The sequence below is a fragment of the Numida meleagris genome, chromosome 9 (genome assembly GCF_002078875.1).
Source record: "Numida meleagris isolate 19003 breed g44 Domestic line chromosome 9, NumMel1.0, whole genome shotgun sequence".
Taxonomy (NCBI): domain Eukaryota; kingdom Metazoa; phylum Chordata; class Aves; order Galliformes; family Numididae; genus Numida; species Numida meleagris.
Genome location: NC_034417.1, coordinates 16,010,808 through 16,299,165, shown reverse-complemented (window position 1 = coordinate 16,299,165; position 288,358 = coordinate 16,010,808). Strand labels below are relative to the sequence as shown.

The following is a 288,358-nucleotide window of genomic DNA, read 5'->3' as shown; positions in this document are numbered from 1 at the left end:
AAGTGAAAAAGCTACTGTTGTTAAAAATCCAGGCAGTCAGTATACTGCTGCTCAGAACCCAGAAGTGCAGGGTAATACAACCCTGACAGCTTTGATGCTAGATTATTTGGTATATTTGTAGCTGTGGATTGATGTAATGCTGATCAGAAAGAATCATCTTTGCCAAATCCATTGTTGAACCCCTGCCCAGGACAATAAGCTCATATGGTGATGACATGAGCTGAGCTGTGTTCTTTATTGTTGTTATAGATTTTACATGGTCCCCTGGTTTCATCCGCAATTTTTCATACGCATGCGCAGTTCCGCTTTTCTCCTTTTGTATCTTGCCCAGGAGTAGTGTGGAGCTTCAGATGAGTCTATTTTCCATCACAAAACCCTGCCAATAACTGCAATTGACTCGAAACAACTTACCCAGGATTCTCTTTCCTTAAAAATAGATGTGGACTGTCAATTTTTGTGTATAATGCATTAGAAGTAAAAGAAAACAACTGAACTCAGAACAGATTTCAGCTGATATGAATGCACATGGTATAATGCCATTTTGGCTAAAGTCTTTACTGGAACTCATCAAGGGTGAGACTTCTGTGTTGCTGCTTTCTGATGCTATCTTTCCTTGTATAACCATATGAGCATGCATCAGACCTAGCGTTCTAGCCATATCCTCTGAGTAGTTTGAGCCTCACTGTGTGGTGAATTATTCACGGGAGCCATCATCCCGCACTGCACTGCTGCTAAGGAGCAGTTTGAACCCAAGGGTGCTCACACTAAACTTAGTAACCAACTAATGGTACCACTTGTTGAGGAATAGCATTTGAATTTGTGGCTTTGGGTGCTGAAGAGTGAACTGACTGCGAGTAAAAATTAGCCAGGATATACTATAGGCTTCATTTAATTACCTTAAAGCTTTCCAAGTCATTTGCAGGGGCACAGATGCACTTTAGTGAGATGATAGGTTAAGGAAGAGAATGAGAATATTGGCTTGGAGAATGGGATGGTAGTGAAATAGAGCATTGTTTGGGGAAGTAAGTCTCTTTCTGCATCAAACTGTGGTTTCAAACTTGCTAATTAGTGTTCTTGTTTTTCTTCTTAGTGTAGCATAAGCTGTTCTAACCTGACCTATTGGTTCACAAGATAAAAGCAGTAAGCTAATCAGAATGGAGATCCCCTCTACTGGCTGATCCAAATCTTTACTAAAAGTATAATATCCATGAACATAAACAGAACAACACATCTAAGAATTATGTATCTGGGAGTTTAAAGGTGGTGATGGTAGTGGAAAAAAAAGTTTGTATTGCTTTGAGGTTATTTTAAAAACTGAAACTGAATAGGTCAATACCCCTTAAGCTTTTTGGTCTTTAATTCTCTTAATGGTATGGCAGAAATTGTTAATTATATTATTAAAAAAGCTATGAAGACTGTATTAATGTAATGTGACCTTGGATCAGTCAAGATCACATTTTTGTTATGATTAAAAGATTCCTTGTCCTGAAACATTGATTTCATCTTCAGCTGAGTGTGACAGATGGAGAGATGTTATTGGGCCTAGGCAGTAGATGGCAATATTGCATTTCATTCTGCACAGTGCTCAGCTGTAAATGCTCACCTTAGGAAGGGGCCGTGAACTTTTTCCCTCAGTTTCCAAGAGCAGTTTTGCACTTACAGTGTCTGAAAAATTCCAGAAGAAAGATAATTAAAAATTACATCTTGAATCCATATTTCTACAGTTACCAGTGTCAGATACTTGAGCACCCACTCTTCCCTCATCCTGTGTTCAGCACAGAGCAGGCATTTACGTGTTAGGGACCATCAGCATTGTCTGTCTTATAGCAGGGTTTCATTGAGGCAGGATGTGTCCCCAGTTAAGTAGCATCACTCACTTGGTTCCTGTGATTTTTCTAGCTTTTTTGGTGATTTTTCCATCTCTGATTGCATCAATAAAGTGAAAGCTGTATCAGCTACTTTGGTTTATATCATGATAAGGGAAATTCAGAAAGAAACCTAGCTAGCATGTCCTCCTTTGTACTGTAGTATTTGGACAGACCTTGTAGCAGGTGTGGAGGGAATAAGAGACACTTCACAAACAGCTCGGAATCAGGATGGTGTGTGTTACAGGGTCTTTTGCACATTGACTGTGCTGAGCCCTAATGTGCTATGCTGCTGAGTAGGCGGACAAGGATTTTGGAATGAAAGTGACATCTGGGGTCAACAGTTTATGAAAATTAAATACGCAGTGGCATCTCGAGGATCCCATGCATGTAAAGTGCTTTGCCTTCGTTGTCCTGTGGGCATATGCCATGCATCTACACTGTTTTGTGAGGTAGCAAGGTAATTGCCTTAAAAATCCTTGCTATTCAGGATGTTGCAGGATGTTAGCACGCACACTAGGTGATGGGAAGCAGAGGGGTGCACTGGCTGGTGTTAAAGCTTCAGTGCTGCTGACTTTTCTATAAATAACTACTGTCTGCTGTAATTGGTCACATCACAGTCCACGGTGATCTTTTATATTATTGCTGGCTGCTGGAAAACTCCCGGAGGCGTAAAATAGATACCAGGAAGATCCTGCACCCAGCAGTGTGTTTCCCCAAGCGGCACAGCAGAGTAAAAGAGAAATAGTGTTTACAGGGAGGTGATGAAGAATTTTCTGCAGCAGGAAGGATGAAAAAAAAAATTGTACCTCTGAAATGATAGCAGCAGGCCACCTCTCATGCAGGATATTGCTGGGTCTTGTGGAAAGAAAATATCTTCGTAGGGTTTCTAGTGGTGCGCTGAATGGGTATTATTATTTGCCTCTGACTTACTTATGGGTATTTTTCGGCTCTCCATAAAATAACAGTGTCTTGCAAAAATTGAAAACTAGAGAAAAAGAATTAGGTGGTTGATTTGTGTGAAACGTGTGTGGATAGAATACATGGTATTCTCCGTCCTGAAGGATTCTGACCAATTCACAGACCAAGAGTGCTGAATGCTACATTCCATGTCCCCTTAAATATGTTCAGCTATGGGGTGGAGCACAACGCTGATGTGAAGCTGCTCAGCATCAGGAATCAGCATTCTTTACTAAGGGAAGGCAGAATAGTGCTGGAGTTAGATGTTCAGGAGGGAATCTGAGTGGAAGGGGTTGAGTTACCAAGGTTTGCTTGGTGTTGTTGAGCATCTGAAAGCTTTACTGTTTTGAGAAGTGAGAGCTGAAGTGAACCACTGTAGAACTGTAGAGGCTTTAAGATCACTAGGTGAGTGTGGGTCATTCCCCCCCTTAATCTCTCCTCTGTCTTAAGCTACCTTTGCCCCTTTTCAACACACAGTGCAGCGTGGTACATGCATTAGGGAATGCATGCTTCACTGGCCTAATAAGAACTTTGCTCACGTTGACAAAGAATTCATAAGAACTGAAATCTTTCCAGCATGACACAGAAGCTGGCACAGTGAACAGGACTGTGGGACGACCTGTCAACAGCATCTCAATTGGCTTTTGCTGACTGATGTCTCAAGATTAGGTGCTTTGGAGGGCAGTTAATATACAAAAGAATTTCTGTGAGATTTTAGCTTCTGTCCTGAATATTTGCTATCAGTGGGAAGTCTCTGGTTCCAGCAGTGTGATTCCTTGTGATTTGGAAGGAACACTGAAAGTGCGTGTAGCTTTGGGTCAGAAACATATTCTCCTTCAAAATATGCCAGGAAAGTGTCTATGTGACAGAAGTGGGGCAAAAAGTCCCCAGGGATGAGAACAGCAGGATGCTTTTTGTGGCCTCAGACAGCCCTGCCAAGTGGTTCCTGGGGCCTGATTTGACAGCAGGCTATATTGCTTGCTGTAAAAAGGCAGGTACTGTATGAAAGCCACTGCTTACTTATGAAGAAATCTAGGCTATTCCAGCATGAATTTGTTCATCCAGAAGATAATTAAGTTGCTTTGATTATGAAGGGTGTATAGTAGTAGTAGGACATAATCTGTTTAATGCTGTGAATTATCCAAAGCAATGAAGTATGTGTCCTTTATGCAGTAGACCACTCCAATAACATTTGGCTAGTCTAAGACTTACACTTTCAGCCTCAGTGTTGGTTTATGGGGTGAAGATGAATGCACAGAGCCATATTCAGACCACCTGAAGAAATGGTGAACTTTTCTTTGTCTCCTGGCTTCCCCTAGCCAGGATTCAGTAACTGTATAAGTGCTCTCAGTTGTTTCTTGTGCTCATGAAGTTAAAAGTCAGCATTTATCTTAGGTGCCATCATAAGGAGCCTATATATGGCTCACGTGTATGAGCTGGTCTTAAAATATTGCATCAACAATGTAATGACTCATGATTTATAGCGATTGCCCCTCAGACAGTAAAATCAAAACAATGAAAAAAAAACCCAAACAAACTAGAAACAAACTGGGGGATAGTGAGCAACTGATAGAATGAACTGGAGAAATGGGAGGAAGAATTTTAGTAATATCTGAAAATCTGATGGAGAATTTCATATCTTTGCCTTTATTTGAAGACTGCATGCATGGGAATTCAGCACTGATAGATAGTCATCTGAGAGAAGGAAAGTTCTGGCAGTTCTGGGAGTGTAAAATCCCAGCAAAATCAGTGCTGCAGTCAAGTAAATGAGCACATCTGAAGTAGCTCCTGAAACCCAGACGTTATCCAGAGTGACCAGTTTGTATTCAGTGAAGACAATGAAGAGACAAAGATTAATGCTTGGAGAAGGCTATGGTGTTCTGCAAACTGGTGAGAGAGAAAGCTCTTCTCACCATCTGTCTTTGAGGACTGTGCACCAGAAGAGAGCTCCTCTGATCTTCTGATGTTTTCCATGCTGATTTGCACTACTTTGGCACCTTGCATAAGCATGACGGTAAGCTGGTGAGACACCTTCTGCCTCTTTTTCTTATTCAAGTAGTTCTTCTCCAGATGACTAGTTCTCATTGCTAATAACTAATTCTGCAAGGGAAGGGAGCTTTAGCTCCTAGACTACTGATGTAGAGTTTGATTTTTGTTTCACTGACAGTTATTATTGTTGTTCTTGTCTCCAGGTACCAGGAGAAGAAATGAGCATCCTCCTCTGACACCAGTTTTCACCATGACAGTAATTTGAGCAGAAACAGCTTTGCCTGCAAATAAATAAATAAATAAATATTATATGAAAAGCTTCAGATGGAACTGCCATGTTCATTCTTGTTTCTAAAGCCCCCACAGGCCATGTCACATATGTGGGTCATGAGGTCTATCGATTATGTGTCAGACCCTTAGGTGTCAGTAATCAATAGCACTAACCTGCAGAAAATGCGGCGGAGATTTGCTAAACCAACTCTTCACATTGTTCTCATTCTTGTATTTAAGTTTTCCGTGCTTCACTAAAAATAACGGAATGCATACTGACAAAGGCAGGGGAGACAATAGCATAATTTGGCTACCAACTCATTTACTGTCCATATCCATCTGATTTTACATGGCTCTGGGTGAGATGGCAGGATGAGGAGGGGCAAGACAGGAAAGGGTATTTCCGATTGAATGGCTTCTGAGAAGTAGAAATGAAAGTGATTGAGTTGGGAGGACCTAAACATTTTGACCCTGACAGCTTATTAATATTTAACAAGGTGCCAGATTTTTCTTTGACACTGGAAATTGTTGCGACTGCCTGTCTCCAGCAGACTGAGTCTGCTTTTGCAGTCCACCATATCTAATGTACCTGCTTCCAGTCTTGAATAGTCTTATTCACAAATGTTTTCCTTTATTTGCTCTTTCTGAGAATAAAGAAAGTAGTTTGGCAGATTAAGTTGTGTATTTTTTTCATTCAAACTTCATATATCTTTGTGTTCTCAGTGGGTCACTGAGCAGACTGTGGTTTTCTTTTGTTGATTGTGGTTTTTTGAATCATTCCTTGAACAACTTTTAACAAAACATTTTATTTATTTTTCCTTCTTAGTTTGCAGGTTATTTGTGAGCTGTTCACTGTGACAGTTACATCTTTTAAATGTAAGCAGCTCTGATGAGATAAATATAACAATTTGGAATTTGTATTTTTATTTGTAATAATGCAATACTCTAAGACTGTGTATGAAATTGGGATCCTGTTGTAGGTTGGAGAAAAGTCTATGCCATAAAGATAATGTGGCACTGAATGAGCAATACTCAATAGAGGAGTTGAAGAGTGGGAGAAAGTAATATCTTTATGTATTATTTAGGTGGTCTGCATCCCCATTCTTTTGGTGCCTGTCTCTGTCTCTGCATTATCTAGGTGGGTTTGCTTCCTAATGCAGATGAGTAGACCTAAATGACTTTTCCAAGGTCACATAAGAAGTTTGTGGCAGGGTTGGATATTGAACTGCTTTATCAAATATGAGTCCAGTGTCTTTAGTATGTTAAAACCAACAAAATCTTTCCAACATCTGTAGGCTTTCTGTACTTTCAATCAAATCAGTGAAAAACTCAAACTTCTTTAGCTGAAGAGCTAGTAGTGTATTAAACTAACAGAGAGGATCTCTGGATTAGAAAGCTGTTGGGTTTGTAAGTTACCAGTCAAGACCATGAATGAATTCTCAAAGTCATTCCAATGAATGTTCCACAATATAGGTGTAAACTTTGAGATCTCTGAATTTAAGTGTTTAGGGTTTTAACTTTTAACTTGTCAGTCTAGTTCAGTAATTTTTCCATTTAATGTCAAGACTGATGTCAAGGCACCTCTGTCTTTCTGTTGTTCTGGACTACTCTTCAAACCATCTTTAAAAATTTCATATTATTCTTAGTGCTCCAGCTGTGCTCTAAAATCTGATTCTAATAATTCAGCTGTTCCTCTTAATATAACTAGGCAAACATTTGGTGATTTGAGTTTACAGTGTGTATTTATGCCTTGCCATTGGGGAATTGGTTTCCATTTTGCTTTTACAAAGTTTTAGAATGAAACCTGAAAATATTTTCGCTCTCTTTACAATGTTTAAATTGCAAAGCACCCTATTGCTGCCTTGAGCTTTTTGCATTGTGTAAAATCAGTCATTTCAATGATAATCCACTTACAACTGTGCTCAATTATCCACTTGCACTGTGAGTTGCCAAGTATTTACCTAGTTGAAGAGAATAAAACCTATTTGGAAAAATTGGGTAAAAAGTGAATGCCAGGAGAGGTGAGGTTGGAGGGAAAGACTGCTGGGGAGGAGGAATGCTTAAAGCGAGGGGTTGGAAAAAAGATGGATATAAAAGAGAACCATGGTAGATTCAGAAAAGGCTTGAAAGAAAAAGCTCAAGAAGAGGAAATGGGGAAGCAGTGTGGCTTAGTGGATGAGATCTGGTCTAACAGATGGAGGAGAAGGAGATTTATGCCCAGCTTTGCAAGTGAACTTCTGGGTGACTGTGGATTGTTTGTATCACCTCCATGTCCTCAGTTTCACCTTCTGTAAAATAGGTCCTGTGGTACTTACCCTCTGAGATGCGTGGATGGGAAATGCTAGACAAGAGCTTCTGTAACACTGGTTATTCTGATTTATTGTTTTTCCTTTGCTAAGCTAGCATTTAGCCAATGGCAGTCTGCCCTTTCACTTGTAGGAGAACTAAAAACCTAAAGAAAGAAAAACACACTGCTCCTCAGCTCTCTTTCGGGAAAGGCGGGAGGCTTTTAATTATTTAAGCATCTCCTTTTCATGTTGCTTCTGGTTTTTGAATCGTTATCATTATAGTTGTTAAGGCTATAGGCTCTACATAAATCATTTAAATAAATAATAAGTCATATCATTAAGTAATACGCTGATATTATTTATGGCTGTAGGGAGAAGGTAGGAATGCTGTGGATATGATTGTGTTTAAAATGGAAAGAAGCCTTTGTTATGCTCATCATTTTAACCCCCCCCCCCCCTCTTTTGGAGTTAAAGCATTAGCTGTTGAACTGTCCTGGGAGGTGGACATCCTCTGAAAGAATTAGCCACCAGCTGAGTGCCTCTGATACGGTTAACCATGGGGCACATTGTGTGTCCCATGGCACGGCCCCTGCTGAACTCAGGTCTATCTCACAGACCTCTTGTTCTTCTCATTCTTGATTTGCTCTCAGAAAGGACCAAAGGTTTTGCATCAGGCAGCACTCGGTAGTGTGGTGTGTCATGCTGTACTGGGCAGGCACTAGCACTGTCAGTATCTGTAACTGCTCAGGTCCTGCAGAGCATTGTCTCCAAGGCATTGCTTTGTGGAAAAGAATGAAGGCCTTATATTTACTGGGCTGCTCGGAATGTCTCGTCTCCTACCTGTATCGCTGAAATCATTTCTTGCTCAGTAAAAACAGAACCAGTCATTTCAAGTTGGAATATGTATACTTGCAATATATATTTGTAATTAAAGATAGAATGGTATCACTTCAAAAAAAAAATTTTTTTTAAATGAAAGCTCAGGTTAACTTAGTTGAAGATATTAGAGTCTGAGAGTGCTGTACTCCACTTTTACTGTTGCTCTGAATTTTTGTTTAATTATTTTTCCTTGGCTAAATTTTCCACACAATTTAATTATTCAAAAGAAACAAAATTGTCCCAGCTAGTCCTGCTTCCTAGGTATGATTTGTCATCACCAAGGAGCTGGGAACAGATCAGCTCTGTAATTTGTTGAAAATAAGCAAGAGAATTATAGACGAATTATCAGTGGGTGATGAGAAAAAGTATAATTTTATCAATAATTATGTCTCTGTGCAGGGTGAGAAGTGTCTTTACTGAAGCTATAAATGCTTAACTTATTAAATCCAGATAAATTATGTACACCGTAGGGCCTGCCCTGAACGTGGCAGCACTGCCATGCTTGTGGCGCATGGTGCATGTCTTCATGCTACATCAAAGAATATGAACCTATGTGAAACTTCACATTGCTTCATGTGCCATCGGACAGACACAGATCCAGTTAGCATCCTCACGAGGCTGTTCAGTTGCACAGATAAATTGCATTTGGGTGTCATTTTGGTTGGTGAGAGGTAATACCACAGGAAAGAGCCAGGCCAGAGGAGAGATGTGGGCCCGGATGTTCCTCAACCCCAAAAATCCAAAGTGTAGGTGAGTCCTGTGCTGCCACCTACTTCTCCTGCACCTTGGGACAGCTTTGGTGCGAGCCATGCCCAGGGGTTTTGTTCTCTGGAAGCACTATGTTTTCTCTTCGTAGGAGTATAATGACTTTGTTTCAGAGGCTGGATTTTCGTGGTGTACATAGACTCAGAGCTGGTTTGCATGTTGCCTCTACTCTAAAGAGAAACATGCACATGCTTTAAGCCACAGCAGATCCACTCAATTCGTGTGCTGTATTTTAATATCATGTAGCTCCTTGAGACTACATAATGCTGCTGTAACAAGTGTCCTGGATTAAGAGAAAGCGAGGAGCAGAGGTACCGGTTACTAAGCAGGTAAATAGTTGTATGTTCTGTAAGTGCTTTATCCCTAAGCACATATCCAGCATTACTTTCTGAGGTGTTGTGTTCTGCTTGTCCTGAATGCGTTGCAGAGTTGAGGATTCAAGAGATGGAGCTTTGTTGTCAGCACTTCACTGAACTCACTGATGTTGATCTTGCTTACAACACATTTATTGTCGTGCGTGCCAATTTCACGGGATTTTTTTTTTTAAATAGCATTTCAATTTCACCAGCTTGAATTTCGAGAATAATTATTTTTGCAGGATTTACCTTCCCCTATATAGCCGAGAGTTTTAATTTTCCACTGACGAGTTTGGATCTTGAGGATACATACATACCGTTTCCTGTCCTTTGCCTGCCTTTGAACCAGCTGGGTGGACCTGGCTCCAGTGAAGTGGAAAAACTCTGAAGTTTCTTTTCCTTTGGGGCAGGATCCACCCAACTCATTGTCAGTGAGAAATACCACTAAGTCAGCATAACTAACATTTGGAAACTTACTGCTGTCCTTACCTTTAGTGCAAATCCCCAGCTGGGACTTCAGCTCGCTGCACTTAAAGGCAGAGGTTGAGTGCACTGAAGCAGTTAGTGCATTTAGCCAGCGTACTTTGTGATCACCTCACCCAGTCCCACCAATCATGGACGTAGCTTCCTTCTGCTTGTTCTAAATTGGTTTTAATTTTCTTTTAAATAATTCTTAAGTGTGACTTTTTCAGTACAAGACTGGGAACTATGACTAATTATAAAATCATTACATGATTAAACTCAATTAACTTCAAATAACCCTTGAAATTTGCTTAATGTCAGCCCTTGGCCCTGCTTGAACCAGTAAGTATTGCTCACCTTTTGTAATGGGTATGAAAAGAGGTGATTGCAGAGCACGATTGTTCAGAGCCAGCTGAGCCAGAGAACAGCCTTACAGAGCAGGGTTAAACTGGTTCCAAACAGTTGAATGCTGCCACATCAAGATGGGGAACAGTCTTCTGCTCCTAGCTGGCGTATTTTTTCCCTGTATTTTTTTTTCAAGTAAGAAAGCTTTGAAAATTCTCTTCAGCCTAACATTCAATGGTCCCAATCTGCTTTGCAAATGTTAATAAGGGTTAAACCTCACAAAACCACCAAGGCATGGGAAAGTAATGTCATCTCTCTTTAGGCAAGGGATACCAAAGCATGGATGAGTGAAGGGATAAGAATCAGAGCAGGAACAAAATCCTCAGAGTTACATTTTTTACTAAAGCTGGTTGTCACATAATGCTGAAAGTTTCTTATAGCCACATGAGAGGACGCGTTTCCTTTTTCAGTTATTAGGCACATCTGGTTGTTGTGGGTCTTTTTCATTTTTTATTTTTTCTTTATGAAGCCATCTCTGGTTCCAGTCTGTCTTCCCGCTAGAGCCTAGCAACAGACCTGGCAAAAGTGTGCAGAAGAATCCCAGCAGCTATATTTCTGCGTTCAGTTCCTGTGAGGACAGAAGGGGATGTCATTATTGCTACTGTTCCTGGCAGTCTGCTCTGAATGAGAAACTGGAGCGGACAGTAGCATTGTTTGCACTGGAGGTAGGCAGTCGATGATGGATAGTAATTTTCCAGTAGGTAATTAGATGGGCATGGTAACTAGACAGTCATAAAGATGCCCAATGATCTATTAAAAGATGTCCCATGTATGCTGTGCTGGCCATGAAATATTCTCAGTGTCTTACTGACTTATAGCCCTCCTCCATTAAAAATCCTAGCTTTCTTGAAGAGTTTTGCCTGAGACACATTTTTTGTTTGTTATGAATGTGAACGGATCATCAGTGTTGACTAATTAACACGGTCTCTTTTTTCTTTGGATTGCCGGAGCTCCTGTAGGTTTTTATAGACTGTTGAACAGCATTATATGAGGTCTCAACCCATCTATTTAAACAATAGAAGTAGTGAGAGAGAGGATGTAAACACTTGTCTCTAAACATGAGCATTTATATCCCCAGCTCACTATTTGAGTCTGGTTTTGTGACTGAGAGTGCCCTAGGGTCATCACTGAGCAGCTTGTTCGACTGTGACTTCTGAATGATGAATGCCCCCACTTAAATTACAGATCACTATCCCATGACAAAAATCACCACTATTATTGACCTCCACAGGGGCAGCAAGGGGTGACTGGACCATGGTGGAGGGCTTCACTTGCTACAACACTATTCTTTCCCTGATGGTAAATGGAAATTTGACAACAGTCTGTCCTGTAGGACATGTGGTAGGGAAGTTTGTCTCACCACTTGCCATTCTGTCACTTCACTACAGACAGTTTTCCTGCTAGTCAGATTAACTAGGGTCAGAAGCTGAATACTTGGATATTTGACCTCTGAATGAACCTCACTAAAATAAAGAAAAGAAATGTGTTCTACAGTGCTTTCTCCAGTACTTGAGGATGGATCTGAACATCAAAGGATGGATAGTTCAGAAGGACAGAGACTCAGTTGTGTTGTTGAAATCAGAACAGTGAACGAATTGCCCTCATCTCTCTGGGGGGAAAAATCTCCCACAAGTCCAAAGCTGTTTGTATTGTGTTGCTCCACTTGCTATGACAAGTCCTCATAAAAAAAAAAATTTAAAGAAACAACTCAGGATCCAAGACGTTAATGATGTGAACAGGCCATTATGTTTGACTACTTGCATTGAAATAGTTTCTTTACTGGAATGAGTTTGGGCAATGCCTGTCTCTCTGTTCGGATGTGTTCATCTTTTACATACTGTGAACAAAGTTTAAGTCCTCTTTTCCCCCAGAAAGGAGCAAGTGTAGCAGAAACAGCAGTTTTGAACATGCAGTACAAGTTTGGGCTGTTCTGAAGTATGTTGCAGCTAGAATAGAGCTGAGATAAATGTGTGGCAGCAATTTCTTCCCAGCAGCCTATGAACCTCCTCCTGCACTGGTCAGTCAGGAGCCAGTTGCAATGGTAATACCTCCCTGCTGCCCCCTGACAGATTGATTTTGACCCCTAACTTCCACTTCCACCTGCTAATTACTTGATCATGTTCTCTCCTAATGCCCTTTCCACCTGTCACTGGCCTGAGTTTGTCATTCTCACGTTCTGCTGCTACTCTCTCCACCTTTTGGTTGTTTGTTCTTAAAATGTTCTCCTCCTCGCTGTTTTCCTCCCCCTGCTACTCATCTCAAAGATCATCATTAATATCCAAAATATTTAAGGCAGCTGGTCTCTAATGCTTACTTGTTGGTGGGGCAGGGCAGAGGGAGTGAAAATTGGGGGTTTGCCTTTTAATTTGGGCTTTGTTGGTGCTGGCTTGACCTTTAATCAGGTGCCTGGCTGTTGTTTGCTTGCTGATGGTTTTTACAGAGCGGTCCCTTGTAAATAGACACAGAAAGGGCAAGAGAGTAACTGGAGATTGTGCATTGTACACCACTGTTTTTTTCCTGGGAGCCTATTAAAGGCAGTTTTCAGTTTATCTATCCATCTCTTTGTCAATTTGCCTCCTGTGTCCATCCACTTCTGCATTTATTTAGTGGTAATATTAACTACTGTATCATCCTCTTGGATTGTAACATTGTGTTCATAGTAAAGCCAGAGATGCAAAGTGCGCTGAACCCATTATAAAAAAATAAAAGGGCTTTCCTTGATTGCATTTAGCTCAATAAACACAGTTTGTCAGAGATGTCTTTATCTCCTTACATTTAAGCGATTAAATGTTGGTAAAAATAGCTTCAGAAATAAAACATGAAGAGAGCTTCTGGCAAAGCCCTGTCCAGTTTAATTCATACATTAAATATTTGCTAGTAGGGTCAAAAGCTGAATGCTTAGATATTTTGCCCTTTGAATGAACCTAGCTGAAATAAAGACAAGGAAATCAGTTCTGCAGAAGCTGTCTCCAGAATACTAGGATCAATTTAAACATCAAAGGATGAACAGATCATACAGATGGACAGCCATATTATTCTGCACAATTAATACTCAGAGAGGTGTTTCCTGAATTCCAAATCTTGTGCTGGGAAGATAATATTAACATTTCAGAGTTTTAATTATGTAAAAGACAGTCCTTGATCCTTAGCTCCTGAAAAACAGAACAGTTGATTTTGCATTAATGAATGTAGAAAACATCCCCCAGCCTGAATCTCTGCAATCTTTTTATGATGAAATTAGCATTTATATTTCTAAAGGTAATTTTTAGACAAGACAATAAATAAATGATATGCTGGTAACCTCCAGATGGATGAAGTGACGCTTGCCCGGTGTTTACAGTGTGGATTGGCTGATTGCATAAGGGCCAGCTCTGCTGAGCAGGGCAGGGTCTGCCCTGACCCTCGCTGAAATTTGCCCCAAATTTGTCTGCTCTGAGTCTGGACATCTCTGTTAGGCTCCGAGTCACACTTGTGCGTCAGTAATGGTTTTTTTCAAGGTTCATTATCTCTGCATGTGCCTTATTTTAATAAGATCCTGAGCAAGCTCTCAAGTTTGAGGTGAATGTTTTTTGTAGTTTTGATGGATACTAAAACTTCACGTCTAGCTGTAACTTTCTTTAGGCACCTGAATAAGTGTCTGTATTTTTGTTAAGTGATTTCAAGAGCTCCCGTGTTCTCAAAGACCATACCTCTGCCTTTTAAGTTACCCAACCTAAATATCAGTCCTTTGAAAAACTTAGCCATGATTATTTTCTCACTGCGTTTCCAAAATTAGATCATTGCTTATTTTTAATAGAGGACGGCATTACATAATACAGATTACACTCTGCCATTTAGTTTGGGATCATAAATGGTATTAAGGATGGATTAAAATAAGTAAAATAAATCCCAAGGTTCTGATGTTTGTCCACTGAATAAAAAGCAGATTTTGTCATTTACTTCATTGGCTCTATCAGATAAATTCTGCATCGTGATGAAAGTACACAGTATTTGCTTAGTTTGGCTCATGTGATAGTCAATGGAGTGACTTGACTTCAGAAGCAAAGCGTTGCCTTGCTGTACATAATTAACATTACAGTGTGGTAGGTTCTGCATATGAAAATCCGGGCTATTGTAAATTGTGGTTTCCTTGCCAACCATATCTCAGCTCTCACACTTCTGTAGTTGTCTCCGTGATGCTTTGTGCAGTATTAATACCACTCACCTATTACTGGAGCTGAGTGGATCTGCAAAATCTAGCTATTATTCTTTCAGTTTGAAATATATTAATATGAATACAAAAATGAAATATAAGATGTTACATTTCCCAACTAATTCTCTTCTGGAATCATTCTAGTAAACAGACTTGACATTGGGAAAGTATCAAAAATCATTTTTTTTTTGGCAATTGTTTGTAGCTAATGAATCAGCATACATAAACATAAGAATTTTTGTCTGAATTGTGATTAAAGCAATAGAACTGACTGTTCTGCTAAACTATAGGTCATATAGCTTGAATTTTGTGTTTTGAATATTTCATACTTGGAGAGAACTGTTTGCCAGCTAATTACAAACTAAGACTTATACCCCATGCTTAAGGGGTAAGCGAGACCTTGGCACCGCTCTTTTCTTGTTCGGAAAATTGTTTGCATTGCTTGTTTCCATGTTATTTAGATCTAATACATAGATCAGAAGGATATAAATCTTGTTTTTTCTTAATCAAGGTTAATTTGCACGTGGAAGCCCTCTATAATCCAGCTTGTGCTGCTCTTGCATGATCTCCAAGCAAGCAAATGAAAGGCATGCTTAGGAATAGGTTGAATGTGGCAGTCTCCCTCCCTTATAGTAGCGTGGTACTGCATCAGGAGTATAGTGCAATTGCATCCTAAATCCTGAGGAAAGAGAGCAGGACCTGGCAGCACCCAACTGATGGTGGAAGCTGCTGTGTTTTGTTTCCAAATCTCTGTACTGCTATACACAAAATGTAATCAGTCCAGAACCACAACAGCTGTGATTTGGTGTTGGTATCTTCACTGATTTCTGTCTGGCTAAGCACCTTTAAGTACCTGCCTTCGTGATCTCCTTAGCATTTACAACTGGGCTAACCGCAGAATGCCAGGTGTGACTTGATGCATTGCCCTTAATGTCAATAACAGGATGTTCTTCTGTTTTCCTTCTCTTCACTTAGTAAACTAAGTAAACTTAGTAAGATGGGGGTTTTGGCAAGCTTTTGAAGCCTCTTTAGTTCCTGAACTGCAGTGCAGCACTTAGTCAGGTGGGTGCAAAGGACTGTGTTGTCCTGTGAGCTCAGGGACAAGCAGGGAGAGTTTGGAATACCCTGAGCTGGTCCTGCTGCTGAAGGCAATGCATTGTCAAAGTACGGCCTAATTTTCTTACCTAGAGTGTGTATGAAGAGGGATTGGCATCAGGAACAGGCCATTAAGCAATTGAAACTCTAATAGAAAAACATAACCTTATCACAGATTTAAAAAAAAAAACCCTCAGAAAATAGCTCAAATATAAGGTTAATTGGAGCCAGAAATGTCAAACTAATGTAGCAATTTACCCTGGGAGACTGCCCTGGCCTTTGAGTATAGCAGTAGTACAGACTACTGAGTAGGATAGTGGAGAAATATAATAGGATTTTATGTAGTCCCCTGTCATATTAAACGTTCTTTGCAATTAATTTCTTGTTGCAATGTTATTTTCAATGACCTATTTTTTTTGACCTCCTACAATCTTTAAGCTACCAAAGTAGGGCGCAAGGGAATTCACATTTCTTAAAAAATAATAACAAAAATTTTTTGACTTAAACAACTATCAATATACATATTACAGTGTAGACTGATATTAACTCAGAGTGGTTTAAAAATGCCACTGACTCATTCTAGAATAGCCTTAATTCTATGAGCTGTACTGATCCATTCAGGAAAAAATGCAGTCTTTGAATAGCTCACTCTGAAACAAGTGAGAGTTCTCTTGGGCTGAGAGTCTGAGGATGCCTGCCCTGTTGATGAAACATGATAGGTGGTCCTCTTTGTGCTTCTGGTTCCTGGCTCTTTTTCTGTTAGCTGGACATCAGGCTAAAGTAGTTTGGTATTGTGACCTGGCCTGATTAATCAAAAACTAATGGACTTCAATAATAAATTCCCAAAGTTGTGGAATAGCCAGGAGATCCTGGTAGATTTCGACTGTTCTGACTCCCACTAAATCCTTTCCACCTTAGCTGGGCAAAACATCCATTCTCATTTTTAAGCAATTTTAAAATATTTTCCATATTTTATCCATATTTTTATGCAGACACTTCTGTAGTAAACTATGGAATTTATATTTCTCAGGAAGCCTTATGTTTCCTGACATCTCTCTGTCTGAAGGTGCAAGTGGGTGGGATAGTCAAATCCCCAAATACGTAGATCACTCCAGGGCAGTATGAGACCTCCATCACAGAGGCAGGAAGATGTGTGATAGAAACAGTGCAGATGGTTTGGGAGGAAATAGATAATCTCTGCAAGTCCCTTTCACTCCTGTTTTTCTACTGTTCTAAAAGATGTCAAGTGCTACATAGTGATCATCTACCTCATGCTCATGTTTGCAGTCAAGGAGACCAGTTAAAAGGACAGAGAACAGTAGAGGCAACAAAACTTTCCAGTCTTGAATAAGAACTCTTAACATAAGTCCAAGTGTTTTCCAAGCAAGTGTCCTTAACATTTTTCCCTGTGGTAGTAAGGATTTTTTATTTTTAAAGTAGAACTGGAACCAAATATCACTGAATCAAAGAAGTCTGCATTAATCAAAGCACATCAAAGAGGTTCCTCATCAGTTGCCTGGAGCAACAGAATCTACAGTGTATCATCTTTCTTACTTATGCTAAGCTGGAGGAATTCAGAGGAAAGAATTTTGTCTGTTTGCTCTCAAATGAACACAGAAATAGTATTTTCAAGGCTTCTTTAGTAGTTCAGTGGATTGGTCTGTTTAGCCACAATTTCTGAGTTCCAGACTTAAATTGCCCGGAAATGTTTTTCATAAGAAAATCAGTCAAACCAACCTTTAAATACATGGTGGATTTCCCCCCTTGACAAAGCTACAGACTTGCTTCCTACTCTCTTCCTAGGACATGAAAATGGTACCCTGCAACTCCTCATTGTCTCCCTACAGACAGATTATATTCTCAGCTAGTAGAAAGAGGAAGCAACTCAGCAGAACCAATAAACAGAATTCCCTGTTTAAAAAGCACTGCCCTCAGATCAATATTTTTCTGGTGTTCCCCAGTACAGAAATTAGGGGTACTTATATTCACTGTCTATTCCTAGAAAATCAATTTGTTACCTAAAACTTGCAGACACTCAGTGTAACCAAGTGATTACTCGGGCATAGAAAGTCCTGAAGTTTAAATCTCAGCTGGATTGATTCTTACACTTGGTTGAGCAGTTGATAAAGTGGTCACCAGCAAAGCCTCTTTGTCTGTCCTGGGGAGTTTCAGGGCAGCATTGATAGATACCCAGACATTTCATGTTGATTGCCTCTGCCAAAAATAAAATCCAGCAAAACCTTAGTGTAGCGATCAACCTGCAGTAACACTGAGGTTGGAGCTATGTTTTTATGGTTTTCTAGGTCACGTGTTCTACACCTCCTTCCTAATGAGTCCCAGAGCATTTGGCAGAATGTGTACCCATGGGCTGAGTCCCCTTCCCCAGCTCAGGGATGGAACGTGTTGGCAATTCAGCTCAAGCAACACTTCAGTCTGGTTGTTAAAACAGGAAGTGAAGAACAGAGTTCTCCAATTGAAACTGCAAGGGGAATTTTAGTGCGGTAGAATTTAATTATCCCAGCTGGAGTAAGGCCAAGATCCAGGAGTTTATAATACCCTCTGCTCTTGCAAAAAAATGCCATAGGATCTTTAAGGATTGCTAGTGGTCAGTGGGCTTCACATCACATCTCAGAGATAGTTATTAATCAGGAGTGTGGATGTTTAAGTATTTAATAGCATAAATATATTTGGATGGCCTCTGGCTGCAGCCTTCAGGTTCAGGAAGGAATTAAACAGCTATGGAGGAGATATTGATCTTAATAAAAATGATCCCATTAAAGTCAACTGGCATGCAGTGGGTGAGTAATAGATGAAATGTACATTGAAGGTGATATTTCGGTATACTAAATCACTAGTCATCTTTGGTGACCATCAGCATCACATAGGTTGGAGGAAAGGAATAGAAAAGGTTAACAGCATCCTTTGGATAATAGGGTCGACTCCTGTGGAAATCTGTATGATGAATTTACCCTGATTTCTGTAAAAGTGGAAGCTACGTGCAAATGAATTGGGAAATGGGTGTAAGTGGCAGTATTACATTGTGTTAATTAGCCTGGCATTGATGAACTCTACAAAGCCTGGGAACTTCCACAGCAGGAAAGAGAGCACATCACAGAGAATCCCTTTCGTCACTACTGACTTGTGCCATGGGACATCAATTAAAAACCAGACCAGGCCACTTTTAATCGCTTTAATGAGAAATTAGTTTTTTTTTTTTTTTTTTTTTTTAAATCTCTGCTAAACTGTCTGTCTGCTTTTCTACAGTACATCTCATCATGAAGGTAGATGAGGTGCTAATTACTTGTCTTGGCTGCTTTTCTGAGCACAAGGTTTGTTATCCTGTACTGCGCCTATCGTCATAGGCTCTGATGTTTAGGATCAGTTGGCATTACTGTTCTACCAACTGCAAAAAAGAGTAGAAGGCCAGTGATCCTGTATGTCTTTTGTTAAAATGAAGAAAGACTTGCACAGTTCTCCCTGTTGGTACATCCCAGTACAATAGTACTTACACCATAACAGTATTATCTCAGGGAATATAAGTCTGCTACAGGATATTGCCACTTTAACCACCTGAACTGCCTTTTAGTTCCAGTTTCAACTCAGTGTCAAAAATATTACCCCGTTTAAGATTAATTTGTGACAAAATGTCATATTAATACAGCTATATTTCCCAGGGGATAAATATGGCCTTTTGAAGAGCAGCCATGGCAGAGTGCTATATAGGACTATAGAGAATTATCAACAGGCTTTTTCTTTAGCAAATGTCATGCTACCAGAAGAATGGTGCAGTTTGCAGGTAAGTGTAGTGTACGGACTGTTTTATTATGAGAGTGAGGTTATGATATTTTCTTCCTATTAATCCATATCTCATTTCTAATTATATTAGCACCTCTCAGTGACACCTGATTAAGAATCTGAAGAGGAAACTGTCAGTTACCTGTAAATCCATCAGCATTTTATCACATTTATTTTTGGCACCTTAGGTATTTTGGGAGGGTGATGTTTACCTTGAGGTTTGCACATCATTGGTGGAATTACTTCTGATTTACACCGAAGGGTGTGCAGTCACTGTTGAGCCCTGTGTAGTACTGAGGAGTTTGCTTCTAAGCAGCTAAATCTAGCACCAGTTCTAAGCAACTGTAATTCCAGTGAAACCAATAACAACTGCACCTGCATGTACTAGGGCTGACTTTGGAACAGTATATCAGGTATTCTCTTTGTACTGAAGTAGAATACACTTTGTATTTCATTGCACCTTCGGTACCTGTGGTATGCCTTGGATGTGTCTGAGCTATTGAAAACAAACTTCTTAACAGCCCTCAGATGTAAAGAAAGGGAAGATGAAAAAAAGTCCTAAAACGAATCTCTTGCCTCACAGCATTCCACCAAGATGACTCAGAAAGTGACAAGGGAACCAAACTGCAAATTAGGCTCTAGTGTTTGTGGAAGACATTTGCCACCAGTAAAAATGAGTTATTGAAACAGTAAAGCTGAGGACTTCAGAGAAACTTTGATTGACAACAATAATTACAGCTATTCTTGTCCCTGTAAGAAATACAGCACAGCTAAGCGTAATAAATGTATGAAAATGATATTCTAAATCTGAGCAGAAGCAGATATAAGTCCAAACAGTTTGTGTCTTCTGTACAAATGTCTGTGCATTTTTATGTCTTAAAAGTAGCAGTAGCTACCAGGCAGGTGTGTAAATGTGCACTACAGCGATTAGCCAGCTAACCACTGAATGTATTCTAAATAAGCCTCTGTGAATACAGGCTGTCTTGCATCAGCAGTGTTCAATCCAGTGAAAGAGCTGGGGATCAGCACCCAAGCCAGGCTGTGTAGCAGCAAGGTCATCCTGCAGGTTCTGCAAAGCAGATGCAGTTCATGGGACACTTCTCTTGACCTCTGCTTCTGCCTCCAAAGGAGATGCCTAATGAATGTTTGAGCCACCTTCGGGCACTTCCAACGTGGTCACATGATTTCTATCTGAGGATAACCCTATGTTTGGAGCCTGAACTTCTGCAATATTCCTTATAGGCAAAGAGGGGATAGAGGTAAAGAGCACCGTCTTATGTATCCACAAGCAGCTTTTAGCCTCAGGTGGGGAACTGCTGCAAAGACCTAGAGCTATAAACTCTTCTTTGTGGCTAACCAGCCCTCTCACACCTGACATGTATGTATTACCAAATATTAGACTCTTCTCTGGACTGTGCCTTAGTACAGGTTGGATACAAAAGGTTCAGGAATACTTCAGTCTCTGCTTCTCATTCTAAAGCGTCTGGATTTTCTAATGCTGTGGAAATCTAACATGTGAGAATATAAAACAAATGTTTTGTAGCCACTATCTTTTGTTTTTGTCTCTGTGATGTCTGCCTCGTATTTCCTTCTCCTGCTGTTACAATCATGCTTGTTCCTGAAAGATCTTGCATCCCTCCCAGCCCTCTGACATAGTGAAAGCAGGCTTACAGCTGCACTTTGTGAGCAGGCAGCTCCAATTGCTCCACCAGATGTGTATGCTGTGAGATCACTTTCCTTCTTCCCACTCCTGGTCTGAGATCTGGATTCACTTAATGACACCAGGCAAAGTTTGGAAGAAGGCAGCACTATAGCTGTCTCTTTCAAGCTCACAACAGTGCAAAGAAAGTGACTGTAGACTGTTGGTTGATTTTACTGAATTCAGTAGATCACGTTGCTGGGAATTATTTAGTAGGATTCACATTCACAAGAAAAGGAGAAGTATGAAGTTACTCAATCCACAAGTGCTGCGAAGGAGTTAAATTGGGGGGGACGGGGGGGGGAGAAAAAAAAATAGGAAAAAAAATTCCTTAATGCTGAAGAAAGATTATGCTGGCTTACTTATCAGGTTCATGCTGAGCCCAGTCGTAATTGGAATGTACCCTTTGTAAAGTTTATTGGGTCCTGGGGCAGCTTGTTACTGAACCGGTCAATTAATCTATTTTTTTTTTAATGAGTTAGGGGATTTCCTTTTGTGGAAAATCACCAGGAAACCTGACCAAATGCCCACAGCTTGGGGAATGTGTGGCCTTAACATACAGAAAACCCTTCCTCCACAATTAGAAGAGGAAATAGACACCTCCCCTTACGGGCAGCACATTTGACCAATCCAGGGACAAAATAGATGGGATTTCACCACTGACTTAGAGGTTGTCCAGGGAAGATCACCATGAAACAAGATTACTTGAATGCAGCTTGGTGTTGAAGGAAATAAAACTGTTGAGTCTCCCTGCTGAGAGACAAATGATTTCCTTTTAAAAACCTGTTTGTTCCATGCTGTAACTCCCAATGTAGCAATAATTAATGATATCAGAAGGTTACGAAAGACATTCTGTTATGCTTGCTCTGTTCTAGGCATGAAATTGGATTAACATGAAGATAAACTTCGACTTAAAATCTGTTGAGGAAATCAGTAATTATGTCAAAATTCACAAATACTAATCTTTTTAAGTGTGTCAGGATACTGTTCCTTTATCAGCAAAACATTCTGCCTTGTCAGAATTCTGTTGAAATGTTAATTTCATTAAATACTTGGATTTCCAGTAACAGAATATTGTAAAGATGCAGCTTATTGAATAAAGGAAAACAATCTCATCTCCAGAAACATGGTTATTTCTGTTCCAGTGGCATCCAGCCAGTACCCTCTCATGAGGAAGAATCAATTTGCAAGGTATTGAATAAACCCTTGGGCTCTGCCTTGGAGAGGTGACCACCCATGAAACCAACTGACATGAAAGCACCGCAAGGTATGACAGTGAATTAATAGTGTACCTTTGCTACAAATGAGCACATGGAAACACTATTGGCTCTAGGGGCAAGCGGCAGGGCAGTTATAAAGACTGAAATTAAGTTAGGTAAAGGATCACTGGGTAATTGGGAAGGGAAGGGACGCATTATCTTCTCAAACATTTAACGAGTTCGGTGCTGACCTTGATTCTATGGTAGCTAGTTTTAATCTGGTTGTTATTATAAAAATAAAGAGGTGGAACACTTGTGTGAATATGTGTGCAGTGGGACGGCTGGCAATGAAGTTTGCTCAGTTGTAGCTTTGTTGCTTCTGATTCTCATGAGATGAAAACTCAGCAGGGTATGCCTGAATAAGTTGCAGTCATACCTTCCCATTGCAATTTAGCTATACCCTAAGGGGACACGTTAGCTTTGAGTGCCCATTTAATTAAGTAGCCTGGTAGTACAATCGTAGTAGTAGAAAAAATAACCTTCAGTGATAGATTCCCTTCACTGAGGGGGCATCATCCAAAAGGCTGGCAAGTATCTTAGCAAAATGTTAGTTTGCTTTTGTGCTGGCAAAAAGAGAAGGTGCTTGCAGCAGCAAGCGGGTATCAAGTGAGAAGGGCAAGTTTTCCAGTTGCTGAATGTCAGGAAAACCTAAGGTGAATACTAACGGATAAATTCAGTGTTTTCCTGGGCATATCTTGAAGCAGATGTACCACTATTCAAAAAATCTGGAATTTTGTGTTCTTAGGTAGAAAAAACATTATAATAAGGAAATATTTTTAAAAATAATGACTATTTTTGATGTGTTCTCATAAATTAAAATATTTTAATGTATATGCTGCGCATGTCCAGACTTTTCTTAAAAGCGTGGTGAAAAAGAGCAGTCAGCCTCCGTAAATATTTATTATTGACAGCAAATGTTTTCTCAGTACTTCAAAATTTCTTATTCTGCTTTTTGAAAATGGTCATCGAATCTTGTGTATTTTTTCTCTCTTCTAGATAAGCTATCATCTTAATAAATCTGAAGAGGGAGGGTACAAAAGCAGAGAGTGGCCATGGAAGTATTTCCAATGTGGCTATGGGGACAGACAGCTCCCATTCATCAGGACTGTTCTTTGCATTGGTCTGACCTGACTTACTGGCTGAATGCGGCTACTGCATTTCTTGTCCTGTGGTGTTAAACTCAGTGCTATGCCATGTGATCTTACTGGTAAGTTGGGGATTTCTGCACTGTGCCCTGTGTAGATGTGTCTTAAGTGTGACTGGAAGGAAAATTAAGCTTAACCTCTGGTGATAATCACAAAACATTCCGTGCTGCTGTTGACCTTAGTGAGAGCTACAAAGTCTTTGCGTGGAGGAGATAATTAAATCTCTAATGTTTATAAATTATCCAAGCAGTTTTATAGAGAAAGTTTTCTATGATGAGAATTTCTATGAGATTGTCTCATTATTTTTCATTTTGTTATGATCTATTTCTCTTTACCAATTTCTTTTTCACTTTTTCCTATGTCCCAAACTCTTTTCTTTATCATAGGCTGCTCACATGGACTTAGCCATAAAATCATCTCTCTGTGAAAGAAACATCCTTCTATTTATTGTGTCCATTTTTTTTATGATGACTTTTACTTTGAATTTATTTAACAATACTGTACTTCTTTCCTTTCACTACATTGTAACTGCTCCTTCCTGTGTCATTTGGAACTGGCCAAAGTTGGCAAATCTCAAATTTCTTTTTCCTTTTTGAATTGTGCAGATTCTTTCTCCTTCAGTGATAATGGGCATTGTGTTCCCTTAGAAATATTTTTGGGGGCCTATTATTTCTCAGCCACTTCAGTTGGCAAACTGAAGGCTTGGAAACAAATTAGCTTGGATGGCAGCCCAAGCTGTCAAAATGAGCCTTCCATTCATTACTGAATCATCCACCTCCTGCATTTAGATCTTCAGTCCCACTTTTCCAGTAAGCTTCTCAGTTGAGTTATTGGAATTCTTTTTTTCTGTCACTTTTGAACTCGCTACTCCAGTCTACTTCACTTTCGACCACACAGCAAAGCTACTTCCCCATTATCTGGAAGTAATGAACTAATAAATGCTGGTATAGAGGGCACAGCTGGGCATTATTTTTGGTAGAAGACATTAAAATTATATTTTCCTCATATATTATTTCTCTGTGAGTTACTGGAGTCTGAGGCCTTGATCACTTTGTCAGGCAAGAAATTCCATGTAGGAAAACTGATTCCTACCTTGGTATCATTAAAATCATATTATTAGTCTTGCTCTGAAAAGTTCTGGGGATGAGGTAGGAAGGTCTTGTATTCTTTACGTATTTAAGCCCCTTAATTCTCTTCCACTTCTTTCTTTTTTCTTTTCTTTTTTTCTTTTTTCTTTTTTTGGTGTGTGTGCATTTTGGATTTTTCCCCCTTTGTAAACAAATATTTTTTAAGAAGAATAAATATATCAGGAGTATATTGTAGCATCTTTTTCTCTCTTCTCACTTAGTGTCAGTGGGGATGCTGCTTGTTGAAGGGATTTCAGAATGAAATGTTTTTGTTTCAGACATGAAATTTTTTTCCACTGTTCTTGCCAACTTTTTCATACCATTATTTCAAGCAGTATTTTTAAGGAATCTCTTTTTTTTTAAGTTTTAAAATTCTGGTTGTTAGTGAAAGGTAATTAAAACAAGTTAACAAATTTGAAGATTCCAGTGCTATCTGGAAATAATGCTGAACTGTGTTGGGGAATTCATAGAGGATATATATATATATATGTATATGTCCCCTGTGTATATAGTGTATATATAGGGATAGCACCCTTAAACTGGGTTGAAACCATGAAGTTTTTCAAGGATGTCCACAAGTCTCTTATTACCAATAACCATAGAGCTGTTCACAGATGTGACCTCCAACAGGTGCAACACCAAGGCAGCAAGAGCTTTATTATTCTGCAGTCAGGTAGAAATCAATTAACCATCAAATTGATAGGGAAAAGGAAAGCACGCCATGACACACATTTTTTTCTGTGATGCATTTTTTAAGCTGGGGTCATATTTCTAAGACATTTTCCATGATGCTCCTATTAAGATGGGCAGGCATGAGCTATGAGTTAACAAGGAAAATTTGGTTGCTCTTACATTTACAGTTATGAGACATCATCTCTCCTGTTTAAACAACTTATTTTGAGTTCTGGCACAATTATAATTCTGTTACAAAATGAGAAAAAAAATAACTGGAAATGTTTTTAAGGTTGTTCTTCTAAGCAAGGTAATACTATTTACCTTTTTGACATGCAAGGATATTGCTTCCCAAATTAAATATGCATTTATCATAAATACATTGTAGTGATTATTACAATTCAGAGGCTAATGGTTTTCTCTGGCTTTCTTGTTATGCAGTTCTTGTGTTTTCACACTTATGGTGGTGAATTAACTCCCCATAGATAATATGGCTTCCCTTTTTGCAGATGTCAAGACTCTTAATCAGAATTTAAATAGCCTCAATTACATTTACTTTAATTCACTTTGAAAGTGAAGTAAGTTAAATTGAATTAGGGCAACTTTAATTCTGAATACAGATGTCCACACAGATACTCAATGTCTTTTAGTTATTCTGTTCTAAAAATTAATTCAGATTCTCTTTGCAAGTGCTCTCCGAAGTACAGGTATCTGTGAATGATGAAGATAAGGAATTGGTGGGATAGGCAATTCTGGGTGGTATGAAAGAAGTGTTTGAGAACATTTAGGTATAAATGGTTTAGTCTACACAAAGATTCTTGATCTGAGCTTAAGACACTGTGCTTAGCTGGTGTGTGCTGATCAGAAAGTGAAAGAGAAGTAAACCTGGGATGAATGCAATTCCATAGCACACAAGAAACATATTTGGCCCCAGTGCACAAAACTCTGGATCTTATTGTGATTTCTTAGAATGAAGTCTTTTCAGATAGAAACTGCCTCATGTCTGGTTTTGAAAAAGTGGTCAGCTCTGTGACCTGCAACTATGATTAAGGTGGTTGGAAACAGGCACACGAAGAGAGACGTGCTGAATGAAACTGAAAATGCATGTATCCCTTTGTCTGTTGTCAGTGGTGGCCAACAACAGAACTTCTACAGAGGATAAAACTAGGGCACTAATTCACTGGTGCATTCCCCTGGCAAAAGTGAGCAGAAGCTTAGAATTTCCTGAGCCAGAAATGGAGATTTTGGGTGACTATTAGTTGTTCATTGTGGATTTTTTTTCCATCTATTTTTGAGCACTTTACTAAAACTGAACTGTTTACAATTTTCTTTGTGATTTGTATCCTATCAATTACCTGTCCACCTCTTTACACGTGCAGATAGTGATAGGATAAGGGGGAATGGTTTTAAACTAAAAGAGAGGAGATTTAAGTTACACGTTAGGAAGAAATTCTTTACTCAGAGGATAGTGAGGCACTGACACAGGCTGCCCAGAGAAATTGTGGATGGCTCATCCCGCCTGGAGGCATTCAAAGCCAGGTTGAATGGACCCTGGGCAGCCTGATCAGGTAGTTGGCAACCAGCCCATGACAGGGAGTTTGGATCTTCAAGGTCCGTTCCAACACAAACCATTCTGTGGTTCTATGATGTTTTGTGTATGGAATGCTGTGATGCTCTTAGCCCCACAGGTACGTGGCTTGTATGACCATTTCCTGTATCTGGGTTGGATTCTCAAATGGCACTGAATCACCATCAGTAGGCAGTTGTGTTAACTAACATGTTTGTTCTTGCAACCTGCATATGAGTTTGTTACCAGTGACTACCTTCCGAAAGTCTGTTTTGTAGCTCCTTGTTGTGCAGTAGGCCCTGTACAAACTTTTCATCATAAAACAACTTTACTTGGAAGAGCTTACAGCATAAACAGACAAAAGAGAAATGACCGGCCTGCAGACAGAGAACAAAGGGGAAAAGACAGTGTTAGGAATGATTAGGTAAGGTGTAGACAACAAAACAAAAAATGGCCTTATGCATCTTGCAAACATGATCCACCCATGTCTTGAACAAGAGTGCAATTGTTTTGAAAGGCATATTTCTAAAGATAGAAATACAGAAGGTACAGAGAAGGGCAACAAGGATGAGTAGAGTTATTAAATGACTTTCGCTGGAGAGGTTAAATAAAATAGATCAGTTCAGCTTGGAAGAGAGACAAGTAATACAGGTGTGTGTGAAGTTAGAAATGGTATGGGAAAAGTGAATTGGAAATGACTATCCCCTTGTAACACAAGACTAAGAGGTCAGTGAAGGGAATTTTCAGGCAGCTACTTTAGTACACAACATCTAGAAGTGCTTTTTCACAGAGTGCATAATTCAGTTGTGGAACTTATTGCTGACAGATATAGATTCGAGAAGCAATTAGACAAATTCGTGGAAAATGGGTCCAGCAGGGGCTATTAAACACACTGATGCAGATGCAACCTCTGGCTCAGGAAATCCCTAAATGGCAGATTGCCAGAAGCTGGAAGTGGAAGAAGCATCACAGTAGGCCTGACATGCTTTTCTTTTTCTGAGTGACCACTCTGGGTTTTCCAGCGTTAGTTTCAAGCCTAGATGGAAGATTGTCTCTCTTAGGCTTCTATTTATCCTTTGGCATTGCTCATATTCCATGTCTTATTTCATTGAATTCCCTCTTTCTACAGAGCTGTATTATATTGTGTGAGTTTGATGTCTGACAATAGTTGAATTGTACAGTACGAAGTATCAGCCTGCTCTCATGTCAGTACAGTAATGCACAAACCACCATAATTAACCCTGTGGCAGACCACACAGGCTTTCCATCCCATCCCTGCCCAAATGGCTGAATGGGAAGGATTAGCATTTCAGCACTTCCAGAAAGTTACACAATCAAGGGTCTGGCAGAAAAAGGGAGAGAATTAATTCCAAAGTATTTACCAGTAGAATTTCATACCTTTAAACCACTTTCAGATTAACAGTGACTGATGAGACTACATCCAACATGCTTTGCCACTTTATGAACAAAAATGCTGAACTTCTAGACAAGACTTTGCCCCTCATAATTTCCAGATGTAGAAACCTGTGGAGTACACTGAATCATCTGTACATGTTGAATTCAGCCAGAGAGATCAGTTTGCTGGAATAATGTCCCTGAGCAGCAGAGAATGCCCACTGCCCTGACACTAACTTCTTGGGCAACATCAAGCAAATTCTCGGCCCTTCCAGCAAACTGATTTCTGAGGATGGATATGCAGGGAGTTGCAGTAGGGCCACAGCTTCATCCTTTTGTCTGCCATTTTCTTTCTCATGGATTAGGCTTTTTTTGTTGTTGTTGTTTTAATTAAGAAAAACAACTATATCGAGGATAAATAAAAGTGAAATACATGCCATATGCACAAGTCTATTCCTCAGGGAGGCAGTGGCCACCCCACTACATCTATGCCTGTATGCACTGGCCTGCTTTTACCTCTGAATGCTATCAGCATCTGCCTCTTTGTCATCTAAATGTGGTTGCTCTTTCATCTGAGCTCTATGGCTTTTTCCTTAGTGCTAAGGAAAAATGAAAAGCTTTTCTGTAACTATATAAGTGCCTGAATCAATCAATAAATATGGTTTTAGATGACTGTTTGGTGATACTCAGGTGGGCAGGATGTGAACTAGGCAGAAAAACAGAAACCTTGAGGGATGCAGGTCTGTTCCCCCAGGAGGTGGCTCAGGCTGCATTTTTTCCTGTACCTTTAGCTTCTATAGTGGAAATAAACACCTACATTCCTTTAAAGAGCTGAACTTCTATTAATTTAATAGGAGATGTAAGTGCATATATGAGGCTGCTGCTTCAATCTTGTTAATAACTTACTATTTTTCAGCTAATCTTCCTATTTTTCAGGTTATAAAATAGTGATTGTGAGAATCAATGGGTTAGCAGCAGAACTATATAAAGAGCCCAGAACCATCAGCTTTGAGGAATGAGTGTGCAGTTTCTTTTCAAGCTTGTTGATTTGAAATATAATATTTAGCAATAACCAGGCAATCTTAATGTCTTACAGGACACTGAACTACATGAAAGCAATCCGTAGTGGATTCTGCCCAGTTCAAGTAAATTCACCTGCTGTATTGTTTACAGGAGTGAGTATTTTCTGTCCTTACATGAACTTGTCAGATTCCAGAGGGAGATACAGAGAAAAGAGAGGGAGGAACAAGCTATCAGCTACAGGCTCTTTTGCAGTGTATGAGAGAAAAGTAGCAGATTATGTGCAGTGCATGTAGAGAAGTGAAAGTGCCTGCTAGATAAATTATTAAGGCCAAAAAGACATTGCTTTCCCAGTCTTTGAAGAAGGTGCTTGGGTAAGGAGACATGAGAAAAGAGCTGGGTTCTCGCGGGCTCAGTGACACACTCAAGGGAGGAGGCACAGATCACAGTGTGAGACAGGGGTGATTCACAGAAGGCTACCTACAAAAGAGTTATCAGGTCTGACGCTCTGTTTGCAATGGTTCAGCACGTTAGCACACTGCAATAATAATTATTATTTATTTGGAGCCTATCCATCAATCAGTGCCTCAGGTGCCTCTTGTGATTAGAATATAAAACAGATTGGGTTGCTGCGTGCAGTAAAAAGATTTTTAATCTGTTTCTTTCAGAGGTGCTATGTGACATGGAAGTCATTCAAAGGTTAGGTGCGAGAGAGTTCCTGGAAGCTGAGGTTGTAGGAGTAACATATACAAACAGTATATTCCTCCAAATACTACCAGTTTGAGGGTTGTACCTGTGCTTGTCAAGATGGAATAGCATGAAAAGAGTTTGAAGATTGGAAGCATATCTTAGTGCCTATCCATTAAATTCCTGAGACGTGAGAACCAACTTTTTAAACTCTACTTTTATGAACATCAAGTCTGTGACAGGTCAGTGTTTAGTCTATTATCTTATCAGCTAGTGGCTGCATATTCATTGGAGAGAGATGAGCTGTCCATTATATGTATTTTGTACTTTTATGATGAAAGATAATTTGTGTAAAAGCATCTAGAGCATGGGCATTTTGGGATGCTTTTAACATATCAAAAGAATCTGATCTGTATCTATCTTTTTCCTCTAGCCAAATTATTCACTAGGAATACTGATTCTTTTCTTTCCTTTCCATTCTCTCTCCATACTGTATTAAACACAACATTGTATTTTTTGCATAAGGGGAGCAGGACAGGGAGTAGAAGTAAAGACACAAATGAAAGAAATAGAAATAAGAGCCTCTTAGTTTTTTTTTTTAAATTGTATTTAAATTTTTCTTGCATTAAAAGAAAACAAAGAATTTTCTTCCTGCTATACATTTTTCCCCTGATGTTCCTTCATACTTGTCAGATTGGGAAAATTTAAAGCAGCAAAATCTGGAAAAGAAAAACTACTTTGTTATTAGGCTTATTTTGAGTGTATTAACCTCAGTATGTGTCTCCAGTTATCCTACAGAGAGAATGCTTCTCTAGCTTCCAGATGGGAAGCTTGGAGGCAACATTAAGTAGTCAAGTGTTCTGAGTTTTGTGGTTGCGAACCTCATTTTCCTAGAGATGCTGTGGTGAAGCCAGATATACCATAATACATTCTTTGACTAGAAAAAAAAAATATTATTTGACTGGGAAGCTGTCTTCCACCTTTCCTTCTATTCCATATATGCAGTGGTTGTACACTGCATACCATTGGCACTGTTGCTGTGGAGTTGTAGCACACTGGTCTACTCACTTTTGCAAGCATGTCAAACTTGCAGCTGCTTTCTGTTTGCAAAGCTTCCACTCCCTGCAATATATATATGTAAAAAAACACCCGGAGAAGACATCCTAAATTTCATAGACCTATTTTGAAGGAAGTCATGGAAACCCAGGGCTCTGAACACCAGAGAATAAAACCAAGAAAAATGCTTATTGTGTTTAATTTCATATAATTTACAGAGTGTATACAACATGTATAATATATTGTTTAGAAACAAACAAGTGACTTGCTCCCATCAACCATAAGAATGGCTGATATATGGATTTATGTTGCAAGGGAATTCATAGCTATGAGCTTGAAGTGTTTGATTGTGGTCAGGGTCTTTTCTTTGTGTTTTAAGAAAATGTTTCATGCTCCTGTAGCACCTTTCACTTCCAAGGGCTTGCTCCTGATCTATCAAGATGAGGAGTAACTAGTTGATTTAGGTCAGAGATTTATGGCAGTATAAATCCATGGTGAGATCAGTAGATGCCTCACATAGCTGAGTTTCCCCAACAAGCTTCAGCAGCAGTCAGGCAAACAAAATAGTTTCAGTGGGAGAAAAGAACCTCTTCTTCTTTGGATCCTTCCTTCTCTCCTTTTGTTTCCCCTTTCCCTCTGATTTGTGTTGACAGTTACAGTGTTCTTCTTGAGTCTCATTTTCCCACTGTGTCACTTCTCTCAATTTCTGACTACCCCTTCTCCTTTTTCAGTATTTCCTGCTGTTTACCTTTGGAACTCAGTTTGCCTGTTTTTTCTTCTCCCTTCACAAACCTACCTCCTTCTGGAGGTAAATCTCACCGTCCCTGGAATTTTTCAAGGAAAGAGTAGATCTGGCACTTGGGGACTTGGTTTAGTGGGCATGTTGGGGATGGGTGAACAGTTTGACTAAATGTTCTTAGTGGTCTTTTCCATCCTTAACGATTCTGTGATTCTAAGACACACAGTCATGCTGCTGGGACTGCTACCTAAACAGTGCTCACCCTTATTCTCCCCCAGTGTGCACACAGCCTGGGATCCATTACGTGACTCTTCCTAAGCTCTTTTTAACAACCTGTAGCCCTTTTCTTGTTGAATTCAATCTTATAGGCCAACGACTAACAGATTTTGGAATGGCCTCTCCAGTTCTTACCTTCTTTTAAAGAGTCATCCATCCATCAGTGCAATTAAACCATCAGTGCAATTAAACCAACCTTCCATCCCATTCCAATCAGGGAGAAAGGTGTTCCTGTCATTCAGTACGTGTTTCCTTTACATGCAGAAGTGCATGTCTGTATTTTGCCTTCAGTAAATAATGCTGCATTTTTAATGAGCTTGTCCCTAAGTAACAGATTGTGCCGCCAAATGCTTTAACTTTCTCTCTTTTCAGATTCTAAAATAAGTTTTTGCTGACTTTTTGCTGATAATGGCTGGAGGGGATGGTTTTCTAAGTGTGCGTGGCCAGCACCAGCTGAAGATTGCTTTTTACTTTACTCCTGCTGAGTGTTCTGGCTCTTTTTTCTCATTTATACTGGGGAAACTTGTTTTAAATGTCCCTTGCACAGTATAATTGAATCCACTGTACAAACTGAAGCTTGTAACATCTTTCTCTGGACTTCTGGAACTTCCTGAGGGTGATAATCTGCATTTAATGATGAACCTTGGAGTCTGACGACTTCTGTGAGAGAATATCCAAGGAGTACAACAGGAAATATGTTGATATGCTCTATTTTAATTCAAGAGGTAAATGAAGGCACCATGAGTCATGGTGATAGGTGTCACCTTCAGGCTGAAATGCTCAGTTCCTTGGCTCAGCAGTTGAAATGTCAGCATAGTGCAGAGCCTCTGCCTGCTGCTTATTCTGAACCAAAATCAGTATGTAGAGAAAATATGATTTTTACTCTTTAGTTTCTAAAAGAGGTTTGGCATTGTGAAATTTCAGGAGTAAGATGGTGATTTTTGAATTAAACTTTGAATCACTGGCTAGATTCTGTTTGAATTTTAAGTTGTGGGACCAACTTTCCAGCTGATGCTACTCAAAGTACTTCAATAGAGCTGGCTACATTTCATGGATGTCCCAAAACCGTACCAGCTTATGCTTCTTAAGAATCCAGTCCTCCACTCCTTACAAATATTTCTTTATAAGTGTTGTAGTATAGAAAGATATTTTAAGATTTGATTTCAAGATAGGATGCATTTGGGTGAAATAAGAGAGGAATGAGTTTTCAGGGAGATCGTGCACTGCAATTACTACATGGTACCACTTACAGCCCTCATGCTATGCCCTAAAGATGTAAGACCCAAGAAGAACGACTTGTCATCTGAAGCCAGTGTGAGCACATGAGAATGGGATGTAACTGAGGGAAGAAGAAAAGTGTAGTGTCTTTTTTATTATTCATGGTGGCAATGGTTATTGCAATGCTTCAAAGTGTGGAAGAACTAAACTTAGTCATAGACTTATGCTATGTGGATCTGACCTGATAGAGTACTGTAGCCTGATCAGAGAAGAGGTTTCTTGCATATACTACAAACTCTGGTATGAAATTGGAAGAAAATAATGAACAAATTGCCTCCTGAGAGGGCTAGGGATGGCCAGGATGAAAGAAAAGAGCGGGAAGTGGAGAGAAAAAAAAAGAAGTTGTGCAAGGTGCTGAATGTGAAAACAATAAGCTTTGATGGGATGAACATTGGCTGAGAAGCAGGAGGATCTGAGGATGGCAAAGAAGGTAGATGACTCTGGATAAATGGACTGGAGGGGATGAGGGCAGAAGCCCGGAGGGGAGAAAGCTTCAGTGAGACGAGGCGTGAGATGACTAAGACTTGGCTGAAAGGCTGCAGCATTATAAATTGGGCAGGCAGATTTAATGGCAGCTTTGACGTCTGGGAGAAGAGGAAGGAAGAGCTAAAAATGCCCCTAAGAATATGAGTCTGTGAGAAGGATATCGCCACTGGCAATGTAGAAAGGAAGCAGAAAATGCATTAATCCCCCAAAGGAGAACAGTTCAGAGGCTGAAATTCTGAGCGCACACAAGTGGATGAAGGAGCAGGCACCAACTGCCCCATTACATCCCCTTGGATCTTGTGCAGCTGCGAGTGGCACACAGCTCTTCCTTCAGTGCAAAAAAGGGGTCACAGATCTGTCAGTATGGCGTGGCAGCCATAGAGTTTGCTAGTGAGGTAGGAAGTAGGTATTTTAAGGCTGAAGTGAATTACTTCTAGCAGAGCAAAAGGGGATGTCCGGGAAATAGTGTGGTCTCTGTGATACCAATTTACTGCCCAGCAGACCTGAAGTATAGTATCTCTTCTGTTGCCCTTATCTCATCCAGGCTCTGCCCTGGAGCTCTTTCTGGCCTGGCTAGTGCCTGGTCCCCGTAGGGCAGGCTGCTGCCTGACAGGGCTGGAGGCAGCTTCATGGGGAGGCTGTGCCAAGTCATGGCCTTTTCTCTATTGTGTGATAGTGCTTCTGAAGACTGCGGTCCCCTGAGTCCCTCCTTTCTTTCTCTCTCCCCTCCCAGTTAAATCTGGTCCTAGTTTTAAAGCCCTAAATCTCTGTAATTTGGTTCGCTGAGAGCAATGGCCATCCCCATGCTGCATCACAAGTTGTTGTGCGGGCACCATGAGTGTGCACAAAGGAAGGACGTTCTCCAGAGACGCCATAGAACTCTCTTCTCCCCTTTGGCACCACCCGAAATTTCTGTCTTCTGGGTACACCACAAACCCTATGCTTTTCTTTGTGTTTTGAAGAGTTTTTGTGGCTCTTTTTAGGCCACATGCAATGCATAGTTTAGGACAGCAGCTGTGAGGAGGAGACTGGGGTTGACCTGACGTGAACTTTGTGTGCTATGACTGTGAATGAGCCGTGGCCTCCTCTACCCTAATTCTTCCTCAGTATCAGTGTGTTTCTGTACTTCACACGGGCCTGAGGTTGTTCCTCTTCTTCTTACAAAACACACCACAGCACCTGCCCCTTGTCTTTCTCAGCCTCTGCAGGGCTCTCTTTTTCAGTGCAGGCTGATCCTGCAGCCATTGTCAGTCCAGGGTCTTTAAAACTCAGAACTGGGATGCCTGCAATTCGTCAGTGCTTTTGAAAATCTTGGCCAGATGGCTTTATAAATGCAAGGAAATAAAATGATAAATGTCAATATGGTGAAAATGTGGCTGTTCAGGGATATTAAAAGGATGGCATTTCACAGGGAGTCTCTCACTCCCTTTTCTTTTCTAAGAATGCCCAATTTTTTCAACAAGCCACTTTCAGATATGCAGACATTGAAAGATTCTGTGTTAAATTTATCCCTTCCGCAACTCCTCAGACTTCAATAGAGTTGCACCAACACTTGTCCCGTCTTTTGTAGCTGATTAATTTATGTTCATTTTACTTCTCTGGTGCCAATGAAAGAATTTAATAGACCCCTATTGTTCCTTGCAGATACCCCCCCTCTGTGTGGGGAGGCATCCAGCTCTTCTGTGAGTTGGCATTGTTGTTCATTCCCTTTTTGATTTCCTTCATGTAGCAGAAAGAGATTACACTAGGGGAGCTAGCTGTGTACTTGGCTCTCCAGGGAATTCAATACACGCCTGCAATTAACCTGCATTTAACTGGCCATTGGATGTTGCTATTCCTCTACAATAAACACAGATGGTAGGCAGTTTTGACTGAGTATTTGTATACTGCAGGTTGGCACAGCTCAAGTCAAAATAAATACAATTTCCAGACGGCAATCCTTGCCTCTCCTTTTTGCTTTTTGACAGAGGAGGGTAAAATCTGAATAGCATCCAAGAAAGCTTCTTTTTGGCCTCCAAAATAAATATTTCACTTAAAAACTGGAGTTGACTTCAGATCTCAGACCCATCAGTCTGTCAGAAAGACAGCGAAGGGGGAGAAATTTTTTGATCAGGATTTAGCAGGGAAAGTAATTCAGTGGGAAGCAAAATATATTTTGAATTACACTTAATATCACAAGCTCTCATCTTGCTAGGGCTTAAAATGTTACACAGCCTTACCTCTGTCATGGGCTGCTTGAGTTCTGTGGATTAAAATAAGTTCTTTGTAGGTTTGTGGGCGAAAATATCATCTTTATGCGTTTCTCAGTCTGGAAAGCAAGGAGAATATGTTCCTACTGGAACAGCTTTTTCTTGTTTGGAGAGGGAAGGTTCTGGGCTGGAATGAGCACCTCATTAGCTATTAATTATTTTCCTCATTCAGAAAAACAAGATATTTCCACTGTTGCCAAAAACGGGTTGTCTGTGGGAAAATCTGAGCTCTGGGAAGATTTTAAAAATAATAAAATAAAAAAAGCACAGTTGTTAAGTTTAAAGAAATTGAGCTAAGCATATAAAAAATCTGCCACCAGGGTCAAACTGGATGCCATGTGTATTTTTTTTTTCATTAAAGGAGTGCAGATTTTGAGCCCGAGCTATTATTTCCGGTGACTTGAGGCCCTCCGGGGGCAGCAGTGAAATGGAAAAGAGCACGGCAGCCTGCTCTTGGAACTGATGCTCACTGAATCTGAAAGGTCATGTCATGTTTTCTGGCAATTGACTCAATGGGTTTGGATTCTACAACATAAGGTCGGGCCGTTTTCACTCAGCACATGTTTACTGGGGAATGTGCCTTCCAGTTGTTTTCACATTGACCTTATTACCCTGCCACACTGATGAGCCTGGCACAAAAACTACTTTTTGTATTGCTGTGTACCACACTCCCTCTTCAGCTCCTGCCTCCCCGTTGTTACTTTGGGCTGCAGATGGAGGATTTAGTGTGTGCAATTCCCCCACTCCAAACCCTTGCTTTCTGTGCCCTGTGACAGTACGCTTGGGCAGAAGCCCATTTACTGCACACTTCTGAAGGACAAGAGGGTGCAATGGGACTGTTTGCTTCCCCAGTCCTGAGTGTGTGTGAAATAGGAAAGGATGTGAGATGGAGAGAATGCACAGGCTCTGGGCTGCAGACTCAAGCAGGAGGGTTGGTGCAATAGCCTTGATCTGTGCTGCTGAAGTAGATGTGGCCATGAGGTGGGTATGTGCTGGGAGGGCAGGGCTCAGCCCAGGGCTTGGACATGCTCTGTTGTGAGCGATGCTAGAAGGGTTAGAGGCAGCAGATCTTTCTACTCATTGTAAATCTGCTCCCTCCGTGCAAAATATATTGGCCAAGCTTTGCAAGAATAAAATACTGCTGCTATTTCTGCAAGCGCATTGGCAGCTCTCCTTGCAGCCACAGAAGTTCTTATGCTGAGAACACAATATGTGTCTCTGCCACCTTTTCAGGCTTAAAAATGTGTTTTGGGCTTCTGTCAATTTTAGGAGTTATAAATTAAAGACAAGGAGTTTATTATTACTTGGAACTTTCCCATGTTTTAAGCAGTTTGAGATAAAAAGGGGCTAAGACATTTGCAAAAACTCATAAACAGAGACAAGGAAACAAATCCATAGCTACTTTCTTCTATGAGTGCATTGCATAACCTTGCCCTTTCACCTGTTTGTTGACCCTTGCTGCCCCAGTATGAAAAGAAATATTGCACTGCTTCGTCATTGTTTGCATATTGCTCTTTCAGTAAGGTCAGAGGAGATGTGCAGCAAATCCACTAGTCAGAGAGCAAGGCACGCTGTGATGTTACATGGGAGGATCAGGACCTCAGGAAATTAGAGTTTTCATTCTGGCTTGGACTTTTCTGTTCTACAAAAAACTTCACAGTCTGCTGAACAGAAGCACTGTGTAGGAGCTAGGTATCTGTTATTACCTCAGTACCAACGAGTTCTGAAATGGCTCAGGTGCAGGAGCCGCAGAGAGGACTTTGGGCATGCTTGTGTCAGTTAAATGAGAGCCTGCCTCACAGGCTTCAAAGAGTGTCTGTTGCACTCACCAGGATGAGGGCATTGTCAGCAGTGTTTGCCACCAACCAGTTTGATTAAAAAAAGAAGAAGAAAAACCAAACAACACCATAGTAGTTGGTCAGTATTTTCTATCAGGATAACTTTTGTCTATGAGTTGCACTTTAGGAGGAAACTTATCTGGAGAACCATGAATAAGCCTTTCTTGATACCATGGGGAACGTGTCATGATTGGATTCCTCTCTTGGGTATCTCCTTTATCACATGCTGGATATTTTTCAGGACAAAAAGCACTAGGCAGAAGCATCCACCATAACTCTGGAACAGGAGCTGCTGCAGACATATCAGCCTGTTATTCTCTCCACGATTCACAGATAGACTTAAGAGAGGGGATGTAGCTGAGAAAGGGGCTAACAGGTTCTTCTATAAGGTGCTGGTCATACTGTAGAGACATACCACCCTGTTCACTGCATAACCAGTGAGAATTGTAGAAAAGCTTGTCATGGCAGATTGACTTGAAAGTCTGACCCAGAACATGATGGCTTATGCAATTTCTAGAATCTTAATTTTTGCAAGGCATGCAAGCTTGTCTGATTTTACAAGTCCATCTTGGATAAACCACTGCCTGATCTAAATGCTCGAATGAAGCTTTCTTTACCAAAGTCATGGCTTTTGTATTTGAAAAGTGAACATGCGTACTGAAAAGCAGGGAATGTGCAAGCATGGCAACTCTACAAAATATTTCTAAAAGTGTATTTGTTGAAGTCTGGAAATTAATGTTCATCTTAAATAGAGGATCAAGGTAAGGCTTGGGAGCTTGCTTCACCCTGAAATAGAAAGTCAGTGATACGATGGCTCTGTGTGAAATTCCCTTATTTTACAATCATACTAATCAGACTATTTGTATTGATTCATGCAGTTTGAGTATTTCCCCCAACATTTCTGTAATGCTGCACACATACTTTGTCTGGAAGCCCTCTTAGTGGATCAGACTGCTGATTTCACAAGACCATCACCCTTAAGAGTAGAACTCTTGGGAAGAATATTCAAAACTTGAGTGGTTTGTCTTGTAAGAGAGCATCCAGTTTAAACTGTATGATACCCTTTTATAACTAAAAGATTGCAAATGCCCTGTGGCTGGCTGTTGTGTTCTCACTTAAGGTGATGGCTATGGATTAAGAGCCTGAGGCTTTGGCTAACATCTACAGGCAAGGCAATGAATCCCCAGGGTCTAATTCAAGGAAAGTTGTGCAGGTGTCATAATTAGCAGTTTCCTGTTGGAGCTCCACAAATAAGCTATAATCCTCAAGGCGCTAGTCTCCAAAACCCCTTGCAGTTTTGTTTTCAGACCAAATAATATTCATCTGTAACCATTTTTTTTTAATTGCCCAAGCTGCACATTTAACTACCCTGTACACACTGGCTTAGATTTTGCCGAAAATCAGATGTGAACAGAGATTAATGGTTGCAGTTGCTCACGCTATCTAGCCACCATGCCGAGTGCAACTTGCACTTAAATGAGTGAGGGGTGCACAATAGGTGAGTCAGAGCTGAATGGAGGATTTCAGTTTCCTATGTTATCCTTCCTCGCCCTTCAAGGCCAATAAACGTGTCGTAAAGGGAGGAAAAATGTGAAAAGTTAGGAAGCAAAACACAGCCCTTAATGGTCTCTACATATGCTGCAGCCACCTTCAAGTGAAAGTTGAGGTACCATATTTTTAGCACTTGGACAAAGAATGCCTTCCCCTCCCAAATGCAGCAGCACACAGACTCCAACACAAGTGTTCATGAACTAAATAATGTTGGCAGTATGCATGCAGGTGTGTGTGTATACATCTGCAGTGAGGGAAAAAGAAAGAGAGGGAGGAGTGTGTTAATTGCAGTGTGAGTACGTGTCAGGCAGATACAAGAAAGTTTCTCAGATCCCATGATCAGCAGGGCATCTGAGGACTTCAATGTTTTTCACAGTACAATAAAACTACCAGTGCCAGCTGGAGTCTTCAGCCAAACTGTATGCCTTAGAGCTTATATGTTTCACATCACTGAAGGCTACATAATACTTTCAGCTGGCATTGCATTCCATTTGATATGTCTGGGGATGGAGATAGTTAGTTAAATAAGCACATTGGCTGATGTGTTAGCTCAAACAATGGTTCCTTCCCCCTCTCCCTAAATACGTTTTGGAAGTATTAGTTAGGGAGGAGGAGCACAAATGCTTTTCATCTCTGTTTTCTTGCTCTGTTTCTTACTTTGTTTAGCCTCTAAGTGCTGACAGGTTGTGATGATGATTCTCTTCTTGGCATGAATTTCTGGGAGACGAAAAGAAGGATCTAGTCAGGTTTTTAAAACAATCAGAGATAAGTCAGAGAGAAATGAGAGCTTCAAGGTTTGTTTATTCTTAAGGGGAGAATTTAGCCTCAGTCCTGGATAGTGTGGGTTGGAGTGGTTGAATAGAAAACCGTTTAAAATAAACTCAATATGTGTTATTCAAGTTGCAAGTAAAAAACTCAGAAGTTATATACATGCAAGGCAGATGGGAACAGAATCATATTTTTACTATTTAAATGTAAATAAAGCATACTTTGGCCAGACAAGAAAAATCCTTGGTCTTCAAAAGTGTCTTTAAACCATTAAAGCAGCACCTGGAGTACTGAAGTGTTTAAGGAGATACATACCTGGTGTTGTGACTCAGTGGCATGTTTGGTAATGATCATGCCATCATCTACGTGATGATAAACTACACAGAGCTGAAGAACAAGCTGCTGCAGGGAAGAATGACTAATCATCACAAATATTCATGTAGCTTTTTCTTTACTAGAGCATTTTTTAAAGTTCAGGATACATTTTTCAATGATTCAAGTGTGCGCACATGTAAAACTTTGGAACCAATTCAAAATGTGGGTCTGTCACTTCTGTTGTATGGATCTAGAGGTTATGGACAGCGTGAGAAAGGTTAAAATAAGATATATAAACTCTCTGATCTATTCACTTTGGAAGGAAAGTCTCTACTACCAACCAGATTTTAGTAGTATCTTTTAGTTATGGTCTGTTTTGGAGGCTGATCTTGCACAGCAGAGATTTCTAGGTTGGAGAGAAGCTCTGAAGGGATTTTTGAATCAGTTTTGCTGGCATATGTGGCACTGATGATGCAGATGGAAGAGAAGTTCAAGGTTCAAAGAGAGCTGTAGAAGTCAGGCTCAGTGATACCACTACAAGGCCCAACTGCATTCATCTGTGTGCCTTCACAGAGGACTGCAAGGCACCTGACTTACTCCAAAGCAGGGGTTTTCATTAAGCGCAAAGAACAGCCATCACATAAACAGATTTCTTAATGTAGAAAGAAAGATCACAAGTATTTTGAGGAACCTACCACCACTGGAACCCTGAAAGCAAGAGTAAATTGGAAATCCTTTCTTAAGCTAAAGGAAAAGAGAAATGCTGTTGAATGTAGTGAATCCTACTCTGAATTTCCAAATACTAAGTTGTTTTGCTTTGTAGTTCTTAGAGTTTTCTGTGCTTGTCTGCATAGGTGCCTAGTTGCTTGATACCTTTCACTTACAATGATCGCAACCAGCATTCTCTACCATACAAAAAGATTAGACAATCCTTAATCTTGTAACCTTATGTGTCACATATACAGCAAAAAACAGGGCAGATGCACAGCAACAGATTCCAGCTCAGCTGGGCACCTGCAGGGCAAATGTAACACCTTGTGTTCGTTTCCTCTTTACACACTTTGGGAAGCAGCAGTATGAATGCTTGGGTGGTGGTGAAGTTTTTGAAATGGATGTAAAAGAGCGAGGTTGAAGGATTAGTTGGGATTTGAGTACCTAGTTTCATTCTTGTAATGTGTGCTACATGTAAGTAGGCAAGAGATCAGGTTCTGTTTTTCTGCTGGAGTACCAAAATTGTGCATTAACGTCTGGTTTGATTCGAGGACCAGAAACCATAAGGAGGGCAGACTGTCAGGGTTTACTTTGTATGTGGTAAGGCAGGAAGGATAAGACATGTGAAGTGAAATGGTCCCTCTACTCTCCTGCTTACCTGGAGATTGAAAGAGATTTAACATAATGGCTTTCATCCTCCTAGACGGAGCCTTTGCTTTCAGAAGTATTGATCTACTCCATCTTCTGCATTAGTAGGATTGCCTAACTATGTCTTTTCCTTCATGTTAGGAACATTGACAACATAATTTCCTGGCAAACCTATACAGATGATATAAAAGAAGCTATCTAATGTGGTGTGTTCTTGAACTTGCTTCCTATTTCTTTCTTGACTCCAACCTTAAGTGTTGTTAAAATGTGAGTTGTGTCTAAGTTGTAAACTCTTCCCTGACACACAGCAAACTCGCAAATTTTTTTTGCAAACTTGTGGCGAAGTGATAAAATCTGTTTTCCTTTGTCCTCACTTTTTCATATAGTGATGTGTGATTGCATGCATCAAATAATAATCTAAACCTATGTTATGCATGCTGCTCTGCAGCTTCTTGCTTCCTTTTTCCACAGGAATTCACTTCTGTAAACAAACACAAATTTTTACTGTAGTACTGTGAAATATTGAGACTATTTACAACACCTGTAATCGGTTATGTTAGAAGGCCAGTTCCCCACTGCTTCCTACATCATCAGTGGAGAACGCCAAACTCCTTCACAGTATAGGTCTTTGGAGAAGCCCATCTCTTTCCACTGGCTACGAAATGAATATGGATCCCAAGTGGCTAAATATGGCTGAATTTAAGTGGTATTCATGTTTCCATTTTCTGTTGTAGCTGTCCCTTCCACATCTGTCTGAAGAGAGTGAAATGTTCATACAGTTATGAAAATGATCCTCTACAGAGAGTTAGGGATTTCAGTGAAGAAAGGGCACCATGCATTGTTGGAAGGTAAGTTCTCACAGTGGCATAGCACAGCAGTGTGCTTCTCACTATCTGCATTGCAGAGTGCATTGTGTCAAACAACGAAGCCACTTTTGCACATGCAGTCACAAGCTCTGTTGAGCTGTAATGTATGGCATGCTGCTGGATGATGATATTTAAGAAAAGAGTTAAGCAGTATGTGTACAAGATGTGATCTTTCTTTTTTCCTGGAGGCCTTTCACATCTTGACCTTGTTCCAGGTCAGTCAACCTGAGAAAACAGCAGCCCCTGTCAGCAACTGCAACTCAGGGAGAGCAGCATGTTCTTCGTTTGCTGGAGGAGTTGTGAAAATTCATAGAGCGCTGTATTCTTGTGCTTATAAAGCAGCTGTCCTTGCACCTCCACTCTGATAGCAGTGTAACTGTTTACTTAATATTCTCCAGGTCCTTTGTGCAGGCACTGTGAATGCCACACAGGTGTAAACTGGGCTGTAAACTTTGGACTGTTGTAACTTCCTCACCACAGGTTTTCAGCAGGAGTGTGTACCATCAAAGACCTTCTCATTCAAAGTAAATATTGAAGTGGTAAATTGCTTCATCCATCTTATAACTGAAAGCTACTGATGCTGAAGGACAAAAGTGGGAGATGAATTTACAGGGCAGTCCTTTATCACAGAAATGTGAATGGAAGACCTCAGATTGTCACAGTTCACCCTTGATATCCATCTGGAACGGGGAATATCTTCCCCTTCAAACTTCAACAACTTGTCACATTAGGCTATATTATGTCAAGTTGTGTCACTCTGGAACCCCATCAGGTGCCCTTTTTATTTTTACACTGAGTGATTTAAAGGGGATCAATCAATGAAATCAATGGCAGTGAATATGGGGCAGAAAAAAGAAATGCTTTCTTGCTCAGTGCAAGAACTTGCTGTCATAGCAGGTTACAGAAGCAAATGCTGTGGGTGAATATCAACTCCTGAACCATTTAATGAGATTGCTGGGGTGCATTAAAAAGGCTGTGACCAGCAGGTCAAGGGAGGTGATCCTTCCCCTCTCCTCTGCCCTGATGAGGCCACATCTGGAGTACAGTGTCTAGTTCTGGGCTTCTCAGTTCAAGAAAGACAGGGAACTTCCAGATAGAGTCCAGGAGAGAGCCACTAAGATTATTAGGGTCCTAGATTCTGTGTTTCTGGAATTCTGTGCTGATGCTTGGAGAAGGTGACGCATACAGGAATATATCTTGTGTTCTACCTTTGCTTCTTGGTCATGTCTCTTTTCTTGGTACATTTTCTGTATTGTGTAGCACAGCATGTATGTATGTTAGGAATAAATATTTTTATTCTGAAACTTGAGGCATGGATTGCTCTAGGGAGCAGAACAGGTTTCACATTCCCCAGAGCATAAAGCAGGGAAAATGTGGCATACTTGTTCAACACTTATTTGTGTTTTGTTAGTGATAGATCTTTTATTCTCCCCCCCCAAATCTATACTAAATATTCCACCTCTGTCCCTGCATTACTGAGATACTTTGTGTGACAAAAGGCACCTTTTGATAATCAGCGTGCAATGTTCTTATTGCAACTACTAAGTGTGAGTGAATAATAAACCATTTTCCATGAGCCCCATAATGAAAATGGCCGTATGAGTTCCTAAATACTTGAAAAATACCGTATTTAGGAATGATTGACAACTTTGAGTTATTCAGGACCTCCCTGCGTCTAGTTCCAAAGTTCATGAAACTATTGTGGCAGACTGGAAGTTATCCTGCCATGACCTAGACACTATTTTGCTTCAGGCTCAGTATGCTCTTTGTTATTAAACTTATCATAGAAAGACTTGAATAACCTGACTTGAGTCCCGCAATGATGAAGAGTACTAGGTTATGCACTGTTTTGGTCATGAACTCTTGTATATGAAAATAACCTGGGAGTGTCTTCTTTGGATGTACATATGTATGGAACAGGAAGACCCATAGTTTTTGCCTTCTGGAGCTACAGGGAGAAGTACTTAAGTTTAGCAGAGAATTTTACCTATTTTTTGTATTAACTGAATTATCTTCTATATAGTAAAAAAGGGCTTTTATGAGGAAGGGGCAATAATTTATTACTCTAGGATTTATTCTCCCTAGTATCCACATATTGCTAGATAAACATGCCACCCCAATGCACTTCTCTTGTGACATTTTAGTAGAGCTTGTTTCTACCTGCGTTTCAATGAGTTTATGTTTTCAAAGAAGAATTAAGTCTTCTCCCAGGTCATTTTTGTTTTGCTGAAGCCTCCTTCTCATGGTTGAATAGCAGCAGTCTGCTGATGGTTGCTGAAGTTCATTTTGAAGTCCATAACTGTTATATCAGTATCTTTCTAGTAACTGTTATATCAGCCTCTTCATAAGTAGTCAGGAGACAGAGGTACCATTTAGAAGTAAGAACAAGGAAAGTGACTTGGATTCAGATGATATGCTGCTTACTGGGAAGAATGCACTGGCAGGCTGTAGTGCTGGAGTCACAGAAAGAGGTGGATGAAATCAGAATGCCTGAACTTGGATCTCTGTTCCAAATCCTTGCCTAAACTCCCTTTGAATCATGTCAATTCTTTGCATTCACAATGCCTTTGGCAGAGTTCCACGTCTGTTTTCTGTTAGGTGAGCAACCACCTCCTTTTGTTTATTTGAACGCTGCTTTCGCTGGTTTTATCTAATGGCCTCTCATTCTTATATTGGAAGAGATTTCTGTCCAGCCTCTCCACACCACTCCTGACTTTACAGACCCCTGAAATAATTTCTAAATCATATCTTTTCCAAACCTCCCTTATACAGAAGTTTTTCTTAATGTCTTTCTGAATCTTTTCCAATTCTAATATATCCTTTCTGACATGAATTGTCCTCACTGAGGAAAAATGGGATTAGAATCTGGATCATATAGGTTTTAATAAGTCCTCTCTAATATCTGCTTTTCAGCATTTGTATTCCCAAGAGTGCAGTATATCAGTGATGTGAGGCTGAGCTGCCCTTCTCCTTCACTACATTATTCTTCATCTGTGTTTTAAGAAACAGGGGCAACTGGAAAGAAGATGAAGGCAAAAGCTCCAATTACATCATGATCACAAGTCCTTGAAAATGAGCTGATGTTGTTTTAAAGGGGATATACTAATGATCTTAGCAGGTTGCATCTCCAAACCAGCTTTTACAGGCAGTAATTTCTGAATTGTTTCAGCAGGACCTGCTAACCAAGCAAACATCTGCAGTGCAGGTATGCAAAGCGCTAGGTAAACTCGATTTGTTTTCGAAGTTTAGTTTCAGACATCTGCAAGTCTTTATCTTGGTTCCATCACTTTGCATGCAAAACATTGTAAAAATGCAAAAGCCTACGAATACAATGTAAGTTTGCTGCTAGTACATCCCTAGAATGTGGACTCAGTGCTCTTTTTTTTTCGTTTTACTATGGGAGAATTCATTCCATAGCAAACAAAACACAACTGGATCCTCCCCCAAATCCTAAATATTAAATGACGCTGAGTTTTCTGCTACTAAGAGGCAACCCCAGCCCGTATGCTACTTGTTAAAACCCTTAAGCTAATAAGGCACTCATCCAAAACTCTGACCTTAGGCTGATAAATGCAAAAAGTCATCCAAACCTGATCAAACTCATTTTAAACATTGAATTTTTGAACAATTAAAAAGATAAAGAGCTGGAGCTTGAAAATAAAGTCATAGCCTAAGGTAATGTTCACAATTTAAAACGGATTTGAAAACACAAAGTTTTCATGGCAAAGACAATTTTTTTAGCTCCACAGCTAGCACTGAGAGTTAGTCTCACTGTTACTGAGCTGAATAAGATGACTTGCATAGTGGCATCTCTTGAATAATTTTAAGAAGCAACCCTGGACCAATAAAACACAGGGTTGTTTCCATTAATAACCTCCACTGATTAAGTGAAAGAGATAAAAGACAAAGGGCTTCAGAAATGGAAGTCATTGTAAACAGGCCATTCAGACTATCTTTTCTCTATTTCTGAATCTTCCTTGGGATTATGAAATATTACAGTTTTCAGATTTACAGACAAAACATCAACAATGACTGAAAACGCTGCCTGCAATTCTAATCAGCCATGTGCCACTGGTCTTACAAAAGGAATCTGACTCTTCTTTTCAAAGCTGACTTATTTTTCCAGTCTCAGCTGCATTTGGGAACGATCCACAAATTCATGATTTAGGCTGCTCTGTGAGCCACCTCATCTTGACTCTTCTCAATTCTTTTCAGTGCTAGCTGGATAATACTTGCGTTGAGTTATAGCAACCACTTTGTAACCCCTTTTCTACTTCTCTGGGCATGGAGGTATTTCAGTTTCCTCAAACATTCTTAAATCTCAGCATATGAGTGGAAAATGCATTAGCTATCATATTTGTTCTAAATACTCCAACGCTGTGCTAAAATTCTTGCCTATTTTTGGAAGGTCTGTAAGGCACAAGTCCCTAAAATACTGTGTTCAACTGTCCTTTTCGGTTTGTGTCTACTCACAGGAGTGCCTGCTTCTTTGGGGCTCACCACTCTCAATTATCTCAGACCAGCTCTGAGCTGCTTAGTTATTCCCGACATGTAGGCTTGTAGTTGTGTCTATCTTTTGCACTACCTTCACCTTGTATCATAGCTTTGTGTTTCCACTGCATCACATCACTACTTGCCCAGCAATCCTTACTGCAACATCTATGCCATATATTCATTTCAAGACCAAAAAGGCTGGGGAAGATTGGGCTGCTCCATGACAATATTGGTGCAGATCTATTTCTGTAGTAGTAGTCATAAAGCAATGTGTAGCCAGACCTACTTTTGCCTTATCCATTTCTTTAATCCTTATTAACCCTGCCCATATTTTTTGCTATGTGTGATGTTTTAGTACTACTTAGATCAAATTGTAATTAAGACAGTTTGGAAACTGGGCTCAGCTCCCACTTTTCACCAGAAATTTTGACTGCTTTCAGTTCTTGTCCTTCAAAATGGGTGAAACACTGCCTGTGTCATCTTGTGTGGGTAAAGCATAATTTCTCGAAGTTTTACAATTCCCTTATCTTTCATTACATGTCTGTGTGGTGCCAAATGTAACACAGGCTCTGTTGTTGGTACTTCTGTGTGCTACTGTAACCTGAATGATGCCCTAAATAAGGTAGGACATAGTGTGTCTTTAGCAGAGAGTGAGAGTGAAGATAGCTCTTACCTTTTCTTGAAACCATTCCACTGATTAACGTTGATGAGCTGTCTACAATTGGGATCCTAGCAGTCCTCTTTCAGAAGTGGCATAAATGAGGTGCAAAAGAGAGCAAGGCATTGCACAGCCCCCTGCTTGGATGCTGGGAAGAAGTTTGGCATCCCAGTTCAGTTGACAGTATTTATTTCACTGCAAAATAGTTTCATGGCAAGTAGTTTCTTACTGTCAAAGGCACTTTCCATTCACTTCATAAATTACTTTGAGCTTTGACAAGTCCTTCAAATTTGTTTTCCCCTTTCCTTGCCCCAATGTGTTACAAAAATGGCTTGATGGATATTTTGAAAGTTGACAGGCCAGTAGATCTTTCTGAACTAAAATACATTCTCTGTTTAAGGGCAGCACAGAAGCCAAAAGGGAGAAAAGAGAATAGCATGAAATTTTATTCAAGGATAGTTTTTTCTTCAGCAGCAAACTGTGTGCCTTACATTATCGTCAAAAGCTTTGGAAATGGGATTTGAAAACATGATTCTTCCAGTCCTATCAGTAGGCTCTGGTGAAAATGTTACTTGTTCTGGCCTTACTATATATTCTTGTTTTATGACATTGTTGCATTTTATTAGTATTTTGTATATTTAAAGCAAATTCATTGCTTTTGAGCTGTTATTTCCCCATTGCCTTGGAATCTTTTCCAGTAGTGTGTGTAGTGTGTGCTCACCCTGAGTACTCAAAGAGGATTGCACAGTGGTTTTCATTTTTTCATCTTTCCTCTTTTTGGTTGTTGTGGGTTTTTTTGTTGTTGTTGTTTTAGTTTGTTTTGTTTTCTCTGGGGTTTGTTTTTTCACATCTAATTTATTTGGTCCATTGCTGCACATCAGAAAGATGCTTGAGTTCTTGATTTTCTCTTTATTTTTAATCAAGCCAGAGCGCACATTCTTACAATTCTGTGTTTGATGTCATTAAAATGGTATTTTCTCCTCAGAAAAAAGATTTTTTGAAAGTTGCTGTTTACTTTTGACATAAATTTAATACCTTAGATATCACTTTTATTAATGTAACTGGATTCAGTGCGTAATAAAATGCAGTGAGGTCAATCCCTAGCAAAGATTTTTATGAGAGAAGGTATTCATGATGTGATTTTAAAAAGTATATATTATTTCCTTATCAGGGTTTCTAATAACGCTTTGGCCCAATGGACAAATTGGAGTGGATTCCTCAGCTTAAATCTTAGTCCTAATATCTTGTGATCTTCTTTCCATTTCAGGTATCTTCCTGTTGAAGGAAGGTACTTGAACTTCTGACTGTGGCAAATTCCAGAAATGGGGCTTTTAGTAAGATAATGAGTCTGGTAAAGGGAAAAGAAAATCCTCAGCATTTACTAGGAGTTTCACCTGAGCAAAATGTGAATAGGAACGCCAGGATACGTCCCATGATCCAGATTAATAATGTTAATAATGCTTTACAAGAATTAGCATCTATTTTGTGACTCTTCACCGTCTATGACATAAAGCCCTGCTGTTTTGTGTAGGGAGTATTGGTCAAGACACTGGAGTTGTCCCCCATGCTTTGTGAAGAGTGTTGTGCTATCTTTAGTATCCATCTGGATGATTAGGAGAAATTCAGATTGGATGAGTGTTGAATTTCTCATCTAAAGGATGTCATTTCCAGGATCAGCTCCACTCAGCATAGTGCTTCACCAGATCTGAGTATCTGAGATGTGGCATGCTCTTGACCAACAGGTGGGGTATCAAATAAAAGCAATGAGAGGAATAGATTACTTTTACTATTTTTGGTTAGTTCCACATGTACAGTGTTCTGAAGCTGATTTTAAGGAAGGGTAAGGGGTTACAAATCAGAAATATCAAACTTTTGTTTCCAGATGATTTTCCTTAGATATTTGTTTAAACTTCTAATGTGTAGAAATATGAATATGAAACATTAAGTCAGAGGAGAAACTTCTGCTGAATTTAGTGGACTAGAGCAAATGAGAACAGAACCCAATAACTGGTGTATGTTTGCTGAGAATCCAGCCTGTTTTGTCCTTTGCTACTCTTTGGCTCTATAAATCTAAATTGAGGCTTTTCTTGTTTTTTCTTTCTTGATTTCATTTGTTACCTTGGCACTGTGGACTGTATGACTGTACATCTTTCATAAAGTGCCTTGAGATGTCTCAGCATGATAAGGTGCTAATTAAATTGAAGCTGTTTTCAAAGTGGGAGAGGGAGTAAGAGTTCAGGGCTACCTGGTTTATACACTAGTTTAGTTGATGACTTCAGTGAAACTGAACAGGAAAACTTCAGGCACTTATGAAATCAGAAAACTTATGCTAACTCATATTAGCTAGCTCTCAGAATGTTATTGATTGAGTTTGGATGTGTACTCAAATGCCTGGGATGAATCTGAGGTAAAATCTCTTGAGTCAATAGAGTGTGTCAAAAAAATAGCAGTTCCAAGGTCTTGGTGACATAGCTAGTTCTTCTTGCCTTCAGCACAGTGAGAATTTTCACCAGAACTGCCCTCATTTTAACTCTTCTGTTTTGTGGCTGCATTGCAGATTTTACACTGCTGGTGGGATTCTTCATAATAAAAAGGGTTTTGTGATTGGCTGTTATTAAGATCCAGCTGAAATACTAAGATCTAAGGTTATTCAAGCCACAAATGGTTTTGTTCGTATCTCTAAATTCCTAACAGTTCCTGGAATCATGTTTCACATTTGGCTTGTACATCCTTACATAACAATTTAAGGCTACTTTGAATGCATGACTAAATGTTAGGCTCCTCAAATTGTAATTGCAATCAAAAGTGTTCTTTGTTCTGAAAGCTGTAAGGAGGATACACTGCCACTTATATTTTTCTAGAGCTTTATAAACAATGCTTTACCCTTGGGATAGTCAACATAACGTCTTTGGATTGAGATGAAAATCACAACTTCCTAGGTAGAAAGGACAAGGTAAACATCATAGATTCTGAAGGCTTTATGTGAAGGCCTTATGTGATTTTTAATTTTTTTCAGAAACAAAAGGATTTGTTAAAATTGGGTTGTATAACGTAATACAAATGTCGGTGTACTAAGAAAACTTTGTAAACTGATTGAAGGACATGAATTTATCACTGAGCTGAAAAGAGAGAAAGACAATGGTAAATGACTTCAACTCTTTGTGATTTGCTTTGAACTCTAGAAAGATTTTGTCCATTTCTGAAACAATTTTTGCCATACTATATTTAAATAAACCCAGTAGTTTATCATTTGATTCTATATCTCACTAGTACTCGGTACACTGATTCTGTAACAACCCCAGATTTGGCTGAACTAGCTCTACTGTGTAGTGCTAATAAAGAAAGTTGTAAAAGCTGGGGCATTTCTGTGCTTAGATCTGAAGCTGGAACAAGGAGACGTACAGATGATGAGAGACACAAACCAGAATAGATGGAAAAGGTTAGGGCAGTAGTTTGATGAACATCAAATACAACTGCCCTGCAGAACAAATGGAGATGCCGTCTTGCTAAGGCAGCCTGCCCCATAGTTAAATAGTTGGGGGAGCTATAGGCAAATAAAAAGGCTTGTTCAGCTAGTGCTAAGAAGCTGCACCTGAGCTCTTTAGCTCCAAGTACTACTCTGACAAAGATGCCTCTAATCAAATGTTTTCAAAGGAATGATGAAGATAAGTAGTCTAAAAATGACGTTTAGGAACTGCTATCCAGAAAACACATATTTTCGATGTGGAAAGGCACGTTGAAATGGAATGTCCTCTATTTCAATTTGTGCCTGTTGCGTCCTGTCTTGAGAAGAGTTTGGCAACATCTTCTTTACTCCCCACAGTCAAATATTTATACACATGGGTAAGATTCCCCCTGAGATTTCCCTTCTCCAGGCTGAACAAACAGCGCTCAGCTTCTCCTCATAATGACAGATGCTTGAGTTCATCAATCAACTTTGGGGCCTCGCTGCAGTCCGTCATGCTCCTGTCCCTTGGTTATGCATGGCTGAGATGGTGGTAGCTGTGACCTTAATGCCTGGACAAGGGTGACTTCACTTGGTGTGACCTCTCAGCTGGAGAGTGTGTTTTGACCATTTGTGAATCTGCCTTCCAGCAATGTCGGCTGAGAAGGATCTCTTCCCTTAGAATGCATCATCTAATAACTAAGGAGTTTCCTTCTGGCATGCTAGAGAGATTAATGTAAGTGATAAGTTGAAATGACAGAGCGATAGCATGTCATCTTGAAATCTCCAAACAAAAATCAAATGGAAATTTAGGAATCCACTTTGAATGTGCCACTGTTACGAGAATTTGGGTCTTGCTTTAGTGTTTTCCCTACTCCCTACAGGACTTGCACCTTTCCATCACCTCATCTTCTTAGTGATGGATATTATGTTTGCAAAAAGAAAAAAAAAATTAGAGTGAGAGAAGGAGGCTTGGTATAGTTCATTCCTCTGCAGTGTTTTCAGGACCTGAAATCTCCTAGATAGAGGGTTCTCAGAGCTGTTACATGAGGACAGGATCGATTCAGTCAATCAGATGGAAAACCTACTGTCAGACTCTCAGACCTTTAACCTGCTCCTCAGAATTATTAGAACTCCCAAATCTCTTTGCAAGCCTTTTCTATTAGACAGATATTCCCATGTTTTGATTTTTTTGCTCCAGAAGTAATTTTTTTTTATAATTACCTTCATTGAACTGCACTTACCATCTGTGAAGTGAGAGGCACTTAAATGATTTATTAGCCTGGGTTCCTAAAATGTGCTGAACAGCATGAGATTGATCTGGCTAGTGACAAATACAGGATACATGACAATGGATAGGTGGCCAGTGTTTGATGAAGCATTGTGCTGCTCTGGTGGGGCCTTGCTCTGTGGGGGCATGCTGGCTCCCTTCCAGTTGTACGGTAGATCAATAGAAGGCAGGTATGCCGTGACTCAGAAATACAAAGAAATATCTTAAAGCACAGTTCTCTTGAAAAAAATATTGTGCCTCTTGTTTCTGAAGTAACTCTCCATTAAAAAAAGGCTCTAAAAAGCTTTCTGGCAACCAGAGAAATCTTTTTAGAGACCAAAAGTTTACTCAGATTCTTTTTTCCATGTGCACTGATTGAAATTCTGCAAGCTGATTTTGGTCCTCACTTTGTTTCTCCCCATGCAAGTTGTGTCCATGATGTGTAAGATGCTTTCCACGCTCTTTCCTCAACCCTGTACAACATGGTTAATGTTCAGTAGGGTTCAGAAGCCAGCAGCACAGTATGGAACAGAAAGCTGAGCTGTGCAGATCTAGCTACAAGCATAATTAGTAGCAGTGAAAGGCTGTAGGCATGAGCAGTACTTAAGAGAGGAATATGGTTCCTAGCTAAGCAGGAGTTGAGAAGGAGGAGTATGTGCCTTTCATGCAAGTAAAATCCTGTCTGTGGTAATAGGCAGGGGCTCCTGGCTTACATCTCCAGCTGCATTCTCATCTGAGCAGGGCTGTGAAACCCTGCCACTCACAGAGCAGCGTTTTGCTTCCCCATGTAACAGACACTCACAACTTTTGCTGACCTCAGAACTCGGCAGGAGCTGAGATGAAGCAGCTTCATCCCTTCGCAGTGATGAGGTGCCACCAAGCAGCTGATCTCACAGATGCAAGGGACTGCAGGTGAGCCAGAGCCTTCTCTGTGCAAATTGCCTGGAGGATCATCACAGGAACATTGGCAAGGAAGAAGAGGTTGCAAAGCTAACATCAGTGGTGTGCTCCTGCTGGGGGTTAAGCATCTGCCTTCCCACTTTTCTCAGCACAAATGGAGATTAAAAAAACCTAACTCCTGTGCAGACACTGTGTTAATCTTTTCCCCCAACACAATTTGATGTATGCAAAGAAGCACAGGAGAAATTAGGAAGAATAATAAAAAGAATGTGCATGAGTTGGTTTACTACAAACCCTAGAATAGCTTGGACCAACACTGATTTAACAAGCTGGGTTCCAGATCTGGCTCTGTGTTGCACCAGTAACTAGAAACAGTGCTGTGCCTGGCAGTTGGCACTGGAGCGGGGCTCTCTGAGGGCTGCTTTCAGTAGCAGCTAACTCAGTGGCCAAACCTATGCAAGGTGACAGTGATCAGCTACCAACCACCCCATGGCTTTTCTGTGCTCCCAGCACCTGCTTTGGGTGATATGGACCATGTGTGAGAAGTCCTGATGGGAGTGAAGCGTGTTCTCAGTGCAAAATTAGGAAGCAAAGGAGCCAAGAAGGCACTGAGAAGGAAAGGAGGTGTGGGATGTTGGAGAGCTCCCTGGGAAGGATGGGGTTTGTAGGGAATTTTCGCTGTGTCTTGGGCTCAGCCTTATCCTGATTAATGGCTGGCAGGTGAATAGGAGGAAAGCCCTACCATGGGGAAGTTATGAAGCATGTGGGGAACTTTGGGACTGATCTGAGTACCTGTAATTTCAGGGATTCAGATGTCATTCAAAGCTACACAAACTAGCATAGCTGTTAACTATGTTTGTACTCTGTACTTCAATGACCTTGAGTTCAATTCTGGGGCCAGAACGTTAATTTTTACCTAAGTACAGGGTGTTTCACTGCCTTCCAGTTGTGATTGTTCTTAACAATCCCATTGCACTGCTTTTACTTGAAACAATATCCACTTCATCTGCTGTATATAACCCAAACTGTAGATGCTGATGAATTTGTAACTTCACTTTTTCCACTGTTCTCTCCTAAAACAAAGGTTCTCTTGTCTACCTGCACAGTAGTTTTTTCTCCTCTGTCTTTTTTTATCCCCAGTTTTCCTGCTATCCACAGAACATCAGTAAAATTGAATCAGATCTACATTCTGAACTACCATGATCCTGGAGTTAGTTCAAACTCTGGGTCACATTTGTTGGTGGGGTAGGGGTGGTGAAGGGGTCGGACTTCAGGAAGCACAAAAAGAGTACAGGGAGAAGGAATCCTCAAGTAATGTTCTTCTTTACTGGCTCATGCATTCGTATGCCCTAAAGAGCAGCATGTGGCCAAATGGAGTTGGTGAGAAGTGGAGACAGATGGCAACATGTGATCTGGAAGGAACACAAGGTTTTACACCCAGTCAGAAAAGCAAAATTAGAGCCCTGAATGCTCATGATTCTTTTGGTCTAGTTGATATTTTGTGTTTCATTATCCAAATATCAGGATTTAAACTGGCCTGTATTCCAAGGGTTTATTTTGATTTCCTCTTTATTCTAAGCCTGTATTCCTTCAGTAGAGTGCTATTCCTTCTGACCTCCAAATGAGTGAATAGGTTCATTTGTGGTGGGAAAGCAGCCCAGAGGAGCTGGGTGGAAGAGGACAGACTTTTGCAGGTGGCAGCCCTGGGCATAGGACAGCTGCATTATGCTGCATCGATAAATTCAAAGAATCTTTCAGCTTAAACTCATATCTTTTCTTTTTCATTTCCCATGCCTCCTTCTGGGCCTGCAGCCTGGGCTGCAGAAGCTGAGATAGAGATGTTTGTCAGAGTTTTCGTGAGCAGTGCTTTCCTGAGTGACACAGTGCTTCTCAGCTCCAGGAATGGTGACAGGCACACTGCCTGCTGCAGCAGGGCCATTCCTTCCTCAGAGCTGTGCCAGCACTGAACTTGGTTAGGAGGTGCAGGAGGCTTCATGAACTGTTCCCTGGGAGCACCCGAGTGGGGCTGGGAGGATGCAGCAGGCTGGAGCTGGGGCTCCATGCTGGCAGTGGGTAGGCAGCGGGGCTGCTTGTTCTGCTCACAGCTCACTCGTGGTGCTTGCCATCCTCAGATTCAGAAGGCTTGGGAGTCCAAGGAGTTAAAATAAATGAACAAGCGAGTGGGAAAGAGCTAGAGGAAAAGAGCAAAATATTTTTAAAGCTCTTCATCAGCAACCCATAAGTGATGAATCTGCAGGGTACAATCCGGTTTAAACTGGCTTTGGGAAACTGAGGATAGCTCACTTAGCTTAATAATTAAAGGAATGAAAGGCATTCCTACTCGCTGCACTAAAGATGAGTGAGGCTTTATCTCTGTACTGCTAACAGTTCCAGTGACATGTTCATAATGCTGTAACACATTTCTCTGCACATACAGCAGAGAAGAGGGCTCGTGGCAACGGGCCAGAATCACTTAGATCATTTTACCAGGGGCACACCAGAGACCAAGGGACCCCATCAAGGAGCTGCTTTTTCCAGACCGTAGCACCCCATGTTGTGACATTTCTCGTACTGTTGTCCCCCTGCATTACTTCTGACGACACAAAAAGTGATTGTTGTCTTTAGATATAAAAATCAGTTTAACTCAAGCCAGGGTCAAACTGCTGTCAGTGTATTCAGATATAGGTTTCAACTTAGTTTTGTCACCTTGAGAGTTGGAAAATTGCAGCTCTGGGTAAGGTCAAAGCAGGGTTATAAACTTTCTTTGTGAGCAATTGAGTATGAAACAAAATCTGATTTGCTCAGATACAGGTAATGTTTGTTTTTCCTCCTCTTTAAATTGCAGTCCTGCTTCTCCATGTTCATTTTAAATAATTCAGCTTTGCGAAACAGGAGGGCTTGAGAAATTTCAGAAATAATGCATGCAAAAGGCAGGCTTTTATGCTCATGATGTCTATGGGATTCTGCAGCATCCTGGCATGATGTGTGGGTGTGTGTGTACATGTGCTTTTTTTGTACCCGCTTGCATACTCACACACCCACACACTCTGTATGAATTGATTATGTTACCCAAATACCTCCTAGGGATCTCTCTCTCTTTCTGTGGATCTGGTACAATTTGTACTTGAAATTACTCTAGGAATTGTACAATTTTGTGTTAAACACCCCCACACTGATACAGACACAGATTGAAAGCAGATAGGCATTAAAAAGTGATGTTTAAGTAACTGCTTTTCTGCTCTCAGAATATATTCTTCCAGTAATTCTCTTCTCAGGAGTGATGTAGGTCACATCTTGGGCCGGGAGGAAGAAGTATGTGGCCATGTAAGGAAGAACTGAGGTGTCCAGACAGAGGCCAGGTTATCACTCCTCAGTTCCACACCTCTGAGACACAGGTCAGCCCCAGCTCACAGCACAGGTGCTGAGGCTGGTTATCAGAGAGGTTAACACAGGGGTTGCAGCTTCTCATCCCAGAGGAACCAGACGGGGCAGATCAGCTCCAAATGATGGGGCCACTGTACAGAAAGGAATGCAGAAACCAAGGAAACAAAGTGGAGAAACTTCTCAGAAGATAGTTTTTTCTTGTCAGTGTGAGGTGAGGTAGAAGCATGTGCCTGTGTGGAAGTGTGAACTTGTAGGCTCTCAGTTCTCTATGTCAGTTCCCTTTTTAAGTGTTACTTTCTCATCTCCTAGAGCAGGATACCTGCTGATTGACTGAACCTAGCAATAACATATTTCCCCCCCCCGGTATGTTAGCTTCTTTACTTCATTATTTCCACTGATGGAATAATGTATTCCCCAAACTTTTAGAATTTGTCTCTCAAAATGGTATTGCATGTAGTATTTGTTCTCCAGATAGCATAAGAAGCGTGTTGTGTTCAGCAGTGATGAACTGTGCATGCAGAGCACAGCCCAAAATGGTAGTTAAAGGTGGCAGCATCTCCCATAGGAGGAACTGAGTGCACCCAGGCACAAACTCTGTTTCTGTGCCTTAATACTGCTGCCAGAACACTGCTGATGCATCTAGCTTAGAATAAATATTAGCCATTGGGCATTTCTCCCAGAATGTCTTCTCTCATATATAGTGGAAACCACATGGTATTTGCCTGATTTTTTTTTGGTCTCAGCATAAATAGAGTAGGGTGGTGTGGGGGAACTCACAGGTTGTCTTCAAGTATCTGAAATATCTATTTAATTGATATTTTCACCTGGGAGGCATCCTAGTTCTCTTATTTGTTCTCTTCTGGAATTTTTTTTATCATTGGTTTGGTTCTCGTGGTACTTTACTCCAATGCTACCTGATCTATTTTCTGTACTTCTGTCTGACTTGTTCTACCCTCTGCTGTGTTCTCTACGTAAGGGTACATGATTTCCATGGCTTCGTCCATAAAAACCTGTCAACCAAAGCTGTTTACCTCTGCACTCCTTTGCTTTCTGCTGCTTTCCAGTTTAAAAGCCTGCTTTCAACCTTCCTAATTTTAAATACTCATAAGAGTATTTTGTGGTGAGTCAGAGATGTCTGTCCCTCTGGTATGGGTCCCTTTCCTTCCAGAAGTGTCCCCAGGTCTGAGGAATCTGATCTTTCAAGTATCTTCTCAGCCAGGTATTAACCTTGGTCTCTCTTTCCAGTCCTGTGTAGGGTTATTGGGAGAGTTTTCAGAAAATGTTCCTTGTTCTCAGCTTTTTTTTTTTCTCAAGAGCTTAAAATTTGCTTCCAGAATGGCTTTCCTGCCCGTAGGTATGTAATTTGTGCCAAAACAGACTAGGCTCATTACCTCCTAAAAGGCAATTCAGACTCCTGTGAGGTCTGCCACCTTAGTCATGGCAGTCCAGTTGCCATGTAATGATCTCTGGTCACAGCCCCGCCTGCCTATTTGTGGATGGTAAGAATCAGCTTCAAGCCTAAGGTACAGTTTTACAGAGATGCCTAACTGTTGGCAGGAGACTATTGTCTAAGTCTGTCAAGAGGCCAGGTTTTGGACGTGTGCTTTTTCTTGGTGTCCCCTGTAGTACTGGCTCATGTGATCCCCATCAAGTCCTTCCCAACAGAACACAGACAACACAGGCCCTTTCTCAGTATTGTGCCTTTCAGTCCAAGGCTGGATATCTCAATGGCTAAGGCCCCTTCCTGAGTACTGGCCTGACTGGTTTGGAACCAGAACTGAGTTTGTCATATTGCCTTTCTTTTGGCAGAAGGCTTCATGTCTAACACAGCATTCATTCACTGTATATTCTGTTTTCTCGATCTCTGACAGCACTCCTGGATCAGCAGCTCTTGCTAGGTTGCGCTGCAAGTAGAAAACTCCAACTAATGGGCAGTAGGAGCTCATGGACAGACTCTACCTCACATGCTTTTGGCAGGTATCATGACCTGACATCATCTGCAGTATGTGGTTGAGGCCTGACACCTGCGCAGCACGACTTGCAGCTGAGCTGTGAATGGAGCATGTGAACATATGCAGGACATCTCAAGCATTCTGGTAGTCATTGGTTTGCTGTCTGATTCAGCTGTCCAGCAAATGTGCTGTAGATGGGATATAGTACGCGAGCTCTATCTGTTTTGGGATTTCTGATGATACCATCTTGGCATATCTGGACTGTTAGTTTTTATAACAGACTGATTTGCCGTCAGATATATCTAAATTAGAAGATCCTCTCAATCTAGACTATGATGTGAAATTTATGGTTTTCTCTAATTTCTCACTTCTAGGCCTGAACAATCCTCAATTTTCTGTGACAAATCTATGTCACTGTGCAATTGTAGATTTTTACACTTTCTCTTCCTTTTGTAGCTATGTTCTCTTCTCTTCCCCTAAGTGGCAGATTATGTATGAAGTACCTAGTATAGTCCTACCAGCTATGAAGACTCATTTAAATTCAACACATCCCACTGTCCTGCTAAGTGTTCTATCAATGTGCCAGCTTTGCTGTATTAACCTAGGAGCAAGGGAAACTGCAAGTCGCTCAATCCTTGGACTACAGCAGGTTTATTTTATTTAATGAAGTTTGCGTCATTTTATAGCAGAACTGGGCTGCAATTCCAGCTGAGCCCTTTTCAGCCTGTATATCCCTCTCTGCTGCACACCTCTGGAGTGTGCAGCCAAAATGTAAGTTAATGAAGACAAAGAGGAGAGATGTTCCTGACATGGTGATTTTTCTCTCCTGTTAGGGCAGTGATGCTCAGGCAGTGCTGAAAAAAGCTGCAATGCTATCGTTTCACTCATCACAGTAACTTTAATCTTTTCCTTGGGGACACATATAGCAAGTAACTGTTGGCCACCTTAAAATTTTCTAGAATTTCTGTCTCTCTGAAAAAAAATCCCACTCCTTCCTGCAGTATCGACTTTGGTATGGACTACTCTAAATCTCACGTTTTTTTTCTTTCCTTCTAGCCACATCTAAAACACCTGAAGTATTTCATGGGAAAATAAAGCAAGAAACAATGGATCAAATTACGGAGGTCCACAACTGGCATGTATCTGTGATGACTCTGGCCCAAGCACATTTCTTTTTTAACTTCGCCATCCTTCTGTGTCTTATATAATCAAAAATAAGTTAAGTGCTTTGCAATCTGTGGAATGTGTTTTTTTTCACATGACCACCATCTGGGCTGCTATTCCTCTGGCCTTTTGTACCTCTCTTTGTTGTTTGGGTTACTGATAGTTGTCTGTCTGGTGGTGTTTGATTTTAGCTTTCTCCCTGGACTCCTCAACAAGTTACACCTAGAAACTTTCCCTAATTTTATCTTTGAGGTTTACACTTGTCTTGCCCTTAACAAACATATCTGAATTCTACAGTTTATTCCTGTCAATACACTACGCTTCACTCTTAACAAGTGAGTGTTTGTCTACAGGAGGAGATATCAGTCAGGAATAACCCTGGATTATCACTCTGTGGAAGCTCACATGTGGGGTCCACTGCCCTTTGAAAATGGAGGCAGATTATTTGTGCTGTTATTCCAGAATCTATGTCCTGTCAGGGAGTTTTCAGGCATCCTTTAATTTTTCTCCCTCCTATTTGAACTCAGCGTCATGTGCAGAACAAGGCTTAATTTCAGCTGTCATCAGACCTGCTTTCTCCTTCAGCTGAGATTTCTTCCTAATGCAATGGCACTTGAGGTTTCCTGGAGATGGGTCTGTCAGACTGGTGGTGAGTTAAATGCTCACCGAAATTGATGGAAACTACTCCAGTGACTTCAAGGCCTATTGGGCCGGTCCCTGAGAACACTGAATCAAACAAAATCCAGATGTATTCCAAGCTGCCTCTCCCTTAACTCTTTTATTGCATTCTCTGTCCCCATGTTACAAGATTTTTCTTTTTTCTTTTCTTAAAAGTGGATTCTTTTTCTGTCTTTTGTGATTCTGAAATGGGAACAGGTAATGTTGAGCACAGGGTCGTTCTCTCATGCCTAATCTACAGCATTTCTTTCCCCCAGCTGAGGACGGAGTGTTCTGAAGCTTCCTGCAGGCTTTGGTTTGGTGTGTGTCAGTGTGATGTGCCGCTTCACTTGGTTTGCTGTGCTTGTGGGTAATTTCATAAGTGATAATCGTGGCCTGCAAGGAATGCCAACCCTGTTGTTCACACTGTTCCGCTTCATGTTTTCATTTTGTCTGGAAAAGCCACTTTGCCTGTACTAGTGTACTTTCTAGCCTCCCCTGTTGAAAATAGGCACTTGTTTTTTCAGCTCTTCTGTGTAGTGAATGGCATCTTCTGATGCTTTTAAATTGGATTGCTTATTTTATTTATTAAATGGTAGGCAGTGTTATCTCAGTTCCGTGGGGTAAGAAATGGGTATCATGGGCTGCTTTGCTTTGTGGATGGTGGAAGCCTGCCGATAAAATAAGGCAGCATGTCAGAACGTGGTGTGCTCTGTGTTGTGCTTATAGGTGAGGATAAAAGAGAGAGACAAAGGAAGTAACTAAAAGTACAGGAATCAGAAATACCAGAAGAGCATCTGTACAGCACCGGCTTCAATCCAGTAGTGAAAATTTGCTTTTCTCGGTACTTGATCCCCGTTAGAATACTTGCAGTAAGTTTTATTACAGAGTAAAATGAAGTTGTGAAATTATGTGATGGCACTAACAGCCAGTTTGGCAGTATGCTAACGTTCATCAGGGTGTAAAAAATTCTAATACTCCCGTGTAGCAGTTAGCAAGAGCAACAGCCTGCTTTCACGAGTAGGGAAGCAGAAGACACAGCAAGGACCAAGGTCAAAAGCATTAGGCTTTTTGGTGCTTCTTTTCTGCAAAGTGCAGCACAGATGGAAAAGCCTCTAGGAACTATGCCATCAGCTGGCTTAAATGGACTGCTGGTAAAATCAGGGGGAAGGCACCACTTTAGCCCAGTTGGGAAGCTGGACTTGGCTGGGCTCCGTGCATCATCTCAGGGGGTATTGCCTGTCCCCGTGCCTGTCCCTGTGCCCGTCCCCGTGCCTGTCCCCGTGCCTGCCCTGCGCCAGCTCCGTGTGAGCGCTGCAGGCGACACTAGAGGTCACTCTGTGACCAGGGATGGGAGCCTGCCATTCGGGGGCCTTGAGAAGGTCAGCGGCTGCTAATCCGTATAAATTGCTGAACTACAAGCAAAATTTGTACCTAATTATGAGCAGCTTTGATGCGGCATTGCTTCTATCCCAACTTGAGTGCCAATTTCCTAGAGGAGAAAAACACACCCTTAAGTGGTGTGCCTGTCAGAGCTCCCAGAGCAAGGCTGGTGGTTTAGGCACAGACGTGGGACATCTTTGCTGTGTGGGCAGCATTCCCTATGGCATCCTCCTGACTCGGATCTACCTGCCTCCCTCCTCTCCCCGCACGCTGTCAGCTGTCTTATCAGCATGGTCAGGAATTCATTTGATGCTGCCTAGCAAGCCTAGGGGGAAAGATGGATTTAACACAGTCACTAGACATCTGCGTGCTAAACTCGGTGGCTGTGGAACCTATATCGAAAGGATTTAATTTTATTCCCTAATAATCCCTTTTCTCTCAAACAGGTCAGACTAGAGAGGCTGCTGCTACTGCTGCAGCTTTCAGCCTTGTTGGTGTTGTTGGTTTCAGAGCTGGGCAGCCATGCAAAACATCTGTCTCATCTCATGGAAAGCCTTCCTTTTAATATTATTTTATTGAATTCGTTTACTCTGGCTTCTCAAAATAAAAAAATAAAATAGGAAGGAATCTCTGCTTTTCAGGTCCCTGAAGTACCTTTGTAGAAGTTAATCCTGAGGGGAAGATTTCACTGGTTTTTCCCCACGTCCCTGAGGAGCCTGATAGTTTTGGGTTAGCTGAACCTACGTGAAAGTCGCTAGCATAGTTAGCAATAAATTCTGGATGAAAATCAAAGAATGACAAAAATAGATTTAAAGAAGTAATTTTAGCCTCTTTTTTCCATTGCAAAATGTGCCTGATTTTGCCCAATAATAAAGTGTGTTCTCACCCTTCCTCCCATCTCCCAAAGGATGAAAGGTGACACGCCTGATAGGAGGCTGAACAAAACATTTTAGTTGACCTAAAGCATTTTTGCTAAGTTTATTTTTTCACTTTAGCCATAAAAGGCAAAGCCAGTTATTTGCACAGCTTTATTTGTAAGCCTTTCCTTAGCTCCTGTGGAGGCCAGGTGCCTGCTGGCGGGGGAGGGAGAATGCCCAACATCCCTTTTTCTCCATGGAACATACCATTAATGACCCAATTTTGCTGGAGGTTTCTAATGCTCTCACAAGGGTTTTGTGGCATGGGGAGGCTTTCCACTTCCCCCATTAGGGCAGGTACCTGGTTGCGGCTGGATTCCACGGTAGTGCAAACATCTCACAAGTCTAGTCAGAAATAATTGGGATAACAGGGACTCCTTAGTCTTCGTTCACTTGAGGGTCACAGGACGTCAGATTTGACTTTGTTATTGAAGTCAGTTAATGTACTGGAAATGCCTTCATTTTCTCCCTCTGGAGCATGGGTTCAAATCTGCCATAAATTACAAGTGACACAGGTTCAGTAGTCTTAATTAAATCCCACGAGGTTATTTTTGTGTGTCAACACTCCTCTTCTCCTCCCTTCTGTACCATTTGGAGCAGCCGAAGGGCAAGGAGGACTCCAGCTCGGTGGTGGAAGTTCTGGGAGCTGCATTCAGCCGTGTAGATTAGCTCAGGGCTGGGCTATGCCCAGGCTCTGTCCTGGTGTCAGTCTTCCATTGAGCTTGTGATGTACTGTATAGTCTTCGTACATTTAAAGCATTCAGTTCTGTGCAAGACTGTTATTCCTTGTAGGGAGATAACTGACTACAGAGGATTTCTGTTATCTACAGCATCTCTCCAGCCTGGGATTCATTGATTTCTGATCTGCTCTCTAAAGGTGCAGAATAGAGGTGATCAATGCAACAGTGCTGATGTGAATAAAGCATGGCCCCTAATCTGCATTATCAACGGCCCACTTCCTGATATCCTGAGCTGACCTGGTCACGACTGTCTCTTACACAGATAAATACGCTGGCTGTTGCTAACATGGCTTGAAAGCCTTTAAAATAGGAACGAATCAGATGCAGTGTAGCTCTTCCAGGGAGTGGCTAGTCTGATTCAACCGCCTTTTAAGCTAATGCTTTTGTAAAGGCACTATACATTGCGAGCATTTCTCTTAGCTTGGATTTAAATTAAAAGCTTTAATCGATCTGATTTTCCTAGCATCATGTTGTTGTTGTTTTTATTTTTTTAAAGAAAGCTAGTGAAATAAAAGAGCTCCAAAGCATGCCACTTAGAGAAGAACTGTTTAGAGAGCAGGTTTTTATTTAATAAACAGTGATCAATTGAATTGATTAACCATGAACACATTACAGCAGGGTTTGTTGTTGCTGCTGCTGATAATTGCAGTTCATGTGCATGAGAATATTAAACGGCTGTTTGCAGGATCATTTTCATTCGCTTTTCATTTAACAGAATGGAGAAAACAACAACTGTTGACAGTGATTTTGGTTAGGACTCAAGTGCTGCAGACTGTGCCCTCAGGATGCCTGTGCAATAACTCTATCAATTGTGGCCATTTACTCTGCACTTCCAGACATTTCTGCAGAACTTACAGCTGTTTTTTTACTAATTTGCTTGGTAATTAGATCTTATCATACTGGCTCTATAGCTTTACATAAACTGTAAGCATTTGGAGCTGCCATGTATGACATTTTAGAGTTGTCTGTGTTGGTTTGTGCTGCTCTGCAAAGACCAAGGTGCTCTCAAAAAGCAGTAGAAATAGGGAAGTAGTTGTAACATATGAGTTCCTGCTGGCTTAAGAAGGTTTCCTCAAAGGAAAGGAATCCCTTCGCTTACATTAACCACTGGAAGCCAAGCGGCATTGATGGGTTTCATCCTGCTGGATGCTGAACACAGACTAGGAGCTCTGCTCCTGCCCCCTCCTTTGACCTCCAGTATGGATATTCGTCTCCAATAGGAGCTGAGGGCTTCAGTTAAAGTACTTTGTATAGGGATCCCATTGATGTTAAGGAGAGCGATACCATGATTCTGTGAATTCGGAGTCAAGAGGTGGTATGAATCGTAACCAGACATACAGATGAAAAGACAGCGAGTCCTCTGTGTCAGTCACCTTGAAATGGCTTTATGCAGTGATATATGTAGCATAATTTGGCAATTCTGAATCTAGTTGCCATTACTGGTAGAACAGCCTTACTTAGGAAGATCTTGAAGGAGAAAGTGCTCTGCCGTAACTTCACAGGTGTGTCCTGTTCAAACAGCATAGAGTTTTTCCCCGACAAAAACAAAAGCTGTGTAGCTCCTGTGCAAGCTAACAGTATGCAGTGAAACAATTTTATTCTGTGGCTAAAGACGTCGAGGCCTCTAAGATTTTTCTGTTTGCAATCTCTCAACCATGGTGGGGACAGAGATTCTTTATGGGCATGTCTGTGCTGGCAGGATGTAGGCACACCAAAACTCAGAGCAATCGAGACAGGCAGAAATACTTCAGGAGCTAAATGCATGCTATCTCAGAGCCTGATGCAGTATTGACCATGTTAAGAAATTCTGCTGTTTGTCCTGGGCTGAACGGTGGCAAATCTCATTGTGTTGTTTTGGGCCATGTGGGTTTACTAAGAGCCATTTCCCAGTGTTGGCCCTGCAGCATGCAGTTTGTGGTGCTGAGTTGGACAGCTGCAGGCCAAGAGACGGCCATGTGTCCCTGATGATGGAGAGCTAGCAATGAATTTGTAGACTTTTTATTTTCAGCTCACCTTTTTGTTCTGAGAGTTCTACGCTCTCCCGGGGAAAGGCAGAAAGTGGTTTGGTTTCAGGGTTTTTGTTTGCTGTCTGTAGATTACTTAAGTCACAATATGGTTTTCTGTTTTGTACTGAGCTTATTTCCCTTTGGGAGTATAAGATAAGCTGTGTGAGATGCAGGAAGGTGCCTTTGCCGCTGTGAATGGAGAGAGGTAGTCTGTAACATCAGGGAAGGTCCAATAAATGACAACACTGCAAGGTTTGGAGGTCTAGAGTTCCACCTAGTTAATGATGAAACTCAACTAACAGGACCCCAAAGAGAGTATGGATGTAGTAGATGTCAGAATAACATATAAATCTTGAACTTTTTGTGTTTAAACAAATCATTACCAACTTTTCTAAGAAAATCTCATGGCGGATGCAAAGATATTGTGGGAAGAAGCAACATTTCCAGATGGACTTTGGTGGTTTTATCTGTCAGGTGATACTAGCAGATGTCATCATAAAGATGCTTCTACTGCTTGTAAAGGTAGTAGTAGTAATACAATAGCTATGGAGATTGTAACAGGTATGTGAGGAAACATCTATAAGGAGAGGGAATAACTTTTATTTGGTAACTGATACAGTTGGGAAAAAAAGATATAAACTTTCAGTCACATAAGCCCTACTTTCTTGCAATTTTCTGGAGTTCTTGGAAGTCACAACTCAAGGGATATACATGTCCTTCAGAATTCGCCTTTGGTAGCATAGTGAGAGTTTCAAAAGGACACCATGGTTGTATGTGTTTTGTGAAGTAGAACTTCTATACCCATACATCAGTACTATGGGACACAGACAGTGAAAACCTTAGGGACCCTAGTGCTGATCCCTTGAGGGGGAGTGTTGCCCTGACTCCCTGCTCTCCGGGAAGGATGCTAGTGAAAATGGCAGAGGTGATTTCACTAGAATTAGAGAGGTCTGTATGGGTGATCTTTTCTCCTCCACTACTTCAGAAAAGTTGCTGTGATGTGTTTCATGCGCTGTCTTCTCAATGAAAATCCTTACTGTACTGTAGTTTGTACGTAGACCGAAAAAAGATATTAAGGGCCCTTTTTAATTTGGAGGTAACGATTTGCTAATATGGGAATAGGGCTGCTTTCTCCTGAATGCTGCACAGAGGCATATGAGATGTAGATGTCCTGGGTCATTTGAAGTGACCTGGGCCATGCATGCAGCAAGACCTGTTCCTATGGGTATAGTCCTCTGGTCCAAGCCTGGCACTTTAATCAGCTGTGCACACCTGCAGGTGGCTGCATGGCTCAAGCTCTGGTGGGGAGAGTGCTCTTTTTCCCATTATGTGAGAGCGTGCAGAGAGAGAATTTACTCCTTGGGTTCTGAAAGCTCTGTGTGAACTTCAATACGATGGTGCCAATTTTAATCAAAGAAATGTACTGTGGATATCACCTGCATTTTTATCCTGTTCTCTTTGACAGAAATAGAATTTAGTTCTCTGCTAGAGATAGAAAGGGCAGAAAAACTCACTCCTAGATTCATTTTGCTTGCTGTTATTCTGCTACCATACTTACCTCTAAACATAATTACGGGCAAGACAAATGACATTTTTAGCTCTAGTCTTTAAAAACAGGAGTTAATTTTGGGCTTTGACCAGAACTATGTTAATTAGCCTCTACTCACTCTCTTTGTATGGAAGTACATCACCCAGGACTTAGCATAGGTTGCCTTTCCTGTATCTTTGAGTAATGAAAGGACACGGCATGGCAACCAAATCAAGGGCTGCTGCATTAACAAGGCCACTTTTCTGCCCATTTATCATCTATTAGAGGTGCACTAGTTTGTAAAGTAACACCACCTTCAGCAGGGCCGCCAAGAACGGCTCCTCATTTATTTTCTGCATGGTTTAAGTTGGAGTTAGACCCACCTTGTAGCTCAGAGGTGACAGCCAGTAAGAAAAAGTACACTAATTGAGACATCTCAAGGGAGAAATAGAAGAAAACTGAAAAGGTAATTAGAATGAGAGGGTTTCAAGCTGGGTAAGTAAAATCGAATGGAGGTGCATATTAGGGGCTGTTACAGATGGGAAAGAAAGTACTTGGAGAATAAAAAAAAGAAAAATGAATATTAGAGAACAGAGCACCCTTTTCACACTTGAAGAATAGAGGAGAGAGATAAAAAAATAATGTAAAAGTGGAGATACAGGCTGGGAAAAAAAGCTCCAGAAATATGAAGGACATATTTAAATGTAAGAGAGAAAGAATAGGGAAAAATAATAGAGCAGATCAATTACTAGAGCTGTAGCCAAGGAAGGAGAAACTGTCAAATGAATATTTCTGGAGCTGTGGAAAAGTCTCCATCCTTTGTGAGGGATACAGAGGGTTTTTTGTCTGTTTTGGAGGGGTTTCTTTTGGGGGCTAATGCAACTTTGCTGTAGTGTCAGTAGCCTAAATGGAGAGCTGGGATGAAGGCTTACCTGGGCAGAAGTGGATTAATTAAATGTTATTTGGTGTAGCTTATAAGTAATGCCAGACCTTTCTCTGGTGGTTCAAAGTTTAGCCACTATCTTTTGCTTTAATTTACATGGTTAGACACATGTTAAGTTCCAAATTTTCCCATACTAAGCATTCCCTTAGCTGGTGGAAAAGAATCACTTCAGCTACCCCAAGCCAGTTCCATCTCACACACAGGGAAGCTGATGTTCAAACCCATTCCCTCCAAGAATGGGTGACGACAATTGCTTTCCATTATGGCCACAGCTAATTGGGCAGGATTTCCCCTTTTGATGCCTTCTTGGAGGCAGAAGGCCAGAAGTGAAGATCATCTTCATTGGTAGTGGAGATAGAACATGGTTTCCTCTGTGTATGAGACAGAAAGGTGGGACTCCAGAAACAAGGATGTCACAGATGAGTTATGAACCCTGAAGCAGTGGTGTCCTGAAGAGCCAGTGGACTGGGAGGATCAAAGCACATCTCTTTATCAGAAGGCAGTGCTGCACAGAGGTTCCTGATTTAACTCTAAATAAGAAAAAAGTCCTTGCACCTTCAAGAAAGTAGTTTAAAGGAAATCAAGAGGAGTTATGTGTCTGGATGGCTTTGTGGAACTGGATCAGTGGTGTTTGTTCTCACTAGAAGTTGTTTGTACAGGGCAACATACAACATCCAAGATAATTACTAAGTTGTATCCTTGAAATTAATATTCGCTTACTACGCAAATAGAATTTTCTGATCCAAGTGCAGTATTTGTGGTTTTAATTGTTAGTTTCACTGTAGCATTTTTTCTGCTTGTTATCTGTTAGATAAGCTTCACTGATAAAATAGCCAGGAAAGGGTTTGCTGTTTCATAAAAATTGTACCAGCTTCTGCTGAAAATGTTAAAAACTTTGAAGCTGCTAATAACACACTAGGACTTTTTAGCCACTTAAAAGTTTTGTGCACTTGTCCATTTCACATTATTTTAAAAGTCATTTGAATGGCGAAAGTGTTCATAAACAGTTAGGATAGATGTCCAAAGAAATGTGGATGTGCACCCCAAGTTAATTACCTTAGTTATGGAAATACTCTAAACGTATATTTCCAGGATAAAAAGTGAATATCTACTTTTCTTTTTCAAGACACATTCAGCCTTCTGCATAAGAAAACGGTGGCAAGTTCAGTGGAAAGTGACAGTCTTAGTACCAGGGTTTCAAAGATCACAAAGATCACTCTAAGGACTTGAAAAACAAAGAAAACCCTGTGACAGAGAATATTCTTCTCCATTCATCATTTGAAAGCCTGCCTCTAAAAGTGCTAAGAACAAATTATTTTCAATATGAGTTAGCCCCAGGGGAGTGGATAAAAGGGGCTTTTCTTTTCCAGCTGGTAATGAAACGTGCCCTGCAGAAGACCTTAGTGACTAGGATGGCAGTTCTGAGATTCCCTGAGACTCAGTGAGCTTTTCTGATCCAGGGAGCCAAAAGACAAAGATGTGTCACAGATCTGAATGAATATGGGAGCTGGGTAGACAGTAGTCATTCATCAGCTCTATAAGGCTGGAAATCTCCTGAGGAAAGGTGGAAAACAAATTAATATCCCATCTCCAAGCTCCTTTAGGTTCTCCTCTCCTGAACTGTTCCAAGTAAGGAAAGTAACTTTCTTAGCTGGGACAGATGTGTCTCACTTCCACATAGAGCTACACAGATGGTTTTCTTGAAAGGGGAACTAGTGAGAAGTTATACATTTTTTTTTCTTTTTCTTTTCTTCTTCTTTGTTTCTTTTTTTCCTATGTGGTCTATTCTACCAGTATTAAATTAGCCATTACCAGACCCACCTTCTGAGGTTTGTATAGAAGATGGGGGATTTACGAAGTTGGATTTCACTCCCTGAAAGGAAACACAGCCCTGTGTTGTCACCTACTTTAAAGAAAACTCTATTCTGTGCCTGGATATTTCCTCCTGGCACCAGCTGATGACGTGCTTGCAAGCAACAGGGATGTTAGCTCTGAGGAACAGCAGTAACCATGAAGGAAAACGAGGCAGTCCTAAATGCAGAAACTGCTTTCTCTCATGTCAAAAATGTTGTTATTTTTCTGCTTATGCTGCTCTAGGGTCATCTCTTAGGCTATCTGGTCAGCCAGTGCATGGGGTTCGTTTGAATATACTCTCATTTCCTTCAGTATCAGGCCATGCAGTTAAATGGCTAATACAACTGTGGATGGCCATAGATATAAGGAAACCAATTCAAATTAGCTGCATTATCAATAATGACACCAAGTCACATTATTCTATCTTCAAAAATAATTACCTGGCTATGCTCACAAAAAAAAATCTGAATTGAAACAACATACTTCAGAATAAACTCAAAGCATTTCAACATTTGGTTATGATCCAATTTATATTTCGTTATAAGGGAGTTACTAGATGAACTTCACTGTTCTTAGAGGAGGTATCTGCCTGGCAGGGACTGCAAACCTGTCACCAGACTATCCCTGTTAACATTCATTTTGCATAAAATCTGCAAGCTACATTCATGAGAAGTACCTCATTTTTCCAGCTTCTTCTTGCTACCTGTGCTTCTGGTAAGGAATTTCATCAGTTATTTCCTGATAGTTGGATTCTGCTTTCTATTTGGGTTTAATTTCTCATGTATGGTTAGTTATGGTATATGTATGAAATGTCTGTGCTATGTTTAAGTATTTATTTTCTCCATGCAGTGGCATTATTGTCTCTGTCATTGTCCAGATCTAGGCAGAGAAATGAGTTGAACAAGTGAAAAACAGTGTCATGAAATATCCCCAAATGCTTCAACTGAATTTCTAAACATCTAGAGAGAACAGATAACACATGTCCTCCCCATCTTCACTGCTGGTGGAGGGGAATACATGCAGTAAGAGTTTGATATACTTCAGCAGATAATCTCTGTGATTTCTCATCACCTATCTGGTTTTTGAAATTAACTTGCCATTTAGAAAAAAATATAGTTTAAGCATCATCATCAATTGGGCTGTACAGCCTAATAATAATTATTAATACTGGGCACAACTGCCTGTCAGCCTGTTTATTCCTAGATACCTGTGAAGAGCGTGCCGTAGCTTTTCTGTGTCTCTATTTTTTTTTTTTTAAAGCAGTGGGAAAAACACCTGAATAATTCAGCAAGAACCTTTTACATTATGAAAAATATAATCAGCTGGCAAGGGTGAGATATCTTATTTCTACAGGATGCTAACTCAAGTATTACAAGTGACTGCAAGATTAATGCCAAAACGCAGTAGGTGTGGATACACATTTGCCTCATTGTTCAAGGCAATCTCACCCTGCACAGAAGGCTAAGAGAAGACCATGTATTCCTCACCATGCCTACCTAATGCCATTTAATAATTTAAATCCATTAATCGGTTAAGATGCAAACTTAGTGTTGCTTGACTCACCACCGCCAAGTATTTTTCCAGGCTAAATAAAAGATCTTAAAATATTGTCTTATGGCAAAGGAGCTGAGAGTATCACAGCTTTCCTCTTAAGAGGCTTTGTCTTTTATTGTGGGGGGGCGTTTAGCTATGCCAAAAGTGCTTAAGTAAACAATAATATCAGTACATCGTAAGTAGATGTCTGAGAATATTAGCTGTTTATTTCGCTGACATGCTCTGAAGAGTCTATGGGGGGCTCTTTCAAGAGTCAAGACCTCAATGTAATATACAAGCTTTGATTCTGATATTTCCCTTGATAACTGTGCTCTACCATATTGGGGTTGGAAGTCAGCAAAGGTTCATTGGCTGTTGTAATGCTCACTGTCACCAGTAATAAGTACAAAGGGCTTGCTTTAAAAGCTGGCTTATAAAACTTTAAGGAAACTTGGATTGCTTAAGTGAACTTCCAAGGCTCTTCAGGGGCCGAGTGCACTTTGGTTGTCTACTTATATTAATTTCACAGAGTTTAAAGGGTCAAGCAATGCAGTTGGTGATGCTTATTAATTTATGAAACACAGAATCTTGCACTATCTTGCTTTGACCACTTTCGCTCTCCTTTTAGAAAATTTAATATACATTAAAGCTTGCTAGACAAGGGCACCCTAAAGGATTAAGCCCAAAGTTCACAGCTGGACTAAAAGGTTCAAAGACGTTGTATCTGCAACACTGATTTGATTCCAAGTGACATTCAAACAATGGAACCAAATTGTAGATGTTTGAATGTGTAAGGAAACAGCAATTAGAGGAATACCACAGAAAGGCAAAGGATTAGGATTTATTTCCCTTAAAATGGTAACACTGATTACAGTCCTGTTCTTTCTTTCATGGGGGGATGTGTTTGATCACATCAGTTTTTGGGGTCAGTGGTTGTCAAGAAAGTAATTTGGTGTTACAATGAAGCTTGCCAAACGCGAAATGTTCATGCAGTCTGAGTAACTTTACAGGATATATTTGACTGTTGTGGCAACACTGAACTGAGTTCTGGGTAGGAAAATATTAGCCCGAAAGGAAGAGGAAAAGAGAAATGGATAGCCACTGAAGTAACAGGATTAGGATTTGGAAACCTGAGATAATCCTATTCAGGCGTATTTCGGCATTCTGTTTACTTGCTTTTGAATTGCTTTGGTGTCTTGTCCAGGGGAGATAATTCCAGAAGTCATTCACACCCAGGCTGCAAATTCGATACTGCATTCAGGTGACAAATGGAGTGTGATTGCAAAGCTGCCCAGAAAATTGGAAATCAAATTGGCTGTGATAGTTGGTCTATGTGGTCTCCTTTCGGAATCAACAAGAGGGAGAAGAAAATGAAGGGCAGAAAATGAAGTGTGTCCTACTGTACAGAAGATGAGTTTATTTAGCCAGAGTTGGTAAAGGGGAAAGCAAATTTCACATTATGTCAGCTCTGATTCCTGAGGCCTTAGGGGACACTCACCTTGTGGAAGCGATTGTACTTCACTGGAAATTTTCTGTTGCAAAGAGAGACTCTAAACCCAGTAAGGGAGCTGCAGTGTTGAGGACAGTTTACATTACAGCTGGACCCAAACAACTTGAGATAAGATTGAGGGCCCCTGTTGTGTGTCACATGCTGGGAGAAGGTCTGTGGCTGAAAAGGATTCATAGATTTCATGAGCAAAAATGGAGACAAATGTGGAGAAGCAAAACAGCTGGGAAGAATTCTGTGAGTTCCACAGTACCTAGTTTACAGCTGGAGAAAATACTCACCTGTCCAGGACTTCAGCAGCCTTACCCTTGCATTTTAAACCATTTAAATGGAGAGAACAATGCAGAAAATCCCACAGGACGGATGAGAAAGGAGTTTCTACTGAATCCCTGTTATCATTTTTTTGCCTTCAGTCACCCATGAAAACATATTTTTCTTGTAGAATGACCTCTGAGATTGTATAGTATGGGGTATTTGGTTTAAAATGTACTGTAACCTTTTTTTTTTTTAATTGATCAGATCAGTCTTGAACACTCAAAGAAAAATCTGCCTGCTCTGAATATTGCCTGAGGATTTAGAAAGGTCTTGCTTGGAAACAGAAGAATGAGATGAAACAATCATCTGTAAACCACAGCAAGAGAGAAAAAGAGTAAAGGAATGAGTTATGTTTGACTTGTCTTCTTCCAAGAGAGAATCTTTTTTTTTTTTTTTTTTTGGAGTAGACTTCAGATGTGGGAGATGTTGTGGGCAATGCTCTTTGCAGCTTTAAGATGCAGATTTATCATGGCACCAATACCAGTGCAGGCCATGGACTGTGAGAAGTAGCTATGTTTGGAGGTATAATTGTCTTCCCAGTGCTCCACTAGTGCTGATTATTTTGTTGTGTGAAGGAGCTGTGAAATACTACAACTGCCACTCACTCTGTTAGGAACTGAAGAGCTGGTTCTCTGAGATCAGAAAGGAATGACTGCTGAGAGGTCCTTGTACTGCTCCATGCGCTTCCAGTATTTCATTAGAAGAAGCTTCAAAACAGGTGGAATTTTTCTCCTGCTCTGGTAACCTGTAAACCACAACCACTTCTATGCTTGGCAACTTGATTTGCAGTAAAACTACATTATTTACCACTTGAGATGTACGAGAAAGCTTTCTAATGACAGGTGTCAATCAAATAAATGTTTGCTGTCTCCCACCTGAGCAGAAGCAACACTACAATTTCAACTGTGTCATTAATAAACAAGGAGCGAATGGATTTGAGAACAATGAAAAACCTATGATCACTCATTCTGAAGGGGATGATTGTCAGTCACACCTCGATGGCGTCTGCTCACAGATATAATGAAGAGAGATTATCATTGCTGTAAATGGCTGCTGCAACTCTGGTCAGCAAATAATAATGACATTGTCTCAGCGATCAGACCTGCCGCCCGGGGACCAACAGTGCTAAGTGGTGTCTCAGTGGTATTTTGGGCCCTCATTTATGTGACTGCAATAGAAAACTAGAAGGAAAGTGCCTTTCTTCCTTGTAACGTTAATTTCATGCCATTTTCTGCACTTATAAACTGAAAACGCAGTTAGTTTTGACCAAAGCCAGCTTACTCATGCTCTGATTGAGATGAAGCAGTGAAAGACCTTTAAAGTGGAGACTTTGTCTTGGTATGATACACCTATGTAAAATGTTGGCTCTAAGTATCCTCCAGTGCCTCTTTGGAATCCTGACAGGGGAAGGGGAGAGAGCCACTAGCTGTGTCCTGTGTAAGTGTAGAAATAAAATATTTTCTTAGTGTTCTAGCACCTTTGATCAGGTTGGACTGTTCCTGCTAGTGACTAGTGCCAGTGACTGATGGGACTTGTATGCAGAATCCCTCTGTGCCTGTCCTTCCCTGCCTTAACTTATGACTGCAATTAAAGGTGATTGAAAGGTGTAGATAAATGGCATCATCTTCATAGAAAGGGACAAATGTGAATAATAACATGGACCAGCCCAGTTCTGCTGGAGCACAAATAAAGTGAGGAGGAATGGGACATCAAGACATCTTTCTCTTTTACGGATCCAATCAAGCATCCCCACAGTGGCCTTGTGTAGAGGGCTTTTGCACCATCCTGAGTAGGATGGCTTGGGAAGTGGACTGGAATATATAAAAGGTGCCACAGCAAGAAAAGCTTCTGTCTTTTAAATCCTCTTAACATCCTTACATTTCTGTTGTGTTTACAGGTAACACGATGCAGCATTAATACATTCACTCTTCCATCAGGCAGGTGCAAACATTCTGAATTTTGCTTTGGATTTCTTGCATTACGTGGGAAGCATATTCCATCCTGCTCAGTCCAGAACAAAGAGCTAAATCTTGCTGAAACGATCAGTCCCCAGGGGCTTGAGGCTATTCCCTCTAATGTACTTATAAAAGTCAGTCATACCAGCTGCAGACAAAATCGTAGACGAAATCTTACTAATTAATTGCGTGAACTTTGTTTCTGCCTGGTTTGAGATTCTCTCAGCCTTGCATAAATATCTGGGCACCCATACTGTACACCTCAACAAGGCTGTTGATTTTCCAAGGAGGACTAACAATTTCTGCTCCTAAAATAGCCACACAATTACTTCTGCTCACACGGTCTCACGGTAACAAAATGGTTTCTGAAAAGTGGTTTTGTTTGCACGTGATTGAAAAGTCACCCTATGTTGTTCTGCCAAGTTAGGCACTGATTCAGGTTTATGACCATATCATTAATATTTTAGTACCGCATCAGTAACTGGTTGCTATTAATATGCAGTGAAACAGTGATATAAAAAGAGAGATGTTCCCACTCATTTGGCAGAATTTGCATTACAGCTGGATGAAATTTATAACACGTCTTCTGCAACCTACTGGTCTGAACTCCTGTTATTAATTTCTGCTGTGTTTATTTCTCCTTTATGTTCACTTTGGGCAATATTCTATCAAGTTTCCTGGCAGGCACAACAGTAGATATAGCTAATTTCAGCTGACTGCAGGAGGACTTTGTAGAAAGTGAATTTTGAATTAGCACTAGTATTTGCAGCAAAAATCTCCCCCTGAGAAGTCTATTCCCCTCAGCCTAGCATCAGCAGTGCTTAAGTTCATGTGAATAGCCCTATTGACTTCAGGTGGGCAGCTGTTTAATTACCTTCCTGAATGGAGGCCAGGACCAGGAAACAAGCCCCCAGCAGACGACCTGGGTGCCTACTCAAAGTGCTTGTCTCCTGAAAGCCGAGCTCCCGTGAGTGACCCATGGATTGTTTGAGTAGGTAATTTGGCAAGTACTTTTCGGTTAAGAATAAATTTGAGGAAATCATTATTTGATGCACAGAGAGAGGTGAAATTTGTGCCGTGTATTTTTCACGATGAGGCAGCTATTGCCCAGATTTATTCTGCCTGCCTCTTCCTATTTCAGTACTCCCAGCAATCTCATTTTTCCCCACATTTTATTTAGGAACTCTGAAATGACAAGTCTCTTGCCTCTCTACTGGGAGAGTGGTGCGCTGTACGCAGCATGCTGTATGCGGGTGGAGGAGGATAAAGAATGACATACTACTCTGTATGCTACAACTATTTTTTTTTTTCAGATCTGCATCTGCTCTTGTCCCTCTTCTGTTCTCAGATCACTCTTTGGCTTCCCTTAGGAATCCAGCTGTGTCATCACATTGTGTGGCATCCTAATATTTCATACTAAGCTGTAAGCCAATTAGGAATGACTACTTACCATGCTGAATCATAGGAAGAGGAAAGGATAATGTGTCCTTCATATAACGAACCACCTCTTTTTTGGCAAGACAGATAACCTCCACGTTATATTTATAAGCCCTATGGCTTTTCACTATACCCAATTAGGATGCAGCTTCCTTTCACACTGCTGCAGTATTTTAAGGGACTTGTTTACAGATGGATGCTTACTGAAAGTGCTGACCTGCTACCATTATACCTCATGCCACCTTTCATCTTTAGAGACTGAAGCACTGGACAAAACTTTATGTTGTAATCAGCTTTAACTGGATGAGAACATGGGTACAACAAAATATAAATACCTTGTCCTGAGTTCCCAAATGACCTGGTGACCCTGGATAAGGGTGTAAACATTCTTACAAGCCACCCAGGTTTGAGGGAGGTGTTGATTAAAGTCAAACTGTAAAATAAAGCACGTTACATCTAGAAGGAAGATAGATGAGCCAGTGGTGTGGGTATTTGCCTGAGGTAGTGAAGAGGCACTTGGAGAATCGCTGTATTTGGGAGCGTGTGAAATGTTTAGTAATGAGCATCAAAGAGAAAGATATTAAAATTTATTTCCCATGCTGAAGTAATTAATGGGCTATTAATGCCAGGTGTCCAAGCTGCCTGGAGGTCTGGGATAAATAGCATTACAGCAGAAGATGCAAAATATGATTTAGGATTAAATGGAAGGATCTTACTTCTTGCAGAGCACTTAGCATGCCCCCCTTCCTTAAATTGCTCTTTCTTTTTCCAAAGTTGCTAATGAGCTATTGATAGCATTTACTGTCTGGGAAGAGATGTACTCCTTTAAATTTGTCTTTGGATCCTAGTGGTGTTGCAAACTGAAGGCTCCCATGACCTGTGCCTAACCCCTGCATCTTTCATATCTTGTCTAATCTCGTTAGGCTTCACAGCAAAGCATGCAGGGCAGCACCCTCACCCTGTAGAGGCCACTCCACCACCACCCTCAGGCAGTGGGTTTTACATACAGAGTCACATTAAGGACTGCATTCAAATAACCCTGGCTGTGGATATGTCCAAGCAGAAAGGGCAGCCTCAGATTCAGCTTCTCAAAAGCATCTTGCAAACCAAGCCCAGTCATTTTTGTTGTTTCTACTGCTAACAGCTACTAATAGAGATTGCAGTTAAACTAGAGGAGCCTCAGGGTTAAGGCTTCTTCAGCAAGATCTGACCATTCGTTATTAGGGTTCAATTTGCTGCTTCACTGATCACATCCCCTTGCTTTCCCTCCCAAATACCTCTGGGACAAACAAGTTTTCCCACAACCTGCCAGGAAAGCAGTGGGGAGTCACAGCACCAACAGCTGTGGCTGAAAGCATAGATGCTGGCAGCTGTGGGCTATCAGGGAGGTCCTGCCCTGCTTTTCAGGGTAAGTGATCCCACCTGTGCTGAGCAAGTTCGAGGGTTCAGATCATCGTAGTGAGTTCTGGTAGTAAGACAGAGCTAAGGAAGTTAAGGTGTAAAAGGTTCTACAAGAAGAGGACAAGAGCTTAAGGTACTTTTCTCACTAAGGGGGAATCTTTGGTAAGCTGAAGGGAAGTTAAGGGAAGTAAGTTCTGCTGAAAAGGTTTTGTGTTTTGTCTGAAATAATGCTTCCTTTATAAATGATGTGGTTTTGAAACCTTTTGGCCTTCAAGAGAAAATTGTCTGTTTAGGAGCTGTAGCTTTTTGTGTTATTCAAAAACGTCTCAGCTAATCACTGCTTAGGGCCTTGTTGGTCTGTGCCACAAATTCCTTTTTTTTTTTTTTTTTTAAAGTGCAGCACATATATAATTCATGTAGCTCTTTTCTTTGTAGATAAGGACTCATCTCAAATGTCAGGGTGGGAGGGGGGGAAAAGATATCTGACCCAGAGGGCAGGAATATTGAATGCACTGGTGCTGGACTTGATGTTCCCCTAGAATTCACTGAGATAACATCCATCTCAAGGAACCCTACTTGTATAGCTACAGAGCTGTTGCATTTAATATATATTTCCCCAGGAATTTCATAGTAATTGAGCATTAAATGGTGTCCACTAATCATAAAGTGTTACCATTTTTATTAAAAATTATAAATGGGCTTCAGCAGAACAGAATATACCAGAATCATAGCACCATCTCTATTAGTCTTTATGCTGTAATTGTCATTGTCTGCCTTTACTGTATTATTTCTAGACAGCGTTCATAATTTTCTCAGCTGAACAAATGAAGATTTGTGAGCGAAGGAAAGCACTGACTGGATTATGTAGTGCCATTGATTTTTATTCTCCTTGTTTAACAGAACGTGCTTAAGAATCCTGCTGCCCCTGTGATGGGCTTTAGCAGTGCTTGGAGGAGCTGGTGTGACCTGGATGGCAGAAGCATGTGCTGTTCTGCTGTACAAGAAATCCCGTCTCATGAGAAGGAGACGTCAGAGCTGCCCTTGGTGTAAAGCTGCTGGGTGTCCAGGTAGGAGCCACGCTGCCTGGGTTTGGGGGTCTCTGCACAGTTTGGGTTGGAATAACCGTACGAATCAGCTTCTGCAAAAGCAAAAATCTGCGTCTTATTCCATAACACTTCTTTCTAAGAAAGATGACGGCAAATATTGACATTTCCCTTCTACAAAGATAACGGCTATCGAAGCACCTTCCCACATAGCCTCTCTTTGCTGGGGCTTTCAAAGCTTTTTGAGCTTGGAGAGCAAAAACTCAAGTGAACGATGACTTTCACCTAGTTTCTATGGAATGTTGTGCATTAAAATTTCCTGTAAGATAGATTTGCTGTAAAATACTTTTTAACATTGAAAAAGAGTAAGATTTGAAAATTTGAAAGCTGATATTTATTTGCTTTTTTTTTTTTTCCAATTCTATTAATAATTTCAGACCTCTCAAGGCAGCTCCCAAGAGTTAGGTGTTCACAGCAGAAATGATCTTATGGAATATTGCCATTCTATTTCATTGTTGTTAAACAATAATAAGGAAGAGAACTGCTAACAGAAGTTTTGAAAGATTAATTATTTTTCAGTGTATTCTCATGGCATATATGGAATGATATGTGTGGGCTAGAAATACAGGACTTCCCATCCTTGGCTGATTCAATCAGGTCTGGCATGACATAGTATTTAGCTTTTGGGCGCCTATATCTTTTATTGGATCTCAATGCATCATCTAACTCAGATCAGCAGTTTGGCTTTTTAATTAGCAGGCTTTGCAGTGGCCTTTTTGTCTCTCCTGCATAATCTCTAGAAACACAGCCCCATGAGAAAATACCCAGGAATGCCTGAGACCTTGTAGAAAGTACTAGCTGCGTTTCAGGTACCAGGAAGAAGTGAACAAATCCTCTAAGATCAATGTATAAGTTTTTGGGAATTCTCTGATTTTCAGTGTGAAGAAAAAACACTACAACTACATTACAGAGGGGAGTACCTGACTAGTTAAAATGAAAGAACACATTTGAAAATTGTCTTCTAAGAACAAAAGAGTAGCTCTTCCCTCTGTACTCAGTCTTTGTTTGAATAAAGCGATTGTTAAGTTTTCCTGTGCACCAGAACTCACCAAATTTAATATGTGGGTATTTCTGGCAGTGCAAGTAAGTTCAGGTACCAAAGGAACCATGCCCTTGCCTTTATTGTTCATGATTGTAGGCACTGCTCACACAGCTCCTACTCTTTCTGAAAGCAGTAACTGGCCCGTGTGTTCAGGTTTGTCTCTGAAGGGATGGAAATTACACACTCTCACTTCACAGACCAAACTTTTAACATAGCTGTGATGGAAATGAGCTCCTGGGGACTTGCAGGATGCTACCTTTGCTCTGTGAGACTGTGTGATGGCAAAGCCAGCTATCAGCTGTTAATCCCAACGTGTCGTACAAGACACTTTCTATCTCCTCTTGCAATGTTAATGCAGCTGGAATTCCATAAATCAAATCTCAGCAGTAAAAAGGTTAATAAGTTTACACTATCTAATTGAAAGCCATATTGGTGATTAAAAGGATTTTATATATCAGTTTTCTGGGTCACCAGCTAATTATTTTTGGTGGCCTGTAATAAAACATAGCACCATAGGCAGATAGAGGCTGTAATCACATAATATACGGTAAAATGCATTTACATTTAATTCAGATGAAGTTGCCTATGCCAACTCATTGAATATTCTTTGAGCTCTTAAGAGAGAAAAGTCATGTATTTAGACATCAACTCTTAACACTACGCTTCCACTAAATATTTCAACATCAGTTTGGAACCTGATTCACGTGGATTTATAGGTTATTCACTAGTTTTCTGAATTTGTTTCAGACAGGCAGCGTGTCCATCTCTCAAACAACTCTAGAGTAATATTCCAGTAACCTATTTCTAGGCGCGCGCACACACACACGCACACACACACGAGTTTTATTTATTCTTTGAGGTCTGTCTTCCCTAGTTTGGGGGCAGTGGAATTGCTGAATGCCCCCCATACTTGGTTAGGTTTGTACAAAGTTACTGGATCAAGTTTTGGGGTCTGGTGTTTTTTCTGCAGAGTAAGCCCAAGGGAACCAGCTGTTACCCATGATGGAGAAGCTCTGCTGAGGCACTGGGGATCAGATTGCTATTATAATTCATTTTAATGCATTCTGCATGTACTAATTTATTGGAACAAGATCTTCTGTAACAGGGACATGGCTAGCAAGAGAGAAAGACAATTCATAACTCTTGCATAGAAAGGATAGCTTGACAAAAAAAATCAAAAAATAAACCTTCTATTCAAGGGACAGGTGTGTGCACAAGGGATTGGGAGTGAAAAGTTAGAGGGGGAAAAAGGAAACTCGAAGCCTGCACTGAAATTTCTACAATTCTAATAGACTGAAATACCCTTTGGAATTAAATGCTCAGACACAGGGACATTTCAAATTCAGACCTCTGTTTTGCAGGTTGTGCTTTTTAGCATGTTTCTCTGGTCAAGAAGGAGCTAAGGGTGAGGGCAGATGCTGGGTGTGCATGCGGGTTTGCACGGTGGTGCTGCACAGGGTGTGTATGTGCACTAGTAGCTGCAGTCCCTGGAGCCTCCCTAGATCCTGTGTGAGGCAGCACTACCCGTGTGGCTGTAAAACAGTCCACTGCTGATCTCAGTTGTTCTGCCTGTTATGCAAGGGGCAAATCACATCTGGTGAACAAGGATGCAGAAAGCGTTGGGCACGTCCCTCCCACCACTGGGGCAGAGGTTGAGATGTGATCAGGAAAAAAGGGGCCAGAGTGCAAATCACTGCTGGACAATGCTTGTAGAACCACCTGGGGAGGAGGACCTACTGTGGAAAATATATTTCTGTAATATTGCATAGATTGGCTACATTTTTTTTCATTGGCTGATTATTAATCCTTAAATGCCCTTTGCATGGAAGCAGTGCCATGAGATTATACTGTAGAGAGTGGAGGTTTAAGGCATTTGTCACTAAAATTATTTACTTGTCATGGTCTCCTGTGTCTAAATAAGAACTCGTCCACACCAAAAATAACATTTTTATTTGATTTAAGTATTTAAAGTGTTTCCTAGCAAGATAGCTAAGGGGATATTCAGTTTTAAACACAGGCTGGGGAGGTTAAAAGGAGAATGACAGTTGTGTGAGTAATAGTGTATGAGTCAGCTGCTGAACTTGACATTGCAACCTCTGTGTCACCACCAAGTCAGAAGGCATTTGTGTGACAGTTTGAGGGTAAAGAAATAAAAAATAAACTGGCAGTTTCCACTGGTAGAGGGGCGTATCTGAGATTTCTGAACAAAGGTGAAAAGTTAAGCAGTAATAGTGTGAATGAGGAAAAAGTGGGGCTGTGTGTTTCCTGCGTGGATGTGATGCATCAGGTGTGTTCACCTGAAGCTCAGAGGAAGAGCGATCTGACTGACAGCCTGGCTGCTGGTGGGGCTGCCCAGGCCCTTGCTGAGTGAGCCCCTCACCCAGTGCTCTTTGCAGCTTTCCTTGGGTAGATTTATTCAAACAATTTGGGGCTAAGAAAGAGCCAAACAACACACTTGCAATCTGCTGTTGTTACAGAATTTCTTGCCTTTCTGTCACTTTGTTCAGTCTCTCTCTTTGGGGGAATTTTTGTCACCAGATTGGTAATAACACAGTTGTTATTTTTTTTGCACATAATCAGCAGCAGAAAGCGTGCAGTCTCATTTCAACATCTAGATGCTCGAAGACAACTTTGTTAATGGATTGTTAACCGAGGGAAGGGGATCATGAGGTGCCGCAGACAAGGCCTAGTGGCAAGACGGTGCTTGGGAAGACAGGGATCACACTATGGGAAAGAATTTCTGCCCCTCTTGCTGCTAACCAAGTTCTTCTGAATAATAACATCATAATGATATTTAAACAGGGAAATAATGTGTTCTCCATAAGCATTGCTGTTCTTTGCTGTTCATTGTTATATATATCAACAGAAAGAAATTCAAGCAGCTGCTGGGCACAGTTCATTTCTTGGGACGTGTAATTTAATGGTGGACTCTGGATAGAGCTTCTACCCTATATGGTAGCATAGGCAAGACAGGGGAGGGTGCTGAGCACTGTTCTGTACATGCCCTAGAACCAGAGGTCAGGACCATAGTATGGCCTCCAGTACTCCTTGTCTCTGAAATCCTTTCACTTCATGCCCTATTGCATAAGTTCAATACACTTTCCAGCTAAAGCTCTCCCCAGCACTTAGCTCTTTAAACTCCCTACTCAGCAGGTGGTTTATTTAAATGTGGCTGTTGTGCTGGCTAGTGGCCAGAAGTGAGTGGCTCGGTGTGTGAACTGCAGTGTTTGGGTCTAGCTCTGCTCGCATCTATGCCAGCAAAATCCTCCTGGCTCCAGCAGGGTTGTGCAGAGTACAAGTGAGTGCAGTGTAGGGCTGTCGGCTCAACTGTTTGTCAAATAAATCTATGGCCAATCATTTGCATTATGTCAGCTAAACATTTGCCTAGCACTCTAGCATGTGTGAGGCAATGAGGAATTCTGGATTGTTTGAAATGAAAACCACCGTTGTCAGCTCTCACTTAACCAATAAGTGTTTCTTCCGTAGTGTCTAAATAACTTATTTTGTAACCCATGGCCTTGAAGAGGAAATGTAAAGTTTCTCTAAACATTCAGTACAAATAGGGACACTAGCTGCTTAACTGATTTTTTCAAAATTCAGTTCTTATGGCTGAGCAAGTGAGAGGGAGGCAAGGAAAGCACATGTTTTAAATTAAATATATGGAAAATAACTGCTAATGAAAGAAATATATTTTAGAAGTAAGCAAACCTGTTTTATCTGCCTCTCTATTAAGTGTGTCAGGAAAGGGCCTTTACAGCTGGGTGGTAATTAGAGAGGAAAAAGCAGTGCTGGCAGAACAGTCAATCTATCACATCCTGCAAAGCCTAAATGTTACTGCAATTAAACAAGTTAGTAGGGGAAAAACTTGACAAGCAACTTTTATCATTGAATCATCTTGGTGGCAAAGCATACGGGGTGCTCTTGTTAGATTCCCTCATGCAACACCAAAGGTTTAAATTATAAACCCATGAAAGCACATTCAGACTGAAGAGACTGTTTTCTTTCCCAGACTACCCAGGCGCGTGGAAGATTAGAATGCTAAAAATAAAACAACCTTTCCCACCTCCCCCTTCCTCACCCCTCCAAAGTCAAATCTGTCCAGGTTGACTGCTCCATTAAATTCAAGAACAAAAAGTTATAAATTGAACATACGGAGAGCAGTGCCTTTTCTTAAAGTGATGTTTCCTCGCCTTAATGGATTTAGCTATGGCAGGGAGTCAGAGAGAAGCTGTCTTAACTAAATCTTTGACTGATTATGCATTTTTTTCTTCTATTCATACAAGATAGATTCATCATTCCAATTTGTCAAGTTGGCGAAGTTCCAATTAATTACACCAGGAAAAGCTCAAGCTGCATTAGGCCTCTGTCAGGCCTAATCTAGTGCCTCATTTACTGGAGCCCCAAATGAAGAGATATCAGAGGTGTTGTTCCTCTTGGTACTTAATTTGATGAATGCCCTAGCAGCACGATTGGTGGCAGAGGTGTATATGTGTGTGTCTCTTCATCAGCCACCTCTGCTGAAGTCGTCATGCTTTCTCTACTAATTTGAGGGCTCATCTGTATACTGGATGTTTTTTTGGAAGGCCTATTCTTCATAGATATGCCAAAAGGCTTTTTCTGTGTGTGCATGTGTCTGGGTGGGTTTCCAGATATGCTGGGCCTGATTCTGAGCTCTGTTATGTGATGAGACTGGATTCAAGGCCTTAAATGGAAATGTAAAACAGTACAAGTTAGGTCGGGTGCTATTAAGGAGCTGCAAATTTTGACATGCTTATCTCTGTGTTTTTGCGGAGGATGAGCAGTTTTGCGTGTTGCTTCAGGTAGTGTGTGTGAGAAGCAGTGTGTGCTACCATTCAAATTTGCTGGAAATAAGTGTTCAAAATGCCTGAATAACCTGAAAAAATTGTTCGCTATATGGATTTGGACCTTTGCTACACATACATACTGTACCAGCACACCAAATGAGACTATGTAGGTACAGATAGACTTCCTGACAACACACCAGAGGGTTACTATTGAATATATACATCCAAGACTAATTCTTAAATATTTTACAGTAAAGTCACTATGGACCAAGAACATATGTTTCTTTTCTGCAGCACTTTACGTACGAATTATTCAGCATAAGGTGCCAGAATGCCAATATGTTTAGCTTACTTTTGGCTTTTAACCACTGCTGTGATTAAAGATGTAACTGCAGCAATGCTGCCGCTTTGCACGTAGGTTTAGGTGTCTCAGAAAGGATGCAGCATTAGCCAAGAGTAAAGTAGCTGTGTACTTTGGCTGAGTATAACACTAAAAGTCTTCGTTTGCCAGCAGTTACCATGCTGGGATTCTGAGTTTATTTTCCACTGACTGTATTTGAGGTACTGGTGTGTGCAATGATGATTTTTAATGGCAGCTATCAGACATACATATGGTGCTCAGTAAGGGACAGTACTCCAAACAATGCAGGAGAAAATTGATGCACTGATGGCTGGACTATGACAAGTTCTCTGCAGACAGTTTGAACCGCAACTGGTGCCCGCTTTGGGAAGGGAGGCTTCAGTCCTGCAGGCTTTTGTCTTCTAATGCATCAAATTTACATCTGCAGTTAGTGTGTCAAAATACAATAAGACCGTGAGGGTACAGTTGTGTTGGAGCAGAGATAACAACCTAACATTTTTCTTAGATGTGATTTTTGGAAGCATTCCTCCTTTGTTTCACAGAAAAATCAAGTTAAATTGAAATCACCATGGGAAATCAGTGAAGATGAGGGTAAACTGCAGTTGTAATGCTGTCTTGTGACTCTTCACAAGAAGGCTAATGCTGGACATGTACATTTGAGGTTGGTTCTACAATGTTCTGCTTAACCATATGTTTCTTTTCTGCAGTACCTTATGTATGAATTATTCAGCATAAGGTGCCAGAATGCCAATATGTTTAGCTTATTTGTGTTTTTTAGCCTTATGTTTTATGTTAAACAGGTTGTTTAAACTCACCTGTTGAACTTCAAATAACTAAGAGCCTTCATATGGCTGGGGATGGGCGGGTCTCAGAGGATCATTGCATTTGTACTGTATGCCATGGCTGACTTGGTTTGGCACCCGACAGTTCTTTTACGTTTGTTGGTATTTGTCTTTGGTTTGCGAGTTTGTTGTGAAGTTCTGTGAGTGCTTTCAATGTATATGAATGCCAGTAGGCACCCGAGGCTGTCCTGAGATTTCAATTGCCGTGCACCTCCTCTAGGTAGAAATGATCTCAGCTGGTCATTTTTCATATGGACAGCTAATGTGATAGAGTGGTGCTCTATCCTTTAGAGAAAAGAGAAGTGTATGTTTGTATTTCTGCTGAGGAGAAGCAAGGTTGAGGTCCGATGGGTGTGTTCGTGGGCTCTCTTCTCACTGTGTGTTGATTTACCTAGTGGCTTAGCAGAGATGTGTCCCTGGAGCTCTGTCTGACCCAGCTCATTTCCAATGAAAACTAACTGGCCGCAAAAAGGAATGTACACAACATGCTTACCAAATGCACAAAGGTCTATATTCACCTCTGTTCTGGGCACCAAAACGAGATCTATTCACTGCTTAAGTCCTACTTAACCTTTCAAAATAGAGCTTTCACAGTGCAATGATCACACTCAGTGGCTTAAAGACTCTGACTCCTGTCTGAGTCTTTTAGACAAGACAGAAGTGATCTCTTACGGATGTAGGCAGTCTTGAAAAGTCCATAATCCAGCAGAAGCTTGTTTTTGCAAGGACCCAACCCAGAGTCTGGAACTGTTTTTCCTCATGTTCTTGCTAAGTTTTCATCTGCATCCAAAGCTGAATTCAAACTCTGCAGTAGTTCGGGTCATCACGCTAGCATCCATCTCTGGGGAATGATTATAGATGATGAGTTATTACCTTTAAACAAAGGGTAATTAATGCTTCCTGCTCTGACTTTAATTAATGAAAGGATTTCCTGATGGGGGGGACAAGGAAGATATTGTATCAATAATACCCCTTTGGGAATTATTGGCAGAAAGTCTACAGTTAATAATTCGGAGTAACAAATAGATGTGGGTAACTTGTAATATATGTGTAGAAAAAGAGGTGTCAAATTATTCATTATGAATTATTCTGCCAGTTCTAATAATAACCCAGCTGTTGAGGACAGAAAGAAAGCTAGATCTGTCTGTACAGACAGACCCTTTTGCAGTAATTCTATCCCTTTCAAATGAAAAAATATAAACTTCCTCTGGGAACAGAAAATGAGATAAAACAAGAAGAATGAGATCCCTGCTCCAAATCTTTTTTTTTAAACTTAATGTACACTAATGGATAATAAAACATGGTTGATTAACGAATGACTGGTACACCAACTGGCTGAAAAAAACACATTTTTGGCAGTCAGCACTTGCAAAATCCATAGGTTAAAGACATTCAACCTCTTTCGCTGCTCCCAGTGTGGTCAGATGCCCTCATCTGTGTAGAAGCCTTTTTATGAAGAAGGGGAGACTTTGGTGTGTGTGGATATATTTGCACAGACAGTGCCAGTGACATCTTTATGCAGATTTGGGGAGACCTTATTTACATGTAACACCTGAAGGAACTGGATTGAATGACAAAAACCATGTTGGGCAACAGGAGTGCAGGTGTGGGTCTCGAGACGTCAGTCCCATTCCTGGAGCACCCACAAGTTGCCATCTGTCTGCAGACAGGTTCTAGCTGTCCCTTTTAAGCTTTTTCCTTCTTTTTGTTTTTCCTCCTCAAAGATGGGATTGAAACACTGTCCATTGGTAGTTACAGGCTGCTTTCTTACCTGTTGATAATGACAAGTGTAGCTGGTGCTTTTTCAAAAAGGATGCTGTAATTAATACCTATATATCACCCTCAGTGTCATTCATGAGGAATGCTCTCCTGAGCTACCAAAGTAACATGAAAATGAGAGGACTGTTAACCCTTCTGGATATGGGAACTTTGTCCTATACCCTCTCAAGGCACCAAAGGAGATTTCAATCAGTGTTGCTAACTTTTAAGATACAGTTAACACAGCTTGAACCAAAGCAGTTAATCTGAAACCCTGTGAGTCGAGAGAAAATAATTAGAAGATTTCTGTAGGGCTTTGTCATGTTTGAATATACTGTCTTTAAATATATAGGAAAAAAAATCTGTCTGTCATGTGATGCTTGGTGCTTAGGTTTAACATTCTCATGTCAAAGGGTCTGGAAATGCTAATACTCCTTTACTGATGAACCCTTTTCTGAAATATTAATAAACTCACCTGGCAGCCCGTATATCATCCCCTTTCTCTGTCTTGCACACTGTGTTCACATCTGATTAAAATGTGACCTGTCCAGGGCAGGACCCATGCATTCAGTGATGGCTTGCTTACTGGTACTATTATAAATAATTAAGATAATTATCCAATATATTTATGACAACTGACTGCTTTGGGTTGGCTTCTCTGAGGACTCCTGTCATCAATGAAAATTCCACAAATGGAGGGGTTTGCAGGCTCTGGTGCCAAAGATGGATTACCTAGAAGCTTTCAAAGCTGTACACAGTGAAACTCCATTTGCCTCTTTGTACTGTACGGACTTAATAAGAAACTGTAATTTTATAGTGGGAGTAAATGGGTGAGAGACATCAACAGCAGGAGCGAGAGAGAGTCATTGTCTTTTGCGATGCCAAATCCCAGAATATTAAGAGTTTGCCAAAGGCATTTCAGAGATAAGTTTCCTATCTTCATCAATAATTTAATACATTCCCAACTCTCCGAGTAGCTCAGAATAAGAGCTGAAGGCATGGATGTCAGAAGGCAGAGCGACTCCCAATTAGTCAGGTAGAGTGCTTTCTTGTTGACTCAGCCAGGGCAAGGGTGGCTGTAAAACCCATGCTTATGTCCTTATAGACTCCTTAATAGTTTTTTTTTTCCTTTTTTTCTTTTTTCTTTAAATCTATGGTAATTTGTAAGAGTGAGTGGGCAGTCCAGTGGGCAATCCACCAGGGTACTCATTAGTGCCACTGAAAAAACACATGGATGTAAGTGTGAGCTGGCAGATACAGCTGCTGACAGGAAAAGGATTGGAGAGTCAGGACCATACTACGTGTGAGCGAGACCCAGAAAAAGGTGGCAGCTTTTAAAAGCTATTGGGAACAGTGGCATAGCTTTGGGGTGCTATCAGCCAAGGAGTGTTTGTGGTGACGCATTCTAAATTGGTGCTGCTGTTCTGAAAGCCTTGCCATGTGTATGTGGAGTTATGGGGAAGTGATGGTATTTTGTTCCTTGTGTGTGTGTGTGTTCCCTGATTAGAAATTTCTGTTGTCATGTAGAAAATTGCTTGTAGGGCCCTAAAAGTGGGTTGCATGAATGAGTTACCCTGAGTCAGCCAATTTGCAGCAACTCAGGCTGTGCCTATCTAGATGTGTCATAGAACTCTTCAGAGTGATATCTATTTTTGAGCATGCTAAACATGCTTACTTACTGCACAGCTTTTTGTGCATTAAACTCATCCACGTGGCAGGCAATTTTCTAGTGCTTAGGCCACTATTTGACCCAGCTGCCATGGAGAAAGCTATATTAAGTCCAGCTGATCAAGACTGTCTCCACAGTTGAACAGGAAATTAGTCTCTATGGCTATATGACTCTGTCAGCTTTTCTAAACATTTCTCACAGCTTTTTCCTACCCTTTTTTTTTTGTGGATAAGATTTTTATATTCCATTCCCTCATGTGATATTCAGATCTTAAGCCTGACACTAATTACGTATTATTTCTTTTCCCTTTCTCCTGACACTCCTTACTGCACCTGTTTATGCATAGTGCTTTTAACTGCATGTGATTCCATCCAAAATGTGCTGGTTCCTTCCACAGGAATTGTTTTGGTGTACACCTCCACCTTTTAATCACAGCTCTGCAGAGCTTGTCTGGCCCAGTGGCAGTGCTCAACTGTGAAGCCTTCTTCCTTTGAAAAACCACCTATTTCTCAGAGCTGTCTCTTGTATTGTTGAGATTAGATTGAAATAGATGGTTGCTTAGAAAAAGCTGCAAGTCCTGTGAAGGTAGAAGAAGGTGTCGAGTTCAGAGGAACTCTGGAAAACTGCAGTTTGAGAGGATGGAGTGGATAGAATTGCAATGAAGTGGGTTTTTCTTTCTCCCATATAGGCTTGTATTCCTACACTGACTTGTACCATCATGTCTGTGGAGCATCAGGAATCTCATTCCAAGATGAAGGGGTCTTCAGCTCTGCAAAACAAATTTTCAAGGACCTTGACATTCCTATCAGTGATGCAGGCTGGGATACAGTGTCTACACGTGGCAAAGCCCTTCCATGCGTGCCCCTAGCTCATGACAAATGAAGGGTGATTAACGAATCTCAGATTAAAACTCCAGATCCTTGATGTTCCAGCACTTGTCACTGTTTTGTTAATATGACAGAATTTAGTCATCTGCAAAATACATTTTGACATTCAGTCCCTGTGTCCTACGCCCTTAAACTCCTGTGAAACTGTGATCCCTGGCAGGACCCAATTCTCATCTAAACTGCACCAGTTTGAGTTTAAAGCAACTCCACTGCACTGTGAGGGTTTTGTCCCTGCTCTTCTCTGCTGTAAAGTGGCAGCTTGCCTGTGCTATGTGCCTTGGGTTGTACTGATCAGGTGGCTAGAGAGCTGGTAATGTGCCACTGGGCCAGTGGCTTAATGCAGGAATTACTGGAAGCAGCAATCTTGAAGTGCTTTTTATGAGGATAACAAGGCTTTTGCAGACATGAAAAAGCAGGAGAAATGCTTATTAGTTATGGGGAAGGTGAAAGGCTTAGAAAACTGATTAGTGTAGCAGTGTGGTCAGATTGAAATGAAAGCTCAGTGGCATAATCGTTAATTGGGTGCTTACTTACCTACTAATTTGAGCTTGGATGTCAGCAGTACTGCACTTCATCTCAAACCAGAGGTCAGGCTTTAATGCTACATCATAAATTACGTAAAGGCACAACACTAACAATTAGATAATTATGGAGACCCATGCTGTTGCAATTTAACTGGGCAAGTTCAGGGCAATCATGACAGGAATAGTGCTTAACCCTGAATCTGCTGCCTTTCTTTCAACCTGACAGCCAAATATATGTGGCCAAGGAGGTACCCGGCCGTCTGGCAGCCCACAGGTTAAAAGCGTTTTCTCCTGCTAGTCAGATTCATCTGATGGCCTGGGCAAACTCTGAGGTAATATTATAAAAGCGTTAATTATGGTTCAGAAAGAAGAGCCTGTATTTCAATCTACGGGAGATTCTGGCCAAGGCACAACAATCAGAACGGTTTTTGTGTGCAAGACACCATTGTGGCTTTTTTAATCTGTTTCTAAGCCAAGCCTGCCTATATGTTTGGTTTATTTACTTTGCTTGAATAAACCACCGAGCCAAAATAGAGTTATCCACAGGGATCTCTTTGCATGTGCCTGTGCTGCATAGGACAGACCCACAACGCCTCATATTTTGAGTGCTGGAGCCATTCAGTTGCCCATAGTCTCGCCCTTGTACCTGCCCAGTCAGCTGTGCTGCCTTCTGGGGCCAGCAGCAGACCAGAGATGAGCCCACCACAGTCCTGAGAGCTTTCAGTGCGGCTCCCATTGACGTCCAGGATGGCTTTAGTGGAAAGAGAGTTCAGTCAGTGCTGGACACTTGAAAATTCAGTCCTCAGAAGAGATATTGAAGATCAGGGTGGAAAATATCAGTCGGATGGATTGGAAAGTGATTGACAGTGGGATGAAATTAATAACGTGTGGATCTTGGGTTGTTTCAGACATAACCAACATCCTCTCATCTGGGAGTGTGTAATGAACAGTGATTTCCGTGGGGTCTTAGAAGTCTGTAGGCTTTATTGGATTTAGGTCCAGGACTTTTTTTAGTGCTGTCCTTTTGTTTCTGGTTCTTTCAACAACCAGGTAAATCGCTTGCACCATAATAATTTATTATTGCTGTAAACACTGAGATTTTATTTGTGGGTGGGGCTGAGTCCAAAAAAAAAAAGAATATCCCACTGGTGTTTTGGCACCATTTCCATTACTCAGAACATTTTGTACAAATTAAGACGAAAAATGGTCTTTAAAAGAAGGATCTCTTATTAATATCAATTGTTTTACAGTATACTGTGCAGCATTGTTGTATGCTGAAATTTTCATTCCTGGATTGAGGGATGGTGTGTGTGCATTAAGCTGAGCGATTTCTTGCTCTGGTTTTGGTAGCTAAAGTTCCTTCAGGTACTAAGTTTGTAACAAAGTGCAGGGAAACTCTTTGCTTTGGCACACTGCTTTGAGAAATAATGTCATAACCTTTATATACATGCTGCTATATGGTATGGTCAAGGAATGACACATCTGGTTACCTATAATTACAGGTTCAGCTATGGTATACTTTTTGTTTTAATTAGTCTGCAATAAACAAAAGCTCAGGGGCTGTTCTGCTCTGGTAGTTCTCATTTTTCCTGCAGCCTTTCCTGCCCTTACAGGTTTATTAGCATAGAAGAAGTGTCACGTTGTACTTGCAACATGTAGACCAAATGGGAGGCTGTAGGCTTAGTCTGAACCAACTGTCTGCAGTACAGTGCTGGGGTGCTCTGGTCTGCACTGCATCTTATCTGGTAGCTAGAGGCTACTGGGAATGGCCTAATGCTGGAGTAGCCTAACAGGGATGTTGGCAGTTCTGCCCTCCTACTAAATTTGATCTCCTGCAGCATTTGTGGGTATTTATTGCTATGTATCATAGCATGAATCCTTTTCTAGAGGTACTGGTGTCTTCTGCACTTTCGACCGTGACATAAACAGACCAGCAGTTCCTCCTGGCAGGCCCTACTTGCAAAAAGCATTTTATAAACAAACTGTACTCTTAGAGACGTTGGATGCAAAAGAAAACTGTCCTTCAGGCATTTAGGTCTGCATCGCCTTCTGCTGCAGGCCAGAAGGAGCTGTTGGTTCTGCCTGTGCAGGTCCTGCACAGATCCCATGTAGGCAGCTGGTCACAGCCTCAGGTCTGAGAAAAACAATCAGCCCTAGGAATTTTGCTGCAATATCTGGTCTTTCTATTTAAGCTCTAGCTGCTGGGAGGAAGAGAAGGAACTACAGCTGTGGTTTTTGTTGTAAAAAGCACCAGTTTCTAGAGTTGAGAAAGAAAGCTGAGAGACATAAAGCATCCCTGACAGTGGCACAAGCATTCAGAGGGCGAAGAGCAGAAGCTAGCACTGTGGTTTGCTCATCTGGGCACTAGCCCAGGCGATGCTATAGTGAAACACTGCCTGAAGCCTGTTGGATGTTTTCATTGTGATGTAGAGACAGAGGGCTGGTGGGGCATTCATGAAGCCGGTGTGCCACAGCGCTAGTGCTTGCTCATGATGTTGATTGTGTAGCAGACATTAGAAATCCTGTCCAGGTTTTAATTATATCCCTTTCCACGCTCAGATTACCGTGGGGTTTATCACTTGGGGATGAGGAACCATCTGAACTATGCAACTAGTAAAGTTGTGTAAACACTGCACACTGGGAGCAAAGCTACAGGTCCAATTTACTCAGTATCTGCAAAGACCTGAAAGCAGTGGTGTGTTCCTTGCTCAGCCCTTATGTCTCTGGGTTACACTTTGGCATCTGTAGTGCATAAGATCACCGGCTCTCTGGGAGTCCACCAGCCCCTGTGGGCAAAGAAAAGGGCAAAACTGACCATTTTGCTGAGAATGTTTTTGCTTGCATCAGCATTTTGTTATTCACACATATGGAGAGGTTCTGCTTTGAAATAAAGACCATTTGGGATCTTCTCTCTAGTGAGAGGGCATATCCCAGAGGCACTGCAGCATTTCATGCCCTGTGCTTTGGCTCCTCTCTGCCCCTTATCATGTCCCACCTGTGTCCAGTCCTGGAGCTGGGAGATGCACCCCAGGTGTGTCTTGCATGGACCTTGATAGAAAGTACAGCACTCCTCAATACAGCTGTGTGTTATGCTCCCTCCCACCTTACAGGACTAATTCCTGGGACTCTGCAAAGCTCTGTGTGGTGTCTCAGAACTGTTTTTAAATTCAGTGTGCTAATCTAACTTTCTTATACAAAGTCTAGGTACTTCAGAACGATTGTATCCTTGATGTAAAGTTCTGTTTGATCCTGGATATTTTTTGTTATCTTTAGGAAACTTGGTACTACATGGTCTCGTCTGTAGGTGTGCTCAGGAACAGCAGTGTGGTTGCTAGCACTAATGCAGCTCCATCTTCAAGATGGGAGCAGCCAGTTTGAAAAACAACTTTGGCGGCAGCCATTGGTGCCCAACTGCAGTAATTGCCTGGTCTCCTGAAAGATCCAGGTGTGTGTACTGGTATTGCAGCTGCCTTTAATCAAATAATCAAAAGCTCCTGATTACTCTGTCCAGACTGAGGTTGGAAGTCCAGCAGCAGCATGTGGGGCTTGATTTTACTTCTTGGTGAAAAAGACCCTAGGAATTCCTGTTGCATTAACTTTTTTTTTGAAATCCAAATGGCAAAACAATTCAGCAAATGGAATCTTTACAGCTGAGAGATTGAGTAACAAGGGAAAGAAAATGTCAGTGCAAGTTAAAGCAAATTTAATAAAGCAAATAAAAGCAATATACTGACACTGAAATATAATCTTAACGCTCTGACTACAACTAACTGAAGCCAGGAAATTCTCAGCTAAGTGTTCCCTCATCCCTCTTAAATCAACCCATTTTGCTTAAGCATTGTTGCACATAAGCGCCTTTATGAGATGGCCCCAAAACGCAGGATGGTAATACGAACACTAAGAAGATATTTATTTCGTCAGCTGTGTGTTTGGATATATCTGTGATGGATGTATTGGCCCTGATTCTGTAAGCCATTTAAAAATAAGCGAAACTTTAAGTATGTGTTTACACAGTTTGCAGAATCAAGGTCACTGTGCTCCAGGAAAAATGCAATCCATAAGGTGGTACTGAAGACACAAATAGTATTACCAAAGTCCCTTTGTAGATCTCTAGTGCAGCTTTTCACAGATACCAAAGAATTGATCTTCACAAAATCTATAAGTTAGGGAACCCTCATTTTCCAGATGAGAGACTGAAGTATTGAGAGATTAAGCAGTTTATCAGCAGTCTCAGAAGGTGATCATGGCCATGCAAAGACCTGAATTTACACTTTCAGTTTATCCATTCAGCATTTTATCTGTGAGATGTCCCCCCTTCATGCACTGAAAAAAATTAAAAGGTTCAAAACTTGGGGAATTTGATCTGCCCTGCAGGTGTATTGTAATTCGATGAATTTTTAATAGAGCTGAGAGGTGGCCCACTGTGCTGTGCTGTGGGTTAGGAATTGGTTTTGGGAACCGAGGGCCTCCAGAGCTAGAATTGCCTGGAGTCCTGCTTGAAGCAAAGATGGAGGACTAGGTCAGCATGGAGCTGCTGCACAAACCTGCTCTGAGAGGCCTTTGTGATGGATGATGAGCACTCCATGTAGCGCCGTTTCCTCAATAGCAATTTTTTTTACCCTTAAAAAAAAAAAAATAAAATGCTGGCTTTGAAAAAGGATATGAAGAGTGCAGTTTGCATGTTTTTTCCTTCTTCCCCTGGAAATCTGGTCCTAAAAATACACTTGGAGATCTGATTCCTTTCTCTCGTGTAAAAAAGAAAGAACAACTTTCTCACTTAGTAATCCTGTGAAAGCCTTCAGAGACTGCTTGAAGCTGTTAGACCTACTGGTTGCATTGGTGAAATTATCTAAGTATTGTTTGTAAGTTTGTACCTAGCACTTGTGCTTTTGTGCCACCTCTGAGCAGTTAGACCAACCAAATCTGAGCCTCTGGATGCCATTTGCTGTTGAGTAAGGAAACGCTGATATCAGCCAAATCTATGCCTCCTCCTGCTTATGTTCAGGAAATGCACCTGCTAGTTTTCTTTCAGGTGCAGAGATGAGAAAATGTCTTGCCTAGTTTTGCTGTTCTGCTGGATTCCATACCCAAGAAGCCCTGACCCATTTCTGCCTCTCAAATCCTCATTGCTAGTCCTGACTGTCTCTGTATTGAAGAGCCTTCACAGCCCATATCCATCCTGCTTATCACTCTTGCTCAGTATTGACAAATCTATGCCCACTTCTGACAGGCCACAGCTAATTGATTCTGTACCAGTGAAGTTTTCCAGCAATCACTTTTGCGGTCTCTGGCCTTGTGAGTTCCCTGTGGACTTGAGGAAAGTATCTTCATAAACATCTATTTTTTGTAATATTTAAACCATGCTTCCTCTCCTGCTTTCCCACTAAAAGCCTGCTGAAGACAGGGGAGCAGTGACACGGTCCTGTCCAAGCACTCTTCATTGCTTTTACTTTTTTTTTTTTCTGGTATACGTGCTGCCATGTGCAGGTTGCCTCCATGTGGTGTTTCCCATTACTATCCTTAGGCCAACATCTTTGGTGTTGGGGCTGTCATGGTTTACAGTCTCCAGAATACTGGCATATTAACGTATGCATAAGACTCCCAGAATTTGGAGTATTGAAGTCTCTTCTGCTTTTGTTCATGTGCAGAAAAATACAGTGAACTCATAGTTCCTTATAAAATGTAGCTTACAGTTCCTTCCTCCTCGGTTCCTTGGCAGTGGCCTATGCTGTCTGTCATTGTCTGCTTTGGAAAGGTTCTCAGTGCTCCTTCTGCTGACCATTAACACCTGGTGCTGTAACGAGGATCTGGTTGCCATGCTGAAGGGGTTAGATACCAAGGTAGATATCAGCACCTTTCCAAGTTACAAGGCAATCTTGGTTTGTTCTGGTAGTCTGAGGATGGGGAGGTGTTTTCTTTCCTAAAATCCCATTTATTCACTATAAAAATTCAGGGCTTGACTTTTCTTAGCTTTTACCTTTCTGCGACTACAGGGCTGGGCCAAATCCCAGCATAACCTGAGCTGTCAGTCATTTTAATAATTATTATTAACCCCCTGCTGATGCTTTTCCACATGAAAGCAAGAATCTCTTTGGCACTTTTCTTACTTTTCTTTAAAAGACAGACGGTGGAATAATAAAGTTATTAATTAGCTGAGCTGGTGTTGGAAAGCTCAGTGTCAGATTTCCAGGTCAGTGTTTGATGAAGGAATGATAGGGAGAAGTGATGCATCGACATTGATTAAAGAGCAGTGATGAAGCAAGATAGAATTGACATTTAATTCTTCCCAGCTAAAGTAGTGTGACTGACAATAGTTAAAGGTGAATGGTCTTCTTTCTTGAATCAACAATGCAACCTGTAAAAGCATCCATCAGAGCAATCTTGTCTTAATTACTAACATCTAATTAGCCTCAAATCACTGCAGCACACTGATTAAAATAAAAGATGCCTGCCACTCTTTCTATTTTGGGTGTATCTAAGAAGGGCAGAGGATACTAAATTAACTGGCACTTAAAATTGTTTCATCCGCAGACCTTGCAAAGAGTCCTCGGCTTTTCTCTTTATTCTCTGCTATTTATTCAGACAGAATTGTAATTCCAGGTGAGTTTTTTTTTTTCCCCCAAATGCTGACCACGGACAGCTCTGGAAGTGCTGAGAACCCCCTAGAGGAGTGTGGGAACACTGCAAAAAGCTAAGCTGCTGCCATTCCTGCTGCTAATGATGGGGAACAATTAACATCTTGTGGGACTACATTTGTTAGTGTTTTGTTTTTAAGTGCAACACATCCTTAAGCTTATTTAAAGTAGCAGTTCAGTGTTTCCTTGCTTTAGTCAAAGACCATCCCTGCCTCCTTCCTTCAAGGAGGCAAAAGGCTTTTGATGATTGTTTCCCATCCCTTATCATTTTTTCCCTAGGAAGAAACAAAGGAAATAACAAATAGAAATCCCCCAATAATTTATTTTCCATAAGGGTTCTGGAGTGCAGCTGATTACTGTGAATATGTTCATACTGCAGAAAAGAGCATTCAGGTGATAACGCTTGAAGTAGCAGTTAATGCTCATTTTCGAGCTCTGATTGAGTTGAAATATTGCTTATTGCACCAAGGTGACTAAGGCAGGAGATTAGATTCCAGAGAAGTAGCATCCTTTTATCAGTAGATGGTAGTATAACAACATGGAAGGAGTGTGGCTGCTATAAAGTTGTCCCAAGATCCGAGCAGTTATGCTTGAATCCAAAGTGAAAAAAACAAGACAAAGAGAGGGAAAGAATAAGTTTAGACTCTGGTTATGTTTTACTTTTCACTAAGTGGTGGTTTATGGCGTAGTGAATTAATGTATGTTTTTATTCATGATTTATTCATGGTTTATCTACAGCAGCATGAATAATTGATTATTTTTGTTCTCTGGGAATGCAAAAAAATTAAAATAAATATGGGTTTTTTTGGAAGCAAAATAAAAAAAAAAGTTAGGAAATCAAACAGTGAAAGGGAGGGAGCAGACTCTTGTGTCAGAATAGATGTTTTATTTCTCTCCAAAGCAACTGTTTTGTTCCATATATGCTTTGCTTTTAAGGATGGTTTGAATCCTTTAACATAAAAATTAAAGGAAATTGCCGAACAAAGCAGTTGTGGTTCAGTTCTGGCTTGTTCATATCAAAGTAATGGGTTTTAAACGCTATTTCCTTTCCTGACACAAAAACAATGAGTTTGGCGAAACTGGGACGAGCTTCGCAAGAGATGGATGCTGCCAAAACTGAAATCATCGTGAGAGTGCTTCGACTGAGGCCATGCCCATCCCAGCTCTTGGTTTGGCCATGCTCTGTTTTTCTGGTGGAATGGACATGTTCGTGGGCTGTGCATGAACGAAGATGCACAGAGACCCTATCCAGTTTAGTAAGCCCACATTTGCAAAGCCTTTTATTTTATTTTTAATTAAAAGCAGACTTTTCCTGTATGTGAGCTCAAAGATCCCAGGGGCCGGATTCACAACGCAAATGCACTCAGGCTAAAGAGATCTGTATTGATTTATATCAGTAGAGGATCTGGCCCAGCAGGAACAAATGCCACTTTTCAGTATAGCACTGTATTTGTATGTGTTGAATTCTGTGCTTTTGAATTAAAATCAAAGATTTGATAGCCAAAGAGAAAAAGAAAAGGAAGCATTTGCAGAGATACTGACAGCCAGTGTTTTCACGATCTGTGTCGTTACTAGTGAAGGCAGTGTTGTAGGGGTGATGTTGATGAAGAAAAAGGGCTTTTTGGTTACAAGTAGATTCTAATCCAAACCTTACTTTATGTATTTGGTAAGGGTTGACAAATGACAGCATTTCTTAATGAAATTTGGGTGTGAGGAAAAGAATTGATGGAAAAATTCAGATTTCAAGTGTTTTCTGACCAGGCCTGCAGCCCATTGAGGAGCAATGCTATTTTTCTTTACCAGCATGTTTTCTCTCTCTGTTTCTGCTTCAAATTCTTCACTGCTAAAAACATATTAAAAACATTATCTATTTTTAAGTCCACACTAATAAATGCAGCCATGAACTAAAATCAATGATAGTATGTGAATGTGTGAATGAGTAATAGAAAAGAACTGCTGGCAGTGTATCCACGATAAGGAAGGGTCCATCATCAGAAGCATGAGGTGTGAGTTCTTGTGTTGCTTTATTGCACAATTATGCGCCTTTGCAATTTGATACCAGGTTAGGATACAGGATGAGGGGGAATGGCCTCAAGTTGTACCAGGGGAGATTCAGGCTGGACGTTAGGAAGTACTACTTTTTTGAAGGAGTGGTCAGGTGCTGGAATGGGCTGCCCAGGGAGGTGGTGGAGTCACCGACCCTGGAGGTGTTCAAGGAACGTTTAGACGTTGCGTTGAGAGACATGGTTTAGTGGGGTTATATTGGTGGTAGGTGGATGGTTGGACTGGATGATCTTGTAGGTCTTTTCCAACCTGGCTGATTCTGTGATATTTGTGGCTGAGGTGTCATCTGGGTTCAGAGGTCACAGAAAAGGTGAGCAAAAAAATTCCATTTCCTCAGCACTCTGTGGGTCGTGGGCAGTCAGCTTGGGTCTGAGGTCCATGCTGGTGCCCTTGGCTGCTGCCAAGGATAGAGTGACCTGTCCACATGGGCACAACTTCTGTAGAGAGTTGAGAATTTGTCATTGTATTAAAATGACAATTTTTAAAGTATATGTGGCAGAGCCTGTAAGTCCAGATCAGGTAGAGCTCCCTCCTATAGTGCTCAGGATTGGGAATGCTGTGGCTAAAGGGACGTGAGGGGATCTTGGTGGATCTCCAGTGAGGGGAAGGCTCTTTGTGGAGAACCTGACAGCCAGGGGTGCCATCTCAGGCTGGTTTATGGTGGGATGTTTCTTTGTCTTGTTCTGCTGAACATATGCCCGTAATGCAGCCAATTCTGCTGCTCAAGGCTGTGCTGAGTAGGGATGTAACAAGAAATAACTCTTCATTCTCAGTTAGTTTAGGGGCTGAGGTTACCGTGTGTGTGTTAACGTATACACATGTCTCAGAAAGAAGGTCTGTGAAGAAAGCTTTGTACAAGTTCTTGTTGTGTTTATTCTGCAAAGTCCTGCCTTGTACTCTCCTCTCTCTCCTTCCGCCTTTCCAGGGGCTGTGCTGAGGATTTGTTGCCAGGCACGTGATGGAATTGCGGGAGCTGTGGAGAGCTGGAGGAGGGGAGGCAGAGGAGGTCATTCCTCAGCAGCATCCTGCCTGCATACCTGGTATCATACACAAGTACTGCTTAGAAATGAGTCTACTCAACTCTGTGACTGAGTTAGCTTAGTAATTTAGGCTGCCCATGACAAAATGTGTTAAAGTGCAGATACATTTGGAGCATGTGGAAAGGGAGAAGGACACGTGAAGGTATTTCAGAATGACAGAGTGCCTAAAAAAGCCATTGCAGTACTTTTGCAGGGACACTCAGGTCGCATCACTAACATAGTAATTACGCATCTTATACTGCAAATTCGTTCTGTCTGTGTCAAAAGAAAACCTGTTGCAGGAAACTTTGTTTTCCTCTAAAGGCAGGGCACACAGGCGAGAGGTTTGGCTGCCACATCTGAACGAGTGCTCTGGTGTCAATCAGGTTAATCATTTTCTGAATCAACTGTCTTATGTTTTATATGAAAAAAATCTGGTAAAAGCTATGCGTATGGAAAAGAAAAGCATGAAAACTTTGCCTAGCTTGTTCTGCTGGGTGTAAATTGATATCACTGTGTGTGCTTGGAGAAGAAGAGTTATTACCCTAGCCAAAGCCTCATCTGGAAAGAGATGTGTGTTGTGCTTAAAGAACCCCAAGACAAGGACGAGGTTTCTGTCTGTGTGAACCTTGCTGTATGGATGGAGATGAATGCTGTGCAGAAAGAAGGGTACAACTGAAGAAAAAGCCTCACTAATTTTAGGTGTCTTTAATTCAGGTGAAACGAGTTGTACCATGACTTGAGTGCCCATTTGTATCTAGCCGCAGAAGGTCCAACTGAAGGAAAACAGAGCATCTTGTGCTAATGGGCTAAAAGCAGCATGGCAGGAACCTCGCCATTCTTTTCTGAACAGAAATACGTGTGTGTACACGTGGGACTAACACAACCCAGTGAATCTGTCTGCAGCTGGGCTGTGAAACCACAGCGTGGCACAAAGCATGGTGGCCTACTTGCAGGAGCCCAGACGAAGCAGATACAGTAAATATTTCTTCCCATTCAGGTAGGGGAGCCTTCAGATGATGGAATGGCTAAAGCAGTTCAAATCCCATGTCTTTATGGAACTGAGGTGAGTGTCCAGTTCCTCAGGGAGCTGCGTGAAAGGTGTGTGAGCCTCTGGATGCACTGGGCAGGATAGGGCCCAGCTTTGAGGCAGAGACAGAAGGTGCTTTATGATGATGCTGGAGTGGAGGGCTTGCAGTCCTTCGGAAAAGCCAGGCTTTGTGCAGGAGGAACCAGAGCATGAGCGGGACAGAGCTCTGCAGAGTTAGGAAGAACTTTCTGAGGCTCAGTGTGCATGTAGGCTTGTCTGTACAGAGCAGGTTGAAAGCAGAGAGATCTCCTCAGCAGGTGTTAGGTTAGGTATGTAACTCTTAAATCCATCTTGCTGGTTAATTTAACAAGTTAATGTGTGAGTGCTTTGGAGACAGGTGATCAGAAGTGCAGGCTTTTACAGCAGAAAGGTGAGGGGGAAGAAAACCCATGAAAAAGGACAGTGTAGAGGAGGGAAAGGAAGAAATATAGACCCTCTGTAATATGTGTGAAAGGAGAGGAGATTGCCCTGTTAACAGCAGTTTCACCTCAGGTCAAATATTATTCAATGATAGAAGAAAACACCCTAGGAAGAAATAAGTCCGGGGTGACTGATGGTCTTTGTAGAGCTGCATACTTTTTGTCCTTGCTGGTGTAAGGAGACGTCTGTGTTGAGAGGCCCAGGGAAGAGGCAGCTTTGAGGCCTGATGAGGTGGGACCAAGTTCTGGCAGCTTTTTTACTGAGGAATGGAGAGCTTCTGGTTTTCATTTTGTCCAGCTGTGGACCACAGTTCTTCCTGGTTCTTCTTGCAAAGAGAGAGAGTGCTGAAACTCAATAGGAGTTTCCATTTCCTTCGCTTCTGAGCTAGTGCCACTGAGGGTTTTGCGCAGCTCCTCTGTTGTACTTGCTGTGTGCAGTAATAAATACAGATTGCCCAGGTGTATCCAAAGCCAAACTTCTATCTTTGAAACTAGGATCATTATTCACTTATACAGAGCTTAGACAAAGATGAGGATCAGTTCAAATCCAGGGCGGAATTCCTGTCATGCAGGTGGATGCTGAAAAACAGGACTGACTTGTGTGTATGCTGTGTTCAATAACAGAAAGGCTGGGATGAAAGCATTTCACAGACTTCTATGCCTTACTGAAGGCTTGACTGAGAACATAAAACTCTATGTGTGGACAGAAGTTATTCAGCATCACTTTTAGATACAGTCAAGTGAGTCATTTTCTTTGCAATTCTCCCAGCTGCTTATGTGCAAGTCACCTGTGGAGAACACTTTCCATGCTCTCAAAATCAGGAGTTAAGTTACATTGCTGAAACAGTTAAATTAAACTGAATGTTTGCTTTCACATCATGGAAGCTACCCTTTTTTTTGACTAATAATCACTAGAACAGAAAAATATGGCATGCTTATGCAATCTCTGATATTGGGTCTAGTTATCCACTGTTCTTGAATCTTTCATGTTTTGGGTGGTGGTCTAGATAGGCTCTGCTCAGAAACATAAATAATTACTATTTGAGTTCTGTTAGTCAGTAACCTGTAACTGATTCCATTACTGAGATCAAGTATCAGAAGACTTACCTAAATTCTCCTCCTCCCTGCAGTCAGACTTTTTCCCTTAATGTGGAAACTCAGTCTGCTGTAATACTTAAGACCAGGGGCAGTATCTTCTCCTCTGGGGTAGATGCTGCTTCTTGTGGTCTTCTACAGCTTGGGCAAGCAATGAAGACCCCAGTTCTAGTCTTCAGAGAGAAAAAGACATTTCTAAAATGTGATTAATCTCATCTCAAAATATGGGATTAAAGGAATGAGATGAATAGCACTGTAGGAGTGCTTATTTTGGTTGTGCAGACTGCCTCAGATGTAACATTCACAATGCCTGAATATAGATGTGATGGATTTGATCCTTGGTGTCATTCTGTTAGATCTGATGTAAAGACTGTTACAGTCAATGGTAGTACTCTCAAGTAGGTGTGGTTGCATACTGCATTGATCTTAGTCATGATATATTACTATGCATTTTAATTTGAGCCAATACTGTTTCTCCTTTCAAGAGGTGGAGAGAAAACACACTCAATTACACCATGAAAGCCATGAAGCTCTTCCAGTGATCCAAACAGACTGGGAAGTTACATTTGAAACCATTCACCCATTCCATTTAGAAAAAAAAATACTAGGGAGCACACATCCCTGTAAAATAATGATGGGCAGAATAAACTGTCTGAAAGTATCTCGCCTACTCCATACCATTTAATCAAGAAGCAGTGAGTGGAACTGGCCTAACATTTACAAAGGAAGAACTGACACAATGCATATTTGAACACCATGAGAAATAGCATCACCGGGGACAGAGAGTGAGTTTAGTTAATAATGAATGGCACATCCTATAAAATACCATTACACAGTGTTCAAGGCCCAAGAATGATGACATAATTATTAGGAGACTGGGAGATTAAGATATAATTTAAAAAAACATGACAGGGGAGGGTGTAATTGGGGAGACAAAATACACAGGAAGTTTGTAATTTACATGTCAAAATACCTTTTTCATGTTTTGATTGGATTGGACGCCGCCTTTCCACTTCATTTATCTTGGCTTCAATTAGAGGCAGGAGAAATGACATCTCATGTTCATATTCTTGACACACGCTGCTCATAGACACTTTCTAATTCTAACAGACAGTGAGGGGAAAAGGGAAACTCGATTCTGCCTCCGTCATGGACTTCTTAGTTAACCCCTAATTTGTTTCTAAATGAGGCTGTCACTGTGGTTCAAATGAATATGCGCTTAGGAATCAGGGTGTGCGTTTGGGTATTAGCCTGTACACAGGGCTTTGCGTATGCAAGGCTGGTTGTACCCAAAAGCTGCTTGGCTGGAAGGAGAAGTGGAAGGGAAAAAAAGTAAGAGCATTTTACCCTCCAACAGAAGAACTTTCTCATATGAATGGTGTGGACTTTTTCTTATCAGAACAGCCGTATTCACAGTGCGCTTGTAATCAAACAGAGCCATCTCCAAAGCAGAAGATTTGAGTTGTGATTTTCCCCTTTGGCAGAATTTTTGCTCTTTTTATTTTCTGCTTGTCTCTTTTATCTGGTGTCACCATGTGTTTCCCATCGAGCTCTGAAGTCTGCTTCCATTTTTACAGGAACTGTGCTGTTTTACACCCATCCCCACTCAAACACATACACTAGAAATGTCCAAGGTGTGTTTGAGATAAAGCCGTGTGTTCCATCAGAACTGAAATATCTGCTCACCTGGAGGCATGTGCTGATGTCTTTCCCCCTCTTAGCAACTATAATTACCATTCTAATTCTTCTCATGCTGCATCTGAAAATCTGAGTTTTAGGTTCTTCTTAGAGGCTGTTGGTTTTGAGTTCTTTTCTTTGCAGAGGGAGGAGTGCAGAGTTTGAGGTGCCTAAAAGAGGACAAAAGTTTGCCCCTCCATAGGACTTCTGACCTCTAAAACTCTGTGCTTTATAGCATCCCAAACTGTCCAGCTGCAAACAGATACTCAAAATCATCAGTCTCTTCTGAAAACATGGGAGGCAAGTTTCAGGCTTATCAGTAGCTCCATTCATTGGACTTCTTTATAAAGCAAAATTGCTCCTGGAAATGCTAATCAGGAAATAGAGAAATAACAGCCCTTGAGAGATCTCCTCTGAGAGGAACTTTGACTCACCAGACGGAGAGAGATATCAGAGCAGCTGTACGAGTTCTCTGCATATACTGTGTGTGCCCTGAACTCTATCAGAAACCCCAGAAGCGACATGAAACTGGATGGAGTGGACAGTGCTGTTGTTACTAATGCTGTCGCATTTTTGATGTTTAAGCCATCTGCAGCCATGCTGGGATCATTCACCATAAGGCTCCCTGTAATGCTAGCAGGTAGTCAGATCTGAATGTCTTACTTGAAAATTACTTCAACAGTAAGGTGGGGAGGAGAAAAAAAAACAAAGCAAAGAGATAAATAACTTATATAAGAAATATAGTTTGAGTCAGAACACCCATTCATCCAGGCTGGATGTCTTAGGCTTCCCCTAAAAGATGTTGCCTAGGAAGAGTATGTGACTCTAGCCACCTTCTGCAGCCCTTTCCACTCATGCTCCTCCAGCATCCATAATCATAGGATTAAAAATGTTAGAGGGTACATTCCTTTGGTAGACCCGTTGACCATGAGTTTTTCTAATCCCTTTAAAATCTGCTCACACCGCAGCTGCCTGTGGCAGCAAATTCCAGAAGTTCACTAACAGTATTGCTTCACACAGTGTTGCAAACTGCTTTTCAGCAAAGCAACCTAACATGCATTGTAAAGTTTTCTAGCCACACCTGAACAGGCTGCGTTGAATGTCTTTGGGCTAAAATATTATGAAGCTTTAAAATATACTGTAGAGTGGATCAGAGAAATATTACACTCCTCTGAAATCTCCAGGATAATATGGTCTGACTCTCCAAGTGAGTATTGATATGTAATGTAAACCATGCTGATAGTCTGTAGGAGGGCAGTAGGACTGTGTGTTAAGTCACTAAGGTACTTATTGGCTAGTTGAGGGACTGCCTAAACTTCTGGAAGAATTGTGGCCCCAGCACTGACTGTGCTGTTGCAGCTGCTTAGCAAATAAAGGAACTAAATGAGAAATTATAATAATAGATTCACCCCAAATAACTTTCCCTGCCAGGCAGAACTTTGGCATGGAAAAGGGAGATGTCTCAGGTGTTCCACAGTCTATCAGGCTGTTGTGTTTAACCCCGCAGGTGGCTCAGCACCACACAGGCGTTCATTCACTCCCCCCATCCCAGTGGGATGGTTGAGAGAACTGGGGGGGAAAAAAAGGACTTGTCGGTTGAGATGAAACTATTTATTAAGATAGAGAAAAGGAAGAGGATAATAGTTATGATAGTGTGTGTATATATGTATGTATATATATATGAACATATATAAGAAGTGATGCACAAGTAATTGCTTGCCACCCCTCAATGTCCATCTAGCCCTCCAGCGAATGGAAGAGCTGCAGATTAGCTCCCACCCCCTTCAGATCTCTCCTTCCTCATGATGTCATATGATATGGAATATCCCTTTGGCCAGTTTAAGTCAGCTGTCTGAATTCTGTTCCCTCCCGGCTCCTTGGGTCCTTTGCTGAGAATGACCTTGACTGTGCATAGCGCTGCTTAGCAGAAACTGTAAATGCTGGTGTGTTATCAACATTGTTTTTCTCCTAGAACCAAAATCATAGCACCATACCAGACACTTTACAGAAAACGATTCCATGCCAGCTGAAACTAAGACACAGACACTTTGGTAGTTTATGGATTTTCTGTAAACATAATTCAGATAATTCAGTACTGGATGAATGTGTGCATGGGTAAAAACCAGGAAAAGGAATACAGATAAAGAAATAATTCATGGATTAGCCAAGGCGCCAAATCCATTCTTAGCTCTTGTTAGCTAGGTTGGGTGAACTCTGAACAATTTCACCCAGTTCCTTTGTTTGTATTTGAATAAAAAGAAGATTCTGGACTTGTGAAATTGAATGTGTTAATTTTTTTCTGTGGCAGGAGTTTTCCTCTGTATTTGAGTCTACAGTGTGCCCATCTGAAGGTATCTGGGCACTAAAAAGACTTTCAGTATGCATGGTGTTGCACAAGTGGTATTGCACAATACTGGGAAGCACCAAAGTTAAAAACGGCTAGACTATGACTCATTCCATTCCTGGTTCAGTTTGACACGTACAACAAGTCCTTTCAGTGTATTTGCTCTGGCTGATTTTTTTTGTTTCTTTTTTTTCTTACATACTGTTTGATAATGCTTGAGAGACTAGTACAGACTTATGTGAACTCTTCTAATAAGAGTTACGCTAAAGATAAACATACACTGACAATAGACTGTCCTAAGGGACCCATAGTTTATTATGAAGAGGCTTGTGGTAGCAGAAACTGTTTGGCTATGTATTGCATGACCCACTTTGAGCAGGGATGGAAAGCAAAGCTTTTGATCATCTGAAAAAACCCTGAACTGGCTAACAGAAAGTGCAATAAAAATCTGTATGTCATTATTTTGGTAGTCATCAGGAACAAGGACAAAATGGAAAATACAGGCCAAGGGCCTTAACTGAAGGCTGCAGAGCTCCAAAGACTCATCCTATCGCATACACTGCATACATCATTAAGCCACTGGCAACAACATACTGAAGCCCTGCCCAAATTTCAATTCTTACACTTCAGATAGTCTCAGCTCTCACCAGACAAATTAATATTTAATGCACAAGTGCACGCTGTAATATTCCCAACTGTGCAATCTAATATTAACAGCTATTTCATAAACCAACAAGGCCCATTCAATTGGTGACCATTTAAACTATAACACACCATTAAACTGTAAAAGCAGCCATGAAAACATGATTAAGATACATGTTTGTCAGTCCACCGCTAAAAGAGAGAATGTAGCAAGGTCAATGCAAAAAGTCAGCTTCTAGTTCCAAAAAGGCTGTTGAGATCAATAAAGGAAGTTGAGAAGCAAGTTCCTTCTTGGGGTTGCAGTGTGGGTCTTAGAGCACAGCAGATCTTATCTACAAGAATTTGTACTTTCTAGTAACTTCAGATGAAGCCTGGAAAATATATGGTACCATCTAGCTTTCCTTAGTTTGTGCTTCTCTATGTCTGTGTCTGTTGAAACCTGCCATTTCTGTGCTAATTGTATGAGGGCTATGTGACTCATGGATATTTAATCAGAGTACAGGTGAAAAGGAATGGGAAGGCAACTTCATCCTTGTCTTTAGGAAGCCAGCCTGATTCTTCCAGTGCTCACATTCTGAAAAAAAAAAAAAAAAGTGGCAGAACACAGGGTGAGGCACCAAACTGAGACGTGGTGTGATGCTAAAGGTGTAGAAGTGGAGAGCTCTGATGGTTGTAGCAAGACCTAGAAATAGGCCCTGGAACAACCAGTCTTAAAAGCAAGGCAGGTCTGCTCCAGCATCACCATGGGGCCCTTCTTTGGGACCCTCTTAACATGGTAATGAATGAATCAGTGTACGTTGGGCAAACATTGCAGGCATCCTGATTTTTCTGTGTTTTCAATTCTAAGCAGGAATATTACTTGACTGCGTATAACACCATTCTCAAAGTTGTGACTGTTCATTGTGCACAATGCAGGCCATTCATTACATGGACAGTTATTACATCTTCACAAATATTCACCTTTTGGGTTCTGGTGTCCTTAGTTCCCACACTTCTGCACTTATTGAATGAGCTGAAGGCGAGCCCTTCTAATGAAGGGCTATGTGTCATCTGTCTGATAAGCAAGAGGGAAAGGGCTGACTGAGCTGCACTTCAGCAGTACATTACCAGGTGCTGCTATTGTTTTAGATCCTTTTTAATGCACAGCTTCCTTTTGGTTATACTAGCTAATTTTCAGTTCCACTCTGGACAAATGAAATAAATTTCTTGCGAAGCAGCAGACTAATAAAAAGAGGGGGAGGGCCTACAGAATTTTCTTAAGTATCTTCCTTTAGCTAAATACATCTTTTAAAATATAAAAAGATCAGTCTGTAGTTTAATACATACGTTTTTGAACTTGCTAGTTTTGGAGATAGGAATAGCCCACTGATAAATGGTTTGCAAGTGATGGGTTGTAGTCAAATTTGACCCAGGGCAGAAGTGACCAAAAGCTGGTGAGGTTTGATGTCTATCTGAAAAGACCTGTTTGTCTCACTGAAAGTCTGAGAAGTTATTCAAATTGGGAAAAACAGTACTGCAGATGGTACCAACTGTCACTCCTTGTTGGCAATCACATTAGGGAGGGCAAGAACTTGAGCAGAGCTTTCCAGATAGAGGATTGCAGCTGTCTGCTTTTCTGGTCTAAAAGGTAAATTTGTTTTGTGAGGAAAAAAGTTTCAAAAGAAGTTCGAAAGATATTAGTTGCTTACTGGAAATATCATTTGGAATATAAAACATGCATCTTTCTCACCCATTTTCCCATTCCAGTTTCTTTTCCCTGTGTACTAGCCCATTTCTTTTTTCTTTTTTTTTTTTCTTCCATTGTTTTTATTCTGAACTAAGGATTCAGAGAGTAAAAGGAGGAAAAAGCCTTCCAGCTCAGATGGAATGAAAGCAGGTGTCCTCTTACAGACTGCGTTGCTGGGCTAAAATAGATCTTCTTTGTGTTATTAGAAATTATCTAGAAAGCCTTTTCATAGATCAAAGTTTTGTCCTTAGTGATCTGTTTCTCTGTCCATGACCTATCTGTAGGAAACCACCCAGGCAGGGGAGTGACCCTGGGGAGGTCCATAGTTTTGTGCTGATTCCTGCAGAACAGGCCTGTGCTGTGTTGTCGTGTTTCTTGATGCTCTAAATTAATCTGTTATCTTCTGGAAACTCCTTCTCAGAGGAACCCCATTGCCAGCTTTTTCACTCTTCAGTGTGCACGTACAATTGCCTTGGTGCATCTTGACATAAGCCTGAGAGATAACTGAGGATCAGCTCATTGAAATCCAACCATTTTACCTGAAATCTGAAACAGTGTAGGAGGCACTGGATGGGCTGTGATGATGTCAATTTCACTGAAAACACAGTGATTGTACTGCTCTTCATTCAGCTGCAGACACAGTAAATAACAGTGATGCAGCTGGGAAAAAAGTGTGTAGCTTGCTATGTGTCCTTGCTAGGATGAAGAAACAGTATTTCTTTGCATGATCGGAGCTGTAATGCTGATATTGATATCACTGGCTGGAAACAGAGCCTACATTTTCATTTTGCTATGAGAAATAGGAGAAGAGATGCCTCAGGTAAAGCAAACAGTGAGTCAGATGCCTCTTCAAATCACACAGGGCAGCTCAAGGGCTATTGTGTGAGCTACATGGAAGGAGAAGCAGCTGAGAGGCATCAGCCAGGCTCTGGAAGTGCTGCTGGGCCTAGGGATGCTTTCGGGCTTCATGTGGGGGTGAAACCGAGCTGTGTACATCAGTGCCCTGGTCTTCTGTCTCTACCTGCACTTTGCTTGTTACTGAACAAAAGAAATGTGGGTGCGTGAATTAGAAGATGTAACATGCACTGGTTAAGTGCCCTATCTAGATGAGTGGGGATCAGAGCCCTACAGCTCTGCAGCATTGCTCACTGCTCAGTTTAGAGATAACCAGGGACTTTGATCTGTTCTTCTTTTGCTGGTAGGTGATCACTGGCAATTCACTTCATGTCTCCTTGCTTTGATTTCCACACCTGTAAAGAGCAGACAAGATTTTTTTCTTTTTTTAAACAAACAAACAAACAAAGTGAAAATCTTCCTCCCAAAAGTGCAAAGTAAGAAGTAGGAATTATTACTCAAAAGTATTTTCTGCCTCTGATTGGCATTGCCTGGGTTAAATAATCTGAGCGGTCAGTCCTTTTGCTTGGGAGATGATCTTTTGCAGACATCATGATATTGCTGCAGGGAAAGCTCTATATTTTTGTACAGTATTATTGTTTGCTTAGAAATAATCAACACAAAATGATTTCTCTAGGCTTTCTAGCAGGAATCTCAGTTATTCTCTTCTGCTGCACTACACAAATACACAACATGTGATGCTACCTGGTGATAGCAGACAGGAGCTTTATAAGTAAACACAAATGATAAACACAGAAGTCGTTCTGTAACAGTAAAGGATATGCTTGTAAAAGGATTAGTATTCGTAGGAACGGATGGCTTTATTTTCACCTGTGCATGAGAGCGATTGGAATTTCTAAAATATCTAAGAATGGGAACAATCTGTAGGGAGTTGGTTAGCTTTAGAAGTCACGTGTGAAAACTTGGCTTTGAGTTTCAAAGCCTGCAGTTTTAGGGGACTGTTTTGTATGGGCTAAGGAAAATATTTCCTCTTCTTGGCAGCTGAAGTTTTTCACTGTTCTTTGGTTACATCGCCATGCTGAGATACAGACCCCCGTGTGCAGTCAATTATACGCTCACGCTGCTTTCAGATTCACTTCCCCAGCGATGATGACTGTCTGTGAGCAAAATCCATCAGAGAGTTATTATCTCCGAAGCAAAAGCCTCAAATGTTCAGGCATCTAATCTGCCCCTGAAAATCAGTACCTGTTCTTGAAAACACAAGACCTCAAATGACTTATTACTTTGTATGCTTGAAGGCTAGAAATACTTTTGAAATCTTGTCTGTAGCTGAACAATGCAGGGTTGTCTCAAGCCCACTGGCCAGTATTAGCCAGTGTAAGATGCACAATGTATTTATTACCTGTGGTAAGAAAGGTCATCTGGATCATGTTATAATTACATGAGACTCTTCATTGTGCGCTGTGATACCCACAGTAATGCCAGATAATGGTTTAGGTAGCATGCTAATTGGCTGTATGAAATGAGTGGTTTAGGCAGTGAATCTCTAGCTATCCCACTATTTATGACATGCACACAATTAGTAAATGTGCTCCTTTAGTTCATCTAGACTCATGATTCTAGCAATTTTAAATCTGGTATTGTATTTCCTTTTTCACTTTCAGGGCTTGGGGTGTCTGTGCTTAGGTCAGTGCTCTGTGGCTCCTTCTCTCCTTGCTTTCAGCATGCTCTTGATCACATCCTAGCTGAAAAGCAATTAAACCTAGTCATGGTGATCCCTATTGCAGGAGTGTCCCATCTAAATATGTGGTATGGCTGCTCTTGTGCATTGTGGAAAAACTGGTATTCCAAAGTTAATTCCTGTCTCAGTATGCAGCCTGAGAAAGTGTAACAGATGTAAAGCTCCTGATGAAGTAATCAGTTTTCGTAACTGTGGTCCTAGGACAGCATTTTTTAATCATAATTCATCAGTTTAAAAAGAGTCGATGAAAACAGATATTTACTTGCTACCATTCCCAAGTCCCGTGGTACTTGGAAAATTGTCATGTCACTGAGTTCAAGAGCCATACAAGAAACTTGTCTGGATATCAACTTTAAACTAATCATAATATTGCTGAGAGAGAGTGACCGCAATCTGGAGAAGCATTTAGTTGTTTAGGATGAATCACCATGGCTGAGGCCATTAAACTTATCTAAAGTAAGAAAGATGAATCCCATCCATCACAGAGAAAGGTCAGCAGAACATCTTCATTTGTATCCACACTCTACAGGTTAGAATATACTTCCCAGTACTTTATACCAAGCAGCAAGGAGTTTCTCTCCTATGTGGCAAGATCATTGGAAGGACTGGACTTTGAGTGTTTTGTATTCCTGCAAAGTAGGGGAATTTTGCCAAGTACATTGTCAGATGATTCAAGAAGTGGATTGTGCCCATTTATCATAAGTCAGTAAACCCTCAACAGTGCTTGCCAGCCTAAGCTGAGGGGAACATCTCTCATCTGCTTCACAAATTCCCCTCTCTTGACAGAATTGCCAACATCCATACTCACAAATTTGATTGCTACTCTTCAATTGTCAACCTTCCAGAATAATTGCTGCTTTGTGACTCTCTATGAAAAGACTGGGAAAAAGATTGTCCTGAGATATTCTTTAATTTCTGTGTCTGATTCTATTGTGGTGTAAGCTTTTGGGACTAGAACATCCTAATCTGAGAACGTTAGAGAAGATCCTACAAATCAGCAAGACTTACTGCGTGAATAAGTTCAAGTGACAAAAAATTAATATTTTGGTGAAATGAAGGCTCAGCTATTTATCTTCATCCTTAAAATGTTACTGACCTTCTGGGGCACCTTTCTGTGGTCATTTTAGTGAAGGGGTATTTTACACCTACTCCATCATCTTTGAACTGGCACAAATGACTATGCAAGTCCACGATGATGGAAATAGTGTTGTGGGAATACCAAAGAAAGTCAAACTAAATCTGTAGCGCTTTCCATCAGCTCTCGATTTCTTGCTGCTGGGCTGCCCCTGCTGACTGGTTGCATGTCCCCTTCTACACAATAATGTCCTTTGAAGCACTCTTTGAAGTGTGACAGTTGGTACAGTGAGGAAGGCTCTGATAGCCCTTCCATGCAGGACTCCAAAATACCTACTGGGACTCTATGACAGTCCTTTTAGAAATCAGGATGGGATGGCAGAGAACAGGGACATCTGGCAGGTTCAACGGAATGGATCAACTGCAGATTCCCCTGTTGGTGAACTTGGCCAGCAAGCTATTTCAGCAGATGTTTGTCCTTAGGCATTGAATGCTTTCTGGATGCATCTTTTCTCTGCCTCTCAGGAGCAAATGCCAGCACAATGGAAATTCGTATAAGCTCACTGACCAATATTAGGAAGTGTTGACCTGTCTGTGGGCTCCAGCACGTAAACTGAGTTCCTTCAAAGAACAGAAGCTAACGTCTCCTCCAGAGAGTTATAGTGAAGAAATTCAGAGTGTAAGGAGCGTTCATGTAGTATTTGTCAGTAGTTATTAGGTGCAGTCTTTTTATTTTTGGAACAATTTCATCTTTCCCAGCATCTTTGATTTGAATGCTATATTGACTCTTCTCTATATACTCTCAGGCAGGTATATTAAATATGCAAGAGGAACTGCATTTTGAAGGGGGGTGGGGGAAACGAAAGAAAATAATTATTGTTACACATTGGAGCATATTAATGAATACATTAATAATTGATCCACTGTTATGTTTTCCCCTAATAGTCATCAAAATCTGTATAAACCTGCACTACAATACATAACATCTCATTACAACGTTTGCTCAAAAAATCAATGCATATCTAAGTTATTTGTGTCAAAACTCATTTATTTCCACAATAACATGGACTGTCAAACCTTGACATCCTGTTAATAACATCCAGTACATTTGCATATTATTCAAATATTTCCTTTTATGAAATGGGGGACTTTTACTTACACCGTCCTACTTGCAGAGCTTCATATATTTGCACATTAGCTCAATTCACACAGTTATAGAAGGGTTACCTGTGGCAACTAATTATACTGCACTTGATGCATATTAATGAGCCTTGTGAGCAGCCGTCCTCTGTTCTATGGTGAGATGAGGGGGGAAAAAAATAACAGTGTAAGTGGGAGACCTATTACAGGCAAAATGCAGGCAAGTGGAAGATGGATATTTTATAATGTTTTCTCTTTGATGCCCACAGCCTTTTAGAACAGACTAACCTGGGTGGGAAAAATGCCTCTCAGCAGTCCCAGCAGCTTTGAGGTCAGATATGAAAAACATTACCTTATTTTTTCCTTTTTTATTTTGCTTTTTTTCCTCCCTTTTCTTCTTTTCTCTCGCCCTCCTCCCTCTCTGCTGTTCCCTTTATTTCCTGGATCCTGCCTTTGCGAGGTGCTGAGTGCTGCCCTCAGCTCCTGTTGAGATCAGCACCGCACAAGATCAGGCTTTCAACACGGAGCCTAAAGCCACCGTTTGCCCTCTGATGAAGTCATCTTGCAAAAGGCCTTTTCACCTGCATAGATGAGAGTGACATATTTTGTTCTGAAGGAGCATTTCAGCAGCGTGTGCTAGCAGGAGTGGAGACCCAGCTGTAGGCTGTTCAAGAAATTCCTGTGACCAGGTGTCACAAGGACAATGAGAAAAGTCGAGCCATGAGAATGGGAAGACTTGGCAGCTCCACTGCAGTACAGAGAAGGGCCACATCCTGTGCATGCAAATGAATGCACAGCAATGAAGCCTTCTTCTCCACTGCACTTTGGACAATCTGTCAGTCTAGAGGTCTTGCAAAGGGCAAAAACCATCTGAGAGGTTTGCCAAAGTGTTCTTGGAGGGCACATAGTGCCAAAGACTGAGCCGTGCTCCCTTGCTGGGGTGCTTCTTGAGATTGTCTCCACCTGTTTTAAAAAAAGAGAAAAGCTCCTGCATTGACACGGTGGAAGACAGAAAAGGAAGATTTGATTTTATGCAGCAGCAGATGTCTCCTAAGCAATAATCACAGTGTCAGATAGAAAAACTAATCATATTTCAGTAGCTTGTTCAGATCTCTGATTAAAATTCAGCGATACCATTCCTGGATCCTAAAATGCAACAGTCATCAGAAACAAAAGAGAATGTATCATAATTAATGCAATTAAAAGAGCCCTTTCCTTTCTGTCTCTTTTTCTGGGTAAGCTGTGCTGACCTTAACAAAGATTAAAACCCCCTCTCCTCGGAACTGAAATCTGACCCAGTATGGGAGTGAGATACCCTAGCTCCTTACAGCCACCTCCAGGATATGAGTACATGGGGTCTTGTGCACATAGGAAAATAAGTAGGCTTGATTGCTTACTCCAAACGAAGAGCAGAAAAGGCAGATGGAGCTGTGGATCCAGCCTCCCTTATTTTTTGCCACATACAGCAGTTCTATCAGTGATGTGATTATTTTCTCTTAAAGCTTTAATCAAGACTAGCAGTTAGCACCCAGTCTACCCTTTTGAGGACAGGCCAAATCTCTGCATTCTGATTTTTTTTTTTTCCCCACCATCACTCCCTGGGACACCTGCAATACAAATCAGCCAGGAACTGCTGAATAAATCCCGACTAAAACCAGAATAGGGTCCATAGTTTGAGTGTCACTGGGGTGCTCAGTCAGTGCAGTGCTGGAGAGATTAATAGATGGATGGTGCTAGGTACCAAGGGACAATTCTCTTGCCATCAGCTGGCCTAGGAAGGGATGTGAATCAAGACACAGATTGACGAGCGAAATCAGGCCGTGCTATTTCATGCTGATTGCAATTTCAGATCTCATAATCAGTAAGTTTTCATGGTGAAAATACACTTTCAGTGAGGGTTTATTTGGCTTTGGATATGAACTATTTTTAATCAGAACCAGAATGAAAATGATTTAAATGATGCACATTAAAAATAAATATAAAATAGACGAATACGTAATAGCTTATGCTAACTGAATATGAGAGAATATTTTTATAGCAAAATAGCCATCTCTGAGTTGTTTTCTTTTGGTGGAGGATTGTTGGAGAGGGTCCTGCAATAAAGGTTATGTTTTATCCTCCTCTCCCAATTTATATGAACTGAGATAGCAATGCCCACATCAATTAAAATGACTGTTCTCAATTTCTTTTACTTTACCGTGGTGTTTGAAGACTTTTGTGGACTGTGTGGGGTTTAATTCAGCATCTTGGACAGGCAGAAATTTACTTTTGTTTGCTTTTTGAGCGCTTTGCTCTAGGGGAGGTCTTCAGGGAGATATTCCAAGTAATTATTTTGTGCTGTATCTCATATGAACTCTGAGAAAAGGAGTGAAAGGCTAGTTAGGAGATATAAGCGTGTATTTTACTCCAGAGCTTCTAAACTCTGAGTTGCTGCTATTAGGTGTTAAAAAAAAATGCTCCGGTACTTCACTAGGAGAGCTGACAACCTGCTGTCTTATTAACATAACTCTAACATGTCTGAGAGATCCAACACAGCAGATTGATTATGTTCATGTCTCAGCCACAGCAGTGATGATGATATGCTAGTAAATATATCAATGCATCACAGGCTCTGAGTGCAGAAGTCTTTCTGTGACACTTTCTGAATGAGATATGAAAATGAGAATGGTTTGCGCATCTACTGTACTCAAGTAGCTAAGTCAAGAAGGCTGTGCTGTTAGGCAGGAGTGCACCTGGCAGCGATGATTAACTGCATGGTCTTGGTAATCTCTATGTTGTAGAGATGTCACTCAATGCAATAGCTTCATCTGCCGATTTCCAGAATAAGAACAAGTCAATTTACGAAGACTGTTTTCTTCCTTGAGGAACAAGAAGTGAATTGTGCATAAGCCATTCACCGTTTCAAGTTCTCATCATACAAGATTGGCCTCGCTGGTTCTGTTCTGTTTCTGGTGGAAGGCAGCATGATAGGCCAGGAAAGGAAATGGATAATTATTGCCTTGGGGCAGATTGATTAGCACAGGTAAGGAGCACAGCTACAGTCAGAAATATCTGTCTTCACTTCCTTTCTCTTAAAGATTTTCTGTGTGACTAGACAAGTCATGTAGTTTATTATTATTTTCTGTTTTAACCTAGAAGTAAATTGAGAATAATAGAGCTTGCTTCTTCTGCCATTTATCTGACTATCCATGCTAGATCTAGCACAATATGACTCTGAGCTCTGATGATCTTTCAGTGTGTTAAAACAATCAACTGAGAAGTACAGTCATAGGAGCAGTTTGGAAGATATCACACAGATTATTGCTAAAAGATAATCCAGGAATAAACATTTTACTTGGCCAAGACTTGTCTCTGAATTGTGAGGTTTGAAGTTTCAAGGGATTTTCTAACCCGGCTTTTGGTTTCATACAAGGAGATGCAGTCCTGGATTAGAGATCCCATTTCATTTTTTGCTTGTAACGACAGAACTTTTCCACTAACACCATCTACTCTTTGGATCCCTGCGGTCATCGAATTAATTTTGTGCATTCATACAGGTCAACTCGAGGCACCTAATCATATACTCAGTTTATAAGGCCTGTTTTTCTAGGATTGTGATGTGACCAAAGTACAGAGCTCCCTCACAGCACCTAAAGGTTCTCCTGGTTTGTCTTCAGGAATGGGTTTCCTGTCCAGTGAGAAGGGAGTGCAGGAGTACTATGGGGGAAACCATTCTTACTTCATGTCAGTGTTATCAGATGTGGACTTCTAGAGCTGTTGGGATGATGGCCCCACAGCAAATGCTTGATGCAGGCTCACCCAGGGAAGCGGTCAATGCAGTAACTGGGAATCTGTATCTCTGTAGGAGGGCAGAGCACTCGCCAGGCCAGAGAATCATTTCAGCTTCTTTTGGCACAGAAGCTAGTGTCTCTCTGTCAACGGGAGAGGAAATGAACTGTCTTCTTGCTGAGAAACATGGTAGCCAAGACAGGAGATCAGACAGATTAGATGGTTGTATAATTTGAGGACTCCATGTGTGGTCTGATCTGGCAACAAGTCACACCTTTCCTTGCAGAAATTCCCTCCTGAGCTCCTCTGTTGAGCCCTATACTGCCAATTCCATGCTGGTGCTGCAAACCTGACTGCAGCCTTGGCTTTAGAAGAACCAGTGCTCCTGCAAACAGCACCACTGAAACACTGACACTTAAGGGATTTTATTACCCTTGGCAGCAATTCTTTCTTAACCTAAAACTGAGCTACTGTATCTTACAGGAGAGGACCTAAACAATGAGGTATTCAGGCTGATGGGACTGGATTAACCCATTAATAAATAGTAGGTGAAGAGAGCAATCTTGTTGAACGTAATGTATGCTAATGATGTGACCTGGCTAATGGAGCCCTTTTCTATATTCTGTCATTGTGCACATCAATTATGCAGCCTCAATTATCATCCTGTTTTTGTATCGTGTGGTTGAGAAATGAGGGACTTAATAGAGATGTTTTACCCAGTAAAATGCCTGATTAGGTTATGAAAGCAGAAACTCAAGGAAGAGAAAAAAAAAACCCACAACTTTGTTACATTATATCCTGATTTAATTAGCCAAAAGATATTATTCTGGGTAAGGGCCTTTGAAGTTGTAGCAATATTGCTGTAGGCTCAGCAGCAGAGATGACTAACTGTCTTAATACCTACAGCAAATACACTGACATAGCACTTACATACAGACAGATCTTACCTAAGCATTGCAAATCAGGCCAAGATCATTGTTTGCTCCATGTGGATAAGGTTCTTGATTAAGGAGAAAGGAGGAGAGGGGCTCTCGAGAGGCAGATCTGCAGTTCCTTCTAGGAGAGAAACGACTGCAAGCGCGTGTTACTAGTGACACCTTGGTGCATGTGGTAGAGTCATCTTCTATCCTCATCCTTTTTTTAAAAATTTATTTTTTTTTTTATTTTTCACTTATGTTACCTTGAATTTTACTGGCATTGAGATCCTGTGTCCATGCCATGACCTTGGTGATGGAGGTACACCAGCGTCATTGAAACTTGTCAGGTTCACCCCTTGCTGACTCAGGAAGGCTGCAGGCATTTCTTGTGTTTCTGACGTGGGTAGAAGTGGTAGTCAGCCCTGCAGGACCTGGGAGAAAATCCAATGTGTGATGAGAGAGAAGTTACCAGAGGGGAAAAAAAAAAAAAAAAGCCACTTCTTTTATTTTACAGTAGCAAAACTTTCCCATAATGAGAGTTGTGACCCTAAAGCCAGCTTGTGCTTGCTAGACTAAATCTGCAGCTTTGAGAAAGTTGGGAAAAAGTGTAATGGAGAAGGAGCTAAGTAGTGGGACGAAGGCGGACTGAGCTGAGTCAGCTCTGCAGTCCTTAGGGCAGATCCAGACTCTGCTGCGCTCAGTGGTGACTTTGCACCAGGGACAGATCTGCCCATTTCAGACCTGGTTTTATTCCACAATGGCAGCACCACAGCTGTAAACTCCGTGTTTTGTTTTATTTTAGAATAAAAACCAACCTGCTAAATCCCTGATAAAAATCATGGGGCTGATTCACAGTGTTTCAAGCTGAGTTGCAGTGACACAGGAAGCTGGTGTAAAGGAAGGGTGAATCAGGTCCCTGGCGCGTGTCAAAACCATTACTTCTTTCCTTCCCTCAGGGTCTTGTATGCCCCGGTAAAGGAATGATGTCATCCTTTTGCGAGCATGATCAGAATGGCAAAACTCTCAGAGTGCTATATTTACTCATCCTAACCCATTCTTGGCTAGCCTATCTTCTGGTCTCAGCAAACAAAATTGAGAGAGTCAGGGAGAAATAAACGCCAGGGCCAAATAGTGCAGCTGCAGCTGTTGGGTTGGAGTGCCTCTGCTTTTGGGTGCCTGTCTGGAGAAGCATGTTCGTGGCCTGCTCCGAAGAGCTGAGTCTGCAGCTGAGGCCCTTCTTAACTGCAGATGTCTGTCACTTCTAAAAATGCTTGGTATTGACCTAAGCTTTTAAATGCCTCCCTTTGCAACAGACAAATAAAATAGCAATAATGCTGTGATTTGCTAACTCAGAGCAGCATGCTGTCACAAGCTGTACTTTATCATCAGTGCTGGCATACTTCAGAACTCAGCTTTAAGTCTCCTCATTATCATGTACTTTGTGGACAGTTAACCCATCTTTAGATGCCCAGTTCATGCCATCCTAGTGCTATGCATCTGTGATCTAATGTGCACAAGTGGTAACTCCTAAGCGCGGGAGACCTGAAATTGGTTAGGTTGCTTGCCGCCTTCCTAAGGGATGGTATTTAAACATGAAGAGCTGTGGTGAAATTAATTTCACTGATTTTGTAATGAGCTAATATTGTGCAGAATAGAGCTGGCTGAAACTTTTAAGATGCTACAAGAATTTTAAATTTGAAAACTAAAATAATTCAAAGGTTTTTGCACTAAGAAAGCTCTTGTTATAAGCAACGGAGTGGACTGATTATTTTCTTCTACCAGTTTTTGAATGGTGACATTTTCATGTTTGAAGATGATGTTTTTGAATTTCTGCATCCCCCTCTTCTTACACACCCCCGCACCTCACAAGCTTTACTGCAAACTTCAGTTTTAATTTTTATGCCTTTCTGGACAGTGTGCTTTTGAAGTGTGGTCTTCATGTCTGCCTTGCGTACTATCCTGTTAACTTCAGCACAGTATCAAGCTTATCATTGCTTGATCCTTTGTGCATCACAAATGCAACACTAACTGCTAGGCTGTGTGTGTTTCCTGACCTTCTTTTCATTTCTATACAGTGTCCATGTGATCTATCATAGCTTTGAAAATTCAACTGCAGGCTAGAGGCTTCTTTGCCAGAATTGATCCTTCTCTTTTCCTCAGAAGCCATCAGATAAAGGAATACTTGTGACAAATAACCATGAGAAAGATCACCGCAGTACGAAATCTTTTGCTTTACACTGTGCTGTGTGTAATTTGGATGGGTCCTCAGTTACTTGTCTTTCACCTTCAGGGTAATTGTTTGCTTGCTGATGATGAACATTCTTGATCCTTTTTTGACCTGCAGAACTTCTGATAAGGAAAGGTTTGCCTTCAGGCTTTGGTCCACAAAAGCCTGATATTCATTTTTTTCCACCACCATATTATATTAGTTGTAGAAACTGTACAAGATGAGAAGCTCATTATGGCTTTAGGGTCATCACTGAATGACTTTATCCAATTGCCTTCAAGCATTTTCACAAGGGCTTTCATATCATCCCTGTTATAATAATCTTGTATACATTGTTTTAATTTCTATATCCTTTTCATCTAGCAACTGAAGGAAGAGTGTTTTACAGTTATTAATATATTTAGCCTTGAAGTTTGTGAGTTAGAGAAAACTTCATTATACCCAGGGCAGGAGTGGGTGAATTGAGGAGCAGAGAAAGAAAAGGGTTTGCTAATGATCCTGGAGTCTAACTCGCACCTCACTTACTCCCTGTGTGACTCAGTGATGAACAAAATCAGGGCTAATATGGCTCTGAGCAGTTCTTTTGTAGGGTGTTTTGCTGCATTAGAATATCATTACTGTTTGTTTAAGTCAGAGCTGTGCCATGCCTCTTGGCTAGAAATGGTTGAGTTTTTTTCAACTTGGACAATTTAGAGTTTTCTGGTAGTTTTCCGTGTGGTTTGCACAAGAACAGTAATTGATAGTTTATCCAAACATTTTTGACAGACCCTTTCACATGTCACTCCTAGGTGGTACAGCACGCAAAGCTGCTTTTTATCGCTGTTGGTTGGATGTTACCCAAGGCGACCGTTCTGCCCTTGCTCATCTTAAAACGATCCACAAAGCAAACTGGGATATCTAAATGCACCAGGCTGTTCACAGATCCCACAGCAATTATTTCAGAGTGTTGGATGTAGAGATGTTTGCCAGAGGTAGAAAGCAAGTTGGAAAAAAACCTGTATGAAACCTGCTCTCTGCAAGTAGTGGCCAGTCCCAGTCCGCTCTCACTTGCTCAGAGGGAAGTGTGGTTGTGGTAAACTATTTCACTGCTAACCAGACAGCATATTTAGAGCCAGAATATTAAGCACAGCCCATCATGGATTGTCCAGGCTGAAAATTAGACTAAAAGGCAAAGCAGATCTTTTTTCAGCCTCACCATTTACTTATTCAGCCCAGGTCATCTGACATGATATGTTGTCATCCAACAGTGGAGATATGCCAAACCCTTCATTCAGTCTGAAAACAGACTTACCTCTTTCTTTTTCACAAAAAATTGATTTATTTTCCCCCAGTTTTTATCCCCTAGCCCTCAAGCTGAAGTCAGTGAGAAGTATAGGGAGAGAAGAAAGCTCTGGCTCATGTGCAAGTCATGGTTTCACATGATGGAGGGGTGGTAACATACTGAATGTATTAAGGGGATAAAAAGACACAGAAAAGTGCCTGCATGTATCAGTGCATGCCCTGTTTGTACAGGAGTGTACTGAGGAGTGCCCAGGGAGCTGAACCGTGAGTGCTGTGCACTGACTGGAGAGAGCCAGGTGCACGGAAACCTTTGTTTCTGACCAGAAATGCCTCACTCAGGGTGCAGCAGAAGGGAAATGTGAGGTGGCTTCTGGTGGGACATTGGTGACTGTTTCTATTTTTCAGGCAGTGCTTCATGAGGAAATGTAATGAAGAGGGTGTACTTCTATTTCAGCTGCTATTTAATTCTGTGAGGATTTCTGAAATGCATTGCTGATGTTCTTTGTCTTCTCTTCTGCCTTTCTTGCACCTCTCTGGTCACGTGCCTTTTCTGTTTTTCCCTGAGACTTCACTGTCACTGCCTTGCCATTCTTGGCTTGGATCTCTAGCTGCCATCTTCTGCTTTTTACATGAAGAAATCAACCCAATGACCAGCCAGCTTTCTGCAGGCTGTGGCCAAAGAATTATCGTTGCACATGAGACCAACAGATCACAGTCTGGGAACAGGGGATTAGGACCCCGAAACAGATGGATGCGGCTGCCTAGAAACTGTGATCAGATGTATATTTATAGTACCTGTCTCTGCGTGGATGCATGTTTTTGTGCACGTGTTGCATGTAGAGATGGTTATTTGATGACTGCCCTGTGGTTGAGCACTGTGAGCAATGTCTCTCCTGTACCTGTTTCTGTGCCTGATGCATCTGTACAAGTGTGTAGAGTGGGTGCTCTGCCTTCGTGTCTGCATGTGATGGCTGGGACAGCCGGCTGAAATTTGGACCCATGTTTTCATGCGAAGCATTATCAGATCATTCTTCTGCTGAACTGGTTGATCTGATTAGAGGTGGCTTAAAAAAGAACAGGTGGCAGATATAAATACACAGCTGTGCTTCATTTCTGATTTTATTGCTATTTAATAATGTTGTCCATGGTTATTTTACAACAATTTTCTCTGTTTGTGACGTTGCTGTAAATCTCATTGTAAAATTGCCTCGATGTGCAACGAATACTGTTAAGCAAAATGGAGAAACTCAGAGAACGACTGGGAGGATGAAGAGAGAGACACAGAGCGAGCTGCAGCTAGAGGAACAGAGGAAAGCTGCGGGGAAAGAACTAGGGGACTGATGGGCTCGTTATGTAACACGGGTAATTCTCCGCATGCGTTGCCAGGAAAGCACCTCAGGAGGAAGCAGTAGCTGGTTTCACCCACTAGATGGAGACGGAAAGAAGCATTTTCCTGAGCGCTGCCTGCTACGCGCTCTGCTTCCTTCCTGAATGGCTTTTACTTACAGTATCTTAAGCCTGTCCTTAAAGCAATTAGAAGATTTCTCCAGAGTAACATTTGGCATGTGCGGGCTGCATCTCGGCTTTTAGCACTTGCCAATTTGCTTGGCCTGATTATTTTCATAAGTTCCCATTTATATTCATGGTCAGTAGCTATTGTAGTTACAGCCTTTTCCATGCAAAAGGCACCTCATACTTTTCTTAATTTTATTGCAAATTAATACAGTTTCTAGTATGTCAGCAGGCTGAGGCTACAAAATTGGAAATACTTTCCCTCTGAAAATCATTATCTCATGGTTCTTTCCATCATGATCTTCGCTTGTTCTTTAGTGCCCATAAAAGTTTTGGGGTCCTCTGGCTGGGGACTGGCTGAACTACAGAATTCCCACTGCTGAGAAGTTCAGCACTAGTGTACGCTCCAACTCCAAAGCAAATCTTGGAGATGCAGTTTGTGAAAGATGTCAAAAAGTGTGAATTCCCACCCAGCAGCCCTCTTGGTATCCATGCTTACACACCCACCACAGTAGAACCGTACAGGATGCTTTTGACAAAATTTTGGATTCAACAAAACAGCATCTTCCACTGCAGTGGTGTGTTGCTTAAGAACTTCTGGAATGTGGGGAATGATTCAATGAAAAGCAGAAAGTCATGGAAAGTCTTCTGTATTGAGAGCTCTCTTTGTACTGTTAAAGAAGTGGAACAGCCTGTACCGTATTTTCTGAGAATTTCTTATACTGAGATTTAGCTAGCAGAGTTCACTGTGCAGCCAGGGCAGGCTAACGGCCTGCAATGGTATAGGTGAGGAAGCTCTAATACGTGAATACGAGGCTGACTCACAGTTCCTTTTCAGTGCACAATAAGTTGTGTGCTTGTAGTGTACCTGATTTCTTGCCCCTAAGGGCTGTGATGGTTGGGCAGAGAAAGCATCTATGAACGTGGCCATGAGTATTATACAGATCATGCAGTAGGGAACATAGCACTCCACAGGGCCGTGCTCCAGCTCAGCTCTTCATGATGCGTATTTCCTTGCACTGTTTGCACCTGGAAACATTTGCTCCAATCTCTTGCAACCCCCAAAGGACTGGCAGCTCCAGAACAGCACTTATTCTTTCATTCTTCGTTTTTCTTTCTTCTCTTGCTTGTCACTTTCTGCACGAGGTGGAGACATGTGTACAGATTTCTTCAACCCTCATACAGAAGATGTCTGTTTGCATATGTGGGTCCCAGGGCTCACCGTGTTCCACATCTGCAGGTCTAGGGCTTTGCAGGGCAGTCCCTTGTACTCTTGTTAAGCTGTTTATTCGGTGTTGCTGTCACATTTTATTCTTTGAAGGAGTGAGATCAGAAACCACTTCAGCAAACTCTTCTCTCTCTACAACTAACTTCATGAATTACTTTTGAGCCTGCCAAATGTCAGCAGCATGAATAAAAGTTGTAACACTTGGAACTGCTCTTATGGAGAATCTTTCCCTCACACAAACTTTGGCTTCCACATGAAATTATGGATGATTTTTAGCAGGCGGTGTGATACAGGATATTAGAGTAAATGCTGTAGTGGTCTGCTATAGGCTTCAGATACACGAACTCCCTAAAGGAGAGAACTAGGGCAGGCATCAGTCCTCTAACAGAAGCCACAGCTTATCAAGGGTGGAGGTTTCATAGAACTGTAGAATATCCCGAGTTGGAAGGGACCCACAGGGACCACAGAATTGACTACCAATACCTTTGGTAGTCATCTTGTCCAACTCCTCCTCCAGGTTCCCTAGAGGAGGTTGCAGAGGAAAGCATCCAGGTGGGTTTTGAATATCTCCAGAGGTGGAGGCTCCGCAACGTTTTCCTGACACCACAGTGATCTTCCCCTGACACAGCTCCATGCTGTTCCGTCAGGTCCTGTGGCTGTCACCAGAGCCCCCGCGTCCCTTTCTGCAGGGCTGCTCGCTAGCCTCTTGTCTCCCCAGGCTGTATAGATTCATCCTGCCCATGACCAGGAAACATCCATTACAAGAAAACAAGGAGTAGTGCTTAATTAGGTGGAGTTGTCTGTAGGCTTGAGATGCTGCTGAGCAGTAGTTAGTGGCAGGTACCGTTCCTGAGTGACTGATACTTAGTGTGGCTTAGCAGCGTTGTTATGTAGACCATGGCTCTGGGTACTTGCACTGGTTGCTTGTCCCCACAACTGCCTATGGAGCCTTTCTGCCATTAGCAATCTGTTTTAATCCCTAGGGAGATTATTTATCTTCATACCTGAGCTCTTGCAGCTGAGATTGTGCCTGGCCTTCATTTCAGAGCTGCCTGAGTGCTTGCTGTAACAGCTGCCTTGTTGGAGGTGAATTTTCAGCTCTGCCAGAAAAGGCTTGCAAGGAAGTTTATGTTATACTTAGTCATGCTTTTTGGTTCCAGCCGATGTTATTTGTCCCACAAGACCATAAATGTAAAAATCACTTACAAATGTATAAAAGCCCCCAAACCACTGAGCACCAGACAGGAACGCTCTTTTACAAGCCACTGATTGCTCCAAGGGTCTCTCTGGCATTGAGAGCCCTCCATTTGTTGGCCTTTTGTAACCAAATACACAAACTATGTCTCTCAGGTGGCAGGGGGAGTTTGATTTGGAAACAAAGTGCTGTTGCCAAGAGTATGTTAGAGCAATAGAAAATAAGTATTTGTTTAAAGGAGGGTTAGACTTTCCAACTCAGAAATGTGTAAGACTTTTCAAACTGATTGCAGCTCTCTTTCTCTGGAGAGGACAAGTGTTGTGTAGCTGTAAGCTGAAGTGGAAGGAAATTGGAGTATCACTTATTTACTGGTATTTGAGCAATGTCTTTAGAAAGCTCTCAGGTAGCAAATAGGTCATGGCAAAAAATGATTAGAGCTCACTGGCTCTGGAGCACCCTTCTTCCTCTCTGGGAACCCAGCACTGCCTGGTGTGGAGGACGTGCCATGCCAGCAGTCTTTCAGAACATCTCAGAGGCAGCTCGGCCACATGGATGCTGTAGGTGAAAAGGACCAGTGCTCTTACTGGTGCCTGTGGTTCACCTGGGTTGTCATGTCTGACTTCTGTGGAAGGTGTCGGTGCTTATAACAGTAGAAATTAAACTTATACGAGGTGGCTGGTATCATGTGCACAAAGAACTCAAGTATGAAGAAGAGGAGCAATGCTCAGTGCCAAGGGTGCTCCTGTGTGTCAGGCTGGCTTAGAGTAGGTTTAGAGCAGTGAAGCTTGTACCTTCTCTCCCAAAGTGAAAACATTTAAAAGGGCAATCTGCAGGCCAGGCTGTCTGACCTCCAGAAGTAGCACAAAGACATAGTGGTTTGGTACAACTCACGTGACAGCTTTCTGTGCTGGGGGCACATGACACTAGAAACCTTTAACATCCCCAGCTGTGAGGCAGAGGTAATGTGTTTATTGAAGGATCTGCCTTTTGCATGCTGTATATTCATGTATCTATTTCAGGGTAGAGCAGCTTCATTTAAACTGCCTGGAAAGATTAAATTATATGATTCTTTTAACATGACAAGAGGGTGACAGACTGGTTTCCCTGCACAATGGTACACAGCGAAGCGGAACTCGGAACATGTACTTGCTCCCTCCCAGGGAGGAGCATATTGATTGAAGAGCTGTGCAATGCATTGGAAGGACAAGAAAGCGTGGATTAATTTCAGCAACCTGATGTAAAACAAGAACATCCCATTCTTGAGCTGAATTGCAGAGGGGGTTTTAAGGCCCATCAAGTATCACAGTGCAGGCATAGCACGGGACTTGGCAGTGCCGAGGGAGGTGGAAAACCAGCAGAGGAACAGCTTTAGGCTTTTTCAGCTTCATTTTATTGTCAGCTTCTGCCTTCACAGAAAATCAATGCAACTTTGCATAGACGGATTCAAATAACCCATTCTGTTTTGCAGATGGGAGCTAGAACAGTCCCTTCCTGGGGACTAGCTGAGGTATTTGAAAGAAATTCACATTCCAGGTTTTCTCCCTGCCTTCTGGCAGATATGCATACGTAAAATTGATTTTGATGGAAATTGGGAACTGAAGATCTCTTTTTCTTATTTGCAAAACAGCATTTCCCTGCCTGCGTTGTGAGAATTCATGTCTTCAAGATGGTGGGATGCCCAGAGATGGGGGTAAAGAGAATGCTTTGCAGTGATGTTTAGATAAGATGGGCCAGACATGTTTGATTAAAAGGCAGTTAGGTGGACATTCAGTGGCTGGTAACATCAAAGCTCTGGTAGAAGAATGTATTTGGTTTGCAAATCTGTGTGTTCAGCTCAGTTTTGGCAGGACCCATAGGAGCCAGAAATCCTTCAAGTTTTTCTCTAATAATATGGTAAAGTGTCTGCAGTATAAATTTTCACATGTGCTGTAGAAATCTTTATTGGACTAGCAAGGAACTGTGGAGTTGTGCTGATGGCTTAATCTCCTGAAGGCATCCATGCAGGAGAAAGATCAGGCACTAAGTTACCTCTGACAGTAAATTCTGCATGTTCTTGTGGCTAATATCAGAGATCCCAAAAGCCTTCTTAGATCCTCTGATGCTTGCTGCTTACAATTCTGCACATTACAGGGATGCTGATGGCTGGCTTGTACACAGTGACTTTGATGCTGCAATAGACTCTTGCTCAGCTCTGAAGGGAGCCAACTGCTCTGGGATGCTCTCTCGCAAGGTGTGTGTTTGATTTGCTCTCAGGAGGAGGGAGGGGAGATCTGTCAGGAGGGAAGATGACATTGCTTGTTCTTTTACACCCAGCTTTAAATACATTCCTGGGAACACCAGACCTTTGTAAGCCTTCTCCCAGGTGAAAACATCAAGGTCTGGCTGTTCTGCACAATAATCATAAACCTCCAGAGCTCAGAGCATGAAGCATGAAGCATTTAGGAATAATGAGGCCTCTTTTTGTATTTCCTTACACGGGGTCACATCATGACATCAGGGGAATTCTGTTTAAAAACTGGCATCACAAGACCGCATAGCGACTACTGACTTGACTAAGTAGCTACCATCAGTACATGTGAAAGCAAGTTTGTTTCAGAAGGTTGAATTTCTAAATACTCAAATCATACACACAACTGCTTACACAAAGCATTAGTTATGCTTAGTTCACTAACAAGATTTGTGTGCGCTGTGCTAGAGGCAGGGACACCATACTGTGCAACAAATGCTGTTCTCTGACAATGGTGACTCCTGCTTTAGGTTAGATACTGGTAATTTATCACAAAGGCTTGACAAGTTTAACAGCGCATCAGGTAGATTTACTCTCACTTTGAGCTTAATGTTCCTCATTCTCTTACATTCTAGAAATGATCGTTCAGTGAGGTCCGGAGGCTGGGAAGCTGGCTTAGAGGTGGAGTGGGACTCACTCATGGCTGTCATCAAATTTAAAACTGTTCCTTTGAATATCGTCTGCAGCCTTAAAGATGCAGACTGTGAGGCTTTAATGCCACCAAAGGGTTTTTCTTGGTACAGAAAAATCTTCCTCTTGATATTCAGCAGTTTCTTTATGGGATTGTTTGGTCTCTAGACATGAGAAAATCCTGGCAATTTTGATCATTTGAAGAGAATGAGTAATGCGTAGTGCTTAGTACAGTGTGTCACTCTTCAAATCCCTGATTATGCTTTATTTTCTATTATGTTGAATGGAGTGATTCTATTATGGACTATCATTTTCTCTTTTTACTGTGGTTTATTTCAAGGATTCCTGCTGGAGCCCTATCTACAGAACATTTCTAGATTACAATTGACTATCTAAGACTGTTTCAGGAATACGTAATGGGCAAACTCAAATTAGCCAATCTAAGAAGAAGTGAATTTTGGCCTTGAGAGCTATCTGAACACATGCTATTCTGCAAGCAAAGGGAAAAGACTGCCTGCTGTCAGGATTTCAGTAGATGTCAGTGTGGATTTTAAGCTGGATGTTCAGCCTGAGTATTTAAGTTTTTTTCTCTGCGAACTTATCATTGTCCTGTACTGAGTTATCAGCCCTTACTTCTGCACTCTGATGGGAGATTGCTGGTGATAGATGCTCACTAACTTAGATAACAGATCCAGGACAAAAAATGGCTCTTTTGCTTCTATGGCCAAAAGTCTCTACAAAGCCATGACCCAAATATCCTGTCTGGTGTCTCTGGGGACTGTAACAGAATCAAACATCTGGCTGAGCCACAGGGTGAGATACTCCACATCCATCCTGGTGCAACCATCAGTGTCCTTATCTGGCAGGAAATACCAAGCCGACTTGGAGAGATCAAGAGGTCTTGTCTCATTCAGCCCATCAACATTTGGGCCTCACTGATTGCTGTTGTTAGTACGCCAAAGGTAAACACAAGAACAAATAGGCAAATAATGGCCAAGAAGAAGGGTTGGGCTGTCAGCAAGAGGCCCTTTGATCTTCGGGGAGTTGATAATCATCAGTAACAGCCTTCTGATTGAACATTGTGATGGATGAGAGCACGCACTGAGCAAGACAGCACGCGGTCTGTTTATGGCAGGAGAGAGATGGCACGGCTGGTGGTGACACCAGGGGAATAGGCACAGTGACCTAGAAAGGCCATGAATTCCTAAGCTGTTCCCATGGAAGGAAATGTAGGTGGGAGCTTACAGTAGAATTAGGAAATAATTGCAACTTCTTTGAAAGTGAGCAAAACAAAATATGGCTGCTTCTTTTTTTCCAGATTTTGGGCAACATTTCAGCACATTTCTCATTTGATTGGTTTATATGGCTCCAGTTAACGCATTTTCAAAACTTATGTGATACATACTGTTAGCAAATATGGTTTATTGATAGGGCTGGACTCCTGAGCATACTTGTCAGGCTACAGAATTATCTACATTATTATATTCTTTCTCATTAGCTTAAGGAAATTATAAAAAGGAAAGGAGAGAAATTACAGGCTGGAGAGAGATATCTTTTCCCCCAAAACTCTTCTTTCACTAGTTATTAAATCTTGTAAAGGTTTTAATTTCATCAACTGTGATGGATACAGAAGCACTGATCCAATAAGTTGTCTTCTGTGAACATTATTAAAATATCAAGGAATAATTTAATTTTCCCTCTACATGTTTTTTTTTTCTTCTGACTGTGGGGCATAACTGTGTGTATGTAAGTAACAGCTGAAGGGTGCTCTGAATATTTGGAGACCAGGGGAGAGAAATGTGACCCAACTCTTTCCCAGGTGGTGCTAATTTAAGTGGCATTTATCAAGCATCGAGAGGACCAGAAAGACTGATATCCATTATAACACAGTGTGGAAGCCCTGAAGAAATTAGGGCAGCAACTACAGAGAGCAAGGAGCAGCCTGGCCAGGGCTCTTTGTAGTAAGTCACTTGCAGAAGTGTGGGTTAGGCTACGTGGACAGCAGGGTCTGCATAACCTCTGAAGCTCTATCTGTGCACCAGGAGGGAAGATCTAAGCAGCAATCCTAGGTTGAGTTTCCTCCTCGCTGCTGCCTTGAGCTGTTATGCATTTGTTGACTGATGCCTTTTGCTGCAGAGATAGTGAATTTCAGGACTGGTCTTGACACCATTTCTCCTTTTCAGTACGGCTTACCCTTACAGCATATGAAATGGGAACTTTTTTTTTTTTGCTTGCTTGTTTAAATGAAGGTGGAGTTAAAGTGCATGCTGAAGGGAGTTCCTGGTAGAGGTTGGGAAATAGCACTTCACAGAAAGGTCTCAATATGTGTATCTGTAAAATACTTTGTGTATGATATCGACACTTCTCTGAAGATGTATTTTTTCTAACACAAGCGTGAGTCAGTAACAATTCAGAGGGAAGGGTGGGCTCCAGGAACAAATACTGCTTTCGTCTCCTCTCTTTGAGGGCTTTGGATCACAAAAAGAAATGTAACCTGGCTGGTTGGTGTGTTTCTCTTCTGTGTTCAGAAGTCTGATGCAGAGCAGCCAGAGAGCTGGCCATCAGTACGGAGTTAATTCCTGCCTCTCCTGTTGCTGCACTGCAAACTTCAAAGAAGAAAAGCTGCTCTCTTTGCACCTACAAACATGATTTCCAGAGCTGAAGCAGGGTAATTTTCACATGCAAATTCAAGAGGCGAGCCTGCCTTATCTGAGCAGGTGGACATGCTGTTTAATGGGACGGCAGCAGCTCGCCTTTACTTCCCAGATGGGGAGCAATTCAGCAGAAATAAAAGGCTTTCTTTTGCTGTTGTTTTAGAGGAAAAGATGTGTACCTTTACAAAAGGGGACAACGCTACCTTGTGCTTTGTTTTTATCCTTTGTATTGTGTTGAATCCTGGAAAAAAATAGAATTCAGTTTATCATCTAGAGCTTTAGTTTACATTTTTCAGAAGCTGTTGGAATCATAATGCAGAAATCAAAGACTTGGCAAAGGAACAGGTCAGCTTTGCAATTTCCCTCATTCCCAAGCATTGAAATACACAGATTTGTGGACATTAATCCCAGCGTTATCAATGTAGTGGGAAAACGGGGAGCAAATTTATAGTATTTACAGTTCTCGCTGTTTTGTTTTTTTCATATTCTCTTTGGGACAGTAATTTCTCTCATTTATTATTTCAAAAGCCTCCTTCTTGGTCTTCAGTATTTTTTTTTCTTTTGTTTGTCACCAACTGTAACAGCAGGACTATTGGGAAGGAAAGTTATTCAAAGCAGAGAAGAGTGAGTTCCAGGTGACCAACCAAGACAATAACTGCCAGTGTGATTTAAGCAGGTCATTTTGAAGCCTAGGAACTCCTATTAAGCCATCTCAAAAATGACCTGAGAGTTTGAGGTGCTCAGCTTCTGAAAACAGCTTTTCTCTGCTGTTCCATGAGGTGACTGTGGGTTTCCTGTGGTGTAGAAATGTGGTTTTGATGCTTCCTTTGCTTGTCAGCAATATTTGACTCTGCCTGTTGGTGGCACATTGGTGAAGCGTCATATCTACTCCTTCTTGCATTGCAGGTCTCCGTGTTTGGCCTCAGGTGTCCCTTGGCCCTGAAGCAAGAGCCTGCATGCAGGATCCCATGTATAAATATATAAATAGCCAAAGCTCATAAATACTTGAAAAGCTGCATTTTCACAGCAGAGCCTCTCTGCTCCAGATTTCTGTGTGTGGGTTGTTGGGTGCCCGAGCAGCGTTTTAACACGCTCAGGAAAAGGCCTCATCCTAGTGCAAAGTGTTTTTGAGTAAGGACAGTGCTTTTCACTGGATCAGCTGTTCCCTGAGCAGCACTTTCCTGCTGCTTCCCAACCTGGGCCCACGGGTTGGCCATCACTGCCCCACTCCCTGCTATGTCTCTCCCCTCTGCCTGGGTGTGAAACAAATGGTGACCTCTGCAGAACTCAGGGTCTTCACTGTTAATTGCTATGGACTCGAAGTCTGATTAAAACCAGCCTTTATTAAATTAAATAAGCTCCATCTGCTAACAGTCTGTGTGCCCTTATACTGGAGACAGAGGAAGCGAGTAAGAGGGAGCATCTTTCATGTGATACTCTAACTTCAATTAAAATGTAGAATAGAGAATGGACTCAGTACCTGAAGTCCAGGCCAGATCACCTCATGTCCCCGGTCTCTAACGAATCAAACCCAACTCCCAGCCTCAGCTGATGTGCACAGTGGAAATGGAAATAGAAACTCAGTTCAAGTCTCTTTGATTTGTTGGCTGAAATTTGAGGCTCTACAAAGGCAGAGGTCCATCTCATATTTAGTTATGCTGAAAATACCACAAGGGTATCATTTTGTGAAGTATGTTATACTCATTGTCCCTTGACTTTGGTCATGTGAGCAAAAAAGAATATCTGTGTGTAAGTAAGGAAATTAAAATTAAATAATGTTTTAGGGGGCTATATTTTAGTATTGAGAAGAAAATATGAGGGCTTTATTGTATATTCTGTCTCACCAAGAAGTAACCAAATTTTCTTATGGTCTCTTAAAGAGGCTATAACAAAGATAAAAGGGCATAATAAGAGAAGGCTGAACTTAAATTGAACTTCTGTCACAAAGGATGTGGTGGTTGCCTCGCTGTCTGAATTACTTACAATAATTCTGGGCTGAACTTTTGTTCTCTAAAAAGTGAACATCGTTGAAGAGCAATATTGGTCTTCCTCCAAGGGGCAGAATGTGGGACCTCTGGTCTTTTTGGTGCTCATTTCTGTGATAGTGTCTGATATGTTTGGCCATTCGCCTTGTCAGAAAACAGCCTTGTCCTGCCCATCAAGTCATGTAAGTCAGTAAGAGGTATATCTATACTATTAACTGTTGCCTGGTTTTAAAGCAAACCTTTCTACCGTCTAGGTGGAAAAAAAATCTCCCTAAAATCTGCCTAAAGTCAAGCTTCTACAGCCAAGCAAACTTCTTTGGCAGTGAATTTAGGGTGAAAACTGATTGCTTTTGACAGAGATTAAGAGAGCGAAGAAGGCCCGTGGTCACGGAAGATGCATACCTCATAAATTGAGACAAATAATAATGTTTAAAAGCTTGGACTGGGCACTTGCTGACTGAGAAGAAATCTCGAGTATGCAATAGCGAAAAAAAGCCCATGAGTGTCAGTAGTAAACAAGGTGCTCATAGAGAAGGGAAACTGCAAACTGGGAAAACAACAGAGGAATGTTTCTGCTTTACAGTTCAGTAACAGCCAAACCATGGGCTCATATGTTGCTGCTGTATACCAGCGGAGCAGAGGATCTTCCCCAGCTCACTGGGCTATGGGGTTGACCATGTTTAACCAGAAAATTAATTAAGAAAGGAAATTCCCTCCTCAAAAACAAAGGAGAGGAGGACTGTGAGATATTAATTTTCAGTTCAAGTCTGCCCAGATTCTGTCCAGCCAGCAGGATAAATCTCATCAAGTTATACTGGAAGTACCTGAACTCAACCCAAAATTATCCTGACAATCCTAATCAAGCCTATGGAATTTTATTGTGGTTATTGTGTACATGGCTTCTAATGATCATCTGTTTTACTCGGTAGCAGTATAACTTCATCACTGTCACAGGGCCTTTGAAATTAAGGGATTTTTAACAGAGTGATTAATGAGTATGATCTTCTAACTCAGCTGGGTGCACCAAAAATCCCAACCAATGCAGAGACTTCTTTTAATTGTTGTCTTTGTTGCAATGCCTATATTCTTGTTTAAGGCATTTAGAGCTTCAGTTGTGTGTGTAAAATGTCTTGCCTGAGGTGTCCCCCACTATTTTAATTTTTCCTTAATCTCACTAAGTTTTGCTGAAAGAGATAATTTGTCAGTCTCCCATGCCTGTGAAGGAAGACTTAGGTGTTAGCAGAGCAATGCTGAATGATATCTGGGGAGAAGAAGGGGAGCCAATCCTCAGTTTTCTTTTAGTGAGGAGCCAGGCATCACCAGCAGTTGGCCTTGAATGCACTGGCACGCTATGTTTCTGAGAAGTTCAAGAAAGGTAATTTATCCCAGTGGGGTTTTGGATATTTGCTTGCAATTACACTTGTTTTAGCAAAGTGAACAGAATTTGCTCTTTGGATTTTCATTTCCATGCCCGCAGTTTAGAGTTGCAGGTACCACCTGTTAACACTATGCAAACAAAATATAATTGACTCCCGCAGGAATCCCTCTGAAAGGCAGCACCTTGGGATTAAAGTTGCAGAGCCATCTATCTAAAATGATGTGGCAGATTTAATTAACGTGTCTAAAAATACACAGGCTGCAATCAAGCCTTTGCTTCTGCCCGTGTCTGTTCCCTGAAGGGGAATGCACATAATTTTCAAAATCTTGGGTTCTGTCAGCCACCTGTGAGTTGAATTTATTGATGCATGAGATTATCATAAAATTAATTTGGACACTGCTGAATTATGAGGTTGAAAACAGGTTGAGAAGTGGTTTCTTACCCATTTTAAGCAATATGCTGTCAATAATGTTCTTTCAAGCCCATATGTAGAGCATTACTAGACAGCTACAGTTACAAACTGTAAACGTATGGAGATGAGATGCGTACAGCCCCTTGTGGCAGAGAAAGATCTCTGTGGTGTGGTACTGGGAATGATTTGGAATGACTTGAGTCAGAGTGGCAGATAACTACAGACATCAAATATATTCCTCTGCTTGCCACTCAGGGGACAGCTTTTTTGTTAGAAACAGAAAATGGCAAACCACTGAAACAGCTGAGGAGCCTTCAGTCAATGTGTCTATCCATCACTTGGGGTTTCAGGCTTTATATCCACTTTTAATTAAAAAGAACTTGTTTTTGTTAAAGCAGTAGTGGACAGTGATGAAATGCAATTTTCTCAGTCTGTAGTAAGGATTTTAAAGGAAAATGAATAAATAACATGTCTTAAAGTGTTAACATGGTCTCTGCAGGAGTTGTTCCCTGTGAACATTTTGCACTGACATGCAGGGTTTGATGTTGCTCTTTATCGGCTGTTCCCCAGGAGGTTGTTGAACATGGAAGAGGCTCCCCAGGGCAGTGGTCACAACCCAAAGCTGCAAAAGTTCAAGGAGCTTCTGGACAATGCTCTCAGACATAGGGTTGGAATTTTGGATGTTCCTGTGTGGAGCCAGGAGCTGGACTCAGTGATCCTCGTGGGTCCCTTCCAACATGGGGTATTCTGTGATTCTAGATATGAGTCCAGACACTGACATCCCTGTCCAGATATTAAGGGTCACCCCTGACTTGCTGGACACGGGGTCCAATATGATGGGATGCAGCTCTGCTGAGAAGGGCACGAGGAATTCAGGATTCAGAGATTGTAACTGAGGCTCTTGGCAAGCAGAGGTAGATATTGCTTTCTTTGTTGTGCTTTGTTCATGTTTCAAGGTTATCATCCAATCTAGAGATCTATAAAAACACTTCTGATAAGCTTGAAATTGGGGATCTGGTGGATTCCAGTGCGGAGGACTCATGGAAGGAGGGCTGTAGTGCATACACCGTATTTCAGCCTTGGTTGCAATGGCTGCCTCAACTGCCCGCTGATTAAATGCATTCGTTAGCACAGCAGATGGCTGCTGGTGCCCTGCTAACTCAAGTCGCCTCCCCAGACATTTTTATAACTACAGTGCAGGGAATAGATGTAGGTGCCAAGGTGACTGTTCCAATTTTAAAGCCCAGCAAGATAAGATGATTGAGAAAGCTTTAAATAAAAGCTAACCTGTGGAAATCCCTTCACAAATCATCCGTTTGTGAACTTTTACTTCCTCTTGCATTGCCTTAATCTCCTCCATCAGACAGGCTAAAGAAAGTCAAAGGGTACAAGGAACTATTTTCATTTATACCACCAACCTCATCCACATTAGCAGCTAGGGCCGCTTGCAAAGCCCTTCTGCATGTGTGAATTGCATGTGGTGCTGTTGCAGGGCTAAAAACTGGGCTTCCTTCAAAATGGAGTCAAAATAAAAAGTGAAAATGAGAAACTATACAAGATCTCCTTCTGAGAAATAAAGTGGGACAGAAGAAGAGCTGTTGTGCAGTGCAAAATGTAAACTCATGCTTCTACCTTCAGACTTCTTTGCAAAGGACTACGATGAATTTGAATTATCTGTGCTATTGTCAATAACTATTTTGTTTTGTATTCCTGATTGCAATAGGATTGCGAGGGTATTTCAGTGCAGCTGTATGTGAACTAATCTACACAAAGTCTGGTGGACTGCTCATGTGCTCTGTTACCCGATCAGGGCTGTACAGTCAGTTTTGTGAGGCTTAATGACTTTGCACAATGTTAAATTGTGCATTATCTGGGAGTTCTGGCTCTTTGTCAAGACCTATAAATAATCTGGAAGCTGGCCTGATTTCTTGCTCAGGACTGTGGACACAGTGTGTATGCACGTATGCTTTATGGGGAGCTCCTTGCTTGTCCAGGGTGTGCTCTCAGTCTCTTTTTTTAAAGCAATGGTGAGTATCACTGCAGGTGCTTGCCGCCTTGCAGAATGGTTTTATTTTTTCAGCTTTCAAATACCTCACAAAAATGCCCAGGGGCCATTACATAGCTGATCAGTATGGCTTGGGCATCCTTCCCACAGGCCATGGGTGTCTTGACCCAAATCAGTGTAAGCAAGCTGAGTCTTTTGGAGAAGGACTGGGGGTGTAAAGATAAGGAAAATATCCAGGAGAGTGACTAAAAGTTAGGAACTGCTGTGAGATGAAACGGCCCTCATGCCACCAAGCCTGACTCTCCCTGGGAGTGCACAGAGAAAAACACGTGGGTGTCCATGAAGCTCTGCAGAGCGATGTGATACGACAGAAGTAGCCCTTGTATGTGGGATTTGCCTCCTGCAGTAGTGACAGAAAGGAATGATTGCTGCAGCCTCCAGGAAGTGCATTTAATTAATTTGTTATTGCTTTGTACCCTCAAGTAGGGGACAGAGCAAGTGCAGAGCTGGTGGCTGGTTGCTGGCTGGGCATCGATCCAGTGGCTGTGTGTCCATCTGCAGCTGACTGAGGCACTAGGCAGTGCACCAGGGCTACCACTGGCCCCGGTAAATAAGTTCTCAGAACTGTTTTTATAGTAGACACTGAGTAAGTCTTTTGGTCTCCAAAGTAAATGCTGCTTCTGGAGATTCTCAGTGGATTTCGATTACAGCTGGCTGAGGCTGGAGGAAACGGTCCCTCTGACATTGGAGGCTTTCTATCAGGCTGTTTCCATTTTTATACTGTGCTCCTCTGGGCACCGAAGGCATTTCCGCTACAGAGCAGATCAGCCTGGAACTGTTTCATTCCTTTCTGCTCTGATTTAAAGCAGATAAGAGTTCTTGCCTGTTGCCAATTAGTAGAACGTGTTTTTTTCTGTTTTGGTCTAATTTCAGGTATTACTTGGAGTTTGTGTTGCTGAATATTTAGTTCATTGGAGCGTGAACCTTGGGCAGACCAGGCTTTCCCATAAATAAGAGAGCTAAGATGCTGACCCGGGTCTGTTGCTAGAGATATACGATCACCTTCTCCCATGTGCCGTAAAACGTGCGGCATTGCATCTGCTGGCTCGTGGCCAGGTGGTCGAGGCCATTTAGCTGTGGCTAGACTTGTTGCATGTGTTCTTCATTCATCATGAGCTATGTCTGAACTTGGCAAGTGCTGCCTAGGCCACGGGCAGCAGCTCTGCCAGGTGAGCCATTACCGGCTGGTCTCAGCTGGAATTCTTCTTCCTGCAGATCTTGAATGCAGTTCAACCGTGCTACACAGTGAACCACGGCTACGCTCACGTGCATGCAGCCCTGGAAATAATTTGACGTGCAAATCAGAAATGTCACTCCGTTTAGCCAACAACTGTTGGCTGAGAAAGAGCTGGGCTTGTGCTCGGACCTGCAAGAGTCCAGATGGCTAACGTGGTCATCAGCCATTGCACCGTAATCCCACATCAGAACTTGGCTTTTCGCAGAGGTCTGTGAACAGGAGTGAAATGCAGAATGTTAAATACAACGCAGAGCAGAACCACTCCATTATAACCTGCAGTGATGGGAATTCAGTGCTGCTTTTAAGCAGCAGGATTCTTAACTCCAGGCTTTTTCTATTTGGTTTTATTTCCCAAACCCTGAATTATCTTGTTAGGAGAGACATTATTTCCCTTTGGTAATTTCTCTTTCCTTCCTCAGCTCTCCCCCGTTTTTTAAGCTCACAGTGGGGAGATTAAAATTTATAGTTGTTGGAGCTCTGTCTTTCTTTATTTTTCCTCTTTACTTCAGCTCATCACATTCAAATAGCACTAATTAAATCTGTTCTCGCTTAAAATGTAGTCCTGCCTTCGGTAGGCAAAATTACATCTGAACTCTCTGAATCAGTGTGACCTTGGCAATATTTCAACAGAAATCAGTGGCGCTATGCTGGAGTAAGCTCGGTGTCGATAGATCAGAGTCAGGCCTCTGGTTATTCGCGTTATGTGCAGGCAGCACTCTGTCAGAGTTTGTTAGCTCACACACGAGGTTATGTGAGCACAAGTACATTGCTCATCTGGGTCACCTCGGGCTCAGCACCAGATCAGCCAGCTGGGATGGGGAACTGCAAGGAGCTGCTGGGATCCTCTGCGCAGCTCTGTGGTTTTGGGGAGGGTTTATTAGTCTAGTGTCCAGCCTGTGGGGGCTGTGTGCTGCACCCAAAGGAGAAAGCCTGTGGAAGGAAGAGAGCAAATCCTGTCAGAGCCAGCAGCCAGGATCCCCGTGTTACTGCTTATTGCTGGCAGGCTTGCCCAAACCTTTCAATACCTAGATAATGAAGAATTGCTGGCAGATGCCTTCTGTGCAAGCCTTTGGCTGGTGTTTATTAGGTGAGCAGGGAGCATGCCTTGGAGCAAGTCTCTTATGGACGTCCCCTAGGAGGCGATGTCCCCGGTACCTGTGCTCAGCAGGTGTGACAGGAACCGTTGTGTTCCTGTCCCCGGCTGTCTTTCCGAAGTTGCTGGATTTAACAGCATGGGATTTTTTTCCTCATGCCAGAGGTTTGGTACTGATCTTTGCATTCCTTTCAGAAAGAAGTGCCAGTCTTTACAAAGTCTGCAGGAGACTGCTCTTGCAACCGCAACAGCCGCAACATCAGCTCCTGAGATAGATACGTAATTAGTAAACCACTTTGAGAATTCTTCGGAATAGAAGATACATGTACTGTATAAATGTAAGAGATGTAATTATTTTTATTGCTAGGTCTGTGCTGACCACTGTTGCTGGGAAAAGATCACACACTGCCACTCTATTTCTCTTGAGATATAGGAGACTTGCTAAGACCCAAGGAAAACTGCTCCTGTCCCTGCGCCTGATTCATGCCGCATAGTTAAATGCCGTGGGAAAGCACTTGTAATACAAACGTTTTTGTTTATAGGCAGACATTTCGTTATCATATTACAGAATTCTCAGGACCAGCTGCCACATGAGATTTCTGGCTAGAACATTTAACATAAGATTAAAACACAGTGTGACATGCCCATTTAGCTGAAAATTGGAGCATAGTATTTGCACTTCCCCATTCTCTGGAAAGAGCTTCCTGGATGATATTTCTGTGCACATTAGTCATGAGAAGCCGGCATGCTGTATGCTTGGTGATGTCCTTGAGACTGTATCAGAGAACAAATATTGTGATCTGTTCAGCATGGGCTCTTTGTGCAAGATTACATCTCTTCTCCACGGAATGCAGGCCGTTTGCTTCTGGCTTTGTAGATACCTTACAGTAGTGGATCTGGTCCCTTCTTTCTTCAGCGTGTGTGATGCAGCCCATTCCCAGGGCGTGTGGCCATCCTGAGCAGCAGTCCCCACATCTGCCGAGAGCTAGGTTGCCATTCAGGCTGCAATTATTACTTTTTTTTTTTTTTAAACATTTCCCTGCCCCTTTACCCTGAGGTTGTGAAGTGTTTTTTTCAGGCAGTGCCCTAGCATGAAGAAATCCAAAAATACTGCTGTTGCAATGTAATCTGCTGGTGGAAACCATAGAAGTGTTTTGAAAGAGCGGGAGTTTCCTCACAGCACAGGCCGATTTGTTTGTCTGAACTGTAACTCCAGTTACCAAGTAACATTGCCACACTAGATATCATGAAAATAGACCCATAGTTCGTCAGAAACATGATGCATTCTTTAAATGGCTTTGGGATGTTTTTTTCAAGAAAGAAATGGATTGAATCTATAAAATGCCCAGTGTAACAGCTGCTCTGCTCGTGACAGGCATCCAGGTTGAAACAAGGAGTCCAGGGACAGCTTTTCACAGCCGCAGGGCTGTGACCTTAGAGCTGCAATAACCTGGGCATGCATCTTAGCATGTCTTTGGTTTACTTTATCTGAGGGAAGAAGCATCCGGTGCTTATTCATGTTGGTGTTTCTGAGCTCGGATGGCTGTATCTCACAGGGACCATGGGCAGGGAGATACGGGATTCACACCGTGCTGCTTCACGCTGTGTGTCCCATTTGTCCTAGCTCTTCCCAGGAAATGAAAAGGGAGTTTCCCAGAAGGGGAAGGTTTTGCTCACTGAGAATAGATGGTTGTCTGGCCAGGGCTGCCAAGGCATCTTTCAGAGGAACTTTCCTGTGGGCTAACCTAACCCTTATGAATGTGACTTACAAAAAGGAAACTTTTTTCTTGGAAGGCCATCTCTAGTTCGTCTTTCGCTTTGGGCACCCACAGTGCTGAGTCACTACAGGAGTCACTGCCAGAGCAGTGTGAAACCCACAGAGCTGCTGGGCTGGTGGTGGCCAGGGCTGAGTCACTGGTGAGCATCCATGGTGAGAGTGGGGCTGGGATGTGGTCGTGCACATGGGCTGGGGGAGTGAACAGGGCATGTTTTTCAGTAAGTTCTTTTGTTTCTCAAAGCCTCCTGTTACTGCAGCCTCCCAGGGCAGAGCTTTGGGAAAATCCGTATGAAACTGATACGAAATGGCACATGGGAGGTTGCAATGTCGTTGTCGTCTTCCGGCAGAATTCCATAAAATTGCTTAAAATCAGAGGCTCCGTTAGATTTTATGATGTTATTCAACATAAAAGGAGAGGGTTTTAACAGAATGATTAAAACAGTTAAATAGAGCGTAAGACATAATTAAGGACTTCTCTACGATTATATTTGATAAATCTTATAGTCCCGCTATTTTAAAAAGTTCTATCAAAGAATAAAGGCAAAATTCTGTTTAAATTGCAAACAACTTTTTCACTAAGTAGTATTATTTGTAAATTTCACATCTTTAATTTTTTTTTTATCTCAGTAGCATCAGCCAGTTAGAAAATACTTAATGCTTGAGCCCTGTCAGGTTTCCTGCAAGACTTGCTGTTCGTTACCCTGCTGTCATGTCCTCATGATTTCAGCAGACTGCCATTAATGATACTTGATGATGATTACTCAAGGTACATTTATTGTGTTTCAGAAGTGTGTTTGTCACTTGCAGGAAGTGTCACTGACTCTTCAGTCTTTCACTGGGGGAATTAGTCCTGCTGGGTTCATATTCTAAGCTCTGTGGGACTGGGAGGGACTGGGCTGCTTTGCTGTGTACAAAGCAATGACCACTTCAGCCCGTGCAATACGTATGTCTTCTCTGCTGGACTGTGTGATTCTCAAAGCATTAACGCGGTAGAGAGTTAAACGATATTTAAACTACCTTAGGGTTCGGATGACTGCAAAACCCCAAACCTCTGTGGGCTCTCATAGGCTTCACTGCGTTCACAGCACACTGTCAGCAATCTGTGCAACAGCCCATCGCCCGTGGAAACACAAACAAGGGCTGGCAGAAAATTTCTGTTCAAAGGTCAGTGGTAAATGATAGACCTTAAATGCTGTTTTGTTTCTGTTCCACAAGCTGGAAAATAATAGGATTGGATTTTGATCAAGAGCACTGCTTTATTCCCTCCAGTCATTAGCTTTCTGGTCTCCTGTACCCTAGGGTGTGTAGTTGATAGTAAAGGAAGATCTTTGATAGTTCATTTGTGGGTATTTTTTGTTTGTTTTGAAGTTTAACTATTTCTGTACAATGAGCACTGTTGTCTTTGACTGGCATTCAGTCTGTTTGTCCCGATGCAGCCTCAGTGCTGACATTGCTCCTCTGCTGTCCCATCTCCCTGCGTGCCCTGATACTGTCAGCTGGGGCAGATCAACACCCGATCTGTGAAAATGTGGATTTTCATATGCTTTCAACACAAGAGCTCAGCAAAGGCCCTTCCACAGTGAGCCAGTTTCTGCACAGGGACTGCAGGTGGTCCTCACACCTCTGAGCCACGGAGAGGAGTCTCCTGGCTAGCAGGACTATTTGAAATGGATGTTTTTGGAACCTTTTTGACATGGTTTCACTAATTTTCCTAATGGACCACTTAAACAGGATCTTTTTGTTTTTGCAGTGAATATCCTGTTTTAGACAAGGAAATAGCTGGAGCTTGCATAAGACGAGAGGCCTCATGCTTAGGTAGGTTGTCATGTTCCCCTTGGGATGCCCAGTGATAGGCTGCAGCAGAGTATATATGCTTATATAAACTAACAACTTTTCCAAACCGTCTCAGAGATGTTAGGAAACTATTTCCATCATGAGTAAAGGTTGAACGACTTCTAAAGAGCAGCAGTGGTAGTTGTGCATGTAATCTTACATGGTGCCAAATGCCCTTCATACCTGTTTCTAGAAGAGAGCTTCATAGACGTTTACCAGGGTCAGAATGACAGGAACATTATTCTGGCTGGTGCATCTGCTCTCCATGGTGATATACACAAAACCAGATCTGGCCTGTTGCTTCATGCTAACGAAAAGGGCATTGATTGGAGGGGTTTCAGGAATCTGCGCCCAAAATAGTCCCCTGCCCTGCCATGGGAGTCTGGGGTGTGATGGTGCTCCCTTCTTCTCTTGTTCACAGGCTGCTTCACACATTAGCTCCTACTTTTGGAGGTTCCCATCCAATGCATGGCTCTGGTCCTAGCACCCAGACAGCTGTCTCAGATGCTTTTCTCTCTCTCTCCAGCCTTCTTTCCATCACAGCAAACTTTAGCCCTTCATCTGCCTGAAAATAGGGTTGTTTTCATCTGGATGGTCGCATCCCTGAACAGTTTCAGCTGAAGAACAACATTTCCATGTAGGGTCAGATTCTGACACTGTGCTTGAGACCTCAAGATTATTCCCTGTTAGGAATCAGAACCCCACGTGCAAGGCACTGTACAAAAATAAGAAATACACGTAGCTCCTGTCTCATGGAAAGTGTGATATAAATGTAACAACACATTTTCCACGTTAGCATGGCATTCTCTGCATTAAGTTCTTGCTCTTACGTCTTCAAGTGAGGAGCAAATTATCCATATTCTTCAGAACAGGAAGAAAAAGTGAGTTTTGTTTTAATTCAGAAGAGAAATCCTTTTTGTTTTCAAGAAGGATGTCATTTTCAAGAAAGCCCATTCTTTCCTGTCCACTTTTCCATGGCTCCATCTTCATGTAGCACAGTGTGGCACCCTTGCCTGATCCAGCAGTGCGTAATAGAGGTGTCATGCTTGGAGATAAATAAAGGCTGCTGCTCTCAGTCCTTTCCCAACAGCTTACCCTTTACACAGTGTGCCTTACTGGAGATTTTGTCCTGGGTTTTAGTGTTGTTTGGCCATTACACTTCTAATAGTCCTTCCATTTCCATTATATGTCCTGGGTAATGCTTGTTTGGAGGACTGTACAGTAAGTGACTGCTCCCTAATCTGATTTCTGATTCTTAGTGGCCTGGATAGACCAGCATTAGTTTGCTATTTCAATCTGATCCATCACAGTCCTCTGCTACACGGGGCTGCTCTTTTATATCACTTACATGGCAAAAAACCAGCTTGATTCAGTTTGTCTCCAAAGCCAGGACGGCCAGGTCACATGTGTGCAGAGCAGAGCTGATTAACAACCTCCTGCTGTGCCAACCCAAGTGCCTGAGCTGCTGGCCAGGAGCTGCTGGGGTGAAAAGGGCTTTCTGCAGGCTGTGAGCAGCATGTGTGATGCAAGGCGGTGGTAGCTGCTTATGCATTGAATTAAGACTTTGTTTTCTAGATGCTGGCAGGATTCTCTTGATCCCTTTATCACCAGTTCTGCAAATAATGGCTAGTTTCTGAATGCACTTTGAAACAGAAATCCAAAGAATGTTATCCTTACAACACGTGATGGAAGTTACAGTTAAATCGGTTATCAGAAGCATCTGAGAACAAGGGGGACAGTGTCTGGTTGGGGTCAGTACGGTTATAGGGATCACTGCTCTTTCATTTATAAAGTGATACTTCTCTCTGCTGTCCAAGTCCTGCTAGTTTGGAAAGAGAGAAAACAGATAGAAGAGAGGTAATCTCCCAGACTGAAGGATCTGAGTTTGGTGGAAGGATGCTGTATCTGCTACTCCACCAGAAGACCCTTCCTGGGAATTAGGTGAGGTTGGTAATGCTCAGGACATATGCCAGGCTTGTTGGCTCCCAAGCTTGGAAGGATATTACAGACAGACATAGTCATTACCACCCACCTTTGCTTCAGAGCAGATGGCTCAGGAAAGGCACAGTAGGGCAAATCACGATGCTGACAATAGAGTGAGGCAAAGGTCAGGGTAAGAATAGCTTTGAGGCCAGTGATTTGACGTGCTGGATCCTGGAAAAGACCTGCTCAAGTCTGATGGAGTTTGAGTGTGTTCCTGAGTCCCTTTGAGCTTTCTCTTTCTCAGGGTTCCCTGTCAGACATGTTTGTTGCTCAAACCCACTGAGATTTCTTTACCTGGCATTGCTAGACTGCGTGTCCAAACTGAGATCTGAAATTCCACCATCCTCCCTCTCTCTGTCCACCAGCCCCAACCCGCAAGAAGGCATATGATCCTCCTGAACATCAGTCAGTTTGATTAGCAGAGCAGGAAGATGCAGACAACAAATTCATTATGTTTCTTCCATGTTTGACATGCATTTTGCTGACAGTGGTGATGCTCTTTTTTATTATTATTAATTAATATCTATTTTTGTCAGCAAACAGGAATCAGAGATGTTTTTGAGCAATGTTTGAAGGCCTGTAGTCTCAGAGGCCTCCTGCAGCTTTGCAAACTCTTTTGCAAAATCAAAGAGCCTTGACACCTCCTGGATATGGTTGCACAAAGCATGGAGTGGTATGTGCCAAAGTAAATCATTCTGCTGTTTGTGTCACCTGTTTCAATAAGCCAGAAGCTGTTGGCCTCCCTGCACAAACCCGATTCTGAAGTAAGGGCGTAGGTGTGTATGGGGAAATTGCAGAATGGGAAAGGGTGGATCTTCCTACGAACTGCCTCTTCCCCTCTGTCATGCGTCAGCATCAAAGATCTTGACCATGACCTTTGGAGACAACTTAACGTGAAGACACAGCTATCTGTGTGAAAAATGTTCCTATGAACTACACCTTGCAACTCTGACTTAGTATATGGGAAGGAGAATGGATTCCTTTACAGAAGTCATGAATAAGCTGGCTAAAGTCAAGAGCTTTCTGAGTGCCTCACTTGACGGCAGTTTTCTGTAGGTTGGCAGCTTCTAGTGTTACTAAAATGTGCCTGATGGAGGCATGGGGTGAAATGGTTTCTTCACTACTCAGAACCTGAGCAGCTCTTGTCCTGTCCCTATCTGTCTTAGGGACAGGATGCAGGATGGGGATTTAGGAATTCCCTGACTTCATCATCTGCCAGGAAAACTACTCAACTGATACGTGGATATTGTAGACAGACTGTAGGACCGATGGATATATCTGATGAAGATTACTCCAATGCTTTTCAAGTGTTTGGAGATCTTTGATATGAAGGCTTAAAGCTTTGCTTTTATAAAGGGACTGACCTTGGGGGTCTGAAGCAGTTTTTCCTATCTGATTATAAACAACTATGAGAAAGGTAACAGTTGGAGCCATACCAGATGTATGCCCAGTGAATTTGACATACAGAGCAAGATAAATTAATGAAGATTGATCAGTAGTCTGCATTTGGAGAGTTTTCAAGGCCAGGCGTATAAGAAAGACAGAAAGATCAGTAACCACTGCCTGGACTCTGCCTGGTGGATGTGCTTTCTCATGCTGGTTGTGGGAACAGAGATAGGTGGCCTTCTTTCCTTTCCAGATCTTGTTGAATCCAGCCTCAGTGATGCAGGGTCTGGTTCTGGACTCAAGAGACTGAATTGCAGACAGATATTAAAATCTCCGCTTCCTTTTTGTGTCTGTCCCTGACACCAAGAGCTTTAGGGTAGGTGGAAACGTGAATGAATCTTGTGGCGCTTACTAGATCTGGAGGCAAGATCTGAACAGGGGGCTTTCACTCATCCTTCTTCCCAAAAGCTCGTTGATCTGTTACCTAATGTCACAGGTAATGAGAAGTGTATTCGGTATCCTACAAAGCAGTGCAGTCTTATGTCTGTTCTCCGTTTCCAGATCTTTGTCTCTGTTGTTCTACTTATGGGTGGATCTCAAAAATAATTACCTAAAGGAACCAAGCACCAAAACACCTTAGGTGATCATCTCCTCCAAAGAATAACAACAATTAGGTCACCATCTTTGCTTATCTCAGATCCCCATCCTTAAAATAAGGGCAACAATATTTTTTCCTTTTAAAAGAGCAGGACAAACTTGTTCATGTTTGAAGTATTAATTGGTGTTATTATTATTACTCATGTGGACGACAGGGAAGCACCTAATGAATTCTGGTTATGTTACAATAGGCTGTGACTGCTGTTGTCATGACTAACGCTGCATAAATTGACTGGGCTGCCTGTTTACACTAATGCGAGCTGCACTGCGTACTTGCGGTCTGCTTCCACCAGATCTCTGTGGTGAGGAAGTTCTGAGGCTGCTGAGCACTTTGTGTCACACCTCTGTCCTTTCAGAGCATGGTTCGCACTGGAATATCTCTGCATGCGATCCAAGATAGAGCTGCCCAGCATGTTTTTGTACTGCCTAGCAATGGCAACAGTGTCTTCCTTTCTGCTTTAAAAGACATGAAGAGGGATGTAGCTTAGACTCTGATCTCTTGATTTCAGATGCTTTCCATTGAATGGTTCCTTTTTGGCTATTACAGAATCGGTGCGGAAAGCAAATTCACTCCAATGTGTCTTTGCTCATGACCAAACGTTGTTCACTCTGTCTTTTCGTTCTTAGACAATATTTCTAATTATATTCCTTAATAATTTGCTAGGAATGACCTAGCAGGTGAGTGGGTTGATAAAATGGGATGTCACGTGTGAACCTGGTAAGTAGGAGCGGCATCTTCCCAGCTGTCGGCTGGGAGTGACTCTGATTCCCGCAGTCAGAGTCATCGCACCGGGCAGGAACAGCATTACAAAGGAGCTCTGCCCAACCCTTGATGGGCAGCCACAGAGCCCCTTCCCACTAGGGCCACCTCTTCCTGGCACTGCTGGCCTGTGGCCTACCCCTCTTCCTCTACGTCCCCACAAAGGGCTTTGGGTTGGGGCATTTCTCTCCCTCCTATGCATGAAGTTGCGAGCCGAAGACCACCTCTGAAGGCTGACTATGCAGTGTGTTGCATCAGTCCCTGCATGGCTTGTGAGTCAGCAGCTGTACAAGTTTCATACCTGTTAGGGATATGCCAGAAACCACAAATGTTCCTGAGACATGAACTGGGAGTTGCCACTCAGCTGAAGACAACGATGTCTGCAGCAGATTTTATTGTAAATTAGTTTTATTTATTACATTGCCAAGAGATTGGATGAGAGGAGGAAAATCAGCATCCAGATTTCTAAAGCCCAGAAAGCTTGAAGTCTTCAAGGGAACAAAAGTTAATGCGTTACTGCACTGAAGTCTATTAAAAGGGTGGCTAAAGCCTTACTGGAAGAGTGGCTACAAAATCATTCGGGATTTTGGGAAAACCCCAGTCTGTGAGATCAATTACAACACTCCTGAGGTACATGGGAACAAGATGCAAACATTTCTGTGGGTGTCAGCTTGAAAATATCATTATTCAAACAAGCGTCGGCACAAGCAGCAGTCACTGTGGGGTGCAAGCCACATGTCCTGATGCCAGACCCCGGGCTGAAGGGCTGCTGGGGTTGGGATAACCCAAGAAGGGGCATCTCCAGCCCCTCACACTGTCTCCTGCCAGCTCTGGCTGCCAGCAAGCCAGGGCTGCACGCCAGCAATGGCAAGATTGCTTCTCGCTTAGCTGGGATACAGCCTTATTAATTTCATTCAGCCGTTGGCTCGAGTGCCTTGAGCTGGCACGGATAGCTGTGACAACGAACGCTGGAGTTGCGAGCACAGGAGGCCTTGTTCCCTGCCTTCTTCCTGCTCGTTCGCCTCCCCTGCTATCTGCGGGGATTCTGAGATCGGTGCCATTGAGGTGCAAGGAGGAAGGGCAAGACTGAACTGTTGAGAGCTGGCAAGAGAATAGCTGCTCTTCGTTCGGGATTTGTAGCTGGAGCTGAGATCGCAGTGATGGGCGTGCAGCTGTCTGGGAAAGAGTTGTTACCGTGTGATGGAGGGAGTGGGAGTGGCTGCTGGGGCTGTGGTTTGTGCTGGGGCAAAGCGGCACCAGTGTAAATGAATGGGGAGTGGGGCTGGGAATGGGGGTGGATCCAGCCTGGTCATTCCTGAATCACTGTCCTTCGTTCAGTGAACACTTTGAAGCCAAGGCTGACACTGCAGAACTTCTCAGGCTGCTCTCACTTCTGCCTTCTCCCTTCCAAAGCAAGGTTTCCTTGCAGTGTGTATCTAACAGTGTGTGTTGCTGGCAGGGACGGGGATCCCCTTGAACTGTGAACTGTAACAGGCATGGGAATCCTCCCTAAATAGCCTTGAAGTTGTTTTCCCAACATACTTGGGTTGTAAATGCGTGCCAGCTCCACAGAAGGGCTGCTTGGCTGTGATCAAACAGAAGGCTTAATGATGGGAGATGTAAATTATTGCTGCAGTTGCCGATCAAAGGGGACCTGAGCAGGAGTGGGAGGTTGGCTTTGCAGGGAGCTGCTCTGCATTGGGCTGGGGCACAGCCTGTGACGTGCACCAGGGCATCTGGGGGGGACGTTTCAGAAAAATGTATGCAGGTGGCATAAGCAGGACTCTGAGCTCTGGCAATACCTGGTGTAGCTTTGGAAAAGTCACATTTGGTAAATAATTGGAAGCCAAAACTGTGTGCTAGAGTGAAGGATGGTGTTCTTGTCACTACTGGGGCTTTTCTACCTGCTCCCATAGGGCGTAGTGGAAAGATTACGTTCCCTTCCCTCTGTACCAATACGCTGTTAGGTGACGTGTTTGATAGTGGTGTCTGGAAAAGTACATAACTGGCACCCACCCGAGAGCTGTTTATAGCACAAGTCCCTAGAAGAAAGCGTGATAACTTCAGAAAACAAGGAGATGCCAAATAGTCCGGTAGAGAGCAGCAGTTTAACCCTTCCAACACCAATCACCCCAGATCCTAGTGAGAATCGGTACCATGTGGCTTTGTGAAGGAAACAGCACCATGAATCAGCAGGGACAGCTTGCAACTACAACACAGTAGTGCTGCGTTACAGGCAGCAACCCTGGGAAAAGCTGATGCAAGCCTTTGTCCTGACAAATCCTGTAGAAACAAGGCCCGAGGACACAGGCTGCATTCTCCAGTAGCACTGTCACTGACAGTGTCACTGAAGGCACCTCCACTATGTAAATAGGCATCTGTCCTTTGGCCTTCCTGAGTCCTCGAATGTTGCTTGGTTTTGTTACACATCTTAAATAAGCGTTCTGCAGAAGAATGAAAGACCTCTCCGGTATGCCCTCTGACAAGGCACCCGTGGAGCTGGTGGCTCCAATCAGGGAGCTGCAGTTTTTTTGCATTAAATGTATTTCCCCTTTCATTAGTCATAGGCAGATCAGCTGTTTCTCCAGCCTTGTCAGGAGCTGCTGGAAGGCCTGCAGGGAAAATCAGACTTTATTTTTCAGACTGTATTGCTACTGCAGCAGGGTGGGCTTCACCTTTCCTGGGCTAAGGAAGTTCAGTACCTAACTGAGCACTGAACCCGAACGTGTGAAAAACCAATAACAACAACAAAGAAACCCCAACCTAAAACCCCAAAGCAGACATTACCTAACACATGCATGGAACAGAAAGTTCTGTCCTGTACACCGTGCGTCCTCCTTCCCTGTACATCTCTGTAAACACCACTTAGGTTGTGTGTTTATACAGTGCGTACACTCCTCGCGGCTCTGCAATACCTTCACTCGTTCCACCCGCTGGACTAGTTGTAACAGGCACTAAGTGATTCCCTTTTTGTTGCTCGCTTACTTTATTCACCTGCAATTTCCTGCTTTATACGTCCAGAGACATTATGTAGCCTTTAATTTAATATTATTCATAGATTTTATTATTACTTCATAAAGCACCTTAATGAGCAGTATCTTTTTAATTATATATGGTAAAACCTAGAGAAACAAAGGAAAATTGACCCAATTTGTCATAGCTGGATTGCGGAAAACCCTCAAGGTGACTGAGTATCGCTTTCTGTCACTACTGTATTTCGCATGTTGCCAGCTCCTGTGTGCACTATACAATAGTGCAACCACGTCGTGGCTAAATGACTCCATACCAGGTAGCATTTTTCCAATATGTAGCAAAAGCTGCCGCAGTCATTGAGATCTGTGCCCTTTTCAAGGTGTCCACTGGGTGCTGTCTGGCACATTGGTGAAGTGCAAGATGCAGCTCTGGCTTGTATAGTTGGAGTATGTTTGAATATCAGCTGCGCCGTGTCCTGGATGCAGCATTAATTAACAGAATGGCCCTGCTTCAGGCCCCAGTGGACACGCATCCACATGGCAACTGCGAGCCTTGTCGGCAGCAAGAGATTAAGGAATTAATTGGCAGGGTTAATCTTCGTGTCAGGGTTGGAAATGAATTGTTAATTTGTTTGGATGAACATAATGTCCTGTCCTGGTGATGGCAGGTGGGATCACATGAGAAAAAAGCCTGTGAGGTTGCCCTTCCTGGGGACTTCTCTGTTTAACACCTCAAGCTGACAGACCTCCCCAATTCTTTGCCCCTGATGCGTGTGGCTGCGCAGGGCTGCAGGAGCAGGCCGTGCTGCCTGCGGGCACAGCACAGCTGGTGGGAGCGGGGCTGGCTGCGGCCTGGCGCGGCCCTGTCGAGGGACAGCCTCACTTTCCCATCTTGCTCCCGCGTGCTGAGCGGATCTGATGGCTGAATCACAGATAAAGGATCGAGCTGGCCTGCTCTCTGATCTCAGGGGGAGGTGGAGGTTGCTGGTACCAAAATGCTGCTGCTGGGATAAGGAAGACCAGCCCTGCACGCAGCGTGCAAAACTTGCTCCGTCTGTGGTGGTACTAATGTCTCTCAGACACGTATCTCCTCCTGCAGGACACTGTAGTTGGAGACTCTGACAGATCAGTAGATGCTTTTCCTTTTCTACTCTCATTTAACACTGATGACCTCAGACTGTTTTCCATTTTAGTATCTTTCTAATCTGTTTAGGCTAATGCATTGGTCACATCACATTAAGAGAGATGATAAAAGCACTTCAGGGCTTAAATTATTTAAATGAAAATTTAACATTTTGTCACTTGTGATCTCTTTTGTGCATCGATTAATCTAATTAGTTCAACGATAAGAATCGCTTTCTCCTCATGCTGTGGTCTGACCGTTGTGACTGACACAACCTCATTCTGGATGTGACATCAATAGGACTGCCCTATTTACAACTCTGGGACCTTTCTGCTTTGCAACAATTCTATTTAACACTTGTGGTCATAATATTATCCTCTTGACAATTCTTCAGTTCTACTGACAGCTCTTACACCTGTTCTTTCATTTTCCCCAAACCAGGATTGAAGAAAGTGTGTGCTCGTGTTCCCCAGAAGCTGAGGTCACACTGTTCACAACATACAGTCACTGCGAGTTCCAGCTGGGAGGTGCCCATGACAGGTCAGCTGATTTGTAAGAGCATGCTGTTTATACGTGTGCAAGATAAGCTCCTCATTTTTTCAGAAAGCTTCTGTGTGCAAATATGGATATCCCACAGCGGGGTACTGAAATACAGGTACAATCACCTTCTGGGATCTGTGGAAGTCAGTGTCAGGAATCTCTGTGCCCAGTACTTAGCTATTTGGGAGAATTATGTTGTTCCAAGGCACTGGGGACTAATACCTTTCCACAGCCAAAAAAATTTGGCAGGGGGTTTAGCCTACATATCTGCACCGTTTGCACATGTTGCGTGTGGCCACGTCTGATACCAGGCATCAGGGGCAACTGGCTGCTTTTGGTGTTCAGGTCACACTCAGTCTCAGGGCACTGTTCACTGCTTCAGCTGTGTCTTCTGCCTGACACTGACAGCATCTCCGTTCTGTTCCTCCCCTGCTTCCTTGCTCTCCAGTTTCCATCCCGCAGCTCCCGCAATGGATGACTGCGTATTGGTTTTAACTCTGTACTCCCTCTATCAAGTAAGACTACAAAGGTCCTTACGCTACTCTGCCCATCTGTGTGAGCACAGACTGCCAGCTGCATCTTGTGCTACAAGTCAAGTGCCAAGGAGCAGGTTTGCTAGAGAGGAGAGCAGGAGAAAGGTCTAGGACACTGAAGGACTCCATTAGAGGTCTGGGACACTGAAGATGGTAGAAGCATATGGGTGATGCTTTTTATTAGGCTGTCATAGTGATAGTTGCTGAGTGGTAAATACCTACAAATCTACCTTACTTGACACTTATGTATCCAATTCTTAATATGACTACACTTGTAACTTGAAAGCACAACTAATAAGGAAACAGGTGCCGTCAAGTGACACAGCAAGTATCGTGTATTAGTATAAAATCATTTTGATCTGCATGCTTCAGTTTGTTTGAGGAAATCTAGTTGTAGGTGTCCATCAAGCACTAGCACCTACTCCTACTTTCACCTTGCACTTCACGTTCTCGCCCTCCAGGCAGCCAGATGGTTGAATGTGAGCCCAAACTAAGAGGGATTTCCTCTTTTCTCTGGAAGGGATGGGTGCTCAGAGATTTATCGGTAATACAGTTGTGCTTAATCAGATCGAATATGCCTGTGTTAGAAGAAGCCCTGGTGTAAGCAGCTCCTCAAGTCCCACTTGAATTACCATTTCGCATTCCATGTAAAACTGCTTTTCATTTCTTAATATTGAGACAACTTGTCTTAAAATGCCAATAATGAAATGATGCTATAGTACCCTTTTGTGTAATATCATTTCATATTAATTATGTTGAATAATGATGATCACAATGTGATTTGGAGCACAGATTGGCACCCTGTCTGTGCTGCATCCTGTTAAATTTTGAGTATTAGAAGCAAATGACCAGGCCCATGACAGACCTAATTAGTTCTTTAGAGAATCTACTTTACACGCTGGCCTGCACTATCCGTATTGATGTTAAGATATTATATAATCAGCTTTAGAAAAATGCAGCAGACTGAAAGCCTCTTTTCATGTCCTCCCTGTGCTCATCCACTACCCCAAGGAGAGCACTGGAAAGCAGCAGAATTTTATTGGAAAGCAGGCATTACTGCCGTGGCTGTTTTGGCATGGGAGGTAAGTAGAGCAATTGATTATCTTCAAATCACCTTTGTCTGTGAACTGTGCTCTCCACATGCTTAACTGAGGTCTACAATACAGATTTAACAAAAGGAGTTAGGTGTTCAAATGGGGCAGTGAAATAACAGAACAAGCTATTTTAAGAGTTTGGAATAGGGCCCAGTTCAGGAGTTGATGAAGTGATCTCTCTTCCTCTGTATGGGAATTGCGTTTCAATTCAAACATCAGTGCTGCAAACACAGACCTGCAGTACCTTCTCTGCCCTTGTCTGGAAGAGGACATCATTTATTACTTGCTTAACACAAAACATATTTCTAAGACGATTAAAAGATGACAGTTTTTCATCTTACAGATATTGAAACCAACAGGAACAGCGCTCTGTGAGTTTTATACTTTTATTAACAAAAAAAGAACCCATAGGGCTCATATTAGTACAAAATACAATCACGTTCCTGGATGTTAAAGTTTAACAGCATTTTTTTTTTTTTTAATTTAGTCTCTCTTCAACTGTTTCACAGTTAAGTTATCAAAACAAACCCCTGCGTATTGAACTTATTGTGCAAACATTATTTAAGGACCAATTTCTGCACTAAGCCCAGTGTCCGAGAGCAGAACTTGATCTTGTTTTCAACCCTCCTTTGAAGGAGCACGTGTGCTTCCTTAGAAACACATTTTAGTAGTTTGTTTTTTTGCAGCAAACAATCTAAGGCCACAGTTTATCTGCAAATAATGAAGAACAACTCACAGAAGGAAAAAAACAACAACAAGAAAGCACATCTTTACCCTTCATCTTTTGTTTGCCTGACCGTGTTTATACCAATGAAATAGCTGGATACCACACATCACCTATCAGGAAGTAAAAAAAGAAAAAAAAGCACGTAATCTTCTTAAATATAGTATTTTGAATTGTTAACATGCAAATTAATACACAGCCACAGTATTTTTCAAGTAACCGCAATGGTATCTGTTTAAGGAAATTATGCTTGTTCCCTTTCCAGGTGATATGTAAAAGAAAATCCTGCACTGAGTGTATGGGCACGCCACCACTGACATAAAAGGCATGAGAGCTCCATGTTGAGACTTAAGACAAGAGATACTCATTTTGAGAATGTCCTTTCTGAAACATGCACTCAAAGTTTGGTTAAAGCCGCATTTGCCATAGATGACAATACTGCAATTTGCCAATGAAAAATGTAACTGCAGTTTAGAAACATGAATCTTCATCAGCATGTCTTGTACAGTGATGTAAGAGTGACTTGAGGTGAAGTGCTAGAAATCAGACAATGTAAGGAAGTCATACTAAAAGAAGACTAAAAATACATATCCGTATATGCTTGTAGAAAAATCCCTGCTTCTTGAATGAAGACAGATTTCATAGAAAACATTTAAACTTCTTTAAACTGCAGTTATTGATGAAATGAAAAGAAACTCAATTGCTATTCTCGTAGTTATCAGAGAGTACAATGTTTTAACCGCACGAAGCACCGCGTTTTATCCCAAAACCGTTCTGTAAGACATATGGAGTAGTTCTAGCAGTTCAAGATTCCCTGTAGTTTAAAGACTTGACTGTAAACATGCACATTGAGAATGCTGTGTTTCTGCCCCGTTAAGTCATCTGTTCATGGTGGATTACTTATTCCAACTGATGCTTGGCAGGAAGCAAACATTCTACTTTAAATGAAGGCAGCAAAGGGCCAAGTAATATGATGTGCCTTCATTGTTAGCAGCAAAAACTCACTGTTCTACATGACCTGAGGAAGAAAACATTAAAATATTGCACAAAAACAAAATTAGACAACAAAAACAAACAAGGAAACACTAACAAAAAATAGGATGGATAGCAAGTGACTAGTGCAGCCCCTGACAACAGATCTCTAGACAAAATGCAGGAGTAATGAGAAGCATTGTGCCATTACCAGAGGATTTTGCTCCTCCGGCGCCTGCTTCCACTTCGATTATATGCTATATCTATTTGGGGTATATTTAAGCTTCTCTCTATGCTTTCCATCTCATTCACTAACCACAGAAACTGTTCAGGGTCCCTTCTGGAACCTTGAAGTATCCTGGAGCTTAAACAAGACTCTTTTTTTGGTCTCAGATCTGACCGTAAGTACATTTCCAGAACAGAGGTAGGCTTATAAAGGCTTCCAAATAAATAAGTATTGTCCGTTTTGTGAAGTATACCTACTGCTGGCAAAAGGATCTGCCCTTGCCATGCTTCCCCTTATCATGCTACCCATAGGCGTAAGATGCAGAAAAAGAACAACACGGTAGAAAAGGCTAGAATAATTCCCTTAAGAAATCCCTTGAAAGAAAGCATAGTGCATAAGCTCGTATCAAAGTTCAGTTTTCTTTTACATACTCTTATCTTTCATTCAGTAAATGGTTGTCTTCATAATATTGCATAATAGCTATTTTGTCATCCGTGACACCTTTAGAATCAGTATAAATTATTAAACAGTACCACTTGGCAGGCTCTCATGAAATGAAAAGTTAAGCTAGAGTGAAGACTTTGCTCCACATTTTAGTAGTGTTCCATTCCTGGATGCAGACAGAAGCCCCTTGAACACTGGGACATCTTTTGGAAAAACTTTCTGACCCCACATTCTGTTCTGCTACCCATGTTCTACTAAGCAAGTTCCCAACATCATCCTTACTTAAATTCTTCCAGAGTGTTCCATACAAAGTATACACTGTGTTCTCTTCAGAAGATCCTCACATCTCCACCGTGTACTTTATGCAATACATCCACTTATTTTAAAAAAAGCATTTAGTATTTTCCAGTACTTCTCATGTACCCCAAGCATAGCTGCTTCCACAAGATCTTCTGTGCAGGCTGATCCAGCAGATTCTCTTCCATCACCAGACATTCTCATACCTTCCTCTCCATTTGCTTTTGCCTTTTTTGTACACAAACCGAAGTTGTGAAAAAGAAAATCGTCTCCTTTTTAGCTGCACCATCAGCTGAAGCAGCAGAAGGATAAGACATTCAACACAATGATCCTCATTACAAGCCCTCTTCAAGGCATTAATGAAACAGGCTGAAATTCTTCTACATCAGTTGGATGTGGATCAACCTACAGGGAGAAGGAGGTCAATAATTACTGCGTATAGGTCTTGCATCCCAATACTTTCCCTCCCCCATTTGACAACAAATACACTTAAAAATTCAGCAGATGCTCTTCTAGCTGGTTTTTTTGAAGCTTTTTTTTTTTTTTTTTTACCTCTGAATAAAGAGGTGGAGGCTGAAACCGGAACTCTTGTATGTAAGCAAACACAGGACAACACAATTGTTCCTCGCAGTCAATTGGAGGTGGATAAGCAGGAACATGTCTGGAGAACTCTTCCTCAGACACTACATCAGCGTAATTTGGTGGTGCTGAAACACGAGAGATAATACTGTGAAATTCTGAAGTATTCTCTGGCAAGACAATATATGCATTACAGTATCCAAGACCATGAAGACTGTATATATTAAATATTGTACACTGTCAGATTTTATGAAGTGCACTATATTCATAAATGCTGCATCTGGAACCGTGGTCTTAGTATGCTTAAGTGGTTCCGCAGGCATGCTGCAGATGCTGTTAGAGCTACTCCAGCAACATATTGGTATTTTATGAAGGAACTTTTAGGTGCCTTAGTTCTAATTCTACTGCAAAAGTAGAATTCCTGCTATGATAGGTTAGTTACTTCAAGATTTAGTTGAAGTCAGCTAGAGGTGAAGGGACCCTTAAGGAAAGTTGGAGCTAGGGTATGCCCATCACTCCTTTTGGATTTTGAGTTAGATTTACATGCCTTACTACTCGTGAGTCATACTTCAGTGGTCTACATCCTTTATTGATCTAGTCCTTGTACTGCCACTACTATCTTTCTGTTACAAACAATATTATGTGGTACTGTAAAAAGTTCAATATAAATTACCTTCAGGGTGCTCTGGCAGGGTTAAGGCCAGCCAACTCATATCCATACTAAACTGGCTGGTAATGCTGGAGTTTCTGCTTGAAAAGCCAATACATGGAATAGTGCCAATCACTAGAGGCATTTCAATCATCAATTTCTTAGCACCAGGAATATGGATATACACCTATGCGACAACCCCCAAATAAGAGAAAAAGACATCATTAGATTCCATTGAATTACTGCTCCCAGAAGCTGCCATACTGCCTCTGTTGCAGATCATTTAAAATTAGCTTTCTTCATTCCAGATGTTTAACTAATACTCTGGCAGCTTTCATTATCTTTCAGTCATTTCCTTCCTTCTATACCTTGTCTCTAGATGACATTAAAAAAAAACAAACAAACAATCTTAAACAGGTTGACTTCCAGTCCTGCCTTCCCATTTCTGAAGAGAACAACTAGAAGAACCCACTCAGTGAGAAATACTGTTCCCTGATGACCTCTGCAAGTCTAGAACTAAGCTGTTGCTTCCCTCTGAAACATTTTCCTTATTACTCTTATCTTTCAGTTTCAGAATCTCCTCACAATTTTCAGTCTCTCACCTGCATATGATATTTATTGGCATTTATTGTTGCTCCCCAATTCAAAATTTAAGAACTGCTTGGTAAAGGAAATTCTTCTGTCCCCAAACTAATGTAGCTTTCAGCAGCTGTTACAAAATAGTTGCATTTGTAAAGAAAATCCATACTTACAGCTAATGTGTATTCTACTCGAATAATACAGCAGTCAAGTATAGAGGGGGATACAGGTGGGATTTTCAGAGTTTTCCCATTCCAGGTATCTGTGCTCCCAGAGGCAATATGGTTTCCTCGCACATTGGCAACCATCTGACGGAAAGTTTTTGTCTTCCCACTGGCCAGGTAAGTTTGTGTTTGGAAAATGGCAGCTTTTGGAACAATCAGGCGAGAAGAACAATTCTCGATTTCTGCATAGATTGGTATGGCTTCCCCTTCAAACCAGAAAAAGGTCAATGAACAATTTGTATATGCCAACTTTCTTTTAGGAATATCAAAGCTGTTTTGCAGCGTGTACATCACCCCACCGTAATAACGAGAACAATGCTTGCTAGTTTCCTTAAACTCGTTTCTTTACAGAGTGGTATCCATGCAGAATTCAAGCCACTTGCTGTATTTTATGCATAAACAATGATTCATTTTAAAACATTAAGCAAAACATGAACAAGCACCAAAAGCTTTATTTGCACCAGTCTTCCTTTTATGCAGTATTAATTGCATTCCAGAATGTTCCATTTCCTCAGTATATCCAATATTATCAAGATTAGAAAGAAGCTGCTAGAGCTCTTTCTTACAGAAGAGTAAACCTACACAAATGGGGCATGCAAAAACCCTATATGCCCAATGATGTACTTTATCCCCACTAAAAGCATCTTGCTCTTTATACCCAGATGTTCGTGGCTTTTCCGTTAAGTTTACAGGGCTTCCTTTCTACTTATATTCATTAGGGCTGAGTGACGGGTGGGGTGAGATGATATTTCTTAAACAAATCTATATAGATCTCAATTTACAACCCCCTAAACAGAGCTACTCCTTCAATTACGAAGTGTTGCCTTTACAGAGATGAAAAAATCTTATGAGATGTTTAATAGTCATATCCTGAAGGGTGAAGACAATTCCTCTTACCATTACAGTATCCCTTCCTCTCAATTTTGGCACTCAGAGACACTGGCCCAGAGGTGAAAAACCAACAGCCAACCATCTTCTCCTGACTTCTCAGAACAGGTGTCTACGAAACAGAGAGTTTTTTCCATTTTATTGCATAAAGTTATCAGTCACTTGCAGTTTAATGTCACGCATAAGAATCACTGAAATTAATTCTAAAATCCACTTGGATTTGAATCTTTGGACTACTCAATGGAAATGGTGTTTTGTCCACCATGTAAAATGGCAGCAAGTTTTGGCTATCTGAAGACAGGACTGTTCTAAAGCACCAGTCTGCATTTAGAAGGTATCAAATGCAGAAGACAGAGACTTAGTGTATTTGAAGCTAATGTTTTCAAAAAGATGGATTTAGTAAACTTTATAGATGCTCCTTTTAAAAAGTCTAAGGAAGTACTGCTGTATTTATGCCCTTGTACAAACCCAGTGCAGAAAAATGCAGAATTCATTCCATCTACAAACAATAGTTAAGCAGGTAAACTATTTTTATCTTTGTGTATCTAATAAGAAAGGACAAATGTACACACACTGAGCTAAGGTGATACATCTTCGTGACTTGTAGTCACACAAACCCCTAATACTTAACACTGTGACAAAAAAAAACCATCCAATTGTTCCAAAACTTTCCAATTTTTTTGGTGGATGCCTTGTAATCCACTATGAGCAGTGGCCACTGTATGACTCATTTTCCCCTCCTGTGCAATAGCCTGGTCAACTCCATACTATCTTTGCAGTATGTCTTCACACTGCTGATGTATGCAGATGAATGAAGGACTATGTTCTGCTTACAGATGTCACTGCCAAAACAATTCTATAAGTTCTTGCTCTGGAGAGATTAAAATGTAAGGACATAAAAGGAAGGGAAAAAAAAAAGTGCTAAAAACACCTCTTAGCTATGTTCATCATGATGAAATGTTAAAATTATCCTAAGGTTTTAAATCAAATAGAAATTACTCATTCATATTTAAATGAATAACCATTTAGATCCCGTTGCTATCATGAAAATGCAAGGTATAATTTTATATTATTTTCATAATATGGGCTGAGATAAAAGAATCCAGCTCATTAGCTTCTATCTTGCCTATTTTCTCATTACTTAATGCCTGATCTTTCTTATTACTCTACAGTATTTCTAGTGACTATTAGAAGCTCTGCTTTAATGTGGCCAAATCTGTCATAAGGAAATAACTGAAAAGATTTCTGAAGCAGCTGCGTGCACACACTTAATGTTAGAAAACGACATGCAGAATGGAAGGATACGTAACATAATGGCCAGACCATAAATGACAGCCTCGGCATGATTAATACTCTTCTATAATTACTGTTCCTCAACCTACTATTATTGAAGAGTTTAGGACACTGCAGCCCCGTGAATGTAGTCGCTCTGGTAAGAGTAACTACTTTATGCTTGTACATTATTATTATTAAGCCTTATTGATGCATTTGAAGCCTGCATAACTTTTTGGCAAGAGCACCTCTGCCAGCAGGGTTGTAATCAATGGTATTAAAAAAAAAAAAAAACCAACACAAAAACCCAACAACCATCTCTGTTTGCTATTCACACAACCTAAGATCATCTATTTATAGAGAAAAGCTTAGGGAGCTTATATGCTTTCAGAAGTCAGAAAATGGCTCTCTAGAATAACATGGAAATGGTTGTGGCTGGATGGAACATGATTTTTTTTCTTTTTATTTCTGCAGCTGGCCTTAAGGGAGGAAGGGGCAGCGGAGGACCCTCTTACCAATAAAGCTGGTGAGTTGACATCGATATGGCTGATGACCTGAAGCTCTGTCTGTACGCTTTGATCAGCTGCTGCGGGTCTTTCCAGAACTGCTTTCACATAGTACTGAATACTGCCATACTTCCCAGTGAAAGAGGTCACCAGAGGTCTGAAACAGTCAAAAATATTACCCTGGGTTTATAATTCAGTTCCAAACACGAACGCTTCCTGTGTATATAAACATAAACCAATTTACATCTTGTACTTTTAGGGCCTTAGGGAAGCTGTAACAAACAGGGCATGTCATCAACATGGTGGTTGATTAAGACAAACACATAAAGCTGACCTATCAGTTTGATATTAAAAAAACATGAGTCAAATTACATTGAGTTAATTTTCCACAACAAGCAGCGTCCAGCACAGTCCCTTCAGGTTGTGTTATTTAACTTACTCTTGTGGGAGTTGAAAGCTGAAGGGAAATTCATGTCTTCCATCTAAGAGAACTAAGCCTTCCTCACCTGCAGGATAAAAATGAATAGTATATTTTAGTTATTCCATAAATAGAAGTACAAAGCAGAGGCTTGTATGAATTATAAACACCCAGATGCAAGGGACTAGTAGGAGTTTTTATTGATCCCCATGGGTTCTGGATTGGAGCCCATATTTTATTTATTCTGTAGTGTGATTTCAATGAAAAAAAAAAAATCAAGGAAACACGGAGTCCTTGAGCTTCAGTTCAGGATGCTGGCCAACCAATCCAAAATGGCTTCTGGAAAGCATACAGCAGGTTTCTTTTCCTTTTTAACAGGACAGCGATTAAGGAAGTGATTATCCCTCTGTAATCGGCACCAGTGACACCACCTCAAGTGCAGCGCTCCGTTTTGGGCCCCTCACTTCAGGAAGAATACTGGACTGCATCCAGAGAAGAGCATCAAAGCTGGCCGAAGGGATTAGAAGACAAGACGTGAGGAACGGCTGAAGAAACCAGGGGCCGTTCAGTCTGCAGGAGGCTGAGGGGGAACCCCATCGCTCTCTACAGCTGCCTGAGAGGAGGGCACGGCAAGGTGGGTGTCGGTCTCTCAGGTGACAAAGTGATAGGACACGAGGAAGCAGCGTCAAGTTGCGCCTAGGCAGGTTGAGATTGGCTGTCAGGAAGAGTTCCTTCACGGAAAGGCGGTGAGGCGCTGGAACGGGGCGGTGGCGGAGTCCCCATCCCGGGAGGTGTTGATGAGGCGTGGAGGTGGCACCGAGGGACACGGGGCAGTGGTGGCCTCAAAGTGTCAGAGCTGGCGACCTTAAGGGTCTTCGCCAACCTCAGTGACTCCACAATTCTATGGCAGCAGCTAACCTACTTTTTCAGTTAACAAGCTACGTTCTGTGCTAAAAAGCTGCGATTTAAGGCCAGTATTAGCAAATACATTCCTATTCATATATGTAATCTTAATACAACTAGTGAGGGCCTACCGCCATAGAGCTTTCAAAGGCCTGACATCACTTTTCTGCAGATAAGCCCTTACACAACGAAACGCCGCGTCCCTGTAACTCAGTGCTGCCGCGGGTGGCTTCGCCGATGCAGCGGCGTTAGGAGCTCGCCCAGCCTCCGCACGGCGCTGCCCGCGGAGCACCGGGCGCCCGACGCCGGGCGTAAGCGGGGACCTGTCCGGGAAACCAACGTGAGGAACGGGGAACGAGGGCTGCGGGCGGTGCTCCCGGCCCGGCGCCCGCGTTGCCGCAGCGGACACGAGGCATCCCGGCGAGCGGTCGGGATGCGGCTGCAGCAGCCCCGCAACCGGGGCCACGCGGGGGGGTCCCCCCCGTCCCCCAAGGCGCGGCCCCGCAGCGCCGCCGGCCCCCCCCCGCTCCCCCGCTCACCTTCGGCCGCGCGCGGCAGCAGGCTCTGCCGGATGTCCAGGTAGCGCACCTCAGCCTCCCGCCGCGGCCCCGCCGCCGCCTCCGTTCCGCAGGCCCCCGCCGCGCCGACGGTTCCCGGCGCCTCGCTCCAGGCGACGCGGGCCCGGCCCGCCGCCTCCAGGCGCAGCCCGCGGAGCGGCAGCGGTCCCGCCAGCTCCAGCAGCACCTGGCCCGACACCGTGTCCCCGCTGCAGTAGCCGCCGCGCCGGGCCTCGTCCTGCAGCACCAGGGCCAGCGTCTTCACCTTCCCGCCGGCCCCGGGGCCCGGGCCCGGCCCGGCCGCCGCCATCGCTCCCCGGCTCCCGGGGTAGCCAGCGGCCGCCGTCGACGGTAGCTTTAAAACCCGCCCGTCTCCGCCAGCGCCCGCAGCGGAAAGTCCCGCCCCCGGGCCGCCTCTCATTGGCCGCCGCTCGGCCGCTCGCCCCGCCATTCGTCGCGGGTGACGCTCTTTTCCCGGCGGGCGCACGGCCGGAGTACGTCACGCTGCGTGATCGCCGCGGCGGAGCCAATCGGCTGGAGGCGGCCGCGCGTGGACAGCGCCCCGATTGGTGAGAAAATCGCAGCTGCCCGGACAGGGGACCAATGGCGGGGTACGGCCAGCACGTGTACAGCCCGTGGATAAACAGGCAGGCAGGGGGCGGAGCGAGCGGCGCGGGGGCGTGGCAAAGCCGAGAAGGGGGCGGGGCGCGGGGTCCCGAGGACTGAGGGGGCACGTGCGCAGGTGGGGCACGGCGCTGGGCCTGGGCCTGGGCCTTGCTGTTGTCCCGCCGCAGGCCTCGGTCCATGGAGCTGTCGTGGGCCTGGCTGCACGGCAGCCAAGAAGGGCTGTGGGGAGGCTGGGGCCCCTCGGTGGGCCTCGGTTCCTGTCTGTGGGCTGAGCTTCTCTCCACGGGCAGTGGGACTCACAGAGAATGGAAATGGGCGAGACAGCGTGGTGTAATGTGTCCCCCCCGTTTTCTGACCTAAAAGCTTAGGAAAACCTACAGCTGCTTAGCGGTAGATGCACGTACGCCAACGGGGGAGCAGGCCGGGCCCAGCAGCCGGGCAGCAGTGCGGCTCCGTGCCCCAGCTCCAAGGCCTGGCCACAGCCCGGCACCCCACAAACCCACATGCCCTCCTTGGCCGTCCGGTCACTGAGCGTAACGTTTTTGTGCGAGGCTTCCTGTTTCGTGGTTGCCCAACGCCTCTTGTTGAAGGAATGAGTTGCCCGCGTCTACGCTGGTGACAAAGAAGCTGCACTTCTGCCTGAGTCAGCTGTGTGCTTGGAACTTCCAGTGTCCTCTGCTTCCTGCGTTATTACATCCCTGGTGAGCACCAGCTCGGCACTTCCCCGCTGACTCAGGTAATTACTGGAATTACCAGAAAATGTCTTCCGTAGCCTGAGCCTCGGCCTTTAAATAACTAACATGGCAGCATCAGGGCTCCTTGCTATCCGTGGCATAACCTCTGTGGTATCCTGCCCCATGAAACAGACACTTATATTTAGAAGTATTTATGTGGTGATGAAGTTGTCCTTGCTGAGGGCCGCGTAGGCCTTCAGAGCACCTTTCATTGCTGCAGGTTGGCATTAATCAGTAACTGCGTGGGGAAAAGTAAGCAGCTTGCAGACAGAGTGAATTCACTGACTTTATCTGGAAGCATGGCTGCAAGTTCCCCAGCTTGCGGTGAAGGTGTAACTAAAGGAACTAACACCGTGATGACTGCGTACTGAAACGAATTTTAGGTATTTGTGTACCTCTATACTCTCTCAATTAGTTTTTAGAGAAACTACAAATGTCACATCACGTTTGGGATGTGCGGTTTATGAAATCTTACTATCTTTGTTATTTTGAGCTCACTTAAACTGAGGCTGCTTGAGTATCCAGTTCTACCTGCACTTCTTCCTTATACCCAGGCCGTCACATTAGCAAGGATCAGGTTAGTTTTGTAGCAAGCTAACAGAATGTGTTCAGGTAGGTTTGTATGTTGATTATTAGTTAAATTTGCTTGTATACAACATATGTGATTTCTTGCAACTAGTTTTGAAAATATGATGAATGTAAGGAAAAACACTGAAATCTCACATCTCTGTCTTCTTTCTCTATGTGATTTAGATCCTGCATAAAAATAATCAACTGCCTTATGGGTATTGTATGGCCATTAAACTTCTACTTCCTTTTACTTTTTTGCAAGTAGTAACGGGCTAGATAGGGAAAGGAATAAACATGGACACCTGTATATGAAACAATACATTATCCAGAATTAGAATTTAAAAACTTGAATGGTTTGAACAAGTAGGTCATTGAGGACACAGTACATAAGAATGCTCAGTCACAGTCAGATGTTATTGTTTCCCCTTTAATATACTTTTTTTTCAGAACAATTCAAAGACCAAAACTTCCTTGTTGAAATTATCATGGCATGACTATTTTTCATCTACCCAGAGAATAGTTTCTTTTGTGTGAGGCATTTCAGCTGACCAACAGAGTGAAGTTACAGCATGAATGATGGAAAGCACCATCGCTACTTCAGTATCTGATAAGCCAGAAGGAAGGAACAGAAGATGAACGCTCAGACAGCGTGTGTGTGTGTGACGGGATGCATGTGTGCGTACATGTGTGAAAGAGCAAGAGATATACTGAAGTACTTGATTATACTTTGTCACTTATTTTGCTGCTTTGTTCAGGACTATGTAAGAAACAGCTGTCTGAGCAAGCTAATTGACAAGTTTGCCTGTAAGAGTAAAGAATGCAGAAAGAAATGTCTAAACTGAGTGTACCCTATGATCAGCTATGATCAGCCCTAACAATGAAGCTGTGATCAGCTCCTCCCCTGAGGGTGAAGGACTAAACATCTTCTACAGCTGCTGGTAGCATCCTAGCTCTGATGGTTAATTGCCTCTTGGGGTCAGATCACTGAATTTAGATGGATGTGGCTGATTAAGTTTCTGGATATAACAATTTCACCCAATTAATCTCAGTACATGTTTGAAAATAGGCTATGAGGGCTTGAACTTGTCAGAAGAGGTTTGAAGGTATCACATAGATTTCAAGTCTCCACACAAAGGACACAAACCCATGTTCTGTAGAATATTCAAGATGAGAAGTGGTCTCAACAACAGTGACCTCTGCCAGGAAGGTCTCTGTTCTCTGGAGGTCAAAGCAGTGACTGGGAAGGAAATGAAAAACTTGCTAGAAGGAAGCTGAGAAACGCTCTTGAGTCATGCACCAGCACTAGGAGGTTATCAGTTAAACTTTTCTGATCATAATCAACAGTGTCAGAGTTTTAAGAGAGTGAATGTGAAGGAGGAGTATGAGAAGTGTTTATAAACACTGCTGCTAACAGCGAATTTACAAACTGGATTTGAGATTGCTGTACTGTAACATCCACTCAAGTGTCTTTCTTATCCAGTACCAAACACGGTAGACAAAACAGTGACTATACGGCTGTATATTTCAGTGGAAGAGCCATGAGATGTGCACTACTTGAACGAAAGTCTCACAAATGCAATTAACAACAGCTGTGTAAACAGTTGTATAAACTACATATACTGGCCCAGAACTCAAACATAGCATGTAATTTTCATACCGACATTATTTCTGCATGGCTGGGAGGATTTGTCTGTGTACCAGGACCTTTATCTGCAAATAGGCTCAACTATGCAATGTTTTCTACTGAAAGAAGGCATGATGGACTCCTAAGTTCCACAAGAGTTCTCAGAATGTAGGGCGTTTTTGCAGATATTCAGAAGTCCTCTTTCTGGATTTGTTCGTGGAGTCAGGACGGGGAAGGATGAGGGGCAGTTCCTTTCTTTTCCTGCTTCCTGTCCTTTTACCACTGAGTTCCTTTATCAGTGTTCTGCCAAAAATGCAGTCCTGGAATGGAGTGTGAATTCTCTGTGGCGCTCCCGGTCAGCACAGGAAGGTGACAACTGGGTATCAGTGACACTTGCTGTCACATACAGTCTTCTACTGCCTTTATTCTATTACTAGTAATTGAAAGGTCAGCCAAATTTTTCTTAGACAATTAAGTGACATTTACACATAGGAGACTGCAAAGAGCCGGAGATTCTTTTCCAAATGCTGCTGCAAACACAGTCTGATATGTCACCACTGCCAAGGTATGAACACCACTGAGCGTATATTTAAGAGCCATGCTGTACGTGGTACATGTAGAAAAGCAACTACTGCTGTACTGGCCCAGGTCTCTATCAAGGTGCAGATTTTATCTTGACAGGTGTTTCTTCATGCAGCTTTCAAACAAAGCACAATCCTCTGAAAGGCCAAAAGACCAATCTTAATACAAGATTATGTCTGGAAATGGAAAATCACAAGTGACAGCAGGACTGCCAAGGGTAGAGTATGTTGCACACCATTGGTGGCTGAGAACCCAACTGTCAAGGCTCCTGCACGGAGTGCTTGGATGTAGCTCCTCGCTATGATTACCTTCAGGAGGTGAGAGTGCATTTCATCCCTGTGTTAAGAGATGGGTAAGAGAAAAGAGTTGCGGGGAGGATTGTTTCATCCTTCAGCAGCAGTACAGTAGCAGCATGTCCCTCCCTCACTCCCAGACGAATGATCTGGGAGGTGGCTGGAGCAATGCCGCCGCAGGACGAGGATCCCCATACCAGTTCCGAGCCCAGTGTGTCAGGGCTGCAGTCCAGCATGTGAGAGATGGTGTTGTTTCATGCACTGGTAAAGAATACACTTGAACCATCTGTTGTTTGCTTAAATATTGTATAGTAGATCACACTGCCAGATCTGTTACATAAAAGTGATCTGAATCCAGCACTATTTGGGTGGCACAGGACTGTTTGAGGGTGGCTCTGAATGCTTACAACTACTACAGGCTCTGCAGGGAGCAGAAGTAGAGAAGAATGTGGTTAGAACGTCCCTTCATCCTGCTGTTCCCTGAGGACAGAATGATTTACAGGGTTTAGTGGTGTCAGCACAATTTGTGTGGCCTTCTGGAAGTGCTTCTCTTGAGGAAGAGCTTCCTACAATTGTAAAGCATACCCCTCTGCGTTTCAGTGACTCTGACTTCAAAGCAAGGTGGGCAGGACTGTTCCTATAAATACCGGACAAAGAAGGAGGATACAGATCTCTCCTGTTGAACCAACACTGAAACAGCAATTGCATTATTCATGTGTGGCTCATGGTTTGGTGCTCAGGCTCAAGGGAACGCATAACCAGAACGTGGATGGGGAATTAAACTCATCTGGGTTCTTATTTATGTGCTGGTGTAGTTGTGTCCTGTTCTTGGCTGTAATTTGCGGGTTCTGATGGTATTGTAAAGTGCATGTTTTTACACTTAGGCTGAAAAAGTTTGAACTTGAGATGAACTCAAATCTCATACCAGGAAACCTCGCGCTGAAGGGAAGTGCAAGCCTGGATCTGAACTCATCTTTTGTTAGAGCATTCTTGCAAACAGGAATGTGTGTGTTGTGCACGCTTCAACCAATTCACACCAAGCGCTGTCATGGGTTCATATCACTGCAAAAACACAGATGGCATATCTAACATCTTTTAAAGATAGTTCCTAGTGCACTATTTGCTGGACAGAATCTGCTTGCAGAAGTCTCCCTTGGGGCTATGTGTGGCTCTCAGCACTGCCCAGCAGTATAGCAATTATCAGATGTAGATATGTTCCATGTGAAGCCGATTTTTTTTTTTTTGCAACTCCATTTCTGATTGCTGTTGTTGTTGCCCAGGCTTAGGAAAGAGATTGCTTCAGCAGAATATGAAGATAATAGAATGCTTTATGCCAAGAGGGAATGTAGGGTAAGAGCTACAATGGATGGAAACTGCAGTCAGCAGCCTGAGATAACATGAGCGACTGGCAGGACAGGAAACAGTTTGGGATCATGGCTGAGCTCTGCTAATGGGAATGCATGCTTTAACATATAACAGCACTGCTTGAATTTTTCTGCTTTTTCAGTGTGATTTTCAGTACAGGCATAGTTTATGTCCTTAAAAAGACGCATGTGTTGTGAGGCGTCAAATTGTTGGATGTTGTAAGAGAAAGAATGACGTTAGGGAAGTTGTGGAAATGCATTCTGGTACTCTGCCTTCTGAGCCTGGGGTAGCTGAAGTTGCTCTGTGATGTGGAATCTCTTTCCTGTAGCACCATGGGAGGGTTGGGTGTTAAGCCCGCCTAGTTAAGCTTACCCAGTATCACAAACTACTAAGTTTTCCCTAAATGTTTTAGATCAAGCTTAAAGACCAAAGTAATATTTCAGTCATCATGTAATTACAGTGATGGGGAACGAAGGAAGGCATGGCACTGTCACTGGCAAGGTGTCTGGAGATGGCGTTTCCCCATGTGGTCCTATTTAGGGAATGGGAAATCAACCCTGTCTAGCAGAAGGTGCGAAAACAAGCTTAGTCCAAAACACTCCACCTGCTTTCCCTAAACGTTGGTGACCAATTGAACCTTGGACCTGTAAGCATATTCTTGGTGTTACAAGAAAGGACATTGAGCTCCTGCCTCCAGTGCTTGGAGGGAAGGCAGAACACCCCACTGGTGGAAGGTGACTGACAAACCTAGGGCAAAAAATCCTCTTACATCCACTGGTAACCAGCTGATGCTGCAAGGTGTTAAATCTAATTACTGTCTTAGGGCAGAGCTGCACCTTTTATGAGCGTGCCCCATTACGGAAGGCAGCCTGAATCTCTCTCAATTCATTTCACAGGCCCTGGGGAGACCAAGATGATTTGAGTCACATCGCCCTCCCCCTTCCCGTGCATGCAGGCAAAGACTGTCACAAACACTGGATCAGAGCATGTAGCCTAGGACACTGAACGTTGTCTTAAAGGTACCGGGAGATGGCAACACCATTATTCTTTCTAGTCACCTCTGATTTTATTCATTTTGCTGCAAGGAAATCATGGCTTGATTCAAAGTAGAAATTACTAATGCTATTTTCTCAATAGTCAGTCATTGTTTTGCTGCTTGGTATGAGGTGGAAGTGCTCACACAACTGACTATGAATTCTTCTAGCTATTTTTTTAGCCGTTGTTGCTGTTTTTTTCTAGCCTCCCTCACAAACCTTTCCTTTGATAAGTTGAAGTATTTGATTCTGGGCCCATTTCCCAAACCTCACCTTCAGTGTTTCAACTTTACCAGCTGTTTTTTTTTTTTTTATTCGACCCATTAGTGAGCTGACAACATTTTAAAAATATTTACACAATTACTGAAGAAATTTCTCAGTAACCAGTTCAAGCTGTGATTAAAACAGAAATGAAAAAGCTTGGCTGACAAGAACTGGTTAAGCATGCATTTGCTTTTAAAGTAAAGCATACGAATTCGTAAGTATTAGGACTTGCTATTTTGGTTGTTGCACGTGTATTTATTGTCCATGTGCTATAGATGTATATGCAGCTAAGCGTATATGCATAAATATAAAAGAGAACGCATGTAAAATTCACTTGCTACAGTAACCATTGTGGAAGCCAATAATGGTTGGCTAGCCGTGAAAAGCACGGGAGATAAGGACATGCTTACTATTAATACTGTTCATTTTTAGAAGCACACACAATGGGGCTCCTATTTTGACATTTTCTTCTGAAATATGAAGTACTAGGCATTGTCAGAGCCAGGATACAGGGCGAGATGGACTTTTAACTGCCTGCTGTAGTGATTCTTATCTCACTTTATGGGGTGAATTAGAATTCTTTGGATCAATGGATATACACTGTCTTTTCTTGTATCAGAATAACATTACACATCTCCTTGTCATTATAACACACTGCAAGATTTTTTTCAATGATAATGACAAGACCACGTCAATCAGGAATTTTATAGTGGGAATTTGCTTCTTATTACATCTTTCACCTGGCAAAACTTTCCGCTTTTTCTTCTTGAATTACCATTCAGAAGTTGGTAGCGAAATGTTTGGAATTTAAAGAAGAAAAAATGTCTCACTTCTGCTGCCAGCAATGGTATATAAGTTATACAGGCATTAACTTCTCCTCTGCATCCATTATTATAAAAACAGCATGGGCAAAGCCTACACTTTGTTCTGCTTAAATATCTGCACAGATCAAAGCTTTTCCCTGATAGACACTATTGTTGGAAAACATTAGTATGCGCTACCTGTATTTTTCCATGTTCAAAGGAAGCAATCACGGAGCACTTCATTTATTTTACTAAGAGCTCAGTCAATGCTGCACTGTTGCCATCCTGCAAAGAATGTATTTTCATGTAGAGGTATTATCTTTAACAGATTCTTTTTAAACTCTAGGAAGTATGTGATATTTTTATTTTGCATGATGAAGACTGGACACACTTAGAAAATTTGCTTATTTTAAGGCCTTTAATTCCCTTTACATTTTTTTAAATTAATTGGAAATTTCTTCTGTGCAGACAAGTTCTTCTAGACCCACTATTAGAGCCTGGACTCAGTATGTTATCAAGGGAGATGCTGACTAATGGCGTCCACAGGATCTGAAAAAATGTGGAAGTGGATTACAGAAGATGCCAACTGCTTTAAAAAAGAACACTGCACCAGGAAGTTACCTCTCATAAAGAGCAAAGACAGCTCCAGTGTTGATGGGGCAACTGAATTTAGGTGGCTGAAGTTAGGCAAACTGAATCAGCGTCTCTGGAGACAAAGGCACATTTTCAGATATGTCTCAGGCACTGCTGTGCATTCAGAGATGAATCTCACTCAGACTCAGTGCAATTTAAGTGTCTAAGTTAGGAAGATGTTTTCAGAAGAAGGTCTCATCAGCTCAGTTTAGCACGTTATTTTTGTTTTGGTCATTCCATGCATTTTTGCTCAGGACTGTTTGTCCTTCTAACAAATGACCACTTTGAAAATAACTACAATTGATTAGTCTCAGTTTTCATACTTTGCTAATCTCTAAAACTTCCCACGTAAAATGGTGTCTTAATTGCAGCATTTTGCACCTTGACATTAACTGTACTCATGACCAATTCAAAAATCAAAATAGAAACTTTGTAATAATCTCCCATTACAGTTTGGGTTATGAGAAGCTGAGAATTCCCTTAGGCTTGATTGATAAAACATGGCATTTGTCCTATTCCTAGGATGATGTTCAGCAAACTTTATGACAGAGGGAAACAGCTGGTAAAGTGGGTTCATGGAAAGGTGAAGGTAATATAGACATAAAAAACAAGAGGATAATGATTTTAAAAGGGATAATAGTTGTAATAACACCATTAACCTTTTGCTTCAAATTATTGAATGTGGGGTCTCTTCAGCAGGCTAATCAAAGGTTTTCATTAAGTGCGATGCAAGAGGAAGTGGCAATATACAACCTGAGGTGATTTTTTTCCCTTTTACAATTATTCACTATCAAACTCATACTGAAAAAAGAAAGAGAGAAATACTAACCCTTCGGCTGTTGAAGACCCCTTGAAGCTGACACTTTCAGAAGAAACAAACTCCTCCTTCCTGCTTTCTAAGAGCTGCATTTTACAAAGGAAAAAAAAGTGAAATGAAAAATAAGTATTATTCGTTTGAGATACACAGAAAATTGAAGTCAGAGATGTAAACGGGTAGCGAAGTGCTACAGGGCGAGCAGTGTCAGTGCAGGCCAGCTGCAGGCTGGCTGTGTGGCAGTACCACGTGGAGGAACAGGATCAGCAGCGGGGACTCACCAGTACGGGAATGTGTGCACAGCACGAAGCCGAGCGTGCTGCTCTGCTGGGCACCTGGTCAGGCACCTGACTGCAGAGATCTGTGCTGCATCACCTGGGATGTGCGAAGCTCCACGCTGCGCTGCCTAGGTCACTCCTGGTATTTGAACAGCTGATTCTGTCTGAATCAGTGAGAGCCTGCCTTTCTCTCTTTCATTTTACATGCGTGCAGGGTTGGCTAGCAGAGGCAGGCTGTGCTTTGACAGTTTATTCGAATGTTAAAAGGCAAATGCATCGATGGGGGAAAATTGCCGTAGATGATGGAAAAGCTCCTGGTGACTCGATGGAATTATTCAGGAATGTGGCTGGTTAGGCAAATCTCCGTCATATCGTTTCACAGGTGGAGATCTTTACTGTTTACTTAGGGCATCTATCTAAGGTGTGGATCAGAGCACCTCTGGCTGGAAACCTACCTTCTGTATGCAGTCAGCAGGGAGAAAATCACCGAGTTAGACACATACAGCAAGACTGTCTGACTAGCTTGCTATGTGTCATGTCAATCTAGTATGAAAGGAATAAGTGTAAAAGGAAGTTTGCACTGCTCCTCACTGACAAAACCCCATACTATTAACAGCCCCCTTCTGTGGAATCAGAAGATGGTGAAAGACTTCAGGAGCAGTGTGCCTTGAATTTGAATTAGCCAGACTGAATTTAAAATCAACGAGCTGAAAGGGCCTGAGATAAGAAGTCGGAACATTCAGAGGAAATGAGAACTGTTCCGGGAACTAAAGGTGAAAGAAATACTAAGACACGTTAAAAATATTCAGCAAGGAGAGAGACACCTTTTCTTTTCCACAACACCTTTTCTTAGAAGTCATCTATAATCAGTAACCTTTCCCAGACACTTTACCAGGCTGTTTTTAGTAGCTGAATGCTTTGTTTCAAAGCCACCCATTGATTCAGTGCCCTAAGTGAGGAGTAATTAAGGTGGACAGAGATCCTGCCCGCTACAAGGATGTATGAGATGCAGAAGAGAATGGGAGAAAGGGGAGTTAATTAATTTTTCCAAAGATAATTCTCACACCACACGAGTCTGCTCTGTTCATCTTTCTGTTGATCTGTTCATTTCCACGTACACACAGGCTGATGCAGATATGTATGCATTCCTGAAGGATAATGAACTGTTTAGGCAGTACTTTGTCAGAATGTCATTTCAAGAGTTACATCCTTTTAATGCTCAGTAGTTTAAGCAAACTCCAAGGTTCTTCCTCAGCAATAAACCCATTAAATCATCTTAAATACCATGTCATAATGACAATTTGATGCCACCAGATGTGACACTAGGGATTTTTTTTTAAACGCTTTCCTGCAGATACAGCTTCCTGAATTTTAAATTCTCTAGCTTGTTTGCACAGCTGTTAGATCACAGAGCTCTGCCATCTTTTTGCCTTGCATCAGTTATTCACTAAATCGTGTGTGGCGTGACTACAAACTCACTACAGCTAAAATGGTTAGGCTCATATCCACTTCACCCTCATAAAGACTCGATAGTTGAGCTTTATGTGAGCGGGTGTATGAGCATTAAAATCCAAGAGCAGTATCCATTCCAGCTGTGGAGCTCCCTCATGGGGAGATTTTAGAGATGCAGGCAGAACAGCAGAACTCTGCCTCTCACATACCTTTTTTCTCTAGCTGCTTAGCACCCTGGATCGATGAAGAATACAGATGCCTGGCCCCTTTCCCTGCTTTTCTCACATTGTCAGCAAAAAGGCAACCAGATCGGTAGTATGGCACCACTGGGACACAAGAGAGACTTGGGAGAGGGAACACGTTAGCGAATGGCGCAGGAGTCCAAAACGATCTCGCACAAAGAAATAATTATTATTTCACACAGTGCATGTTTAAGTAGTGGGGAGTGTGGAAAAATGGGAGGCCAACAACAAAAATATGCAAAATGAGGAGCAAACTGAATGGAGGATAGATTATTCCCTGCCCCTGAAACATGGTGGTCCAAGACAACCTGTGATCCAAAAGTCCCTTAGTTCTGGCTCACAGAATGGAGGAGACTCTCTCAGGAACAACCTGTTCTCCTGACCAGCTGCACTGGACCAAGGGAATTCAGGACACCGGGCCTTGGCTGTGATCTGCTGTGAGACTGACCAAGTTGTTGGGCTTCTTGTCACGCTGTGATTGTGGGCAGGTGGGTGCCACGTGATGTGAGGTGGCAAGTGTGGACACTCTCTCTCTGAGACCTTGCAGCAGACATGGATTTTCCCCTAGAAAAGGCGATGTGTGTGGGATGCATGCTGGCAAGGACCTGGAGTAAGGTCATGAGTAAGAGTGTGCTACAGTAAGCGTGACTACGTCAGGCAGCAGCACTGATGGTGAGACTGGGAGCTGTTCTGTGTTAGGTCAAAATCTCTCTGTGACCTGAAGAGACTGCTGAGCAGTTTTTCTGAGAGTCAGGAAAATCAGCACAAGACACTGAAGGCCTGGCTGGCTGCGTGCACCAAACACTGCCCAGAACTCAGCCTGAATGTGATGCAGTGTTACAACAACACCGAACTCCTGTCATTGCCAGAGGATTGTGGAATCCTGATATAACATGAATTAATCTTTAAAAGTCTGATTCAAAGCCCACTGGAAAGATTAACGTTGCACAGTGTTTTCGTTTGATTTGCTGTTTGGCTTTGTGGCTAACACATGAATGTTTGAGTGGCTCTGCACCGAAGAGGGCATGCAATGCTGTTTAGATTACCCTCCGGTGAAGTGTAATTTTTGATAACATCAGTAAATACAAAACAGAAACAAAATGACGACAGCATTTGAGCAGCTTGTGATAGCAAATGAGGTGGAAAAGTTAAATGGATATAGAAAAGGATTCCCAGAGGTTGGATCGCAGCACAGTGCTGGTAGCAACCTACTTGTTTCCATACTGGTATCAACATGTGGAGCTCTAAATCTTTCTGAATCGTGGCTGAACAGAGAGATTTGCTCATAGCTACCTTTTCTCTTATTCATATTGTATAAGCTGTCCTCCTCTCCTACTGGCAAACAGATAAAACCTCTGTGCCAGCTATAGCAGCAGTTTACATGGAAAAGCAACGAAGCAATTTCAGGAAAGTATTAAATGTAATTTTGGCTTTTTTTGCTGTCACTTAGCAGCTCGAAAGAGGAACTGCACTGATGCGCAGAGACTGGCATGTTCAGTGCAAACTCATAACACAATCTCATTGACTGCTTGTGGACCCCATCTCTCTCTGTTTCCATCTGTTGTTTTATGTTTTAAGACTAAGTTGTTTGGAAGATGTCCAAATTTCTCTCTCTTCCCCAACTTGGATACAGTACCTGCCTGCCTTAGGCTCCTTATATAGACAGCAGAGAGAGAAGCTTCTCCAAAGAACGAATTGCTGATGTGCCAGGGTGCTCCTGTTCTCCCCCTCTCCCTTCTTCCACTCTCTTCCTCTGACTGCAGAGGGCTTTTATAGGGTGCCTGAATACACCACCTCAGTTAAGGGCCGAAGTTTGATGGGATCAGTTTGGGCTGTGCCACCTTCTTCTGTCCATGATTATTCAGAATTAAGGCAACACAGACTGCAAGGAGTATGAGTGGGGATCTGCCACTTTCTTGTGGCCCATGAGTGGCACCAGCGGAAGCTGCCTCGTCTTGGTCTAGAAAATAGCTCACGGCTGACAATATTTCAAGAGATAACAAGGGAATTTCAAGCTTATCCAAGAAAAAAGAAATGACACAGAATATAAATAAGCAAAGTGCATAAAACATAAACCCATTCCTATTAAAATTAGCTATGTTTTAATTTCTGAAACGGATGACATGTTGTTGCTAGGGTGTGCTGAACAGGAAAAGATTACATGCATCATTAAGAGAAACTGTTTTCAAGGGCCCTTTTAAAAAATTGTATCTATGTTTGCAATTGCCATGTGCAAAATATAAAAATCAGAGAAGGGGAAAAAAAAGCAAGCAGTAGAAATAGCTCATTTTGTGAATTATAGGAAAAAATACACCATCTGTGATTTAGTGCAGTTCCCAAGTTCCCATCTGTGATTGAAGCAGTCCTCATTGAAGGCTGAATTCCTGAGCTGTTCCGTATGATAAAATATTTCTCTTGGAAGAAGCTTGGGCTAATGGGTTTGTCTGTCTGGAATATGGCTTTTCTAGGTGAGACACAAAACCCTAGAGGTCTACATCTGCCTCTAGTGGCCAACTACAGTTCACATAAACAGAAGCAAGAGTGAAAGGAGGTCAGCAATCTCAGAACCTTTTTTATCAGCATTTCTGTACTGCTTTTTATCAGGTTAGGTTGCTGGATGTAAGAGGTCTGGATGGTGAGTCTTAGACGGTCTTATGCTCTAGTGTAAGACTGTGTGGTCACATGCTTGCATACTTCTAAAAGTGTAGTATCTTTTTAAAAAATGATCCTATTTCTCCATTTTACCTATTTTGTTGTGTTTTAAGCAAAGGATGTAGGCAGCTAGCTGAGATCTGTGGCTGAACTAGGGAGAAAAGCTCCTTCTCCTTTGGCTTTCCTGTGTAGTTTTTATATCTCAGAAGAGTGTGTGTAGTCAGCTGCATTCTCATTCCAACATTTTTCCATGTGGGCAGATGAAATCACTGGAGTCCCTGCACAATGAGGCAGCTGCAAAACAGAAGCTCTACCCATTTCCTTTTGTTATGGTTGTTAATTTCCCAGCAGAGTGCAAAGCAGACATCCCTCATGCCGGCAGCAGGCCTCTAGTGCAGGCTCACTGCTGGAGTCTTCCAAAGCCTCTGTGCAGTGTCACTGCTACCTGTGTCTTAGTGCAGAGGTGGCCTTAGCTGCATTGTGTACTTCTATAAATGCAACATTTTCCATCCCAGTGCTCTATTAAATACACACACGTACACCCTGGTGTGGTTTCAGTTACCACTGAAATATATATCTGAGTAATAAATGCATTCACCTATTTAATTTATGTTTATATTTTCTGCTCTATATAATTATATGCTGATTATACAATTATAGAAAATACATGCATATTTTGCACGATTATGCAGTTAATGAAATAATGCCCGCAATAGAGCTCTGTGTGTGTGTGTGTATGCATGTTTATGAAAATACAGCCACAGTTGGTTGTGTTACAGTTGTCCAGAGCTAGTTGGGCTCCATCTGCAGTGAGGTGTGCTGCTCGAGCAGACGGTGGCTCAGTGGAGGAGCGTGTTTGTTATTACTGTTATCACCTGTGGCTGAATCTAGTTGTATTACAAAATGGTTTCGGCTTTATAATAAAACACCTGAGATAAGGATGTTCATCCAACCTGATTTGGTGCTCGACTGACTCGGCTCCCTGCCCCCATTTTCAAGCACTGTGTGAGGTGCAGGGAGCTGCCCAAAAGGGACAGCTCGGAGCCCCTTACACTGTGCAGCACAGGCTGGGCCACTGAGCCCGCATCTGCTGTTGCCTCTGTTGGTTTTAGGACAGGCGTTTCATTGTGTGAGTGCAGCCTCAGAGCAGCCAGGTGCCGTTCCAAGGCAGTGCTACTTGCTGCTGCATGAGCATGCAAGGGATGGGTCAAATTCATGTCACGGCATGCGATGTTGGAGTGCTCGGCTGCAAACTCGCAGAGTACAGTTGCAGTTGGCTCCCGTACAATCCTGTGGTCTGGGTGCTCTCATGCTTGCTGGGGCTTCCTAGTCACCGGTTTAATACAGATGAATAAACAAACAAGTAGCAGCCATTGATAGCATCAGCATCTGTGTTTGCACTGATGGTGAGTGAAGCGATTCACCCAAGCTGACACGACAAAACTGCGTCAGAGCTGGGGGCAGGACTCCTCCCTCCCACCTGCCTTCCCTGGGCATCAGCTGCTCCCTGCGTAGCTCCTCGAGGGAGAAAGAAGTTCTGTTCCACTCAGTAAATACTATGGCCGTGCCTCTTTCATACTGTACAGGCCCTGCAGCCAAAGGGTTAAAAAGAAATGCGTGCATTTGGCATGCTGTGTGGAGTTCCCAAAGTCTGAACACGAATGACCAAATTGCTTTTTACTTTTTAAATTAAGCCCTCTGTCCGTATGCATGCAGCTAACACTGCTGTTCCATTAAATGAAAGAATTTGTTCCCGCTCGTATTTTTAATAGGCTAAGACCCTGCAGTTCCGTCTCACAACTTTACTGACACAAGATCTTATTAAAAGCAATCCTCCCCCTCTCCTCCTTGAAATCTGAGCTTCTGATAGCTTCATCCACACTGTGTTTATTTTATATACAGAGCTTTGCAGCTGCTGCTTCCTTCTTCTCTGATAAATGACAGTGTAACTGTTGCATCCACTAAAAAAAAGTAAATAAAATTAAATGGGGAAGAACAATACATCTCTGGCAGAGAATATGAAGTCTTTTAAGGCACGTATCTAAATTGTACAGCCTGATCTTAATTGTGAGGATAATTCTTTATTATTTCAAGCAACTTGGAACATGACAGAAAATGCACGCTCTTGGCAAGATTTCTTTGGAAACAGTGGAGAGAATTCTCCTGAACTTGGAAAGAGATTGAAGCTTCCTTACTAGGTTAATAGCACTATCCTCTGTGATGAAAGAAGAACGGAAGAAGATACTAGAATCTATTGTTTGGTCGGCTTGGAAGGTTTTTGCAGCACAGACAATACTGGATGAGGCCCGGCAGTGAGTGATATATGGCAGGACAGGAGAATGAGGTGTCACTGTTAGCAGCAAGGAGCCCCATGAGCCGCCCCTCTGGACAGCTCAGTGTCTTGCTCTGCAGGAGGACCGAGAGCAGGAGCCTCCCCTGACCCTTCCCATCCGGTGAGCCCGGCTGAGGCCATGCTGGGCTGATGCCACCAAGGTATGGCTCCTTCTGGGCTCTAGGCTACTGCCCTGCTGTTATCACTGCTGCCTGTTTGTGCCATCGCTGATGAAGCCACCAACTGCAGTGAAGGCCAGCAGCAGCATCGTGGTAGTTAGCCATGGCTGTGGGACTGAGGTACGATTTCAAGGTCTCCATTCAGTACTGAGACAAAACTCCTCTTGAATTTATCAGCAATTTGTCTAAGGAGCTGGGAAACAATATTAAGCAGAGGGGGAACAAAGCAAGAGAGTTATGTGAAATCAAACCTCTAAGTTAGAACAGGACAACATTAGGGGTAACCTCCGAAATGGGAATTGTTTGGCTCTTCCTGGAATAAGGGGAAGCTGTGCAATGTGCAGTCAGCTTGTCACTAGCCTGACCAGTTCACAAACTGCAAGTTGCTGGAGGGGAGTCAGGGACAGAGACAGTCAGGTAGCTGAGGAAAAAAGAGGACCTTGTACAATGATCTGTAGGAAGGGTGAAGAAATACTTCCAAGCAATGAAACGCTGACCTTGGTGAGGATGAGAGGATAAATAAATAATCCAGGTGATGACTTAGAAATGTAGAAATCTTTTATTTAAAAGAAAGAAAAGAGAGAAAAAAAGCTACAGAAGGTGGAATGTGCTAAGAAAGACCTTGGGAAAGATCAAACTGGGCCAAGCACTGCAGCTCTGTGTGAAGAGTAGCAGTTGACATTCAGTCGAGGTGTAAGCCTTATCAAAAGGATGAAGGAATAATGGCTATATGAGGAAAGAAAAAGGTTTCCAAAACAAGTGAAGTCGCACTAGTGGGAGATTTCCCCTGGATGCTGTCTGGGAGATGTGTGGAGGAAGGGGTGAAGGAGGGCACCGGCTCAGGAAAGCACACGGCGTGACTGTTCTCAAGCTGCTCAGCAGGACTCAGCTTTTCTGCCTTTCCAGATGTAGGTGCTCACCAGCCCTGCCACGGCTTCCCTGAACGCGATGCCCTGCCACGAGTGTGGCACTGCAGCCCAAGCAGGTCCCCAGGAAGGTGCCATGGGGACAGAGCTCTCTGCAGAGGATGGGCTCCAGCTGTGCCTGCTGCTGCACCTGCAGCTCTGTGTGGATAACCTTAGCCTTACGGAACCTAAGCCTTTTACATGTTGGGTTTAATGTATAACCTGTGGCAGTTCACCCTTGCGCCTAAATAGATATTGGCAAGTTGTTTACTGTGGCCTCAGCCTGCTTTTGTGCCTGTGTAGGGCACTTGCTGGGTGCAGTGCTGCCTGGAGGCCTGACTTGGAGAGGGTGGGGTGAACCTCACATTCCTGGAGAGGAGGAGGATGCTCTGGACTGTGCCCATATACCTGCTCTGCAAGGCAGGCTGAGGCTGGCTGTGGGTTACTATTCCATTGTAGCCTCAGGGGTAAATAAAAGAGGCCACGTTCCCATGAATGCTGGCCCTTGTACCACTACAGGTGTTAACAGGAAAAAGGGCAGCTCCTTGACCTGAGCCAACCCAGAGAAAAGCATTTGAGATACCTACAGATCTCCCTGTTTCAATACAGCTTCTTGTATACGCTGCAGCTTTAGGCAGAATATGAAGCAGTCTGACTGATATTAATATAAGCTAGAGCTCATCATGAAATAATCATGCCATCTTTGGTGAAAGTGAGAATTTGTCTGGGAACCGATCAGGTATTTCTCTGTGGACTAAATGCTGAATTAGGAACAATGATGTGATGAGGACACAGTAAGCAAAAAGTCCTGCTCTGTGAATGAGGGCAATAAGGGAGATCTTCAGTTAGTTGCATAAACTATTAACCTTTTTTGCTGCAAAGTGCCATCTAGTGTTCACGGCCAGTCCTGCTGGCTGTGGAATTGCAGTGTCAGGAAAACAGTTTAAAAGACTGTAAGGGAGGCAGACAAACAAACTTTAATAACTAGATATTATTGGTTGTTAATACAGTTGTCCTCAGCTTCTTCAATGTATGATGGAATGGGAAATGTTTCAACTGGGTTAAAAATGTAATCTAGCTTTCAGAAAGCAAAGCAAGAGACCATGCTGAAGGAGCATGTTATTTTGAAACCAACTGCGGAATTTCATGCACAAAACATGCGCCCAATGATTTGCACGTGCAGGGAGCATTATGGTATTATGAACTGCACTGGAGCTTCTGTGTGCTGATTTGGGAAGTCACATTAGGCCCTACACACATGGAGTGGTGCAGGAAGCTCTCTTTCCTGCAAGTTTGCAGAACAGCTGCAATGAGTAAGTGAATCCAGGAACAGGAAAGCAGGTTAATGATCATCATCCACTGTGGGTAGGTGCATGCAAGCTAATTCTGTATGCATATTAGTAGTGCAATAGCAAACATACCTTATAGTCTTAAACCAGACCCAGCAAAGACATAGTTCAGCATCTAAAGTCTAAGAATCAGGAATGTAAGATCCACAAGAATGCTTAGAAATTGGAGGTGGAGGAGAGGTAAAAAAAAAGGGCACAAGAATAATTCTGCATTCAGGACTGTATCTGAGGCATCTTTCACACTGGGCTGGGGCAGTCCTCATTGGCTTGGCAATCCTCCTGCCAGATCCGCACCCCTGAAACCACCTCGAGCACAGACCTCAAACAGAAAGGTTGTTATTATTATTTGTTGTTATCTGCAAAATGCTGACAGCACTTAGAAGTGCCAGAGGATTCATGCCTTGGGTTTTGCTCTTGCAGTGGCCAAGAGCACAGTCTAATTAGCCCTAAAAATGTCCATGATAGAGAACAGCCCTACTGACAGGGAGCAAATTAGGTCTCTGACCTAGCAAAGCATTTAACCATGTGCCACATATTTTAGTACATGTATCTCTAGATTAAGACCTGGATGATGTAACCTTTTCTGCCTCTAATTTCTTTGACTGCAGTATGAAGTACAGCCCAACTTGCTTGCTGGGAAACCCTTGTAGTAACCTGCTTTCTAAACTGACACCTCTTGACCGGAAAAAACATTAGGGCGTACATCCAAACCAGAGGATCTTTGCCATTACTCTCCTAGAATTTCCTTAGGAAAACTCACCCCCATGTCCAGCTGTCCACAGCAGCTGACTTCAGCAGTGCTGGCCAGCAACATCTGTGGAGAAGTTCAGAGTAGCTTTAGCACATCTGTGGCACAACCACTGCCCTGTCTTCTCGACAGTAATGCAGCCCCTTCCCTGACAACTGGTCTTCTCAGAGACTCTTACTCCCTACGTCACACAGTCCTGTCCTTATACACGGGCACATGTGCAATCAGAGTCTTACGGCTATCTCAGCAAGAATGACAACAGTTCCTCCTTTCTTTTTACTCCTTTGCGATCTGCTGAATCATTCTTGCATTCCTTGCCTCGTTTCAGTAATAAATGACAAAACAATACAACAGCAATGAAGAACATGAAAGGTTGCAGCAACTATAGAGGATAGTGAGAAGTAGGCAGATTTATCTTCTTGGAGTTTGGAAAGCAGCAGTTGAGGGAGCTCAGAGCTTGAGGGAGTCATCACCTTCTTGTCTGAGTTAACATTAACTTTATGACTCTGAGAGGTGTCTGTGGTAATGAGGACTTTGTGTGGAGCTACGTGATCCTCAAGGGAATTCTGAGTTTAAAGTTTTACCCTGTATCTTCTCATGTGATGTTAGAGGCTTAAGCTCTGCAGGACAGACTGGGGGCACGTCTGCTTTCCTTTCCAGTCCACATTATGACTTCGGTGGGTGGCTTCACGATGGGTAGAATAGGAGGCTTAAGAAAGAGGCTCTAGCTGGAAGCTGGTGGGTGTTACATTTGATCAGATAGAAGCCTCTGCTAGAGCGTGCCAGAAAATAGCTGCTCTTTCCCCACACTCATCATTGGACATCTGAAATCTCTGGGCTGGTTGGTCTGACTGCACCTCTCTGCTCTTATCTCCTACGTTTTATATTAATTCCCGAGTCTTCAAATCTGCTGAGTGGTTTCCACTGCTTTGGCAGGGCATGGTACCATGGGGCAAGACCCTGTTTCTCTGTCCTGCCCTGTTGTGATCTCAAAGGCTCTGAAGCGGCACCTGCAGAGGGCACTGCATGAAGCTGGCAGATGAGATATCTGCCTGCAGCCTGTGTGCCTCCCTTCGGGCACATCCATTCTGCCTCTTTTGTACCGAGCTGGGAGGGATATGGTCATAATACATGACAAGTTACAAACTAATCGGAGCAGGTTAGGGTCACCTTACATTCTGATGTAGAATTAAACCAGTAAGGAATGTTACTGGCTTATGCTAAAAATGGTCATCATGACTGTTTCTCCTTTGTTCAGGCCTGAAGAGACTATTGATCCCATTTCTGAGTCAGAGCCTAAACACAGTTTTTCACACAATTCTCAATTAGCAGCACAAGAGAAAACAGATAAAACTTCTGAATTACTGAGAGGGAACCTCAGCAGTTTGCACATCAGGGTAACAGCTCCTCTTCCAAGTAGAACCATCAGTTCTTTAATGAAACCCAAGTGCAATCCAGCATATGCCCAAATAGTACAGAGTGTGCCGAGAAACTTGAACTGGGTTTTGTTTATTGTCATGCACTCAGTGCAGTGACATTTGCACAGATTACATCTGAAGATGGGGGGAAAAACCCCACGCCTCCCTTAGTAACTGCACAGTGTATTTCTTTAGTGCCACCTCTTGGCCAGCAGACTATAGGTGTCATGCAAAGACTGGAGCATTCTGAGGGATGCAAACGTGTTAAACCTGCTCTGCTCCGTGCCGGCGTTTCATGGAAGGAGGGAAGCAAATACTGTAAATTGGCATAGACAGAATGCCTGAAATATTTCTATTTCCTCCTTCCTTTTTAACAGGATTATTCTGTGATGTGCATGGTATAGGTTGTGATGTAGAATCCTACCAGCTGGTGTGTGCTTGGCTTTGAATGTACTCATACAAAAAAAATAAAAAATCAAGCACTTTCAAGTATAAAAACAGTATTTTTCCCAACACAAAAATAAATTATTAAAGGAAAGGGTTATCCAATATTTGTTCAGTTTAGCTACTCTACAATACAATTCCAACGTATCTTTCAAATGGTCAGAAGGACCACTGCTGCAACACAAGCAAGGGAATTTTTCAGTAAATCTATCAACCTCAGAAATCTGGTTTGTGCAAAATAATGTTTTTTTCAGACTGCGGTCTAAAAATCTCAGGGTTCATGACTGATTTGTGCAGAGTCAGGATAAGGTAAGTAATACAAACAGGGCAATCTAAAGATTTGCTACCCAAGAGCTGGAACCTCCACAGAAGTGGTTTCAGGAATCTGCAAATGAAGAAAAGCTATGCACAACTGTGCTAGAGAATTCTCTTCAGATAAGGGTGCTCACCCTAGAGGCAAAGTTTTCGAGTGACAGATCATCCATTACATCCTTAGGTAATCTGTGAAAATAGTTAATTGCCTCCCCCTGACATAAAACATCCGTACCTGATTTGCAGCCTGAGTTCATACAGCTTCCATTTCTAGCCAGTGGTTTTTGCTGCACCTCAATGGCATGCTCTTCCAACTGGAAGTATCTGTTATTTTCTTTTTTGAAAGTATGGATGCTATTTTAATTGCCAATTACTGATTAATAAAAGGAATTCAATAATACATAATAAAAATACCTTATAATATGAATTACATGTGGCCCAGCTTTACTGCTTAAGTCTTGCCTCAGTCACTGATTGGAATGGTTTATCCAAGTGCTTATCTTTAAGCCCCAAAATAATCCCACTGAACTCAGCAGTAGAAGGCACCCTTCAGTATTAAAAACCAAATCTCCAGCCGTAGCATTTTACAATTTTAGTACCCGACAACCTAAGTGTTTGCCAACTGCAACCTTTCTTTTCATTTTGACTTCTCTTGGGCGTATTATGTGACTCTAGTTTTACTCATTAAAGTCTCAGATTGTGCTTGTTTTGTTAACAACCGTTAGGGCAGGGGTTCTGACTCTTAATTGGCACCATCTGGAAATGAGAAGGAAATTGCTTAGGATGAACGCAAAGATGAGGAAAGTCCTTACACTTTTTCACGTCTGCAGAACTTGTCCCATTTGCAATAGCCACATCTGACCTAGGAACCTGCTTGCCCTTTCATTTCTGCTGGGAGCTGGTGGGAGTGTTTTCTTTCAAGAAAAAGATAATCGACGTGTTGCCAGCGGAACTAGAAAATAATCATTTTAAAGTGGGAAGTGGCACAATGCAGGCTGCTAGCGCACCAGGCCTTTTTATGCAAATTGAATATCTTTGTTCCCAGTTTTTTCCAATCTTGCACCACTTGTTCAGCATTTCCTCATTTTCTGGCACTGGTTTCCATAGCTGCGTGCAATCACACTCTCACACAGATGTCATTCCGTGTTCAAAGCACTGAATGCTACAGGGCATATTAGTGTTTTTATGCTTTAGATCTATCTTTATGTAACTTCAGAGCTTATTAATATATACCATTTTGTGTGATTAAAAAACAACAACCTGGCACATGAAAAGCTCTGAACAGGAGAATGGATTGTAAGGAAAATGGCTATCTTTTCATTACGTAGATTTTAAGCTAGACATGAGATTTGCCCAGAGAGTCAGTGGACTGGGCATTGGCTACTGCGGGGCTGTCATTCCCTGTCTGCAGCCCTGTAGACTGCATGTCAAAAGAGAGAAACAGAAAAAGTCAAATGCTATTTAACTGCAAAGACTTTCACATTATGATTTCACAGCAGTGGACACAAATGAGTGGAAAAAGCCCATGGCATTCGTCTAAAGGCTTTTTAAAATCTCACTGAAAGGCATGCTCTTTTGCAGAGTGGAAAGCTAGAGACTGGACTGAGATGTGCAGGTATGGGAATGATGGCCTCACTCTGAATATGGAATGAGCACAGACTGGAAGGGTGTAAAAGCTCCGGCTGTTGGTGAAGCACAGTTCTCCTAGTTAAGTTACAGCCTGAAATGCTGACTCTAAAACTGTTTTGCCAGGAAGTATTCAGATGTGTGCCAGAACATAGCGCTCTACCTGTGGATGCTGGTTTTGAAGGAATGAGAGTGATGCGGGCCTTTTTCTGACCACCAGTTCTGACTTTCAACTGCTTTCTGTCTAACGACACCAGCCTGTCACCTGCTAGCCAAAGCACTGGCTGTTTTAGCAATAAAAGCCACAAGTGAGTTCCCCTTTCAGGTTCTGCTCCTCGACAGCGTTTGCTGTCCTTCCAGGGCATCCTGATTACCTCCAAGAACAAGGCCGCCCAGCACAGGCTTACATTCTCCTAATTCACCTAACGCTGTAGGTGCACGTGGTTTAGATGGCATCACTCAGCAAAGCAGCAGGACAATCTCCCCATCCAGTTTAAGAGTCTACATTTATAAGGAGCAGCTTTCCAGAAAAAAAGATACGTTTTATTAAGGTGTTTGGAATCTGTTGTTGCAGCATGGGCAGTGGCAATAATGTGAAATCTGGTGTATAACCCACCCTGTGCTCACTAAACCCTTCTAGAAATGGACAAGCAAACACATTCTTCCTGTCACGATCTCTGGCTTTGTGTTAAGGGGTATGTGACTCGAGTAGCAATGTAGCCCTTGGTCAGCTGGAGAGGTAACGAAGAGAGCCACACAACCCACACAGTTCTGCTTCCAAACAGCAGCTCCCAGCATCTTCCCAGTGCCGGGAAGTTTCCTCCTTCTCCTTTTCCTTCTGTACATTAAAAGGAATGTACTGATTATACGGAACTATGACAGCAAATTGCTACTAATGTATGAAATGAAAATCCACGCCTCATGGCACAGAGATCTTAGACAGAGACTCTGCAATTACTGCCTTGCTACAATTTCTGCTGGGTGTTACTTACTCAAACACAATACTGAGCACAGGCAATTTACTGCAGAGGTCATAAAAAAAAAAATCTCATTAAACCCACATCATTTAAGACCAGGTAGTTTCCCAGCTCACGTTTCGGCTTGGCACAACGCTGTGGAACCTGGCTGGGTGGCTGCCCACAGGAAAAATTCCTCTCTGGTATGAGGAAAAGCAGTGGTAGTGGGAAAGGTGAGCTGTGTGCTGTACGGGAGGACGCGGAGGCTGACTAGCTGCAGTCTGCTTCTCTCACTGTCTTGCAGAATCATGGGGCTGTAACCAGCTGCTGAGAGTGCAGGTGAGATGTGGAGGGGCTTGGAGCTGAGCAAGTCTTTTGTGTAGCCAATAGCCTGAACCTGATCGCCATTTATTTCCCGGGAACAGCAAACCCCCTGGGGATTTGGCATTCTCTCCCATGTGATAATCTGTTGAACACTCTACAAGATACTGGATCAATTTTTCTCCGCAGCGGCATCAGTTACTTGCAACTGCTGCTTGGAGCAGGCAGGGCCAGCTGGCAGCAGTGCGGGCAGCTCATAAACGTGCTGATGTAGCACTGACACAGGAGCTGCTGCCAGGGCCCTGCCTGCAGAAGGGTAGGCAGGAATCAGAACTATCTTTGTGCAGTGTAATTTAGTGACAGGCCCAGCTGTCCTGACTCCTGTTTTTAGGTGGTAAATACCCCACACAGAGGTGCCACAACTGTGCCAGTCAGGGTGAATCAAACTCTCCAAACAGCCACCAGTGAGGCACTTTGCCTTCTCCAGCTGATGACCCAAGGTGTCAGCTGGTTGATGTAACAGGAGTAAACACGTTTCCTATCATCCACGTCTCTTACAGCCAGATGACACTCCCGCATCTGAGTGAGGTGTCAGTCCAAGAAGAAAAGCAGGCTCCCAGATCTGCCTCCTTGGTGTTGGCTATGGCTGGCTGGAGCCTCTGCAGGGGATGGCATCTGTGTTCACCGACTGCTTCCTGCTGCCCAGCTCTGGGGCTGGGCCATGCTGCCTGACTGCAGTAGGAGCTGCGGTGGAAGCAGAAGCTCTGTGGGCGAGCCAGGAGCCTGGCAGGGGCTCCAGCACGTATGGGAATAAACACACCCAAGTGACTGCAGAAAAGATGGTTCACCCCAAGAGATTGTGATTGTAACTACAGACACTGAAAAAGCCAGACAAAAAAACCCCAATATCGGTTTACTGACTTTTCTTCCAAGACAATGACAATACATTTTTAAAATGAATTAATTCTCTTCCCTCAGCACCCTAGCACATCCTTTTTATGTCTATAATGCCTAGCTTTCCATTGGAATATTACAACTGAAAGAAAATACTTGATATTGATGGGGAAACAACGCAATGACATCAGATACCCAAGGAGAGATATTTGTATATACAGAGAGAATTTAACCTCAAAGACTCAGTTCACCTATTCATGTGTGATTTATATTGCCCCAGGCTCCTAGGCAGAGTGAACACTGACACCCTTTGATGTTGAAAGAAGCCTAGTGACTGGCCTTTGGAGAGATTTGTGATGTCTCTATCAGCCTGTCAGTGGAAAACCAGGCAGCAAAGCCAGGCCCCCTGAAGATTTCAAGGCCTTGTAGGCAGAGGAATTGTGTAAGCATTTTACTTTCACCGAGTGCTTGAGAGGCTGAGCACAAACAGGCAGTTTAATTGAGTGGCTACAGAGCAGTGTGCTGCAGTCCGTATCTGCATGGCTCTCCATGACCGATGCCCTTTTGGTCAGGAAAAGGGGCCAGCAATGGGTGCATTTAGCAACTGCACGTCCCTGGGTGATGGAGTGCTTCTGCAGCATGGTAGAGATGTGAGAACCCATGGCCACAGCTTTAAAGTGAGGAATAAACCTTGCTTATTTAAAATGGAAAGCATTTTCATGTCCTTGCAGATGGGCATATAGGCCCTGCCCATAATTACTGCTCATCTCTGTGGTATCAGGTGTCAAGGGTTTTCAGTGGGATGAAATAGTCCTGAATAGGTTTGACATCCTACAAAGGAAAGGACAATACCACAAGAAAAAAGGAGTGCCAGCAGTGCAATATGTGCTGTACAAATCTGGCACAGGACCAGATCATGCACCAAGGTCAGTGATGGGAAGCAGGTGGCAGGAGGGACCAGGGGCTGACGCCGCTTGTGAGGTGAATTCCCAGACAATGTGTTGAGTAACACTTTGGAAGATAGGATTAAAATTCAATATAATGCTGATAGATTGGGGTAATGACTTGAAAACAGTAACACATGATATAATAAAGACAGCTGTAGAATGGTTTACATAGAATTAAGGACTGCTGGCTAGGCACAGCGGGATCTGAGGATTACTGGGGATTATAAACTGAAGATGCATCTAAAATATGATGCTATTGCAAAAACAAACAAAGGAGCAGTGCTCCATGGTTTTGTTGAGGATGAGAGCTCATGTGAATCAGATGTGTCCAAGGTTGCAGCTCATCAGGAAATGTACAGAAACTGTCCAAGCATTTGGAGACTAAGTCCAAGTGGGAGCTGGTATGTAGCACTTGGCAAAGACAGACTAAGGAGCTGCCTTTGAGAGAGACTGTGGCATCCAGGGAGTGAATTTTCTACTGGTCTTTGAGAACTAAAAAGTGAAGCTGTTGTTAACTCAGAAACAGATGCGGAGAATGGGTAAGAACCCCACCGAACAAATGTCACTAAATGCCATGCCCTGATGATGCTTTCTGCTTTACCAGAATTGTGCTTAGTCTGTATCTGGTTCATTTTATATGTGATGGAGTTGAAAAGTTTTAAGGTGTTTTTTTTTTTTTTTTTTTTAACAACCCAATTCTGCTGAGCAACAATGAAGAGGGTAGGAATATGGAGATAAATTTCTTTTTCTCTCTGGCTGCATCTCTGAGAAGCATTATACCTATAGCATTAGCAGTGTCATTTATTGTCCTTTATGTGCTCTTGTCCCTTTGGAAAGTCAAATGTGGGTATCGTTCTTCCTTTCTCTTTCCTTGTGCCCTTCAAGAGAAAGGACTGTAAAGTCATAGGCGTAAAGGTTGTGAACAGGACATCTCATGGTGGAGAGCAGGTATCCATACATTTACCTCCGTGGAAAAGTGGAAAGTAATTGTGGGTTCTTCATTTCCATGGAGCCTCTGTGGGGAACTAATAGTCTGGACTTGTCCTTTCTGAGGCCTAATTATGTCTCTCTGTCAAACTATAAAAACAAGAGTCTGTAGCATCACAAGGGAAAATGAAAGCTATTGGCCTGTGTTCTGCATTTAATAGGATGTCAAAATCTAAAGCACAGTCTGACTGGTTTTTGACTGGGGTTAGAAAAGAGAATGCAACTAATTAGGCTGTTCTGAATATCCCTCTCTGTCTCATCGCTGTAGACTTGCAAATTGTAACGTACTGGGAGTCCCAAACTCTCTGATCAGTGCTGCTGTCTGAATGGGAGGGGTCTTTCCTGCTGATGGGATTCAGGCTCCACTTGAGCAATGTCACTATTAGTGGGGACAGTTCCCTGGGAAATGTTTTGTGCGATCCAACTTCTCTATGTCAAGGAGATGGAAAAACAGAGTTAAGATTTTAGGCGTAAGGAGCTGCAGATGAGTGCTCCATTGGAAGTATCACACACTAGTGATGAACTAGTCCTTTTCAGCTTTCTTTGAAGATTATTTTCCAAAGTCTTTGACAGTGAAAAACAATTTAGAAAGCACCTTGTGTACGAATTGCAGGTTTTACTCTTCAAATATCACAGTCCCTGAATCAAAGTAACACAGAGTGGTATTCAGTATATATAAAAAAGTATTGGAGCTAGAATTCACCCTCAAAATAGCCCAGATGCCTTATGTGTGAATGAAAGCAGTTGGTCCCAGCCTTCAGTCAACCTGCTCTTCCATGTTTCTCTCTTCCACCTGCATCTGTGTCCTAACCATTAACTCTGATCCCAGACTTGCAGAGCTCCTTCCTTCTTGTCTCCAATCCTTAATAAGGAGATAAAAGAAAGCAACATGATCATCTGTGTCTAGAAAGCCTCAGACAACAGGAGATGATGCCCTGTATATAACAATTAATGCATTAATTATGCTTTGGAGTCTGTTGTACTAGATGTTAGATGATGTCCTAGTGCCTTCCTCTATTCTTTAGAAGTTAATTTGAGGGTTTTTTTGGTTGTTTTTTTTTTCACTGAAGACATTTTTGGAGAGAACTGCAGAAGTTACTACTTCCTTTTACCTTTCCCTTGTCAGCTGCCCTCATTCTGAACCAATGCTACGCTCAGCTGGCTCCTCATGTTTTACAGATGAACTGAAATAAAAGTGGAATTTTGTCCCACTGTGAAATAAAGAAGAGGAAAAGATAACTGCCTGCAAGATTTTTCATGCAAGTCCCACATCTTTGGTTTCGCCCTCTTTTTGACGCAGAAATTTGAGTGTCTTCTGCTTAGACATTCTAAGGCACCTTTCTGGTTTTCATTCTTTTTTTCTGATCTAACTTTGGTTTAGTCAGGAAATTGCCAACATTGCCTCACAGTCAAACGCTGCAATTCAAACTCAGAGGACATCAATGTGCAGGCAAAAAATGTGATCTCAAAATGGTGTTTTTTGTAAATGTCACTTCTACAAGGTCTTGCACAAGGATTTGAGTCAGGAAAGCAGAGTCAATAAGTCTCTAAGAAGATACAAGGTCTTTCCAGGAGTCAGCTTAAAAAGAAAGAAAAAGAGTGGAAGAGAGAGTGAAAAGAAATGAAGTGCATAACCATAAGGAACTTAGGAAGCTGCGAGAAACGAGCACCTGGATCATTTTGGAGACTGAGAAAATACTGTGTGACAGGGCCTCAACACTTATGTGGAGATTTATAGCTGTTGTTTCCAATAACTGCACAGCGATTTCACCCACAAATAATAGTTGCTGCAGTGACAGCTAAACCATGCTGGTAAGCGTGCCTTTTCCCAGGTTGCAGCAGCAAAACAGACTCAAAGCAGCTTGTGCTCAGTACAAGAAGCAGAAAACAACTGCTCACTTGGAAACCTTATCTAGGCAGACCGTTCTTCTCTGGCATAGAACAACATCCTCTTGGCAGCAGCAAGGAAAGCAATGGGACTTGACCATCACTTGAAAAACTCTTTAGCCCTGGATCTGTCCTGTGTTTCCATCTCCCAAGAGATGAGGGTGGCAAAACTGTGGCCTTTCTATGGCTTACTCTCAGTGGCCCCAGTTTTATTAGAAAACAGTCTGAGCAGGAGCCAGTAGCTTCATTTTGGTCTAATCCCAAGATATATCCATGGAGGTGGCTCATCTGGTGCCAAGCCTCTGGTCCAGGCAGGGACCGGTCACGCATTGCTTTCCTTGGCCCTGGAGCACAAGCTTCCCAAAGCTTATTCAGGAGCTACTTAGGTAAGACCTATATCTGTATTTTTAGGAAAGCCTTTGAGAATGGTCTTAACCTAAATGCCCATTTAAGCCTTACTGAACCATGGTGGAGGCGGATTTACACACGAGCTTAAATAATTTCCTGACTGCAAGCTGCAGCTCTCAGTTTTGTGTATTGTTTCCAGTTTAGCGATGATAGCCCTCTCTCAGCGTAAGTAATGTTTGAGTTAGGCAGCATAGGGAGAATGAAATGATAAATTATCACTTCTGAGAGAATAGCTAGTTTGTTTGCTGTCTCCCCACCAGCTCCTTCCTTCTGCAGATGCTCACTGTGGCTTCTCCAATCAGCACAAAAGCCTTCCTGATTGCCCCACGCATAGCACAGCCTGTCAGGAGCCACTGAAATCCCACATCTGAGCACAAAGGTGTGGGGCATTTCGAAGTTCTGACAGTGACGGCAATCAGAAACTGCAGTTAAAATACAGGCCACTTACACATGGAGGGGGGAATAATAACCACAGAGCTCAAATTTAGCATAAAAAGTTATAAAATAGGTATTATGGGGGTGGGAGAGTTTGCGTTTTTCTCCTCTATTTTCCTCTGTACAGCTTAAAGGGTTGGAGGGGATGTGCTGCTCAAATAAAGGATTATTTTTACCTTTTAATCTGTGGCATAAAGATGACATAAAATCCACCCCTGTGAGTTGCCATGTAAATGAATCCAAGTCAAATAATACATAGGGAGCAACAAAGCAACCCAACCTGGCCTGCTCTGCAATACGGGTGTTTTAATTTGTGCATAGAAATCTCAGGAACTGGAAAAAACTGGGGCCGTTTCAAATGCACAGACGCACGCCGCCCTCCCTCCCACAAAAGCTGATCTTTTAAAATAATTTTTAAATATATATATTTTTTTTTTAGGAGAGTGGACAGGGAGGGAAGAAAGGTCAGCGAATCCATGTTAGATGATGGCACAGATTCCTCATCTACAAAACGCAAGGGCCGAGCAGAACAAAGAGATTTGCATTCTAAGTGATGCAAAGCAGCCAGCAGCGTTTTAATGTTGTGTTTGCTCTGTGATGTCTTCATCAGGCGCTCAAAGGCAGCGGCTCTGGCAGCCGTGGGTCCCTGCGAGCCTGTCAAACTCCGTTTCCATGGTTTTCCTTCAGGCAGCACCATCGGCAGACAGCACGGAAACGGACCCCTGCAACCTGTTTTGAACAGTGTCTCTGATGTAGGGCCCCAGAGCGGGCATCAAACTAGCAACAAGCAGCAAGAAAATAACAATTTTGCTTTTCGCAGGTGTCAGAATGGCAAACAAAAGGCTGTTTATAAAAGATGCAACATCCCCTTTTTGTCGGTGTTGGCAGTTTAAAGTCAGCCGGGCAGCCGTTAAGGAGGAGATTTTGGATGGGGTGTGCTGTGAGAGTGGGAGCTCGTCTTGAGGAATTCCAATTGTTTCCTCTTGCATCCTTTAGCCTCGCTAATCAGGGCTTTCTCATCACTGAACTAACAGCTATTAATGCTGCTTCAATTATCCCGTTTGTGTGAATGAGGAAGGCCATTTTTGTCAAACAATTATATATATTTTTTTTCCAGACAAAGAAGGCGTAAGGGTCTCATTCTTCCTTACCTTGAAAAACACTCTTTCATTTAAACAAGAAGTTCAGAACACATGAAGCATCTGAAGCGATATTTCAGCACTGATAGAGAACAGTTTGTTACCTGTTCCGGGAGGAGTGGACGTTCAGTGCCGCAGGGCTCGCGGCTTGTGCTGGTGAGCTGTGGATGGTCACCTGGGAGCTGGCAACACATGACCTGCACGCTCATCTGGTGCTTCCACGGCACGGCTTCTTCCTTCACACATCCACCTGCTGGATGGAGGTCAGCGGGCTGTACGGACGGCGGTCCAGGATTCTGGTTCCTCTGAGCCTTGATGTTAGCCGCTCCTCTTCAGAGTTCTGTTAAGAAGCCATAACAATGTAACTCCAGCTCCTGATTTCACGGTGCCCACTACCTCAGAAACACAGTCGTGTTCTTTTTAATGGAAATATCGAAATGCTTGCGGTTTTGTTCCAAATAAGGGCAGAAACAAATTACAAAAAAAATAAAAATAAAGAAAAGCGCCAAGGCTCATGCAACGTAGAGATGCATTTGTCTGTACAGCTCTCAAACCAAAGCAATCTAGTTCATGGTCTGACTGAAGTTATCCCAAGTACATTCAGCAAATGATGTTTCTGTCCTCAGAGAATTCACTGGAAGTTCTGTCACCTCCTACATTTCCCCAATAGATTCAATACTTGACTCATAATTAAGTAGCTGGTTAGTATTATTGTACTGTATGTGCTTATAGAGCAGACTGAAGTCACTAGGTGTGCTTGGAGGAACTGAGAGTGCTGAGGAGCAGATACCGGTGATGTAAGACTGCAACTGAAGTCCTACCCTCATCATCTGGTTAAAGGAATACTCGCGGTATCATCTAAAGAGCAAATGGGCTTGTAATTGAGAAAGCTTTCCAAGTGATGATGATATATTGGGTATTATTATTTTGAGGCTCTGATCTGTTAAATATGCATTTTTAAAATGAACACTGTTTGCATATACAACACCAATTACACAAGAACAAGTCCAGGTACATCTGAACTGATGCTGTAGCAAGGTACTAACAGATGCCAGTGTTGCCAACCTTGGCAAATATGGTTCCCATGTCCCCAAAATAGCTAAATTCCTTTTCCATTGGTAGAAACAAGACATTCATTCTAAATGTATTGCTGTACAGTGCAGAATTTGCTCTGACTTACTCAAGAGCTGTACAGCAGAACGAACATTCAATGAAATGAACAGTGGCTGGCATGAAGGGAAGGGGTGAACAAGCCACAGACTCTAGCAGAGATTTCTTTTGATCAGAGCAACTGCTTATGACTTTTGTTCAGTGTCTCAAGATGAAAAAAAATACGTCTGTGTCACAGTGGAGACAGACGCTGGCAGTCGTACTACGTTTGGACTATTTTTTAATGAATACTGTTGTTTGCAGGGTACTATGTGATCATACAAAACATGGCTTTGTATTGTTTCTCAGTTAGCTGTAAGTGGTGTGGGTTAAAGCAACAAACAGGAAAAGCAGAACTGACTTCACAGGAGAATGGTTTTGAGCCATGCACTTGTGTAGCTGGGTTAAGGGGACATATCAAGGGAATCACTGGAGGGGACTGGGAGCAGTTGCTTTAAAACTTGGGTCTTTAAAAATATATATATAACTTTATGTTATTTATGGATAGGTGCTGGGCTGGAGGGAGGAGAGGATGCTTAAGAGGTGCTCACCTTGTATTCTGTCCATTGTTTAGTGAATGCTATTGTAAAATCAGATCTACAGATGTATTTATTTTGGAACAGGAGTACTTTGTTCTGTTTTGGATTAAACCTCTCTAGAGCTGTGCTTGCCGCTGCTGTGGGCAAGACTTGTGGGCAGCACTGACCAGTGTGGTGAAGCAGGCTGCAGGCACAGGAGGGGGGAGCGTTTCTCCACAGCCTTCATCTGTTAAGAGAGGATGGTGACTGGATGCCGCCATCGACACCAGTAGGGAGAAACTACAGCAAAGGAAAAAAGCATGGCTGTTCTGTAATAAGATCATGCAGAGTTACCCCAGCAGCTGGGCAGGGAGAACTGTGGGCTGGGAACTGGGTAACACCCTTGAGCCCTATCACAGAATTATTAATGATTCTGTAGGGTGCATTCCCATTCCCATACTCTGCTTTAGCAACACTGCTCTTATCATTACCATCACTCATTTTATGCCATTCTTACTTTTCAGGTAACTAGAGAAAAGTTTTTTATAGGAGAAAAACAGCCCGAAGTCTTACTCTGCCAGTAAGCAGGGATTTATCATGTAAGAAGTCTTTCCAGGCTGTCAGATTTATATTATTCTTTGGAGGCCTGGTTGGGAAAGGTGAAAAATAAAATCAAAAAGGACAAAGAAGTTAGCACAGCACAGTGTGCAAGAGATACCCTAAGCAGAGAAAGTAGACTGGATGACACACTCGGGGTGAAACAGAAGCGGTAAAAAGTAATTTTATCTCAGCACTTGCTTTGGCTGACTTCTGAGTCGCCTACATATTAATGGCTCATCCCCTAGCAACTACAGAGCTTCCAACATGCAACTATTCTTTGGTCATAAAGACAAAAAATGGAGTTTGCCAGAACAGAGCTACCCCATTCCGGGTTGCTGACAACAGTCCCAGACTGTCCATATGCTCTGCTGCGCTCTGAAGTGGTAAAGGAACATTTTTGCTCCCGCTGGTGCTGGTGGTGTCCCTGTGGTTGTTACTGTTTCCATCCAGACCTTCTACTCTTCCCCGGAGCTCGCACCCCTTCTGTTTCAGGCTGAACTGATAGCAATGTCACAGATCCTGAGCATGGAGCAGAGCCAACAGATGTAGCTGTTGTTGCTCCCCTGCACGCCGGTGGCGGGGCCCGTCTCACGTCATTCCTAGGACTGCTCCTGTGGGACGGCTGTGCAGTGGATTAAGGGAGAGGAAGCAGGGCTGCTCCTGTGGGGCAGATCTGGGCAGAGCTGGGCATCTGGCCCACACCCTGCAAGGAGGTACAGGATCTTCAGGGCTGTGGCACTGAAGAGTAATCTCCTTTTTCTGATGGATTGTATGTAATAGATGAAATGGGGAGTGAGGCAGCAAAGGACTAGCAGCTCCCTGGCTCCTGTAGGGATCAGATGGGCAGTTCTCGGTTCCTCCAGCAAGAATTCAAAGCTCTGGAGGTTTTGGTGCAAACTGAGTAAAATGTTCCCTCTCTCAATGAGACTGTGGGATTTAGCTTCCCCGTTTCTGCACAACTTCACAGCACTATTCTTGATTAGCTTAAGCCTACAGTGCGTTTGAAGGGGTGATCCCATTTTATCCCCCATCTCTCAGATAGACACTCCCATCGTGTTTAAGCCCCAACCAAATCTAGTCATGGAATGGATCGCGTGGCTGAATAGATGTTGATACATAGGTTGAATGGGGAAGTAATGCTGCTGGCAACCTGGCCTCAGCTCAGCTTAAACTGACTGTGAAACTGCACCCTTGGCTGGCATAATCTAATTCCCAAGTGTAACTCTGTGTTAAACATCCTGATATGCAATGGCTTCCAGCAGAAGTCTTCGATATTACGCTGTCCTGGGGGATCCTGATGCATTGGACAAGCTCAGTTTGGTCAGCAGAAAAGCTGAAGATAAATTAAACTACTGTTTTCTACTTTTACCCATAAGCAGTGGAGGCAGAAATGCATTGTTCTGACTCGTTTCCCAGAAAGACAATTGTGGGCAAAATACCAGCTTCTTTCTACTGTTAAATCTGTTTTCTACCAAAACTAACTCCTGTCACAACTTACAGTGCTTTCAGGGGAGAAGACTCAGTGCTACATGCCTTCTCTAGGGTAAGCATTTTTGTGTTAATCTGCACGTTCTCTGCAAAGGCAGTTAAGAGGCTTCATTACCTACATTATCAGTGTTTTCTCCTCCCTAGAAGCCAGTCTGACTTTAAAAAGAGAAGTAAATATTTTAGCTTCTTTTGCAGAGCTGAAGCGAGGCTCTGCTTGTTTCTGTACTTACATTCACTAAAATAACCAGCTTGAAGCAGCTCTTGCAGCTTCTTGGGGTAAAAACTTTCCTTTTACTAACAGTCACTGGCTCTGTTCATTATTTCACGCCAGGCTCTTCCCTCCCCTGCTTGCATGTTAGCATCTTCAGTGGAATGGCTGTGTCATTGCTAAAGGGTGTTAATGCTCCCCTGTCTAACACCTTACTGACAGCTAGAGTCAGAGAGGCCCCCATCTTTTCTGACTTGGGCAACTTCTCAAAAGTTTCCTTTTCATTTCTTACCAAAATGCTTCCCGCCATAGTCTGACCTGCAGATGTAGCCACAGTCTAGCACCATGCACAATAGCAGCCTGAACTGCAGCAGCAAGGTTTGAAATGCTCTGCCTGTATCAGTCCTAGCGATTATAACCTAGAGAATATTCCCTAACAATGTCAAGGGACAATAAGCCACAGCTAATCAAGGAGCACAATACCTACAGCACACCAGAGCCCAGAATAGAAACTGCTCCGGCAGGTGGGACAGCTGGCTTGAATTTTTATTTAGTGGTTGTGAAAGGCACCGTGGCTTTCAGTGAGACAAGAACAGCGCTGACAGTGACAGATCCCCCATTACATTGTGCCACTGAACAGAATGAGCCACTTCAGCAGATACAGTTCATTTTTCTTAAGAGTTTTGTAATGGGTTGGAATTAGTCTAACGTTTCTTTTTTTTTATATACATTCCCATTACCTACCAATGCTCTGGACTTCCCCTTTGAAGGTCACCTTGACTTTTTGGAGGGCTGGGAAGTTGCTCTGACTCTAGAAAAATCCAGGGCAAATTTGCATGCTGAGCTGACTGCCTGTACAATCTGCCTTAAAACAGCCAGCACAGCAGTGGGTGCCCTGGTCAGGATTTCTATCATCCCTCACCATTGCTGGGTGCAAGGCAATATTTTCCAGACACAACCTGTTGTGCAATGGAAGATCTATAGTATATAGATCTGTAATATACTGATTAACAAACTGCTGAGCAGATGAAGATGGATACAGGTTTTTTTGTTGCTTGGATTTGGAGGTAGGTCCAGAAAAAGGACAAATGGAGTCATTAGAGAAATGGACCATTTTATTAAGTGATCTACTGGTCCTGCTTCTCCAGTACTAAAGAAGGCAGGTGAGTGCAACAGGGTCTGAGTACTGAAGTGTAGGAGCTGTTGCAGGACTTGAACTGACCATTACATTTTCATTCCAGTTTAAGTGGATTTACCCAAATGACTGTGATTATTAATTTTTTTAGATCTGTCAAAACTGGGGCAGTACTAATAGGCAATCTGTGCCCACGGATCTTTACCTAAGAGTCAATGTACAAGTACTCAATTGTAAGTTATGTCCTCATTTGAAGACAGATGTGCAGACTATGGGTGTCAGTTAATTTAAACTTGACTCTCAAAAATTCTGCATTATTCCCCTTCAGATCCACCTTCTGTGGGGCTGCAATTCCAAATACCCTGCTGCTTCTCCAAAGCCATCAGCGGATTTCTCCTGGGCCTGAACTGGGCCAATGACATTTTCAGATAGGCTTGGCCAGATGTAGTCGTTAAAAGAACTAGGCCAACGCCGTGTGCTGTTAATGAAAGGAACACAGACCCCCAGGGGAAAATATGAACATCAGGTTATTTGGCCACCAGCTGACTCCTTATCAATAAGTGCTGTAGCAGAAGGCAGGGTTGTATTATGCATGCTGAGAGGCCACTGTCACATGCACAGGCACCACACTTGGGATAATAATCTAGTCTCAAAATTATGGAACGCATATCAAAGCCATACATGCCTGGCACCCAGGTTTTTTTTTTTATTTAGTTCAGCTTTTCACATTACGCACGACTAACCTGCTCAAATCAACAAGCCTAGCTGACTCGTACCGTGCTGAGCCCTGGGCCCTGCGAGCTGGAGCAGCCTGGCCAGAACAGCTGCAGGACAAGGACTTGTGTGAATGCAGAACTTGCTGGCTGGGTGTGCTTGCCCTGAGTTACTTTGATATGAGCACAAGCTACAAATGATTTTTTTCCCATCTCATAAGAAGGAAGAGCGTAAAAAACTGGCTAAATATTTGATCTAACCTAAAATGAAAGAAAAATATACTCAGCCTAGAACTAAGTGTGCTTTGGGAAGTCTGCTTCGTTCACTCTGACCAAACTCTGTGCCTGGAACTCAGAGCCAGACAGCTAAGAGAAGCCTGACTATTATTTAAAGGATTGGTAAGGTCACAGCAGCCTGAGCCTCTCGGGTCTGAATTAATCTCCTTGGTGAAGCAGCCTGCTCACACTCAGCAGCATGTGCTCACAGGTACATTTGTGTAGAGCAATGCCATCCAGTGGTTGCTCAGCTTCATCACAAAGCCACTGGCTCCCTCCTCAGGGACGTTCTGTGAGCCAAAATGTTTCTGCTCTTGTTCCCAGCCAAGGCATTCCTCAGATACTAAAAGACTGCGAAAGCGACCAGCTTGATTGTTTCCAGCTTCTTTGTCCTTTTTCATGTAAAACTGAGGTATGTTTTAAATAGGCGTTACTTGAAAATGTTAAAAGACATTTCGGGAAAATAATATTTTATGTATGCAGTCCAAATATACAAAGTTATGATCAGGCCTGGATTTTGGTGTGGGGAGTGGCTACGTGGGGTCATGTGGAAAATTATGCTGATTTCCAACAGGAAAATGCATTCTTTGAATGAAACTTTCTTGCTGACCTAATCCAAGGAGATACTGAGTTTGCTCACTTGAGGATGATGCCTAGAGAAAGGGATGGACCACGGCTAAGCTGAACAGAGCCTTTCTCCATCAGTGTAACATTTTAAAGAGCCCCATTATTGCTGCTTACCCAAGAAGGCAGCATCTTGAGGGGCATTAAATATACCTGGTTGCATCCCCTCTCTCGCCTTCTCCCAAGGAGAGAAACAATAAAGCCCCACAGGTCCTAAATTGAGATGTCAGCAGTTTTTGCCTGTTGCACTCCCCAAGTCAGACACAATCACATGGCTCTTGACAAGGAGGGCTTATCACATTAAATACCATGGTTGGGGCTAGAGCAACTGCTCAGCTTGCAGAGCATCACCTGGCCTGTTGGACATCATAGCCCATCCCCAGGGCACTCCATAACAACTTTCCACAGGCTGCAAAGGTGCACTGCGAAGCCTACTCTCACTGAGGGGCTGCCCTTTGCAGCCAGGCACCGTACCCCACAGGTCCGACCCTCCTTTATGCCTTGGCCCCTTCGTGCTCTGCCAGGTGCCCATGTGCTGCTGTGTTTCAGTGTTGCGTCACTCTTGTTCTGTAGTACAAATTCCAATCAGGCATGACAAAGCCCACTGGGTGCTGCTGACAACAGGTGTCTCATTAAACATCTCTCAACCTTACAGGCATTCGCATTGACAAGAACCAAACTCACACTCAATCACAGCTTAATCACAGCCAAACTCTATTAACAAGTCATACTAATTACCAACTTCTAACAATTTCTCAGGTTCAGAGGCAAAATATCCTTTCTTTATAGATGAAAACAGACTTGTGATACTCCAGCTCTGGCCATAATTAGGTCCTTTTAAACAAAACAAAACAAAAATAAAAATCCAGACGGATCCCTTTGTGATAATGGTCCTGAAAGTACAGTTGTACAACGACATGTTTTGTTTGTTTTAATTTTGTATCTGCTATGTTGCCCACAAGGGTCCAATTAGCTTGTTACAGATGCTTGTACCAGTTTTATCCACTTGTCTTTTTTTTTTTTATTTTTTTAAGAGGGGTAACTTGTAGCACAGATTGCTGGCCTGCAGGCATCCAGAGATCAACAACCAGCTTTCTGTGATACCAAGCCCCCTGTGAAACAGGCAGTCCCGACTCACAGCATTCATAATGCAAAGGGTAAAAATGAGCAGGGGAGGGAGGGGCTTGCACTGGATTTTGGATTATTGTGAAATAATCTGGTGTGTTTTAAAGTGGTCTGAAGATGGCAATTCTGCCATGGCTAAGAATGACTATAACAAACAATCTTTGGTTGCTACACCTTGGAAATTAAAATGCAGGTTTTATTCCTAATAGCATAAAGCACTGCCTTGCAGTAAAATACACAGCTCTTAAGTTGTGGCTTTGAATTGTACGAGTCAGTATTTATTCTTGTCCCCTGGTATGTTTAGCACACGTGTAATTCTGCGTTAACTGGGATGCTTTTCTCCATTGTGTGGCTGTATTGAGTGCCCAAGTACTTGAGAACTCACTTGTGTAATCGATATGCTTACAAAAGGGTACACATAAGTAACAGGAAGAATCTGACTTCAACTGACAGTGGAGGTATCTCAGTGAGGGCTAATGTCTCATCCTTAACTCATGCTGCTGCTGGAGAGGAAAAAAAACCCAGCAGATTGAGTTAAGGGCTAACATAAGATTTCCTAGCATTTTCTGAGCAGTGTTGTTCAAGGGAGAAAGCCTCATCCCAGTAACTGCTACGCAAAACCCAGGAGGTAGTTGTTCATAGGTTTAGTTGCTGTTTGCTTTTCCTCTCCTTTATTTTGAAAGGAAATTAATATTTCTCATGGAAGATTACAATGACAGCTGAGCAGAGAATCACCATCTTGAGCCTTAGTATCATCAATTGTTTTTACCTCAGGAGCAGGTAGTTTCACTTCCTCAGCGAGGTGATGCAGGGTGAACAAAGGACGCCTGAAACTCCTGGGACAGGTGTGCATTTCCCAGAGGTGGGCTGGTGTGATGTAGAATCCCAGTTCAGTTCACCTTGAGGTTCATTACTTGATGTGGCAGCTCTGTGGAGCTGCAAGCAACCACAAGGAGCTGTAAGGAGAAACAGAGTGGCACTGGGTAATGAAGCAGAGGGCAAACTCACCCACCTTCACCCCCCTCAGCACAGCCCCATGAGCTCTGTCCTTCACTTTTCTGCGCTGCTGGAGCCCGGCTGTGTGACCCCAGTGCAGTGAAGAGTAATGCAACAGGTAATAGCGGTGCAAGGGGAGAATTACTTCAAAAATTATTACCTGGCAGGAGCTGGATGGCTTGGTTTTAAGGTTCAGTGTTGATGGCTTCATTTTGTAAGGACAAAATGTTCTCATTATGACGCTGCCATCCTCCTTCATCTCAAGGCTGACTGGCTACGATGAAGTGAGTGGGCCCTGCATAAGATGGAACATAGGAGACTGTGGCACAAACCACTGCTTTTCCAGATACCGTGCATAATACAAAGCAAAACTTTTTCTGTAGTTCCCAGGATGAAGATGGAGTGGGACAGCATTTCCTTGCTCATCAGCCTCCGGCATGAGCTGGCAGAGGTATTCCAAATGCAATTCAGCAAGGAAATGTACCACAGAGGGGTGGGATACAGTTGAGTAAAGCTGCTGGTGAGTAACAGGGAAATCCTGGTGAGAGTACACGTGGGCGCACCTTCTACTGATGGCACAGCGAGCACCAGTACTGCTGAAGTGTCACCTCTAATGAGGGTCATTAAAAACAGACCTGGTTGCGGTGGCTAGACTAGCAAAGGTAAGAGGCACTTGTGATCCCAGGGTAGATGAGTTTATGAGGCTCCCACACAAGAAGAAATAGAAGTGGTTGTTTTTGGCGTAAGGTACAATTCTGTTTGAGTGGCAGGAGGAAAAAAGAAAGGTCTCTGTTCAGAGCCATAGGCAGGTTAGGAGAACAGGAAAACCATGAGAACATTCATGCAGTGCTCCATCAGGGGAAAAATGGAGTTTTCTACCTAGCCATAGACTTGTTCCTCCTCAAAACAGGCTGCAAAATAGGCTTTTTTCCTAAGATTTGCTAAATTCAGTTTGGAAGAGGCTGGCAGGGTCTGATGCAGGCTGCAATGACTGGTTCTGGTTCCAGCATTTCTTCAGCCCTGCCACAGCAGCAAATGCAGGGCTGATGTCACCTGTCTTTTTGGGGAGGGCACGCAACCAGCAACAACCCTCTTAGTTCTGAACTTCTCTTTGGAGTGGAGACTTCTTTGTTCTGCATGGATTTAGTGTTCCTGACGTTTAAAAAGAATAAATCAGAACAACTGGAGCTTTACTGTTCCGTAGAGTGTTTGCTTCTGATCAGAAACTGAAATCCCACTTCGTACTCCTCCAGTGTGGAAATCTGTCAGGTAAACAGAAATCACCTCATAAAAGCCCCTAAACATCTCTGTTTTATATTTTAATTGAGGAACAGAACATTTTAAGTGCTTTTATTGGGTGGCGCCTGCTGAATGACAGATGTCCATGGCGGAGTAATGCTGAGCACACTTTCATAAAACAGGGCAATTCCTTGCTTAAAACATTTACAATTAAAGGCTTGATTGAATAACAACGAGTTCTGTGCATGGAGCTCATTTCTGCACTTGTTTGTGCACCTGAATCAGGCTGTGATCGTTCAGTAGGTTGGATACGAGGTGCCAGTTGCTTTGTTCAATGACCAAATAGTGCTCACGGGCACAGCTGGAAACGTGCCTTTCATTTTTCACCGACAGAGATAAGGTATGCTGTGCCGCACCGCGAGACTTGCTAACGCCCTCACTTCAGCTGGGAGGCTGAAGTTACATGTTAGGAACTCTCCCAGTTTGTAAACAGGCAGAGATTTTAAAATGAACATTAATCCTTAGTAGCTGACAAAGTCTTAAGTAATTTCTGCTTTATTTTTTTTTTATCTAACTCCTGTGACCCTTATTACTTTGATACCAAGAACTCTCTTTGATACCCCTCTCTCTTTGTGCACCGATTCTCACAGTATCTAAAGGAAGTCAGGCTAGCATTATTTTATCTATCTCTATTATTTTTTCCAGGGAATGGAGGCATGGAGAGATCAGTGACTTGTCCAGCAATACTCTCCAAAAAGGGGTCCCAGTGCTCTACACACAGGACCTGTCTTCGGATAGTATTTACCATTTTGCCTTGTAGAAACAAAGCATGGGACAACCATGCTGGTTGACAGGGCACCAACTGCAGACTTTCATTCCAGCAACTCAGAGACTCAAGTTAGAAAGGATTTCAAGTTTCACCCCTACTGAATTGAAAAAAGACCACGTCTAACCTGGTATCAACAAGAAGTTGTGATGGCACAGAAAATCCTAACAGGGAGCACCTGAACACAGGAAAAAAGCCCCACTTCTCTTTGAAAAGATGAATCCACGAAGTAAATCTTGTCCCAGCAGAAGATGTGTCATGGGAACAGCAGAAGGCAAAATGTGTCATGGGAAAATCTTGCTGCATACAACCCAGGATGAGAATGTGCAAACTGATGCAAAATCAAATGCAATCGAACAAGGTAACACATATACCAACACGGAAGAAAATGCACAGCGCACTCACAAAAAAAGAATTTTAAATTCAAGGGGTTCTGAGGACATCTAAGCAGTCCCCAGTGACTATATTTTGCCAGGAATATGGAGGTTTCCCAAAAAAGGATGCAGGAAGATGCTGCAGAAATGAAATGAGGAGTAAATGAACTATAAGGGCCGGTCAGTTACTGAACTAAATGGAAGATGTCTAACCTCACCCCAATACGTAAAGACAAAGCAGGTACTAAGTGATTATTATATAGTTTGTCTGCTACTAAAAAGTCATCCTGGAGTTCCTCTCTACGATAGCATCTTTCCTTCTTCAGCCCACTCTGCAGGCAGTGATTTTCAAGGCTTGCAAGGCTTGCTGGTTTGCAGTTACAAAGTAGGTGCATTTCAAGTGAAAATCTTGGTGGGCCCGCCCAACAGCAGCCAGAAAAGCAAGATGTCTCTTCAGAACATGGGACACCTGTGATTATGGGGGATTACGGAGAATGACAGACAAAAACAAAGACAAGTACAGGCGGTGCAAGAAAAATGTGACCTAGTCTTGAGTCCAGAAACTGTTCAGCATCCCTCTGCCTTCTGCTAGCTGTGAGATGGTTTGGAGATTTCTAAAATTCTTATTCCATGTGCCCCACTCCAGCTGCAGGAGCAAAGAGCCATTTCCAGCTACTTAGAAACCTGGTATAGCAGGAAAAATAAATCATGTTTTGGGGCTGTTATTCTCTACAGAAAACAAGTGGCCTAATCCTGCAGCTACAGTCACGACTGGACTCAGCACAAGCAAAGGAGTTAGGCTGGAAGCACGTGCTGAGGGAGGTGATGAGGATCTGGCTCTCACAGCTGCCTTTGCAAAGGGTCAAGACAATCTCACACAGGGCACAACTCTGTTAGTTTTGTTCTGGTCTTTTTTTTTTTTTTTTTAAGAGCATTAGCTCTTTTCTGAAAATGATATTCTGCTATGTGTGAGAAATGAGAACAGGCCAGTCTAAAGGGAAAGAGTACAATGCATCGGCTACAAGCCTAAATAAATACCAAGGTCTGAAGATGCCTGGCTCGATTTTGTTTTATGGAGTTTTATTTCACAAATCTTTCCCTTTCATTCTTAACCATTCACAGCTGCAATACACTGAATGATAATAATAACAAAAATGCATTCACTGTTCATAATAAAAGTTTATATTTTTTGCAGAAATGATATAATTGGTGATCAGGATGTATACTTCTAAAAGTTACTAGGGCTTTCTAAGTGTAAGCCTAGTCCCCACATGCCCTCCATTCAGTGGGATGTGTTTGTTCAGCCTTGGTGGTGGGCTGAGAGGTGTTGTAGCAGAAATGCTAAGTCACAGCTTAAACCAGTGATGGAGCACCTGGTGGGAAGGCAGGGCCAAGCCAGGGGAGCTCAGGTGCACACAATGCACCTGCGTGACCAGAAGGGGTGGAACCAGGAGCCACCCCTTCCCAGCCCTCATTTAAGGGTTGGCAGTGGAGGTAAAGGTATCTTGCTGGAGATTCCTGCCTATCTGAGGCCTTCTATAGGTAAGCAGCTTTTTTTTCTTTGTGTCTGTGGCTGCTGCATTTGGGCTTGTCCTCATTTGCTACAGCCAAAGACTTTGCCATACTGCTATTATCGCTGTACTTTCCATCACATCATAGTGTTACCGATGTCCTCTGCCATCCTGCTGCAACAGTCTCGGCTGTGGCATCAGCATTCCTTGGCTGTGCCCCACTGAGTGCGATGTGGGTTTTTGTGAAGGTGCAGCCAGGGCTTGAGTCAAAGAACAGCACGGTTGAAGTGAATCTTTCCAGGGAAGCTGGGATGTGAAATGTTCCTGGGTTTCTTTGACAACAACGGAACGAGTCTTTCCTGCCATACTCCCCAGGCATTCTCCTAGATGTCTACCAGTTAGCCCTTTGCTTCCCGCCTGCAATTAGCACTTACATTGTTGCAAAGGGAGATGAGATTCGCTCTCTGCCATCCTCCCTTAGAAATCCCTCACACCTTCCCTACTGGGTGGGAATACGCGCTGTGGGTTAGGAAAGATTCTACTAGTGGAATTACATTTGCAAGCAATCCTACCCCCCACCTCTTTTCTTGCATTAGATGCTGGTCCTCATCATGGTGTATGACCATGTGAGCACGAAAGCCCACAAATAGCGTTTGGTTGAGCAAAGCCCTGAATCTCCAGGACTTTGTTCACCCCTTGGAATTACAGAGGCACAAACTGGGCCCTGTGTGTTTCACACAGGGTAACTGCAGCTGGATAAGTGTACTATTTTGGTAGAAGAGCAGGGTGAGCAGAAAGCTGGGAGTACATGACCACTGACCTTAATTAGAAGAGATAAAAATGTTGAAACATGATTCCTATGAAAACCAAGGAAGGCCTTTACCGTCAAGTGTTTCCACATGGATGCCACTGGGAAGAGGTCAAGCTTTTTCTATATGCTTTAAGTAAACAGCAGATTATGAGTTCATAGTCTGGTCTGGATTTGAGCAGCCTATGTATTCTGCAACATCATAATTGAGTCTTATGTACTTAAGATTTGATTGATATCCACCAACATTATTACTTGAGATTTGCCAGGAAACACAGTGGCAATTAAGAGTTTGCTAGTAAAGCTATGGCTAGTGTTGTATATGGCTAACCTCAGGCTGGGATTGCACCTTGGGCTCCCACTCTACCAGAGGAAGAATGATGGTTTCTCTTAGGAGTCACTGTTGTTGGTGGTTTTTCTCTGATAAGACATATCTTCATATCTTCACTATCATGTAAAAAAAAAAAAAAAGTCTGCAAAATTAAATTTGCTGAATGAGAAATGAGTTATATGTCAGGAATAGAGTGCTCCAAATAAGGCGGTTTATTTACATGCTTTTAGGATGCATATCATGCCACGTTAAGATGTTAGGCAAAAAATTCTTCTGTTCATCCTTGCAGTTATCCAGGCTGAAGGTTAAGAAGACTGAACTTTGTGATTCTGTACCAAAACCAGCTCAGTTTCCCTACCTGGAAGTGGCATGACAGTGAAATCAAAAACTGCAGTCTTATACGTGCAGATCTAGCTCTAGTATCACTGCCAGCTATGCTAGTATTACCAGGTAACAGCATTCATCACAGATGCTCCACATTCCTTTTGTGTCCTGTTTACAGACAGGGAAACTGAGTCACAGAGCAATGATCCAAGCCCACACAACCCAGTGGCAGACCATCCTGAGCCCCTGGTTAGGCCCAGCAGACCTAATAACTTCTACAGCTATTACAAGCAGGAAGAAAGGGCAGGAGTGGGCTTAGGGGCCTAATTGGAAACAGATCAGTCACTGGAAGTATTCCTATCCTTCCAGAGGTCTTCACGTGAGGACTGGATGTGCTGGTGCCCAAATTATTTAGAAGCTATTGCTGGGAGGAGGGAAGGAGGCATGAAACACAGGAACCTCACTCCCTCAACATGCAACCTGAGCTATAAAGCTTTAGATGCAGCTGAAGCAAAAATCCCTCTTTCCCGGTCTGCATCTGCCTGTCTGTGAAGAGGAAAAAGAAAAGGCAGCTGATTTGCAAGTGCTTTCCTGCTAGAACTGTAGGCTTGAAAGCTCTGTCCTTGATTAAAGTGGGGAATGCAATAGCACATGCCATTAACTACTACTGATAAACCAAAGTAGTGATGAAGTCAAATAAAAATCTCCTGCCACTGTGATAAGATCCTGGAAAAAAGAAAAACCCAGGAGCCTCCAGACTACTAGCAGTTCCCTTTTTTTGGGTGGAATATGTGTCTGAATTACTCTGTCTCCAAACCTGGCGTATACTCCAAGTATGCGATATCTATAGGTGCAGATCAAGAGAGATGAAGTTTATCTACACAGACAGCAAGAAGCAGCTTACAGCCCCTTTAACATGTGACCAGTCCCAATTATGGCTTCTTCCCCATGACATCAGTATGCGATGCAGGATCTCACTTTTTTTTCTTGCCAGAGGCAAATGAATACATTATCCAGCAGTGAGGCGTGGGGCAAGCGGATGCGTAACTCTGGGGTGATTTGGATTCCACGCTCGCACGGGGGTGTGAGCCAACCTCAGAAGTCATTTTCACTGATGCTGACACATACGGCATCCCTCAGAGATCTGTCTATCAAACTGCAACATGCTATGCAGAAAAATTAGATTACTCATGCTACAATAAAGAAGGGAAGACGACAGTGATGGGGGGGGGGGGGGGAACCCTCCAAAATATAACAGCTATTGATGAAATGAGTATAAATCCCAACAATGGGAAAGTATCCCAGAGACTTTTTATTTTAGCTCTTGCAAACCATTTCAAAGGGAGTGAGTTGGAAAGATCCTATTAATTCAGACACTGCCTCTGGGGGGGGAAAAAAAAACAAAACAAAGCACCACTTCATCACGATGGTCGCATTACAGTTATTGTGAAATATCATCTTAAATACTCATGATTTTGCTGCTGGTCTTGCTGCTCTCAGCTCTTACCTTTGGCTTTGGTAAGTGCAGGATCAGGCCCTCTCTCTTTCTCTCTCTGAATTGCAAACAGACTGTTTGTGTGTCAGCTGAGCAACTAGGCAAAGTTCACCGTGCTCAGTTCAAAGCATGCGAGATGAAGCTCAGGGCATTTCACTCACAGTATTTGCAGAGTTCCTCAGGTCTACAAAAGTGTTAAAGTGGCTTAATACGAAATCCATAAGACAAACGTTATGCATCTATGTGTGAACCCCCGTCCAATAAAATCTATTTCTTTGGGAAAAAAATACAAAGTAGTAAAACATATTTTGTATAGAAAAGAAAAGGCTATGTGAAGCTTAGGAAAATCCTATAAATCAGAATGCCGAACAGCTTCAGGAAAGGAGATTTAAAATAAATCTGTGGAAGAACATACACACACAGACACACGCACAGAGTCTGCAGATGGAAATGGATCTGGACAAGTGCCGAGGTTAGAACATCTCAGACAGCACTGCGGGACTAGTTTTACAATACCAGAGAATGGAAAGGTTTGGCTGAATGCTGATTTTCCTTTTTTTTTTTTTCTTCTGTAGTAATAACAAACCTATGCTGGGGTTTCTGTGGTATTTGCTCCTTGAGTTATTCCCCAGGAATACTATCTGGGAAAGATAATTGAGATTTTTTAACTCCTGCCTGCCCTGAGTCATCTATCAGCCATACTACTGTCAGCTGCAAATTCTGTTTTATTATTATTTCTGAAGGATCCAGTTGTTGTCTGTAGGCTTGATTTGTCGAACAGTTCCAGCCATTTCCTGTGGGGTTTACTTCCCTGTCTTGCTTCTCTCTTCCCAGAGATAAGCTTTGGTTCCTGTCCAAGCCAGAAGGAGAGTTATGTTTTGTGGCCCTGCACCTCGTGTAGCCTCCACGGAGCCGGTGGCCTGCTGTCCAGAGCAACAGCTGCCACATGGTACACTTAGCTCTCCTTGCTCATTCTTTGAGTATGTGACACCATTAAGCCCAGCAGTGTAGATCAACCATGCTGCATGCTTTAAGGCCTGCCTCGTAGTTTTGGAGAGCTTTTTCTGGCTTTGGCTGCTTAGTACAGACATGCAGTTTCAACATGACCACACATAGTGGAAGTACACAGAATTATAGGTCTTCTTAAAATCGTCAGGAGCAAATATGATCAGATCTGGTTCTTGATCTCATTACTGTCTGAAAGATTTGACTGGCATTTTTAAATGCCGTGATTTATGTCCTTCACCTTAACACAGGCCTCAGTAGTGTAAACCCAGTAACTATTATTCTCCAGGGCAACTTCTAGGAATCTGATTGGAGAATTTTCACAACGCTGTGTCTATAAGAAAATATTAACATGGATTAAGACAAGTTGATAGATATTAAGCCAGGCTATAGAATAAAAACCACTGAGAATAAATCAAATAACTTCGCCTAACTACAGAAAGTATTTGTAAAGCCCTGTAAGGTTTCCATTTCCTAAAGCCACCTGCCATCTCAAATGCCCCTAATCAGTCACAGATGTTGGATACCAACCTGCTAACCCTATGGCTTTGAGAGAAAATATTGCACTTTTGTAAACTCATTCTTGGGAATTTCCTTATTTTTTTAAAACTAAACTTTCATCCCTTATTTTCCACTTAAATGTAATGAGTTATATCAACTCTGACGTTCTGTTCTGCTTAGCCTTACAGTTCTAGTTAGCTGCTTCCCTACCTGGTTCTCTGAAAGTTTCAAGACCTCAGTTTCCTTCTTTTTTATTTTTTAATTGTTAGGGTATTTTTTTTTGACTTCACAACTCACGATCCCTGGCAGCCTCACGATTCTGGCAGCAAAGAATCCAACAAGACAAAAAATGTAGATCTCTTCTGTAATCATTTGCTAATGGAAAAGTACAGGTTTTTCTGTTCTCAAGTAATGTTTATCTCCACAATGAAGATATATAAGTACTGAACTTTTCTGAAGTAATCTGGAAACAGAAAAAAGTAGTAAAATAAATAAATAAATAAAAAGTCCACTATGAAACGAGAGACATTTTAGCACCTATTGGAATCAAAAGAAAGAATTTCATAGATTAGGAAAGATCCCAAAACAGGCCAAGCTGCCAAAGACCGTTAGATACTGTTAGGATATATTGATATTCAAGCACAATGGTGGGTTTGGCTTGGCTGGGGAAGGAGGAATTATTCCACTTCAGCTTGTGAAGACAGACTGGGAGTAGGAGTTGTAATGGAAGTAGGAAGCAGACTGGATTTTATTAGACTTCCATCATCTTTAAGAGATCCCTAACCAGATCAGGTTTCAGCCTCTCCCTCCACTCTTGTGTCAACCTTTGGTTCTGTTTTTGCTGGAGGATAAGTTTCATTACATTAATAAGCAGCACAAGTGGTTCCAATTGTGGAAGAACCACTCTGAGCTGTCAGAAATGATCAGAGGAGAAGTTTCAACCTTCCCGTGATCACAGCCTCTTCTTCTGGTGCCTCATCTCAGCACTTCCCCAGTGTACTTCACATTGTTTAGCAACCATGAAGATAATAAAAGGTACGTTTACATTTCAGTGAGAATAGATTATTTTAAGGAGCTTTATTCTCTGATGATGGTAGAACATCAGCGCTCGTAAACCAGATGTTAGTGGGAATAACTAGGCTAACATCCAATCTACTGTCTGGAAGACTAGATCTGGGGCTATACTTCTATGAAACTGCACATCTTCAATCTTCTACTGCAGTCTAATTTCAAACACAAACATCTCTCATTATGCCACTATACCAGTGAGTTCGCATTTCTTATTACTATTACAGAGGTGAGGAGAAAAGCTCACAAAAAGTACCCCGAAAGCTGGGACTATTTGATCTGTATCTCAAAGTGATCCCTTGCTGCTTACCAGCAATAATGCTCACCATTTGTATTCTTCAACGCGTCTACCTGAGGGAAAGCGTTTTAGGTAGACAAAGAAATTAAAGAATCCCTACGAGGGTGGAAATACTACCAGACTAATGCCGCAGATAGGAAAGTGGAACACAAAGTATGAAATTCCTCTGAGCTCAAGAAAGCAGCCAGTAGAGAGGAGTCGGTCTGAGCTGCAGCCCCACACCCTAACCATTAAGGGCATCCCGTCCTCAGGTGAACAGGAGGAGGCACCCATGGAACAGGCAGACGGCGTCCTCACGGTGTGCCACTGAAGCTGCTCAGGATGTGCAGGAGCACGTGCGTGCCCAACAGCCTCCCCCAGGCTGCAGGGCTGGGTTCACAGATCTGCCATGAAATAACTGAGAATCACACTCCTTCTCAACAGGTTTCCCCACTGCCCGGGGAGGAACTGAGTGAAGTTTAGTTTTCAAATTAAACTCACCTGGGACTAGTCACTGAAATGTCATCCGTGAGATAGAACAAAAAAAAAAAAGAAGGGAGAAATGTAAAAGGGAATCTTTGTAGCCAGGACTACCTGACTCTCCCACAGTAGGAGACACATGAGTACCGTTTCATGTCATGGAGATGTAGTTAAAATGCAGACTGCATATCCTTGTTCTCAGAATTTGAGAGGTGTGGTTTATGCATGTGGACAAGCCATCGTTCCTGCCTTTGATCTATCACTTGATGTAGAGAAAGGCTTTTATGTGTTAGTCCCATATAATGGATAATTTAGTCTGAAACCATTATAAAAAGTATTACACTTTGGGTACATATGCTTCAATTATTCTTGAAAGTGCATGGAAATATTTTATGACACACATATATTTCAAGGTTTGTTTTTTTTTTTTAAATCAAACCAAAACCAGAAGTTTTGTTTATCATCCAAACAAATTTGTTCTCCTGAGGCAAGTTTGCATGTATTTTAAAATACTTCTGGCCTTTTATGAAATGCATTTTAAGGCAGAACGCAGCCACTACCTTTGAATGTTAAACAAGAAAAATGTTAGAGTCATCATTCACTAAAATTACTTGTGGTACATATTGCTTTTTAGTTGCCAATATTTAATCTGTTTATGAATAAAATTACTTACAATAAAAAGTAATAAATACAGATTTAATTCCTCCTTGTACAAGTGCACTTATTTCTGAACTTTCAAACTAATCCTATCACCCTTTTACAAACAGAATGGGCCAGGGAGAGACCTGAAAAAGTTACTCATAAAACCATGAACTGCTGATATGACGTGAGACGCTGCCAATGAGCGGAATTCCCCTTCTCCCACAGTAATAATTCCTGCTAGGAAAGCATTTTAATTTTTTCTTTTTTAGGAGAACGGTCTCCATGTTTGCTTTCTTCTCCAGGTGTGCTCCCAATGACAGGTGTAGGAAATGGTGACAGCTGAACACCGCTCTGTGGCTCACGCTGGCAGGAGTGTCACTGACCCTCCTGCAGACCATTGCACCACAGGGCCTCAGTTTCCCAATTGCTAAATTAAAGCATTTTTATATCAGATACTGTTTTTTTTAACCAGGAAAATTATCATAGCATTTGATATCTATTTTCTTCTACTGAATAAAAGGATGGTTGTGATCTTAGCATGGTTTAACGATCGGACCCATTCCACATCAGAGAAAGTGCTGGTGGAAGATACTGGCCTGTAACACCGACAATTGATCCTCTCTATCTGTGGGGCTGCTGGCATTGCTAGTTCAAATAGTCCAGCTAGAGGAAAAAGATGTTTAACTTGGATATATGGGGCTTCACAGACAGCAGGGCACACCCTAAGGAGATGCCCTGCCGGTCATTTAATCCCTGCATTCTTCACTGTGCAGTGCACATGGGCCCACTCATCTGGCACTCAGGAGCTGGGCCCTGCTCCTCCACTGCTGTGACCAGCAACTCCCGGAGATCGCTGGCTCTGCAGCTGCACATCCTGGCTTCCAATCTCTGAGCCCTGGGAGGGGACTGGAAGAGCTGAATGGGTCCACCTGCACTAGCTGCCCCTACCTACCTTAAAGCCAAAAACCACGAGGGGCAGTTGGTTACCCAGCGCAAGCTATTAGCCCCCAGTGTTTCCTGAGGCCTGACTTGGTGCACAGCCCAGCACAGGCCCTTTCCCACGCGACATCTGAACTGAACCTCACCAGCAGTGCCCAGGCTCTGATCCTGCCCCAGCCTGCACTGCAGCTCCTCTGCCGAACTAACCCGAGATGAAAGGCGTCAAATGACAGGATACAGAGTGCTGAGAGCTGGCAGCAGAGGTTTCTTCTGCAGGCATCTCGCTGGTTGTTTTAAGGTCTTCTGCCTCTAAGTGGCACCATGCTGAGTGACTGAACACTTGCTAGAATCTGTTCTACCTTTTATTGTAATGATTTACTACAGAGTTCCCAGTTTCCAAACTCTGAACTTTCACAAGCGCTGCCTGGATGTCAGAGCCCTTTCGTCAGAAACACCAGAGCCTTCTGGACTGCTGGTCCCGGTACTACAGAATCCCTTTGAAAAGCCACAGCTCTTGAACCAGCACTGGGAAAGACTGAACTTTCGTTTTCAGAGAAGGCTCTCACATCCCCAGGATCTGTAATGAGAGGCACTCAAAATACAGCCAGGCGAAGCCTTCTCCACTGTAAATTGCCAGAGGATTATGCTGAATCATACTATTGCGTAGTCTGGTTTATGGAGTTGTATGTGCTTAATATAATTAGGCTCAGATTGTCTTACACGCAGCTTCTGCTCAGAGAGCAGGAAATAGTTTGGAAGGGCGACAGAGGGTGTCCCAGAATGGATGGGTCCAATCTATGTACACTAAGACAAACACACACACTTATGCTGAAAATCCTGGAACTGCTTAAGCAAAGTGTACTCCCCGGAGTAGCTATCCAGTACTGGAAATGTTGTGCTTCTTAAAACAGGAGGAAGTAATCGGTGCGATAATGGGCTCACAACACAGCAACATTCAGATACTCATGCATCCACTATGAAATCTGACTTTGCTTTAGTACTTAGAAGTCCTCACACATTTTGCAGAGCTCACGGCTGTTTTGCTCTTCCTTAAAATACAGAAAGGTTTTCCTGTCCCTACATAATAAAACAAAATCCACACCCCAAATTCCTACAGTTCAGAACAACAAGCCAGCCAGGGAAACTACTGATACTTGAAAAGAGCTAGAGAAATGTACACCATGAGAAAAGTTTTTCTGTAATTGAGAGAAGGTTGTCAGGATGGTAATATAGTACAGTGTGTAGTGAAGACTGGGAGATTTATGTGCCAATTCTGTGCATGATTTATTTAGATGAATCGTTTTTTATCAATATGTAAAAATCCAATAAATATAACTCCCTATACAAAGGGTTGCTCCAGTCCCAATGTTTCAGTGGACAGTTTTGGCAGAAAGTCAGGATGTGCATTAAAAACACACTTTTTGAGAAGTCTAATAAATAAAAGCTCTGAAATATGGTTTCCTACTGAGAAAGGCATTTTAAATCATTTTGATAAAGAACCTAAATTAGGCCTTTAAAGGAGGGGAAAGCTAGGTCCCTGCAACTAATTATTTATAGATATTTTGAATATAAAAGTCCAAGAAAGCCTGCCTCCATCCCCCATTCTTTGCCACAATAACAGGGAAAGAAAAAAACATTCCCTTTCCCTCTCCCACCCAAATTAAAAGGCAGAAATGTTAGAAAGGGGACAAAGAAAACAAAATTAAAATGGGGAACAGGCACCTGAAAAAAACAAGGAACTTCAGGAGTCTTGAAGAAAAAACCTGCACATTTTCTCCCAAAAGCAGTGATAACAGGAGGGAACAGATCTTCAGCTCTCCTCCGCGTTACTCAAGAGAAGTGGGTTGTTACCCACCCTAGTCCCCTGAAGAGGGAATATACTGATATTTGCTAAGCACCACAGGGAATGGTTTTAGAAGTGAATAAACATTTGAATAGCCCTAGTCTCTCCGAAAGTCAAAGCAATTTAGCGACAGCGCAGAAGTCAAAACTGCTGGGGACTTAGGCTTCTGAATCACTTAAGTGCTTCTGGATATGTTAGCCCAAAAACGTCGCTGACATTTTGCATGTGTACAGGCACCCACCGGCCTTGCCTTTGGAGGATTTACAGCATGGGGACCTGCCACCCCTTGCAGCAGAACCAGTGGGGCTGGAGAAGCGCTCCGGTGTTTAAGTGGGAGAGTCTGTGGCTCCACGGCAGCAACTGGCACCTCTCTGTTTTGGATCTCAAGCCAAGCCCAGCAACTCAGGTGCAGTTCACAAGGCTCAAGGCTTTGAATGGGAAGGCTGAGAAAGAAGAGATTAATGCATGGAAGCACAGCGTGTGTGCTGGAGAGATTTCTGCTATGGTGGTTGTGCCTATCAGGCTTCCTACTGAATTTAGTGCTATTCATCTTACAGACATCTAGAATTTCCCTCCCTGTTCTCAGCTTCACCCTTCTGCCGCCAAGCACGAGCCTCTCTTTTCCCTGCACAAGGGCCATTCATTCTCCTCTGCTCCATCAGGAGTGCTTCCCTCTGAGCTCGGGTTCATCCCTCTCCTTAAATCTGACCTTCAGATCTTCCTTCTCATTGCAGGGCTCAGTAAGGTGTACTACAGCAAGGGTCACTGCACTTGCTGAAGCAGAAAACTGCTAGTAGATGGCACTAAGCGCTAGGGAAGGAAAATACAGACCACAGAAAATTAAGAGAGGCATTTAAGAGCCAGAGTTTAACAGCGTGGGTCTGCACCTACCTTTGGCCTGGCTCTGCGCCATGATTTCATGGGACACAAGAGCATCCTAAACGACCAAATGAGAAAGAGCAACAGACGGGATGACTGCACAAAACCAGAAGGTGCTAGCTACAATTGAAGACAAGACTCTGCCCCCAGTTCACTGTAGGTTTGAGATTTCACCCAACCCACCAAAAACAGAAGTTCCTAGGCAGTCAGAATGTCCAAAAAACAAGAAAAAAGTGGAAATCTGAATTTAAATTGAAACTTAAGTATTAAAAAGAACTGCAAAAAATATTCATTTGTGTCGGGAAAACTTAAACACAGGCTTCTGACATTTTAAACTTAATAACCGAAAAACATCAGCTGTAATGATTCCTCTATTCGATTCACCATTAATATTCAGACAAATGTCAGGGGCTGTCATTTCCCATATGAAGGCAATCCACATTCGTTTGCATCTGGAACACCTAAGGACGTTGTGCTTCTGATCAACTAGCGGTAATTTTTAAGCTGAAATGAAAGAAAGAGGTAGAAGAAGACGCCTGAGTGTCTTTGGAAAAACATCAAAATGTATTTTCATTTCAATCCCTGAAAAAGGATCTGATTATTTAGGGATCCTTTCCTCTTCACTTCATTATCATTAACTTAGCAGTGCTGGGTTATCTAATTACTCAGCTAGAGCTGGAAACTGCATTTTGATGTAATAGGGTGTAAGAGGACTAGGCTGTCTAGCTTAGTAGTTAGTACTTAAGGAACAGCTGTAAAGAGCAGAGTCAGGAAGGCTGCAGCACAAGAGGAAATCCTCAGCAGAATTCAAGTGCTTTACATCTGTCATAAACATACTTCCAGATCAAATTAAAGGAATTTCTTTTAACTGTATTCACAGGCTCCAAATACTCCACACAACAAGCTGCCTGAGATCTTAGTCATTCTGAGAAATGAATCATTCCCCTTGTCATCTGGCTGTTCTCTGCTGACTGCTAATTCGTTGTATATTGATTTTAAGACTCTGTTAACACATTATATTTTTGTGCTAAGCCAGGAAAGCTTTTCTTGCTGAAAAATCACGTCCCATCCTTATTCCTCACAATATTCGGTTTTGTTCCTTCTCATTTATTTACAATGACTGATCAACGCAATTTAATCAGCTTTAAGTGGCTCCGTGAATTGTTCCATGCTATTGTAAGCACCTACATTTTTTTTCTACCAGCACTTAACATCACAACACGAATTCTGCATTTTGGACTTGTGTGCTTGCCCGTTAATGCAAAAATTTAGCAGACCAAATAAATGCTGGGGTAACACTCTGAGAGTTTGGAAATCAACTGCTCAGAGAAATGACTTGTTACCTCCAGGAAGAATTTAAAACACAGATCATAGGAACGATACCAACATCTTTCATCACTGATTTAAAACAGGTCAAGACTTTAAAGAACTCCTGTAAAATACTGTGCTGCTACAGCTGGCGATTAAGATTTATAATGAATTAGATAATAAATATTTTGTTTGCTTCTTCTGAAATGTCATTAGTGGTGATGTCGCTCACTGGACTACTGCAAAACCGCTGCTGGCAAAAATCGAAGTGTAACACACAAAAGCTTCGTGTTTCAGATGCTTATAAAACTTAATTCCCTTCAATAACACTACCAATTTGGGTCTACTTGTATGCCTGAAGACTGTACATAAATATTTTTAGTACGCAGTTAGACCACAACTTTGCTCTTATTAAAATGTTTCTAGCAGGCCTACGATCTCTGTCCCTTCAAAATAAAACAGTTTTGGTTACACTAAAGGTGTTCCAACATTGAGCAGATTTGCAGTTCCTTGCAAACGTTTCTGTTCGTGCTGATCTTTTAAAAACAGGGACCAAAAGCATTTTGTTCCTTAGAACTGCTACAGAAACCTATTTTCCCACTCTACCCATACTCTGGAAACAGCATTTCAGTGTTCTTTGCCTTGCAGATTTTCACTAGAGCAGGTGTTGGTTGCAAACTTGGGAGCTTCGCGCCTGGGACACACTTTTCTCAGAGGAAATACATTCATGGAACCTGCCCTCTAAGCACAGATTAAGATCTTCAAGATGAAGTTTTTTGGTAGCAAGAAATTCAAAGTGGGAGCTGAAACTCTGCTGATCAGTGAATTTCTGGAACAAGCACAGACTGGAAGAGCCACAAAAGAACTGTGTCACTAGCACACAGAGAGAAGTGCAATTTAAATTTAAATGTGTAATTATTAGAAGCAGGGTATGTATATTAGCAGTAAGATCACTCGTGTTTCAAAAAACTACCAATATCTTAAAGACATACACTTAACACAGCCTGGCGTGGAAGAAATCACACAGAAATGTAAAAGCAGAACGTGATATGCGTGGTACGAGACGTCTGCAAGACAAGTCTGAGTCCATGAGGATGAAATGCCAAAGACATCTGGGAGCTAAAGGAAGCTGCCCCAGATTTGTAGGTTTGGGGAGATGCTTTCTTCATTTCACAGGAGCCTACACACTGGCTGCAAAACATGTCCTTGTATGTACGCATGGTGTACATGAAGCATCTAGAAGAAGAAAACAGCCTTCATAATTTACAACTAATATGTCAAAGGAAGAAATACCCAACATGAAAATGGAGGAAGCCGCACAACCTACCCAATCTGTTTTTATGTAGTAAAGTAAATGGAAACACAAACCTACTATGAAAAGCAGTTTACTCAAACATTTTGACTGAGAAATATGCCGATGGGTACGTCACCCTTACCGTCAAACTGCAGTTTATTAAACATTTCATATCTGATCCATGTGAGTGGAGTGGAGGATTAAATGAGAATCACTTTGCTGCTAATCCTAACACTTCAGTCGCTGTAAGGTTTTGTCCATTGAGCACACCTTACAAATAACAGACAGAATTCTGCTTTCAATTACTGGGGTGCAACTTTGACTGAAGTCAGCAGATGTTGCACCTCAGGAACTGTTAGCAGGACTGGATGCTGAATAAAGGGCTGGGAGAAAAACTCTCCGATGAGAATGCTTTTGATGGAAAACTGATTTTCCAAATAAAGTTCTGCGAAAAGCATGTTTCACAGGAAAAAATTGAATTTTTATGAATTAGTTTTCTGATGAAATCTTGAAACATTTAGCTTTCATTGTTTTTTTTAGAGACAGGTCAGAATTTTTTGGAGGAAATAAGTGTAATCATTTTACATGTTGCTGGGAGATAGGGAAGGGAAACAAGAAGAGGGAAAGCCACCGTCTGTCAGAAAGTTCATTACCAGTTACCAGTTCAAAATCTCAAATCCTTAAAAGAAGGATCAGATATAGATAGGTCCACGGTTTTCAGCATGGCAATACACGAGTGCAGCATGATGTGGGCATTCACTGCTGGTGGCTTTTTTCCATGGTCACCAACCAAGGAGCGGCTGGCAGCAACACAGTGTGCTTGTTCACTGAACACAGCACAAGAATAGAGCTCCAAAAACGGGTGGAAATTAAGCCTCCATAAATTTAGCCATTTCCCAGGGTGCAAATCCAAGCAGGGGTTTCAGGAAGCAGAATGTGTGAAATAAGACAGGTGTCTGTCCCTGACCAGGGCAGTCTGGAAGTGGTTAGTACGTACCACAAGCGTTCGCAGTCTGCTTTGGAGAGCTGCTGAGGAGGAGCAGGTACTGCGACTGGAAAAAAGAGAGTGCTTCGGGCACCACAGCACAGAACCTCTCCGAAGGTCAGCCCGGTGCTCTGGGCCATTAAGGAGAAATGCGACTGTGACTATAAACTTCACTGTCATGGGAAGTCCAGCGAGTCCCATGAAGTCAATAGCACTATTTTGAGGACCAAGAATCACTTGCATCAAATAAAAATTTCAGGGTTAGGCCATAAAGCATGCAAAATATATTCTATCGTGAAATACGAGTCAACACTGCAATGATACAGACATTACTCATGTGTATGCTAGACATCTCTGTTACACGAACAAACGCTATCTTCTATTCTTGGGAAAGATTATTGAAAACAGAACTCCTGCAGAGAATACTTGGGGCTTGGCTTTGACAGCTCAGCTCCTTTCCACCTAAGAGATCTGCAAAGTATTTGGGGCAGCTGCTGTTCTCCTGCGACTGGGCTCCCACGTGGACCCACGGTGTGTAACAGTGCGATACACCTTGGCCACTGCAGATGCTGTGTGAGGAGGCCAAGCGCTCAGACTGCTCTGCTAGACAGGACGAAGACGTGGCAGAGCCCCAGGCCAGCCAGAAGTCCTGGTGTGCTGGGAAATGGTACATTCACTGCTCTACTGGCTAAAGGTGGAGAGGGAATTAAGAATGCTATCTGGACAACTCCTTGTTAGCTGCGTGTGGAGATTTCTAGGAGCAAGAACAATTCTGTTAACTTCTATTCCTTTCGTATCCAAAAGCCTCCGAGAGCAGAGCCCTGATCTTTTAGGCATTGTGAAGCATGTGTAAAACCCGAGTCGCCACTGCACAAACCTCGCCTGCTATTTTAAGGCTGGCTACTGAAGCAAGTGTGGGTTAGACAAACTGTGAAAGAGAGGGAGGAAGGGAAGGAAAAAGGCTAAATAGCAGTAGGAAACATGGCTAGAAAGGACTATTTACACAACTGATGGTTCTGAGCTGTTAGATTATGCTGACAGTACATTAATCATATGTTACAGCCATATGCACACATACTGATAAATTTATATTTATGTCTGCCTGTAAATGAACATTAGATGCAAATTATGTAAAATATTGACAATGTTATATCACGTTAATAGGATAAATATTTTAAATATTGAACATATAAAAATATTTTTGCATTACACCATCAGAAAGAATTACAAAAATATGTACGTGGGAGATGAGCTTCTGGCCTACACTAGCTCCAAAGATTAGGCACAGAATCCCAGATTGCCCACAGACTCCTTCTGCAATTTAGCAAAAGCTTGCCAGTGGCTTAGGAGGATAGTTGCTAAGACCTGGATTCTGAAAGTCACTTAGGTCACTGTGCCATGTACTTGCTCTTGGAAGACTTACCCTTTGCCACTCTCACTTTGTCTAAAGAACCTGCTGCCCAGCTCTATTTATACTGAATTTAAGAGCCTTGCTTTTGCCTCATTTGTTTTAGAGCCTGGCTGCCCACCATCAGGAGCACGTCTCCCACTAACCCACCCAGCCTGTGGCCTTACATGAAAACACCAAGTGCTTTTGCTACAGGAAGATCTGTGTTACAAAGCCTGAGGAAAAGGAGTGGTTAAAAAGTAACTCTAAACCCCAGATTTTTTTGAGCGCGTGTATGTTGCGATTGCTTTGCTCTGGGACTATCTTCTACATTTTTTTTTTCTTTCACTTTTGCCATATGCTGCCCTGATGACACTGCCTCCAGGAGGGAGTGTTTGGGCAATTTCCTTGACAGTGCTGAAAAGTCCCTTTGCACCCACCTCTCCTGCTCTGTTGCTTCAACTCCTGCACCGCTCTCCACGGATGAATTCCTGCAGTGTTTCGTCTAACCACCTCACATATCCCTCGTTGGAGGCTAGTGTGCTCAGCTTACATCCAGTCTCATCAGGATGTCTTTTTGATTTAAGCTCTTGTCTTCTCCCTGCTAGGCCTAATACCTCATCTGTTAGCCACTGCTGGTTTTTGCATTGTTTCTTTATCCCAGTCATATTGTGTGCCGTGTCCAGGATGACATCTTCTCCCTCACACCGCGACTCATTTGGTCCCTTTTTAGTGCTGGCATGCCAACTGCACCTCCAACTGCCTGTTAACTTCTGCTCTGAAGCTGTCACTGATGTGCCCTGGGAGAAATCTCTTGCACAGAAACAGTGTTTGCTTTTTTTTCCCCCACGTGTATTTTTATGGGACATAAAATGTCCGCATCAGAAGATCAGAAGCCGAGAGATAAGTAAAGGGCAGGTGGTGACGTTTTACTAGGAATTCATTGGCACGGGGTCAGAAGTAAGTCAACTTTGCTCAGAGAAGGGAGTTTCTGTGCAACTGTCCTGTCACTGACTTTAAGGTAAACGGATTTGGTCCTCACCTCAAGACGTAACGTGTCCCTTTCTCTTATTTGCTCTTCCCTTATCTCCTTCTCCCATTTTATATCATATTCTTTATGACCAGAGCGTTCCTCTGCTTCCCCTTCAATTAAAAGAATCCCTGCAATAGAAGCACTGTTGGCTGTACAGAGCAGAGCAGCAGAAAAATGCATCTTCAAGAATACCAGCCCTGATCCCACAAACACTTCTGCATTAAAGTCAATCAAACATTCAAGAGCACAATGTTAAGTGTATCTGACAGTCTCTGGCAGACTGAAACCTTGGGGCCCACTCGGATGTCGTAACTGGGTACAGACATGAATTTGACCCTTCCAGTATTCCACTTAGCTCTGACAATACAGTATTCAAGGAGTCGCTTTAAAAATAATTATTCACAAATTCTCTAATAGCTTCTTTACTCTTTCAGTAAGCTTGGAATATAGCTTCCTTGTTACACAGCTTTCTTGTTTGTGATAGTTTCCTAGGAAAAAAAGGCTTAAATTAAAGCAGAAAGTTCTAAAGAACCACGGGCAGTTGTTACTGTCACATTAAGGCATTCTGGACCAACAGACAGAATTAGACAGATAGATATCAAATGAAAGAAAGATCTAAATAAAGATCAAACCCAAGAAAGAAAATGTTCCAAGAGCGGTTCTGGAAGATTTTCAAGGGCGTTTGAGTAGCATTTCCCCTACTCAAAAACGCATCAAAAAGGAGAAGTGGATCTTTACAACAGTAGCATGTCCTTACATTTTATAGGCCAAGGTTACTGCTGCCTGGCTTAGGAAGAAAATGCTTCGCCACTGAACAGTCTTTATTGTTTTTTATAGGTCACTATTAACATGGTTTGGAAACAGAATATCAGACCCCATCAGGCACTGGCTGTGCTCTGGTCTCTATATAGTCTCCCTTAGCAGATATCCAAACAGTGCCTTTTTTTCTATATAGATGCAGGTGTTGTGCTATTTGGAAAGAACAAACACAGGCTCTCAGTTTAGTAGCTCAGCTGAATGCTTTACATGACAGGATGCCTTACTCCAGGTTTATTTGTCAGCAGTGATGCCATGTGAAATCTTTACATAAAATTCAGCAAAACTTTTCAAATCCTGAGTGCAGGGAAAAGCCGAGCAAATACAGCATAACAGTTTCCACAAAAACCATTCCCATTATGTTCCTGTTTGCTTTATGCATTCACTCCGTGGAACATAGGTAACAGTGGGAACACTTGAAAAACCAGCTCCATGCAATTCTGAGCAAGCGTGGGATGTGTATTCATGGAAAAGGAGCTGCCAACTCAAACAGTTTCACTCGCAAACTTAAGTCACATTGCTTCCCTCATCTAATCGAGAAAGAAAAAATCCGTAGCAAGAGGAAGCAGAAAAGCCAGTCTTCATGTACTGCAAGTCTACAAGATCAAGCACACAGATGCATACAGGCCCACTGCATGTAAGTATGTTCGAGTTTTGGTTTAAGATGTAACCTTATCTCTTTTAAGTACTACTGCACTCTAAACATATGTCCATGTTTGGATTTTCTTTGCAAGTATTCAAGGATGTTGCTACTGATACCAGTCTTCATATAAAAGCCTGAGGAACAGTATAAACTAATGTCATTTCAGTGGTGAGAGCAGGAAACACTTTGCAAAAAGAGAAAACCTTTCGTAACGTGCCATCAGTGGATCTAGTCAGAAAACTAATAATGCTTGGATTTCAGAATGTCAAATATTTCTCTCACCAGTTTCTCTGTGAACATATTTGATCGTGAAAATATTTCATGCAATCTATTCAGAGGTAATTAAATAACAGCGAGACGTTTCTCAGGATCGGTTACTGAGCCAATCTAGCACTAAGCTGAGGGAAGATACATGGCTCCCCAGAAGTACAGCGCACTCTGCTTAAATGGCACTCACTCCATCGTGATTGTGTTCACTTTCATCTGCAGCTTTTATGTTTCTTGACTTTCGTGTTACTATGGTGGGTGACTGTCACAGGAGTGTGCAGAAAGGATGCTCAGGACACAAGCTGAGGCAGCAGCCAAAAATGGTAATGGGACAGTGGGAGTTACCAGCAGGTTCCTCTGCTTTTCTGTGTGTGGGTAGAATAAGTAAGAGCTAGCAGCTAATCCGTCACTGTGCTCATGAGAGACAACTGTACATCGCTTCTCCCACAACTTCAGCTCAGTCGTGGCCCCTGCTTAATGGCTAGTGAGAGAGGGAGCAGCTCCCAGCACGCAGGCAGCCATGGGCACTGCTGCTGCTACCTGCGCTTACTGCAGCAAGAAGCCCTGATGTCTCTGTAAGCACAGTCTCTTTCTGGTACCACGTCCAAACCCTTGGTGAAGGAAGGATTCAGAGGAGGGGGAGGATTTGTGGATCAGTGTTCTTTGTGATCCAGGGCATCCAGATAGGATAACCCAGTTCTGGATCTGTGCTACGGGCTGCAGGGAGTTAAATAAGTTGTGACATACACTTGTCCATTTTCATTTACCTGCACGCTCTGATCAACAATGCACACTGCTTTTTGGCTTCTCTTCTTACGTCAGAGGCAAAGTCACCATACCAGTGCCCATTACTGAAGGCACATTTATGCTTGCGGATGACCCAAAAATAATAAGACATGTCTGCCCTTGTGCAACCTTACTCTTGGATAAGGCCCCTCTGTTCCTGCTGCTGAGTTCCATTCCCAGATGAAGATTAAGTCTTAAAGCACTGAGTGTCTTCAAGATGGGAGCAAATTAGAAGACAAGTCAAAAGAACAACTACAACAGGAACTCTTAAATGCCAGGTCTTAAATCATCCTGGCAAATTGTCGGCGTGCTTAGATTTCTGCAGTACTCCCCCAAGTTTGGTGATGGATGACTACTGATAGGAGTAAGTTGGAACTTGTGATCTGGCAGCTGATCCCAGCATTCCCCTGCTGCCACAAGGAAAGGCATTGGTATTGATTCAGTTTAAGAACTTAATGTAACCACATCAGAAAAACAAATAAACCCCTGATTTCTAGCTCAAAGGATTGTCAGGATACAGTGTAAAATATTGAGAGACTACTTTCACAATTGCAGAGAGCCAGTACTTCCTTCCATCCCACTAAGGTGCTGGCTGTGGTTGGCATTAAAAAGCCTCCTCAAATGGGTATTGCTGGGGGTTTCTTTTTGGCGAGTTCTGCATACTAAGGTGTCCAAATCAGCTGAAAACATCAACTTCTCAATGAGATATTTAACAGGAAGAAGCATGCGCTCTTCTTTAAGGCTTCACTTATACTGCGTTTTATAGCTCAGGAAACTGACAGAGATTAGGTAACTTGCTAAAGACCACATGGCAAGCAGGTGGCAGAACAGAACTACAGCTTGGAAATGCCTCTTGCTCTTCTGTCTGCTGAAGAGTCAGACGAGGCTGACCCGTGTGAATGTAATGAGGAAGGGAGCGAGGCAGAGAGTGCACAAGAACTTCTCTCCTTTTATCACACCTTTGCACGCCCGCGAGGGCCCTGACCTCTCCTACCCCGAGCCCTCTGCAAGGGGGCAGGTTCAGGAAGGATCAGGGTGAAATGTGAACTCACTATTTATCACTCCGAGAGGTCAGACCGAGAGTCTGGACGTGAGGCAGAAGCATCTTGGATTTCTTCCAAGGCTGGAGTAGCTGCTGTGCTATGCGCTGCCCGGGATTTTCCAGGGCAAATTCTGATTCAGCTCTAAGTCTATTCAGAGGCTCTGCCTGAAATTTCTTTCATTCTTATCCATTCAGCCGAGGGCACTCGGGGCATCCTGACCACTAGACAGCATCTCTTCGTACTGCCGCAGCCCTCACACCTCAGTGCCTGCAACACAGCAGCTCTGCAGCCGGTGGAAATTGCTCTGCTCTGCTGACACAGGTTTATAGCTGCGAAGGATCTGGCCTCATATTTTGACTGTCACAAGCAGGACTGCTCTTTCCTATTTTCATCATCACCAAGACGATTTTGTTTAGGACTGTGGTTTACAAAGATCTTATTATAGAGAAATGAAAAGAAAACTCATCTAAAATCTGGTTACATTGAAAAATTCCAGCTGTCTTGCAATTCAATGCAGCTGTGCTATCTAGTATCTTTTTCTCTTCCTTTTGCATCTCTTTATAGAACATTAGCTTCTATAGAAAAATGCCTTTTTTTTTTCTTTACACATGGCAATTTTTTTTTTCCTCCCCTCTTCATTATTTGCTGGCTGTTATTTCCACCAATCAAACCTACAGACTCTAACAAGGAAAATGCAAAGATATTTTGAGACAGAGCAGCAGCAAGGAGGGAAAAAATAGAATCTGTGGTGAAGAGTTTGTACTGGCAGTCGCTTGTCCGTGATTTTTCCTTACAGAAACTGTAATACGATGATACTATGCAACTGCTCCACATATTAGAATCATTATGAGCAGTAGCTTTGTGATATCATACAGCAGGTGCTAAGAACAGTTTTTGCTTTTTCCCCAAAGCAACTACAAAATTACTTAGGATTTCATTACAGAACAATCAACACTTTGTGGGGAAAAAGTTTGTATTATTTTGTGATTGTGTTAGCAAGAAAAAAAATATATATATATCTTTCTGGGGAGTTTGCAGCACTGTCTGGGTGAAAACTAAGCTGAATCTTTTGTAGACAAATGCCGACGTCCTTACTCAGGCAAAACTCTAATGAAACTGGAAGGGCTCCAATCCTCACTGCTCTCTGCTTCCTCCCACAAGCTCAAGTCAGGAGGGCTCTCTGCCACTCACCTGAGGACTGAACAGTGCAGAGCAGGGAACAAAATGAAGCCCCTCATCCAAGGCTGAAAGGGTCGCTACAAGGGGAGGTCTTACATTTATTTCACCTTTAGGATGAAAATGAAATCAAAACGCTACATCAAAAAAATTGAGCATATGTGGGGTGAGGCAGGTTCACAAGCAGGCAGATGGGAGGTGCAGCCAGAGGCACTGGCCCACTTCAAGCAACGTGTGTCTTTTATCCTCCCTCTGGGGCTTAAGAAAGCCTCACCTCTGCCCAGCTCAGGTTACTCCAGCAGGAGTAATTCCAGGTGATGCCAGGCAGCCACAGCCCGAGCTCCGCAGGTTTAAACACAGACACATCTCCATCCCAGCGCTCCCTGCTCCCAGCACCCCCGCGGCACCTGGGCTGCCAGTCTCAGAACTGCTATACTCCCATCACAAACGGAGCAGAGACTTTTCTGAAGTTTTTCCTTTTTGGTCAGGGAACTGGAAAGCTGCGGTAGAAATCCACGAGCCACAGTTCCTCACCGCTTCATTTTAATAGCCCGAAGACTGAAATTCTTCCCCCTCTGAAGCCCATGTTCATCTGTTATCCCTAAGATATAATTAATATATTAAAAAGTAATTTTTCACCCAAACAACAAAACGCATTCATTATTTCTTATTTTCTATTATCAGAAAATGCTTTACTCTTATTTTACAAATACCTCCTGCTAAACGTTACCCTTAAAACCTAGAAAAAATTCAATAACCCTTACTTACATTAAGGGTAGGCAGCAGAAACACAAGGAAAAACCCATACGAGAAGAAATGGTGTGTATACACTTCTCATTAGCAAAAGAACAGTCAGGCACGGTAACGCAGTGGTTACCAAATGACTGAAACATTTTGCCTAAATGCGAACACCTAAAGAGCAAATCACAACATTCAAAGCTACGGCAACACAGTGCAGCATTTGTTACATCTGAACGCAGAGATACAGATCAATTATACTCAGGAGAAAATAACATCATTCCTTGAAAGGTACAGCTTTGAGTAAGACACACCACGCTTTCAGGAATGGTATTTTGAACACCGATCACAGCTGATTGTGGTTGCGCTGCTAGAGGAAAACACAGGAATAATATTGTTTCCAAGCCTCGGTGTCACACTGAATCAGAAGCAAGGCCGTGGATAGCTGCTTTAGCCACTGCTTTCCACACAGATACGCTTTAGAGCCGGCTGCTTCAGCTGCAAAGCAAGAGCATGAAGAAAGCGAGCCTGGTGATTCCTGCACCCGGGGTGAGGGACCGCCAGTGGTTTTGGGGATACTGTTCTGCAAGGAAGGGGTGTGAGGACCCAGCCATTTCAGAGGGAATCTCTGGGAATCTCTGGCTGTGGCCAGAGAGCATAGCTGGGGGCAACAGGACAGCCACTGGGTGCAGCCTCAGCCGCAGTGCCTGCTGGCTGTCAGACTCGGGCCCTCGCACAGTCAGATGCCCTGAACAGCTCTAAATGAAAGCAGCAGCACCCGGTAACTTGCTAGCCAAAACGTACACAACGCATACAATGGCTTGTCTTTGTAGCTGCTCTGTCAGCCCAGCCTCCTGCAGAACTGAGCTCAAATGGCTGATGGATTTGTCCAAATCAGCAGACGTAAATAAATGCTTCTTTGTCACCATTCCTACGAAGCCAGTACCTCACCCTTTGCTCAGATCTGCGCTTCTTCTCATGCTCAAATTCAGCTGCTCACCCTCGGCTACCTCTTCATGCATCTGGCTTCCCCAGCAGCCGTGCTGCACAGCTACACATCCTCACACCTCCCATGCCTCACCTTTGTTGTAGAATAAATACACAGGTTCTCAAAGCATTCGATCCCCAGATTCTGGGACTGTGAACGCGTATATAAATAAGGGAAAAGAACCGACAAAACACACTCCTTCAGGGTGAAAACAAACAAGTTCCACGGCCAGAGAAACCCCCGTCCCACACGCGTGGTTCACGTTCCCCAGACGGCCGAGGCCGGGCAGCCGACCCAGCCAGCACCCGGGGAGGCTCAGGACGCTCCCCAACCTCCGGGCCATTCATCGGCCGCGGGGGGAGCGGGGCGGCGCGCCGGGCCCGAGGCGCCGCTTTGTGCTGGGCGCCCGCTCTGCGCCGCGGCCGGTAGGTGGCGCTGTCGCACCGCGCAGGCGGCCGCCGCCCCGCTCCGCCCCGCTGCGCCCGGCGCGCTCCCGCCGCCGAGGGGCCCGGCAGCAGCAGGGGGAGACTTCGGCGCCCGGCCCTGAGAAGCGGGCGCTTTCTTGCAATTAAAATTGTTTCTATCGCTTTGTCTTTCTCTATTTTTTTTTTAATCCCCCCCCAGGGTTTGTCTTACAATTTTTATTTTTTTCCTAATTTATTTATTTTTTTTTTTCAGCGTGAAAGAATCAGCTCGCTGCAAAGCCCCAGAAACTCCCGGGAATTCCCGCGCAGAGATGAATATGGATGAAAATCTATATTACCCCAGGCACCAACGTAGCGCAGGATGCTTATGAAATATTCCTGAAATGCAGTTTATTTACAAATCAAGTTATCCACTTATGTGAGACACTTAAAACATTGACGCGCTTAGCGGGCAGTTATTATTATTAGCAGCGGCAGTTATTAGGCAGCAGGTGCTGGGTGCTGTGCTGGGCCCTGCAGGTACCGCGCTGCAAGTTTCCTCCCTGCACCAGGCCAGAGCTGACGCCAAGATGCAGGAGGAAATGGAGGAGGGAAGAGAAGCTTTCAGGATTACTTTTTTTCCCGCTGGATTTGTGCTGGCGGTATTTGTTCGGAATACCCGCTACGGCAGAGTTCCTTTTGAGGAATTCTGATCAGGAAAGAAGCTGATCAGAAATGGCTTCTTTCTGCCCTGCTTACGTGTGTGCAGCAGACACTTCCTCCTCGTTTCTTTGGGCACTGGGCAGAAGCGATCGTGCGCCCAGCCCTAGCACAACCCAGCTTCGCACCATTAAAAGAAGGGTAAATTGGAACACTCGTGAAGGACGAGACGAGCTTCAAAAGAGTATTTTTAGCAAACCCCTGAGCCCTAACAATTTGCAAGATGAGAAAAATTCCTTAGCAGCCTCTGAGCTGCATTCCAGTACATGGAGCCGTATCTCTGCAGCGGCGCTGCAAAATATGCAAACATTTTGCATTCCCTATTTTTGTCGGCACACGCATTTGAGCAAGGGCACGTAAGAGCACCGTCCCTTTCTCTTACAGAAAGCGATAACTATGGTAACAGGATGTCAGCTGTTGGGGGATTTTTTTTTTTAATGGTGACTTTACATCCACTTTCCCACACATACGTTCAGATTTCGCATCTGCAGCAAACCTGCGCTCACTGTGCTCAGAGCAGAGGAAGCTTCATGGCCGGTAATCTATGCAGCGCGTGTCCGCACCGAGCGGAAAGCTGTGTCATGCGAGACATGGAACCGAGCACGCCGCAACTTCAGGCAAGAGGGGAGCAACTCTCTTCATGAAGAAGGATCTCTCTAACTCATCAAAAGAGAGACAGACGTTGCCTGTACAGAGTTTAAAATCACAGCAAGAACTTGCTCCCCTTTCGCAGCCCCTCTGGACGGAGTCTGTTTCTCCATTTGGCGGGGAGGGGATCGCTCGAGGTACACACCAGCCCCTTCCTTTTAACTGCCTTGCCATCCCTGAGGAAGGGATGGAATTCCGTGCTTCAGAGCAGGGCTCTTTGTTTGTTGATTTGTCTCCCGCTCCGTTTTCAGCAAGTATTTCAAATGGAAACCCTCTAATACAAATATCCGCTTCACAGTAAAACTATCAAACAGAATCTGAAGTGCCTCTACTCTGCGCATTTCACACACAACACGATTTATTTCCCTATGCCATTTCCTTCTACAAAACCATCCCCAAATAACCTCCTCCTGCCTATTAAAACGACAATCTTTTTCATGTAAAAAGAGGTGAAAAATATATGCACGGTGGTCGGGTCTTTGTTGCTATGCGCTGCTCCTCATCAAAGGTTTCAACTCTTTGCTCAGGTAATGCGGAATTTTTGCAGGAGTGCAGCTGCATCGGGGCGGCAGAGGGAAGCGGAATGGGTGGCACGCTGCACCGGCAGCCAGCTCCTTCCCCGCGGTGCTGCACCAGCCTCCTGCCCAGCAACTCAGAGGGCTTTCTCACACCCTGTTTTTACTTATGTGTACTGATTAGGAAAATAATTTGCTGATGAAGAAAAAAAAAAACACGCAACTTTAAAAGGCGTAGTGGAAAAGACGCCGCATAGCAAGGAACTGGGATAAAGCTGACCAACACGCATCGGAAAAACAAACGCCCCGAAACTCAAAGGCAGATGTTCTGTCCTTAGCTCACCCCTGTCCAGCAGGGTATTGCAGCCCATTTCACACTGTTTAGAGAGTCATGCTCTTTGCACGCTGCTCTCCTGTGTAAATATGAATGCAGAACAGCAGAGCTGTCATCCTTCTCGCTAAGTTCCCTAAACTTGAGGGAATTTAGAGACAGACGGTTAGCAGCATTTTTAAACCCTCTGAACAGAGAATTTGTCCTTTCTCTCTTGAATAAAAACTAAAAGGAAAAGCCCCATACAACCCTCCCTGGATGTCTGAAAGAAGTCTATCGATCAGATAAACATCAATACTGATAAATGTGCGTATTTTTTAAGATGTGATTTCTAAACAAACACGCTTTCCTTTCCATAGGAGCTGGGCAGAAACGGGCAGCGGGATCCATGACCTCTGTTATGCAGGAGGGCAGATGACACAGTCCCTCGAGGCTTTAAAATTTCTGAATTTAGGAACTGCTCCAGTTATTTGCTAAATCCTTGTCCCTGCGAGTTCTAGGAGGTGAAAATGAAGTTAAATGAAAAGCTTTTAGAAAATACCTATTATTTGGTACTTATCCGAGAGGTACGGTCACCGTTTTTGTGTGTCCACAAACACAGGTATGCAACAGTGCTTTAAAATGGTCTTTTTAATACCACAGCTTCATCTCCTGTAAGTTATACTATTCTATCAATGACCTCCAGAGCCGGTTTCATGTGTGAAACCGACACAGCACAGAATGCGCACACAAGCCAGGAGCATGCAGGCTAAACCTGTGCACTGACATGTCTGAATTTTTTTTAAGGCTCCTTCGCAGAAATAGCTACTATTTACAGTGAAATGAATTGCCTGCCTTTAATGTTCATTTTCCCAAAGCATCTGCTGAAAAGCTTTCGTCCACGTGCTGCACCTGCTAAAATCAGATTAAAGCAAAACCAAAGCTGTTTTCTAAAGGGTCCGTGTCTGGGGGGAGGGTGAGGAATTCAAAAAGGAACTGCAATCAGGAAGACTTTTTTAAAAAGTATTTTGTGGTTTAAAATGAGAAACTGAAAATGTTTGGGTTTTTTGTTAAATGAAAAAAAGTAACTAAAATATGACCAAGATAAAAGCCAGCAATAAAAATCAAGTTAAAAGCTCCTCCTTGGCTAGGGCTTCATTCGAAATAGAAGAAAGTTTGTAATCAAACCAAAGTTGTCCCCATACCCAGCAATCCTGTGCTGACCACCAAGTGCTCTGCTAGGAATAGATGCCTGCATTCCGCTCATTTTTCAGAGCAAAAACGCATCACCTACGCTCAAAGAATAGATGTTTTAAAGACGTTATTGGGTAAGTGACGAATTATCATATTAACTGGTTTACTGATGATTTGGTGCTTAAATATCAGGGCACAAACGCTTGGCTCGCAGTGTCTGCTCTGACTGAAGGCTAGAAAGGGAGAAATAAAAGCCTGATGGACAGAATGTTTGTTTGGGTAATCGCTAACAAAGCCAGCTGCGAGGTACCTAGAAAGGACAGATCAGGTATCGCTTCTGCCTTAAATATTACATCTGCTTTCAATATTTGTGGTCATTTCAGGTCTTTGTGCAAAGTTATTTAATGCTGCCTTTCACTACGTTACACCAAGGCATTCTGAGATAGCAGAGCTCTGCCCGTTCAAACGAGATCGCCCCATGGAGCATCTTTTTCATGTCATGGGTTTTGATTAAAGCATGCTTCCAGCACACAGCCTCATCTTCCCCGCTCTCCCTCCCTGCTCACTTGTGTGAAGTCATCTGCAATATAAATTACAAAATCAACTGTTGAGTTTATAAATTGCATATGCATGAAAATACTGCATAATATTACTATCCTTCCCAGCCTAACAGAGGTAAATACGTCTGAAATTTGTGTTGGTGGAAGAGCAGATATTTATATACTGTAGGTACTAATTACAGCTGGACTAATTTAAAGTTTCCGTTATTAATTCCTCTATAGTTTTACTGCCATCAGGATTAACTGCAGCCACCTACAAGCACAACTACTTGGTAATATTCTTAATTACACTGAGAAAACATTCTTCTTACAGTTAAAACAGCTCTTTAACAAGCGCCTTGTAGTCTCTTATTTGTAAAAAAATAAATATTAGTGCAGAAAAAAAATAGAGGCCAATGCTATGAGAATAAAAATGGGCCACGGGGACTTAGACTCGCAATGAGTTTGGTGAGCGCTTAATTTCTTGTTTGGTTGAAAAAAGACTGGATTGGCTATCGACAGGTCCCTATCAATAGGCAGACCCCGGAGGTCTGGCTATTTGCACATGGCCTGATTGACTTGTCCTTAATAGACATATAATTGTTGACAAATACCTTCCAATAGACTGTGGCAGGCACGGCCAGGCAGACAAAAGAGGCTTCTCTGTGACACGGAGAGGAGAGCAGCATCACTGGGACATGGCACCTTCACCAGGAGACAGCCAGCTTCCCACAAGAAGCTTCCAGAGCAAAACCTGTAAAGCCAGCCCTGCTTCCTACCTCCAGCAGTGACAGCCAGGCAGACATGAAAAGCAGCACTGTCTGTAGAGCGTGTGGCAACCATTCAAGGTGCCTCTTCTACGCAACTTCAAAATAAAGCTTAATCGTAACAGCAAACCTCTGCACTTAATACCATGCTTTTCCCAGGGCCTGAAGATTTAAAAAAATGGCTGGATTTTTTCCTATTACGGTTCGCTTTCCCTCAGCATCCACTCCAGCTGTTACTACGGACAGGATCCCAGGGCAGGTGGACCTTCAGCTGCTCTTAAGGCCTAGTATTTCCACCAATTCGTTAAATAACATGGCAACGTTAATTTTACAAGTAGATTAACTGAATGCACTGGCTGGGGCTGTGCGGTGCCGCAGCTTTCCAGTTTCCATTGATTGCTGCAGGCACTGTGGATCGTTGGCGCTTCCGAAAGCAAGATGCAAAAGTGGATGCTTAATGTAAGTCACCGACTGCCCAACATTCTCCCTGACCCTTCAAGGAAATCTGTGGTGGAGCTTGCACTCTGCATCTAAAGATCTGGGACTAAGCGCAGCTTCAGTTTTTGTGCAGTGCCTTCACACACGCAATTCTGAACAAGAGTAAAATAATACATTTACTGTGCGATTATTTTCTGCGTTAAATAACAGCGCAGGAAAAAAATGAAGAGGTGTAGGGAAAGGAAAAAAAAGATAATAAACTGCATTTATCTGTCCTCAAGATAATAGTTCTATATTAGATATGTTGGGGAATTAATTACATGGATTTTTAGAATGTTTAGTACATTATAGGCATTGCAATACTTGTCACAAGACAAAAGGCCATTGAAATGATGCAGTACAGCCTTAGGCAGCCATAAAAGAACAAATTGTTCAAGTTTGTATATCAGTGCGAGATCCAAAGAACCCTGGCTCCAAGGAAAATACCAGTGAAATACAGAGATGTACCTACTCTGCGGATTTACCCAGGAGAGGACCGAATGCTGGACTCTGGCCTTTCAGTCCAGGGTTTGATGCTCTACCTTTCCCTCTCAGTGGCAAGCTGAGAAATTACTCCTGAACGTTTGCCCCGCAGGATTTCTTTCCTCGGTCACTGTGGATTTAGTAATTCCTGCCCCGTTGGGATATGGAGCTTGTCAGGGAGACGTGACACCCTGATCCTGTGGCGTAAGCAACTTGCAGAGAGAAGACAGAGAGGTGGGGGAAGAGGGTCAGGAAGGGTGCTCGCTGAACCTCTAAGCTAATGTCTTCAGCTTCCCACCTCTAAGCTCCCCCACCTCTTTCCTCCCAAACTAATAAAAATAACCATTAAAAAAAAAAAGACACAGGAAAAAAAAAGCAGTACGGGCCGTGATCACAGAGGCAAGCAAAGTAGGTTACAAATTAGTGTGACACCATCAAGGTGACATCGTAGACAACCTCTGACACCCAACACAAAGCTGAATGTCTTGTGCCAAAAAGACCTTGAGCCTTGTCTTTGATTCTTATTGATCAAATACATAGATTAAATACAGTATCAGATGGCAAGGCTAAAGCCTGGGATTCTGTATGCAGCAAAGACCCTCAGACATGAAAGACCAGATATACAACAGAGATAGGGAGACAGACAGATAGGGAGAGAGATACAGCACGACTGTATTGTGAATAAACAGATGTAGGCTGAGGCAGACAATTCTATCTGGCAGATGGGTTGGGCTTTTTGCACTTACTGCACTTCTTACAGGTCACGAAATCCAAATGTCAATAATATCAGGAATAAGGGACAGCATTTTTAACAGCGTTTTTGCAATCCCCAAACATTCCTACGCATGTGCATCCTGTGACCAGCTGCTTCAAAATGGTGCACGCGCTCGTGTGTGTGTGTATATGTCCATTAATTCAGAATTACTCCAATTACGAGCTTTTGATGCTCCAAACCCCTCTTTCTAACCCAAAAGAGATGGAAAGCCCTCGGCCTGTCCAATCAGATCATTTTCCCTCCTGCCTGTAGCAGATGTAAGCAATTTACTTTTTTATTTCTGCATATTCAGTGCGAGCGGAGCTGTTGGTGACTTCTCACCCCGGAGCCTGCAGGATTCTAACCCTATCAAATTAAAGCATTTTGCTCACTTATTCCCAAGCGCTCGGCTGCTGCTTAGCAGGCCTCCCGCTGCATAGCAATGGCGGGCGTTCGTGTCCGCTCATACCCCGAGCCTAATCAGAGATTATTAAGGAAAATATACAGTGCTTTAATTTGATGAGACTGGTTATAGGTACTGCAGTTAAAGGTCACACTCTTGCGTGTATCTCCCTCAGTCACTGTAATATTTTCCTCTCGCTTGACGATCCTCAGCTCCAAACAATAGGCCAAGAAGACACGTTTATTTTTGTCACGCTGTGATGAGCTCAATAGGGACAAAAATGAATTATTTAAAGTTCGCATAAACAAACAACCCCAGGCCAGGTTCCCCTTAGCCCCTTCACCCCCTTTGCGTTTTTGCGCACGTGTGTGCACACATTCGCTTTCTCTGTCTCTTGCCTTTAAAGAACATGCAATAAAACCTCTCCCCATTTGAAAGCAAAACCATCCTGATGTGAAGCCCAGGCACGGTAGCTGATTGGCAAGCACCTGCTCGCTGGTACATCCCAGCATCAAGAGCCTGGGAAGGACTTTCTGCTTTGGCTCCAAAAGCTTTCTTCACCCAACAGGAGGCAACGGGGCTATCCTGGGCAAAAGAAAACACGGGCAAGGAGGGATGCGACAGGCTCTGAGTCTTCCTGCTGCCACAGTGGGAACCAAAGGGGTTTGGTTCAGTCCTGAGCAATGCAAAGGGCTGAGGGAAGGGAATCACCTTCACCCTGTCTGCTTGTGCCACGGTAATTAGCTCGTGGCCTCAGCTAATTTCACACCGCTTCCAGCCGAGGCTCTGTGGGTGTGGCGAGGGGCTGGAGGAAGGGCATACAACAATCTTCTTCTTTCCTCAGCCCTAACTCTGCTGCCATTCGTTAAAATAGCGAGGTGCTTGGGTCTCTTGGAAGAGCTGTGGGGTGGGGAGGGAAAGAGCAAGCCAGTGAGAGACGGGTGGGCTAATTCTAATCTCCTGTGGAGCCTAATGATTTGAGCATATGTGTCCATGCAGCAGACCAACAGCAGGCTTATTTACCTCCAAAATTTACATGAGAATTGCTTTATGCAGCTGTATGTAAAAATTCAAACCACACAGTGTCACTGTATCACGCAGGTCAATCCAAAGCCCAGTGGCATTATAGCAAGAGACAAAAGCTTCACCACTTTGCCAGGGTTTCCTTTAAGGACTCAAAGTTGTTCTATTAAAAATGAAAAACAACAACAACAAAATGTGAGCCTCTACCTACCGCTGCTCCCTTTCCAGATTCCCTTTGCATTCCTCAAAGGCTGCCAAAATTTGAAGACCTGGAGCCCGATCCTGCTTCTGCCCCCCCTCAGCAGGCTGCGGAGGATGCCAGGATCGGGCCAGCTTCACTCTGTGTCTGTGAATAATCCCGTTAGCTGATCCCTAGGCACAGACTTTTTATATACACATTACTGATGGGCAAAGGCGAAAGAGTTCAGAGAGGTGCAGCTTCAGTATTTATCCTAAACAGAAGCAGACAGGCTCAGGCTGCTTGGGATGCTGGAGGCATCCCGGTCCGTCTGGTAAATTGCTTGTGATTGCTTGGTTGCTGGTTTGTTTTTCTCCCTCCAATCTGAACTGCCTGTGATATCTCCAGAAAAGCCACAGCTCGGACTGCTGTGGAAATATACACTATATGCATTTCTACAGAGAACTGGGGAATCCTGAGCTGCAGGAGAAATCCCTATCTTCCAAAACCACCTCAATTACTTGTGTTGCACTGATAACGTCTCGCCTCCTGCGATACAAGAAAGGCACTATTTCAGGAGCTGTAATTCTTAGTGTTTCTAAAGTAATCTGAAAAGCTTTGACTGGCAAATTGGATTGGTATTTCTAGCACCTTACCGGTACGAACATGGTCAGACACAGCAGCAGCAATCTCTGCAGTGGAACACCCTCAGAAAACACAGAAGGATATCAAGGGGAAAAAAGTTACCTTCACTTTTTTTTAAACTTTATAAAAAGTTTTTCTGCAGAGGCTTGGGACAGTTCTTATTTTAGTCTGAACCAATTATTCAGCCTTAATACCTGGACCCTGGTACGCTTCTGTCTTTGATCAGAAAGAACTTGCCTGAAGGCCAGCTCAAGAGAGGTTCAAAGTCAAATGCTTTGATTTAAACCACTCTGCTCCCATCCATGAAAGAAGATGAGAAGAAGCTCTCTAGTATGAAGACAGAGATAAGTGCAATGCAGCATGTCACATGCAGTATTACAATGCAAAGCATAAAAAAAAAGTATTTCGGGGAGCACAGTGCTTAAAACACAAATCACCCTAACAATCTGATGCTTTTGGCAGTGGTAAAACACCATAGGGATTACTGCACAATTCTCTAGTCTGTGAGAAACTTCACATATTCCACAGTAATGCAAGAAAGAGAGATCTTCAGCATGACCAAAGACATGGACTCAGATGCTCGTGGTCTGAGAGCCTCTGGAACAATTCATAGGAGTCTGCTACTGACATATGGAGGATGAGACAGTGCTGCATCCTGTCAGTTTTATTTTTGAACAATTCCTTCCTTGAGACATGTTGCTATTCCATCCCTCCAAATAACCATTTAGCTATGTGGTTCTAAGAAATGTCCAGAGTTTATAAAACTTGAAGCACTGAGAAAACCCCTGCCCTAGTATCGCAGTGATTAGTGGGATGATACTTACTGACTGCCATGGCAAGGGACAGGACTTAGGCCCACAAATCATCCTGGATTTTGCAAAAGAGAGGAAGCACAACTTCCTGATGGCAACTGGAGTTTGCTCTCCTCTCCTCAAGCACCTCTGAATCCCCCAAGACGTATTAAAAAAATATATAAAAAAAAATTCTCCCTAGGCTTCACACAGGAAATGAACTGCAGGAAACAAAGTATCAAAATACAGTCTTGCACTGACAGTGTCACCATTTTATTGCTCGGGTTGTAATCACACTTAGAGGGAGTGTATAGCAACATGCCATGCAGGCTGCACTGGCTGGAAATGCAGGGAGATGATTTTCCCCCTTGACATTCAGAACTTCACTTTGTTGACAAGAACTAAGGGAAGGAAAAGGAGAACGGCTTTTTCAGAATTTCTTTTTCCACTTCTGGTGAATGAAAGTAACTTTCCTTTAACTATCAGTGCTGTGGCGAATATGTTTTGTCACTATATCCTGCTGTGTCTTTTCACTGGGGAACGTTTTGATGGCAGAGCCCTTCTTTTCTCCACTGACTGGTACCCTAGGCATCTTCCTAGCTTCTGCTTTTCATTAATGTGTCCCTGTCCATCCCTTCTGGCATCCCACTAATTCAAACAGGAGAAGCCTAGAAATCATTGCAGGACGGCGCTGTAGTAAAGCAAGCCAGATCTGACTTCTGCCTTGAAATGGGACCTGGAGCCTCTTTGGGAAAGGGTTCTCCAAACCCCTTGCCCGTAATGACACAAGAGATTTTTGCAGGATTACCCTTGTGTGTGAACTTTGCTGGCCAAGACCTCCTTTTAAGGCATACCTCGATGGGGAGTTAGAAAATAGCCACGGGAACACGTTCCTGGGCTGCTGCATTGCCAGACCTTGCAGAATCGCACTGCAATACACCAGCTCAATTCAGACCACGGAAGAGTTTGAGGGTAGAGCTTTGACATTCCTCCCGTGCCCCTCCTGGTAAGCCAGCATGAGTGAACATTTGCTGAGACAGAAAGCTGACCATCAATGCATATTCCTTCTTTTCAGTCTCTGGAAAGGCCTGTTATAAATGCATAATCCCGTAAGAACAAGAAAAATCAAAACCAACATGCAAAGGGAATGTTGAAGCTGAGGAGATGCCCCAGCACCAGAGATCAAACCATCAGAAAAGTCAGACACAGGGGAGGATAAACAAGAGCAGGAAAAAGGAGGCACAAGAGAAAGAGAATAATTAACAAACAGCATATGCTATACAGAGCAGGAGAGTCCAGCTTATAAAAAGCGAACAGTGGGCTCTCTTCTCTGCTCACAGAGAAATTCCGGACCCTGCTATGCTTTGAGGGTTGGAGAGGAGAATGATGAGAAACCCATACCCACAATGCACCTCTGATGTCTGGTGCAGAACACCACAGAAGACCATTTAATTAATCTTCCAAGAGGTGAAATAAAACTTTAATAGAAACTATCCTGTTAAACTATCCAGCCAGGCTGGCAGGGTGCTCATTTTCTGCTTATCAAATTCAAGTTCTGTGAATGTTGCTTACTACTCTGCTTTGTCTTATCTATGGCTTGCTGAACTCTACACACTCTGCACATACTAGAAGTGCTCCAGGTAAAATACAGTGGGAAGCGTGGCACAGCTTGTGTACATTCCTGTAGGTGGTAGGGTGGAAGGAAGAACAGATGTTTCTTGGTTCAAAAGTTCCTGCCACATCCTCTTGTCAAGGCCACACCTCTGTGTTTTCAGTACGCTGCCAACCTCCACTTTTGGAAATGAGCAACCGACCCCTCGGTGCTACTCCCTATATATTTAGGGGGCACCTTCTGCAGCCACAGCTTTTGGAAAAAGAAGTTTTTGGGCTCCCCTGTAACAACTTACCTCCCGAGAGAGAGAGAAATCTCCATGGACAAGACGAGAGCTCTTCAAAGCTCCCCAGCCAGCTGTGAGTCAGAAAGTGAAGACACAAAAGAACCTTGAGAACACATCAAGGTTCACTGATGTCACAGTGAGCCGTACAGAGCTCTGATCACTCATTTTTCTTACTGCAGTGTGTGCACAAGTGCAACCGGTGTGTTTTCTTCTACAGTCTGACAGGTGAAGAAGTGTCAGATTTTTTGGTTGTGCCACGAAATTGGAATTCAAGTAGAGGTCTCCATTTGGGGGAGGGGAAGGACGCAGAAAAATTCAGGAACCTAAATGAACACTTTGCTTTTATTTTCTCTAAGAATGAGAAAAGATGAGTAGGAAAGGCAAAATACTGGGAGCACAAAATAGGAAAGGACAAGCCATAGACCCTATGTCTAAATGACAATAACTGAGCGGAGCTGAAAACAATACTGAATGTCAATGCATTGTGGCGAGGAGACTGGACAATCTCTAGCTGAGAATGAAACATGAAATTGCAGATCCAGCAGCAACTGCCAGTAGCTAGCAGAGCAAAGTGGTGCGATGTAACCTGTGAAGGGAATGGCACTGCTACCTCTTTTGAACCTACTCGTACCTTGTTGTATCATTTACTTCTGAGAGTCAATGAAGGGGATTTAGGGAAGACTTGTCACTCAGTCCTCAATAACATACTGAATTTCAAGAACAAATTTGAAGAAAGAAGCAAAGGGAGGAAAGAACAACCACGTACCATATGGGTTTCCTGAAGCTAGTTCGTGCCAGGCTACCCTGAAATGTTTTTCATAAAACATTTTTTCAAATAAAAATCTTAAAATGTACGCAGTCTTCACTAAAGTATTTCAGCAGGTGCCACCTGGGAACTACTCAGCTCACTGTGAGAAAACGGAGGACTAGACAGGACTCTGAGGTGTATGTGGGTGACGGGAAATGAAGAGGTAATATGCTGCAGGGAGAAATAGAGGGCTGGAGGGAAAATACTAGGGAGTTCCTCTAAGATCAGCCTTTGGACTGATCTCATGTAATGGTTCATTAATAAACTTGGCACAAAAAGTAAGAGCGTTCAAATGAAATTTGCAGATTGTACAAAGTTGGGAGGCACCATCAACACAAACGAAAATCGCAATATCATACAAGAAGAATTGGATGACCTTGAGGACAGAAGTAATAGAAACGGGATGAAATTGAACAGTACAAAATGCAAGGTCATGCACTAAGGAACTAATAATGAGAATTTCTGCTGGAAGCTGTTGGGAACGACAAAGGAGGAGAAAGACCTAGGTTTTCTAGTTGATTACAGGATAAATATGTGCCTTAATATAATGCAGCTGAAAAGGCAGATGCAATCCTAGGATTCATCACCTGTAATAGTGCTAATAACGGGAGGAAAATATTAATGCTAGTACACAAAGCCCTGGTGAGACATTATCTGAAATCCAGCATAAATTCTAGTTACCCATGCTCAAGAAGGATGCATGCAAATTGGAGCAGAGGGTGCAAAGAGGACCATTACAATGATCAAGGGACTGGAGAATTTCTATGAGGAAACTAAAAGAGCTTGGCTTGTTCAGTATACCTAAAAGATGCCTTAGAAGGGACACAGTTACAATTCTGGAACAGATGGGTTCCATACCAGCTATATAAGACTTTATATTTAAGGATGACTCAAGGAGAAATGGCCATAAAACAGCTTTCAGTTCGCATAATTAGGGAATGACACAAATGCCAAGTTTTAAAATTTAATCTGATCAGATTATGAATGCTACAGTATAACTTAAGCAGCCAGGAAGTAGCAAAGTGGACCGGATATTCCAGATGTATGTTCTTATATTTACAAGTAGTCCTTTATTTTATTCCTTTAAGGACCAGGAAAGTGGGAAGAGATACACCAACAAACAGGAGACTACAGAAGGACACAGTTCTTACTTGAAGATAAGAATTAGCCAAGTTACTATCTCCAAAAGATGATGGCAAATACAGTTCATGGGTGTGTGATGTCCTGAATCCATTTTAGGAAAAGATGCTTCATTTTTTATCAGATGAGAACCATGGATAAAAATTTAATTTCTGCTCATTCTCAGAGCTCATTTGCCATCAGGAACACATTCTCTTTGGTTTGCACTGGAAATATGCCTTGACATCCGTAATGTATTAGAAGCCCTAGATTTGGTGGTCTGTGACATGTTTCAGCAATTGGTACCAACACAACCCACTGCAAACAGGAATTCTGTGGTTTATACAGATTTATTTTCACGAGATAGTAGAAATGAATAAAATCGTAACACAGTCTGGCAGTATCCAGGGGTCACATTTCTGTGCTCTATATTCCAAAGGATTTGGTGGCATAGAATTCTCATCTCCCTGACCTGAGTTTTTTCAGCTCTGCCCTTTCTTTGTACAACAGGACATCTCCTCTCACCTCCCCCCAATAAAAGAAATTAACAAAAAAAACCCCAGTATTTGCAAAAGGCCAGGTTAAAACAAACAAAAGCCTAAGGAGAAAAACAAAACACCGGGAGAAACTGCAGAAGGAAACAAACAAGAAAGCATTCATCAGAATGTTTTCATCCCAACAATCATTTCTGCAACAGTTTGTAGGAAATAAAGAGCCGGGAGGGAGCCGCTAAGAAGAGTGCAGCACAGACCTTGTTGCTGTCTGGGAGGACAGGGTAGAGCTGAGGGCTTTCATTATTGTATCTAACTACAGCATATGATCTTCTCAACTTTATAAAGGCCACAAGTACCAGAAACTTTCCCACTGAGCCCTGCAATACGCCGCTAAAAATGGAATGATTTAGCGACTGTACAGCGTTACATAAGCACGGCACTAATGATATTCCAGTGCTAGGGCAGGGCATGTTACTTGGTTCCTGCTCCTGAATGGAATTTTTCAGGAAATTGGTTTCTTCAGTGAACAGCCTACCTTCAAACTGACCACTGTTATCTACAATAAATCAGGACAAAAAAATGCAAAATTATTCAGAAAACTCTAGGCACAGACTTTCAACATTTCTTAGCCCAATACTTTGCTACTCCTCTTTAGACATGACTTTCAGTCCAAATATTGCTAAATATGAAAGCAACTCAAGCATTTTTTACATACATCAAGCAAAATACTTTTGATAAGCTAATGTGCTTTCTGGGACGAGGACTGACTCTTCTTTGAAGAAGAGCCTTCCCCCCCCTCCCCCCCCAAATGTCAGAAATGCCGGTTACATCTTAATTTTTAATTTTTTTCTTTAATCTCAGTTATGAACTGAGATAAATCAGTTATTCAGCTGCTCCAATGGCAACAGTTGGAGGCACATAAGGGGAGACTTTACACAGCTGGAGTTTAGGCACCTAAAGTGGCCAATGCTGCTGGTGCTAAGCACATCATAATCACAGATGAATCTTCCCTTGCCTAGGGGATGCCCAGGGCCAATCGAGGATGTCTATGGTAGCAATGCTATCAAGAGTTTCACAATAAATCTGGGGGGAAGAAGGCCATATAAAACATATAGGCATATATAAGCAAGAAAATAGTTATATCAATACATAAAAAGATATATATAAATGCAGTCCAATAATTTGAATGTACGTACACATCAAGGCCTTAAAATGGTGTTATTTATTAGGAACATTCCTGCTTATTTCAAACCTCAGCTAAATATTACTCTAAGAAACATGCTTTAACTACCAACACGGCACGTAGCAATAGCCATTTCCCTCTGCATTGACATGATCTCACTGTAAATTCCTGATTCACTTTCTAAGGTAACTGGAATGGCTGTTGGTGTGTAAGTAAGGACACATGGAGGTACAGCACTGCTCCCTGCTGACTGCTGCACAAGAATAGTGACACGCAGCAGAATTCCATTTGCCCATTTACATGGATGTGTCTTGGATGGGAAGTGTCACTGTTCTGTCCTGCCAAGCACTACAGCTCCTGCTATGGAAACACAATGAAACCAAACAATTAGTTAGAATTATTGCTCTTAAAGAAAACTGATTTGCTTGTCTGTCTTCTAAGAAAAATTCAGTTACCGTACACTGTCAACCTTGGCTTGACTGGCAATGATTTTCCTGGTCTAGTCTGCTGGGAACCTTAAATGAACATGAGCAATTATAAACCTAAAGTCTTCAGCAATTTGTAGGCATTATCTCAGGATAATTGCCCTGAAACATTCACATTGCAAAGCAGAGGTAGACAATTTAAAAATCCATCTTTCTCTGTCTGCACTACAAGTCGGGCCTAACATTCTTCCCTCCTGTGGGCCCTGTAGTAGCATAATAAAGCTTGGAATTAGTCCTTTGAAAATGTCTGTTGCTGTCTTTTAGAAAGCACGGAGGCCAAGTCGGAGTTTAACCTTTTCTGGCTTTATTATTTTTACAAAATGTAACCCAAGTCAGACTTACTGGCAAAAAAAAAATCCACAGAAAAACTGGAATACTAAAAGTCAAGGGAACAAACCTGCCCCGAGGAGCTCTGGCCAATAACATCCATCGCAAGAACGCTCTGCTGTTCCCCTGGTAAGATGAATATCTCTCAGAAAGAAACACTGGGTCCTGGCCTCCTCATGGCTGCCTGTATTCTACCTGAGCTTAATATTTTCTGGGAGGTTTACTTACGAGCTTCCTAAAGTGCTCTGTTCCAAGTGCTCAACTCCCTCTCTACAACTGGGAAAAACCTCCTGAGAAGTGCTGAACACTTCTCTCTTCTCACGATTCACACAACTGCCTCATCTGTAGGTGGTTTCCTCAGTTCCTTGCCCCCATCCTACTGAGCAAGCAACTGAAATGCACTTTTTGCCTTACTGATTTATAGCAGCTCTTCCCTCCACAGCGAGGAAGGAGCACTGTATCTGGCTTACAAGTAGAGCACAGTGATTTCTGAGCTCCTTCTGCAAAGAACTAGCAGGAGGAAAGTTGTTTGGAGTGGGGAGGAATGTAAAGGCTCAAACTCTCCAAATGATTTTGGAGTCCTTCAGCAAAACACAGCATCACTGTGTTCTTTCTCGATTTCACGGCATCTCAGAATCATACACAATCAAACCACAACAGATAAACAAACAGTGGAACTGGACTTCTGCAAAACCACAACACTTGTTTCAGTGAGGAATGGAGAGTACTAAATTCCATAAGGAGAGCAAGAAGAGGCCCCCAGAGCAGGAACACCGGGTATTGCAGCCACCTAGTACCTGTACCTACCCTTCAATGGATCAAAAATGAAGTCCAGCTCAGCATTTCTCCAGTGAAATGGTTATAAGAAATCAGCAAAAATTACAGCCCAAACAAAACTGCTTACCAGAAAGATTGCATAAAGAGACAAGAAATCAGTGAAGTAACAGCATAGTAACACTGCTGGAAATTAGCAGTGAAAATGTTGGATATTCACCCAGTAACTTTCAGTTCAGAGTCTTTACTTTCCTGCACAGACAGAAGATAAATCAAGGAACAACTGTTATTACAGAAATACCCTTGTAATATTCACAGTTCCAATAAATGACCCTCAATTCTTACTCTGCTGGTCTTTATAGAAAAGCTGCATTTGAAAGATTGATCCGGTTCACTCCACCACCCTGGCTCCTCTGTGAACACCATGAGAAGAATGGGACTTCAATGTCTTCTGCCTTTTCCTTCCATATCCATTTTCTCTCCTCTCCATCACCTCCTCATTTTTCCACACTCTGTTCTATAACATCTTACAGACTATTTTATACAAATTCTATAAAATGACAAAGCACCAATGCTGACATGTTTCGTCAAACCATTCGGAAGTCAATAGCACAGCCACTCCCACCAACAACCAGGCCTGTTAGCTGGGTTTCTTTTCAAAGCAGGACTCCATTCTGCACAGTTCTAGAAGACTACAAAGAAGGACAGGAGCACAGGCTATGTTCCAGTTGTGCCAGATCTGACCCAAGAGTAGCAGATGCATTTTCCCTTACTCCAGGGCCAACTGAGTGAGGTTGGTGAGCTGATTTCAAGCATAGTGGGGGTACTCCCTGACGCCTGTGATTTTACTGCCCCCTGAGTTATCGCTCTATTTTCACTGGAATGAAATGATTCATCAGGGAACAGTATGTATTCCAGCAGCCCACAGACAGGCAGAATTACAAAGTACCTGCCAAAACAGCTGCCATACTTCCAGCAAAGCTGTATTTTTAATCCTTTTGGATGGAGCATCCAACTGCCTATCCAGATCCTAAGAGGCTTGACTAAATGAAAATACTAAAGAAGGGATCATTCCGTTTTTTTGTTTTGTTTTGTTTTTAAATACAATTGTGGGCCTAGTTCATGGGTTCCACAGGCATAACATAACTCTAAAGGAACTTCATCCAGATTCCAATGGTTCCTCTTTGGAGCTGTGGAATGGACCTGTCTTCCTTCACGACCACACAAAACCCTGCTTGTACCAATGACACCATGCTCAGTGACATCCCCACCAAACAGGGCAGGCTTGTAATCCCAGGCAGCTTAGAAACAACACAGGGTCTGAGCAAACTGCTTCAGCAAATAGTTTCAAGGAAAATATTCATCAAGAAAGAGCTCATGTCAGGAGTTATCTTTCCTAGAAAAGGAATGGAAATTGGACAGATAAACCGTCTTTTGAGTGGAATTCCAACTCGCACAAAAAGGTTTGCTGCAGTGCTTAACCCAGTCTGAAGTTCATCATGTCTATCTTAAAAAAGGAGAAGCAAAAATGCAAATTAGGAAATGTGCACTACATTCTTTCAAGTTAAAAAATGGCAACTTTTTCAAAAACTAGCCAAGGCCTACTTCATTTCTTATTGGAAGAGAAAATAGTCTTTATTTCCTCATCAGCTGAAGAGGGCAAAAGGGAAAGTGACAGGAGAAAGGGATTACATACACTTCCCTTTATGCTGAGATAAATGCATTGACAAACTTTAGCCAACACATTTCTGGAAAGATTTCTTGCTTCAATTGAAAATGTATTTCCTATTTTAAAAGTATAGGCAGAGAAGTTTTGACTGAGTACAGTATTCACATACCTTTTAAAAATTGCTATAAGCTGAATACGTAATTCCAAATCCCTCTGGAATAGTCCTACAAAATTATTATCAAATAAATAGAATTGCGTAGTAATGACAAGAAATCATCTGTGAAATTGACTAGAGAATTAGTTCCCTGATGGAGAATACATACAGTAAGGCAGAAAGTGCTGTTCCAGTTTGCTCCCTCCAAAATCTGAGTATTTTTAATCATCAGTGAAAGATTTCTTTCTGTATCACCATGTGAAGAGTCTCAGCACCAGGCTGTGTGCTGAATTCCTTATTTTTAAAGAAGAAATCCTATGCAGATCCTAACAGTGATGGCTTCTTTTTTATTCACGTGCTTGTAACAGTGTTACTTGAATGCTGAGATTGCCAGCCTGCTTGCCAATTAATGTATGGCCTTTTGCAATGTGGGCACCTGTTTGACCCATTCCCCCTTTCCAAGTGCGTAATCAGTTTAGCTCCAGCCCATGGTTACTCATCATGTAGCAGCAAGTGCACTGCAAGGCATAGGCCAGATCTGATCTACAGCTCACCTACAACAGGTAAATGACCCAGTGCTGACAACAGGGAGCAGGCTGCAAAATCCGAAGCGAAGACAGAAGAGATTTCTCCATGCCCTAGACAAGCACAAGACTGCCCGTGCTCTGCAGAGGAGCATCTAATGGAAATTCAGATGCACAGCTTTAATGCGACAGTTGGGCTTTCAGATCTCAGCCAAAGCCAAGGTTTCTAAATACAAATTTGTGCGAACTTTTCCTCCCTCCTGTCCCCTCTGTTGGCCCTGCAAAGGTTTTTGGCCATTTCAAGTTAGAGCCTTAAGGTTTAATTATTGATATGACAAGCAGAGCTTTCACAGAGGTGAAGGGGAGTGCAGAGGTGAAGTGGCTGGAGACATCCTGCCTCAATAGAGCACAGGCAGGAGTAACGCCTTCCTGTGTCTCCCAGCTTTGCTGACTGCACTTTCACAAAACAGCTGAGGGCATGGTCCTGATCATACCCACGATCTCCCAGCGCTCCCTGAGGATGCAAAGCTGCTTTTGGGCCAGAGACCTCAAAGTGACCTGGATATAGGCTTGTACCATATGCAAGAACATTGAGGGGAGTAAAAGGCAGGTTTTCATGTACATGCTTCCATATGTATGCACACACGTGCTCCCTGGGGCAGAAATCCCTTGATGTTTTCTGGGTGTCCTAGTGCACCTTTAGACTGTCATCCTTTTCAAGTCCAAGACCTATGTTTTAGGCTTTGGCACAAGACGAGAAACAAAATAATGTCACTAAGAGGCATCCGTCCCCTGTGTTCCCTACTCTCATGTCATTTACGTGCTTCTTGCCCTTGTAATATTACTGTATGTATCAGACAGAACCCCGCTAATTCCTTGCCCTCAACAGGAAAATGTTTTCAACTCCCCTATGCGTTCCTGCCTAGTTCATGGCTTGATTTAATTTTACAAGGCAAGAGCTGGAACAATTATCTGATTCTTCATGTACAGCAGGCTTTCAGTGGTCATTTCTGAAGTTTTACTGGTTCGTAACCTCTGTAATCAGAAGACCCAGTTAAAAAAAAAAAAAAGAAACTAAGTGAACAGGCAGGAATCTGTTCATATTATCCCTTCCTAGCTGTCCAGGCTTTCATCCTCTTTTCTCCCACACATGCCCTTATTGCTCTGCTACTCACCCACCAATGAGGGTCTGTCAATGGCAGTGAGAGGTCAACATCAAAGCACTTTTACAGCTAGCAGCTTGCAGCTAATGCTGGCATTATGGAGAGAAATAGAGAGAGAGAGAGAAGCATAGGGATTGAATGAATGGCCCTCTCATATAGAAAGAGACCGAAGAATAGAACAAAACCCCCTATTCTCCCGCTCTTTATAATACTCCTGGGCCGAGTGTGTGTATGTGGTACACAGCTGAGTTTGAAGTGCATTAGCACTCTTTCAGTTTACAAACAAGAGGCCTAATTTAGAAGAAAAATCTTCTATCTGATTATTTCTTTGTGCTCACCCATGTGGTAAAAAATGTCTGTACAGAGAAGGGAGGGGAGCTACAGAGGTGGCTTATTAACTTCTTTGCCTGTCTCATGATTGTGAAGGGCAATTGGGAGATCATTACTCATCCATAATTTTCAGGAAAAAATGTCATAAAACACACCCTCAAAAAAAAAAGTTTTGCAGTGGACTACTGTTTTTCAAGGAGAGAGAAGGAAAGATTGTGGGTGAGTCCCACACCAGCTGCACGACTGATGCTCACAGTCTCACAAAAACCCAGGAATTACTTTTGTCCCACGCAACTGACACTGATTCAATGTCTTTCCCCAAAGACGTTCGGCCTTGGTACCATTATTTTCCCATTTAATGGCATCACCACTTCATGCCAGGTGGCGCACCTGTCACCATCTCTCTTGGCCCACCAATCTATAACTCTACAGGGGAAAGGAACTGAAGCTTGGTTGAGCGCAAAGCTACCCAGAGACAGCAGCAGCAGGCTTAGGGGTGAAGAATCCTCCAGGATTGCCAACGAGTAACACTGCTTTTTTCTCCCTTTTCTGGAGCCTGGGACATACCATCCTTCTAGGATCATCTGTGTACATAATTTCACAAATTTCCTGCTCCAATGGGGAAGGTCAGTTATGGCAACTTCTTTGATCTCTCCTGTGCTTTTCTAGCACCACAGTGGAGTTACTGTATTTGTCTTTTGCTACTTGCAGCATCATCGTAACAAGGAGACTGGGGGGGGGGGGGGAATTGCAGGTACTTTACACTTCAGCAGACTGCATTTTTTCCTCCTTAAATTTAGGATGCCGAGGTCACAAAAGGGTTGGAAAAACTCACAAGTGATAAAAAACAAACATCCTCATCTTGGAGACCAACCTGAATAAGGTATCAGTGATCTCAGAAAACGTCCGGACTCTTTCTGGGGGTCTGTGTGAGGGAATCTTAACTACAACATTCTCCATGACAAGATCTCCATGTACTGAATACTAGGACTTGACTTTGAAGCATGAGTGCATCAGAGATCTTAACGATGCTTGTATCCACTATTTATTGCTTAAAGAAAATACACTGAGGCAAAAAAAAAAAAAAAGAATAAGTAAAGTCCAGCATAAATATGTCTGTGACACATGACTGCAGAACGCCTCAATACTTTGAATGCCTTTTGAATGCTAAGCTTTCCTGATTTATTGCAGACATTTTTGGGTGTTGAATTTTGTAAGCATCATTTCACATATTTTGAATCAGAAATCAGCAGAATCACCACTAGAGGAACCATTCTTTTTTACCCTGTACCTTCTAGCAGGACAGTATGTAACAGAGTAACCCCTCCACTACAAAGGCCTCCAGTACTTTACATTGTTCAAGATAATGAAAGTGCAACTTAGCTCATTATATACTGATTTATTTTATACAGAAAGCACTCTCAGTAACCTGAGTGTTCGGTAAATGGGAGAACTGCACGTTCAGAAATCAATAAATTGAAGGCTGCTTTGTCAGAATTGGTGTTACTTGGGGGATAAAAGAATGACGACACGGGATCCCCCACCCACCCTGTCTGGCAGTGCATGCACCTGTCCCTACCATGTGAACTAAGGAGGGCTGAAAGGATTAATTAGTGCCCTCAGAGGTTAACTGTACTGGGTCTTTGAGCTTAGCAGAAGAAAACCAGATAAAAGATATTATTACTACTACTACTACTGTTTCGCACGTGCAAACGAGGCTAAGTCAGACTGTACCAATTTAATGGTTTGAAGTCACAACATTGATCTGCTCTGGAAATCTGCACAGGAGCAGTGCGAAGCAGTCTGTGCAAGAGCTAATTTTGGGAGTCAGTACACCCCCTCAGAACTTCATTCATCCTCTTGAAGATGCCTGTGATGGCTTCACTAGTTAGTGCATGTTCAAAACCATAGACTGTTTCAGACAGAAAATAAAGACATAAATATTTAACCTTTGAAAAGGGAACTCATTTACTGGGAACCAACTTTATGAACTAAGGTTATAAATATCTCTGATGCACTGCAATCAGCATAGTATAATGAGATCAAATGAATGGCTGGGTTGTCTTTAACCTTTGATTGTTTAAAAGTGCAGATATTCATTTCTACTACGGATTAGTGATGATGAACACTGAAATGAAGCTGAGTATCAGCCACAGGCTTGTACAGAAGATGTCCCTGAAGCGAAAGTAGGCCCCTCCGCTCCAGTCTGCACCCCCAGCATTTCTTTCATTCATGGTAATTCAGTCGTAGTCTGTCAAAACCCTGAAAGGGATGTATCTTTCCAATGTATCTGTGGGGACCTTGTGCTGCTAGAACAGGGCTTTTTCACCTTGCCAAAGATATCTCCTGAGAGAGGTCTGTTCGTGTTACACATTTTATATGCAGTATTAAAATGCCATGCGTAAAATACATTTTTAAAAGTGTATTCTCCCCCACAAAAATATCTGCTGTATGGTAGACGAGTAGAAGTGGAATAAAGAGAGAAAAGGGAAAAAAATACAACTTTACAGGGTCCTTCCATAACACTGTTCCTGCATTTCCAAGACTCAAGATCATAAATGCCTCAGACATCCTCCTCAGCAAGAAGGCTGCAGGGTCAGCATTCCCAAATCTGTCACTTTGCACAGCTTTATTCCTCCTCCTCTGAAAGCATTCACTGATTTTGCAGGCAACTCTAACGGAGTTTCTAGATCAACTTCACAATGAAACAACCAAACTCTCCAAATGACTGTATTTTTTTCTGTGAAAGTAAGCAACAGCACCACTCCAAAATACAGCAAGAGATGCAGACAACAGTCTTAACCAGTCATATGAAGATCACCACTCGTGTTTCCCCCCCCCACCCTGCTTCTGCTCAATTTCATCAGTACTTCGTGCTCAGGATTTGAACCCAGCTGTGAGAGCAGAGAAGATTATTTGGTATGTAAGGATATTCAAGCTAGCCAATGTAGGCTGCAAGCACTGAACTTTTTGTCCATTAGGAACATCTGCCTATTCCAGGAGGAATATCAGAAAACGTGTCCAGGCAGCAACACAAACTGAGTAAACGTCTGTGGCAGCATATGAAATTACCACAACAGGATAAATAATAAAAAATTTACCATGACACGCTAAGTCTCCCTCACTATGGCAGAACAGAGCAGTCTCTCCAACAACATACTTTCAGTGTTAAGTCATGGAAGTGGTATCAGAAAATGGGTTACTGTAAATTACAGCCTGGATTGCCATATATCCACTACACCTACAGGAATCTGAACTCTGAAGTCATTTAGAGATAGGGTTACATCCAGAAGAAAGGATATCTTCCCTGGGAGATAAAACAATACAGTACTTCTATGTTTTACAGATGTAGAAAGAGGAAAAAAAACACTGGAAAAGGACATCAAGCTGGGGGAAACATTTCTGAAACCAGACATCTTTTTCCAGAAAAGTCAATTAAAAAGGCTTGTTTCTTGAGCTTGAGTACTAAATCTGCCCCTCCTCTGTCCATTAAACCATAACACAGAGTCTTTATTCTGATCTTAATTCAGTCTGCTCTTATCACTTGGACTGAAATTAGCAGAATATTTGCCATCTATTTGACCAGAGCGTGTGCTACAGCTTATACAGAATATGCCAGAACGAATACTGTCAGTAAATGTAGTCAAATCACACCATGACTTCTACAGCAATACTTCATTACTCTGAATACCTTTCCCTGGCTTTATTCCTCTGCTGAACTCAGAATTTGGGGTACTCCAAACAGCAGCTATTTATCTGAACTGCCTCAGCTGCAGTGTCCCACCAGCATCGCATCTGCGGAGACTGAAAGCCCTTTGTAATGGGAAATAAACGAAAGCCATGGAGCAGTGAGAGTGAAACTGAAATATTCAAAATTAGAAAATCTGATGTTATTTTTAAAATAGAAAACATTATTTTAATACCCAGAAAGGCAGATTTCATTCAGCAATGTACTTTTTGTGTTTCAAATCTTCCTATCTCAATAAAGCAAATTATTGACTGAAGAAGGTAAAAATCCCCATGCTTTTCCTTGGATAGGCCTCTGAAGTATTAAGTGACGCTGCTACGGCATCGTTGCACATCACTGTCCCTCCTTACAGCACACACGGAAAGAGTGAATGATTTCCTCAAAATTACACAGGCTATTGGCATCAAAACTTTTAGACAAATCCAAAATTGCCATATTAAGCTGCTCCCCGTTTTTCTGGAACAAAGCCACTACGTGTAATTTTCCCTGAGGAAATAAATTACAATTAAAGAAAAATTGAATGAGTGAGGGAAGAGAAGCTTAAATATTAAACTATACACGTTGGAAGAGAATAAAACTTTTTGGCTGATTCACACCGTGTCCATAAATTACAGCATAACGTAATGCATCATGTCGAAGATACAAGAACAGAACTGAAAAGAATAATTTGGTTTCTGATACACAGTTAATGATGAATTACCATTTACATGTTTCATCATTCATATGGCTATAATTCAGAATCGTGACAGTACAAAATCTATTACTCTAACAAAGGATTTGTATCAGACAATTATCTTGACGGTTCCTGTCTTGTTCTTGAAGCAGTAGTGTATTCAAAGAGCTCAGTGAGTTATCTGCCAGCTCTGAAGTTTTTAGATACCAGTGAGCCTCCCTTCTCAATCATTAAAATGTATTAGAAAAACTAATGTTATTTTTATGTGTAACCTAAGAACGCGCACATTCCCCTTCCTCTCTGTTCAGAAAGGCTGCAGTAAGGCACTCACCTACCCTATTCTTCCCTTTCTTTTAGAAGGGTTCCAAGGGCTGGATTTTTACCTATGTTTTTTTCAACTGTTACATGTTACACAGATAATTTCTAAGGACCTGGCAGGATTCTTAAGGTCATTAATTCATGATCTAATGTTGTGTAGGATAATAGGTGTTTTTTTCTTTTTTTCTTTTTTTTAACTATGCATTACTATAAACCAAAAGAAACCTTCACGTTAACTCTTTAAACCCCAAATATGATGTATATTTTCATAAAGGCCTTTATCAGAAGCCATTTCCTTCAGCAGAACACAAGCACGTTATGCACTAGAGGGGCAGGCGAATGAAGCCGTGAAACATTCTAATCCTGAATTAACTCTCGAGTCATTGTGCAAGCTTTCCCATGCCGTTTAGTCTCCATAAATCTAGCTACGAGACTTCAATGAACACAAAACAAATTATGTTGAAATCCAACTGGGCCTATCTGGTTTCTGTCATGGTTTGACATCACCTGCTTCATTTTATAGCTCAGCTCACATTAGCAACCCATATCCAAACTCATGTAATCTCATTCGTGCTACGAAGTCCACAGAGAGAAGACCCATCTCTTTATTTAGGTTTTTCAATAACTTAGTGAAGTTCTTCCTGGGCATAGATTTTTCCTAATGTACCTCAGTATTTTTATCTTCTACTCTGGTAGATGAACAGAAGAAGCATGAATGTGGTCTCCACTTCCATTTTGTTAAAAATCATGCTTCTTGGACCAAGTAGGAGAATCAAATCTATTGACACTGTCTCTTTTATTTCCAGTGTCTTTTCTAAGAGATTCTCAGTGAGCCTGTCAGATTCCTTGATTAAATCATACAGCTCAGCTTCGAGCCTTTTCTTCCCTCAGTTGACAACTCACCCTAAATACAAGCTCCTGCTTAGGGCTACATCTTCCTCATTCAACCTGTCAATCCTACATTTATCAAAACCCAAGATGTGGATATCCTTTTAACCTATTTAACCACATTAGATAATTCTTGACTTCTCCCCGGGTAACACTTCTGGGAAGCTTTCCACTCTTTTGTCTGGTTATTAGACTTCAAAACTGTCGCCTATACGCAATTCATTTGTACTTCTGACTTCCATTTCAGCAGATGACAATCCATTTGTTCAGTTCTGACTCAGTTAAAACAATACTGCTACATTAGAAAGCTCTCCTGTATACAACAACCAGAGTCCATCTATGAAGAGAGATAGGCAGTTCTTTTCCGTACCTGAAAACTCTGCCTTTCCCGAACAGGTGTGATTCCCTTCTGACTTACAGTTGATTTTATTTCCATTACTACAGCCTACCATTTTCAACAGACTGACAGTCAGGTGATGACGGGAGAATTAGGACCTCCGTGAATACCTAAATCTAGAGACAGTCTCTACAGCCTCAGCCACAACTCAATACTTAGAAAGTACACTAAGCATCAGGTGGGCATGAACACACAGAAACTGGAGCCAGCCCCCTTGTTGGGGAAAAAAAAACGTAATTACTTTTCTTTTACCTTTTGTGTAGTTGCACATAGCGGGTAAAAGAGCAGAAAGGTTTCACCATCATCCCCCTCCCTCCTGTTACTATCACTTTTCTGCTCTGTCACAGGAACCAGAATGATAGCTTTGGATTAAGCCCCTGTATCAGATCCAAACTTGGTCTTGTTCAGGTCTCAGCCCGCCTATCATATATACACAGATACCTGCAGTAATCCTACTGAATATATTTTCATCTGATTTTTATATTAGACAATCTTACAGAATGAAATCAATGAAGAAGGGGTGCATTTATCTCAAGAATAACTATGCTGTTTCCAAGATACCACATGTATCACATCAGGAATAAATCTGTACAAAGGTGTTCTGCTGCAAGAGTTTTCCATCCTGTCTGGAAGTATCTGGGATTTTATCACTCCTTCATACAGCACATAATCTCAGGACAGTGCAATGTGTACTGCTGTACAAAAACTTCCAAAAGAGTACTAACTACAACTTTTTCTGTGTTATAGACACGTTCTTTAAAAAAGGAAAAAGAACTTTTTGGATTAATACATTTTAACATGTGACTGTTCCTTTCTCATCTGAACTTGCATAAAAAGTTATGGTAAGCAGTTCAAGTAGTATGCAAGCAGTTGCTTACCATGCCTGTTAAAGTGGTGGTTAATTGCTCCTTACATTTGGTCAGTACAGAAACTATGGAACAAAGTAGGAAGTTATACAGAGGTGAGCAGAAAAATCGGATTAGAAGGCAGAGACCAAACATGATAGCCAGGCATGGTGCTGTGCTGCGTTAGTCCAGGTTACTCCTGTGGACTAAGATGGCACACATACACTGCTATCACCAATCAGCAGCAGTAACTTATTCCTCTGTACAAAATCTGATTCTTAATTTCCCCCAGAATATGCCCATCATGCCAAGAGGAAGTACGTATATGCCAGTACACTGCTCTGATTTTTAAAATTCATTTGGAAGACTAAAAATAGCTTCTGGAATATATTAAAAAAAAATGTGTTTCTATGTTGTTCTTTGTGACAACCGTTATTTCACTTGCAAGCATGTTGCAACACCGTCCATCTTTATGAAATTATAGACTGGAGAGAACACATGGGCATGACTGACTCTCTTTACAGGAAGGCTTCTCTGCACCCATCTGGCAATATAAATAAAGCTTACTAGTGAGGATAGATGACACTCAACTCCAGGCCCTTTACACAGCTAGACTGAAGCAAAGCAACCTTTGTGTAAGCAAGAAGCCAGTGTCTAGTGCTTGTCTGACAAGAAGCAAATCTATTTTTATTTATAAAACCCTGTGACAGATCATTAGAATAAGAAACCCCGAGCCCCTAGTTACTTGTGCCTATTGGAGGAAAGTGAGCTGAAATAGTACTGAAGATTGTTGAATCTTCGAGGACGTTAATAACCAAGAACCACTAGAAATAACCATGGTAACAAACAGTAGCTAAGTACAGTACAATCACCCTGATTACCATAGAATTAGCACAAAACAAATGTTTATTTTTCCTAAATACACGTATTATGATGATGATGATAATGTTAGTAACTACCCCAAATTACAGAGTATTTGCCCAAAATGCCAATGGCATTGCATTAAATGCTTTGCTCTGCACTTGTTTTCAGACTTGCCTGTAGTAATCTGTGTAAGAAGTATATTTATAACAGATTCTTTCCTCATTCTTTCTCCCTCCCCCACTCTCCTCCCCTCAACCAGCTCCACTAATTTCGTATCAGTTGGATTCATTGATCACTTCACAGCTAACCACAACACCGTCCTGCCGACAGTCACTGCATCGTTAACCTTTACATGAGGCTCTCACCTAGGAGAGGACAGAGGCTTGATTTGAATTTACATTTTAATTTGCATTATTCAGGGAACTGTATTTTAATAAATGAAAATATGAATGTAAACCAACAGAGTATATGCAGTTTGTATTTAGGTGTGCTGAGGGAAAAAGGTACCATGTCAAATGAAGTAGCAATGTTAGCACAACAGGAGACACTCTGATTTCCTTTTCTTGAGTCCCTGTTTGTCTAATCCCACTTCTTGACCTCATTCATCCTGCAAAGGCTTCTAGGATGCCATCTGATTTCACTGCTGAATTTTATCTTATTTTCGCTGAGCCATCTTTGATCACGTTGGTCTGATCCTGGTAAGCTGGTCTGGAAAATTAAAATGGTGCTAAATCCTAGCCATTGTTTTGGCTGGGCTAGCTCTCTTCTCAAACCAACACAATCCCACTCTAACACGCACTGGGAATCAAGGGCTAATCTGTAACACTGAATCAAATCTTGGGCTAAGATAGTTCACCATTTAGCAAATTCCTTCCTACATCCCTGGACCCTTACTTCTGTTGCTTTATAATAAAACAACAACACATCAGCTTCCTAAACACTGTGAAGAAAACAAATGAACTCTTCTAAGGGAAGCAAATCCTCTGATCCAGCTGAGATCTAGCTCCGTGGTTCTGCTGACACACCCAAGTGGGAGCATGCGTACAAGGCTGGCAATCAGCAGCCAGTGACAGAAGAAGGCAGGAACTTTGTGAGCCATCTTTCCTGCTAGAGGAAGAGCATTTTGGAACTGTCCCGACAGCCCTCTACTAAAGGTATCTTACGAAAATGACTTGAACTTCAGTATGAGGGAAATATTCTTAGGAACTGTGTGTACCAGAAGGCCATTCCAGTAACACAGGTCTACTGGCACACCAGTATCCCATTGCTGGTATAATAATAATGTTTTGCCTTGCAGGCTTGCTGGATGGCCCCAGTAGGTTACTAAGGGCAAAGAAATGCCCACTATGAAAGAACCTAGCCCAAAGTCACAGGTGGTTCCACCACCTGGAACAATGAATGCCAAGTTAAGCAGGGGCTGGCACTGAGAGGATACTGAAGAAAAAATAGAGGACCGAAGCAAAGCAGTTGAGTGTGGCAACAAAGATCTAAAATGAGATTGCCCCACTGACTGACAGACATTTGATAGACCTGATGCCCTTGTCACATTTACCTTGTGTCAGTGGAACTGCATTAAGTAATATATAATGACTCCAAATTCATACTGTGGCTTGTGAGAAGAAAAAAAAACAAGGAAAAGCAATAGAAACCAGGTTTATACACACAGCCTAAGGAAACGCTCAGTTGGTGTGAGAGTCTGGAACCACTGATGTTAACAGAGCTGGTTTACACCAGCTGAGAGTACTTTGTCTATGTGGACACTACACAGCATATATTCCTTAGGTTCCGTTAGACAGTACACATTTATTTGCAACACAAGTATGTACACAAATAGACACATGCGAAGCAGACACGGGTCCCATCATTAGCCACATACACTGTGTGTATTAAGATTCTCAGAAAGTTGAAGTTAAAATCTTGTCACAGACTACCAGGCTCACATCAATGTGAGGCACAATGACAGCTGGCACTCGGCTGTTTTCAAAACCCCCTTTTACAGTATACAGCACCATGCTTCGACACGCGATTGAAGTAATTAGCTGCCGAGCGGCTGAACGTACCCCGCAGAGCACTGGTGTCTCGTCTGACACATCTGGGCACAGAAAGTAATTGAAACAGCTGCTTCTACCCATATGGCAGCAAAAGCTGGTGGTAGAGAGCCTGCTGGCTAGGCTGTACCAACCTCAGACAAATTAGCCATCATTAATCCCAGAATCTGACCAGCATACACACAGCCACTAATCAAGACATCTGGGGGAGGGGTGCCACGTGAGAGTGGGGAGGAGGACTGCCAGGAAGAAAGGGGCCATTTAAGATTATTCTTAATGGCAACAGTGTAAGAAAAAAAAAAAAAAGTTGTTGCTTTTTTTTTTTCAGTAGAACACCACAGCCCTCCCTCAGCAACACTTTTCTCAATCAGCTTGTCTAGGTGGCTTCGCCCACGCTGCTCATTAGAGGACTGCTAAAATAGCAGCACTGCTTTCTGAAAGTGTCATACTGATATACGCACACGTCTGGCATCACGCAAGGATTATAAATAGCAGAGCGTAAGCTAGCATCCTGGGGTATTTTTACACTGCACTGAATGCAGCACTGAAGCTAAGGCTATAGATGAAAACTGGACCTACTGCTTTGTGCAGGTCCCTTGAGGTGCATCCTCCTGGCTTAAGCATGGGGCAAAGAGATACATGCAGGTTGCTCCCTGCCAGGCCTGTATTTCCTGGCTCCAAACTTTGTCACCTGCAGTGAAGCTGTGCAAAACAACACAGCTCTTCTCGGCACTGTAAAACCCAGCATGCAAGTGGGAGGACATGGAAAACTTACACCTCATAACCACAGAAACAGACTGCAATATAAGAAAGCAATTTGTTCTGGGAGGAATGGATTGTATGAAGCCTGTGATATTTTGCCTCATGTTTGGATTACACTGTGTCTAATAAGGTGTGAGCCTTAATCAGAGTTCCTCCTGTTGCCGGGGTATTTACACTCACCCTGTGTGTTCCCTGTGGTCTCTTTTTCAAAACAGCTGAACTCAAAACACTGCCTTCACCTTCAGAAAAGTCAGTGACTTGAGCCTTTTCCCCCTACACATCCATTGGTGTTTTCCAAACCTCACGGTGTCAAAGTGACTGAAATCTCAGCTCTAACATCAAACATAGCTGAAATTAACCAGGAGATTCAAGAGTTACTGAGGAAACAGGCAAGCAACCCACTAACTGCATATGCCACGCTGCTTTGGATGCAGTGCTGAAAGACCTTTGACTGATGCCAAGTGCACATATATTAGCATTTCAGTTGGTTTTAGTAGTGTGCTTCGGATTAATCCCGCTTACTGTGCTTTGGCTTAAGTTGTGGGGTTTTGTGCTGTGCAAACTGGTTTTCTTTTGGCTGAATATTAAGCAAAAAATGTGTGCCATAATGCACCTACTGCACTACAGCTGCTAATGGGACTAGAAAGAACAAGGTCAAAAGCAGCCCCTCAAAACCTGGGAAGGCAGAAGCAAAGTGTTCACTGTTTTATTTGACAGACCCACCCCTACCAGGCTACCTGCTAGCACATACTACTGTCAACAGTTTAAGACTCCACTGGTATAGTAGCATGAGCACACTAAATTGTTCCTGTGTGTCACTTTGCTGTTATCCATATTTATTCTGAAAGAAGCTGCAACATTCACTAACAGCAATAATAAGCTGCAAGCAAACTGTTTGCACTGATGCTCTCCTGTTTCTCTTCCAACTGCTTTCTGCACTGCTCCATAGTAAAAAGCAGGATCACTTGCACTTGGTCCTGAACTTTCTAAGCAGCAGCATGTCCAAAACAGTTTTGAGAAATCTCTTCCCCTCGAGACAAACAGCAATACCTTATGCTTTAAAGTAACTGTGTTCCCACTCGCAAGCTCGGCCTCCAGTTCCTCAGTTTTCAGATCCAGGCATGTAAGTCATGTTATTTGGTAAGAGGAAACCCCCCCCAAAGTGGGAGATCAGAATGGGTGAATTGCATTTATACTTGCACACCTTGTTAACCCGAAGCACGCTGTCTGACTCCACTTGTACTTCATTACAGCCTTAGCAGTGCACACGTCTGTTTGCTCACGTGGAAGGAAAAGTTTAAAACCAATTTCAGCTTCCAGCGGAAGGAGAGATTCTGCATGGACGCTCAAAATGAAGTAACAGTTGCAAGATTATCCTCTTGCACCTTGCCCCTTCCCTGTTCCTCGAATTTTGCTATATGAACACAGCACCATTCCTTTACACAGCTTTGGAAAGTTTGAGTGCTCCTATGAAGTAATAATGGAATATCTTTCCCAGTTCAGAAATCAATTTTTATTGATATGCTGCTTTATGATGGTTGGGATGAAAGATGCTATGTAAGTGCTAAAGTCTGCATTACATTACACCACATTATGGCTTCGCTGCTGGCTCATCTAAAGAAAGAGAAGCTGCAAGACAACAATTGCACTGGTAATTAACAGAGTAAAAGAAAGCACAAAGAGCATAGGAAAGGCAAGCATGTTCCTGTATACATGATTTCTATAGCTGTTTTTCCTTTTCTCATTAAATGTTATATGTTATTTTCTAGTAATACTCTCTGGTTCCCTCGATTCTTCCCCTCCCTCTCCTTTCTCCTGTCTGAAGAGCTCTCTCCACTGTACATGTTTGTGATAACAAAGACGACCCATATGCTCCAGTACACTGAAGAAAAATAGCACTATCAACATGACAGTTTTGGCTGCCTATGGTGTCAGTGCACTGGTTCTGTCTTGCCTGGCTTCTAACACAGCTGAAGACATACGGCTCTGTGGGCTATGCCTGGTGAGAAGAAGCAAGAGGAGAGCGAGGTGGCCCCTTGTGATTTGTTTACAAGAATGTTGCTTCCATCAATCTATGTCTGTGAGGGATGGAAGTATGGTGTTAATGCTTCCCTTGACACATGGATCAGGTAACGTTGCCAAAACATATCCCTCCCTTTCAGACATTCCACAGCTTCTGGATCCTAAAGGCAGATGTAAGCTGTGTCTTCTGTCAAGACATCTGCAATGTGGTCTTTTCTTTGGATACAAATTTGCTTTTTTTTTTTTTCCTCCTTCAGCTTGCTTGGCTGGCAGGCTAAGTAAGCCACTCATTTTATTATCAAGAAGGCTGTAAGAAGAGTCACAGTTTGCAAATTCTTCCAAAGGCTGCTGGTGATTTGCCGTCCAAGTATTTCTTTCATTCTGTGCAGCTTTATTTCAGTGGTTGAGCTTTACAGCTATCCCGCAGTAATTCTGTTTCTGCGCTAAGTGCAGTTGTGTTCCACAAATCGAAAGGGAGGATTTTCTTTAATTTTTTCAAGACTATACATGAAAGAGATCATCAAATATGTTTTCTTTCACTGTGATAACTGATGATTTGATTAGCATCAATACACGACTGTTGATCCACAGCTGAACACCTAGAGTAGTGGCTACTTCACTAAGATCCTATCGAATATCCTGATACAGCACTTCCCCTGGGATTCACCCTGAAGCAAGCAAGGAAATCACTCACTGGTCATCAGGCCTCACAGTCTGCTGTGTGTTTAGGTGCCTTTGCTTAGCACTGGAAGATTTCTGTGACTTTCTGAATCAGCACAAGAAAATGCCAGAACAAAAAACACCAGAAATAAATTAACAGCACACATTGAACTCAACAGCTGAAGTTGTTTAAAAAGTTGGGTCTAGTATTTAGATATACAGCCTTTTTGGAGTGCATTTTGCAGTTCAAACAAGTTGGTAACACAAATTATAGGTTAATGTCAACCTGATTCTACAGTCTCTGGTGAGGTAGCTTTGCTGAAAGAAACTTCAACCAGTGTGAGAAAGGAATCTGAAGGAAACGATCAGAGGTAGGCGCCAGGACAGAACTCGAATTTGAATGCTATAATCTTGAAGCCTGTGGAAAATGCGAATGTGAAGTGACAGAGTCACACCAGTAGGAGATAAACAGACTGTGGAAAAACTACCCAGAGGAATTCACTGTGTCTGCCTTGTCTAAGAGATGGGTGAAGTACAAGGAATACTTTGGAAAGAAGCATGACAAAACTCAGGGAAAGAACTTTGGTGACAGCAGGACCTTTTAGCCTGTACGACAATCTCTGAAAATCGAGTTTTATCATACACTTAAAAAATTACATGTAATATATAATGTATACCAATCTTGAGGAGAAAAAGGGTTCTAAGAATGGAACAACACAAATTGCAGAGGAAACTCTGGATCATTTACACTGATTTTTGATTCTAATTTGTCACTGAGAAGTGTTTCTTCAGAGAAAGGAATGTCTCATGTATTTCCTATGGGAGCTGGACTCTGCTCATGAACATGCACATTACTTTCCTTTGTGTTCCTTCAGAAAAAAAGTGAAACAATGCAACTTTTTTTCCCGGGGAAGAACATGGGAAGCAAGTATGCTTCTCCTTTTAAAGGAGGGCATTTCGGGATAGATGGATTTGAACAGTTGTCTTTTAGCATTGACATTACTCACTTATGCAAGCACCTGCAAGGGTGCACTGGTAAACATTTAACAAAGGGATCTTGTTCTTTCCCTTCCTTTGTCTACTACTATATTTATGAAACTAATTACATTTTTCAACAAGAGGATCACTGTTTTCCTTCCAATTCCCTTTCCAATTTGAGCCCCAGGCATATGCACCACACCACACAATTAAAACAGTTAGCACAACACCTGGATTACAACTCTGCAGTCAATCAGAGGCCATGTGTTACATTATTCTAAGTCTAACCCTAGCTGTGCATATATTCTCACCTAAATGCAACCCCCTCCAACAGAAAGCGCAAAAGCTTTAAAGATTTATTTTTATACATATAAGAATGCATTGCACAAACTCCAGTATTTCTGCCCTGAGCTGTAGTGGACAGTGGCCCAAAATGCTCAGTTCTCAAACAGATTTCACATACTTAAGAAAAATTATTCCATTTGAAGCATCTGCGGTTCTTCATGAGAAACCCATCCTGAGGGCATTTCCTACCTGTGCCAGAAGCTTCTAGCCTGAATAAAGCAGATTATGAATTAATTATTAATCTACACCTTGTGTGTGTGCATGCAGGAAGGAGCATATATGTTAAGAGTGTGTAGGATTAGTTTGGCAGTTTTATAGAATCATTTGCAATGAATATGGAAGATTTGAGATTATTCCTTCAGGTATTAATGCAATTATCCTCCAATATTTTATTGAAACAAGTTACGAGCGCATAGCATTCAAATATGTTTCTTGGTAAATTATTGTATTTATTCGCATTTCACATTAAAGCACCATTGCATTCTAAGTATTATTCAAAGCAATGAGAAAGAGGATGAGGCTGGCTCCAGAGAGCTGCCAATTTCAGCCTTTCCTTTTGAAGAAAGCTCCACAGCTTCTATGAGGAAAAGATAATTCACAAGAGTGACTCCTGCTCAGCAGGGTGCAGCTCCAGCTCTTCACAACTTGCATGGCCATTCTTCAGTCTTGAGCAGAGCCTATACGATCCTGACCTGGACTGCTAAGGACATCGTGTCACTCTAGAATACCTACAATCCCAGCAGCTCAAATCGTTTCATCTATAAAGTCGTAACTCCACCCAAAAAAGAGACAGAGGGATTATAAATGACAAACCATCCTTCTTGACAAGTTGTTTTTATCCCAAATTGTGTTTCATTTATTTATTTCACACGCTGTTTTCCCCTTACCCCTAAGAATCGTTGCTTTTTGTGTTGGGCTTCCATTTTATTTTATTTTTTAGAAGAGCTCTAAGAGTGTTTTTAATTATAATTTGTGGAAGAAAATATATGATATTGTTGGAGACCCCCCTGGAGCATTCTCAGGGTGGTTTGCTTATAAATCAATTTATTGAGGGCTTAATTGTGCAGCCCCTCTGCCTTGCAAGCCCTTGCTCATCTGAGCAAGTTCAGCTAGACTTCCCAGTGGGTAAGTACTCACTAACATGTGTGTGCAATCTGGCATTACATAAATATCACTCACATATTTTGTGGTCCAATGTATTTCCAGTATTTGCAGTGTGTTAGATACAGTTTAATAGTAAACATCTGTTCAAAGTGATTTATCAAATTGCGGGCCAGTTTCTAACATCTTCACTCCTGCAGAGCGGTACCTAACTCCTTGAGGAGTCCCTCTGAAATCAGAACGAGTCACACACATCAGAGCCCAGCCCTACAAAGCTCAGATCCACCAAACTGTGGCCTAGTACAACACAATATTAAACACATGCCTGATTTAAGCACATACATGTAAAGCCATCTCTCTTCAGCAAAGGAAACAGTTTTTCTGGTTCTCAACTTTGCAGGGTGCTGATTTTTATTGAGGTGTTAGCATCTAATTAGAGTTACACAAATTTAAGTCAATTTTTTTTTTTATTCTGTCTTGGTCACCAGCATCTTTCAATAGTGACCCCACCCAGAAGAAACTGTTTCAAAACATTTATCATCTACAAGTTCAGCTACAAACTGAACCGTGGGTTACTTGTTTTTAAATCTACCACATATAGAGGGTTGGCAGAGGACTGACAAACCCTGTAGATGGGGAATCACGTTCATCTAAATGTCTAGAGAAGTGTTTTCTCACAAAACCCACTACATACACAAGTGTTATGGATGTGTATATATGCACATAGACTGAGACTGCTATTTCCTCCCTGTATCTCAGCAAACAAATCAAAGCCTTGCTTGCTCCTATCTTGATTTCAGCTAGGCAGATCTACTCTACCATGCCCCATATGCAGAGACAGATATGCCTTCTGAATAATTTAACTACCTCTTAGAATACAATCAGTTATACAGGAAACTGCTCTCCTGCCCACTGGCTCATCAAAATCCCTCACTTATCTACTGGATGCTAGCATAAAAAAAATAAACGTGGACCTAAAAAAGACAAGAAGAGGCTGACACTTCAGCTAGCCATCATCCAGCAAGCTCACTGAATGAGCAGCTGTAATCTCATTCTATCTGTCTGTTAGTTTATAGGTTAATGTCTCACACATACCCATTCCTGTGTGATTACTAACTGATTTCACAGTGTATGATTAACAAAACAAGTCTCTGGAAGTCAGGCAAACACATTTGCTTGTTATGGAGAATACAGTTGATCAGATGCTCTGTAATAAGAAACCTACATAGTCCCCAACAAAATACAGCAAGACGTGTATGAAAAAATGAAAATTTAACTTTTAGTGATAGTGACTGCGTGTAGAGCCTGCAGCAGTCTCATCCCTCTGACCTTGCTTTGTGAACTACAAATGACCTCACTGAAAAACAACAGAGACCTTTTCTTGCTCTAGGCTGTCTCTTGATTGTATCTCTTCCTCGAGGTTACTGTAACTGCTCTTTTCCAGGGGTTGGGAAGGAAAAAAAAAAAAAAAAGAAAAGAGAAGCAGAGTAGAAACACTTAGCCGAAGACCCACAGGCCCCGCAGGCCTGCTTCTTCCTCAGTTCTACCATCACTCTATTAATAACAGACAACGTTTTCATTAAACGATGCACTTTCTCGCTCCAGGATAGACTTGAGTTTTCTGCACTGATCATTATAAGAGTCCCAAGAGGGCTCCTGCAACCACACTGTCTTCACAACAGAGACAAGAACTATCAGTTCCTTCACAACCCATACACTGTACAGTTCCCAAGAGTGAAAGAGACCTAATCACCCCAAGTGAAGGAGGTACGGAGCCTAGTTATCAAATTCCATCCTATAGGATAAAGGCATCCTCTCATTTAAAATTCCCGTATAAGGTCTTTATGGATAAAAGACTTCTCCAAGCTGCCCCTGAAAGGCAGAAAGCTGCTTCTCTTGCATGGCAATTACCCTTGCTTTATTTTATTTTAAATGGAAGAAACCTCCCTAATCATATCCAATCGTTTTCAGCTCTGAGTCAGTTGTTGCATTTAGGAAAGTTTGATTTTTGAAGCAGCAACTTTCAAATAATGGCTAATTATTCCTTTTATGATTCTGCCCTCCCCTGAAGTAAGAACTGTATAGATAGATTTAACCCTACATTAGGAAAGCTGGTATGTTAGGCAAGGGGCTATGAAAAACCACACAGTGATACCAGCCAGTGCTCTGAGGAGCTCCCAGTCTGAAGAAACATTGCATACCCTGCACCTGAAGCAATAGCCACCACCTCTCCCATTCAGCATGGGTGGTATTTTCCTCAGTACGCTCCCTTCAAAAGTTGCAATACTCATTTCGTAATCCTTATAAAAACTGGGTGAAGAAATAAAATGACAACTTAAATACGGAAGTAAACAAGCTATCATGAGAAACTGACTTAATAGGGAATTCCTCCAAGTTCTTCATCAGAGCACTCGCAATTAGAATCATTTCTGGAATACTACTTAAAATCTGGTTAGGATACTATCAGATGATTCCTGAAGATTCTTGAGTTAGCCCTGCTAGTATCACATTAGTTCATAGCTTGAAAAAAGCTCAAGGATAAATTCTCACTGGGAAAAGAATGAAAATTTTAAAACTTCAATGAAACATTTTGATTGCAAAAATGATGACTACCGAGAATGTCGTGTTAGCATCTGGAAACAGACTGCGCTGCCACTACCATAGTTAGTGTCAAACTTACAGGCATTTCTAGTCTGATACAGCAAAGCAACGCTTCACTTTTTGGGTGGTCACATCAAGAGATTTTCAGAGAAACACTGTTCACCACAGTATCCACAAAAAAAAAAATCCGTATGCCCTTGAAGGAGGAGTTCCCTGCTTCATGGTACTTGCCAGGTTAGGAGTCAGAATGGCTCAGACAGCAGCCAAGAATTTGCTGAGCGCTAGCACACCAGCACTAACTAAACCTTCCCTCCCTGACAATCATCCTTTATCAAGTCCTAGTCCACAAAAAAATACATACTCTAAATCTGTAAATGTCGGTATGCCTTGAAATCTATATGACATAAGCTTCTGCCTAAAAATCAATTCTGAGTTATGATTTGATTAGCAGAAAATTGCTATCACATTTGTTTCTACATTTGTCTACCTCATGTCCTTTTCATTCATAGGCTGGCCGATTTAAGCTTTCTTTAAAAACTCCCTAAGAAAGTCTGTGACATTAAAATGTCCTTTGATGCTCTTTCACTAAGCAGTGAATATTAACAGTTATGGTGACCCTGTTCCCTAATGTGTCTCTGTTGGATCAATAGTAGTTAAGTGCCACTGTTTTACAATTAAAAAGGGGATCATTTTAAATTTAAAAGCTCATAGCTAATTTTCTTCTTGGCACTTAATAGCATAATTCATTTTTGAAAAAGCACATAGGGAGAGCATATACTTTATTCCTCATTGGAACCTCACTGTGGCTAGTTTCAGCACTCATTACTGCACTGTACACAACTTCCAGCAAGGTCCAGCCAAGATGGCCCGTGGCAAGAAGTGCCACATTGCTCCTAAATATGACTTTGGTCCATGGGCAAGTGGGGGAAGAACCTGCTGGTTTTGTACCTTGGTGAACATTTTTTTGGTATGTGTTTTATTGTGAATCACTGTTTTATGTATGCACCTTCCTGTCAGACAAGGCCTCAGCTCTCTGCAGGCCAACAAGGCTCGGTGCTCCACTCGAAGAAGCCAACAGGTAGGCAGAAGTTTCTCTCATCTGAGCCAGTACCATGTACAAAATAAAACTGGTAACACAATACTGCAGTTTCCACCTGTCAGAAAAACACTTCATCTCAATTATTTCATGACATGAGGTTGTTTTCTGATTATGCACTTGGGCAAACTGAACTGAGAAATTAACAAAAGCCTTCCCTCTCTCTCCCCCAAATCCCCCACAAGCATCATGAGCAGCAGCACTTCCACTGCACAAGGAACTAAGTGTGCATTTACACATTACAGAGGCTTTGACTTGTAGCTGCTCTCACTGAGCCAATGCACGTGACCACTCCTTCCCACCTCAGCTCACATGCACTACAGGTGCATCAAAACAGTTCATACAGGACTTATTTGTGAAGGAACACATTTGCAAAGCATGTCAGAATCCACACTGCAACACAGACCTCAGGCAGTACACTTGTTGCGTCTGAGTTACGCGATCAGCTATTCAGTTATTTGCGCTTCCCCTGGAACAGGGCTGATGCAGCCTGACTCAGGCTTCCTGCTACGCTTACACAGGCAGTCAGCTGTGCCCACAGACAGTATCCAGCAAAAGAGCAGAAAAAGCATAGAGTTGTTCAACTGGCTTAAGTGCAGATCTGTGGTAACACAGTTCTGTGAGCAGCTGCCAATCCACAACTAGAAAGCTCACTTCTCATTCTGGGCTAAGGGTTACAGCGTCTGGCCCTGATTCAAATTATTCCTAGGGGTCTTGAAGGAACTATTGGTCTTAGAAGCTTTATAACCCGCCCCAGAAAAAATACTTGTTAAGTTACTGCATTCAGATTCGAATAGCCTCAAATTATCCATTTCATCCATACAAAAATCCACATACAGTCCTGTACTTGCCAATGCCAAGACAAAACATTCTAGCATACTTCTATTTCTTAAAAACAAAGCCTGGCTGTTTTGGAACATGCTCCTTAAGTACCAAAATACTTCGCATGTTTAATTATTAATGCCTACACTGTAAACAGACAGATACTAGTTTTCCTGATCCTTAGTGAAGTGCTTAGTAAGAGAAAGAAGGAAAAGTAGGAACTCGGGAAGTTTTCAAGAACTGCAAAGCTTCACAATTAGTTCTTGTAGCTGAGGTTTTACAATTCAGAAATTCAGGAGGACCTCTCCCCCCAAACAATACCAACTACTTTCAAAGCGAGAGCATAGACATGAAATGGAGAAAAGTTCAGGGCTACACTAAAATAAAAGCTGCTATTTCCCAAACCTCAGCGAGCAGACATTTGACACAACAGTGAAGAGGGGAATATAGATGTAGCAAACTGCATCAATATTGGGTTTTGTACACGATTACAGCTCCTGCTGGAACAGTAACAAGAGCATTAAAGCAGCCCACAGTGCTGCAGAATCATTACCTGATTGTTTCAGTAACTTTGTGAAGAAGACTGCTCTCCCATTATTCAGGGGAAAAGGGGAATAAGTGAACTCTAAAAGATATTTACGGAAAACAGCACTTCTGGCCTACAGCTGACACTGATGTTAGCAGACAAATAAGCCTTCCTCATTTACAGGTAAAGACTAGCTGGGGCTTTTAACGTAAAAGCCTATATTCATCCTGAATTAAATAAATTCTCTTTTAACAAATCACTGCTGTGCATTAGTAAAAAAATAACTAGAGCCACTGCAGTGTGATAAAGGCACATCAAATAGAGGAAATGTCCGGGTTAATGCAAGCTGGCTCCCCAGGGACACTCTCACCCAAATGGTCATCTCTGTAACCCAAGTCATCAAGGAACGAGGACGATGGAAATGGCAGTAGATCAGATTCTAACAAAGTGTGCTGCTCTAACACACCACCGTACAACACAATTAACCGCTTACACCAGCCGTCGCCTCGTTTCTGCTGTGTTACACTTCTCACATTTCATGTAATAGAGTTTGCAAAGTGCTCCCAGTTTTCAATTAGTCATCCTTGCCCTCCCCTTACATTCATCTGTGCCATTCTGACCAGCTCCAGTGGACTACTCGGAAGTTAAGTCTCAGATTAAAAACTCTCGAAGTGTATTTCAAAGACACTGGTGGCAGTCCTGCTTTATTTTCTTTTTCAAAGCCAGTCATTAGATGTAATTTATCTTATGCACTTCTGAGGAACCAAATCAGGAATATAACATACCTTCGCTTTCCCACCCTAGGTGTTGAAGAAATCACAACTAAATAAGCAGCAACCACTTCATCTGCAGAATAACCTTTCTGCAAGCGTCCTCCTAACCACTGAGCTGCTGATCCCCATCACAAAATCTTCACCACCTGCTTCGTACCCCGCTTTTCTTTGAAGTAGACTTATGTAACTGCATACAGATAAAAACTAAAATCTAAAAACTAAAAGACCCAGGAGTTTTCTCCTCTTCACGCCCTGCAATGAACACCACAACCAATTTTGGTTTTTTCATATAATTATCCTTTTATAGCCTTTCAGACCCCTGTGAGATGCAAACCTTATAGGATACGAGAATGAAGTGAAGCATTCTATAGACTTGGTTTTCATTACGCACCGATTTCTTTTAAGTGCCTGCAAGACTGCCAGCCATCACAGAAAATACAACATGTTATTCTAGGACTGCACTGCTATATTTATGATCTTGATACTGCACTGTAACTTGAAACAGGCTCATGTAATATATGATTTCCAACTTTCTGAAAGTTATGGAAGGTTCGAGTCTAAGATCTGGTCACTTACTGAGGCGCAGTTTGTTTGAAAAATGCAGACTGCATTCGGCTCAACAGGTCATAGCACTGGCTCATAAGCTTCAGAGGACAAGAAATCTTGATTCAAGTCTGTATCTGGTGTTACAGTTTAAAATTTTTTTAATACATGTCAACTCATAAGCCTTCCAGCATATGAACAACCCAGACAAGAACAAGAAATACTCTATCACAAAAAGCCAAAAAACCACAGATGCCACCATGGTTCATGTTCTCAGTTATTTTCAGAGTTTTAATGACAAGCAAGCTAAAATAATCTCACCAAACCTAACTTTATTACAAGATGCTAGTTAATTCCAATTGCCCGATATAAAAATCAAAGGAGAGAGGATGCATCTCCCTTGCTTTTTTCTTCCCCACATTTCTGATAAAACATTAGATGAAGAAAAGTGAAAATTACTATTTCTAGAATTTTCATGCCACATAAGCTGCATTCCAAACAGACACTTAAAATCTTATTTTAGTAGAAATATTTACTCATGTTCTGTCTTTGTATCAGGAACATGCAGCATGCCCAGGATACCTTCTGGCAAGCACAAGAGATGCTTGGGTATGTGGTCTACTTCTGGAAAGCCTCTGTTTCAAAAAAGTCACCCTTTGCTTGGAAAAGCAACGAACTGATGCTGAGTGCAGGAACCTGAATCCCTGACTAGTGATATTTCACCAGACTTTTGTGCATGTTGATGGTAAAGTTCTTATCATGATACTTCCACCACCTGGAATTCCCCAAGCAGGTCTATGTACGAGTCTGGCTATAACAGAGCTATACCTGGAAATCAACCCCATTCTTGCATATGAACTGTAAACAAAAGTATCAGTTGGAGGAGTCTGACCTCAACTCTTTGCTAGCGTTCCGATGTCTGGCCAAAGAATGGTATTTTCGGTCCCATACATTTTTCAAAACACTCAAGAAGGTCTGAGATACCAGCCAGGCTGCAGACCTGATCTGGTGGCCAGAGGCCCCCCCGCTGATTTTGTGGATTTGGATCAGGGCCACAAAGAAACAACAATTCTTTCAGCTTGCATTAGAAGACAATTGCCATTTGTAGGCAACGTGCGAATATTCGCAGGCTTTACTACACTGAATCCAGTAAAGTTTTACTCTTTACTAAGTTATTGCAATGTTTGAAACTGAGCTACAAGATTTTAATTAAATATCAGTAAATTCCATATGGCTCCCAGGTGTTCTTCAACTTGGTCCCTGGTCTCCCCTTTTCCCTTCACCAGAAAGAGAAAAAAGGGATCTGGATTTATACATAGAGATGCCCTTCGTTCAGCCGCCATGCTGATATTATTGTATCCCGCACTGCAGACAAAGGCTGGGACTTCCTGCACAGTATGGGCCCAGGTCTGCTTTCTCGTTATACTGCATTTGCAGATGTTTCCAGGAAATTTGCTCCAGGCAGGTGAAGAAAAGGAGTAAGCTTCTTGCCTTTCTATATATTAATCGCTACTCCCTTGTCCCAACATCCACATGTAATTCATTCTCCATTCAGCCCCAGGATGTCTACTTTTCAAAACAGGCATGAAGTCAGGATTTTATATTAGTCCTTGTTAGGTTATTTTTAAGGCATATTTATTGGTTTTCTTTCATTCAGTTCATCCAACCACACAAAGTGTTCAAACAAAACCAATATTCAGATGTATCAATTTCAAAATCGCACTCGCTATTTTCTTTTTATTTAAAACATTTTAGAAATACGGCAGGGAAGAAACAATCCTAGTTACTAGGATTAGCTGGTCCTAGCCTTCACTAATTTACTCATGCTCTACAGTATCTTGATAGAAGGAAAAGATAATAAAAAATTGAAGTTGATTTAGAGATTCTTGCCCATTGCAAGCAGACACAATTTATGTCATTCCAGCCTGGCTCCTCATACAACACCAAAGAAAGCACCTGACCTTTTTTGGACAGTTCTTTCCTTATTTTAACTCATCCCAACTTCTGCGTGAGAGTCTGGTGACATTTTCATCACTACATTTACAACTATTCTAAGCAAGTAACATTAAAAATCACTAAACAACATGGAAGAGATCACCCAATCCTATCTGTAATTCACGATTAAGTGGTGAAGTAGATTTACTTTATAGATGTAAGATCTATCGGTTCTTAAGACTAACAGCCTTCCAAACACCTGTAGACATTACAGGAGAAGTCAAGGAAAGAACAGCAAATCATGTGTAAATGAGAAGAAAACATCCATTTATTTAAGACTAACTTAGGGCAAAGGAGAAGGACTAGTACAACAAAAAATTGTACAGAATTCAATTTCCAGGAGTATCTTCACTCATTTTTAGTGGGGACAAGAGTGAACACTACTGCCCAGAAAATCTTAACACTAATGCCCACCACTTACTGGGCTCTGTCCAAGTCTTTCACTGTTCTCCCCTCTGTGTGTTCTCTGGAAGTACTGTGTTTTCACACATCACGCTCCTAAATTACCACTCAATACATCACTCATTCAGCCATTAAAACTTTTTAAGCACATACAGGTAGGTGACAGTTGTCAGGGGAGAAGTCCATTTCCTTCTTCTGGTCCTTTATGCTAGATTTGATACCACACAGTTCCCTAAATATGGATATTTACCATGGCAACAACTGCAGTATAGTTTTGCAGAACTCACCCTTTAAGTGGCTTAATGGATATGGTATTTATACCCTTTCTGAAAATTTAGCTTCAGTGACACATTAATACAAATATAAATGGAGCAAATATTTGTGTGCTTCTTGGGAATAACAAAGGCACGATTATCTGATACACACAGAAAAGACATTTTTGAACCTCATTAATACACAAGTAGAAGTCAATGGAGGAAAATGGATCTTGTTAACTAGCTTCTTGGATACCAATAAGCATCTCATTTGCCTTAAACATATCAACCTAGCAACACTATTTATTCAATATAGAATAATCAGTGACATTAGAGAGCCTCAGCATTGCACACAGAGGAATGATTAATCTATTATTCATTCCACAATAAAGACTCTGAGGGATTTACCGTATGAAAAGTGATATTCAGAAAAGGAGACAGTATTTTTTTCCTGACCTGTATGGGAATTCCTGTCCTGTGGGATGAATTCCATTGAATAATATTGAATTATTATTTTTTTTAAAGTTCCTTTCTGCAAGGAATGAGGCATTTCAAAGAACTAAAGCACTGATACATGGCACAAAGGCATACCAGTTCTGAGACATATGCAGGTGCATCTGTGGTTAAAAGCAATCCAGTTTACAGAAATTCTTACTCCACCCCAGAACTTTGGAGAACATCTCTACATGCTTCAGCATAAGCCAACATTAGCTTGCTAGCCCTCAAACCATGCAGCCAACTACCTCCATGAGGGCTAGTAAGCAACTACACTCTGCACCTGCTTTACATAGTTCAGATACAGCCACTAATTTCCTTCATTAATTGTTTAATAATTAAGAATCATTCAGCTTATTCTGCAGTAACTGAGGTGGCCAAGTTACAACATTTCACTAATCTAGTCCAGTCATGCCCATGAGCAGATGCACAGCTGTGTGCTTAATTGGTGTCAAGGTGGCACCTGAAAAGCAGTTGCTTGAATATAGATTTAAATAACAGACAGGTGACTTGCAAGATCTACACATGTGTTTGTGAGGACAGCTTGCGATTCTGCCATTTCAAAGACCAAGACTTTTCTTCATTTCTTTTTTTTCAGTAAGTTTCTTCCAAAAATCTATGAGGCATTAAAATCAAGCAGAAGTTTTGCCTAAGTAAGCATCAAGTAAAAATTATAGAACTGGGATTTAGATCATGAAACTGTCTAAAAGGCAACTTCTTTTTTGATTCTGAAATGTAATTGAAGGCAAGAATAATGAAGATTACTTCAATTACTTTGGAATGGCCTTCTGCTCCTTGCAGGGTGTGCAATGATTAACTCGTCTTTTATAGCTCTTCATTTTTTTTTCCCCAGGAATCACTTGGTAAGAATAATTTGTTTTAGCAAAGGTAATTGTACCAGAGGGAAGGAAAGGTGCAAACCTCTTCCTCAGTAACCCACACACTCAGGTAATCAGCTTTCCGGTGCACTGCCAACAGAAAGTTCAAGAGAGAGAACTGCAGAAGAACATTGTTCACACCAGCTTTGAACAATCTAGCACAGCAGACAATGAAGACAACAGCAACTTCTACCACTCTGGCTAGCATGACACTAACACCTTAGGTTCTACACAAGTATACTGCTTTCAACATACCTGCAAACACCACTTGAACCAGGCAAAAACCAAGATGCATACTCAAGAGCATCTGGTGAATAGTCACAGTTGACATGATTGGACTTTGAACAGGTAGACCACTCGGTACATTTATTTTCCTTTCACTGCTCATTTTGGAAGATCCACCAACACAAGCATCCTTGTAGAGTTCTGAATTACTCTGTTACCTTAAAATATACTAACACCAGTAACTGAACTCAAAACAATGGCAGTTTCTCTCCTCAGGATCTCTGTACTATATCACCACCTCATTACACATGTGCAACTTAAAAGAACCCCCAAGACTGCAAGAAAAAAAAAAACTTTGTTTCCAATGACAGAAATAAGGGTGCTGTTTCACATCACAGTGTAGTTCAAATTATGCAAAACTCCGAGATATGCAAGGCATAAAGAAAGGAAGAACAAGGCCTTTAATTAAACTCACAATCCATTTCAATTGAAATGCTAAAACCCTAACGCAGAAGAACAATTCTGCTAATATAACCCACCTCCATCCAAGTTACTCTCCACAAGTCACATCACAACCTCAGTGCACGAATGCAAGAAAGCATCACACAGCAAGCAGCTGGAGCAGCATATTATTTTAGGCCTTACACCTGACTGTGAAAATAGCGAATATTAAGAAAAGAGTACTCCAACTTATCTACAATTCATCACTAATGACAAGAAACAAGACACCTTCACCTGAAAATTACAGTTTTTGTACTAACTAGCAGCATTTTTCCTCTGTTGCTGTCAATAATGGCATTTGCTTTAGACCTTTCTAACACCACATTTCAGAAGCTGTTGTTACTCAGCCCACAGCAGAGTAATCCAACCCGTCAGGCCGCTGTTGCTGTAGGAGAGAGCATTTTTGTGTCACCATGCTCCAAATTAGCTTACAGCAGGAGCAAACAAATTGACATAGCATTAAGAAGCAGAAGCACCTACCTTATGACCAGAAGCACTAGTCCTCAAAACATTAACTGAGATCCTACAGAACAAGGCAGAAACACGGGCTGGAAGCAGTCCCACAGAAGCAATTCCTTGCCAGAGGACGGATGGCAGCAGCACATCTTGACTAGGATACACTTTCCCCATTTGAGGGGAAAACCCCTGGCCCCATTTCCTTGCACAAGGAATGCAGCTCTACATCCAATATCACCGTGTTTTTGCCTCTTACCTGCTTGGTGCTCTGCATGTCTGCTTCCCAAGGTGTCACAACTTAACAACTCCTTGCTGTCTCTGACGAGTATATTCCCTTGCTCCTGTACGCACACAGCTGCATCACCACCTGCAAAGCCCCAGGCCCCCACGCAACTCCTTTCCCCTCCTCCACACCAACCACGTGGCTCAAAATGGCTGCCGCAGAACACAGCACGAGCCCGAGGGCGGGAAAATAAAACTTCGGGACTGGTCACGTGATGGCTCTGGAGCTCTCTGATTGGCTGAGCCCTGTCTCACTCTCCGTCCTGGCGTTACCTCAGAGCTCTGAGGATGGGAGAGGGGAATCTTTCTGATGGGACAGAGCTGTGGAAAAGAGGCTCAAAAACATTTAATTGACCGCTACGAAAGTGGCGAATTTTGGACCCCAACCCTGAAGGGTGTCTTGCATGTGCCACACGGATAGCTGGGGAGGTGAGAAAAGGGTTCCTCACAGAAGCTGTCACCACTGTTGCAGCTGCTGGTGGCAGTGGAAGAGCTCATGAGTCGCAGGGGGCCTCCATGAGTGAGACGGGGCTATATCTCATTGTTCCCACACAGTAACGATCAATAGAAGTGTAATTACTACTCTTCCTATTTGGCATAGCTAAAAAGGGTAGCGCAGCTTTGTGATGGTTCTCCCATTGAGGATGCAGCTCTGCAAAACTACTCTTTTCATCCTTCTTTACATATTTATTACAACTCTTTAGACTGATCCATGCAAACTAAATGAAAGCAACCAATAGAAAGAGGTCGGCTTGTGCCAGCAATCCCCAGACTGTCAAGCGATCACTGAAGATTGGACAGGTCCTGATGAAATAAATGTTGGCTGCTGACTCTTCCAATTTTGCAACACTCCTCTGTGTCACTGGAGCAGCCTTGTCCAAGATTGAGATATTTGCAAACTGTCATCTTTCATAAATATCTGCCTTGAGTGACACTTTGCCCCCCTCCATTTCCCTTTGAAATGTACCTAGCTGGCACGCAGCCTGTGGGATTTCATTGCCTGTGATAGGTGATTAGCAAAGAGATGATTTCCTCCTCCCTCCCCCTCCTCCCCCCTGCCAAAGGGCTGAGTGACAGGTCCAAAAGGCGAAAGGCAGACTGGGGAAGCAAATCTGCCAGAGGCAGGAGTGATGACACTCTGAAAACACTTCATTCATCTTGCCAAATTACAGGCTGGGCTGGGAACTGATGGGGACTGGAAGGGGAGGGGGAATAATCCTTTGCATTTGCCTTGTATGCTTGCAGCTTGAAAATATTGCAAAGCAGCTCCCGATGCTTGAAGGACGCACCCCAAAACCCGTCAGTTTCTTGCTCTGTAATGCTATCAGGCAAACTGCTACCTGGCTCCCGTTGGCAGCTTTCTGACGCAGCGTATTAACTGTCTTAGTCATAGATGTCAGATCCCTTAAGCTCTCAGTCCTCCTGCCCAGCCGTCAATAAAAGGGGATGAGAGGGAATTTCAAAAAGCAAAATTAAGTATTAAGCATCTCACCCTCGCAGAGCTGGAATGAGCTGTATGGCATGCCTTTCCCTTATTTGTTTGGTGGGAAACTGTGCAGAGGGCAAACTAGGTATTTGTGATTGAGAAGTTACCTGTTTATCTATTGGGAAGGCTCCAGCCCTGAAGCAGGTAATTTGAAAAGTCTCACAGGTGTGAGGCAGTGATTATGCTGGTCCTCTGCAAGCTGTGATGTCTTCTGAACAACAGCTAAAATTAATTGTGTGCTTGGACAAAATTCTGCACAAAACTTTTTTCAGGAAGAGTACAGATTTGGCAATGCTAAATACGCTGGATTTTTCCCCCATCCTCCCCTCAAAACACTGTCTAGAGAATGGCATGACTGGTTGTTTTTAATTTAAGGAATTTTTCAATTTCTTGTTTTGAAGTGGACTTCTAGCTTAAATGTAATTCCTTTTTTTTTAATTCATTCAAATGCTTCAGACCTGCCAATTAACTACCCTAACCCGAAGTATTTTACTTGAATTCTCAACATTTCCCAAGTTTATACTACTTCCATTTTCAGACTTGACAATTCTTTTTAATAGGGACATTACCAACAAAGGAAATTATCCTTTTTCTCCTTGCTTTGCCTACAACCAGTGTAAGCTTTAATATATCACCGACTCTTAAACTCACTCTTAGAAGTGAAGACGTCAGTTTTTTCAGCTGGTACAATTGAAAGTCTCTTCTGTCATCCTGAAGTACTTCAATAGAGACACAAACCACTCCTGAAGAATGAGAGAGAATGATTTTATTTTTAATAATACATGAGCTTTTAGTTATATTTCAAAGGCAGCAGAGCAGATTCTGGTCTCCCACACACTAGTCTAAGGTCTAACATGCACTCAAATACAGGCTTAGTGCTAATGTAATAACTTACGTGAGTTTTATTATATCAGAACCTAAATCTCAAATAAATGCTGATGCCACTTCTCATTTTTACTTGTTTAAATGAAGTCTTGGCTAGCCTTTATGTAGCATCATCTGCTGATTGTATCTCCCAGGATATAATGAAAATGAAGATCAGGGCATAATGAAGTGAATTTCTAATGACAAAAATAGACTCTGTACAGGACAGAGTCAACTGTCTACTCTAGACTGGAAAAATATAATCTAACATGAGCTTACCTGCTCATCACAGAATCAAAAATGTCAGACATAGAAAATACAAGTTAGTTATACTATCTGATCTAGAACTGCTTGATACAAGGATATTTACTAGATATTAATTTGCTAACAGGATGTTTTTAGCCAGGCAGATTTTAAACTGTATTTCTACTGTACAGTGTTCTATGTAGCAGAATTAAATATGAGATACTTAAAAACATTCTAACTGTAGAATTCAAACATAGCATGGTTCTCTATATGCTTTGAACACTAAAGGTTTGCAAAACAGAAAGTCTGCATGTTCCTCAGCGTTGTTTCCTGCATCTGAAAAGGTATTCAAATCAGCAAGTACTCAATTTTGTCAGCTGAAAAATAAATGCCAAGACAACAAAATGATTAGATTTTTTTCTTATCATGTGAGCTCTTACTTATGAATTGGAAGTGCTGGAAAATGACCATCATTTGGTATTGGAACAGGAGAGAATCATCAAACATGAAAATAAAGCACAGTAAGGATCAAAGTCAGCCAACCCTTTCTGGTAGATTTCAGTACTAAAAAGTGTGCAAAAAATATGATGCCATTTATTTTGATAAGTTATGTTCTGTCATCACTCAGCAATTTGGAACTTCAAACAGCTAATTGAGTATCACATACAGAGTGAGGTAGGCTAAAATAACAACATACATAGGTTGCTCCAAAATTAATGCCTCCTAGTTATTTCCATGGAAAGTGCAACAGCTACAAAGAGCACAATAGTGCAATTTGATAGAGCAAATTGTCAAAACACTATTTTTCAACATAGTCACCACCATTAGCTGTGCATTTTCAGCACCAATGAACAAGAGCCTGCACTCCACGCTTGTAAAAATCTGCACCAGTGGAGGTGACCCACTGTTGCTGCCTCCGCTGCTGAAACACAGCACTCACTGCCTCACTGTGCTGATACCCACTGTTTGATCTCCATAAACATTCAGCAAGCGTCAGTGAATGTCAATGGGTGCCATTTTTTCTGCATGGAGGAAATCCATAACACACCTTTGCTTCATAAGCACTTCCACGTCAGCGCCATTTTCTCAGACTGCTCATCTGCTGCCATCTGTGACACGGCAACAAAATGTGATGAAATACTGCCACGAAGGTTCAACGTCTACTGTCAAGCCTCCAACATCTGCCTCTAACATAATGGGCCAACATAACAAAATAGGAGACATTACTTTCGGAGCAGCCCTTGTATTGTCCCTCTTCCCCAATACAGACTGAGAAACCCAGAAACAGAAATTAAAATGAGCTTCTCAAGGATGGTCTCAAGGACTGAGTTTGTGACAGAACAGAGACTAAAATTTGGAGGTTCTTTGTTTCCCTTCAAAAGCGTTAACTACCTTTCTACATTACATTTTTTTTGCATGCACTCAGATGCATAGTCACATGCATACACTCACCAGAAGAAAAATCAGGAAGGGAGCATACAGATAGACAAAGCTGAATGTCAGCAGAAGGACGAGTAATACGGTTCTGACTCTAAAAACGAGTTCCTGTGAATCTGAGCCATCTCAATCCATCACTGCAATTAAAAGTAAAAATCCTTCTCAGCTGCCGTTTAACTGTTCCTCTAGTTTAATTACTTTTCTCTCCAAAATCAAAATAAAAAAGAAGCAAAAGAATTCCTCATCCATGGTCATTCAGTGCTGTTGGGGCTTTCTCTTGGGAGTAGGAGCTATGAAATATAACCCTGAAATCAGTTCAGGTGACTGTGCCTGCCAACAGAAGAGCATTTAAGTTTGTTTCTTTCAGATGAGATACCATTCTGGAGCTGTGGATGACATTCCCAGTCTGTAGAGGGGAAAAGGATTAGTGCAACTGTTAAAGATTTCCCAGTGGTCATCTCCAAAGGATTTCTCAGTGATACATGGACTGTAGGTGGCTCTGCACGAAGCTGATGGGTTGTCTAAGGACTTTAGTAGATGTGACCAATATCCAGTTCTGGGGTTAGGAAAAAGTAATAATTACTGTACATGTGAGTATGAGACATAGTGTAACCCATCTGTCCACCTACAAACACATGCACTGTTCACATGACAAGTTAATTGTGCATTAATCAGGATATAATCTCATACTACTAATGCAAGTTATGATGTAATTTTACCTTTACTACTTATACAGCCATGGGCATTATTATCAAGTAATAAATTGTATCATTTTAGACTGATGAATGACACCAGTTAATGTATCGCCACCTAATTTGTATATTTCATATACATGGTGATGTAGCAGTACTCTGATTTTTTTCTTACCTGAGGAAGCTGCTATGTAGTTATCTTATGTCTTCTCTAGACTTTTCAGAACTCTTGAAAAAGAAGAGAAAATGAAAAAGAAGAGAAAATATTTGATGTTTGCTTTCATTAGAAAATAAAAATGGGAAGATCTACCAGAGATGGTGATTGGCTTTTGTTAGGAAACCAATTCCTTTCCAGTGAGCCCAGCCCCAAGTGGAAGTTGGTATACTACAATCAATAAAATCCCAACGTGTTGACTTGGAATTTAAGGGTCCACATTTGGCCTTTGTAATGTTTGATGCAAGAATGTAATGTTTTTTAATGACTAGTTGCACATCCATGCCACCCCTACAGAGTGTGCATAGCTCCACTTGTTAAAGTGAGTCACAAACAGTATAGTTCTTGGTAAAAGAGAAATCTGTGTGTTCAATTTACATGTTCAATTTTTTCCTAGCTTTTGCAGCTCATCTGTTTACATGTACAGCTGTGTATCTGACCCTTGCGCCTCAAAGCTTTTTAAAGTTCTGGATTTTATTTTTCTTAGAACACTTCAATTTGTGATAAGTGTGAAAATGAAAGGAAGGAACATAGATCTAGAACGAGTTCTTTCTCTTATGTTTTCCATTAAGCAGCAGCTGCTGTTACCAAGCTGTCATCTTTGTTGCTAGGGAGATTAGGTGTGCATGCCAGAATGGGACTGGTTGGTACAGTGCATCCACCCCACTGCTTGGGAATGTCATTGCGTTGATGAACTCCTGGATGTGAGGCTGAGCAAACTCCCTCCTGCAACTTCAGTAGGAAAGAGGCTGTGGGAGCAGAATTCCTTGGAAAGGTCATAAAAGTTGGGCAAGGCATTTAACACATTGTCTCAACTTCTTCCTCCCCCTGAGTGAAAAAGATGAAATGTTTCATTTTGACATTTTCAAAATTTAAATTGTTCTGATTTTTCCTTTCCAACACACACTTTAAATTTCACATACACTTTTCTGCCTTCTCCTTGAAGGAAACAAAAACAGATAACCTAAGTAAGACATGAAATTTCAGTCAATGCCAAGCAATGTGTTCTTATTTTTGCTCATCTACCAAACGAAACCCAGTAATCAATTGCCTCCACGATGCTGATCAGTGTCTTCTGTAGAACTTCTCCTGCCTCTAAATGTTGTGCAAGTGTTAAAGAGCTTTGGCCTATACAAAAAGCACTGGAGTTGTTTTGCACAAATACGTGCTTTCAATGTATGCCTTACAGTTACTATCGTTCTCCAAACATAGAAACAAGGCTCTATTTTATTTCCTTAATATTAAAACTCAGTGAAGCTCTACTGAGCACAAATCACCTTTCAAAGGCCAGCATTTCTTCAGTCTACAAGGTAGACTAGAAACGAAGAAGCATAACTTTTTCCTTGGTTGGCACATCATGTTCAAGGTATGGTTACTGAGTGTGCAGTGAATGCAGAAAGAAGGGTACTGTGCTCACAATTCTCAAAGGTACTGATAAGAAAACCTTATCACTTTATTAGTGAATCACAAACGGCAACAGTTCAGATCAAATTTCTCATGTGGCATAAAGATCATAAATGCAGTTCCCAGGGCTACCTCAGGTTTAATAAAATGAAGTCATCCATGTGTTGCTTTGTATTAATATTGCAACTAGTTTTAAACATATATAAGCTATGATTTTTCCTCAAGTGTTAAATCAAATTGAATCACAGATTTTTATGAGTGATAAAATGATAATAGACCAGAGCTGGTCAGCTAGGATAATAACTTGATTCAGTACTTTGGATGTAAGTGTTTAAGGTTCCCATAATAAAACTGTAATGTTATACCCTAAAGTGTGTTAATAACATTAAGTGATGTAACAGTGAAAGCGAACTGACAGAATGTAATACCCATAGGACCATCATAATAGAAATAATTTATAATGTAACAGCAATAAAATCTTTAATGTTATCTCAATCCAGTCCTGTCCCCATGTCTGAGGTTTCATATTACATGTGATTTTTTTTCTATGCATTTAAGTGTTAACTTAAAATAATTAAGAAAATGGTTTTCAGAGTGGAAACGCCTTTCAAAGTTGCTGACCTGATAATCATATTATTAACTCTTTCCTTCCTAACAAATTCCCATGTGGCTGAAAGCTGATATAAAAAGAAGTAAATCTTTTTTACTTCCAATATGAGATCATTTTTCCCTTTAAAAGCCATTTACAGAAATCAAGGAATATCTGGGGCCGCCTTACCAATGTAAGAATATCTCTTTCTCACCATTCTCACACTTAGATACAAACACAAAATATGTTGTGAAGGAGTTCGAACAACCACAGAGTAAATGTCATTTCACTGTAAACGCATAATGTTCATATATGGGACTACCTGCCAGAGAAAGTGGAAGGCAAAAACAGATTTCATCTCTATGAAGGCAAAACAAATCATGTCATGGAAGAGCCTGATTAGGCATTAGAAGATGTCCTTCATGGCAAAGTGTTGGGGTAAATTGCCTGGAAGGCCAGTGGGTTCTTCTGCACTGCAAATTTTTGGGAACAGGAATGATCAAATGTCTGTGAAGTGCGAACACGATGTGATTTATCCGACCTCTTGATAGAGGAGTATGTCAGAGATCCTCACATAGAATCACAGGATATCCCTAGTTGTAAGGGTCTCGCAAGGATCATCAAGTACCACTCCATATTAATAATATAGAATCAGTCCTTCCCTATTTTGCACCTTAAATATCTTCCCTAGCATCTCAACATAGAGCGATTTCCAGTATCTCTTAAGAGAGCTGCCTCCAGGAGTTGAAGAACTTCTTTGCTCTTTGTTCTCATCAAAGTATTTGAAAAGTACTAACTGGACAGACAAGTGCACAGATATAGGAACATGCATGTAAAAACATCTAAATGGAAAACAATTTTATTACTAAAATCAGGCTTTCTTTGATTCAAGGCCTACTTTTGTTCCCTCTTGCTGGGCAACCTGCCTCCTGAGAATACTGACTGTTTAAAGCAGACATCCTGAGGTCTTACTGTAATGTATGCCATGGCTCGAAGGAGAGAAAATAGAATAAATTCAGCATTTGAATTCCCTTACAAACCCATCCAACCCAGGACTAATAACCTGTCTTTAGAAAGTACTCCAGCGTCAGACATACAAGATATTTATTGTGCAATTAAGAAAAATTCTCTGACTCTCAGGTTCTCTCTGGATCCACAAGGGAATCCAGAAAAAAATAACTGGAACTGAACAAAGAAGCAGCTTATCATCTTGAAATATGCAGGGTTAATCATCCCCTTGAAAGCAAATGTATTAGGAAAACATTAGATCCTTAGCCCTCTGTGACATAATTACACAGGCTTCTGGTTAAACAGAGGCGCTCATTAAGTAAAACATTTTATTTTAGTTTCTTGTTGGTTGCTGGTATTGTTGGGCTTCCTGCCCGATTCCAGCCAGGCTACCATATGAACAGTGAAAACAGCCAACATTGTTAATACAGTAACAACAACAACACTTGGCACTTCCATCATTCCCTTGATCTCAACATCTTAAAGCAATTTACAGATATTACTTGGTTTCACCACGTGACAAAATTGTCAAGCACGTAAGATTGATCACCCTTATTTTATGGATGGATAAAGCAGGGCAGAAAGGTATTGAGGTGGCTTTCGCTGGCTTCTGCAAGGTTAGTGGGAAGATCCAGAAGTCCTGAAGAGAAACGACG

The 288,358-nt window shown here is 42.2% G+C and overlaps 2 protein-coding genes and 3 long non-coding RNA genes across 8 annotated transcripts in view; 3 read left to right on the top strand and 2 right to left on the bottom strand.

The window, feature by feature from the left end:
• Window positions 1–5,131, top strand: part of FAM169B (family with sequence similarity 169 member B) — a 50,289-nt gene extending 45,158 nt beyond the window's left edge. For all 3 annotated transcript variants that reach the window (XR_002441810.1, XM_021407350.1, XM_021407352.1), the window contains one exon: window positions 1–5,131. This exon is cut by the window's left edge. The gene's annotated coding sequence lies outside the window, so the exon portion shown is untranslated.
• LOC110404040 lies at window positions 22,160–30,128 on the top strand. The gene is made up of 4 exons (XR_002442025.1): window positions 22,160–22,287; window positions 23,276–23,486; window positions 29,282–29,360; window positions 29,874–30,128. It is a non-coding gene; the product is annotated as an uncharacterized LOC110404040 (long non-coding RNA).
• Window positions 75,749–211,114, top strand: LOC110403682. The gene is made up of 7 exons (XR_002441792.1): window positions 75,749–76,273; window positions 79,017–79,183; window positions 153,430–153,528; window positions 162,484–162,535; window positions 163,312–163,567; window positions 206,424–208,460; window positions 210,262–211,114. It is a non-coding gene; the product is annotated as an uncharacterized LOC110403682 (long non-coding RNA).
• ARRDC4 (arrestin domain containing 4) lies at window positions 155,526–164,859 on the bottom strand. The gene is made up of 8 exons (XM_021407243.1): window positions 164,376–164,859; window positions 162,955–163,021; window positions 162,525–162,672; window positions 160,747–160,849; window positions 159,799–160,055; window positions 159,071–159,233; window positions 158,371–158,525; window positions 155,526–158,223 (listed from the first exon to the last, which is right to left on the bottom strand). The coding sequence occupies exons 1-8, from the start codon at window positions 164,842–164,844 to the stop codon at window positions 158,167–158,169; spliced, it is 1,419 nt and encodes a 472-aa protein (XP_021262918.1). The 5' UTR covers window positions 164,845–164,859; the 3' UTR covers window positions 155,526–158,166.
• Window positions 166,509–279,926, bottom strand: LOC110403681. Of its 2 annotated transcripts, XR_002441791.1 has the most exons (6): window positions 279,737–279,926; window positions 204,640–204,774; window positions 204,253–204,439; window positions 195,752–195,987; window positions 173,752–173,825; window positions 166,509–168,866 (listed from the first exon to the last, which is right to left on the bottom strand). It is a non-coding gene; the product is annotated as an uncharacterized LOC110403681 (long non-coding RNA). The 2 variants fall into 2 exon arrangements; XR_002441790.1 differs by lacking the exons at window positions 166,509–168,866; window positions 173,752–173,825 and adding an exon at window positions 194,939–195,237.

Excerpts from the sequence above, each read along its gene's own strand:
- ARRDC4 (XM_021407243.1), bottom strand. The coding sequence starts at position 164,844 with ATGGCGGGGCGAGCGGCCGAGCGGCGGCCAATGAGAGGCGGCCCGGGG. Across the intron at positions 162,673-162,954 it reads AGCTTTCAACTCCCACAAGA|ACCTCTGGTGACCTCTTTCA; the intron begins GTAAGTTAAATA and ends TGACTGTTTCAG. Across the intron at positions 158,224-158,370 it reads CTCCACCTCTTTATTCAGAG|GTTGATCCACATCCAACTGA; the intron begins GTAAAAAAAAAA and ends TTCTCCCTGTAG.